Below are 285,719 nucleotides of genomic sequence, written 5' to 3'. Positions count from 1 at the left end.
ATAAAGTATTTTTTTCATTTTGGTTAGTTTCTTAATTGAATAAGTCAATGTTATCTCTCTGCATGGCCTTAATTATTCATCAAAACTACCAAGTCTGAATAGGCTGTTTAGGCAATAAGGAGCTTCTTATCTGCAACTTTTTCTTGAGTCATCCTCAAGATAATTAAATGCCATTTCTGCCTCTGAAAAGAATCAAATATCTCCCCTAATATCTGTATTATCCCAGTTCTGCTTTATCGGCCAGAACTAAATTACATAAACCCAGACTGTTTATCAATCAAGCAGGGAGATAGACTCCACAGAAGGAGACTGTTTTGGTTTATTTCCATGACAATGTCTGTAGCTGAAAACCATTTCCATATGCAGTTTTTTTAAAACCTACCTGTTCTGTAGCATAACAGCCATGACCCACTCAACCTCCATTTCACTATTAAGACAAATATTATTTCCAGTTTAATTTGCAATGAGATGAACCTGAATATTTTTTCTGGCCTCTTTTTAGATTAACTCTCCAACAGAGACCAGCAAGGTACTGCAACAAAACCACAACAAGAAACCTAACTGATCCTCTAGCCTTTATTTGGAACACCCTGTCTCCCAAGACCTCCATTGTTGTGCAGGTAAGTGATCACACTTGTCCTACAACTTCCAATAGATCCCCATTGTGACATTGTATATAAATCAGTGGAGATTATCTGCTAGTCAGCTGCTTGCAGGATTCAGCCCTGGCCTCACGTTAGTCACCTGCCCCACATCGCACTTAGCACACCAACATACCCAAAGCCCTGAATAAGGAACTATGAAATACTATGCCAGAATGCTGCTGTGAATTTGACTACTTCCAATGTAGCTGTCACGTACCGACGGACAAGGGAAGGAACCCAGATGCAGAGCTTCAGAGGAGTCCAGGAACAGGCGAGGGTCATCCAGGAGACGGTGGTCATAGAGACAAAGAAGAGATCGGTACCAGGAAGATAAAATAAGTAGTGCTTTGAAATTAAACCAAGGGAATACAAGACACAACATAGAAGGAAGTGACCAGGGGGTTTACATAGTCAAGCAGGTAACTGTGGCTGAGGTGAGGTGGCACGGAATGTAAAGGAATGTAGAGTGACTGATTAAAACTCAGGTGATGATGTGTCAAAGAAGCCCCCCTCCCAGGTTTGGCTCCTGACACGACAGACACTTGGCAGCGAGGACGTCCCCGAGGATGAAGGGCAGGAGCAGAGGGATGATCCCAGCAAAAATTGCTGATCAAGGAAGGGTCCAGGATATCCATATACTTCGCAGTCCACCAGGTACTGAATTCTGACCTGCAGGCAGCGAGACAGAAGCAGGGAGCAGACAATATATGCCAGACCATCATCGAGGTCCAAAGGAGGAGGAGGAGGAGGCACAGGAGCTGGAGCCATGGACTGAGCGTGATCGGACTACATTGTCTTCAACAGGGAGACGTGAAAGGTGGGCGAGATCCTGTATTGGGAAGGCAATTGCAAGCGGTACACAACTGGGTTGATTTGGCAGGGCATTGTGAAGGGTCCGATTAAGCGAGGGCTGAGCTTTCTGCAGGGGAGCCTGAGACGGATGTCCCTCGTGGACAACCATACCTTTTGTCCAGGAAGGTACTAAGGCGCTGGCTGTCAGCGGCAACTAGCTCGCGCCCAGTGACGTCTGATGGCTTGCTGGAGACGAACATGGGCTGCCTCCCAAACCTCATCACTGTGCCTGAACTGTCGTCCCCTGCCGGCACCTTGGAGTGCTTGTCAGAACAGGGAAACAGAGGAGGTGGAAAACCGAGGATGCACTGAAAGGGGGTTAGACCTGTGGAAGAGCTGATGAGGGAGTTTTGCATATATTCAGCCCACGGCTCCACTCAGATTGGGATGTGCTGCAGTACAACCACAATAAATGGCCAATCTCCTGATTCAGCTGCTCTGTCTGACCGTTCGACTGTGGGTGGTAACCAGAGGTAAGGCTGATGTTTATGTTGTGGGCTTTCATGGATGCTGTCCATACTCGTGACGTAAACTGCGGACCTCGAGCGGACAATATATCCTCTGGCATTCCGTAAACATGAAAGACGTAAAAATGAACTCCACAGTCTCAAGGATGGAAGGAATTCCCATCTTGGATCCTGGCCGGTATGTCAGTGTAAAACAAAAACTAGTGAAGAACAGTGCCCATCGTGCCTGATGGGGATTGAGTCTCATGGCAGCCTGGATGTATTCCAGGTTCCTGTGAACCGCAAGAATCAGAAAAGGATGCTTGGAACCCTCCAACCAGTGTCGCCACTCCTCAAATGCCAATTTAACAGCCAGCAGTTCACGATTACCAATGTCATCATTTCGTTCAGCGGAGGAGAGCTTCCTGGAAAAGAAGGCACAGGGGAAGAGCTTGGCAGGCTGACCGTGACGTTAGGATAATACAGCCCCCACTCCAGTCTTCGAGGCATCAACCTCCACTACAAACGGGAGTGTCAGTTCCGGATGCTTCAGCATGGTTGCCTTGGTAAACAGGTTTTTCAACCAGGCAAAGGTGTCAGAAGCTTGATCCGTCCAGGAGAGAGAGCGGGCAGTCCCTCTGAGCAGTGCAGTTAAAGGGGAGTCAACGGAACTGAAGTTGTGTATAAAATGCCTGTAAATATTGGCAAAGCCCAGGAAGCACTGTAAATCCTTAATAGTTGTGGGCTGTGGCCATTCAGTCACCACTTTGACCTTGTTTTGATCCATGTGGACCCCCATTGTGTTGATGATGTACCAGAGGAAGCTGATGCGTTCACAGTGAAATTCACACTTCTCAGCCTTGACGAAGAAGCCATTCATCAGCAAGTTTCAAAGGACCTTGTAAAAATGTAAATGTCATCTATTTACACGATAGCAAAGCGATTCAGATCGTTCACACAGGACAGGAATACTGAAGAGGCATTAGCCAGACCGAAGTGCATAACCAGATATTCCTAGTGACCACTGTTGGTAATGAATGCTGTCTTCCCTCCCGGATCCAGATCAAAATGTATGCCCTGCGGAGGTCGAGCTTCATGAAGAAGCAAGCTACTTGAACTTGCTCCAGTGCAGCAGACACTAACGGCAAAGGGTAGCAGTATTTGACTGTGATCTCTTTTAGCCCCCAATAGTCAATACACAGCTGAAGTCCTCCATCTTTTTGGTCACAAAAAAGAAACTGGCAGCAGCAGGGGATGTTGATGGACGAATGATCCTGAGCTCCAAAGTATGTATACCTCCATAACCTGGGACTCGGGAATGGAAAGGGGATAGACACGTCCCCTGGGAGGTGATGTACCAGAGAGCAGCTCGATGGCACAATCCCATCAGGAATCAGGCGGGAGGCCCTGCTTTTATACCCATCAGGTATTGTCAGGTGAGCCATCATATTTTTCAGGCAATGGGAGATGGACGGATCTAACGTCGGCTGCAGGAGCACCGGCAGAGGCCAATACTGGAGGGCTGTCTGTTGTCGGTGGTCAAAAAAGATTGATTTAATTAGTAGATTTTGACAAAAAATGCTATTTTTTAATACAGTTAAAAATACAAACTTAATTTCCTAGAAATGTAATAAGGATAGAGCATACTGGTAATAGCTGAGTGGATCTGACACAGAGCATCTGAGTGGATTGCCAGATGTACTGTGATATGCAATATAATGGCATGCTTAACAAACATTCTCCATATACAGTACAAACCCACAGAGCTGCACTTCAGACTTGATTCATGGATCATATCTTGTGTCACTATATGATTATTTTTGCTGCACACCAATTGTCTGCACATATTACTCTTATGTTATTGATCAAGTTGTTGGAAATTGCAATTATTTTAAAGCTAAACACGTTCCATTCAATTTCCATGTGGGGTCAAATGTTTACTGCAGCCTTTGGGATTTGGAAATCAATGTGGTCAGATGCTTTTAACTGCATACCATGGGTCGGTCAAGCTCTTAATATTTGATGTGCATTTTCTATTCACACTTAACTACATTCCCAGTGAGATGTTTAATGCATGTTCCTGACTTACAGCTCATTGCTTCATCACAAACATAGTCAGAGGCTGCCATCCTATAGCCATCTTTGTAAGAGCTGATGGCCTGTCAGCTCATATCATGAATGCCCGTACAGACAGGAAGTGTGGCAAAGCATGACGATGGGTTACACGGCCCAAAGAGACAGAATCATTTGAAAGATTTTAGTAATCCCCAGTAAAGAGAGGTCAGAAGAGAGAGAGGAGCAGGGAAATGAAAGGGCAATTAAGCCCATCACTGAAAATCCTAGCTGAAGCTGGGGCTACCATATAGATTGGAAACTGAATACACAGATTTCTCTCTCTCACACTCTCTCTCTCTCTCTCAATTTCCCACTCTCTCTGTATCAGTCAGTTTTATTTAACCAATGTCTTCCTCTCGATCACTGCAAGAAAATTACTAGCTTTCTGTATCCTAGTGTTGTCTGCACCTATTGTCTATAATGTGCCCTAGTTTCAATGTTTAACATGAAAGTGCTCTCCTGGGCATTACAGAGACACATAGAGGTAAAGATTACATAAATAAGAAAAGAAAAGAAAAATATTACTATGAATCAATTTATACATCACAAAACAATCAACTGTGTTAGGCCCCACTGATTGTAACCCCCCCACAATCAGACACACACAAACACACAAACAAGAGTATTGGCTCTTCCATTTACTAGGGAGCCTCATTGGGAATGAGTTTCTCTTGGGGCTCAGTAAAAACTCAAGACCCAGGGAGATGATGAGGCATAATAGCAATTTATAAACAGTGACTTAATTAAGACGCCTTTCATACTTGGTTAAATTAGTACAATGTTATTTATTCAGAGTGATCAATTTCATCCTGTTTAAGCTGACAAGGTGTTCAGCTTACGGGCATCTCTCTAAACCTATCAAACCTAATTACCAGATTTAATTATTAGGCATCAACACAAATACACCTAAACTGCAAAGTCAAATAATGATCTGAATTTCCTGCGTTTCAGGTAAAGTGGCTGTTGTTGCAGGCTGTGGAAAACTGATTGTTTATTGACTAGGAATGCAAAACACTAGTACGGTAATTGTCACCATCAAAATAGAATCCCAACAGTGAGAAATAAAATAACAACAGCAGGTGGGTGAAAACATGCATATAAATATCTGTTTACCAAATGACCCTTTTCCCCCTCGGATTGTGGTTATCAGTGAGGGAGCGGTTGAATAATTGCGGCTCTGGGTGAACAGTAGCCCTGTGGTATCACTTTCACAGGGAGGTGAAGCAGAGTTGAAGGCAGAGAAATTAGGTATTTCAGCTTGCTTGGTGTTCCCGCCAACACTGTGGTGCCAGTGATATAATTATTGAGTTCACCTCAAAGACAGAGTTTGGAATATAATAATATATTATAATATAAAACCTGGCAGATGGGACGCTGACATTAGATCAGCCAGTAGATGCATACATGGATTTGCACCTGTAACGTACCGCAGGCACAGGAACAGGGGAACCCAGATGCGGTGCTGGTGGGATGGTCAAGACAGGCGTGGGTCGGATATCGGCAGGACAGGGCAATCAAAGGTTAGGCAAAGACGTGGTCATGAGCACAGGCAAAGGTCAGGCGATCAGGGAAACATGCAATTAGGGGAAGATCAAAGTCGTGGTCGGGAACTCATACAAGAGTTTGAGGATTTAAGGCTATACTGAGGCATGGGGAGACTGCTTTGTGACTAGTGACAGACAGTGAGGGGCAGAGGGTGATTGAACAAGTGCATATGGTATACAGCACTGTTGATTAATTGATTTGATTGAATGAAGGAAGCTGGGAGACGTGACTGGTGAGGAAGTGTGCTGGAGATATCTAGTTGGGAAAAGTGGAAGTGCTAGGACTAGGAGAAGAGTGCTGGTCTGTGACCATGACAGCACCATTATAGAGTATTGAGATAGGATGTCTCAGTGGAAAACAACTGAACTCAAAGAATATTAAAAAATATATGTTATATACACCGATCAGCCATAACATTATGACCACCTGCCTAATATTGTGTAGGTCCCCTTTTTGCCACAAAAACAGCCCTGACCTGTCGAGGCATGGACTCCACTAGACCTCTGAAGGTGTGCTGTGGTATCTGGCACCAAGACGTTAGCAGCAGATCCTTTAAGTCCTGGAAGTTGCAAGGGGGGGCCTCCATGGATCGGACTTGTTTGTCCAGCACATCCCACAGATGCTCGATTGGTTTGAGATCTGGGGAATTTGGAGGCCAATTCAACACCTTGAACTCGTGATTCATCAGACCAGGCCACCTTATTCCATTGCTCCGTGGTCCAGTTCTGATGCTCAAGTGCCCATTGTAGGCGCTTTCGGCAGTGGACAGGGGTCAACATGGGCACCCTGACTGGTCTGCAGCTACGCAGCCCCATATGCAACAAACTGCGATGCATTGTGTGTTCTGACACCTTTCTATCAGAACCAGTATTAACTTTTTCAGCAATTTGAGTTACAGTAGCTCGTCTGTTGGATCGGACCACACGGGCCAGCCTTCGCTCCCCACGTGCATCAATGAGCCTTGGCCACCCATGACCCTGTCGCCGGTTCACCGCTTTTCCTTCCTTGGACCACTTTTGATAGGTACTGACCACTGCAGACCGGGAACACCCCACAAGAGCTGCAGTTTTGGAGATGCTCTGACCCAGTCGTCTAGCCATCACAATTTGGCCCTTGTCAAAGTCGCTCAGATCCTTACGCTTGCCCATTTTTCCTGCTTCTAACACATCATCTTTGAGGACAAAATGTTCACTTGCTGCCTAATATATCCCACTCACTGACAGGTGCCATGATGTTGAGATTATCAGTGTTATTCACTTCACCTGTCAGTGGTCATAATGTTATGGCTGATTGGTGTATGTCTGTGTAACTAGCTTCTCTGTATTTTCTGATAGCTTTCCATATGAAACACAATGACAACAAATCATAAACATTTCCTGTGGTAAATGTTGGTAAGATAACAGCCTTCTTTTTTCACTTCTGATGGCCTGTCAGTTTGTCCTGGTCTTTTGAGACTTTTGTTTGTATTGTTTTTCTAACTTGTTTGTGTTTGTAAAACCTCCTCAGGGATAATTAAATAATAATATTTATTGGATATCCAGGGAGATTTGTAAAGGAAGACTACAAATCTCAGAGGAGCAGCAAAGTAATAGCAGCAGAACCTCAGCTGAATATTCAACACATCAGCCTGATTCCCAAGGAGATCGCTCAGAATTAATTTCTGTTCTTTTCTGTGGAACTGCGGGAGACTTTCGCTACGCTTGAAATTCCTCCTCAATTTGGAGAATGAGTCCAGTAAAAAGTTAATGTGGTGTTACATTACAATTCAACATGAATTTTCACTAATTTTAGTGTTAGTTTAAGTGTTTCTGAACATGGTTATGTTAGATTGATAATCCTTTTGTCTTTAGATTACTGCACTGCGTGACTTAACCAAATGTGTCCCAGCATAAACTACAAAAGTAAAGTAAACCTATATATATATATATAGAACTAGAAGTCACACTGGGTATGGTGTCTGACAATTAATACATAATAGTTACCTAATAAAAATTGTGACAATGGCAATTAGATCATGTTTCTTTCAAACTTTATATTAGCATGTGCTTAAGAATATTAGTGCAGATTGGCGGTCAATTTGACATATTGTAATACACTTCTAATTTTGTATTAAACCATCTTCTAACAGGGATGTAGTTTAGAATATGTAGCTGTAGCTGTATATAGAATTCACTGAGTGCTGACTTTCTCCAATGCAAAGGGTGAGCTAACCTCGTTGGGGAGACAGCCTGAGGGGCGCTGTCACTACACTGAGGGGCAAGGAGCAGCAAGGACATTTATCTAAGTAGAAACAGCTTAGCTCAACCTGTTTCTGTGAGGCTGAGCTAAAGCCGCTGGTGAAATCCAGCCTCCCATATTAACAGTTGCTGTGCATGTATCTTATATGTGGTTTTCTTTTACATGAATGGTGCATTTTAAACGACTAGAAATATGTATCAGTTATAGGATACAGAGGAACTGTTGCTGTAGTGTGGAGAAGAAGGAATGCTGTGATTTTGTTATTTGTAGTTAAAACCTGGTGATAAATAAATCAAGGCTGCTGTCACACCAACACGCCACTACTCCCTAGACCTCATCCATAACTCCTTTAGCTACAGGCCCTGAAGCACAGACCTTCTACTTTAGCTAATGCACCACCTTGTCAGATCATTCACAGAGATTAGCATCTGGGACCTGTGGCTCTCTCACCAGCATGTCTCCAATGATGGATGACTCACTTAATTCTGATGCTGCACTGTCTACACAGGGAAAGCCATAATGTGCTGTATAGAATGGTAACACTTTATATTACATATTTATAAATGATTGGTAAATGGTTTATAAATCCATTACGAATCATGATTAATTCCATGTATAAAGGATCTATAAACCTTTATAAGAGATTTATCATTTATACAACAAATAGATACAAAAATAGTTTTTAGGAGCTGTCAAAACACTATTTTATTTTGTGTTATTAGTGTTACCTATAAAACTGCAGTTACACTACATTCTAAACACTATCTCTATATAAGTCACTTTTAAAATGTTTTTCTTTCAGTTGTTAGTATCTGTCTGAGAGATAACGGCTGTGTTACGGATGACCTGTAATGGCCTCCACTCTCTGGTATTCCTTTACAAATGAATAATCCAGATAAGTTATTTCCTGGGGCAATCTCAGTTAGCTGGTTAAAAGCACTGGCATCCACACAACGCTTTACTGACACATGTTGGCAACTTGCCAAGGGATCAGGTTACATCCAGTTCAATAATCATTCTTCCTTTAGCAAAACAAGACAAAATCACACACCAGGTTCCATAAATCTTGGGACGTTCAGTCCACACAGAGGTCTGTTGGCTTAAATTTAAACCACACAGTTCCAAAAACAATAGTTGCCCAAGACTCTCACCTTGATTTAATCTCTTTCGGGAAATGATTTTCCAGCCATGCCCACCCCCTGAAGAACCTGCAAGACAACTTTGACTTTACCTCTGAGCGACACCAACAACAAATGTAAACAACAAAAGGGCAGTTCAAACAACAGGAATCTGACAAAAGCACTGTAAATGCATTAATAAAAATAAAGTATATTCCTGAATAATGTAGGAATATAATTCTGTGCTGGCTGTAGTAACTCCCTTCAAGACACATGGGTGAAAGGAGCAGAGCCACATCGCACTGTAATATGCTGCAGAACTTGATGGATTTGCCACCAATTACAAACTCTGTTTTAAAAAGATACATATTGTGAGATACATTCCCAAAAGAAGGTCATGCATTCACTTTCCATTTCTTTACATAGTCCTGCATTTGAAAATTAGTTAATGAAAGTACCATTGGAGCAGAATGGCAAAAAATATACATACAAAGATGCACAGAAGCTTTTCATAACATTACAGTTTTATGAAAATGGGAAATGCAAGGTATTGTGTCCTGCGGCTATGCCTATGGAATGGTTTAAAGCTCTGAGTTAATCTGTTCATGTGATGCTCCCCTCTGGCTCTATTGTTGGACCCATGGAAGATAACTCTCACTTTAAAGAGACACCTGGCTGTTCTCTCGTCCTCTTTTTCTTATCTCTCCAACACCACCCGGCCATTTTATTCTTGTCACTCAGCACTTCACTGAGTCTAGTTATCTGACTTTGGCAAAGTGAATGACAGAGGAGCCTCCAAGGCAGATCTAGCATTTTCCCTGCTACACCATACCGCCCTCCTTCCTGGGAATTAATTATCTCCCATTGTGTGTCATTCAGAACTGTGCTCTGCCACAGAGACACCTTCACCCTGCCTTTCTCAATCTGCTTCCGTATGCAGAAGTGCCCCAATACTGGAACTCTGTTACCCAACATCTATCTGTTGAAGCTAGGATTAGGGGTTGTTTTTGAGTTAAGTATGGGATTAGGTTTGGGGTAAAGTTTAGGGTGGAGAGTGATCCGTTCTCCAAAATAATGCAAGTTGCATCCCCAATTCACACGGCTGTCACTGGCAAATCTACGACTGCCAGAGCCACACAATCGAAACAATTAAACCTTTAATACCAAAACAATATGAGGATTTGTACACCCCTGACAAACACAGAAAATCTCATCTCTGGGTGCAGAATTGCAGAAACTGTTCTCTCCTGAGAACCCAGGGAGCAACGGCATTATAACCCTCCATCATACACTATCAGCCTGTTGCATGGGTAGCACTTCACATCGAGCCTCCTGTAGAACCGTCTCGGAAATAAGTGGAGAGAGATAAAGCAAATAGAACTTTAATCAAGCCGGCTCGGAAGCCCCACGTCAGGAAAACTCCTTTAGTGTGAACTTAATGTTTACAAACATGAGTGCAGCTTTATAGGAAAATGACATAACATCTTATGGCCGTTCATCCAATCAGAAGATACAGGTCCGGGTCCGTTTACGATCTGTAGGCTATTTCGGCACTGTGTGATCTTTTATTACTGACAGGAGTTTCTAACAAATCAACCTTGTTAACCTTTTGCTTAGCCTGCTAAAGCTAATCTGCTCAGTCTGTATACAAGCTACTGCTGATGCTAGTATTAATATAAAATATTATATAATTATCACAAAACACTTTCTTCAATTTCCTATACAGAGTCTTCATTCCCTGCTGTTTGGCAATAGAGCAAAGCGGAGAGAAGTCAAAAAGTTATGTTTGTCAGTTACAAGCAAATCCCCTTATGGGTTAGGAAGATTTGACGCTGCGTTTTCAGCTCCTTCATCCCAACCCTTCCCCGTGGGGTGTATATGTGTGTACGGTGAGTGGCAGGGTGTCCCTGTTGTCGGGGAGAGCGATAAGTGTGTGCCCCTAAATGTGAATGTACAGAATGTCCTGAAGGCGTCTCATGGAGCAGAGTGACCTTTGTAATAGTATCTTTCCAATGCATCCTTTGGTTTTCCTTGAGTCATGAGGTTTATTGCCTTTGATACTAAATCCATTTGTCCTCAATCACATGGAGCCTCCAGAACCAAGGGGATAGAATAAGATTTGTGTCAATGGGTGTGTGAGTTTTGCTCCTCCTGAGTGAGGGACGGTGTCATTTAGTAGAAATTTAGAGAAAGTCTGCCAACGAGGGTGTTTTAATTGCAGCTGTAATCATAGTAGATACATTATGAGGTTTACATAGTTGTTGAGATGCTCTTTGAACAGTGCATTTAAGACATAAAAAAGAAACATACAGACATAGCAGAATAGTAACTACTGATATCAATCCTTGTAACAAAATCATACCCAGATTACCAAAGGTATCAGCAAGCCATCCCCAGAGGGTTTTTCCTCCGGAGGACTGGTGTATCTTTGTAGTTGCTTTCCTAATGTGCTCTATAAGATTATCAATGTGTTCGGAGTTATCTGGTATGTAAGTACAGCATTCCTGCCATATAATGGCACATGTCCCTCCTTGTGCTGCTAGCAGGAAATCTAGAGCTAGCCTGTTCTGGAGGGCAACAGTTCGCGTAGCCACTATTTCAGTTGTTAAATTGCTGAGAACTTCAGTTGTAGAAATACTTAATGTTTCTAATATACCAGCTACTAATCTGATTTCCTTTATTGCTCTTCCGATAGTATGGAAGCAAACCTGTCTCCTTCCCCTATCTCATGTTTAGGGTGGGTAAATTGTTCTATATCTGGAAGGTATTTATCTTCAGTGTGGCGCAAAGCTGGCACCACAAATCCTAAATAACAAGAACCAGTGAACTTACAAGGAAGTTCCCAATATGCCCGCATGCCACATATCCAATAAGTCCCATTCCATGGGGTGTAAAATCGACAAGTCTGATACCTAAAGTCAAGACCATCGATAGCCACAGTGTGATTACAAGTACTATTACCTATAAATTGGGATTGCATGGTTTGGTTATAGTATGAAACACACACAGATCCTATGTTATGGCATTTTAAAATCTCTTCTATTCTGATCCATCTTCGGTCTAAAGTACCATTCTCCTGTGATGCGTAAGGCATGATCATATGCATACCGTACATTAGAGGCAACTCTAAGTTGTGAATAATCAGAAAATAATGGAATTGGAATGGGGATCATTGGAACCCCTTTCTTAGTGTCGTGTGGAATGTGGGAACAAACCCAACATTTCGTCTTATTAAGGGCATTTGCATAGGTGCGTGTCATTTGGATAAATTTGTTATCTGTCCATGATTCAACTAAGGACAGGCAGATCAGTCCAAATACGTCTTCATGCTGGATTATCTCTAGTACCTGTAGGGGGACAAAACCTTTACCAGGTAGGGGAATGTCTCTCAAAATTCAGGAAATCTGCAACTGTTGCTTTCCTATGAATGAGAAAAGATAAGGGTTTAGTACACAGTTCTCCTGGATTATAATTTTTAACTTTTGACCAATGTTTCCATCTAGTACCCCCCTCCTGTCCGTCAATACAGACCGAAGTGTCTGTAGAAAGAAGGACATTATGTGGTCCTGTCCATTTGGGCCTAAGCCCTGGTCTGCTTGGGATTATGTTACACATTACTTGTGAACCAACCTCAGGATGCGTTGTTGGCATTTCCTCTTTGAGTTCGAAGTCCCTGAGGGAAAAACTTAAGTTTTTTTAAGTGTGTACATAGCTGTGCCACATACTGTTTAAGATTTTAATGGAGCACTGGGATCAATGGGACCCCAGATGCCAGCAGGGAGTTGCATAGCTCTCCCTGTCATTAACTCATATGGAGAAAGCTGAGTACTCCGATTAGGTGACGCTCTAAGTTTATACAGCACAGCGGGGAGTGCTACTGTCCATCCCTTGCCTGTAGTTAACAGGGCTTTTGCCAAATTTTCCTTCAGTGTCTGGTTAGTGCACTCCACTAAGCCTGAACTCAAAAGGGTGATAAGGTATATGAAATCGTTGTTTTACTCCTAGCAGTAAACATGCTTCCTTCATTACCTTAAGCGGTGAAATGAGTCCCTTGATCTGAGTCCATTTGACGGGGCACACCCCATCGGGGAATAACCTCAGTCGCTAGGACTCGTGCTGCAGTGGTGGCAGAGCAGTCCCTGCAGGTGAAAGCCTCAACCCATTTTGTGAAATGATCAATTATTACCAGGCAATAGCACTTCCCATGACATTTTGTCAGGGGTCCTGTAAAGTCAATTTGAATATTTTCCCACGGACCTCGAGGCCAGGGCTGGTGTGATTTAGTGACTTTGATCGGTTTACCTGGGTTTACTTGTGCACAGGGAATACACTGTTGACACCACTTTGCAGTGTCCCTGCCTATGCCAGGCCACCACCAGTGTTCACGCAATTGAGTTAACATGGCCTTGCGACCCGTTTGAGCTGGGCCATGGTACTGGTCCAGAAGTGTTGACCTAATACACTGGGGTGCTAATACACATTGTAAGTTAGGACTTTGCCACAAACCGTCTGAGTGCACTGCACCTCCCCTAACCCACTCTTGTACTTCATCCTCCTCACAGTCTTTCTGTAGCTGTGCGAGGTCAGTAGTTTCTGGTTCTAGAATGCTCGCAAGTTTACTAGAGCAGGGGAATCCTGCTAACGTCACATGACTGCCTGTCTCTGCTGCCTTTTTCGCAGCTAGGTCTGCAAAGTGATTCCCACGGGTGCGCGGGCATCCATCATCAGAAAGACTTGAGCTTTCACTTTAACTACTGCTACCTTTTCTGGAAGGTGTGCTGCCTGAGCTAGGGCTATAACATACTCATAATTTTTGATTACTTCTCCTGCTGTTGTTATAAACCCTCTACGTTCCCAGGTTGCCATATAGTCGTGTACTACTCCAAATGCATAGCGACTGTCAGTGAAAATGTTAACTTTCATGTGTTTCGCTATTTTTAAAGACTCTGTCAGCGCCACGAGTTCTGCCACCTGGGCTGAACAGTATCCTGGCAGGGATCCAGATTTTACGACAGTGCTATCATCCAATACCACCGCCCACCCAGTGTGGGGGATTCCATCTATTATTTTCCTAGATCCATCAACATATAGTTCCAAGTCAGGGTCTGTGAGGGGGCTTTCTAGGAACCGACTGTGGTCCTCCTGGAGCACCAGCTCAGAGCATGTATGCTCTTCTCCCTCCCCTAACATCCCATCTGCTGGGTTTACTCGTGTGTCTTTTATTATTTGTATGGATTTATCTCTGGGGAGCAAAACAGCTTCCCATCTAGCTCGTCTACTATCGGAGGCTGAACGCAATTTGCCGGTGTGTAATAATTCAAATAATGTGTGTCCTGTGTACAGAATCAACTGTGTGTTCATTACAATCGGCTCGCATGCCTGCACTGCCCAAGAGGCGCAGTCTACTGCTGCCATACAGCGATGCATACCTGCTGCTACCGTAGGTTGCTTTGTGGAGTAATAGGCAACGGGACATTCCTGTGTCAGAACTGCTGTATAATAGATCCCATCTTGGGAACAGTAGAGATTAAATGGTTTAGAATTATCAGGTAACCTGAGGGCGGGGGCATTGCTGAGAGACTGTTTTATTACACGATAGGCTATTTCCTGTTCATGTCCCCAGTCTATGGGGTCCAAGGGAGCCGGGCTCCCTTTGATTAGCGTCTGTATCGGATCTGTGGCTTGTGTGAAATTAGGGATGAAAGTGCAGCAATAATTAAGGAGCCCCATACCTTTACGCACAGCCCTAACATTATGTGGTTTTGGCATATTTAAAATGGCTTCTTGCCTATTATGCGTCATAGATTTTTGTCCTTGTGAAATGTTGTGTCCGAGATATTGAACCTTAGTTAGGCCTATTTGGGCTTTCTTAGGGCTTGCTTTAAATCCTGCATTTTGTAAGACACCGAGGACTGTAATTAATGTGCCTAAGTGTGCAGTCTCATCAGGAGACGCAATCAAAAGATCATCTACGTACTGGATGATTAAACTATTCCAGGGTGTCAGATCTATTCCTTCTAAAGTCTTGGCCATTGCCTGGTGAAAGAGTGTTGGGCTGTTATGAAATCCCTGTGGCACTCTAGTCCATGTGTACTGTTTGTCGCATACAGTAAACGCAAATTTATCTTGGGAATCAGAGTGGAGTGGCAGGCTCCAAAATCCATTGCTAATATCTAGGACCGTAAAAATAGAGTGTTCGTTTCCAAATCGTTTAATATAGTGTTGGGATTGGCTTCAATCAGGTGTAACCAAGGTGTAACTTTATTCAATTGTGTGTAATCAATTGTAAGTCGCCTTGAGCCGTCTGGTTTGGCCACTGGCCAGATTGGAGAATTAGTGGTTGAATGCGTTTCGCATATTATTCCTTCATTTTGCAATGTTTGAATAATTGTCTGAACTGCCGTAAAAGCTTCTGGTTTAATAGGATACTGTTTGTGTGCTTTGTGTACGGGACCTGGGATAACTATAGGTTAATTTTGTGCCAGACCACAATCTTGTTTATGTGTTGCCCAAACATCAGGAAATGCCTGACATACGTGTCCAAGTGGTGTGTCTGGCCATATATGAGGTGTTGACGGTGTGAGTCAGATACTAGCGCAATTTGTTGCGTATCTTTGTGTATCCTTTTTATTCCCGTGTGTATTGGTCCATATTATGCGATTATTATTAGCATCCACTGGTCTCGAAGGATATCTATGCCAAATATTGTCCCCTCTGGGTTTTTACAAACCCAAAAAGACACTGGTATTAGGAGATCACCTATTTCTAGAAGTTGAGGTGTGCAGAGTGTGGCTGTGATACATGCGCCGCCTACACCTGAGATCTGTAATCTGCGTTTAGTCAGTGGAAGGGGGAGATCGGTTATCGAGACAGAGGCGCCTGTATCCACCAACATTGAAAACTGCCGACCCCCTAACAGTGCGGTTATGTGGAGGCGGGGATCTTCCCCTGTACCGACCTCGGGGGCCGAGGCAACCTATTTCCTATTTAGTTTCTCTGTCAGATTTCGGATAATCTGCAGAAGCTCCACATTTCCTCTCGGCTGATCTGGGTTTGTTTTGGTCTGATTCCAAGGCGCTTCATGTTTGCCTGGAGTGCCTGCTTTCCAGCACTTGTCCCCCGTGTGCCCTGTCCTCCCACAGAAAGTGCACTTAGGGCGGGTTGATTTGGACCGACAGTCTTTAGCGACATGTCCTATTTTTCCGCAATTGTAACATTTACCTCCGTGACTGCTTGTTTTCTACCTCTGAAGCCCATTGCACAATCTGCTGATATGTATTTCCTACAGGCACACCCATATTGAGGATATCTTGATGTGCTTTACTAAACCCTTCTTTCAGTAATTTTAAAAAGATCACATTATCAAGTTCGGCGTCCGGCATTCCGGAGTGTTCTCTAAAAATAGTGTACTTTCGTTCCCCATAATCGTAGCAAGTCTCTCCTGGCTTCTGTACGAGGCTACAGACTATACCCCAATTTCCCTGTCCTGCTTCGAGAGCTGTCTTTACAGCCATGATGAAATTAGTGATCCTTAGATTATTATTATCATTTCCAACTGTTGTCCAGGTACCATCCCGCTGGGCTGGGGTTAACCCGTCCCAGATCGGCCTTGGACATTTAGTTTTAATTATTATGTGTATGTCTTTAGCGTGCATTTGGTGTACATCTAACATCTCATTTGGTTTTTCCCAAAAGTCTAGATTCCCATGATTGGGTTTAAGTTTTGGAAGGTCGCTTAAAATTGTGTGTTTCTCTCCGGGTGTAAAGGGGCGATGCACCGACGTTGTTAATGCATGTAAATTTCCGTCGGCATCATGGTGTTGCCTAGTGCGCGTCTCTATGGGTGCTAATTTTACATTCTCTGACTTGAATGAACTCAAATTTGGGTAAAGTTTAGACTCTGTTCTATTATCAGTGGGGTTGTCTGAATGTTTATATGGTGGAGGGGCAGAGGCACCAAATCCACATCCCCCATATTTTTCGCATTCATGTTCCCAGGCTTTTTGGTCTAAATCGTCCCAGTCGGGTTCATCGCCTTCTATATGTGCCCCCAAGGCGCTTGCGCATCTTTTCCCTACATTATTAGTTTGTACTTTATTTTTCTCTTCCTCATTTCTAATTCATTTCTCATTATCTATCTCTGTTTGCATCTCAGCGACTTTCTCTTTTAATTATTTTATTGTTGCTGTATTTTCCTCATCCATTGCGATTAGTTTCTTCTCTAATTTCATACTATATTGACAAAGAATTACAGAAGCTTTATTGGTTTTCTCTCTCTTTTCCTTATTGCACCATTCTCTATGCTGTTTGGATCCCATACTGCCTTTTCCATCTTAAGTTGAAGTTTTTAAAACTTCTCTTGTAGGTATTCACATATAGACACGTCGTGTAATTCCATTATGCCAACCCTATCTTTGCCAACGATGGGGCTATATTGTTGGACTTTACAGTACCTCCAGTTTCGTCTGGTTATTGACTGCCACTAACTCTGGCCCTAGCATACAAGGATTTCCTTGCTTAACTTGGGGCTCAGTAGGCCTCATTGTACCTTTAGGTTCCTTTGGTATCTCTCCCCGCAGATCTGTCTTACTTGGAGTTCACCCTACTGTAAACCTCCGCTGTACAGTCAACCTTTCTATTTGTTTGACCTCTACCTCTCCACAGGTTCTCTTTAAATTACAATCTGATAGCCTCACACAATCCCGAGATCAAATCTAAATATACAGGGTGGTAATTTTTTAAAGATACTCACCCTTGTTTTGGTCCCGGGAGTGGAGGCAAGCTCAGATCCTGTTCGTGACGCCAAGTTGTAGAACCGTCTCAGAAATAAGTGGAGAAGTCGTCGAGATAAAGCAAATAGAACTTTAATCAAGTCGGCTCGGAAGCTCCACGTCAGGAAAACTCCTTCAGTGTGAACTTAATGTTTACAAACATGAGTACAACTTTATAAGAAAATGACTTATGGCCGTTCATCCAATCAGAAGATACAGGTCCAGGTCCGTTTACGATCTGTCCTCCCGTGGAGAGGTGATGGATCCAAAAAGCAGATGTCTGTCTTTGATTTGCACTAGGAAGATGCGATCCCACAGTCATCATTTACCTAGTCTCAATCGCTCATTAACAGAAACAATTCCTGCCTATCTGGAGAAACGATTAAGTCATAAACAAATTTTCAGCAAACAGCTGTAGGCTATTTCGGCACTGTGTGATCTTTTATTACTGACAGGAGTTTCTAACAAATCAACCTTGTTAACCTTTTGCTTAGCCTGCTAATGCTAATCTGCTCAGTCTGTATACAAGCTACTTCTAATGCTAGTATTAATATAAAACATTATATAATTATCACAAAACACTTTCTTCAACTTCCTATACAGAGTCTTCAACTCCTAACATTAAATCTTAAAGAATAAGAGGAAGAGGACAAACATATGACACGGCCTGTGGAGTCACTGTGTAGAAAGAGTCACCACATTGCTAAACACCCGCCCAATGTTCATTAGTATTCAGCCTGGCACTTTTCCATTCCAGGGAAAGAAGTAGAAGATGGGAATTACATAGGTGCACTTGCTGCCTGGCAGGGGCATTTCTAGACTTCAAGTTTTAAGGGGGCTTTGAAACGGTGTCTAGGATTTGTTGGGGGGGTGCTGACGGTGTTTTTTCCGGTTTCAGAGCGGGTGGGGGGGCGGGGGGTCTTTGCTGACAGTGTTTTGCGGTGTTACTTCTTAATTCTTGGATTCTTTTTTTGTATTACTTTTAGTGGGGCTGAGAGAAAATACAAGGGGCGGCTGATGGTGTTTTGTTGGACTGTTTGACCACGCCGTTACTTCACAATCATATTATTTTTATGGGGGCCGAGAGATAATACAGTGTAGCGTTAAAGGGGGGGGTGTATTGTGATAAGAGTATTTTAGCTCTGAGCTGGAGCTCTGATCTAAAGAAGACTTCTCCCCCAAATTTAACAGAATTCCTGAGCTCATCGGCCCATGAACTGTTCTACGTCAAAGTGACAGTTTTGGGAGTCGGCTCACGTAGAATGGGCCAAATGGCTTGGAATCCCTGCTGTGAAAATGTCTGGGGAATATGGCTTGGAGGTCATAAATCCCTTTGAAGTGGGCAAGAGCCGAAATCCCGATACAGAGCTACGAATCCAGGCAAACCGGCATTTCCAAAAGATGGCATGGATTGACATCAGGCATAAATCGAGCCTCCTCCAATAGGAGACTGGGGGCTGGCACAAATCCAACCTCGCAAACTCAAGAACCAATCGAATCTGAAGGCATAAAAGATAACGCACAGCACCTTTTCTCTCTCTCTCACCTGAACCGGTAACTCGCTGCCACAACTCAACTTGTAGCTCTGTTGCCAGAACCGGAACCGGAAACCAACTAAGTCTTTGCTGGCAACAGAAGAGTTTAACTGGGAGAAGGAAATTGAGCCGTACGAATAATTATTTTAAAGAACTTTATTAAGTAAAGAACTTTAGAAACTGCGCCTGCCCACCTGTTCCCATCTGATCAGTGGAATTACTACAGCTGGACAATTGACTAAGTCGACTGTAATACAGAAGTGTTCAGTCATTTAAATAGCTATTGATTCTTAAGAAACTTGACCCTTGGAAACGAACAGGGCCCTGCTTTCCTCAAAGACTTTGTCTTCAAGTAACTATGGTAGAAAACCCTGCTTGTAAAGAAGACATCCTGTGCACAACCGTGGAGCCTTCAAATCAGTGGAAAATCTGTTTGGAAAAGACTCTACTTTTGCAAACCCCCAACTTCCAGGAGCATCGACTCAGGAAATTATTGGACAAAGCTGAACCGGACTGCCTTTGTTACAAACCACACGGACCTCGCTCCACCCCGTGGAACCTCGTGCCGTGTGCGTTTATCTGATCCCGAAGGCAGAGAGGCCTCTCTGTGACGAAGTTCAGATAAGTTTAACAGTTTGGAGTTTATTATTCATGACATTTGAGAAATCAATTAGAAATGTTATTCTGTGAGTCATAAACTTTAGAATGTGCAATATAATTTAGTATTTTCTTAAATATAAATGAGTGCTGCATTAAACTTTTTTGTTTGACAATTTAGAAATAAAACCTGTCAACGCCGAGAAATATCTTCTCATTCCTGTTTAACTGTTTTAGTCTGAAATTGACACATGTTAATAGACACTAGATTATAGGTGGCCCTGCCTATCCTTAATCATTGAATAATAATCAGTTAAGGGGAACTGTGGTAACAAGAAATGATAGAATCTATGGAATTGGTGTCTGCATCCAATTATTGCAGAAATTGAGTTCTACAAGATTCTAGGATTCTTGATAAGGTGATACTTAAATTCGCTTCTTTAACTGAAATTTATAAGTGTACCTTATGCTACAACAGGGTCTAGAAAATAGGGTCTAGCGACGCCCCTGCTGCCTGGTACATAAATCATTTGTTGGCATTATTTTTTTTTTTACCACTGTCTGAGATTTTGGACCTGTTTGCATAAGAGCACAGTGTGCAAAGAGCTCTTATTATAATCCTGTACCATCTGCCAAACTAGAGCAGTGTGAATACTCCTTATACCCCACTGCCAATCCCCAACAGATTGCACCGCTCTCGTTAATGAGGCTGTGTTTTCCGAGTTTTATTTGTAATATGCTGTTTATGAGTGCTTCATTCATGGCTTAAGTGCTAATCAGAGAAAATGCTAAGAAGCACTCAATCACCTGCTGAGATTACTGCCTAATGATGATTTTCTTAATTATACGAGGGACGCAGTTTTGCTGGTATAGTACCTCCCTCCTTCCAAAGACTTTTTGTGTTATTGTTTTCTGTTCCGGCATATACTAAAGCTTATTATACTGTGAATTATTTTTTATATAATGTAAAGTGGGATCCATGAGATTTATAAACTATTAACCATTAATTTGAATTAAAAATCTATAAATGAAGAAAATGGAGCTCACGAATATAATTATGAATGTGTTAGAGTGTGTTTACATGTTAGTCTTTTATAAATGGGCCCAACCTACAGTCTTTTACATCTAGAACTTATTCACGCTCCATGGAGCTTCGACACAAGATTTTTTCCTTCAATTGATTGTTGTAGATTTGGGAGAGTGCAGCTGGGCTGAACCAAAGCTGTGAGTTCAGTCTAGTGCACCTTGCATCACTTTAAAGGATATTGAGCTTTCACACAACATCAGCCAGGTGGTCTCCTTTTAAATAATTCCCCACACTTCATCAGTAAAGTTGCTGTATCTTTAAACAACAGCCAACCTTGTCATAAACTTCCTGTGGTCAATGACAACACTCAAATCACACAATCATGGAACTGGGATGGTGGACTACAGATCTGTGCACTATTTTCATTATTTTCAAATGTTCCATTTATTGAAAGAACATGAAAGAGTCTGCCAACTAAACACTGCATATTCAGGAAGCTAAAAAGTTGTAGATTTTGAAGCTTTCCATGTATCCAGTGTCATTAATGATGGTTACCATAAATTAATCCAATATTTCTTCAAGGGCAAATGTAGCATGTTCATTCTGGCAACACTGCATGTGGCTGTTTTTTCTTTTGTTGGCAAATATGGCATGAGAAAAATGTTGCAGAACCCTATTAACCTGACCACCCTGTGTTGTTGAAATGGTTCATTGAATGTGCTAATGCGATGTTTTCTGATTTTTGCACAGCAGTGTTGTATGCATATTTCATAAACCCATCTATGGAATTTCAATATACATCAAGTGCAATTCTATTATTTTGCATGCATATATACAGTATAACTAAATATTGATTTTTATTGAACTTCGATCAACTTTAAATTCTCTGTATTTGTGAACCTTTTTCGCCTGACATGTGGTTATATAAAAGTAATATTATAACATTATTTTACAACGGCTTTAGAATATCCCCTGGAGTCTACAACAGTTATTTGGTTAGCTGGGATCAATAAGAAACTGCTGCTTTGAATTGAAATGTTTGGCATCTATACAGTAAAGGATTTAGAGGTAATTGCTAATATCCACAGCGGTCTGCTTGTCAATAAAAGTTTAGTAATTTTTCCCAACATGGCTACATAAAAGTAATAATACTCTACCTGCCCCTACTCTCTTTCATCCACAGCTGAATTGTAATAAAATAATATAGAGCAACAGGTGATGGAGTGTGATTACATGTGATTAAGATAATAACTCAGATTAAGTGCACAACATATTCATGCATTCATCCTGTGGTATTCATATATTTATTCAGGAGGAATCATAATACCTTATTGTAAAGAGTGACCATCTTCTCAAGACACACTGGCCCTGTATGAGCCAAAATTAATAAAATTGGTTAAATAAGTTCAATATAGTTGCTGATCAATACTTGAAGTTCTTACAACATTGTGAAAAGTGTTAAGGGCTAACAACACAATGTTGGTACATCCCCATGGTCGTTTGATCAGAAAATGGCATTCCTGATTTGTTTATGGTGCTGTGTGCTAAACGAAAAAGTAAAATATACAACTGTAATCCACAAACACCATCTACACACATGCCTCGCTTGGCGGGTGATTAATCTTTTTGAAGAGAAAAAGACAAAAGCTGTTTATGTACAGAAACTTAAAATTCATAACAAAGCTCTTGGACCAACCCCTCTGCAATTAATCCATTATAATGCTTTGCCTGTCCATACATGTTAGCATTATTAATTCATTCCTGACTCACAGGGTCCTCCTGAAAACAAAATTGAGGTGTCATGCTGTAAGGTATGGTATGCAGAACACTGTGAGTATCATAATCAGCTTGTTTATCCTCATCTTCTTATTCACAGCAAGGAATAAACCTGAAAACAGACACACACACAAAACAGGTAAAGAAGTTTTGCAGAAATACTGTTTCCTCTTTTGGCAACATTTCAGATCAACTTACAGATCAATTAAAGTCAGAAAAAAAAAACAAGGCCGAAAACTATGTGGAGCTGGTTGAAACTCTGGTGAAGAACTACGGCACAATGAGCTGTAGGACATCCCTCAAAGTCCATATCCTTGATGCTCATCTTGATAAATTCAAGGAGAACATGGGAGTGTACTCGGAGGAGCAAGGCGAGCGCTTCCACCAGGATATACTGGACTTTGAACTCCGCTACCAATGACAGTATAACGAGAACATGATGGGAGACTACATTTGGGGGCTGATTTTTGAAAGTGATTTACAGTATAATCGTAAATCTCGAAAAACTACTCACTTCTAAATCTGTTGTAGTCATTTTTGTATTACTTTAGTATAAATACATGTTAATTTGGATTCATATGTTGTTTTTTTCTGACTTTATGTGAACGAAAAAACACAAATTCGCCCATTTTCTCATTGGAAATAGGTACATTTCAAAATATCACTGTCCTGGTCACAAAAGCAAAGTATGTGGAGAATAATAGCCATTTTCTATACTTTTAAGGCATAAGCAATTAGGAAATAACACTTACTACCCAGGAACAAAAAAAAAAGTGTTATCATCCTCACTTTTTATTTTTATTCGGTCTCTTATTAAAGAAAATAAATCAGAGCACACAGAAAGTGATTCTTTGTAACTTCAATTTGACACTTGAAGCCATGAGCCCGAGGGGAGGAGATTGCTGTGTTGACTAATTGGCCAGAGCCATTCATATGAACAGTGTATCTGAATGGGGCTCTATAATACCCCTGTATTTCATCAATCGCTTCCTCTACAGATCCTCAAATCCTGGGAACATCTCTCAAATCCAGACTGGAAATATATTGTCTGGAGAGATTCAAATACTACAGATGCTGGGCTGCATTGATTTTGTCTGGTTTTTAAATATTTTTCTCTAAATGCGCTCAAAACTAGGTGTTCTTAGCAGAAAGATATAGTTACTCTGCATAACCACCTCCAGCAGGGCTGTAATTAAGCTTGGACACAGTGATTCTGGAGTTATAAATGTAATTCACTTGCTATCTGTTTCACAGCTTCTTTGAAGTATTGTTCCAATAAGCTCTGTGCCTCAGAAATACATGGCCTGTAATGCGGACTTGCCAACACTTTAATCATTATAAATGTGACACAGCTTCATTTTAATAAATAAAATCTCAGAGAAAGTGATACATGACTTATTATGTTACGATACATCACAGGATATGCTTGTTTTAGGATTGTCCTGTACATGAACTGCATAGTCTGATGCAGGGGAAGCGTTTGGAATTGACAGTCAGGTTAAACAATGTTTCTGCCAAAGTCTGCAGAATGGCACATTAATTTGTCTCCCATCAGACTCCCTCCAAACCCCACTTCAGACACCAAAATCAGACAGCCTGTCCAAGGGGGGGGATCCTTAACCATCTGACCTCATCTGCTGCTCTGTCAAATATGAATGATCCAGCAATTGCAGTACAAGCTCTCCCAAGAGGAGCACAGCTACTGTTCTTGATGGTTTTCTATCTGAGCTATAAATGTGAGAAGAGGATCCATTAGGGCAAATCAGCCACACTGTTGTCAGACATCATCCTAGGACCCCTGTTCACACGCAGTCCTTCTGCATGATGTTGCAATACCAGAAAAATCCTCTCTCGCTGCTCCCATCACACGTGGGTTTTTCATTCAAGAGCATTTTGAATCTTCCATAGAGAAACACATTACTTACAGTGCCTTGCAAAAGTATTAACCCACCTTGGCATTTTTCCAATTTTGTTGCATTACAACCTGTAATTTAAATAGATTTTTATTTGGATTTCATGTAATGGACAAAAATGGAAAAGTGGTGCGTGCATATGTATTCACCCCCTTTGCTATGAAGCCCCTGAATAAGATCTGGAGCAACCAATTACCTTCGAAGTCACATAATTAGTTAAAGTCCACCTGTGTGCAATCTAAGTGTCACATGATCTGTCACATGATCTCAGAATATATACACCTGTTCTGAAAGGCCCCAGTGTCTGCAACACCACCGAGCAAGCGGCACCACCAAGCAAGCGGCACCATGAAGACCAAGGAGCTCTCCAAACAGGGCAGGGACAAAGTTGTGGAGAAGTACAGATCAGGGTTGGGTTATAAAAAAATATCAAAAACTTTGAACATCCCACAGAGCACCATTAAATCCATGATTAAAAAATTAAAGAATATGGCATTGCAACAAACCTGCCAAGAGAGGGCCACCCACCAAAACTCATGGACCAGGCAAGGAGGGCATTAATCAGAGAGGCAAAAAGAGACCAAAGATAACCCTGAAGGAGCTGCAAGTCAGCACCCTTTCAGGATTCCCAATCATTTTCTAATTGCAGACACAGAGACGTGACAGCTTTTCCTATGTATGTGTTATTCAGTTGTATTTGCTGCCTTCCCTGAGATCCTAGCATTTCTAAAAATATTTCCCATACCTTACAATAGACACCTGATGCTTTGTATTGCATTTAAAGTTGCTCCTGCACAAATCTGACATATGACAAATGGAGGGCACCAATTTCACTCTACTACATACAATGTTTATAAATTCCCTTAATTAATTAAGATCTAATTACACACTCTTGTACCGCAGATACCATGTATTAACATAAATGTACAATATAACTAAATATTTATGTAACTGCATTCAAGAGAATCTGTATTCTTGCACATTGAACGTACAGTTGCACATGATCACGTCTTTCTGTTGTACCGTGGGGTTGACTGACTGCAGCACGCCCCCAGGTTACAGATGTTGCCCCCTTCAAAACACGAGTCAAGCCTTTGTCACACTGGCCAGACAAACCACCGAATGCACTCCCACACCATCTGTCCCTCCGTCTTATTGAGGCATGTTAATCTCTGTATGAGCAATTGCACCGAGCCGTTGAGTAATCAATGAGCAGTCTATTATGGCAATAATGATAATAATCACAAGGCAGGAGTGGAACATTAGCAGCTATTACCTGGTTTGGGATGAGCAGACCGATGGGGAAGTGCTGGTACACTTAGTCCCGAGCTGTGCCACGCTGACAGCTCACTGACAACCAGCCGTAAGAATAGCACTGGCCTCAGGCAATACAAACACTAAGCCTCAAAGACCAGTTAGCAGGAGCAGTGCCCTACCCAGTGCCCTCCACATGTGTCCTTTCAAAAGGCTGACTGGTGACACAATTAATAACAGTAGAAATAACAGTTTTAAATATCCTTTTTAAAAAGACAGTGGGCAAGTAGAACTCACGAGCTGACATAAGATTGCTCCTGCAATCATCCTCAGAGGGGGCAGTACATCAGTAGGATGGGAGTGAGATTTGCTTCCCATTTAAAGCACTTTGAGATCCTTCCAGGTATAAACACATACCCTATGAATGTGTGGTAGTATTACTCCTCAAAGTGTCAGTGCTCAGTTCTATAAACTGTGCAACAGAGAATCAAATCCACTCGCCCCACCTGTGCAATTGTCTGCATCAGGGACTCATCATCTCAGGCCCCTGGGGAATTTCAGGTGCAGAGCCTGCTGTCTACCATTCCTCTACCTGGGATGAATTGAATAGAGTCTGGTGAGGGATGATTAGTCACCAGCACAGAGCTTGCCATCACATTGGGTCTACTCTGGGACTGTGACCACGGGGCTGCACTTTGATGACTGAAGACATGAGACGGCCTCACAGGCTCCAGGCCAGACTCAGTGCTTAGGTTCTGCTGGGGGTGCAAAGCTTTACAATACCAGGCAAGACTGGTGCCCAGGCTGGCTGGGGCAGCAGTGTTAATTAGCCCAGGACGATGTGAGAGACTGGCTCTCAACAGGCAGGGTGCAGAACAAAAAGAGCCTAACACTGTTCTTATGAAAGATAACTGTGATATAACCATGGTAAAAGTACAGTGAATTGTAGTGGACATCAAAATGTGGAAATGCATGCTACAATGCCTGGTGTAATTGCATGAAGAACATAATCTGACAACAGTAGAGAGCCACGGCTGTTTGTTTTTTACACCCAGCAGTTGTAGCAGGCAAAGCTTACCAGGGTGTAGCACAGCAAAGGTCAGTCTGAGTGCAATAGGCTGAAGAAGCTTTGCAAACATCTGCACATTCCTACAGCTCAGCTCTCGCTCCAGCTGTGCTCTACCATACATCTGCAACTCCCTTCAAAATGGCCCATAGTCCACACCCCAGGGACTCTCAGTTCTTCAATACTTTCTCTAAATGTTGATGTGGGAGGAACCATTATTGGAAACATTTCAAAATCTAGTGTAAGTTATTTCCTCATTAGAGTGTAGTTAAAGTATTTATGCATATGGTAACAAACACAGTCCCTTGACCTCAATCATTTTAAATGTAACGGTTTATTTGGGGGTTCACTTTCAGGTAAGTAATTAATCTTGTTCATGTAACCATATTTTTTAACACGGTAACACAGGTTTTGTAGTTCTAAATCTTCAGCATCGTAAAGAGACAGAAACCAGATCTTAAAAGCATGTAAATAAGACAAATTACTGTTATTATTATTATTATTATTATTATTATTATTATTATTATTATTATTATTATTATTATTATTATTATTATTCGTTTATTTGTAACTAATTACACTATTGTGATGAGTATCTTAAATGAAAACTAAGATAAAAAGTGGATACAAAACACTTTTCATCACCACTATGATCTTTAAATGCTAAGAGGACAAAGCTTTTATCATTTTTATGTATAGGTAAAACAATGTGATATGAGATATATGAGATACCCTTTGAATATACAGTATAGACTGAACATTTATGAATAAGCAGCTCATACATGTTAAAGCTGTGGCCCAGAGGCAAGCAAGCAAGACTTAATTGTGTCTGCTCCCTCTGGGTCCCCAGAGAATGCTAGTATTAGTATTGTGTGTGTGTGTTTGTGAGTAGCTGTAGTGCTGTGTGTGTCCATGTGAAATAAAATAAATTAATATAAGCCCAGCTCTACGAGGGCAGACTTGGGAGCAAGTAGGCTGGAATCAGATAAACATACAGCACTTCACATCGGCTGGGGCTGGAGAAGAGGAGGACAGAGGGGCGTATCCCTCAGCATCATTCAGAGTTACAGAAAGAGACAGAGAGACAGAGGTTTAGAGAGAAACACTGAAAGAAAGAGAGAGAGAGACCCTTAATTTAGCCTATCACAGAGCCAGTCAGGAAGAGAGGGAGGGAGAGCAGATCTGTACTTTAAGCATCACTGAGTCACAGAGAAAAATAGAGGGAGTGAGAGTGTCACTCCTTCCTTAGCTCTCAGCCAGTGAGGCAGGACTTTAACTCAGTGGGCTTCACAGGTGCATGTCCAACAGCCTAGGCAAAGTAAGTGACAGAGAAACCACGGAAGAGAGAGACAGAGAGAACCAAAGAGAGAGACAAGAGTTGGCGATGGGTGGTAGAGTCTGAGATGGAGGTGGACAAGAAGGTCTGGAAAGTTTGAGTGGGAGACAAGTTCACATCAGGACCGAGGGAGAGTGTGCTGGGCGTTGTGACAACTAATAACCCTGGAGGGTAAGTCTGCCTAGAGGGACATCACACTGAAACCAGGACGCAGGTAGGGTGCTGAGAAACTCTATTACTTTCCATAACTCAGGAGCTTCCCAGAGAATACCCTATATGAAACATATATTTTTAATATGTGGTAGAAATTTGTGTGTTTTTTTTTTTTTTTTTTTTTGCATATTTAAAATATATGTAAATATATTTTAGTCTGGAATCCAAATATTAATTGTATAGGTTGAAACTATATGGTGAGGTTCATTTCTATCGTATATTGAATATATGTCATTTTTGAGTATGGGACAACACAGTGGAAACATAATAAAAAATATATAAAATCACTGCAGTCTACCAAATTTAGCTTCTTTATGTATGTATGTATTCTTTTATTGAGCGATCTAATGCATGCTTTCTACATTGACCTGCAAAGAATACATGAAACTTCTGATATAATGAAAGATGTGAATGCTTCTTGTAGCAGTAGGTTAATGAAACAGGATGCTCTTTGCTAACCAGCTCTATGTTGCAGTGTGTGCTTTTTGACTGCAGGAGATGGTTATTTTTGTTTCATGATATGAAAGCAGAAATGGAAGAGTAATGATTTTCGTGACAGTGATTTTAGTGAGAGGGAAACTGTCCTAGACTAACCTCAACATTGAAGAATCTCTCCCTGGTTTAACACAGATTTCGCTGGTACGAATGTGTGTGGAGATAACTCCAAGTAATACAGAAGACAAATTCCATATACATTTCGATTTTTCTGCCAATTGTTTTGTCTCTCTGGTGTATTTGCAGTTTAGTCTATGAACAAAAATAGAAAGCTTTGATATAGATATTTATTCTATAATAATGATCAGGTAATGGTAATTCTTCACTCTCCTTTGCCCTCCACTGTGTATTTGAGGACTCATGGAGCACAAGTCCCACAGACACAGACTGTAGTTCTTAAAATGATTTAGCATCTCACCTACAAAAATCTGGAGTGACTCAGTTGACTTTCAGTAGGATAGAAACACTCCTGTGAACAGCAGTGCAGCCCTGCCTCTGTGAGCAGCTCCTGGTTTTGTGTAGCCAACCTGGATTTCAAGATTCAATTTACTGTCAAATGGCGCCAGTCTTGTAGAGCCCGCCAATTTAATTCAGGCAAGTGAACTCATGCAATATTGCAGGGAATCTGAGTGAGTAGACTGCATTCAGAACACTATGCAATCTGCTGTGGAAGCAAGGTATTTCCATCTAATTATGACCAATTTTAAATATAAGCCAGACTGAGGATCCACAGAGCAGAATAGGGGCGTTTGGGGGATGAATAATACCTAGTGGTGCTGGAATATACAGTCTATTTAAAAGCTGAAAGTGGTAGCAACATTATTTTTGTAAAGGAAAAACTATAAATCTTTACAGTAATGGGGACTAATTCCTCAGGAATTCGGAAACATATGAAACATAGAATTCTTGTGAACTCTGATTAAATTAATTTGAAATTCAAGCATGTGCACTCATAAAGATGTAAAGGGTTTTATTCATATATAATAAATACAGTTGATCATATGTTTAAATCATGTCTTCACACATTAATTCATATTATTCAGAACCCCCTGGCAAGCGAGTACGAGAGTATGAATTGATTATGATTCATGGATATTAAGGGTATTTTCTTGTCCAGTATGTTCCTCATGAATTCATGTGTAATTCCTTTGCAACAAATGGTGTTAATCACATGTACAAATTGTGACTGGTAATATAAATAAAAGCGCCCTTTAAATAAATTTTGAATTTAAAAAATAACATCTTGCAAATATTGGCGTTATCCCATTTTACTTTTTCTTATAAAGAATAATGTGTATTTAAAGTCATAATAAATGGCAATTTATACAAACTATATATATATAAGCATTATATATTTTTTTTCGTAGGCCTACCAACAGTGCCAGTATGCAAAATGTGAATATATTAAACGGTATATTTTACTGATATTTCTCCATGAAGATCTTACAGTCACTTGCTTTGCATAAATTCCAGTTATTATTTTTTTTCTTTAAAATAATAATAAACTTTCAAAACTAATGCTGCGTTTGGGCACTCATCAGAAAGTCTTATAGTACCGCTTGGTCAAGTGGTAAATACGAATGTCCATTCGAGTGACTACGGAAATCAGCGGCTATAGAGATCCAACAAAAGATTATTCTGTTGCTGCTAAATGTGTTTCAATGAGGCAGGAACAAGAAAATGCATCTGGTAGATGTTTTATTCTTTCACGTTCATAGGTTACATTCACATTTACCATAGCAATATTTTGCCGTGTGTGTTGTCATTGTAGCATATTCATTTGCCACTTTCCCTGTTCTTGGCATGATAAATTAGACACAATATCCTGAAAGGTGAAACGTTGTGTATTACGTCATAACCTTGTGTATCATCCAGAATCCTGAGTTTCCCAAATGTGTTATTTCCAAGTTTCTGATACCAACCGAACACAGCATAAGGTCAGGCCTCTTAAAGGCAAGTAATCAATCAGAGGTATCATATACGTTCTGCCCCCGGAGCTGTTCTGTCCTATGAACAGAGTTGGTTTCCAAAACCTTTCTTAACTGATTGGGTAATTTACTTATTAAACTTTTGACTGGTTAGAATTAATTTAAAGAAAAAATGGGTGAAAATTATATTGGAATTTATACTTTCTTACTTGCTCACTGTGGGGTTGTGAAAATTATTATTTAAATGTGTGAAGATCATTTATACATATGACGATATTAATGTATTAAAAAGGGATTACATATGAATTAAACCCTTTAAATCATTATGAATTGACAATTACAAATTCATTTAATCAGAGTTCACAATAATTTTATAATGTATTCATGTGTTTTTCCTGTGTTGCACTGTCAGAATTCACGAGGAATTAGTGCCCATTATTGTAAAGTGTTACCGGAAAGACAATATTGGTATATTTTTCCGGTAACACTTTACAATAATGGGCATTAATTCCTCATGAATTCCGATAGTACAACACAGGAAAAACACATGAATACATGATGTAATTCTGGCTAGGCCACTCCAGGACCTTAATGTGTTTCTTCTTGAGCCACTCCTTTGTTGCCTTGGCTGTGTGTTTTGGGTCATTGTCATGCTGGAATACCCATCCACGCCCCATTTTCAATGCCCTGGCTGAGGGAAGAAGGTTCTCACCCAAGATTTGACGGTACATGGCCCCGTCCATCATCCCTTTGATGCGGTGCAGTTGTCCTGTCCCCTTAGCAGAAAAACACCCCCAAAGCATAATGTTTCCACCTCTGTGTTTGACGGTGGGGATGGTGTTCTTGGGGTCATTCATCCTCCTCCAAACACGGTGAGTTGAGTTGATGCCAAAGAGCTCGATTTTGGTCTCATCTGACCACAACACTTTCACCCAGTTCTCCTCTGAATCATTCAGATGTTCATTGGCAAACTTCAGATGGGCCTGTACATGTGCTTTCTTGAGCAGGGGGACCTTGCGGGCGCTGCAGGATTTCAGTCCTTCACGGCGTAGTGTGTTACCAATTGTTTTCTTGGTGACTATGGTCCCAGCTGCCTTGAGATCATTAACAAGATCCTCCCGTGTAGTTCTGGGCTGATTCCTCACCGTTCTCATGATCATTGAAACTCCACGAGGTGAGATCTTGCATGGAGCCCCAGACCGAGGGAGACTGACAGTTATTTTGTGTTTCTTCCATTTGCGAATAATCACACCAACTGTTGTCACCTTCTCACCAAGCTGCTTGGCAATGGTCTTGTAGCCCATTCCAGCCTTGTGTAGGTCTACAATCTTGTCCCTGACATCCTTGGACAGCTCTTTGGTCTTGGCCATGGTGGAGAGTTTGGAATCTGATTGATTGATTGCTTCTGTGGACAGGTGTCTTTTATACAGGTAACGAGCTGAGATTAGGAGCACTCCCTTTAAGAGAGTGCTCCTAATCTCAGCTCGTTACCTGTATAAAAGACACCTGGGAGCCAGAAATCTTGCTGATTGATAGGGGATCAAATACTTATTTCCCTCATTAACATGCAAATCAATTTATAACTTTTTTGAAATGCGTTCTTCTGATTTTTTTTGTTGTTATTCTGTCTCTCACTGTTAAAATACACCTACCATTAAAATTATAGACTGATCATTTCTTTGTCAGTGGGCAAACGTACAAAATCAGCAGGGGATCAAATACTTTCTTTATTTCAGAGAATCTGGTTTTGTTTTTATTTTATCGATCCTGAAAGACTGGGTACCCAGCATCCTCTTACTCTGACCCTTCCAGTTTCTTGACCACTGTTGTCCAAGTCTGAGATCAACATGCAGTCAGGGAGTACTATGTTTCAGGAGAGAGTTCATTACTGTGATATGCCTCTGAGAGTACATCTAAGTGCAGTCCATTGTCAGTTAGAGTTAGTCTGGCCTTAAAGTGGAAAATCGATTCGATTGGTACAAAGATGGTGGGTGACAAATCAAGATGAAAAACTGAGATGATTCGTTTCATCTGGTGATGAACAAAGACAGTAATGCAGTCACAGTACATGATGATTGAGATACTGTGAGGGCTTGAGAGGTGGGGGTGTGGGATGGGGGGGTAAGCTTTGATCAAAGCCTGATTGATATGGGAATGAACATCCTGGATATCAGCCCTCAACCTGACTGCAGGGAGAAGCCAAAGTTCTCCAGCTGTGACAGATTAAACCACATTGTTAACTTCCAGCTAATTCGATCACCCGGACTGTCTGGAGATGAGACAAGATTATTTTTCTCTCTTTTTAATAGCTTTTGATGTTGGACAAAATATCGTTCCAACTGCCCATCGAATTGTAACTTAATTGCATGACACTGGGACACCTGTACCAATATGTGTAAGAAAACCAGGCTATCAGACCACTACTGCTAGCATTGGGTTGTCAGCTGCAGATATTTGGTGTTGGGGGGGGCAGTGGACTACACTGTAACACATAGAACACATTGCTACATTTTGCATGTAGATTGTTTTTTACGTTGAAAGAAAACTACTATATCATTATTTACATCTCTCTCAAAGGTTTAAAATCCACTATTCTAGGAAATTGTAAATGTGGTCACTAGCATGTCAGCTTTATCGTTATGGAGGACAGGGACTTCATATCAGAAACTCCAGTTATGTACAATAGACAAAGAGTGGGATGTTAGTGTCAAATACTAGTAAGCACTCTTATACACTTTATAGTTCAGATCATTCTTCTGAATTCTTCTGAACTGCAACATTAAAAAACAATCCGTTTTTCACATTGAATTCCACTTACCTACAAATGTATTATCACATGAAACCATCTGAACTAAATATGTAACTGAAAACAAAAAAGCCTGAGGCATGAATGTCATGCAATGCCCAGGCTTCTCATTAACTCCTTGCAACAGCAATAACATTTCTCCACTGATAGGTATTTGATGGAGGTTGAGATTAACAGCAAACATCCCAGTTAAGCCACAGTGTTGTCCCAACATTTAATAACAACGCTGTTGTTGTGGTCTGGTTGTTCTTAAGTTTATACAGCAAAGCTGATCTGATTCTGTTAAAGACAATTTTTGTAATAACATTACAGTATCACAAGATACTTTAGTTCTGATTTTAAATTAAAAGTATAGGACATTTTATACCCATCATTATATTATAGTATGTGTAAGTCTTGTACTATAGATATACACTCACCTAAAGGATTATTAGGAACACCTGTTCAATTTCTCATTAATGCAATTATCTAACCAACCAATCACATGGCAGTTGCTTCAATGCATTTAGGGGTGTGGTCCTGGTCAAGACAATCTCCTGAACTCCAAACTGAATGTCTGAATGAGAAAGAAAGGTGATTTAAGCAATTTTGAGCGTGGCATGGTTGTTGGTGCCAGACGGGCCGATCTGAGTATTTCACAATCTGCTCAGTTACTGGGATTTTCACGCACAACCATTTCTAGGGTTTACAAAGAATGGTGTGAAAAGGGAAAAACATCCAGTATGCGGCAGTCCTGTGGGCGAAAATGCCTTGTTGATGCTAGAGGTCAGAGGAGAATGGGCCGACTGATTCAAATAACCACTCGTTACAACCGAGGTATGCAGCAAAGCATTTGTGAAGCCACAACACGTACAACCTTGAGGCAGATGGGCTACAACAGCAGAAGACCCCACCGGGTACCACTCATCTCCACTACAAATAGGAAAAAGAGGCTACAATTTGCACAAGCTCACCAAAATTGGACAGTTGAAGACTGGAAAAATGTTGCCTGGTCTGATGAGTCTTGATTTCTGTTGAGACATTCAGATGGTAGAGTCAGAATTTGGCGTAAACAGAATGAGAACATGGATCCATCATGCCTTGTTACCACTGTGCAGGCTGGTGGTGGTGGTGTAATGGTGTGGGGGATGTTTTCTTGGCACACTTTAGGCCCCTTAGTGCCAATTGGGCATCGTTTAAATGCCACGGCCTACCTGAGCATTGTTTCTGACCATGTCCATCCCTTTATGACCACCATGTACCCATCCTCTGATGGCTACTTCCAGCAGGATAATGCACCATGTCACAAAGGTCGAATCATTTCAAATTGGTTTCTTGAACATGACAATGAGTTCACTGTACTAAACTGGCCCCCACAGTCACCAGATCTCAACCCAATAGAGCATCTTTGGGATGTGGTGGAACGGGAGCTTCGTGCCCTGGATGTACATCCCACAAATCTCCATCAACTGCAAGATGCTATCCTATCAATATGGGCCAACATTTCTAAAGAATGCTTTCAGCACCTTGTTGAATCAATGCCACGTAGAATTAAGGCAGTTCTGAAGGCGAAAGGGGGTCAAACACAGTATTAGTATGGTGTTCCTAATAATCCTTTAGGTGAGTGTACATTGTTCTAAAGTCATTTCGCAACACTGTCTCAGCTGTACAGAAATAATCATGCTTAGTTCTAGAAATATTGTGGTTATGCTGTAACACAGGGGCATTGCTCCAGCCCCCCTGTATTTTCTCTCAGCCCAATAAAAATAATACAATTATGAAGTAACAGCGCAGTTCAACAGTCCGACAAAACAATGTCAGCCGCCCCTTTGTATTTTCTCTCAGCCCCCCTTAAAAAAATATAAGAAAAGAATCCAAGAATGAAGAAGTAATTCCACAAAACACCGTGATCCCCCCCCACTCTCACACTGGAACACCGTCAGCAACCGCACCCCGCACCCCCTGATCCTGGATACCATTTCGAAGTCCCGCTTGAATTCTAGAAACGTCCCTGCTGTAACAGTATTTTGTTTTTCTTTCTCACAATGTTGAATACAAAGTTGTGTTGATGTAATTGGAAGTTTATAAATGTACATTGTCCAAATGCAATTTTAAGTTAGGAGAATTGTGTGAGAACACAGTCACAACTTAAATGTTGGAGAGGGGATCCTGTCAACTAAATCGATACTGTTACCACCATGCTCTCTCTCTTTCTTGTTTATTAGGTCTCTCATACTGTCTCCCATTATGGCCAGATACAACTGCTCTAACCAAGATTTTCTGCACCCACTGGGAGACCAGCCAGGCTGCATCCTGAGCACACTGTGCAACAGCAGCTCCCACCACCTGCTGGGAAACTGGACACTGGACCTGTGCCTCAGCCAAGATGAGTTGCTGGAGAAATACCTGGGCCCCCGCCGGTCTTCAGTCTTCCTGCCCGTCTGTATCACTTACCTGGTGATCTTCGTGGTGGGGGCCGTGGGCAATGCACTGACCTGCATCGTCATTGCCCGGAACAAGGTGATGAGGACGCCCACCAACTACTATCTCTTCAGCCTGGCTGTGTCCGACCTGCTGGTGCTCCTGCTGGGCATGCCACTGGAGTTGTATGAGATGTGGAGCAACTACCCATTCCTCTTTGGCAAGGGTGGCTGCTACTTCAAGACTTTCCTCTTCGAGACAGTGTGCTTCGCCTCCATCCTGAATGTGACGGCACTGAGTGTGGAGCGCTACATCGCCGTGGTTCACCCACTCAGGGCCAAGTACATGGTGACGCGAACCCATGCCAAGCGCGTCATCGTCACGGTGTGGGCCATCTCCTTGCTCTGCGCCATCCCCAACACCAGCCTGCACGGCATCTACTACCTGCCCACAGGCTCTGGACACCAAATCCATGAATCCGCCATCTGTACTCTGGTGAAGCCGCGCTGGATGTACAACCTAATCATCCAGATCACCACACTGCTGTTTTTCTTGCTGCCCATGATGACCATCAGCGTGCTATACCTCCTCATCGGCCTGCAGCTCAAGCACGAAAAGATGCTGCAGGTGCTGGAGGCCAAGACCAGTCTGGGCCGGGACAGCTACCACAGCATCCAGACCCAGCAGCAGAAAATCAGGAGGAGGCAGGTCACCAAGATGCTCTGTGAGTCTCCCCCCAACCCAACCCCTGCTTAGACTGCAAGCACCTGCCCCCACTCTCTCTCACTAGATCTATCTGTGTTTTTTCAATGTATAACAAAATTCAGTAAGACATCCCATTGAACCAAAAAAATGAACCCATCCAAGCCTAATCAGGCACAAATTCATAGAATCAGTGTAAAAGAAAAATGATTTTTGGGACTGTGTACTCCCCTGCATTTCTAGTCCCTCCTATCCACAGTGTGCATTTACTTTGACGTTGAATTTGGTGTCACTTGCTGAAATGAAAAATAATAAGGTGCCTCCCATCTTTTATTGCAAGCAATTTCCCCTACTGAGTACACCTTGCAGTGTTGTGAGTAACTCATCTATATCTTCAAATCATCAAGCATGAATTTCAAATCTAATTTAGCATCTAATTTAAAATTGTCAGTACAGATAAAAATCAATCTTCAAAGCACCAACTTATCACACATTCCAGAGCCTGTTCTTGATGAAGGCTTTCAATTGGGTAGCCAGGAGAAGCCTCTGGGAAACAGAAATAAAGCCACAACCAAAGGATTTTATGATTGGCAGGTGGTCTTAAGTTGTGATTTTATCTTGGCTTTATATTATGACTTTTCATTAAAGAACATAATGTATATAAAATATAGCTTTAACACAGCGCAAAACTGAGATGCCGATAAGCATCACTAAACTTCCAGTTAACTGGACACAAGAACTGAGTACAACGATAAGAAGGCAGCTGAGTGACTAAAGAGAGGCACTAAAAGCAGGACAAAATCACTTTGTTTTAGCACAAACCATCTAACAGTTCCCAGAAAAGAGACAAGTTTGTTCTCCTTACCAGTGGAGGGAGTCAGGGTAAACTGCAGGTTGTCACAGAGAAAACAGGAGACAGTGAAGTGTTCCCTGACATCTGTCAAACAGATCTGCATTGTGCACATCTTACAATAATACATCTGGGTTTTCTAATTCTCCTTTTAAAAGTATGTGTTCAGCTGTGTGATGTCCATCTGGAATTTGGATTTGTTTTACCATCTGAATGAGGAGACATAGTTAATTGTCTTCAGAGCCCCAGTAGTGAAATTCCCAGAGGCTCACTAAATGAATAACTTGCTCCAGAGGGCTTAACAGAGCCTCGGAAAACAGCCATTGCATGTATCGCAAACTCCTTCAGGAACCGTTCCGAGCTAAGCACTGATTCATGTTCGATAAATGTAATTTGCCGTGAAGCTAACCGTGCCGTGATGCAGCATTATGGAGTCACTGAAACAGAGGTTCTTGGAAAGAGGCATTCTCAGCTGAACAAGATCAGTCTGTCAGGTAAATGTTTCTGACTCATTACTTTCTTCTTCTGGTTAATGTGAGGAATTCACACTGGTTAAACCTGCGGCTCGCTCCCAGAGGGGCACCAGCTTAGACAGGCTAAAGAGACTGCCTTCACTGCTTATCACTGCTCCCAGTCTCTCCATAGTATTGCTTTTTACGATTAACAATTACAGAAAGAGGAAGAATTCAAGACAAACTAAAGATACTACAAAGGTTTTGATAATACTTTAAATTAGACATTGTTGGAATGTATTAACAGAGTATTAAGTCTCAATAACTTGGCTGACCTATCCTAATTACTAAGTAGGTGGATTAGTATTAGGATCTGGAATGCTCAAACTATAGCCTAATTAGATTTTGAAGGATTCACGTTTCAGTTAACCAGATTGACATGAAACAGTGTATTGTTCAGTGTAGAGAGAAACCACATTGAGCAGATTGAGAACTGGAGGCAGGCGTCAATTTTGCCCATACACAAAAAGCAAATTGTGCATGCTGAAGGTAGCAATTCACCATGATGATTCACCTAGAATTTTTCAGAAATAGGTTGATTTTCAAAGAAGTGCGTTCTGGCACTACAAAGAAATCATGTGGGTGCTGAGTGACAGAAACCATAGAGACAAAAGTCAGTGGGGGGAGATGTATTCGATCTGTCCAGTCCTAAAGGGGTCACAGTCACTTCAGGATTTTCAAATTACTTAAATGACTAATTGGTACAATCAGGACTTGCGTGTTTGTCTCTAAGTATGTCTGAGCACTGAGCACCCTATAGGGTGTTTTTTAGATTGTAATGTTTGCTGTTCTTAAACTTGTCTAGCCTATACCACAAAATACTTTAACTCTTTAACTTTAATATTTTAACTCATTCAATAGGAGTGATTTTGTTAAATATTAAATGTAGATTGCTAAATTGTAGATAATTATAGCTTTAAAGACAAGCATAACCGAAACAAGTAATAGCAAAATAAAAAGAGCTCTGGCCGTTTGGTACCTAGGAGCTTAAATTAATCTCGTATAGAAAGTCTTCACTTCAGATAATTATAATGTTGTAAATGGTAGCCAGAAGTGTGTATGTATTGGTATAGGTAAACCAGGTCTGGAAACTTATTTTTAGATCACAGTGGATGCATTTGAGCTGAAAATCCTTTAAGCTACAAAAATTGCTTTTTTAATTGTTCCCTCAGATGAATTGAAAATACAAAACTGAAAATAACTTTAGACCCTCTCTGTCTTTATCCCTGCCGCCATCCCACTCTCTCTCTCTCTCTCTCCTCTATTCTCTTCTCACTTTCCTTTAACCTTGCCTCGACTCTTTATTTCAAATCATTTCCATTGGCATTTTAAACCAGTTCCCCCTCCATCCTTATTTCTCATTGATAATCCATTGCTGGAGCACCTAAACCTTCAGGAAGAAATGTTGTATACTGAGCCATGCTGCTCTGATTGCTGTTATCTGTCATGATGTGGAAGTTAATGCAGCTCCCTGGGAAAGAGCTCTCCCCCCACAATCAAAAGGTCGCACTTTCCACTCTGCAGACCAGAGCAAAAATAGACTCAGTGAGCAGTGACAGTGAGCACCTTGACATTTCTAGGACTGAAAATACAATGCATGCTCTCAGGGTTAAAATGTATGAACCAATGGAGTAATGGAATGGGAGCAATCTAGAAATGCAATTAGAAGTGAATAAAACATTGCTGTTTAGATCTGGTCCTGGAGGTGTCAGTTGAGAGAACAGTAAGTCATTAAGAATGGAGTGAAGACCAGCAGAACCTATGATTCTTTGGCACAAGTTATGGTTACATATTTTTTAAATGCAGTAAATTCAAACTGCTTGTCTTTACACGGCTGTAAAGTGTAAAACATTTGATTCTATTTTTCAAGGCGCTGGCGTAAGACTCAGAAGGAATTAAGCTATGCTGTGCAGTAATAAGATCTGAGAAAGCCTTTTTGCTAATAGACAATATATCTTTATTGTATATCTTTTACTCCAATACAGAACAAATCAGATTCTTATTCAGACAAATTTGTTTTTGTTCCAAGGGCTAACGAAAAAAAAAAAAACAGAATTAATCTGAAATTGTAGGGGGACCTCCTAACACATATGCCACACTGTTAAATTTTCTTGGTCCCATTTTATATTTTTATTAATATTATTTAAGCTACTTTTCTGAGCAGTTGATCTACACTCACCTAAAGGATTATTAGGAACACCTGTTCAATTTCTCATTAATGCAATTATCTAACCAACCAATCACATGGCAGTTGCTTCAATGCATTTAGGGGTGTGGTCCTGGTCAAGACAATCTCCTGAACTCCAAACTGAATGTCTGAATGGGAAAGAAAGGTGATTTAAGCAATTTTGAGCGTGGCATGGTTGTTGGTGCCAGACGGGCCGGTCTGAGTATTTCACAATCTGCTCAGTTACTGGGATTTTCACGCACAACCATTTCTAGGGTTTACAAAGAATGGTGTGAAAAGGGAAAAACATCCAGTATGCGGCAGTCCTGTGGGCGAAAATGCCTTGTTGATGCTAGAGGTCAGAGGAGAATGGGCCGACTGATTCAAGCTGATAGAAGAGCAACTTTGACTGAAATAACCACTCGTTACAACCGAGATATGCAGCAAAGCATTTGTGAAGCCACAACACGTACAACCTTGAGGCGGATGGGCTACAACAGCAGAAGACCCCACCGGGTACCACTCATCTCCACTACAAATAGGAAAAAGAGGCTACAATTTGCACAAGCTCACCAAAATTGGACAGTTGAAGACTGGAAAAATGTTGCCTGGTCTGATGAGTCTTGATTTCTGTTGAGACATTCAGATGGTAGAGTCAGAATTTGGCGTAAACAGAATGAGAACATGGATCCATCATGCCTTGTTACCACTGTGCAGGCTGGTGGTGGTGGTGTAATGGTGTGGGGGATGTTTTCTTGGCACACTTTAGGCCCCTTAGTGCCAATTGGGCATCGTTTAAATGCCACGGCCTACCTGAGCATTGTTTCTGACCATGTCCATCCCTTTATGACCACCATGTACCCATCCTCTGATGGCTACTTCCAGCAGGATAACATAGCACCATGTCACAAAGGTCCAATCATTTCAAATTGGTTTCTTGAACATGACAATGAGTTCACTGTACTAAACTGGCCCCCACAGTCACCAGATCTCAACCCAATAGAGCATCTTTGGGATGTGGTGGAATGGGAGCTTCGTGCCCTGGATGTGCATCCCACAAATCTCCATCAACTGCAAGATGCTATCCTATCAATATGGGCCAACATTTCTAAAGAATGCTTTCAGCACCTTGTTGAATCAATGCCACGTAGGCAGTTAAGGCAGTTCTGAAGGCAAAAGGGGGTCAAACACAGTATTAGTATGGTGTTCCTAATAATCCTTTAGGTGAGTGTATATTGACATAAACAAAACAAAGAACACTTCAGATTTCCATAACACATAGTTGTTTTATACTTGGGTGCTCTTTCATTTCATCTGTAAGAATAAAGTACATCTCCCCCATTTCTGTATCTCCTATTAAGCCAGATGAAATTTTACAGCCTGGAATCAATGGCAGGCCCAGTGAATTTGTTCATGTTAAATTGCTCATGGTGGAGATATTGTACAGAAATCCTAGTTGAAGAACAAATAAGATTACTAAACACAACAGAAGAGATGATCCAATGGGACATACTGTATTGCTAAGTTTCTGTATGAAAGGACATAGAGGAACACACACTGCAGTTAACTATTTGATTTTCTTACTTAAGTAAATGGGTGAGATGGTTGCTCAGCCCTCATCTCACTGCTGTTCAGTCCAATTAAAAAGGTCATAGTCTTGTCTCTCCAGAGGTATTCTTTCACCTTTCAAGCCATCTTTCAGGATCACTTAACCCTGCCACACTGAATCAATTCAAAATACTCAACTGCCTGACGTTTCCGCGGCTGGAAAAGCATGTATACATATTGCTCCGCTGTCGTGATTTTCTACATAGGCACAGCAGTGATTTGTGACCTGTGAGGAGCGTAGTTTATGATTTATGAGGGAAAATACATGACACAATAATGGATGGGAGTATCTGAACACCACAAGCTATAATGTCAGCCTGCAAATACAAATAATAATAATAATAATAATAATAATAATAATAATAATAATTTATTCAGATGCACTCCTGGGGGCATCATTAATGGTTTATGAAAATGTGTAATGACAATAATGATGACCAGAAAGTCCTTTCAGATTTACTCCTCAATCTGCAAAGATTCTGTGAACTTTTAATGCTGTCTAGATTGAGGCTGTGGGACAAGAGACCCCACAGCTGATTTTTCCTAAGCCTTGATGTCTTTAAATAATATTTTCCATTGTCCTCAACTCTCTGAGGGCATATGAATCTGTGGATTTTCTAATGAATGCAGCTTTATAATGGGTACAGACCACAGGGAGCACAGCCATGCAGCTAGGAAAGTCTCTCCTGCTGACAGTGCTTTACCTATTATGTTCATTCTACTATTATCCTCATCTGGGGACTCAGTGCTGAAAGAAATGGCTCTAAAGCACAAAGCAGTTTAGGGTTTAATTACAGTTTTAATGTTCACTGCCGAGTTTCAGCCAGACTGCCTTCAGCACAGAGATACCGTAGCCTGTGTTCCAACATCACCGTGTTCACGCGCCACCAAATTTGTAAATCAGTGCAATTATTATGATCCAACCATGGATCAGGAATCTGCTGGAAGGTGTCATTGAGGTGGCTCAGATATATAGTCAAGGGGAAAAGGAGCTAACAGTGCTGATTTGTCTTGCAGTCGTGTTGGTGGTGGTGTTCGGGATCTGCTGGGCACCCTTCCACACAGACAGGCTGATGTGGAGCTTCATCGACCACTGGACGGTTGACCGGCACCTCATCTTCCAGTACGTGCACATCATCTCTGGCATCTTCTTCTACCTCAGCTCTGCCGTGAACCCCATCTTGTACAACCTCATGTCCACGCGATTCCGCGAGATGTTCACCGAGGTGATGTGCCGCCGCTCACGCCACCCGGGCGTCCGGAATTACTCCCTGAGCGTCACCCGCGTCACGCTGCGCAGTACGGTGTGTGAGACACCGCCTGGCAATGGCCCTGCGCTTTCCGATGGCGAGGATTATGACATCTACCTAGAGTGTCATCATGACAACAAGACTACCATGACCTAGCAGGGGGAAGGAGCAGCTGACGGCACATCCTCACAATTAATTTAACTCCCTGATGGTCATTCTCCCAATCATAGGAGCACACACAGGGCTACACCTCTTTACATAAGTTGTACACATGGCTAGTTATCCATCACTATCATCACAGGAAGGGGGGTCCAGAGCATCAATACAGTATTAACACCTTTGACTTTAAATAAAGCACGTTCAAACAATATTTCAGGTTTTTACATTTATTTACAATCTTACATTTTGGTTCAGTGCAGCTCTGATTGACCATAAACACCTCTGCAGCACAGAGGGGACTCAGAAATGCATTAATAGACATCAAAAGAAAATTACAGCTAGATGTACACTGATCAAAACAACATACATTGCTTGTGAGTATCATGGAAGACTGACTAACAGGCAGTAATAGTGCACACAGTATAAACAAAGAGGTTTTGGTAAGGGATTAAGTTTCATAGATATCAGAAAAGGTTGTCCTTCAGCAGGACTGGACAGTGTTTACTGTGTAAGAATGTGAGAAGCTCTTTGTCATCTGAAGGCGGGCCTGATGCTACCAGGTGGTCCTGGAGGAGCTGGACAGACAGGTAGTGCAAGCACAGGAGAGCAATGCTGACCTTCTCAGACTCTGTCCCACATTGAGAGGAGCCTTATGAACAGTTAGATAGCTATCCTTTTCTGAATGTAAGTCACATGACTTGACTTTCAGCAGAACCCAGACTGTTTTTCCTTTGTGTTAAACATTAATTTAGTTCTATCACCATCTGTAAATATGTTACGATTTGATGGCATCATGAAACATGATGGCATCTGACTTTTCCACCCAGCTGAATCATCTGTACAATTGGAGACCATGCTGGTCCAGTTCATGTACACTGTTGGCTGGTTCCCACTGCTCAACCTTTAAGCCTGTTGACCCATGACTGAGATTTTATATGACTGGCAACACCATTGTCTTTGACCAAGAAGCATGCAAATTAAGTGACGTATCAATATAGTGCTATGTTAAATTCCATTCCATTCCATGATGAATCAGCCAAGTGTACAGTATAAGGACAAACCCATCCACACCTCTATTCAAATCAGTTATCCGTACCTCTGTTTGAATCAGTTATTACTCTTTATTGTCATTGAAACAGCTGGATTGCCCTCCCTCTCATTGAGAAGAACTTGTATTATTTAATGAGGCCACGTTTATTTAAATATACAGAGCTAATTAACTCGGATAGTGGAAAATATCCGAGGTCAGTGGGGATATGTTGCGTATAATGTATTGAAATTTTAATTCCTCCAGGAAATCTTGAATATGCCAGCCTGGAGAGGGCGAGGAAAGGACAGGGGGCACATTTAATTAATGTTCTCAAAGCCTGTAATTATGACACCTTTTTTTTTTTTAATATTGTCAATTATTATTTTGGTTCTGTTTCTTTGTGTAGGCTTGATTTTTTTTTCTTACGATTTCCTCTGTGACATTTTATCCTTCTGTGTGTGTTATCTGTGGGTTTCTGTTAAGAAACGCAGTGCAAAAGTGCATATAAACGGAATATATGTTTTGACAAAATGCTTATTGAATGAATGTTTTATGTGGCTGAGGTGCTGTGTCAGCAACATGCTGTTTCCATTTGAAACTGAAAGGTTAAAGACATAGCAGCAGAACAGCAGGCTACCTCCAATGCAAGACTAGGAGAAAGAGAGAAAGCAGGGAGCCTAACAGAGAGAGAGAAAGGGAGAGAAGGCACAGGAAGAGCAAGGGTGGTTAGTAAGGCCAGATATCTCATATTGACCCTTTTACATTTTACAAGCAGCAGGTTCTTCTGCCAATTGCATCCATAAAGCAAAAGAGCAAACATCTACAGCATGTGACATATTTTTTGAACTTCACACGTCTATGCAGAGTTACTCAAGAAAAGGCCATATAATATGAAGCAATTGGTGTTAAAACTTAAAACCTGGAAAGGGCTCAAACTGCTATCTAGTTGCCATCCCTGTACAGTGAGTTAGGAAGGGAAATGAGAGAAAGGGGACAAGGAAGGGTAGGACAAGAAATCCACTGAAGCAGTTTCACTTTCCTTTAGTGGGATTTCACAGTGAAGTGGGTCGAGATTATAAACACAGGATTATCGCCGGAGAGTCAAGGAGCTCTCTGCAATCACCCTGAGGTGTGGGGATGGGGGACTCTAGAGAAAATATCTGCGGCATGCAAAGTTTGTTTAAATTAAAAATTAAACAAAAGCCAATGCCAAACAACCTTGCCTCCATAAGCCCTGTTTGATTGGCAATCAGGCAGAACAGGAAAATGTTTCACTTGATTGAGAAATCTGCACATCTTTATCAATATTTCATTGGATTTGTGTTGTTTGTGCGTATCTTCTGTAGCTTGCTTGATTGATTCAAACTGGGAAGAGGAGAACAGCAGGTGACTTGCAGTGAATTCACACATTACACAGGCCCTCAACACGTGTCACAGATCTTCACACCTGCGTGGGGTCACATGTTGTTGATTTGTCCATTGAGAATCCTCTCTGGGAGTATTCTTGGCTCCTGGAGTATCAACACAACTCTACTAATAACCACATCCCCAAACTCCAGCTCTACACCTCCACACCTTAATTGTAACCATAAAGCCAATTATAATTCCTAACCCCAAAACAGACACAAGGAAACATTCAGAACCTTCTGGTGCCTTTTTAAATAGACTGCTCAGAAAACTATGAAATAACTGTGTCTTGTGCTAGAAATTCAAGTAATCAAATTGATATTCACATGTAACTATTTGTGCAGATTTGTTCCATATGTATTAGAGTCTGATTTAAGAAGACTGTTCTGCTGAAGCTCCAACATGAAAGTGAATATTTGTAATCTGCGTTCTTTCATAGAGGTGAATTTGGCTGACAGCATTATAATTGGGAATGGTTTATGACTTGGCAACCCAATGATGGATGACACCTTTTCACTGCCTCCTGTGATGCCATTATACGTCTAATTGATTTTATCACCAGATTCAGCCTGTGAGCCCCTTTTCAAATAGCAGCCTCTGAAACACTCTGTTCTCCGGGGACTAGGACTGTCACCTACTCAGATTGATTATTATACATACCATGTATTGTGTGGGACTAGACTGTATATTCTCATGTGAAATATAACTCCAGATGAATTCACTTCAGAGGACTCAAGGAGCACCAAAACACTCATCATCACTGAAGCAGGAGATGATACTGGGGAAGAATGATAAAAAAAATGGAAAGGAAGCAGATGTGAATACTGGGGAAGCCTGGAGGGTCGCAATTGAACAGGTAGAAGATAAATATTTCCCCATCTTATCGGTTTGGTCTCCAGAAGCAGAGGCGAGACCGGGTTTCATTAGCACTGAAAACAGGAAACGGTGTGTCCACCAACCCACGAGAAAGCAGAGAGAAAAGCACTGTGCATGTGGAACAGGACATATTGCTTCTATATTGATACGAACCTGTTACAAAGTCACTCCACCTGTTTCTTAACAGAGTACAAACTCCTCTCTCTGAGACCCATTTTTAGGGACAGGTTTTGTCACTCATTTACAGGCCAGACACTCGGAAGCGTGCCTCTGGGAACCCTCAAACCTTTTGCCGGGCTCCCTGCCCCAAATTACTTTACCCGCAGCCAAGGAAAGTCTTAAAACTAAAGCAGTACAGTTGGTGAGGGCATTTCACCATGTGCTAATGCAAAACAATTACATCAGTGCTCTCCATTCAACTCCATATGACCTGAGACCATACTGTGCTCTTCGGTCAGCTGGAAATCTTAAATTGAGACACCTGCTGCAGACTAAATTAAGTGATTAATAAAAAGAGAGAGAGATAGAAGCATTTGCAGGGGGTATCATTTAACACACAGTTGCCCCAGTTTCTTTGTGATTCAGAACAGACACTGACAGATAAATTATATAGACAGTCAGGCTCAGCACAGATACAGGGCCAGAGAGAGAGCAGTGCAGAGATTACAAAGAAGCTGTGGCTGAAGGGGGCTACCTGGCTGGTGGCAGCAGGTGACACAGAGAGTGAGGGTTGACCGTAGGAAAGGCCAGAGAGCTGAGACATGATGGAGAACGACACAAATGGGGAGGAAAGAAAGAGTGTGTTACCCGAAGCCTGCGTTTCATTTCTCTCACTACAGGCAGATGAGACTAACAGCCAATTGAGACACTTTGCAATGAAACCTGGGGTGTCCATGCCGGTATGAAATCTCACAATGATGGCAAGTCAACTACCTAGGCAAAGTGACAGCGTAATTAACTCTCTCATCCAGAAACGATTGATATCTCTAAGAATTGAACTTGTAATTTTGTATTACTTGTAATATGTTTCCTTTGCATCACTGAACACAGTTTGCCACAATATTTTCCTGGGGTTTGGGACTCGGGATATGTAAATATTTACGTTGAGCATTCTGTGGGCATCACTTTTCGTGTTTGTCTTGTCACATTATGGATAAACAAGTTAATGAGCAGCTGCCGAGTGGAAGAGAAGTAAAGTGATGTGATTTCAGTTCATGTCACTTTAATGGAGGTATGTGTAGAAAAATATCAAGGAAAGAGCTCAATGTGTTTATCTGGCAGTCATGTTTGGCAAAGGGGAATAGTATTAAGGGAGCATTAAATATTAAAGTAATACAATCCTGAAATGAGACCACATTAATATTTAATTTTGTATTTATTTTTGTTCCAAATGGGTTGTATAATGTAGAAATGTATAGATTGTACTGCATATGGAATACATACATGTTACGCATGCTTGTCTATGAATTTATGGATATTGTATCTGTCAAGACTCTGTGGAATCTTTTTTCTATTAAGAAATATTGGAGTGAATAAATACGGTTCCAGAACTTGGACAGCGTCTGTGAGATTGGAGGAGGCAAGGCTCTCAGAGTTATTTAATGGGTGCATTTAATTAAAGCTGTCTTTCGCTTTGCATTATATTTGTTTGGAGAACATTATGGAACATACAAATGCAATCTACTGGGTGGATGCCTTGTTTGCTTTCATTTTAATCTTTTAAAAACCCCACATAGGAAGAAAATAATCCCTGCTTACACAGTGAATTCAAGAAAGATTTGCTGCTCAGTGGCCCTAATGTGGCGTCAGAATGGGACAGGGCAAGCTAAATAAACTTCATTAACATTTACACACAGATTACAGGAAAGCAATTTTGTCAGCTTTCCCAGACTCTTTCACTAAAGGAAACAATGCATCTTCAAATCCTTCTTTTCCTCTCAGAATTTTCTATGCTTTTTACAGCCGTTTTCTAACCAGGAATACGCTTCAGAAACAACAGCTACACTTGCACAGCCTGCCTGTGGCTCATCAGTACTCTGTTCTTTATTAAAGGGTAACTTGGCACACATGCAAAAATAAAAAACATTTTAATTTCTCTTATACACCATTACATTTCTGATTGTCTAGTATAGGTTACAAACTCAGTTGTCTTCACGATTTTCATATATTCTTCAATAAACTGAATCAGTCTGTCACAGCTTTAAGCAGGTCAAGGAAACTTGCTCTGCTGCTACAGCTAAGCTGTCTAGACACATGCCAGTAAAATTAATAAAGCATTTCTGATTTGCTGATAACCGTTTAATTATTACCTTGTCTGTATTCCGATGAATGAAAGATGATGCAACTTTGGCGCAAAGTAATTCAGAACACTGTGGTACGCATCAGTGCTGGAAGTTTGTGCAATTGGAGACAACTGTCACTCTCTATTACAAGTTGAGGACAGCAAATAATTATTTCCAGTTTGAGAGTGGCTGCAAACCATTAATTTCATAAATAAATACGGCAATTCAATTGTACGGCTGCACATTTATATTTCTTATTTGTTTGTGAACACTTGGAGTTAGTCGTACTTTATCACAGCTTTATCATCAGCACATGGGTGGGCAAGGGTGCAGCAAGATTTTGTTGTTTCTGTTTGTATGGTTTTGATGTCTATTTTGATTTTGGTCGTGTGGGTGTTTTTGCTATTTCTATATACTCAGCATGGTGTCTGGGATGCCACAGATGCTTTACCCCTCCTTGATAACAACTCTGCACTCTGCAAATAAAGAGCCTACAGATATAAACCACTTATTTACATAATTTTAACCTTATGAGCATTGTGTATTGTATACTGCTGACATACCAAAGATAAGTAGTAGCCATAATGATATTCCAGTTTGCGTACCACCATATACCTGCACCATAATCTGCAAAAGGAAAGTAAAACTGCTGTGAGAAATTTGAAAATGCAAAGGACAAGCAATACAGACAATGTGTGTTAAAAACTCAGGTCTCTGGAATGTGAAAAGCTCTGCTAGTAGCCTTAGAAAGTAAAGTGTTTGGGAACATTAATTCTCAAGTCCCTTTTTTTTCTTTTTTTTGAGAAATGAACACACTTGCCTCCTGAGCTGCACACCAGACAGTTTAACTGGGGGTAGCAGTATGTCAGCACTTTTAATGGCCGAAGCTGAAGCTGCCCAGCTGCCCTCTGCAATAAGTACAGCCTGTCAGTTCAGTCAAAAACCTATCCCTGCTGCTTCCTCTCAGATTGCCTGTAGTGACTTTGGAAATCACATTAGTCTCTGCCTGGATAAACAGCCAGGCTCAACGGTGACAGGAGACGAAAAATCATTACTAGCCTTCTGCTAATGGATTTGTTTCAGGCTGTTTAAAAGAAACCAGGTGAAAGAGCTCAGTGTGAGCCGTAGCTTTCATGTGAATGGAAACAGTTCTTCTTTCGTTGTAATGATAACAAATGAGAAACTTGCATAGCGCCTCTTGCAGACACAAAGTCTCGAGTGCCATTGCCTGGTTCTGCAATGACACGCTAGGAAGGGGCTGCTTAACACCAAATGTGATCTAGATTCACTCTAGCGTTAACTGAAACTGAACTACACTCACCTAAAGGATTATTAGGAACACCATACTAATACTGTGTTTGACCCCCTTTCGCCTTCAGAACTGCCTTAATTCTACGTGGCATTGATTCAACAAGGTGCTGAAAGCATTCTTTAGAAATGTTGGCCCATATTGATAGGATAGCATCTTGCAGTTGATGGAGATTTGTGGGATGCACATCCAGGGCACGAAGCTCCCGTTCCACCACATCCCAAAGATGCTCTATTGGGTTGAGATCTGGTGACTGTGGGGGCCAGTTTAGTACAGTGAACTCATTGTCATGTTCAAGAAACCAATTTGAAATGATTGGACCTTTGTGACATGGTGCATTATCCTGCTGGAAGTAGCCATCAGAGGATGGGTACATGGTGGTCATAAAGGGATGGACATGGTCAGAAACAATGCTCAGGTAGGCCGTGGCATTTAAACGATGCCCAATTGGCACTAAGGGGCCTAAAGTGTGCCAAGAAAACATCCCCCACACCATTACACCACCACCACCAGCCTGCACAGTGGTAACAAGGCATGATGGATCCATGTTCTCATTCTGTTTACGCCAAATTCTGACTCTACCATCTGAATGTCTCAACAGAAATCGAGACTCATCAGACCAGGCAACATTTTTCCAGTCTTCAACTGTCCAATTTTGGTGAGCTTGTGCAAATTGTAGCCTCTTTTTCCTATTTGTAGTGGAGATGAGTGGTACCCGGTGGGGTCTTCTGCTGTTGTAGCCCATCCGCCTCAAGGTTGTACGTGTTGTGGCTTCACAAATGCTTTGCTGCATACCTCGGTTGTAACGAGTGGTTATTTCAGTCAAAGTTGCTCTTCTATCAGCTTGAATCAGTCGGCCCATTCTCCTCTGACCTCTAGCATCAACAAGGCATTTTCGCCCACAGGACTGCCGCATACTGGATGTTTTTCCCTTTTCACACCATTCTTTGTAAACCCTAGAAATGGTTGTGCGTGAAAATCCCAGTAACTGAGCAGATTGTGAAATACTCAGACCGGCCCGTCTGGCACCAACAACCATGCCACGCTCAAAATTGCTTAAATCACCTTTCTTTCCCATTCAGACATTCAGTTTGGAGTTCAGGAGATTGTCTTGACCAGGACCACACCCCTAAATGCATTGAAGCAACTGCCATGTGATTGGTTGATTAGATAATTACATTAATGAGAAATTGAACAGGTGTTCCTAATAATCCTTTAGGTGAGTGTAGAATCTTTGTTACTTGTCTTGCTCTTGTAGAGTAGGTTCTTGAATTAAAAGATTTTGCATATAAAACCAAAACGCTTGTCAATAGCAAGGAAATTGTGCAAACAATGATGTAACTATCCATCCATCCATCCATATAGTATGTAGCATGACACATGCAGAGATAATAAGACTAAAATATTGACAGACAGAGACATCACACAGTGGTCTGGGGTACAGAGTTTGACACATACTCCTACCTAACTCAATATAAGTGATAATTAATTGGTTTATCCAGTCTTTGTAGGAGCTGCATGAGCTCAGCTTCAGCATTAACTTGATTGAGTGCTGGTCTACTGTGGATCACTAAATTAATAACACAGTCCCTCATGTCGCTAACATTCCAGGACCCATATTGATATCTTTTCAGCAATACTTCAACGTCAAGCTTGAAGATCAGTTCTGAATCAGTGCTGTTTCGTTCCCAGGAGGGTCATCTATCCGCACTGTGTTGATGTGTGTTCGGGGATGTTCATCACGGCCTTGGCATACCCCCTCGCTCCTCATCTCTCTCTCCTCGCCTCCTTCAGCTCTCACAGTCCGAGAGGCATAGCTTCCTGTACACCAGGAGGTCAGCCTGGAGGATGGGGAGAGGACCACCCAAACCTCCCCCAACTCACATTGATAAATTAATCAAATGAAATACACTTTGATCCCCTTAAGAAAATGGACAGATGCCTTGTCTGTTCAAATTTGCAGTGTCCAGACTCAGGTTAGGTACTTCTGAAGATAAATTTAGCATCCCATTTGTCAGCTTTATTATTTCCTCCTTCCTCTTGCTATGTGCCTTGTTTATTAACAGATTTATCACTCACTGTATAACTGCATTGCATCTCCACGTTATGGTGCATTCAACATTTATTGTTAATCTGCTTTACATTTGGACAATATTGTTTTTTTTTCACTGTTATACTGTCTCCTGGTTTTGGTTTTGAAAACCATATGAATCATTTTCTAGTACCAGAGGCCTGCCACCCACACAGGGCACCAAGGTCAGCTGTGACACTCTCTCTATTAGGAGACTTGGTGCCTTGGAGAGAGAGGGTGATTTCCTGATTTCCAATAATCCACTGTTTAACCACAAGAATACAGAAACCTTGACCAGATAGCCCTGTAAGGGACACTATGACAAATGCTTTTGGACTTCAGCATACCTCACATATCACATTTTTCACAGAATTCCTGAAAGGCTCGCAGAGTTTGACTCAAAACTGTACATGCATAAATTAGTTTCTTGACCTCTTCTATTAATGCTGTACAGGTTGCCTTGTCCTTCAGCTTATCATAGGCAATAAAAAGCTAAATGAACCAGGGCTATTACCATGGGTGCGTATTGAGCAGTACTCAGATGTGTTTACAACGACAGGGCCTGAACCAAGCTGCGGGGGGAGCTGGAGAACACGTTGTATCAGAAGTAAAAAATACAGGTTGATTCCAAGCAATTCTACATATCACATCATATTGTTTTAGGGTCCTCACATCACGTTGTGGATGAGCTACCAGAGAACCAAAAGCAAATGAAGAATAAAGGGTAGTGGGAACATGGTAAGATAATGCATCACAAACCATACATCCCATTCCTTACTGCCCCTGATAGCTGCTATAGCTGTGTTGCCCTTTTTGTTATTCACCCTGCTGCTGAAGCTCTGGATGTCCACGTGCACCGTGGCATTTTGTGCCCTAGCCCTGACCTGCCTGCCTGCCCCTCAGGGAAGTTGGTTCGCTTGACTCACGGTGCTGTGGGCAGGCGTGCTGTTGGCAGGCGTGCTGTTCCCATCATCCCCAGAGCCACAAACTAAATAACAGGCCACTCTGCAGGTGAGATAGCGGCGTAATCCTTACAGGAAACTTTCTGTTAACTCAGAGATGGAGATTTCCCGCAGCTTCAGCACCGTGTCTTCCCATCTCCGCTCATCTGTGTCAAGCTCTCCCTTCCCGCACTTTGAGGATCTTCTGACCTTCAGCCCATGCACAGTTGCAAGCTACACAACGCTCTCTGCTCCTTGTTCTATCACGTCTCCATTGCCTAGGGACCCCGTGTTATTTACAGAATAAATCCTTCGTCGGAGATGAGATGCCTCCCCCGTACCTAGGTTATAAATCAGACATCTGTTTAAATGCAAGCTGATATTTAGGATTACTAATAGCTTATTTATTTTATTGTATTGCCTATTCTTATTTTTATCATGGCAGGGTGCGGTACTGGTACTGTACACTTGAATGATGCCCATACCTAATCAAGTACTTTAAAATGATGCTGCCATTGGTTTTCACAAGTGTCAGATCCCCTGGGCTCACAGCTCATTTCGGAGACGAATCCACTGCAGTGCAGTAAAGAGGTAGAAGTTACCTGGAGGGTATTGCATAGTATGGGGAGCAGAAGCTGTCTGTCTGAGACTGAGGTGAAGGTGCAATGCGATACTGTAAATGCACACCTGTGGCCCTACCATGTGCTCTTTCATGTGGGTAAACAGTCACTGTATTCTAAAAAGTTGTATAAAATGAAAGCAAAGAACTATACAGCAGCCACAGTCAGAGGGAAATATACCCAAGGGGATATGGAGGCTATTTAGATTTAAATGGCTCTGTAATGTCTCTGGAGCTCACTGACTGTTAGATTCCCAGCACAACCACAGCAAATGACCCCCCCCCCCCCCATTAGACCCTTATGACACTTCAAAGTGAGAAGACTGCAGTGTCATTTGGCTGCCATTGCCTTGCTTTCCCTGCCCTCTCTCTCTCTCCAGCACAAACTAATTTTTTTGCAGAATTCCATTACAAAAACCCACAGCAAAGAATCCCACATCACATAATCCCAAAATAATAATCATATTAAAATGTAAGATATATACATATAGTTATTATGTGACCTTGTCCTGTGGGATTTTACCAGTGTAGATTAAGGAAGATGAATTGCACAGTGGAATTTTTCACTGTGGGATTTTGACCAAGCATGTAATTGATTGAAACAGTACTGCTCTATGTGGAGCACAATGAGTCTGTGTGTGCCTGAGGGTGAGGGCGCTACTAAAAACATGAATGTAGCTTAATGAATGTTATAACATTAACACTTATTACAAATACAAATTGTAAAATATAAAAAAAATCTAAATAAAATGTTATCGCTGGGTTTTCTGGGCAATAAAATTGCAGTTTTAATAATTTAATCAATTGTTCAACAAAATTATTGTAATTACATTTTAACTTAATCTTTCAGTATGAAGCTTGTTTTTATAATAAGCATTTACATTATACTAATAATAATCAACAAAACAGTACGCTGTTGTGCAAATTAGACTTTGGACAGCCAGATAAGATAAGATATAGATAAGTCAGCTCAGCAGATGTCTCTGGTTCCACCGCACAAAGTAGCCAGCTATAATTTCTTCATTCATATCTATAATACTGAAAGAACGGTGTCTTTGACCCCCATCACCTCTCTTGCACAAAGCAGATCTTGGGTAATACAGCCATAAGAGACTTTGTACACATCCCTCCTGTGCCAAAGGGCAAAACGACTCATGCTCCATGATGCTGAAACCCGATCCACAGAGTGTACTGCAAGGGTTCGTGTCAAATCAGCAGTCCGTGCATAGGTTGCACCTCAACCCCTCAAAGCCATTGTGCCCTTCCATTTCGCACATTGAGTGAACCTGGAAGGCGAACAGTTCACACGAGTGAGAAATTAGCACAAGATCTTTCCATTTTGCACAGACATGCCAACATCAGTCTTCACAGTGTGTCGAGATCATCCAGAACCTTTTCATTCTGGTTAATTCCACTACTACACAGCATATCTCTCAGTGAGGCTCTGAAGACAACCAGGTGAGGTGAGGAGGGGATTTTAATTTGAGATGGGCAGGGGGTTAAGGTATTGATTTATTGCAGGACTGTGTTAAATTAATACAGCGGATAACACAACCTGGCTGGATGGTTAGTATATAAAAACATGTCACACACCCACTATTTGCTCCAAAGCACAGTCAGACTGTGCCCGCCTCTGCTGTGCAGCAAGTGTTTCAAGGGCATAAAATAATCACGCTGAAGATTAATCTGTTACGTAACCATAATGTGACAGCGATTAAAGTCTGACTGAACCTCTGCAAGGCACTGCGCAGTGTCAACAACCCCTCCAACTCATCTCTGTCTGCTCATTGGACTCAGGTGTTGGTTTCCAGCTCTGGATGAGAATAGGAACATAATCATTATTGTATTTCTTAGCAGATGCCCTTAATAAGGGCAACTTTCTATTATTGCAATATATCACATTATTTCTACATAGAATTATCCATTTATACAGCTGGGCTTTTACTGGTGCAATCTAGCTAAAGTACCTTGTTCAAGGATACAACAGCAGTTTCCTCCACCTGGGACTGAACCCACAATCCTCTGCTTCAGAGTCCAGAGCCCTAACCACTACTCCACACTGCTGAAATAAGAAAAAAATATGAATATGTGAGTGTGACTGTCATGGATCAGGATCCTCAGGGTGTGTTGGGTGGTTGCTGCACAGTACATGAGCAGATGGTGCTTAACCATAGACACTTGTGTCCTGTTGTCTCCTGCCACAGTAGACAGGAAGAGCGCAGGTCCTCCTGAGACACTGGTTAAATGAGTCGTTAGCATCTTTCGAGATGATTCCCTTCCCGTCCACCATGTGACAGATGTTGCAAGTTTGAAATTGATGATGATTTTTGAGCCCCCATTCACTTCCAATTAGACCAGTTTCCTAATGGACAAATTACAACGCTGGTGTGGGCCTGTTATAATGGATGATTGACGTCAGCAATTAGCAAAGCAGAAGAATTATATTAACTGACTCCCTCGACTAGTCCTGGATCTCTGGGTTTGACTCCTTCTTTCAGGATGGGCTCCATGATTTTAAAGAAGCCAGTATCATTTTTTGCATCATCAGTGTTACTCTGCTGATTGTTAAGGATTGTGCCATTTCCAAAATAACAGCATTATAAAGCTTTCATTTGCATGGAGAATTAGTTTGGAGAATTGATGGAGTGAATTCATTAATGCATCAATCTGAAATGTTGGCAGTGCATTTTTTTTTGCCATTTGTGAAACACGTATTGAGTTAGAGCATATAATTATATAAATAAGCAGTTTAGTGTAATAGACACAAATTGAAAGGCAGAATTTAAATTCGAGGTTGAACATCCCAACAAAGTCTCAAACCGTTCCCTTGTTTACAAATGGGTGGCTGCTTATTAGATATGCTATTCATCTTTCTGACACTGCATTTTTTGCAAATTAAGTCCCTTGTTTCCTCATAAAGAAATTAAATACCCTTTTGCAAGGAGAAAAGCAAGAAGGGTAACAACAAAATCATCCATCAATTTATTGTTTGTGTGAAATAAAGCTTTATTACAAAAGGCAATCATCTTAATCTAATTTAGTTCAGTAACAGGCTGGGATTTCAGCTGACTACATAGGAAGCAAACCAATATTTATGATGCCCTTGATATCTTTAGCAGCACAGAGAACTTATACTGTTAGTGGAGTGCAGCTCTCCAAGTGCTTGGCGTCCTCGGTACCTCAACACTCTGGAGACCCGGACTGCCCAGGTCCTCAGTGTCCCAGAGCACCAGCACCAACACAGAATTATTTAACGTACCTTGCAATTGATACACCACCAAACCACCCACTTCTCCGATGCTGACAAATTGTTCTTGTAACTAATTCATAATGAATGCGTTCGGTGTTCATCAATACAAGCGACAAAACTGCCTTCTGCATAAGAAATTAATTTCCAGCAGCTAGTTGTTTGGTCCTAAATACTGCTGTGCTGAGTCTATATGCTTTCCTTCTGCAATAAGTTTCTAATCATAAACTCTCTGTGTATTTCATCTGTCAGACTGATCTGAATATCCGCTTTTATATTTTAAAAGCTGTGCTGAAAAATAAGGAAAACCTGTCTTATGTGCCTAGTCACAAATGTGACCAAAACCACACCAGAAGTGTCTATGCCCCTGTCCCAATGATGTATGGAGACTGAAGTCATTTAATCTCTTCAGCCTTACTAAATAACAGCTCGGAATGCCTGCAGTTTTTCAGAGTTTAAAGCAAATCAATAAAATGGACCCCAGCCATCATTTCGAACTAAGTACAAGCAAAACGTGGTCAGCACAGATGGAAACTTCAATTCAGGATTGATTCCATATTTAGAGAGTCAGAATTATTAATGAAAGCTGATTCTGCAGGATTTTTTCTAATCCAGCCTAACAGTGTGAGAGACTCCTTCAGCACACAGAACAACAGGGGTCTCTTGGCAGCTGCATGGCCTGTTCTCATGTTTTAAATGAGATTGTGCTCAGGCCGGTGGGCGATAGAGCTGGGGAACTGTAGTGGAGTGGAGTGTAAACTCCGAGTGACAGACTGTCAGCCTCATTTCTATTAGAAGACAGCTCAATAACCAGTTAGAGCTGAGGTCTTTGTTACACATCACAATGCTGCAGTTATTGTGCCACATGGGATCAATGCTCCTAATCTGCTCACAGCAGGAGCTTGATATTCAATTAACACTTTCACTAAACACCTGTAAACCACATTTTGTATTTCTTATAGTTTATTTTTCTCAAGATCACATTTTGTTTTCCAAAAGCACAGGGCGTGGTCTCGCTGTGCTGGTCTGTTGACAATATTTTCAATGATTGAGCAATCAGTCACTTTTTTGAATTTACAGATCTACCACCTAGAAAAAGCTGACACTGTACAACATAACTCCATGACTGCAAATTATAATTTTACTCAGTCAACACAAGATTTTATTTACAGCACCACACAGTATATACTGCACAATCCTTTACTTGCCTGTAAAATGATTACTCTTAATAATATGCAGCTAATACAACTTTTGTTGGTTGCATTATATCCTTCCCTAAAAAATCTATACTAAGCATTTACCAACTATCTGTTGTATTTGTAATAAGTAAAACATGTCATTTGTCATTGCTAAAGGCTCCTTGCCTGTGTCGCAAGTTAGATCAGATAGTAGACCCTGTAATCAGTTGTGAAGGGGAGCAGGGCTGGAACTGTGCAGCATGTGTTCCTGTGTGGACCCACTGTCTGCTTAGTATGAGAAGCCAGATCTTGGTCTTATATCCTGATCAAAAATTCTCGCCCTCATCTCTGTTTCTTCCAGAAATCACACCAATCCCTTATCAGATAATTGCTTACCAAAACCCTAGGGGAAGACATTGATCGGTATCATTCCTTGAGAATGGAAAATGGGCGGAAATAGTAGCACAGGTCCAATTATCTGAAAAGTACATTATAGAAGGCAGGGTGAGTGCAGTGTTTCTGTGTTGAATTTAAGAGCTACCAAAACCTCTGGCAGGTCTAAGTAAAATAAACAAAAGGATGACTGAATCAATTCAAGTCTTTAAAATTGCAAACTCTGTGACATTCCTCACTAAAATCATTGAGTCAGATGAGGGTTGATTCCAATAGTGATAAACAGCTTGATTGAATTTAAGACAAAAAATAAAATAAAAATATAATCAAACTTCCCAGCGACTTAACATTTCAATCGAGCTGAGACCTCAGTTTTACTTGTCAACCTGCATCACTTCCTTTGTTGTCATGAGTTGAGAACCTGTCACATTCAGCATATGTGTTGAGGATGATTAACACAGGTCAAGTTAACATATAGCACACAGTCAAACGTGTTTCTAGTGTTTATCTTTCAAAGTGAACCATTCTGGCATAAAGGTTTTTATGAGTGTAGTAAAAAGGAACAGATCTGGAGGAGGGAGGAAATTACAGACCGAGATTAAATCAAAGCTGACCCTCAAAGACATTCATAGACCTGCCACTGCACTGCTAATAAGCAAAAAAAGTGATTTCCCATAATCTAATTTTCTGAATCATGAAATACGTTTCAGCGTTTCAATTTTTACCTGGTAGTGGTATCTGTGTCTCTGAGCTTCAAAGGGGCCAGTCTGTCTATTCTCTTCATGTTAAACAATGTCTCTCAAACGTCTGTACAGCCACCATCAAAAACAATCAAAGAGGTGCCATAGCCTCGCAAGAACGCAATGTGAAGTGAGAGTAAAAGAGGGTTGGGGACTCTACCTTTCCCAATCCCCTTTGATACAGAATAAATCAAGTTGATCGGAAACACTTTATAATAAATACCCCTTATCAGACATTAACTAATATGTTAGTTAACATGAACAAACCAGTAACTAATGCATCAACAAAGCCATGAAAAGTAATTTGGTAATTAATTCATGTATTGGTTTGTCTTTCTTCATGTCTGAATATTCAGAGGCTGTAACTAATGTAAACAAATGACTTAGTTAACATGAATAAACATGAATAAACATTAATCCTAAGAGTTGTCAAAATAGTCATCAGATTTTCCACAATGAATGTAATGATTTTATGAAATAATCTCCAGAACTACTTCCTCCCGGGTTCTTGTCACAAGCTGTCTGAAGTCTGATTGGTTACTTGCCTTTAGGAGGCGGGACAAATACAACACGACTTATTGGGTGATGTACTTGGAAGTCCAGCTCTCTGGCTGTTACTGTGCTTAAGCCTGCCTTCAAGCAGTAAATTGTCCAATCAGACCCAATAAGGCAAACAACCAATTATTTTAAACAACAACCTACAAGGAAGTAGTTCTGGAGTTTTAGAACGTTATGCAAACAAACAATTGGCTGCAAGATCTTCATCATCAAACAGTGGAATATAAGTAAAATACACCGATCAGCCATAACATTATGACCACCTGCCTAATATTGTGTAGGTCCCCTTTTTGCCACCAAAACAGCCCTGAATTGTCGAGGCATGGACTCCACTAGACCTCTGAAGGTGTGCTGTGGTATCTGGCACCAAGACGTTAGCAGCAGATCCTTTAAGTCCTGGAAGTTGCAAGGGGGGGCCTCCATGGATCGGACTTGTTTGTCCAGCACATCCCACAGATGCTCGATTGGTTTGAGATCTGGGGAATTTGGAGGCCAATTCAACACCTTGAACTCGTGATTCATCAGACCAGGCCACCTTCTGCCATTGCTCCGTGGTCCAGTTCTGATGCTCACGTGCCCATTGTAGGCTCTTTCGGCAGTGGACAGGGGTCAACATGGGCACCCTGACTGGTCTGCGGCTACGCAGCCCCATACGCAACAAACTGCGATGCACTGTGTGTTCTGACACCTTTCTATCAGAACCAGTATTACATTTTTCAGCAATTTGAGTTACAGTAGCTCGTCTGTTGGATCGGACCACACGGGCCAGCCTTCGCTCCCCACGTGCATCAATGAGCCTTAGCCACCCATGACCCTGTCGCCGGTTCACCGCTTTTCCTTCCTTGGACCACTTTTGATAGGTACTGACCACTGCAGACCGGGAACACCCCACAAGAGCTGCAGTTTTGGAGATGCTCTGACCCAGTCGTCTAGCCATCACAATTTGGCCCTTGTCAAAGTCGCTCAGATCCTTACGCTTGCCCATTTTTCCTGCTTCTAACACATCATCTTTGAGGACAAAATGTCCACTTGCTGCCTAATATATCCCACTCACTGATAGGTGCCATGATAACAAGATTATCAGTGTTATTCACTTCACCTGTGAGTGGTCATAATGTTATGGCTGATCAGAGTATACTGTTTTATATATTTGCATTCATTCATCTTAACACTTATTACTATTACTTATAGAATATAATAGTTCCTGCTATATATTTGGGCTAAATCATTGCCCCACAAATGAATCATTATCTCATTAACCATGATGCACAAAGGTCCCAGAAAACATCTAATAAAACATTTGCTGATGAATTAGTTAACATGAATAAGCACTGATCATGTTTAGAAAAATATTTTAAAAATCAATATTTTCCTTTATGTTAACAAAGGTATTTAATGTTATTTCATAAGATCTTTAGTTTCGTTGTGGAAAATCTGGTGGCTATTTAAACAACTCTTAGGATTAACAAACATCTAAATATGTTGTCCTTGAAATGATTCATGATTATTCATGTTAACTAAGTCATTTGTCTGGCTGGGCTGCACTTTCTATTCAAGTGAGCTTGGTGCAAGAGTTGCTCTTCCCTCTATGGTGTGAACAACACCTGACAGTTCTGGTTTAATGGGACGTGGCCTCAATCTTTCAGAGGTCCACACCTGTCACTCCTTTACCGGGCGGAGGGGCAGTTGGCTGTTGCCACTGGGGCAGACTGCATCAAAAGGCCAGAGCTCAGGCCGCACTGGAGAAATGAACCGTCAACACTATTCAGAGTACGGCCCAGAGAGCAGAGAATGCACAGCGATCTGCCCATCGGCTCCTGCTCTTATCAACACCCAGGAACTGTTGGACCACTGTGGGTCATCCGTCATATTAGGTGGATGCTGGATTGGTTGATGTGACTTACTGTCAGTGGTGCTGTTTTGATGTTGAAAGAGCAGGCTTGCAATGACATCTGCTGCCCATAGTTTTGCTTTATGCAATGTTGGAGCATATGGGATGAATGTTTACTGGGCTAAGGTGATTCCAAGAAGCACTGAAACTGACCCAAATGCCATGATGCTGCTGAAGCAGAGAGACACATTCCTGAAAGAGAGACTTGATGCTGGCTGTTACGAACTCCCCCCTTGGAATAGGATCTAGGGGTAGAACGTTTACTGGCATGGATAAGGGCCCAGCATGGCATGGATTTACTTGCCCTGGATAAGGGCGTCTGCCAAGAAATAAAAATAATAATAATAATGAAAGTGTGGGGGGGAAAGCGAAACATAACGCACCTGCACACGCGACTGGAGAAAGTGTGGTGAGATGAGTGAACAGTGGGGAGATAGAATGGGGGCCAAGGAAAATGCTGTAAAATAATAAATATTTATTGTTGTGACAACAATAACTTAAGACCAGGGTATAACAAATACCACAAATAAAACACAATAAATAACAGATACACAGGACTAAAGGGAGGACGAACACATGGATGTCAAATCAAAAAAACAAAGAAAACCCTCACCTATTTAAGCCACTAAGGCAACACCCTCCTAGCCTACCCCAAAAATACACGTTGTGGCACCCCGTGAAGGACTAGCCTAGAAACAGAAACCCAACCCTACGTGATGTAAATGTAATCCCTGGGGCGTCTTACCTACCTACCTCGCCCTCCCCAGGCTTTTTACAGGGATGGGTGACAGTGGGATTGAAACAGATAAGATATACAAGACAATACAAACGAAACCCCAAGGTATAGCAACAGCAAACGCACAAAGCTCTGAACAGCACAGACAACACATTCAGAATGACGAGCCTCCTGCTGGAGAAAACGGGAGTGGTGAAGTAGTCACAGAGCCTCCTCTGATTGGATGACAAAGGACAGCTCGAGAAACAACCGGACCAATGATGAGTGACGAGGGAGGAACCCAGACCTGAGAGAGAGACAGAGCGCAAACGAGAAAACAACGACACCACACCGACTGCACATGTGTGGGGTTGTAACACTGGCCCACGCATGAGTGTATCACTTTAGCTGGCATTAGTCAGCTCTCTGTGAGTGTCAGTGGGGTTTAATTGTACCGTGTGCGTGTGTGGGCCTTGTGCTGATGCCCCCAGTCCCCCTGAGGACTTCAGTCTGCTTCCCCTGACTTGCAGGTGGAAATGCTGGGCCCGGCACTGCCAGCTCCCGCCTGTGTGTATTCCTCCGCCCACCTCCACCAAGACAGACAGCAGGGTCGAAGCCTACACTCACTCCATCAGCCTCCAGCTGCTGAGATATCCCTACCAACCACAGAGGCCAGGAGAAGATCCTCAGGTACACGCTGAGTTTTCCCATTACTGGTTAAGATGCCCCAATTGAGCCCTCCCATAAAGATTAACATGAGGCTCCAGCTGTGCCCTGGAGACCGGGCACAGCTGGGCAGGGGAAGTGATTATGAAACACTGTCAGCTAAGAACTACAGGGGCCCTACACCATAGTGTCCTGAGTCCATCCTGCTGCCCTTCTCTCACATTATCACGACTCTCAGAATCACAACTGGAATCACAATCACAGGCTGCACACATGTCCCTGAGGCAATACATATTCATAGCTATAACAAAATACAAAGAACTGTTATGATTTATCATTTTTTCCTTCATGCAGTTCACTTTTACAAAGTTCCATTTATCTTCTTTTATTTTTTCTTCTGTTAACACTGTGCAGTGCAAAGTTTCAATTTTTCCTTAAATGAATGACTTGTACCAGCAGTAATTTGTACATAATTACATGCCAATAACACTTTAAACGCTTTTCAAATTGAACATGGGTCAAGAAAGATGCATTGTTACAGGGATTGGTATATTGCTGCTTTTTGGGGTTTTCTGCAGACAATCAAATGAATCAGACCACAATGACCTACTAATCCAGGCTTGAGTCTGAATAGCCAGAGTAACTGCAGAGGCTGCCATAAAAAAACTCTGACCAGACAGAGAGAGATATTTCCCCCAAAGCAGGGAATGGTAACGCAGTCTCAAACAGATGCCACGGTCTGATGAATTCATGATCATCACGCACTGTGTTTTTGAGCTATGCTGGCGCTGGGTATCAGGTGTAGGTTTAATGCCATTTTATAACCAGCAGAGTGCAAACTTATAATACTGTTAAATTATGAATAGAGGGTGACTCATAGACCGCTTTTAATAAACCTAGACCAAATTCATAAAAACCTTTTACGTATATATAGCAAATTAATTTTGCAGGGGGGGGCATGATTTTAATATTTCATGGACCACAAATGCAGGGTGAATAATTCCATGCTTAAATTGCTATAGATCAACTAAAAGGCATGGTTTCCATTTTATTTATTAATGTCAGTAAAGGGCAACCTAGTATTTTAATGGCAGGAAGGTGAAAACAGGTCTGTAGGACCTTCTTAAGATTAATGTCTAGCATTTAAAAAATACTCTATACTTTATTACCTTACTAAACCTCAAGATTTGTGCATAATATATCATGCTTTATATATAATGCATTAAGCATCTACATAATGCATCGTGTAGGTGTTTTAGAAGTGGCAGGCTGTCATTACGATTATTGATGGGGCTACTCTCTGGCAGGATTAGGAGCAGGGTCTCTTTTTTTCCAATTCCTGGGAGCCACAGTTTTCTTGGTCCTCATTCTACCTTCCACTCTCAATCACTAGATTAATGTCACTACTTTATATATTTTATGTATTGACATTTGATAGAATTATACCTGCATTAATATAATTAGTTTTTCCAATGAAAGTCCAACTGGTTAAGCTGCTGTAACTCCAGAGATCCTATGTAGGCCTCCTCCAAAGCTCACAGGTCTTCCGCCTATCACCCACCCCCCAGTTCTCATTGCTGAGCTTCCTTAATTGTCTATTTATCTAGTTCCTCAGCACTTTGACAGTTGCCGAAGTTCCGAATGCATTAAAGTGTGCCAGGCCTCCTGACAGAGCTGTGCGAGTGTCTCTTGGAAAAACGGTGTACAGTGTAATAAAAGGCTTTCTAAACAAAGGTCAGGTGCACGGGAGCGATAAAACATGAATGCTAGTGCACATTCTAGAGAAGAGCATGCAAGTGAAGTAACTGCACTATGCTTTTGTCTCCAACTGCAGGCGTTTTAGGGAGTTTTTCTGAAGGTTGTCGCTTTGTATTGAACACTTTTTTTCCCCACTCTGTCAGCATGGCAGCCCAATTCCCTTTACGCCAGACCTGAACGACACAAGGGGTTAGAGCTGTCCCCCCAGAGACCGTGTGTGGTGACGGCCGGGGCGCCGTATGACACATGGCTCCCTTCACTGCTCATTCCGTCAGTGAGGGAGAGGCGCGCACCGGTGGACATTACGGAGTCGCTGAAGCTCTTAAAGAGAAAAACCTCAACGATGTAACGGCACAAGTTAAACAATCGTTGTGGGCAGCTTTGGGAGTCTTGTTTCTTTGCAAAAGAGAACCAGTGCTGACAGATCTAGGAAATGCAGCAAAGGCTTTAATACTTAAATGTGGTTTTCTAAGGCACAAACAAAACAAGGATGTTAAGTATGAATAAAGACAAAAAGGGAAAACCTTCCCCAGTGTTTACAAAATAAATAAAATCTTCTGAGCAAGCACATCACTCTACATTGGACTGGCTGTGCACATGTGGTCCAAGTGTGTGAGATGCTCTGCTCCCTTGTGGAATCAGCAGGGAAGGAACTGTAGCAGCTGTTGCTTCCTAGTTTATTTTCGAGCAGCAGTGTCTCTTCTCCTGTTACAGCACAACCCTCCCAGCTGGCGATGCATGAACCAAGACTGATCTCCCCGATCCCTTTACCTTTAGCTGTCTGTGTCCTTTCTGTTTAATAATCAGCCTTTTCGACCCATCTCCATTCAACCTCCCTGCCCCTTCAGCCTGTAACTGGACGACACGTAGACAGAAAGGGAAATAAAGATCACCCTAAATGGGAAAACTTGTTCGGGAGAGCAATCAGAGGTCCAGTCACGGACTTTCCAAAGCACATTAGAAGTGCACTACAGGGTAAGCTAAATACACCCTCTGAATTTCAAAGAAAAGATAAGCACACTTTTTAAATTTTATTTAGATTTTCTTTAATTCACCAGTTCCTGAAACATTATACTGTGTGTGTGATTCAACAGAATGGGCAAACAAACCAAAAAAATAAAATAAAAATGTAATCCTAGAAACGGATAAGCCAGTCCAGCCGTCCAAGCCGCTATAACACAGAGAAAGCAGCCTACGCACACCAACATACTCTGACCTATACACAGACACAGGCAACCATAGACACATGCAAACACAGATACATAGACAAACATCCCTGCTCCACAGAGCACTGCAATTATAAGGCAGTGAGGGAAACATGACTTCCACAGCACAGCACTTTGAACCACAGGTTGCAAGCTTGAATGTATACACCAACACTAGGTGCTGGCTATTTCATGCTTGTTCATACATTAGAAGTGAATTTGCATAGAAAGATTTGTGGTGTTAAGTAATATAAAATGTAAATTAATGTTGTTTTGTTTGAGCAGCTTCTAATGCTGGACACAGATAGAAATATGCTAGGCTACAGGTTTGATTTCCAACCCAGCAGTGTTAAGAAATAAAATAAAATAAAATAAACACGATTTTGAAACACATCTCAGGAGAATGTGATTAAAATAATAACACTTTTTTTTTTTAAATGACAAAACATCTGCCCAATCAGATTACTGCAGCCACTGAGCACTTCAAAGAAGTGATCATTCAAATAATTATGCCATTACCAGTTGCAGATGCAGAACATTATTAAAAACACATTTAACAATTTAATAACTCTAAAGCAAAAAAAAAAGTACATAAAAACACTATAGTAGATAACATTCTATACCTGTAAATTGCATACATAATGCATAGAACAGGGGATGGGTGACAATTCATCACAAGGCTCTGTCCCACTCAGAGAGCTGCAGCAGAGAGACCAAGAGAGAGCAGCTCAAAACCTGCCTTAATTTCTCCAGATGGGACAGTGATTCATAGTGTCAATCATCCATATTTATTGGTGTTATGGATACTATTGTGTTATTGTTATTTATTGTTGTGCACCATTGTTAAACCTAAATCTGGGGGGGAGCAAAACTGAAGTGAACAGAATTTCAAGCAAATCATGTGACCTGGACCGTGAAGCACTGAGACTATAAACACTCTCAGCTGTTATAGTTTAAAACATCACTTCCGTTTTCTTCTCCTTAGTATTTCCAGTTGTCCATTTCTGCGACACTGTAGTCAACCCAGGAGTGGTTTGTGTCAGGACAGTCATCTAATGTTACGTGTGGGTCGGACAACTACACAACAGCTTCGCGTGAGCGCTGGACTCTGTATATATAACCGCTTCCTGTAACTTTATTCTTAACAGTCATGTTTATATTGAAATTAACTAATCATAGATGGTTAATTACTAATAAACCCTTTACACACTGCAAGACTTGATCAATTGACAGCTGCAAGTGGGGAATCAGACAGAACATGGTATCAGGGAATCACACAGGATAGAGGACAGTGGGCTTTTTCCTACAGACACATCCTAGCACAGCCCCAAAACTATGACACAAAAGCTCTGACACTGACCACTCCTGGGACACTGACAAACGGGCTCCCAGTCCTTTACAGTACCTATTTAACCCATGTCTGAAGCCCCCTCTGTGGCAAAGTCAGACATTTCTTTATTATTTTTCTCCCTTTGCAAAATATATACACTTTAAAAACACATGGTTCTCCACTTTTATCTAATGAATAATCATACACCAGGCGAATTAAATTAAATCGCTCAGTTTTCGACCTTTAAATATAATGAGTTTTGCACACGCTACAGCTGGTTTGCAATATGAGTGTAGAGAACATTTACAGTGACAACCTGCTCAAGCACAGAACTGGCAAGTGCTGATTGGTACAGTTCTGTGTCCTGTACATTAAAACACACGTTGAGAGCAGATTTTATTTTTCACTCATGAATGCTTTTAAAAAATATAAATGTACGGATTTCACACCTGGTAGATAAAGAGGACCACAAAAATATTTTCTAAAGTGCATGTTTACATCCAAGGTTAAGATGAATCACCATGTTTTGTTTGTTTGTTTTTTTAGTTTGGAAGAGAGTGTGAATGAACGCAGTACAATGGCACAGGGATAAGGAAACTTAATAAATAGGAATGCAAAATCCTACACACTGTATACAGAGCCATAGGAGGAACAAAGATATATTGTATGCGCTAGCACGATGTTTGCAGTAGGAGGCCATGACCACTCTTGGTTGCTCTTGAATCTCCGCTTAAAGCACAATGAGCGGCATGGGGCTATGCTAGGCGGGTTCCAGGACAGAAGCAGCCCTGTGTCTAAGCTCTGTGGTTGTTTGCCCAATCTAGTTTAAGCACTTGCTATGGCGGAGTCAGGTCTCCCAGTGTTCAACAAAGGCAGGCCGAGGTACCAGAATATCCAAATACAAAGGACTGAATTCAGGTACACCATGTCAGGTCACTCACAACATACATGAGTGAAGACGAAAAATAAAAACGAAACAATTAAAACCCCAGTCCATTCTAGAGCAAAATGAGCAAGAGAACAGAACATAAATTATGGCTTTGTTTTTGACTGTTTTCATCTATACAGCATTAAAAGAAAGAAAAGGAGACAAAGCTAACTTTTTTTCCCCCCATAAAAACTGTGACAAACTCTGCTTTCTGTGGGCCTTCAACACCCAAGCAATCAATCAGAGGTGAGTGGGAGTTCAGTCAGGAGGAAGATAAGGTTCTTCGACAGGTGGTCTGGTTTTCAGAATTCAAAAAGAGAGAGAGAGAGAGGGGGATCTAGTTTTCTTCACATAATACATCAATAATACAATAATAATAGTGGTTTAAGGACAGTGATTTTTTTAGGTGTCCTTTCATGACAATGATGAAAAATAAATTAATAAGAACAATAATCTATTGATTGTGTGGGAGTTTAGCAGGTGTATCTTCACTCAGCAGCTTCAGAGCAGGATACTGAGGAAGTATAATAGACACTGGGCTGTCCAGACTGACCCCCCTAGTATCCCAGCTCTGTCTCTCACTCAGGATGACAAGTGTGTGGCTAAAGTTTTGCAGCTAAAGATAAACTGGCAGGCAAACACTTAAAAACACTGAAATGATGTGCATTGAAAAAAAAAACAGGTGGTTTTACATAGCACACCCAGGAAATGTCTGAGTAAGAGTGCAGTCAGCTGGGGTTTGTGTCGTCACAGTGTGGCGTGGTTAGAACGGGCAGCTGAGGGACGCAATGAGTGCAAAGACTTTAAAGAACCTCCCCTCTGGATTCTTACAGGAATGAGTACCAGGAAAGCTCTACTAGAGTTCTCTCTCCAGCTTCATATAATTCCTGCAAAACCATTCCCTTCTTGGTTAATACTGTACTGTCTGTCTACTCTAATAATATGCCTCTGCACAAAAATAAATATCAGTTGAAATACTCCACATAGTGCCGTCTGCCCCTGTGACAGTCTGATAAAGTACCTAATCTCACTCTCCATCTCCCTCTAGTGGACTGAGATGGAAATGGTCTGATTTTCAGTGTGGGGCTGACCAAGTCCTGAGTGCAGGGTATAGGGATGATGTACTGCAATTCCTATAGTTCACAACTTTAGTGTTCAACTACTTGCAAAGATAAGACCTTGTATAGGACAGGTCACAATGCAGAAGTCCAAAACAGTTTAACTAGTATCCCTATTGCCAAGACAGGAAGCCAGGCTTTACAGGTCGTTGGGGTGGGTGAACCCTCTTAGGTGGACACTCCTGATATTATGTGTATCTTTGGTTGCTGGTTTTTATGGATGTGAAAATAACCATGTTAAGTTTAACAACTAATAAATGTACACCTGCACTGTGTGTGCACGCACGCATGTGCGTTTATATCTGCAGGAACTGAAACAAATAATTATGAAAGTAGCTCCTGGCAAGCCAGCACTTCCACACTGAAGAAGAGGATGGTTTGGAGGCTGTGATTCCACTGCTGGCTGTGAGATGGACAGACCAGCCATTCTGAAAGAGCCACAGGAGGAGGCATTCTTGCACTGCGAGGAACACTCCCGACAAACTCAGAGAAAACTAAGACAGAAGCCAGGACTCCGGTCACTGGTAGCAGGGTTACCCCTAACCTGTACCACAAAGAGGGCACCATTTTTACAATATTTTCCTACCATCCGGCTCCTTTAAGATTCCTACCAGCTACATTAAAAAGGAAATAAATAGAAAAAATTGACTGTGAGACAGATGACTCCTGTTGAAGACCTCACTTTGAAAGAGGAAGGTTGATCGGTGGGATGAATGGCAAAGTCCGTTTCCCAGAAGATACCTCACGGATAGCAGGAGCACGGGAGCCGGGAATTAGTCCTCATCTTCCTCGTCCTCGCTGATTGGGTATCCACGGGCGGCGCTGGGGTGCGGAGAGGAGGGAGGCGAGGTCTTGGTGAAAAAGGGCAGGCGGAAGGTGGGGGAGGGCGAGCGCTCGCGGGTCGGGCTGCTGTTGGGACTCTGTCTGGGGCTGATGGCCTGCAGCATCCTCCCCTTGCCTTCCTTCAACATGTGTTTCTGAGGAGACAGGGAGAGACAGAGACACTCAGACCAAAAGACACAGATGGGGAGAGAGAGAGAGAGAGAGAGAGTGGAAAAGAGAATGGAATAAACAATGTACAGAAGAAACATGAGAGGCACTCAGAGAATTAGAGGAGATGAAACACTAAACGGTGCTCTCATATAAGCTGTACACCAATTAAAAGGTTTATCCTTTATTAATACCCAACCACACACAAATGCCCCCTGGCTCACCAGCGCCCCCTCAGGCCCAAACATCTGCAGGAAGTTCCCGATGAACTCCCGGGATTTCTCCTCCCACTTCTGAATGAGGTCGATGCTCTTCTCCTCCACCTTCTGCACAAACTCCTTCGAGCGCTCCTCAACATCGCGCACCTTCCTCTTCACCTTGTCCACTCGCTCCTGCAAGTGGTATTTCTTCTCCTGGGAGGGGAAACAATAGAGAGGACTGAGTGAGAAACACTGTCCACATCGACTGTCAACAAGAAAACCCGGGGATTCAAGCACGGCGCCATCTGTGGACAATTTCTAACCCTGTATGAAATTAAATCAATGTTTTTACCTAATTTTCAGTAAACCACCATTTTCAGTAGCGTTAAAATAGCATGCATCACTACAGTCCCACCCTATGCAGTGTCTGTGGCTGGACTCACATTGATGAAGCTGACGTTGAGCTCTTTGGCGGTGTAGCCCCTCTGTAGGTTGCGGCGGGCGTACAGGTCATAGTCACGGACAATACGCGTGATGATGTCTGATGTGGAGATGCCCTCAGTCCGCTGCGTCGGTGCAAACATGCCTGAAACAGCATCACGCCACACACTACTGTCACACCATACACCCCCGCACACAAACACCAGGGAGGAACAATATTAAACAGAATATATACATAAACTCATGCCGAAAAACAATACTATCAGAGCAGCAAACACCTGCCAGCTGAGTGAACACAGAGACAATTCTGCACAAGGAGCAGCAGACAACACTAAGCTACTTCATGGTGATGAGGTACTTTCCAAAACAGTCTCACACTGGAAATATTGACAAACACAAACACAACCCCAGACACTGTCTGTCTGTCTGTCTGTCACAGCACCGCTCTGGCACACCCACCTGCGTCTTTGATGTGTTTGTAGACATCATCGCTACCTGCAGAGGAGTATGGGATGTCATCATGGGCAACAAAGTCAATCTGTGAGACAGGGAGGAGAGACTGTCTGTCAGCTTCAAGAACAGAGCCATTTCTTTCTGCGGTCTAGTGTAGTGTTAAACGGTACACCGAAAATTCGATACCTTTTCAATACAAAAAAAAAAAAAAACCATACTAGAATACTACAATTTTTGTTACGTTCGATACTTCCATCAAATGTGTTTCATGATCGAAAGAATCAAGTTGGCCTAGTAATTTCTCTGAATCAGCACGTTTTTGTTTTTTTCTTCAGGCATGTAACTTTTCTTTGCTATTATTACTGCAGACATTTAGTGTACAACATATGCATTTAAGTGTAGATACGAATATCATATTAATTGTGCTTATATGTGTTTAAATGATCACTAAGAAAATAGACAAAAATCTATATTTTTTTAAGACAATAAAATGACTAGAAATAGTGCTCGGTTTATTTTCTTTCTTCAGACCCGCACAGCAATAAACACACCTGCAGAACAAGTGCAACCAAAATAGAATATAATAACTGTACTTATGTATATTTACATGATTACTGTAAGCAAAATAAAATGTATTGATTACAATTAATTACTACAAAGATAGATCAGTAGAATGAGCTTTTTCATACTCGAACAGAAATTAAGACACCGGTAAAACAACTGCAAGCAAGAGAGAAAGGTTGCATTTTTGTAGTGCAGATCTGCAGAATCCCACGATCCCATTGGCCAAGCAGCACAGATCCATGCAGAACTCTGCAAAAATCTGCATTACACGAACGTGACCAAAGATAAGCTTATGAAATTAGGTCTGCATTTAACTCCAACAAAACACAACAAACCAGTCCACTACAAGTATTTACAAAATGTAATCTGGATTGGGCGTGTGGGAAGCATGGCATTTATTTTTTGCCTGTATGTGGACATGTTGAAGGTTGTATTTCGTATTAAATTACTGTGTTATTCCTTGAAAAAACAATGCTGCTGTTGTAACAAATTACCTGCTTGAGATCAATATTATATTATAGTTCTATAGTTACATTTTGGTTTTTGTACTCAGTTTTCAGCATATTGTTCAGTGTTTGGAGAAAAATGTGTACCAATGGAGTTCCATGAGCTACATATATATTTTTTTGCTTTTGATATTATTTTTGTTTACAATTCTGTACATTTTGCTTTCAATGGTTTTATTTTTGATCTCAACATCATTTTTTTCTATACTTTCTATTTTGAATTCATTACTTATGGCGCTAATTTGAGCCCATAGAATGCTACTTTGTCTTCTTTCGCCTTCAGCTTTCAGACTAATAGAAAATCAGCAGCTTTTAATTGCTGCTGTTGTTTTTCGAATTACTTGCCATGAGAGAGAAACTTAGATTTTCCCTCACTAGAAAGAACTAGACGTTGTAATTGTCATCTACTTCGAATTACCAACAGCAAATAAGTACAAGACTATGGTTTATTTTGCTAAATGTTTTTTCTTGTTGTGTGTCATTACGTAAGGGGGAGGAGGATTTTGTCAGTGGACCAGCCTTTATGTTTGTATTTTCAGATCCCTGAAGTGTGGGATTACTGTTATACAAATGTATCAAATGATTTTGGTTTTGTTCATTGAACCGGTCCACCATTTAGGACTTTTTTGGATCAGTTTGATGTTTTTGTTTTTTGTCGGCTGTTCTCCAGCTGTGGAGATTTTGAAAGTCTCCTTTCAAAGGATCCCTACAGAGTAGCGAGGGGGAGGGGCGTCTCGTACCCGGTGCTTGCCAAGAAACTCCGGCGTGAGGGTCCAGGGCGCGTTGCGTACAACCTCGTCGACATAGCGACAGTGACTGACAGCGTCGTAGCGCTCGTCCTCGTTCATCACTGTGAAGCCCTTGAACTTGTGTGTGAGATCATCACTGCACACTGAGGGAGGGGGCAAGAAAAGAGAGACAGAAGGCAGGGATAGGAAGAGGAAGTATGCAAGCATGAAATGTGGGGAGGAGAAAGAGAGAGGGAGATTACTACTATGCACTTCAATACCACAAATCTCCTCTCTCTCTCAGAGATGAAATCCTCTAATAAGACCCAAACGTCTTAACTGTGGTCTCTACCAACATTTCACAGGCCTTGTGTGCCCTCAGACAGAAACAGCTGTGCCACACAATTTCACACAAGAGTTAAATAACACATTCAAATAAAAATGAAATAAATTCCTGCCAGGATTAAACACCTCTGCTCAAGACAAGATTAGATTTCTCAGTAGACAACAGTCAGCACTGGTCCTTCATTGTAATTATGAAAGATTCTCATAAACACACCCTTAGCACTACATAAGGTAACACACACAGGCACAGTTACATACACACAGACAGTCGAAGACAATATCCAACACACAGACACTGTACTCCGTGACAACACTAAAGACCCGAGACAGAAGTGGAGCCTGTCCTCACCGCCCACGATGAGGTGTGTGTTGGGGAACAGTCCCTTGGCCTGCATCAGAGCACGTGCATGGCCCGAGTGGAACAGGTCAAAAATCCCATCAGCATAGACGCGCACAGGCCGGTTCACTGACAGAAAGAGAGTCAACAACTTAGCCATAAAGCAGAGTACAGTCAAATGCAGAACTTTGCCAGAAATAAAACACCTGTAACACAACACCACAGCTAGAACGGAACAGACAATACAATTCAGAACTTGGGATTGGTGCAGTCTTATTCATATCCCAGGTGTTGTTTAGTTACAGCCATTGACAGGTCTGGTTTGCTCCTGCCTGTATCATTACAGTTAGTATTGGATACTCACATGGGGTCCCTTTCTTTGCCTCCTCCATAGTTACCCGCTGGTAGGGTGACTTCGGTGCTTCCAGCTCATCTGCAAAGGGTGCAGGATGTGTCAAGCCCTGCAACACACAACACAAAAACATACAAACAATTCAGAACCACACTTTATGTCCTGAACACACAGATATGTATGAACAGGTCAGGACCACAAAATCAGACCTATCGACGTACAGCAGAAATGGGTCAGAATTTCACCAGCCTGACAGAACACAGACACTGCTTTCCTCCTCATCATCATAAAGGTGCTGAAAGTACATGTAGACTATTATTTGTTATCTTATATTTGACTCTACTGTACACCTATGCTATGCTTGGCACTACGTAAACTCCTACAGCACAACATAGCTACACTGCACTGTTTATAAGAGTATAAATTCACATCATGACAATTCTGATGATTTACAACTGCTTCCTTAAACATACATCATACTGCACTTTGAGAACAGGAAGCTTTGCAAGTCGTTATGAATAAAGGAGTCACCTAAATTAATACATAAAATAATTTTCTCAGAGTCCTTGAAACTCTGCTCCCCACCTCCCCTCCTCACCACAGTGCAGCGCTGGAGCTTAACAGGCCGCTCCCCGTCCTCCGCCTCTCCATTCGATCCCTCCTTCCTCCTCTTCCTGGACACGAGCCTTTCTGAGCCATGGGCCTCCATTTCCCTGTGGATCTGTGGAGGAGAGGGACAGCTTGAGACACTCAAATGCAGCTTCACAAAAGGAGAAGTAGAATATCAGGATCAGTTAGAATCACTGGGGTGTGAAACAGGGATGGGAAGTAGGCAGGACAGGAAGGAAACTGCAACATTACCTTGAACAAAGACTACAGGACTTTTTTGCCCTGCAAAATCATTAAGAGTCACTAGATGGCGCTGCCAAACTTCATCCCAAAACTAGGAGATGAACTCCAACTCCACATACCACTATTATTTTTAGCCCTGTTATATAATCTGTGTTTGTTGACTGGCCACATGCCTGGTATTCCTGAAACTATTACTGGATACCACACCTGTCTCTAGACTTCAAAGACACCTAACCAGGCACAAAAAAATACCAAGACATAATTCAAAACCACACACGTTTACAGGAATACTGAATACTTAGACATCCTGTCACAGGATTGACAGCACCAAGCTATGCTGCTTTGCATAAATGCCTCAGCTATGTGTCCTTCAGTATCAGTCTGGCACATTCATAAATCTCTGCCCGTCTGTCTGGGGGGGAGCAGGTTACAGCTGGGGAAGGAGGGGCACAGGACACAGCTCAGATGTCAGTCTAATGAACAGGGACATCCTGGCAGGTTAAATAAATTGCTGTGACAGCCTGTTTGGTTTTTGAATTATTTGTTTTTGTGCTGAATTGTTCAGATTTGTCCACCCTTTTACAACTAGTCCACCACAGGGAGAGCAGCTCCCAATAGTAACGACTGTCTCTCAGTAGTGCCTTACACAAACGTCACTATACAACAGAGAGACAGAAATGTCGCATTTGTTTTAATTTAACTAAATAGGGTTCTGATTTTTTTCTGATGCGAATCGGGAATCCATGCAAATCCAGTCAAAACCGCTTCATTATGCAAACAGAGGAAACTCGGCTCAATCTGGGAAACACGGACAGGGAAATACAGACACACCAAACAGAAAACATCGGGGAAATACAGAATTCTGATGAAGGTTTAAACGCGTTTTTAAAGTCCTTCGGAGACGTCTAATGCAGTGCACAATAATATCCGCCCACATACCATACGTACTCATATGTAACTACACTACTACACAGGGCAAAGGTCAGTCTTCGTCAAGAACTTAATCTTAGTCCAGGGCACCCAGCTGTAAATCGGCTTATTGTTAAATTCAGCATTGACACAATGACACAGACATCCTGGTAACAAGTAGAGCCACAACACATACTATACGATTATTTGAAAAGCACCACCAGAAATTAAACTAGGTAAATAAGTAGGTTATTGGTATGATTATGCTGCTGCTGCTCCGCGTCACTATCCAGACACCGGATCCGTGTAACTTAGACGGGGAGCCGGTTTGAAATGCAAGTCAACAGTCTGCTTTTTGTGCCAATCAGCTCAATACAAAAACAGAACTCGGGGACGCTTCCAATACACTAACTTGTATTGTAGTTGTTCTTTTTTCATTCCAGCTGAAGTCGCCTGGTCTGACTGTCCGGCTCTTGTCACCCACTGATCACCGCCACTCCCCGCAGTAATCGCTCGGCCCGACGCACAGCGATAACTTCGAGGAGGCAGTTAATGAACTCAATGATCCGTTTCCTCAGCAAGTGAAGGCGGGCGAGGGACGTCTGTGTGAACTCACTCACCCGGATCCTGTGCCGAGTGTAGCAGCCTGTCTCCCCCGGGGCTGAAGTCCTGTTATCTCCCCGTGTCAGTGTTTACACGCTGTCTGTAAAGTGGCTGTCAGTCCCGGCGGCGCTGGTTGTTTTACTCGTATGCAGGTTGTAGTAAGCCGAGACTGTTGATATCACTTCTTTGGTCGGTGGAGTCCAAATTGGATTTCTATAAAGAGCACGGCCCCGCGGGCCTGACAGCCAAACAGGAACTACAACCAGGCCGACGCCCTCTCCGGAAATGACGTGTGGTCCACATAACGCTTCCTCTTCGCGCCGCCTCCATGCCTGCCTTCGGACGTGTGCTGCCCCCTGCTGAGCGGAGGAGCGATACACTCTACTGTACACCTACACCCGAACGACTCAAAAATAATAATCACAATAATATATATATATATAATTGTAATTCAAGAAAAGTTTGTAGAGCAAGTAAAATTAAATATGTAATCAGGAAGTCAAAAAATGTTTTATAACGTGCATAGAAGTGAAAAAATGTGCAATAACTAAACAGTAGTATGCGAAGGTTGTAGGGGGCAGACAGTCAGTGAGGGGAGTCTGTATATTTTCATAATTTACATAATTGACCCACTTAACTGCCTCTCCTTGCACCCACAGCACTCTGTAGCAGTTATGCATCACACTGTTATAAATCTCTGGGGAACCCCAAAACAACAGTATGAATATTTCTTATGTAAAGAAAAAACAAACCATTTTAGTATGAAAAGTGATTTACTGAACAGCCTTACAATTCTGTACAAACAAATATTATACATTCATTTTGTTAATAAAGTACAGGGAACTACCTACACTGTAAAAAATGATTCTGAGTTTTAGTCAGGTGGACAAGTAAAGTAAAGTTGGTGATTATGCAAGAAAAGATGAGGAGCCCGCGTTTGAACGATTATTGATGGACTTTATGCACTGCAAATAATTAAATCAGTAAGCATATCTTGATTGGTGCTTTCTTTAATGTTAATTTAGACTTGTCTTCGTTAGCGCTCACCGTCCGCGTTTTGAAACCAGCCAATCACATTGCAAGACAACTTGATTAATATTCATGAGACTAACGGTCTGCCATGCAAATTTATCTCGCTGGACACTGAGCTGCTGTCCAGATGTGAGCAAAAAGAGAAGTCATCTTTGACTATTGTAAGTTAATGTTGATAAATAGATAAAAACAGTGTACCTTATAAGTAACTTTTAGCGTGCTCTTAATCGGACCTCATTATCGTTAATTTTTATTACAGAAACACCGATATTTGTGTTTAATATGAGAAATGTGCATTTTCATTTATACATGGCTGTTAAAAAGAGGGGCTCAACCCCCCCTGAAATTTTGATGAGTTACTTCATCATTCAAGGAAGAAAATAAAACCAACTCCCTCCTCCCGCTCTTACCGGAGAAAACACGGCCAGCCCCTGCGCCAGTGTGGCCAGGTCCTCTCCATAAATCCCCCCCAATTTGCTCGTAAAACCCCCCCAAATCACGTTGTTTTGTTTGGTTTTTGTCTTTTTTTCCCTCTTGGTACTGTTTAATCTTTGTACTGGTTTAAAGTTTTAGAGCAGAGTTTCTCAACCCTGTTCCTGGAGGGCCCCCAACACTACACATTTTGCATGTTTCCCTTCTTTGACACACCCAGTTCACATCATTAAGAGCTCTACTAATGAGTTAATCAGTAGATTCAGGTGTGTAAGAAAAGGGAGACATGCATAATGTATAGTGTCCTCCAGGAACAGGGTTGAGAAACTGTTTTGGAGCATTGTTGTTTTAGATCTCATTGTTTTAAGTGGAATATTAGTATTCATGAAATGTGTTTGTATTCATGGTGTTTACTGTTTCTTCAAACTGACTGTCTCCTGTTACCTTGTCCTGCTTCCTCTTTCCTTGTCCTGTTTCTACAGGTTGGGAATTGAAGACGGAGAACACTAATTGTAATACAGTTTAATGTGAATTATTCATGTACACTTCTTCCTGCAGTGAAAATATCTGATAATGACAAGTTATTTGTCCTAAAATGGGTCTGTGCATAGAGAAGTTTGAGTTTATGTGAGCTGTGTATATAGGGTTTTTATTGTGTATGGTTTTTATAGCTTTGGAAGAGAAATCTTCATGTCTGTGTTTTTGGATGCAATGCATCGGCTTGGTTGACTTTTTTTAAATAAATGTTGAGGGTTTCAAGGGTTGTGTTGATTTCAAATAGGTTCCAGATAGATATCCTGAATTTCTCGTGAAAGCGGTCAAGTCCAGTAAACTCAAATGGTTAAGTAATGAAAGTTGAGGAAGAATTACTATTTTGTCAATTAAACTTGGTTCATAGTTGTGAAAACTTGAAAAATTAAGTTCAACTGATATGTCACCGCGGACCAGGCAGAACTGGAGAACCCAGGAGCAGAGCGACAGAGAAGAGTCGAGACGGGCGAGGGTCAAGAGCAGGCAAAAGAGTAGTCAGGCGATGGTACAAACAAATCCATAGGGAAAATGCAGGAGTCATTAATGCTGTAGCAGTAATACTTAGAGTTGTCAACACAAAGAAGAGCAAAACTTAGCATTGATTATAGTGATTCAGGGGTTTAAATAGAGAGCTGAGTGAAGCAGGGAACAGGGATGTGAGGTGCGGGGCCAATAGGGTTGGAGACTGAAACATGCATGTGCACATGGTGCTGTGGAATGTTAATGGATTGATTGACACTGCTGAATGGAAAGGATGGCAAACAGTGGGATGGAGGAGTGAGGATGACTGTTTTTCAGTTGACTTAACTAAAAATGTTATAACTTGCAAGTGTTTTAAGGTCTTTGATCAAAACATTGCATTCTATTGAATTATAACACTTGCTAGTAGAGACAGTGTGCGGGGGCATCTTTTTCAAATTAATCAATCACATATGCAATAACATGGCAGCTAATGGGGATCTGTATAAACACACTCAACTAACACATGAGAAGGGGTGTTATATGGTGACACATCATTGCTCTTCATACTCCTCTTCCTCTTCAGTGCTACTCCCTTCTCTGGGTCTCTGCACGTCATTAAAAGTATTTCATTGGATTGGCTAGATATTCATAGTCACGGTCTGTGTTTGGGTAAAAAATATATAATCTCTAGGAATGATGACAGACAGTAACGTCCTTTCCATTGGACAATACCATGCACGCCAGCAGAGACGCAATGTGAACAAACCGCACGTTTCTCCGCTACACAGCAGAAAATGCTTGTCTCTATCGCAAATCGTTTCAACACAAATGAATACGTTGTAATTGATGCAATTGACGAATACCTATCTAACACAACAACTTTGTTAAATAAATATCTATGTAAAAATACATGATTAGAAGCCGTATGGAAATGGCATAATAACAGCAGACCTGTCAACTCTCAGGCATCTCGTGTCAGACTCTTGTATTATTGTTTCCCGACATTATCACGACTTTTTATGGTCACAATTTCAAATTAACTATAAAGGTTGTGACTATGTGTTTTACAAAGGAATATTTTGCCATTACATCTGTAACTGACCGACCAATATGTTTTTTTTTTTTATTATTTGTATACATTTTCATTAATTTGCCAGTTTAGCAATGTGAGGTGCAATGAAAATGCCTTAACATTAGCGTCCTTGTGGTAATGTTTTCCGGTTACAACAACGAAATACAAAATGTGTAAGACCTATCTAGTTAGCTAATTTATACAATCTACTTGACTAAACGATTGGCTTTTCCTGTCCACAGCACACTCACACTGCCGCTCTGCGTTCGGAAACAGAACTGTGCGCTCGAGTTCCAGCGAATACAGAATAGAGGAGCAATAGCCGTCTGTGTGTGTGTTCATGTGTTTGTTGCTCCTCTTTCCTTTTCTCTCATATTATAATTCTGAAACATTTTTATCCAGGTAATTAAAAAGGCAGTAATTAGGACTATGAAAAGTAATTAAAAGTAATTATTTTCCCACATCCTTAACCACCTTACTTCTGCTTCATTGCGCTACATGAAATATGTCCTCCTGGACCGAAAACTGTCCAGATGCCATATATTTTCAAAAAACATGATATTGCGTTTTGCCAAACCAACTAACATACCAACACTACAACGTCAACAAATCAATCAATTTTGAAACATACTCTATACAAATACTCTATCAGAAACTAAAATCGGAGTTCCCGTACACTTGTTGGCCACCAGCCAAAGTGGCTGGTAAAATTGACAGATTTACCCGCCACTGGCTAAATCTACCCGCATTTGGCCGGTGGCGGGTGTTAATTTTATTCTCTGCCTGGGACATATTTTAAGTCTAAAGCATCAAGCTGATGAGGCAATTGATAAGGTTCCATAAATGTGCGCCTGCTAATGTTGATGTGTATTATTTGAATCATGTTGTTCATTACATTCTTTCATCTTACACATGTATTACCTGCTCTTGTAAATAAGCCATGCTTACCTGAAAACAGAAGCAAAGCAATTTACAACTGATGGCGACTCTCCTTAGCTGCCAGCATGTCTGTACTCTGCATAGGTATGTGCCAGTAGTGTTTCATTAGTGCTCTCTTTAGCGTGCAGGGGCTTCAGGGAATACTGATTCAAAGCCTTTTCAGAAGACCCTGAGGTGAACAACGCAAATAATATACACACTTCCTATTGTGATTTCTACTGTGCTCTGCTTTCTAGTGCCTTCGGGCAACACAGAAGAGGACAATCCTGCTTTGTATTGCACACTTCTTCTAAGTTACCATTATGTTCTCATTGCATTTTTTGTTAAAAACTACACAACACATTTGTAAATTCCCTCGCTCACACTTCTTGAACTTCATTATATTTTTTTCCATCATTCTTCATGACCTATGTGATAACGATGAAGCATGTCAAGGGACCAAGCAATGGCAAATATGTATGTGTGTATTTATGAATACACTGTTGTATATGACAGAATGCACAAGCTCCATTTTAAATAATGCTACACTCATATAGTTTGACAAATTGTGTGGCTGAAAATCAGTGAAGTAGCAAATGGTCTCTCACCAATTTCTTTCCTACTAACAGAGGGGTTTTGCGATTAAAATCAGTTAAATGTCTTCAATGCTGTTCTCCCTCAGACATTTAAGCTTACCATGCACCCAAGGCAATTATGAGTCCTTGATGAAGTGGTTAAGGCTCTGGACACTGGAGCAGAGGCTCGTGGGTTCAATCCCTCTGCTGCTCCACCCTTGAGCAAGGTACTTTATCTAGATTGCTGCAGTAAAAACTCTATAGCTGTATAAATGGGTAATTATGTAAAAATAATGTAATATATTGTAACAACTGTAAGCCACCTTGGATAAAGGCATCTGCTAACAAATAAAATATGCATATGTATATATTAAACATTTCCCTAAATATCCTGTTCTCTATTGCCCCCTAGTGTTAATTGAAATAACTGTATAATAAGACTAGGTGCTTGGAAAGATCAGGTTATTGTTTGAATCTTGATTTGCAGATGGTGTACAAGCTGTGATTGTATCACTTAATCAATGATAATGTTATATTTTCCAAATAGTGTTATTGTTATTTCCAAGCCACCTAATTAATTTGTAAAATCTATGAAAAACGACACATATACACAAAACTGCATTAGACCAGGTTGTGTAAACCATAACTGTGCATTTCAAAATCAATGTGAAATTGTTATAAAGATTAAATAGGGGAAGAAAATGTACAGCTGCTGGTAGAATAAACAATACAAAAATACAATAAATGTTGATGCTTTTTGTTGGAATTAGTATTTGTTTTATTTATTTTTTCCCAGTATTATGTCCGGTCTGAATCTATTCCAGTGTTGTCATTAACTTTTTTTTTTTTTTCTCATTGGACAACATTGCATAACGTCAGAGGATCTGAAATAAATAAAATGTAGACCTACAAGGAAGCAGGAAATGATGTCACTTGATAACAAACAGGATGCTGTGAATATGCTGCCTTCACGTGCTAGTCGGAAGATCCTATTTCCCACTTGTGAAGTCGAGATTACAAGTACGTCCTGTTGAAGTGCTTTTGTTGTCAGAGCGATATTAAAAATGGCGGACGCAAGATTTGTTGTCACCATCATATTGGGGAAATCTTTTTTTGATTCCATTATGCACCTGCTAGAGGAGGAAATGGACGCAACAAGTTAAGTGTACATAGATTACAGATTAAAATCATGTACACAAACAACAGCTAACAATAGTTGCACTGTTAAATATGAAGAATTACATACCTTCCATTACTGAACCTGTACTCTTCTCCGCCATGTTGAAATTTGAAAGGTCACCCAACACGGGAACTCGGATATCAAAATTATCTCTGAGTTTCCCACTGGTAATTACTACTTGAGGGGGTGTTCATGTGTAACTTCCCAGTCGGAAACTCGTATTTACCATATTTCTGATAGCACGTGAAGGCAGCATTAGAATACAATGAAAATGCTTGGCTGTGTGATTGAAACATGGAAACCGAGACAAAATGGGGAAACGCGCTCTTTGGAGGAGGAGGGTGCTGAGCAGGTTGCAACTCAAAGGTTTTAACAGATGACTGATTAGAGTGATAACAAGTGTTTTAGCCTATGTGTAACATACTGTAGGTATAGCCTGCTAGTGGAATAAAAACAATATGAGGAGTGGAATGTCACACTTTTGTTAAACAGGTGTTTATGAAGCCCCACCTAATGAAACGCATTATTGTGTAAAACGCGTCAGGCTGGTGGACAAGGCTAGAAAAATACGTTTTTTGATTTTGTTTTAGTTTTGTGTTTATTCATTCCGCAGTTGTTTCAGGGCGTAAATACTTTTCTTTGTAATCCATGCTAGTTCGGCCTTTCTGTTGATTGCTGCAGAAAAGTTTTAGGCAGTTCCCACTGTCCGCACAGAGATGGGCAGAAAAGCTTTTAGGGTTGCTGCTCCTACTGCAGGGAATGGTCTTCAATCTGACCTAAACATGCAGGTGCTCGTAGCACTGGGTGTGTTTAAAGCTAAATTGAAAATATTGGAGGAGGGCCTATCTAGCTGTCAGTGTTTTTAAAATTGGGCTTCTTTTCCTAATTGCAGATGTATTTAGTTGGTTATTTACTGGTGCTGGATGGTATGGTTGCTGTATTTTGATTTCCCTAATATTGTGTTGTGTGTTATAAATTACTTTTTGTTTGTTGATGCCTGTCTTGGTCAGGACACTCCTGTAAAAGAGATTTTTAATCTCAGGGAGTTCTTTTCCTGGTAAAAAAAAAAAAAAAAAGTTTTAATTGACTAAAGCTGCGAGGTAATTTAAAAGCCTTCACAATGAACCTTGAAAGCGCAGCAAAAGCCTCGTCAAAGCACCTTGAAAGCGCTTGAAAAGGGCTTGAAGTCGGCTTCTGAAAAGCTGGAAGCGCCCTGTGTGCTGCTGTCCTCTGCTCTGGTGGATTGACAGCAGTGTGCGATAGAAAACCCCGCAGCTGTAGCCGTCTATCCAACCCAGGTTTATATGCACCTGCAGTGAGGCTATAGTGTAGTAGTACCGCAGGCAGCCGGCACACTAGTACCGCGGCACATTGCCCACCCTCACTCTGATTGAGATGGCCTTCACAAAGGCAGGGTCCATGTAAGCACAATTATTGATAACCGGCCCTGCACTGCTGACCGACGAGCCAGCATCGCTGAGCCCGCTCTCATTGTGGCTGGCGGGCGGGAGCTCTGCAGGTCCACAGTGTGGGCTCTGCTGCTGGGAGCTGCTGGGAGCCTTGGAGCCCTGGGGACTCTGCTCCCTGTGCTGCTGGGCTCTCCTCTGGTGCATTGAGAGCAGTGTGCGGTAGAAAACCCCACAACTGTAGCCCTCTCTCCAGCCCTGCGTCAGATGGGCCTGCAGGGAGGCCAGACTCTGGTGATACTGTAGGCAGCCGGCACACTTGTACTGCAGCTCATTGCCCACACTCTCTGTGACTGAGTTAGCCTCCACAAAGGCAGCTTCCAGATGAAAAGCACTGCTATTCACCACTGTCTCCTCACTGCTGACCGAGGTTCCAGCATCGCTGAGCCCAGTATCATCCTGGCAGGCAGCCGAGAGCTCTGCAGGGTCACAGCGTGGGCTCTCCTGCTCAGCGCTGTCAGAGGAGAAGTGGGCATTGGCGCCAATTTCTGTGTCCTCACTCCCCATGGAGCACAGGGCGCTGACCTCTGAGCACTCAAATGCATCTATGGATGAACAATCCTCTTTCCCAATGGGCTCCTCTGGCCCTCCTCCACTCTGTGTCTGCTCCCCAGACACCTGTGTGTCCAAGTCAGATGTGTTGCTGGGTTGCAGGGTGCTGGACTCAGTGAGCCCAGCAAAGTCACACTTGTCAAACCAAGCCAGGATCTTTCTCTGCACGCAGACTCCTGAACCCTGATCCACTGAATCTTGAGTCACTGCAATAAAGAGAAACAGAACACTTTAGAGGCACTCTATTTTAGGGAAAAGTTCATATAGTTTTCCATTGAAACAGTTGGGCCAGGCATGTCATTGTCTAGGTACCCTTTTAAACTACATTTCAGTGGATTCCCCAATACAAATCAAAGTTTAAATACTACCAATTGATGTTTTTGGTTTGAACAAATTAGATCTTTAAATCAGTTTTATTTTTTCTTCCAAGTAACAACCATAAAATATTACATCAGCGATTGGAATTAACTTTTGGATATTCTTTGAAATTAAACCATCAAAAAGGAACTTACTTGTGGTATTTATGGGGTATTTGGCAGCTGTAGTGCAGACAGGTTTCAGTGTCGCCAGGAGCACTATTAATCCGTGTCCAACTCTGCAAGGTCTTCAATGCAAATGGCTAGGCTCAATAACACAAATGAGAATGTCAGAAAGGGATTTCCATAGACATCAGAATTGAAATCTTCACATTTTAAATCTTTGGCTGCTGACATCAAAGAGGCCCAGTGACATCATAGAATCACCACATTTTTAAAGTTTTCATGTAAGTTGGCCTGGAGAATGGCCCTTTCTCCTTTCTTCAGTTCAACAGCCATGCAGTAGTAACAGCTCATGGCCCCACACAATGTGTGGGCATAAAATAACGCCAGCTAATCCGACTTCCTTGTTTTTCAATTTTAAACAATCCTACTCCATACACATGGTGCAATTTACCTACACACTACTGTTACTGTTACTATACTATACACAACATGCAACGCACGAATAATAGCAACATCATACACCCATGATACATTACTATTGGTATTATTCAAATGCACAAATCCTGTAGAGGACAATTATGATAAAAACTACAAGCTTACTCTTAATAACACCAAAGCATTATCAGACTTTTTCTGGTGCATCATATACTATTTTATTACCCTACATAAGAGCAATGTTTACCTTGGCACAACCAGTGAATGTTTCCACGGACTGAGCAAATTCGCATGTAACTAGGCCTGTTGTCGCTGCTCTGTCGCTGCGTATTTGTCGCAAAACTCAGTCTCGTTGAAGAGCAAAATCGTGTCGCTGTGTCTCGCGGTGCGTCTGCGCTGTGTGGCGTCCGTGCGCTGCCGAGAGTTCCAAACCGACGACCCGTGACGCCGTTGCTAAGCGATTCATGTATACAGTACTTGTGACATAACGCTAGAATGCATTTCTAATAACGTCTAAATCCGGTTCATACAACTTATTATAAAGAGGGCACTTGCGAGCCATTGCGCATGCGCAAATCATTGCAAAATCGCTACTGTACAAACGAGGACAACCCAAGTAGCCCATGCAGTTATAAACGGAATAGCAATCAACAATATTAATACACAAGTGTGGGAGAATAACGAAGTGACTGACTATAGGCCTAGCATGTATTTAATCACATATTACAAAATGTGCGTTGATTTTGATACTTTTCATCACTATCCCTCATCCCAATAAAGACCCTACAATGTTAAAAATACACATTCACACCGTGGTTTATGGCACTTAAACTTGCATCTCCAGGTCATCTCCCCGCGTTAGCAGGTTTCCAGCGCGTCTCCGGGCGGATTCATGTTCAGACGCATCTGAAGCCGCGGGCTGGAGTAGCTGGTCAGCGCGGCGCAGGTGGTTCCACGGCGGACTGCACTGCTCACTTGATCGGTCACCGCCGCCGGCCCGCTTCCTGTCGCGGAGTTTGTGATCGGGCGACAGTGGAAACCAGCCTTGAGACCAGCAGAGCCGAAGATACAGACATCTGAAATGGGTAATATATGGACTCGATTCCCATTGAGCCATGCTGCTAAATCAACACGTCTGTCGTCATGTATTGTTTAATTATTAGAAAGCATCGCCTGCAAGGGTTGAGTACTTTCAAAGGCAATATATAAGCGTATATTGGTTTAATATGAATAAGTTGTGACACAAGTCCGTAGCACACACCTCTAAGCATTCCTAATGCCATGCGTTACTGGTTTGTTTCAGCAGATATGTTTAATTCCCGACATTTATGCCTCCTTTTCAGCTACATGTGTGAAGACACGCAGGCCTGCTAAACCCCAGCTGTGCACATGGGCAGAAAACAGCACTGGCATTGAGGCGGCCGACCTAGTAAGTGTGAACGGGCTGTTGTTTTGGCGAAAACAAACTATTTGGTTAAAGGAGATGTCAGATACATTCACGGGGTTGCATTTGTTCTTGTTTAAAGTGATTGATTTTTGAAAAAAGCAGAGTTGTATTATAAAGTGTGCTGTCTGAGATAAGGTGCAAGTTGCCTTGACTGTCTTGTTACTGTATTTTTCTTATACACTTATTTATGCTGAAGTGCAGTCTATTTTCAGTAAGGCCATCAATGGAGAACCAGCATCTGTAATTCGCTGCTTCCCCAGACTTTCCAAACTTGTTTTATTACTTTTGACAAACTTCAAATATTGAAATCCAAATGTGCAAATCCCCAGGAAAAGTATTGAGCTGAATCTGGAGCCTTCTTTGGTAAATCAAGCTTTGAAGCTGCACTGTCCTGCAAACAAACAAACAAACAAACAAACAAACAAACAAACAATAAACCCTCTCACGACTTGATAACTGCAAAAGTAGATGATTAAAATGTCAAAAAACATGCATCAAACTGTGCCATAGCTTTCTCTAAAGCATTTTTAAGTGGTATCAAGAAGTATATATGATGATCCACATTAGTTGTGCCCATTAATCCAGTTAAGAAATCGCCAAATGTTATGGAGAACATCTTGTCAAACATGTCAACAACAATAGGCAGCTCAGGCACTAAAAGATAAGGATTGCACACAGTAACCAACTTTTGGAACAACACATTAATTCCCAATGTGGAGAACATGGTCAAGATATTTTTTTTCCCATATGGCAACCATCACAATAAATTGCCTTTTTGTTTGATAAGTATTGACCCAATTCTTTTATACTTTCCTGTTAACAGATCAATATACAATGCATTTATATATAGTGAGGAGTAGTCATTATAGGGGGTTTCCAGACCAGTGGTGGGCACTCCTAGTACTGGAGGGCCTGTATTCCTCCTGGCTTCTGTTCCAACTGTTCCCTAAACTACTGAATTAGACCAATGAGTGGTAATAACTGGTCCAACTAAAACATTCAGGGCAAAATGTGAACAAAAGCCACGAGGGACACAGGCCCTGCTGGACTAGCAGTGCCCACCCCTCGTCTGCACTCTTGACCACAGTGTCACTAGTTCAGTCCCAGGTGTGGGGCCCACTGCTACTCTACATTGATCCAGTAAAACCCAAATGTATCAAATCAGTAACTGTACATAAAACAGTGTGGTATATTGTACAGATTGTAAGTAAGCCTGGATAAGGCTATCTGCTAACAAAAATAAAAATCTAAATACTTTTAAATATAATGAACTATTCCAATAGTTTAAAACACTTTACTAGTAGTGTCATACACACTCATAATTATGAGTTATACAGGGTCCATACAAATTAAGAACAAATCAATTCCAGGACTTTTAAACTAAACATGAATATCCATGACTAACTTACTCTACGTTTTAATAATTGATTTATATACTGTACCGATTCTGTTATAAATGACTGTTGTTTGTTTAGTTATCGTAGTTTGTTATCATTTACCACTGTACTACAGTAAGTACAATAAGTAACTGCTTTACACAGTATTCATCATTGTTTATTATTATTTTAATAAACAGTTTTAAATGATTACATAATAAAGTTCGGAACTAAAATTACAAGAAATTACAAGAAAAAGTTGTGTTGTGGGTGTCCTTGTCTTGCAGAGGAGTTTCAATTAAACACCTTGGGAGCACTTAAAAAAAAAAAAATATATATATATATATATATATACACCGATCAGCCATAACATTATGACCACCTGCCTAATATTGTGTAGGTCCCAAAACAGCCCTGACCCGTCGAGGCATGGACTCCACTAGACCTCTGAAGGTGTGCTGTGGTATCTGGCACCAAGACGTTAGCAGCAGATCCTTTAAGTCCTGTAAGTTGCGAGGTGGGGCCTCCATGGATCGGACTTGTTTGTCCAGCACATCCCACAGATGCTTGATTGGATTGAGATCTGGGGAATTTGGAGGCCAAGTCAACACCTTGAACTCGTGATTCATCAGACCAGGCCACCTTATTCCATTGCTCCGTGGTCTAGTTCTGATGCTCACGTGCCCATTGTAGGCGCTTTCGGCAGTGGACATGGGTCAACATGGGCACCCTGACTGGTCTGCGGCTACGCAGCCCCATACGCAACAAACTGCGATGCGTTGTGTGTTCTGACACCTTTCTATCAGAACCAGCATTAACTTTTTCAGCAATTTGAGCTACAATAGCTCGTCTGTTGGATCGGACCACACGGGTCAGCCTTCGCTCCCCTCGTGCATCAATGAGCCTTGGCCGCCCATGACCCTGTCGCCGGTTCACCGCTTTTCCTTCCTTGGACCACTTTTGATAGGTACTGACCACTGCAGACCGGGAACACCCCACAAGAGCTGCAGTTTTGGAGATGCTCTGACCCAGTCGTCTAGCCATCACAATTTGGCCCTTGTCAAAGTCGCTCAGATCTTTACGCTTGCCCATTTTTCCTGCTTCTAACACATCAACGTTGAGGGCAAAATGTTCACTTGCTGCCTAATGTATCCCACCCACTGACAGGTGCCATGATAACGAGATTTTCAGTGTTATTCACTGTCAGTGGTCATAATGTTATGGCTGATCGGTGTATCTATCACCATTACATGAGCTAAATCATCAATGCTCCCGCCCAACCAACGCTGCACCACTGGGTGGATAATGAAGCCACGGACTCGACAAGAAAGCAGCAAAGAAGACCCTGTGAAGCAGATCACGATGGCGGGTTGTGGGTGCTGCGCCTGGTACATTGAGGTAAGCCAGGTATACTTATTTATTTAATTCAGCAGTAGACGGAGGAAATGCATGTTGAATGAGGACCCCAGGTCATTATAAATGTTAAGCGTATTGGTAGGGTGGACTGAGATTTTTCTTTTTGGCAACATATTTGTAAGCTCTTACACAAACCTGGAGTTTATCTGAGGTATTGTGATTGTAGTGATTTTCTACAGGAAGAATAACGTCTCCACTTTTGTCTAAATTTTTACGGATTGTACTACAGTGCACTGTGCACAACTCTCTCCTCATTTTAATGAAGGCTTTTGTATGGAGTGCCATTTGTGCCAAAAAGGACTTTCATGCTTTTTTTCATTTTCCGTATATATAGTATTTTTTTCTGCTATAGTGTGATATCATTAATTTAAATGTTGTTGTCGTAATTGAAGGATGATTACCGGATGTTGGACCAGAGACTGGATCCAAGATGGTGGTAGGGAAGATTACGTGTTTTTAGACGAAAAATACATCTTTGTAAGGAGCAGATGTGATTTTGTAAAGAATGTGTTACCTATAAAATTGGTAGACATTAGTTAAATTAAATAAATTAAATACAAAAAAATGCTTAAGCAAAAATGGCGATCCACCAGGCAAGAGTGGGTTTCGATCGGGGATCTGATCGGGACATTTACGTTTTTGTTGTTTATCCACTGCAGTCAGGGGCGTGTTTTTCAATTTTGGGGCCTACACCTCTACCTATCATGAAAAGCTTTTAATCATAAACAATAAGGTCAACATGTTCTCTTTTGGAAATCATACTGGAAAAACTTAAGCTTTAAACAAATAGCGCTATAATCATAAATAACAGATAAAGTACGTATTCAATTCAGTAGCTACATAAATAAAACCTGATCACTTACTGTCTTGTTTGATTTAGATCGAATACTTCTAAATGTCCTACGATTCCAAAACAGCCTTTAATTAAATCCTACAGCCACAGCAGTTGTAGTCTTTTCAACTGTTTAATCTCACCCCTTTTTATCGATACATGGTTGTACCTAATCAGGCTTCATATAGAAACTATAGAACTACAGGCAACACTCTGTCCGCTTGTTGACATGGGGTGCATTCACGTTGCACAGACTTTTGTCATTCTGCAAGGAATCAGACCATTTAGTCAATGCTCAGACTTTCGTCTGATTCGTGTGACTTAAGAGCTATGAATACAAACACACTTCTTAGCATAACAATACTAAATACTGAAACAAAAATTGCCCACAATGATAAAAAATAAATAAAAAAATGCCGTAATGTATTTTATGGTATAATAATCTATGAAGATTCTAAATTAAACTTTATTCTCACAGCACTGCTCATTGAATAGCAGCAATGGGATTTGAACGCAGGTCTCCCACACCACAGTGCAGAGACCTCACCGCAGCACAAAACAGATAGGCTTCAGCATTCCTACATTAAAAATAAAAGGTGGTATTAAAAATACATAATTTTTATCAAAAAAAATAAGTAATTTGTTGCAAGTTACAATTCAGCTTGTGATATAACACTGGTACTAGGCATCAAGGGGCCCCCTAGCCACTTGGGGCACCACGCAATTGCGTGGTTTGCATGTTTGGAAACCATGCCACTGACTGTAGTGCAGTTTTGGCTGTGTGCTTCGGGTTGTTGTCATGCTGAAAGGTGAGCAGCAGCAGCTTTTCCTCAAGGACTTTTCTGTGCTTTGCTCCATTCATTTTGCCTTCTGTCCTCACAAGTGCCCCAGTCCCTGCCGATGAGAAACATCCAGTCGAGACCATACGCAGGTACACTCTTCGAACTAATGTTCTTGAACAAACACAGAATGTGTTACATTTAACACAACACAATTTTGTGTAAAAATTCACCAAAGCACAACACAATAATGGGTCTTTTTAACACTAGTCTGTGTGGGACTACACAATATTGGGTTTGCACCTAACATAACGCTTTGTATTTAGGCCAAAAAGTTCCATTTTACTTTTTTTTCTATTCTTCAAAAGGGATGCAAGGTGGACTTTCATGAGTACTATAGGCCATAGTGCTTGTTATAATGCTGTCACATGCACACTTTGACCAGTCTTGTAAAATATTCCATTGGCCTCTTGAAAGCCTCTCTGATCAGTCCTTCTTGCTCGGTCATCCAGGTTGGAGGGACAGCCTGATTTAGGCAGGGTCTTGGTGGTGCCGTACACCTTCCACTTCTTAATAATCATCTTGCCTGTGCTCTAAGGCATGTTTAAGGCCTTTCATATTTATTTTTACCCAATCCCTGATCTGTGCCTTTCAACACCTTGGTCCCAGAGTTGTTTTGAGAGCTTCTTGGTGCTCATGATTGAATCTTTGCTTTGAAATGCTCTACCCAGCAGAGGGGACCTACAGGAACTGATGGATTTATCCTGAAATTTAACACAGGTGGAGGCCACTTAACTTGGTGATTGCTTACACCTGAGCTAATTTAGGATTGCTATTACAAGGGGGTAGACACTTACCTAATCAAGCTGTTTCAGTTTTTATTTTCAATTAATTTTCTACACATATCTTAAGTTGTGGGGTAGGATGTTTAGATGCATAAAAAAACACTTATTTTCCTGCATTTTAATTCCAGGCTACAAGGCAACAAAAGGTGAAGAGTTTGAAAGAGAGTGTAAAACTTTGAATATAGGCACTGTATGTAAATCCTGCTCTTTTTGATATCTTTTGAGCTTCAGCTATATATTCAGGGAAAATGTGTTCAGACTAAATTAACAAAACATCTTCAAAGTCTGGATATTATTTCTAATTTAAAAAACAAAGTGCACATTAAAAAGCCAAGTCAAAAACAATCTTTCCACACAGTTATCAGTGTTGACAAAACCTGAACATACAGTACATTCTCAAACACACACATACACATTGATGTTTGTATGTGTAAATCTGGAATCACAAATCGACATTATATTTGCGTACCCAGTGAACTTTTGATGGTCATTTGCCCTTCATTAAACAATGTAACTCACCACTAATGACCCTCATACTAACATTGGGTAGATGAGGACAGATGTTTGAATATGTAGGCCTATGCTGTCAAGCCATCAGCAACATGGACAGACTATAGACTACATGCAGCGGTTGCCACTCTGTTGGAAAGGAAGAATTAGATGATCTTTAACACAATGAAAGCAGACCAGTAGCTATGATCAAGCTTTAACTTTACAGAAAACGATATTCTGAAGTGTAATTTAAAAAGTATATTAACGTAAATCTGTAAATATCAGATTGCAGAAATGAAACTACAAATGTTTAAAAATGTGGACAAACGTCACACTGAGTTCACCACTGTGATAGCAGAAAGGATGACAAGACTGGATTGTAATATTTAAAGGATGATTATACTTCCACAAATGGAAACAGGAAAGATCTGGTATTTATAGCAGCACAAATGATTCAGTAATCTAAAATAACCTGCTTAAAAAAGAGACCACTGAAAGAGAGTAGTATGAGGCTCCAGTGACTGTATGTGCGAGGAAGCATCCGTAGAGTTGTTGTACGCAAGATGATTGGTTATTATAATATCAAGCCTGGGTATAACACAAGCTTTGGCGGGAGTTTTCACCTGGAATATACTTTTACAACTGAATAGCTTTAGCTGAAGTATTTTAACAAATGAAAGATCAGCTATTTAAAATGTTATTGCATTTAAAATGTTATTTAGGTTGTTAACCCTGAAATGGAATAGGTTTCAGCTTTTCTCTATCCAGTGCCAGTGTTATTGTGTCTTAAGGATGCAGAGTCAGTCTGCGGTATGCGTTCCATTCAGGGGATAAAATTAACTTTTTTGGCCACTAGCCACTGTGTCTGGTACAAGGAAAAAACTTACCAGCCACTTGGTATTTTTACCAGCCAAAGGTAAACATCACGAGAAATGCATGAGGGTGCGTAAATGTATCGTGAACATGTTAAAACATGACATTTATTCAGGTAATGAATCAATCACAATAACAAAAGCTAATCGCACACCTGTATAGACTCTTAGACAGATATGTATGAGGGAAAAGGATCTGGATAGAAAAAACATGCTCCCACACACTGTTTCTACTTGCAAGTGTAATAAGGTCTTGGACCAAAACATCGCATTCTATTGAATTATAACACTTGCAAGTAGAGACAGTGTACGGGAGCACTGTTTTCAAATGAATCAATCACATATGCAATAACATAGCAAAAACACACTAACACATGAGAAGGGGTGTTATATGGTGACACATTATTGCTCTTCATACTCGTCTTCCTCTTCAGTGCTACTCCCTTCTCTGGGTTTCTGCACGTCATTAAAAGTCATTACATTTCGAAATATTGTCTTAAGGCCCTTAAAAGTCATTCAAATGAATGTTGTTGTCATTAAAATCATTGTTTATAAGCTACAATGTAAAAGTCTGTTTCTCTCTCTCATCTGCACTCTGACCACTGCTCTCGCAGCAGTGCATAATCAGACACCTGCCGAGAGAGGTCCTTTGGATTGGGTAAAAAATATCATCTCTAGGGATGATGACAGGCAGTAACGTCCTTTCCATTGGTCAATACCATGCCTATCTTCTGCAGCAAAGACACAATGTAAACAAACCGCACATGGTTCTCTTCAGCAAGATCTCAGATACGCAGCAAAAAATGCATGTCTCTTTCACAAATTGTTTCCCCATAAATTAATACATTGTAATTGATGAATACTTATCTGACAAATCAACTTTGTGAAATAAATATCTATGTAAAAATGCATTATTAGAAGACGTATGGAAATGGCTTAATAACAGCAGACCTGTCAACTCTCGTATTATTATTGTTTCATGACATTATCACAACTTTTTATTGTCACAATTTCAAGGTTGTGACTTTTTGTTTATAAAGGAATATTTTGCAATTACATCTGTAACTGACTGACCAATATCTTTTTCTTTTTAAATTTTTATACATTTTCATTCAATTGCCAGTTTTGCAATGTGAGCTGCAACGAAAATGCCTTAACATTAGCATCCTTGTGGCAATGTTATTCGGTCACAACAGCGAAATACAAAATGTATAAGACCTATCTAGCTAGCTAATTTATACAATCTACTTGACGAAATGATTTACTTTTCCACGTTTCCAAACCACACTCAACACACAGACTGCTGGTCTACATTCAGAAACACACCTGTGTGTTTGAGTTACAGTGAATAAAAAATAATAGCAACAGCTAGCTGTGTATGTAATATTAATGTGTTTGTTGCTCTTCTTTCTTTTCCTGTCATTGCTAGTTTCGCAGAAGGGTGTTTGGCTTTTAGGTGGGTTAATATACCAGCTGTAAGTTTGTGGTAGTTTAATAAACTGCACATATTATACACTTATGTGATTCTCTGTAAGGAAGCCATGGGTAGTAAGTTACTACCAATCAAACATGGCAGTTGACAGGAACCTGCACAGAACCTTGACAATTCCAATTCCTATGATGTATACCCTGTGAGAAGACCAACTGTAATAAATATCAACCTAAAACACGTTTCATAAGAAGACAGAAACACTTCAGAATAAAACAAAAATGTAATTGATAAAACAATCTTCAGTGCTTGCTCAATTGTAAAAGCTCAATTTATATTTCTAAAGTGGATTCAACAACTAAATCCAAGGGTTCTGTGGATTGCCAGCTTTTCCTGGGAGAAAAATGCAGTCGGTTTTCTTCTGTGTTCCGTGATCCTCTACAGCCCAGCATGTGCAGCTGTACTGGTCCCTTTAGACTCTCAGTAGTGGAAGCAGCCAAAAACTGCCGCCACACAGAACAGGCTGTCCTGGAGGAGAAATACAAAGAGACAAGAGATGCTAAAGCTCACTGACTAGGACTGAAGTCAGTTTTGACCAGGCTCCAGGAAATAGGTACCATCTCCACTCACATTCATATAGATGTCCTGGGCATAGCTGTCTGTGTCCGCATCCCAGAAACAGCGGGCAGCCATTCTGCAAAGAGAGAGAGAGAGCAGGGATATGGGTCAGACATTTCTGTACTTTGCATAGTGTCTGATGGCTCAGTTATATAGTTCAGCTATGGCATGGCATTTCAGAGTCTGTCTTATGGAACAGACAGGCTGAATTTTCTTACAGCATTTCAGTGCTGATAAAACAGTCTTCTCGGTTATGAAAGCAGATGGTGTACGTAAAATAACTTACTTGACTCCCTCTCCTCGCTGCTCTCCAATCACCACCTGCACCACCAGCTTGTAGCGGTCAAACCCCACCTCTGAGCCGAGACAAGACAAGACTCCCTGTCATTTACCAACCCTTCAGTAGCCATCGATCAATACCAATACGACAATACCTGGCATTTATATTGCATTTTTCATGTGGTGTAACAGAACTCGCTTCATTCAATAATGATGTGGTGAAATGAATTCAAATATTGTTTTTAAACCTGAGCACTAGATTCCCATGTTTAAAAAAATGTGGCTGAAAGTAGAATAGCTATGAACATTTCACAGTGCAATGTATTATAAACCTTATTTCACACCAAAAAAGAGAGGTTGATATCAGATATGTGTTTAAGATACTGTGGGATGTGTGGGAAAGGTGTACGCAGGCCTGGGAGTCTGACCTTTGACCTTGTCCTTGATGGAGTCGGACACTGAGCGGGTTAGGGAGGGCACCTCCTCAGGGTCGTACTGCTTGCTTGCCAGTTCAGCTTTCAGGACCTGCTGAATACACTCCTTCACCACCCCTGCCTTCAGCCTGCCAGGCAAACAGCAGGACCAGACACCATTGCAATGGATATCACAGCGGATCATTTCATTTGATGTATAGGGCATCATAATAGTGAACTGGCCATCATAATTAGGCATTTTGAATACTGCAATAATAGGACCGCGCTGTAGCTATGTTTACATCAGTATAGCAAATTATCAAAGTTTGACCGCCCCTATATCCCCTGCCCTACTTACTTGTGATGATAGTTGGGTCTGATTATGTACGAATTCTCCGTCCCTTCCGCTTGATCTGCAGTGTCCATGATGTTGCTTGAATATTATAAACGATCGCTGAGTCTAAACTCCGACTAGTCCATTGCAAAACTGCACAAACTGCACAAACTGCACAAACTGCGGTCTAGAGCAGAAGCAGCGAACTGCCGTTGCCATAACAACATCACTTCCTCATCCGGAGACGAGCGCTAGAGTCCCGCCCTTGTCATGTGACAGGGGACAGTGTTTAACTCACTTTAGTTGTGCAGTATTCGTTTAGTCTGCAGGTGACAGTGTCTTGTTCTGCTACAAGTTCTGGATTAGACTGCATGTGAGAACATCGATGACTAACAATCACTAATACAGTACTAACCTAGTATACTACATAATATATATTCAGTAATATATAGTGCAAAAACCGCTGTCATATGCAGACAAAGTATCTTCAGATATTTTATTTTATGATTATGTTCGCACAATCACTCCAGGTATATATATATATATATATATATATATATATACCATTGAAAATAATGTTGATGATTTTTTGTAATTTTGATTATATTAGCTTGCATATCTATATATCTTAATCAATATACACCGATCAGCCATAACATTATGACCACCTGCCTAATACTGTGGCACCAAGACGTTAGCAGCAGATCCTTAAAGTCCTGTAAGTTGTGAGGTGCGGCCTCCATGGATCGGACTTGTTTGTCCAGCACATCCCACAGATGCTCGATTGGATTGAGATCTGGGGAATTTGGAGGCCAAGTCAACACCTTGAACTCGTGATTCATCAGACCAGGCCACCTTCCTCCATTGCTCCGTGGTCCAGTTCTGATGCTCACGTGCCCATTGTAGGTGCTTTCGGCAGTGGACAGGGGTCAGCATGGGCATCCTGACTGGTATGCGGCTACGCAGCCCCATACGCAACAAACTGCGATGCACTGTGTGTTCTGACACCTTTCTATCAGAACCAGCATTCACTTTTTCAGCAATTTGAGCTACAGTAGCTCGTCTGTTGGATCGGACCACATGGGCCAGCCTTCGCTCCCCACGTGCATCAATGAGCCTTGGCCGCCCATGACCCTGTCACCGGTCCACCGCTTTTCCTTCCTTGGACCACTTTTGATAGGTACTGACCACTGCAGACAGGGAACACCCCACAAGAGCTGCAGTTTTGGAGATGCTCTGACCCAGTTGTCTAGCCATCACAATTTTGCCCTTGTCAAAGTCGCTCAGATCCTTACGCTTGCCCATTTTTCCTGCTTCTAACACATCAACGTTGAGGGCAAAATGTTCACTTGCTGCCTAATATATCCCACCCACTGACAGATGCCATGATGTTGAGATTATCAGTGTTATTCACTTCACCTGTCAGTGGTCATAATGTTATGGCTAATTGGTGTATCTTGCTAATATTACACCTAAGAGTATAACTATTTTGCGCATTACATGCTGCTATATTACACAGTAGGCTAGTATCACTTGTGTGGTATGTTTATTGCGAGTAATTCTGGTGGTTTTAAAATAGTTATTAGTTGTTGAATAAAAGCTGTGGCATTCTTTTTAACCCATTCTCTGCCTACAATGTATATGTGACCCAGTTTGGGCTATAAATACAATGTATACAAATATATTAATTTATTGCATTGGGAACAATGGTAAGCCATGCTTAGGTGAAGTCACGAAACTCCATGAAAGTAATTAAATTCACAGGCTGGGTGAGAGTGGATGGATGACATCATAGCAGGCATCCCCAAGCTGATAGAAGAACTGATCCACCCCTCAGGAGATCACAATGACTGGTCATTATTGATCTTTTCACTCTTTTTGACATACCAGACCAAAGCGAGGGAGATGTTGATCTGCTAGGCAGGCACAAGACACTCAAATTGCAATACACAATATGTTTTAATTTTAATTATTTTTGTGAAGTTGGTCATTTTTGTCACATTCTAGGCTTGGTGATGTTTGCACTCACGTTGCTGCAGTGCTAATAGCGTTAGAGCAGTGTGTAAAACAGGGCTTTACACACCACAATCAAGACCAGTGTGTAATGCCGGGTTAAGAAGCAGGTGAAAAAGATTGTGACAAAGGAGAAAAAATCAATTCAGTTTTGTTAACAATTTGCTTTACCAAAACAAAAAAAAACTAATTTCAAAAAGGATAGATGTTCACATGCATTCAATGAAATGGTAGTTGTACATGATTACATACTTACAACTGCATAAAACTACTTAAAACATGATGAACTTCTTGATGTAATTGCGCCATTACCAAATGTAACTGCCCTGTCCTCTGAGAGTGTACTGTATTTTCACATGACTGCAAATACACATTTTTATAAAAAGTTTATTCATAGTTAAATTATTTTAGGTTGACTCTAAACCAGTGTCCATGATTCAGTTCACTAAACCCAGGAAAATGGAAGGGAACATATCCCTTGAAGTAGCTCAGTTTCCATTTGCCAACTTTTGAAGGCAGGGGCTTCCCTGGAAAACTTTTCACAGATAATGAATTTAGGTTGTGACTGAAACTTTGACGTACTTAACTAGGAGAAGTGTAGTTGTTCTAGTATAATAAAGTCTAGCTAAAACATATCTGTTCACACATCCTTCCCATTTATCAGCGAAATTCCATGGTTCTCTCCTTGAAGTATCTTAAAGGAATCTGTATGCCTTCATCTTTGATTTGATACATTGTTTGTTCCAGGTTGCACTGAACACCCGACTACACAGCAACAAAAGCCAATTTTAGATTTAGATCTATCCATATCAATTGATCAAAGATAAAGATTACTGATTTCCTAAAGATACTTCAACACCTATTGCTAGAACTATTCATCTGTAAATTCAAATCTGGTCGAGTTTTATATGAAACAACTTAAAACCTGTAATTTGAATAATTTACTATTTTATTACATTGCATTGAATACAAGAATACTTGCTCCAGACGACAACAACATATAACTGGAAGCTTTCTCGGGCATAGACTTGACTTCCTGTAGCTCATGAATATTAATATTAAACAGTCTTTAGAAATTGGAATACCATAGGTCTATTTAGGCATTTTGTTTTGACCACCACTGCCTCCACTGCCCTTGGGCACCATGGATGAGGACAGGACCATCAACACTTCAGGAACCAGCACTCATCATAGAAGTGCTTTGTAGCGATTGTCATGATTGTGTAATGTTTCTTTGTAACCTTTGCGTTTTTATGTATCAGATACTGTGCGACAGTTGCAGAAACAATATGCAAACTTTCTGAACGGATACCATCGAGTGCAGCCCATACAGACTCATATTACAGTAAACTGCAATATACAATAGCTAACATCACCTAATAATATGTAAGATTTGTAAACCACAGACAAGCCTGTTGAGACCTAGCTCGAGATGTAATGGGAACGACTGGGAGATTGCCTCACCACGCTACAAGGATGTCACTCCTATTATGTAGTATTGTCTCATTCACAATTCCAGAACAATACTCCAAGACCCAACCTCATGTTCCCTCACCCCCTGAGACCATCGCATTTCACTTACTGTGGCCCAGTTTATTGTGAGCGCCCTACTGAACACAGCTCAGTCCAACTCCGTGTGTCTAGCTCTCCTGTTAAATTGCACTTTATCTAGTTTTCATCGTACAACTTGCTTTTACATTGCTAGTCCTCACGTTGTTTATATTGTTTGCCCCTATGTCCCCTTCCACTGAGCTATTAACTATGTCTTCACATCTTATTAGCTCACAAATCTAGGATGTATGACTTGTATTAACTGTCACACATCACTAAGTTTAGCGTTCAGCCCTCAGTTATCAGTCTTATTTTGCAACAAGTATCATGCTTATTTTATGTCAGTTCTTATGCATCACTCCAATTTAATATCAGGTGTCACTCGAAATTAATATCAGGTGTCACATGAAGTTAATATCAGGTATCACTCGAATTTAAGGTGTCACTCGAATTTTGTGTCAGGTATCAGGTGTCACTTCAATTTAATATCAGGTATCAGGTGTAATTCCAATTTAATATCAGTTGTCACTCCAATTAAATATCAGGTATCAGGTGTCACTCCAATTTAATATCAGATATCAGGTGTCAGTCCAGTTTTGTGTGTATCAGGAGTTACTCGGTTTTTGTATCAGGGATCAATCAGTGTCACGTATCAGAGTGTGTTTTTTCTGGGACTTAATTTAATAGACAAATGGCTAAACCGTTTTTACTCTTATTTCATTGGTTACAGGGACTGTCAATCATGTGTATTACTTTGTATTCACTCCGAACTGATTTGATGGTCGATATTTTTGTTATAATACAAAAATGTTTGGTAATACTTCATGTTTAAATTATTAGTAGATATATGTTTTATGTTGTTGTTGTTATAATCATTATTATTATTATTATTATTATTATTATTATTATTATTATTATTATTATTATTGACTGAACGAAATTGGGAGAGGTGACTGGTATGGAGAGGGCGATGGCGAATATATGGAAGTGCATGATATCGTGATTGTTACAGGGATCTCTCTTTTTTGTCATTTATAGTGCGATTCTTGAAGAAAAAAAAAGCTGTTTATCAAATAAAAACATTTTGAACTGAACTGAAGAATGATGCCTTTGAATGATGTTTGGAGTTATCCTGACGCCTGCTGTCGATTAGATGTATAGTATCGAGAGAGTATCGTGCCCTTTCTTCTAGGCAGGGAGTTTACTTGTAGTAATAGGTAAAGGTGGACACTCCTCATCCGATAACAGTCGTCAAGGGATTTGCTAGGCTCGCATAATTATGACAGTCGATCATTAGAGTGTTGTTATATGCTGTTTGTACAGCCATGTCACTCGCAGAAGTGACAATTTGTATTGTCTTTTCCTGTCTGATGTTAGCAGTTCATATTTTTTGTTAAAAACTTTAACATAATATAAAAATAACAAATCAAGTCATCCAATTATTGAAAGGTTTGTGAAAAGCGTTTTTTAATCAGATGTTTGTGACGTCATACAGAGCGCATCCGACGCGGGCTATGACCGAGATGTCAGATCCTTACAAGGGCCGTTCGGGGAGTGGAAATACTTGCAACTCCAGATTGTAAGTATTGTTCCAGTTTGTTTTTATGTGATAATATTTAACTCATTACAATTAGTGTACTTTTTTGGTTATGTAATATATTATATAGGCTATGTATATAGTATGACGCTACAATAATGTAATTACTGATGAGTTTGTACGACATACAGTAATCTACCAAACACATTTTACGGTCTACTTTTGATACAACCAAATAATATATGTGTGCCTTGACGTTGTGCAGAATGTCATCAAATAATTGTCATAATCTATGACGACATATGTATCGTGAACGCATCCAACATTTAATCATATTGGATGCAGTTATTGAATATTATAATCAGTGTTGCGCTGCGGGAGGGTTATTGTTTTGCCTATATAAAAATATAAAATAACATAATAGTGTGACATCCCCTTAATATCCATCTAGGAGTATTTTACTGCTACTGCCATACCTTTAAAAATATAGTGCTACTTTACATAATACATTAAACATTGTATTCATGAAGGCTTTTTATAGCAATTTGTTTTTTCTGGCACTTATTGTCTCACACAAAGTACAAATAAGCTGCAAAATTAATGAAAAATGACTCGCGCAGTATTTTGGATCAAATTGTTGGCTCTGATGTATACATGCTAACTTTAATTTGCATTTTATCTCCTTTTTAGAAAAAATGAAAAACCTCTGTAACACCCTTCATGAATATAGTTCAATATGCAATTGTTGTAAGATTACTAATGTTACCGTTTTAAATTAAGAAATTCATATAAATGTGCATGCTGTCTTAACTTGCTGGTATTGTACAGACAAAACTACTACACGTTATTTAGGTGAAATTTGGGATTCGCTTCCTTATTGCAAATGAACAGAGACCTTCAGTGTCACATTCAAGTTTTTCAGGTGAACCAAAGTATTATAACCAAAACTACACCTCCTGATTGGGTGGGACACGTTTCCAAGTTTGTGTACCCAGGCTTTGTGTTGTATTGACAGTAAATGTTGGTGTGTACAGTTGCTGTTGCTGTGTATTAGTAGGTACGGCAGTCCAGCCCAGACGAGTGCAGTGTCGCCAGAAGTGTACAATCATACAGGACAGCGTGGACAAACTGGCTGTGTTAAGACACATCAAGCCCGTTACCTATGAGGGCTGCTCCGACGCAGAAATGGTACTGCACCACCCAGGCCTCTGTTACTCCGTATGACTGTCTATCATTGTATGTCTGTGTGTCATGAATGCAGCTCTCAGTGTCTCTTTGTTACATTGTGTGTAGCTTTGATCAGGGTGTGTCTTCCCAATCAGTGTGCTTCCCTGTCTGTCAGACCATGCCTGAATGTGAAGCTCCTGTCACTCTCTCTTACTGATTAAGTCTTTACAGCAGTGGTAGGTTACTGTGCTCCTAGATTGCTACAGCCACTTCTGTTTTTTATTTTCCCCAGTTCCTTTAATAAATCAGTTAATCCAGTGATTGGCTTAGTTGGTCAGTATTATAATTTAATAATTTAAGTACTTAGCAACTGATGATTAAGAAAAACCCAGGAACCCCAAGAGTGTGATACTCCAGGACTAGAATTTCTTACCCGTGCTTTACACTATAACTATTGTATGTAAACACTAGCTAAATAAAGATCAGACAAGCATTGCACAGGACAGCTGAAATGTGTCATACAGGACAGCCACTAGTTGCAATTAGGTCTGTGAGTATGTCTGAGCATTAGTGTCTGTGTTTCCATCTTTCAGATCGTATCCGCTGACGTTAGACAGGCGGTGGAACACAGGCCTCCAGAGAAACCTTTGAAAGAGCAGAGAAACCGGTTAGTCACGTGCTAAGTTGGGGGAAAGAGAGATGGACGGGAGGGCAGGGAGAGGAACACAAGTCCAATAAATATTCATTATACAAATAACCTTTTTCAACTTTTCGCCTTGTCTTAGGCAGTTTGCATTGCAGATGATCTCAGAGCTGCTGGCGGAGCTTCAGGAACAGGACACCGTCCAGAGCCTGCTATTGGGTATCCAGGCAAAGATGAAGAGGAAGGCCAATCTGCATGACATCATCGTCAGGTTAGTGCCTTTGTGTGAAACCCAACCCTCATGCTTGTCCTTCTGAGAGGCTGCTGTGAAGCACTGCTGATCACTACACATTACCGCTAACTAGTCACTGTGTGTATGTTGACAGGGAGGAAGAGGGCAGGCACAGAGTCCGAGCTCTGCAGGCACAGCTGGTCGACATCCACCAAGAATATGAGCTGGAGCTACAGGTACTGGAACGGGAACACAGAGGTTGTTGTCAGAACATTAACAGAATCTATCGTACATAGAATATTGCAATATACATCCTATCACACTTATACATACAGTAATATTCAAAGTTAACACATTGCAACACCAGCACAACGCTGGCCGAAGTGCAGGCTGAAGCAGAGCCATGTGTCTTAGTGGTTTAAATACCTCCCCTTTCCCAGAGGGAGGATGAGATGATTGCCCTCGCGAAGGACCAGCTCCTGGAAATGAAGGCCAAGGCAGGGCTGGAGGGCAAGTACATGAAGAACAGTGCAGAGCTGCAGGTGTACCAGGATAACAAGATCATCACCCACACTGAGAACGAGCTGCAGGCATCAGTACAGGTATGGGGGCACTGCAGGGTGTGTGTGTTTGTGTGCGTACTTCCTTCTCTGTATCTTCCAATCTGTTAAAATTGTCTCCCTTTCTACCCAGCATGTGCAGGATAAGATTGACGAGGTGACACGTGTTCAAACTGAGATGGAGAAGTTACTGAAGGAGCAGCAACAGATTGTGAGTGTCCCTCCTACATTGTTTACATGATTACATGTTTACACAGAAAAACGTCTGCTCACTGATTGGCTGGTCAGTGATGTGGTGTGAGATGATTGTCAGATGTGGGGTAGCTTCACCAATAGGCGCTTCTGGGTAAAGTGGAGGAATCTGCTTGGAGGAGTAGTTATTGGTCTGGAAGCTGATCGGTTGGGTTATTTTGGCTGTGTGTCTCTATGCCCCACAGAGAGTGATCGAGGAGTTGGAGATGTGTGTAGAGTGCTATGAGAGAGACACGGAGGACAAACAGCAGGAGATCAACTTGACAAAGAGCAGTAAAACCCGTAATCTGACCAGCATACAAGGGCTGGCCCAGCAGGTACACACTCAACACAGTTTATATTCACTTTTACTGCATAGTCACTGAACCCACTGGATGCACATTGTACACCCTTTATACAGCACCCACAGTTCATATACAGGAATGTCAGAGGAGCTCTGTGTAGTCTTTCACAATCTATTTTCAAAATCCTCAGTATCTATCTGAGGAACTTCAGCAGAGAAACGAGGACTCAAGATGACGGTTTTGAACAGGTGTGTTTAGGTCTGAAACCAGGATCACTGGGTATATTTTTGTTCCATTTATCCTTTGTGCTGTATCAGTACAGGGAGGGTGAGCAGCTTGTGATTGAGGACCATGTGGAGAAGGAGACAGCCCGGAGACTGAGGGAACAGGAGGCAACAGAGAGCAGCGCTGCAGTCAAGGTCTGCTCATACTGAGGCACTCTCTCATTTTTATAATGTCTCTCTACTCATTGATTAGTCTATTACATCCACATCTCTCTGTATTAACATGTCCATCTTGGTTAATACCCCCCCTACACCTGTCTCTCAGATCCAGTCCTGGTGGCGAGGCACTCTGGTGCGACGCGGGCTCGGTCCCTTCAAGAAGGGCAAAAAGGGAAAGGCCAAGGGTAAAGAGAAGGGCAAGAAGAAGAAGAAGTAGTGAAGAAGTCAGGGGGAAAGGCTGGCACTATACTTCGGAGAGGACCTGTGAAGTGAGAACATATTTGTAATATCCATTGCTTAAAGAATCTGCAGTGATGTGCTTTGCTGGCCTTGGTGTGTGGCTGTGTGCTGTGGAGCAGAAAGATGTGCACTGTTCACTGTTCAGAATCAGCATGAACTCTCGCTTGGAGACCAGTTCAGTTCTTTAGGGCAAAATTTGTTTCCAACTGTTCTCATAATGTTCTAGAGTTGGAGGCAAACAGTGCAAGGTGACAATGACACCCTAGTTCATGCTACAGCTTACATGTACCTAAGTGGGCTAAAGTAAATATCAATGACACAGGAAGAGAACATAAGAGAAAGATTCAAGGTAGGCTTGGAAAACTCTTATTTAATATAGTGGGTTTTGTTCAGTAAACTCTACAGGGGGGAAAAAACAAAAACAATAAAAGGGGCATTTAAATTATTCATACATATAATAAGAAGTACATACTTTTAAACATATGGAATGTATTTATTTACTGTACAGAGTCACGCAGGGGTCCCTGCAGCCGGGGTCAATAACATGATTGCCAACAACACACCCAGGTCAGTTAAAAAAAAAAGTTAAACATATCTATACAAAGATAAAATAACATGATAATAATTATAGAAAATACCTTTAACCTCCCTTTACAAACCCCAAATCCATTAAAGAGCAAGTTAAAATGGTTAATTATTTTCTCTTTCTTTCTTTCTATTTTAATTTATTTGTAAATTGTCAAGTCTCATCCTGCCTGAAAGGAATCGGCGCTCTGGGCACTGAGGGACTCTGCCGAGAGTCTGATTTTTTTGTCAGTTTATCGGCTGGCTCTCCCAGACCACAAACAGGGCTCTCCTCTCTCGATGATTAACTGGCCAGATGGGTATGGTCAAAACTTACAGGTTTTTGAAACAGTGCAGGGGCTGCTGATTCTGGTCCTGGAGGTTATTGTTCTATCCAGATCATTAACTGTTTAATTGAACCAATTGTGGATCTTAATTACGCAATATGTCCCTGTGTTCAAGGTATCCATTGATTGTCATTTAGAGAGACCTGGAAATCCTGCAGGATTGCGGCTCTCCAGGAACAGAGGTACAAGCGTAACCATTTGTCTTCTACAGTGATTCAAACCCACCTCACAGTGCTGCCTGCTCGTTAATGCAATTGCCTTCTGCATGTGTTCCTCTGTACCAGCTGCAAAAGCTGGAGTCTGTTTGGTGTCATCAGTTGACACCCATACTTACTGTGCATCTGTCCTGCAGTAGTGTCTGTATGACTGTGGGCTAAACTGTAAGAATGGCTGTTCTCTCAAAAATAAAGGCTGAACCACACAGCCAGCGGAGAGAACAGAATATAAAACCCCTATAATAGAAAAATCAAGAACCCATATCCCCTTCCACACACACAGCACAGAATCACATTATAAAATAATAATAATAATAATAATAATAATAATAATAATAATAATAATAATAATAATATAGTACAAAAGAAAAACAGGGACAAAAATCAACCCCTGAGAGGGAGAGAGAAAAGGGGAATAGTGGCAAGAGACATGACAGTGGCAATGTAAAGACCAATAGGTTAGACCAGTAGTTCTCAATCCTGGTCCTGTGGGAACACTGATCCTGCTGGTTTTTGTTCAAACTGAGCTCTCATTTACTTAATTGAACCCTTAATTGAACTAATAATTTCCTAAATCAGAGCCTTTTATTTATGTTTAACAGTAGAGGTTTTAAGTTAAGTATGATATTATTAAGGAAATTATTATCTTTTTATGGAACAAACATTTGATCAGTTACACAATTAAAATTAAAATGTAAAGATTAAAATGTAATCAAATTACTTCAATTAAGGGTTCAATTAAGTAATTGAGAGCTCAGTTGGAACAAAAAACTGCAGGGTCAGTGTTCTGCCAGGACCAGGATTGAGAACCACTGGGTTAGACGCACACTGACTCCCTCTTTCTCTCTCCCCCTTCATATCCCTAAGCTTGGACTCGGGACAAGGGAGACCCAGAGTAGATATTTTTACAGAACTTATTCATGTTTTTCTTGTTTCTACAGAGGCAGTGTGGAGGTTATCCCAATTCAGTGGAGTTCCAGTTCTGGTACAAGGGAGGCCCAGCTCTAGAAGATCCAGTGGGGTTTGCTTTACTTTGTACTGTTTCTCTGCCTTAATCCTGCCTGTACTGGAGTCCTACACTGGAGGCTCCAAGGTAAATGGCTGACTGGCTGAGCCTCCAGGGTATGCGACTCGCAAACAAATTGCTAAGAAGAGGTGGCCGCTTCAGCCAGTCATGCTTTACAGTCTCCGCCTCCAACTGCCTTGTAGGTTTGAAAGAGCAAAGGAGGGAAATTAGTTTTGAAGGTATAATAGGGTTTTGACATAACCCTATTATACTGTACTTAATACAATTAAAAAATATAACCATGTTCATATATATTTAATAAATTAAGCTGATTAATATATTCAACATTAATCATACAATTTTGTATCGAGTGGCTACATATGTATGGTGTTAAAATAAGCAACTAAGAAGGTATGGTTTTGCAGTTAAAATAATGTCACTTAATGTCACTTAAATATATTTTGCCGGTGTATTTTGTCCTTATTAGTAGCACTACTGCTGGCTACTGTTTTTAATTGTACAATATTCAAGTACTCAGTACTGAAAAGATGTACGAGAGTATGGGGGCCAAACAGGCCATAATACATTGGATTGTGTCACTTTGGGGCTCCATTTGTGTCATACATAATTCCGTGCACGGAAGCTCTTTTGTGCACACAATACACATTTTGTCCCACGGAACGCACACTGCGTGCACATGATGTGCATTTTGTCCCACGGAATGCACACTGCGTGCACATGATGTGCATTTTGTCCCACAAACGGCGCCCCATAAGTTTCTACCATGGACACAGTGTGATCAATATTTAAAATTTTATTTTTAATGTCTTGTTCAGATAGACATGGTTAAGTCATTCAGTAATGTGTTGCTTGAGGACAAAGCTCGCCCTGCTGCTTCCGCCTTGATTTCCCGTTGTCCCCCTAGTCCTATACCCCCCAGTGGAGTCACATGAACAACCGATATTATACACACACATAAACAGATCTAGTATGCCACAATTTGATGTATTATGGCCTATTTGGTCCCCATACTCATACATCTTTTCAGTACTGAGTACTTGAGTATTGTACAATTATAAACAGTAGCCAGCAGTAGTACTACTAATAAGGACAAAATACACAGGCAAAATATACATCATGACACTTAAATATATTGAAAATTAATTTTAACTGCAAAACCGTATCTTCTTAGTTTCTTACTTTAACACTGTACATTTGTAGCCACTTGATACAACATTGTATGATTAATGTTGAATATATTAATCAGCTTAATTTATTAAATATATATGTACATGCATACATGGTTATATTTTGTAATAATTGTATTAAGTACAGTATAATAGGGTTATACAGGCACAAGCCTTTCCTTCTTGACTTCCTTCAAAACTAATTTCCCTCCTATGCTCTTTCAAACCTGCAAGGCAGATGGAGGCAGATCATTGAAGACTATAAAGCATGATTGGTTGAAAGCAGCCTCCGGTTCTCTGCGAGTTAACGCAGTCCAATTCACCAGGCGGCACAGGAGACCAGCAGATGTCAATACTGCAGTTCAGCAGGGAAATACTGCAGGAAGGTATGGGTTTTGGTCGTAAAGAATTGAACTGTCTGGTGAAGCTGCTGCAGAAAGAAAAATATGTATTTGAGATTAGATTTGTGTAGCCGATGCAGGTCGGAGCTCCCCGCCCGGGATTCCAACCACACACCACCGGCGGCCCTCCGAGCGCTCTGCACCACAGCGGCTCTAGCACAGTACAGTGTTAAGCCCTCTACACCAAAAGACCGGGTCTCCCACCGTGGGAGGCATAACACTGTACTACTTTTACTGAGGGGTTACGTCATTTTGTAACATGCTCATTATAACACGAATGAGCCCCGTTACATTTGCAACACATGATCTGTGAGGAGTGTTAGAGTTTTTATAGGAGAGAGAAAAGGGGCGTGCTGGTGTGTTTTGTTATGGGTATCTTGTCGGACATCCGGTAAAGGATAGTAACTGTGCAGTTTTTCTGCGAGACGGTCTCTGACAAGTGTAAAAGTCTGGCTGTCAAGATTTAGTGATCTCTTGAATGTGGAAGGTGCTGGAGAAGGACAAGGTATGGGGGGGCGTGGCAGTGCCATATCTTGTTAAGGAGGTGTGCCAAGAACCCAGAGAAGGTCTGCCACCTCCTCAGTACCAAAGATCCTATATTTAAACAAGATAGTTACTCCCCCTTTTCTTCCATCTTTGAGACGCAATGCATTATGGGAATAACAACGAGTTCTGGTGGCACTCATCCCTATTTAAATAATGGAAAAAGCTTTCTTTGTAATAATAAACAATTGCATTTTTAACATGATGCATCTGGATTGTATTACATACACCCCTTCTTAACATATACGAGTTATTATTTGAACCAGCAATGTGTACTATAGACAACACTTCCGCGATTATAGCATTGTTGTCAGGCCAGGTAAAAATGTTGCTGATTGAAATAATAACTTGTATATGTTAAGATGGGATGTCTGTAATACAATCAGGTGCATTACGTTAAAAATTCTATTGTTTTTTACAAAGAAGCTTTGAATATAATATGAGGCAGGTTTTCCATTGTATAGCTAGGCAGAAAAGCACCACTGGAACTCTGTTACTCCAATAATGCATTGCGTCTCAAAGACGGAAGAAAAGGGGGAGTTGACTATCTCGTTTAAATATAGGATCTTTGGTACTGAGGAGGTGGCAGACCTTCTCTAGGTTCTTGGCACTCCTCCTTAACCGGATATGGCACTGCCACGCCCCCCACAATACCTTGTCCTTATCCAACACCTTCCATATTCAAGAGATCACTAAACCTCGACAGCGACTTTTACAGCCTTGTCAGAGACTGTCTCACAGAAAAACTGTACAGTTACTATCCTTTACTGGATGTCCGACAAGCTACCCATATCAAAACCCGCCAGCAACGCCCCTTTTCTCTCTCCTATAAAAACTATTAACACTCCAATAGTAGATCATGTGTTGCAAAACTAACCTCAAAGACAAGTTTTTCTTTATGCGGCAGCTTCACCAGACAGTTAATGTCTTTACGAGCAAAGCCCATACCTTTCTGCAGTATTTCCCTGCTGAAGTGCAGTCTTGACATCCACTGGTCTCCTGCGTCTTCCCTGATGAATCCGCATGAACCACCCTGTGGCTCCCATAAGACATCAGTCATCAGGCATTCTGGATGACACAGGATCCATCTAGTCATTGCTTCCCAAAAGGTTTCCTCTGTAGAAAATTGATGTTTGCAGGTTTAAAAGGCAATGGATACAGACAGGAAAAATATCTCCTTTCCTGCATATCAAGTGTATGATAATAAAAACAAAACAAAAAATAATTTTTTGGCAAGGTGTGATGTTATGTCATCAATCCGATGGTCAAGATTGGCCGAGGCAGCGGCAGATGCTCATTTATGTCTGAACTGGTCTAAATGCAACAGATGACAAACAGGAGTCTAGGACTTGGGAGTGGTGAGGGCCAGTGGTGATTAGGAGAACAACCAGGAGAGGGTTTGTCTTATTAGTAAAGGGCAAAATGCAGGGTCAAGATACTGAAGATACACACAGAGGGTGAACTGGAGGGTTGCATGTTGTTTTTTGGTTTGGTTGTTTTTTGTTTTTTGAGACTTCAACCTACTTCAGCATGAGCCTGAGTTACTGCACAGAGAGGACTGCACACTCCACTGGGGTAGGCAGTGGCAACGCTGTCAGAGCTCTGGGGAAGACTGCTTGTAGACTGAGTGTAGTCTGTGTGTGTGTGGATTATATCAGTGTGTAGAGACTGTGTGTGTATATGCAGCGTATACATCGTGTGCGCGTCTCGGCTCAGAAGCGTGGGACCAGGTGGCAGTAGAGGGCACACAGCAGTGACATGATGGAGAGGTAGAAAAGGGCGAAGCAGGCTAACTGGCCACGTGGGGATGCCAGCGGGGACGGCCCGAGAGACAGCAGAGCCTCCAGTGTCCGATACACACACCCCTCCTCACCCCTCAACACAGCGCTCACTGAGCACAGCTGATCCTAGCCCAGAGAGGCAGAGGGGGAGAGAGTAGCGGGAATTGGGAAAAGAAGGAAGAGGGAGGGAGAGGCAAGGGGTGGGGTAGTTGAGAAAGAGCATGGAATTGATGGTTTGTGTATGTGCAAAGCAAAAAAGAGTGAAGGAGAAGGAAGAAAAATGACAGGAGGAGGAGGAGGAAGCAGGGTTAGAAGGCAGGAAAGGAGAGAGAAACAGAGAGACTGTTAGTAGCAAATAACACAGTAGGCTCTGGTTAAGTTACTACAGGTGATTCATTCCCACAGTAAAGGTATGCTGACCTAACACACATGCCATATGGGCGAGTACACTTGTATTGCACTGAGTGCCATTTTGTACCGAGCCACACCTCCAAAAGCTTTCCAGATCCTATAGAAATCGCATGCACATGCACACACATGCAGATTATACCCATGGGCCAGGCTCGTGCTGCTGTTAAAGTCCACTCCTCAGTGACTCCTGCCTGTCTTTTTCGATGTATGCCATTCCGTGGGTCAGGCGGCTTCCATCAGTCTTACCTGTGGCACTCCGATCCGGCGACACGCTTCCAGGAAGTTCTCTACGTTCCGTCGGCACTTTGCCATTGTCAGTTTGGGCTGTTGAGAGGGACAGTCAGTCCGAAAACAAACAGTGAGACAGTCAGAGAAAGAGCAGAACATAGCATAGGCAGAGGCATGGAGAGAAAGAGAAAAAACAGACGGATGCAGAGAGGCACACTGAATAACAGACAGATGGCTAACAAAATGCTAAAACAGGTCGACAGAGACACCAATGTACAAAGATAGAGAAAAGCAGACAACACAGAGAGAGACTGATATATAAAAAAAAAAAAAAACACACAAGGAGTGAGAGATGATCTGACACACGAGATAAAGACTAATGGACAGAGCAACATACAACTAGTTTAAGAGGCAGACAAAGATGGAGAGACACACAGAAACTGACAGAATGACCAGCGGGACCTACCACAGCGGGCGAGGGCACATGAATGCTGGGCACTGAGCGCGGCCGCACGTGATTGGCTAGGTGGCACAGCACCACACCGTCCGTCAGCGCTGCCCCCAGGTCACTCGGCAACGACACCTTTAGCCATTTAGCATTCTAGCAGTATAAATGTAAAACCTATTTGGTTTAATTCAAGTAAATTAAGACAACAGGATTAAAAACAATTAGCCACATTCTAAAGTACTCTGTGATACAAATCAGTGAATATCAAAGAGGAGGAACAAACCACCAGTCCAGAACTCTTACCTGAGGAGGGCAGATTGGAGCTGGGAGAGAGGGGGGACCGGTCATCACTCTGGAGAGACAGGTTAGACAGCAGTTATTCACAGGGTAAAGGCTCCACAGCACACACACACTACCCTCTCGCACACAAGCAACACGCAGAGCGAGCTTTTATTTCCTGAAATAGCACTACATTTGTGTAGTTAGTACTGGGTGGTGTGCGCACCCGTGTAGGGGGGCTGTATTACCATGTAGGTCTATGTATGCAGTACTGTGGGTTTCTGTGTGCTGCTCCACAAATGGATGCAGTACCTGCAGTGGGCATAACGGGGCAGCCTCGGACATCTCAGCAACAAAAACATCGGGCGGAGAGAGAGATGCACAGCTATCATGGGACATCCCAGAGAGAGACTAAGATGCAGAAAGCCAAAGAGAAAAACGGATAGAGAGCAGTATTGCAGAGGGGGAAGGAAAGCGAGAGAGAGATAAAAGCATATAGATTGTGGAGGGAGGTTTTAGGAAATGAGAAAGGAAAGAAGAATGGGGAAATGGTGAAAGGTGGAGATAAAGCATTGACAGACGATAAAACAAAACAAACAAACAGGATTCAAAGAGGGGATGAGAGAAAGGAAGAGAGGGAAGAAAAGGTGTTAGTGTCAGTGGTTAGGTATTGCACAGCAGCACAGTTGCAGTAACAGCAGCAGGTTGTGGTGGTAAAGGCTTCAGTGGGAGGCTGTGACACTCATCACTCAGAGACCAGGCAGGACTGTGGAAGGCATGCACAGACACGGCTACGCCGGCCCGATCTCTCTGTCCAGGCAGTGGGTGTGTGAATGGTGTGTGTGCTCTCAGTGAGAGTACAGGCAGTGCGCGTGGTCACTGCAGAGGCATTGCGAACGTGTTGTCCATGTGCAGACAGTGAGTGTGTTTATGTTGTCTGTTGAGCACCATCACTGTGTGTGCTGGGAACTGTTGAGTACAGGCAGTGAATGGGTTTGAGGTGTCTACTGAGCACCATCACTGTGTGCTGTGACTGCTGAGTACAGGCAGTGAATGTATGTGCGACCAATGGGAGCACATGCAGGGGTGGGTACAGGCAGAGTCTCAGTCACCTGTTTGTGGGTGCCCGGTCTCCTCTTAATGGTGTTGGTGTTATTGTCTATTTCAAACACCATAAGCGGCTGATAGCCGTTCTGCACAGTCCAGGACAGAAGGAAAAACAGACAGACAGACAGGCAAAATAGTGACAGAGAGAGTGACAGAGAAAAAGAGAAAGAAGCTCTCAGAAGCAGCACACACTGCAGGCAGATTAATTAACAGCAGATCGGGCAGTGGAGCTCTTACATCATCAGCCAGGCCAGCTTGGATTGATTAGTGCTGATTAGTACAGAGGCAGATCAAAAACAGAGATCTATTGCTAACACACTGAAGGAAAGTTATTGACCCCCCCACACCCCACCAAAGCCATGCAATGAGTTTGTTTAGGGGTAACCACAAAACAACATAATCAATATCAAAAACAAACAATTGCACAGTGAAAAGAACATTCCTGTCTAGGCTCATAACCTCGGGCAGGGCTGTGTGTTGAGCAGGGTGTCGAGTCATGTGTTGGAGAGCACTGTACAAACTGAAGAAATGCTGACCACGAACTCAATAATCCTTGCAAAGTGACTTGTAAACTTGCAAATATTGGTCAATATTCCCCAGTCCTCAAACGCAGATGGGTGATAAGAGGAGGTTATAAACCTTTAGAACATGATCAAACACACAGTTCTTTCAGTGCCACCGAGGACAAACTGCCTACTCCACCATTAATTAATTGAAGGGTAATGGAAAAATCAGGCCCATACAGTCTCCCTGACACAGCAACACACACAGAGTCAGGATAGTGGGGTAAAAGGTCAGCACGAGGCAGTGTCCTGCACTATACACCAGACTGATTAGGCTCTCAGTTGGGCACAGAGCATGCAAAATAATCAGATGGAGAGAATGGGACAGGGTGTGGGCAGAGACCAGGAAGGGGCAGGGGAGTTGTTCTGGTGTCTATAAAATGAAGAGGGCGGAGTCATCCGTGTGAGTAGAGTGTCTGGAGGGGAACGGGCTTTGGGGGGGAGCGGGAGATGGAGTGAAGTCAGACAGACAGACAGACAGACAGACAGAAGGAGTGACAGATGGGCAGGCAGACAAACTTTATTACTGTCTGAGCAGATATGGCCAACGATTTCACACCATGCCTGCGCCCCAGATGCAATCCTTCAATACAAGAGTCAATAAGAAACCAATAGCTTCCTTACTGACGTCACTGTCTCTCTCCCTGCTTCACTCTCAACTCGGGCACAGTCTTACATGCCTCTATGTTCAGAAATTTGAATATATGGACCTTCCCATTAATACAGATCTGAAGGATAGGGAAAGACAAAAGCAATGTTATCACAATAAAGAAACAGGGTGGACAGAAAGGGGCGAGTGTTGGTCAGTGCTGGCCTCAGCTACGCCTGCCATCCTGAACTGTCACTACCCACACTCATTTGCATGTGAGTTAATTCAGTTTTACCCTACAAGTAGTCTGTTCAAATGGATTGTTTAGACACACATACGATTGTCTTGGTGATGCTGTGAGATCACAGCAAATGAAAGGCCCAAATAGGCCATCCTTGTGCTTTTGAAACATTCAGAAAGACTACAAGAGATATCAGACAGACAGTGTTTCTACACCAGAGTACACCTGTACTAAAGGTGACAAAGATAAATTATGAAAAACGCAGCCTTGGTCCTCAGGCATCAGTTAATGTTAACATTTAAGTAGAGGAAGCTAATTTTTCCATTCTGACATATCGTGCTCTGTCTGAATTGAGAAAGTTTTGAGCTCAGGTCCATGGGGAGCTAAAGCTATATCAAAATACAGTCCATATTAAATGGTATTCAGCTGAGCATGCACAGAGATGAAGTGTGTGTGTGTGTGTGTGTGTGTGTGTGTGTGTGTGTGCAGCTCAGGCTCTCCTCAGAGTTTGCAGAGTGCAGGATGAGCATAAGAACTTCTGCATCTTATGTTTTTGTTGAGTTGCACTTTTTTCCTTCTTTAATATTTTGTCAGTTATTTGCATTTCAAAGAGTGCAAGAGAGCCATGAAGCAACAGTGGAAAAAACACCCCAGCTGCGACCGCTCCGTGAGCCGCCCCTCTGCCCTGTCACAGTGCACCCACAGTAGGGGTCTGTGGTTCACACCATTGTCTGTCACACATGCAGACAGACCACAGGGACACAGTGGCTCAGCAGAGTGCAGGGGGGATTCACTAATACACACCGTGGGCGTGTTTCACATAAGCACAGTTCTCTGTATGATGTGTTCATACACGTCCGCTGGTTTGTACTTGGAGATGAGACAAGGTTTCTCTTTAGTGGGGAAGAGCTGCTGCAAGATGGAACAGGACAACCTCTGTCAGACAAATTCTGTGCAAGAATGTGACACAAACCTACAGGACTTGTTCGATTTATACATATGGGGGAGAAAGTTTGTAAAAGACTTTAAAAGTTGGGTAATATATGAATATCTTTTGAAAGATACAGGGCTCCTCCTGACATTTTAAAATGAGCTGTTTTTATGTGATATCACAACTGTGCAAAAACATCAACCACAAACCTATATATAACCCAAAAACCCCAATTCATACAGTGCTTTATCTACATTTGTACCGAAACCTATACTGCGTTCCGGATACTTATTTCATGAACCATGATTTTTGTGACTAATATTTCCTTTAAAAGACTTTTCTCATTTCTTTACTTAGAATGAAGTTTGATTTATCGATGTTACTCTCTGTGAAAGGAACTCTGTAAATGTAAATCCAGATATATTGTGGAGGTGAGTGTAAAAAGAGCGTGGGGGTTGATGGCAGTACAGACAACAACAGCTCAAGTGGTACAGGGGTGTGACAGCAGGGAGCTGAGGTGAAGGGCTATCATTGTCAGACTAGGCTACCAGGTTACTGTAAGTGTGGGCCATGAGAGGTAGCGCAGAGGGGTTCTGGAGAATGGGTAGGTGTGTATACCAAGGGGAATAAGTATTTCTGCTTCTCACCTGCCTGTGTTTCTCTCTTGTTCTCTATGTCATCTCTCTTTCTTAATGAACCTTCTTTCAAAACATAGGGGACAGATTTGAAACTGAAACACCCATGCTTTCAACAGAAGCTCTCTGCTTCGACTGACTGCTGGAGCACCTGTTCTGTAATGAATGTGGGCAGGAGAGAGTTAAAAAGAGTGATAGTAGAACCTCAGCTCTTTTAAACTGAATTGAATTGAACTGATCTGAAAGATATGAACTGAGTGTTAGAAAGAAACAGATATGTGGGTCCCTGTGTCTGGAAAATTGGATTAGACACTCAGTATCAGTAAAAACACAACGAAGTCCACTGAGATTGTCCTGACTGATAAGGTCACCCTGTAACCTATCAATTCTTAAGGGGAACAATTCAATAAAATAGAAAATAACCTAATGGACAGGCAGCTATCATTGAGAGAGCACTATAGCGTTGACTTAGAGCTGCACGAAACCTTAATGGAAACACAGCAGGTATACGACAATGCAGTGTTTCTTTGAAGTTGTGTTTCATTATGAGACTGCAACAGTAGTAAACCTTGCCAAATCATGCTTTACCTATGACATAAAAGTACAGAGATCAAAGCTGCAGTACGAACTATAAATATAATTGCCCTACTAGCAACTACACATAGTGATAGTACAACAAAGCAGACACAAACACATTTGTATGGGGTGACCCAGCCATGTGCCTCATATAGGATCCATGATGCAAACTTCTCCAATTGTTAAAAAAAACAGTCAATTCCACTGTTTCAAGGGGGAGAGGTCATTTCAAGCTACTTTTAAGTAGACAAACAGCTGGATGGCTCTTGGAGTGTACAACATGCTTTTGCAAGAGTGGAGCACATCAGAAAGGGAAAACCCCCTGAAACCTGACACACTTAATCAACCCTGAGGATTTCCGCCCACTGACCAGCCCAGTCTGAAGCAAGAAGCTGCTCGACACTATTTGTACTTAGATGGTAAAGGCTATCTCAGATGTGGCGAATGAAAAGAAAGCAAGAAAAAGGTGGAGAGAAGTAAAACGAAAACAAGAAGCTGCAGGGCTAAGCTGATCATTGGTTCAGGTAGCATTCCCTTGTTTTGCAGGAGATTTATACGTGGAAATTCCATCGCTAGTGCACGGCCAAGATTGCACATATCGTTTGCGGTACATTGTTGTTGTTTATCGGGATCAGAGATGTGCTACTGTTCAGTCTTTGGTCTTTTTTCCATCGCTCAGCCTGAAAGTGAGAGATGACGTGACAATGTGAGAAGTAATAAAAACAATTTTTCACCCAGAGTCTGAAATGTCAACTTCAGATTTGGTGGGTGGGGGGTATCAGTAACACACTTCAAAAAGTAATTTCTTTCCTAAAAGTTTGTAACCATCCACTGAGGTGAAAACCAGGAAACCAGATCAAATAAACAGTGTTTAAATAAAGGGGCTTGAGTATTTTAAATTATTATTATGAGTAATACCTAGTAATTTTATTATTATTGATATTATAAATGCAAAATCATCTATGCCATTTATGGTGACAAAATAATAAATGACTCTCTTGTGAAATTACATAAATTACTCTCTGTGCAACTCAGGCTAGTTACATCAAGTTTAAATCGAACCTTCTCACAGATTACCTGACAGTGGTGACTGAGTGTGAGTGGTAAACAGGAAAGTGCTGCTAGTGTGTGGCTCTGTACATTTTTTTTAAATAAGCAATTGGTACAATACTCATATTACACACATATACAAACACCCCATTCTGTCCCTCCTACCCCGCCGTATCTGTCTCTCTCACACCTTCACAAGCTCTCTCATTGGGGGAGTTTACTGAAAACTAGGGGGGATTTACACACGCCCCTGTTCTGTGTGTTTGTTTGGGTCTGTGTTGCAAAACATTGTGTACCACTACCTGGGGAACATCCCCGCAAGCCCGGCTGCTGTCTTTTTCTCTCTCTTTCACTCTCTTCCTCTAACTCACACTTTCTTTTTCCAGGTTTGTGACACTGGTATGAGAGATCAGAACAACTCTGACTCACACCGTCGAGCAGTTTTCAATGGAAAATCCACATAAACATTATTGTAAAGAAGTGTGCATTTGGCAGAAGATGGAAATCGCCCTCCAGCGGCTCTGACACATCTGAAGGCGCAGCTACAGGCCTCTATATTACAGTGGGGTCTTTCTCTCGCAGCAGTGTCAAGTTCAGATAAGACTAACAAGATTTCTATTCATCTCATTCCATAGAGAGTGAGCGACCACAAATAAAGCACAGTGACTGGAATAATTAATTTATTTTCAAACTCCATGTCATTCATCTTTTAGTACTTAAAATATCCACACTCCACACATAACACAAAGGGTGGACTAACTTTATGGAGATGGCTGTTCTCTCTAGATTGACATAAGAATGCAAAATGTGAATGCAGAAAACAGGTCATAAAGTGTTTAATTAAGAAAAAAGTCCTTAACAGTGAAAAGCAGAACACAATGAGGTTTTCAAGGAACCGGGCTTAAATCCCCCAGGCTTGTACAATCAGATAATATACAATCAGAGTAGCAATCAGTTACATTACAATTGCTCTAAAAGCTAAATATGTCTATGTGGATATCTCTTTACACCAGACTACCATGGGAACACTTGAGACAAACTTTTGGAAAAAAATGTCTCTGAGCAACATTCCCTGCTTGCTTCAGTTCCTGCTGCAGTCAGCCTGTGGTGAATTTCCACCTCTGTCTTCACTCTCACCGCAGTGTGGGGGTCCCGTGTGCTGGGGGGGTGCAGTATGAAACCACTGATAAAAGAGCCCACCCGAGTCGTCACTTTCACTGTCGGCCACAGACTATGTGGTCAGGTTGTGGTTTTCGGGGGAAGGGCCTCTGGCTGTGGGGGCTGCAGGAGTAATGACACCATAGTTAGCACAGAGACTGCATTGGGCTGCTATCAGATCATGACACACACACACACACATACTGGGAGATGGTAACACTGGCACACACCAACACTGTAATACTAACACACGTTGTAATGGAGGGAACACACAAGCCTGCACACCTTTTCAAAACATGTCATTCACACTAATATACATGTGCACAGTCAGACATCACTGTAACCTTCTCTCTCAATGGCAGATGATCAGAGTATCACACTCTGACAGCACTGTAACAGCCTGTCCCTTAGACAAGGGGTCCCCAACCCCCTAGCCTTCTGGTTTCTGTTCCAACCGAGCTCTCAATTACTTAATTGAACCCTTCATTTTATTTATTTTTAATTATTTTAAACAGAAGGGATTTTAAGTATAACATTTGAATAAGGAACTTATCTTATTAAGGAAACAACTTTTTATCAGTTACAAAATGTAAAAAGTCAAATGTAAGCAAATTATTACTTTAATTAAGGGTTCAATTAAGTAATTGAGATCTCGGTTTGGAACACAAACCAGCAGAGTTAGGTGGACCTCCAGGAACAGGGTTGGGAACCTCTGCCTTAAACCATGGGCCCTGGAGAGGAGTTTTACTATAGTACAGGACTAAAAAGGCAAGAGGAATTACTATAGACATGCAGGGTTCATTGTTAGCTATAATATGAAACAGAAACCTTTTTCATTAAAACTGACTACTCTATGTGAGTCTCAATGACGGGACTCCTGAAAGGCAAATCAGACACACACCAACACACCAGCAAAGAATCCACCTGTGATATCCACAGACCGACACCTTGAATTCAACCTGGGCCTCACCCTCCTACACATCGTGCTCCTCTAGGATTGATGTGGAATGGCTTTGATGCCGATGTTTGTGACATGTTTTTCCCCATCAGACAGAGATCAGTGCCTTTGTGACGAGGAAAGCACGAGTTCCTGTTTGCGCCGCCCCCTCTCGCTAACCACCAGAAAGAGCAAGAGCAAGAAACTGAGTTGAGGTGGAGAGACAGAGAGAGCAGATCTGTAGAAGAGAGTTGAGAGAAGACAAGGAGAGAAAGGAGAGGGGGAGACTGAGCGCAGCACAGAATACCAGATTCCTGATCCACAGTCCAGAGAAGCGATGGGTCACAAAGCCAGACAGCTCTGCATGCTCTCCCTGCTACTGATGCTACACCATGGTAAGACACATAGTCCACACAGACCACAGAGACCCAGGCACTATAGAAGCTGACCAGACCAACCTGTTATGGATATATAGTTTCTGTCTTACTTTTTTCCAGGGCTGGCGGTCTCCTTGTTTTAAAGGTTATTTTTGTTAGTTTTTTTGAGGACAATGCCTCAAGCCAGAGCTAGTCAAAAACCAGTCCTTCCAGTTTATTGTACAGCTGATCTAACTGATCAACAGCTGATCAAAATCTTAATTTGGGAAATAGGAAGGTCCAGTATTTGACGACCTCTGCCCCAGACAGAGGTATTCTACCCTCACTGACTAGAAGACCTCTATAAGGACTGTCGATATGTGTAAAAACAACAGTGCAGTGGAGAATATTATCCCACATTATTATATAAGAAATTATGACAGAGTGTAATGTTGCCTAAAGGCTGCCTGTTGTTTATCCTGATCACTTCTTGAATCTGAATAATGTGGAGCTGTGAAACAATTAACTTTTGGAAATACAGGGCACGAGCCAAACCCCTGTGGATGGTATGTTAAAACATTTTCTTTCCGATCACATTTAAGATTACTTTAAAAGACAATATTCACAAACGACATCGGGGTGTTTGCCGTGAGCTTCAGTCTGTGATCGTCTGCCGTTCCTCTTGTTGTGGTTGTTTTCATGTGTGCCAGTGTTCTCATGCTGCAATCTCAGACACTGTCAATGCCAACTATAAAATCCTAGGTATTTTCACTTAGTGCTTAGAAACTATTGTTTAGAGATTTCTATAGCTTGACCAGACTGTTAAATCTGACCGTCTGGGATGCTTCAAGAGCTGATTGGGGTTTGCACCTGTATTACAAGGGTTCATCATAAGAGCTGAACAACCTGCTCTACGGTTCTCCTGTTCTTATGTTAAACAAACACAAAGGGGAAAAGAAAGTTACCATCATGACACTTATGTTAACACACATGAGCACATGGGCACATGCAGGGCAGATTTAGTTGAAGCTGACTAGCCCAAACCCACAGCTTTCTGTGCACTGCGCAGGTGGAAACTCTGACAGAGAGCGCTGCAGGGTTTTTCTCTTTCTCTTCATTTATTTTAATCATGACAAATATATGTATATATTTGTTCCTGAAACTTTTTTAATGTATAAAGGTGATGAACAATGAATTCCTTTTCTTTTCATGTGTGTGTGATTAGAAGGAAACACTTTTGTTGAATGTCTTTCATGCTCTCAGTACCAATCCTGGGAGAATGGCGAGTCTGAGTTTGTCTATTTGTCTCTCCTGTGTCAGAACAGAGTGGGATACCTGAGAGCAGCAGACAGAAAGAGAGGGAAGGAAAACCATTCTTATTTAACCAGTTAAAGCTCTTGAGTTGATAAACATCTGGTCAGTTTCAGAGCTGGTCTGCTGCTTCTATGAGCTGGGCTCAGACTTCAGATACATCAGACTGTACTTCAGAAAAAAGACATATAGCGAATCACAATAATTAATTAACATATACAGAATGCAGTGGTTGGAGGACCTGACAGCAGCCTTAAATTATGAGTGTTAATATACAGTACTTCATGAATATACTTACTATTAATGAGAATATACTTAATATGAAAGAATGCAAAACAGGCAATATAAAATGCTATGATTTATTTTAATATTATTTCTTAAATTCATAATTTAGGAAAACTACACAAACTTCAATTCTGTATTTTCTTTAGTCACGGGCACTTTTTAAAGGAAGAGTATTTGTGAAAAAATAGGGTGGTCGGCTTCAGCGTTTCATTTCACACTTGTGATTTTTTTGCTTTCAATATATTTTTCCATCATGGTGCGTGTCTAGTTATGATTTTACAAAAATAAGGATTTTATTTTTTTCACGAGTACAAATCTACTGGTAACATTCCTGTGAAAAAACTAAAATAGTTGCCTTTGTGGGATGGATCCGCTCCTTATCAAGACAAACAAGTCACTCTCTCGCTTTCAGATCCAGTGAAAGTGACTGTTTCCATTTTAGAGGCAAACTGTTGCACTGTGCTCGGAAGCTTCCGCGCTGACAGTCTGAGTGGAAATAATTTGTGAACAATACACCCCCCTGCACCTCAAATTACAGGTAAAGATGTGTAGGAGACATTCTGAGTTTGCCTAAATAAAAAAGTATTTTGGACAATATAGGTAAATGTGTGGGTACTAATGTATATCTATTACAGATGTGTATGAGCCCAATTAATATTTCCACATTGTGACTGTTCTTTGTGCGGTGAACTGCAGCAAGGATGTGGGGGATCCTGAGTGATCAGTTTCAGCCACTGATGTAAACCATTAAGGCATTTTCATTGTGAAGCAAGCCTACCACTGTTTTTCGATTTGTTCAGTAAACGACCTTGCATTCTTTATTAGTGCATACAATATTTAGTGTTTTTCATAAATCGGTTCGATTTTTGTTAGCGGTCTATGAACCCACTGTTTATATAATTTTGTGTCAATTCTTGACTCATGCTTACTAGTCTAAAATACTTTTTGAATTTGCTTCTCTTTCAAAAGGTATAGAAGGGATTAGAAAATACTCCCCACCTTCATGACTCTTTGTCACCTGGATCTGTCCGTTTCCCGTAACCGAGTCACTGATTCATTCATGGAAGGTTCCCCATTAACCAATTTATTTTTGTTTGTTGTTGAAATGGTGTTACCGTTGTCACATTTACCACAGGTGTGATGTCAGTGCCGAGACTCCAGTGTTGAGGCAGGATATAGAGCGGGCTGGGGTTTGGTACACACAGCACTTATTGCACATTCTGCGCACACACACACATGGGCCTCCTGTATCTCACACAGTTTGGTGTCTTGACCACAGAAAAGAGAAATAAAGAAGCACCACCTTCACTTGCACACAGTGGCCCATGACAGGGGTGGCAATATGGTAGGGAATGAAATGTTTATAATTCGAACCATAATTTCATAGAGTACCTATATATAGAAAAACAAAAAAAACTAATTCAGATTCAAACGTTTTGTTGTCCTTTTTCAGGGTAGAAAAAGTTAATTTTTCTTCAGCTTCATTGGCTTACAACACAACAACTTGGATCACACAAATACAACAGTAATTAAACAAATACAAAAACTATAAATGGTTAGCTGAATAATTACCCTCAGTTTCCCTGCCTACTGTTTTCAAGTCACTTTTTCACCAGATATAAAAGATTTTTACAGCAGCTCTTCCTTGCCAACAGGACTTTAAATCTGCGGGCAGCAGGTAGGAGTTCAAAAGAGCTGTGGAGTGGGTAATAAGTATAATATAAAACGAAGGAAAATAAGCATGAAAATGGTTCAAAAAAGGAACTGAGAAAATACCCTACTTTTTGTACCATACTGTACTTGTGGAATAGAACATACTTTTGAACAGTACTTAGGGTCAAAAGAACTCCTAAATGTAATTCCATACCATAATGTACTGCCCACCTTGGTCCCAGAATGAGATGGTTGCCCCTAATAAAACACCACATGAGTGCCAGCCACGATACCAAACTTGTGCTGCATTACTGCTAAAATATTAACCCTACCTAAATTGTATTCTCCTGTCTTTTTCTGTAGCCCTCCTATACAGTGGTGAGATCACATACTATGGAACAACCAACAGTGACATCAACATCACTTTCTTCTTCAACAAGGACCTTTCCCCCGTCAAATCAGTCAGTCTTCACAAGAACGAGGAGAAAATTGATGAGTGGATTAACATGAACATGATCAGCTCTAATGGCAGAAGAGGGTTACTTTTCCGTCAGCAAAACTTTACACTGCAGATCCGCCAACTGCGACTCGACGATAATGGGACCTATAAATTAGTCTTGTACCTCAAAAATCAAGACCCCATGCTGGAAAGTCACCCTGTGCATCTGAATGTCAGCGAGAGAAAGGACCTGCCAGGTAAGCTCCCACTACTTTACCAACACCACTTCTCACTGTGCCCCACACCCCTGATAACGTGATTTAGCAGCCCCATAAACGCAGATGGGAGTCGATCTACAGGGCAGGAAGGGTATTCCACCCTGGTGAGGATGAAATACTGAAAAAAGACTAAACCTGCGTTGCTACGTTGGATTATTATTGGTATGACAGAGGGTGCAGGGATACTAACGTCTGATTTCCTCTTCAGACCCAGGAGACAATAAGAGCACAGTCCAGCCTGAGCATGGCCTCCCCACCCCTGTCACCTACATCATCGTGATCTCCGCGGTGGCTATTCTGGTGCTGCTGGGCGCATTGGCTTACAGTCTCTACCTGGCCTGCTACAGGGGTCCAGGTAAGAGAGCTTCAGATATTCCACCATTATATTTTATTTTTTAAATATTTGTGGCAGTTTGCAGTTCAGTAGGACTCCCACTTCATGACTCACAAACAATGGCAGTCATCTTACAGATAATGGAGTGGGAATTACCTATCACTTAATATCACTATAAATTTGCGTGGCAGTGGGCAGAATTTACTGGGAGAAAAACCAAACAGACAGAAGTTTCAATTTGAATTTGTAAGTCCTCGTCTTGCTCCTCGTTCACATAGGGTAAAAGCAGTTTGCACCAGATCAACAACCGGTGGCCTAACGAATACCACAGCATTCAATTCACTCAGGCCTGGCATGGGTCCCGGTCTACAGTGATGACAAGGTCTATAGATGTTCAATGTATTATCTAATTTGAGTCAGTAAGTGAGAGGAAAAAGGTAGAGGGGGAGGAGATGTGGAACGAGGGCTGACAGTGCTCGAGGCTGACCCAGAAACCACCAACCCCCCACTATGCACCCTCCCATAAACGCTGACCTAACTTCTCATGAGCACAACACTGCCGCCAGTGCTGTGAATCTTATGTCTCAGCAGTGCATCCTGTTTCCATTTTTACAGTAGTCTAAAGCTTTAATGCACACCTACATTTTGTCCTCCTCTTCCAGACACCCTGGCCCAATCAGCTACCCTACCAGGACCCCCAGCTCCCAAGGTCAAAATTCAGGTAAGATCCCTCAGTCTGTCCCTGTCTCCTGACACCAGCCCCTCTCTCCATCTTTACAAGGACAAAAACATCTGTAGCATAATGACATAAGCCAGTGAGTTTTGCTGATCTCACTGGATTAGGTTTCTTGTTGCAGGACACCAGGCATTCCAGCCTACATGAAACATACTCTCTACAATACGGGGTGCTGGAGTTCCCCAGGGAGCAAGGGACAAAGAAAAAGGAGGCATGGCTGAGAGAGAGGGACAGTGTAGAGTATGCCACAATCACTTTCACCCCCAGCCACAATGCAGGGCAGAACCCCAAGGCACAGTCGGGGCTCTGCTGTGGACCAGTGTGGTGATACTGCAGACCCAGGCCCGGAAGCTCACAGTCAGTACAGCCACCGAGACACTGGACAGGACTAAAGACGGTGACATTTAGAAGAGCTGTGCACAGACAGTGGCAGAGCAGCTGCCTCCATCCCCAACACATTCAGTGGAAAACTCCAGTCACTTCGGCATAGAAGTGTCTCCCTGTGACCACACCCACACCCCGAACCCCCTCGCCCTCTTTCTGCAGGACCTGCTAAAACTCTCTCACTAAACCTCTAGGAGTTTGTACTGTATTTCCATTATTCTTCCCCTTTTATGATCCACCTTTGTAGAGTGTAATATATGTATATATATAATACGTTTTCTTAAGTATGGATATTGATTGTGAAAAAGCAAACACTACTGTCCAGAGACGAACAGTCACCAGAACTACCTTCTTTAATCTACATAAAAGAAGAATAAAAAAAATCCCCATTTCTATAAAGTAACAGGTATAAATGCGCCAAATTCGTTTCACAAACATATACGTGCCCTGCGTGTATTGTTAAAGACAGCATGTGAACAGACGGCAGTCTCTGCTGGGGGGGGATGTATATGAATGTAAAGCAACAGACAGGACCAGACAATGCCACTCACACACTTTCAGTCATACCGTGTGCTAGGGTGTAGACTATAGTTCAACTGCTGTTGGTGCAGAGTCACTCAGTTACCACAGAACCCTTTTCCAGAGCACAGAATTAGCCATTTGCCCAGATAAACGCACAGTTCTTGGACAAGGAACCCAATAGCAATAACACACTGGAACACCGATTCCTACACAATACGGGTGCTTAAGAAATAATGTTTATAAATAACCAGGCACACAGAGATTAATAATAATCACTCAGTAATGATTGTGTGTGAATTAATATAACTCATGTATTCATGCAGAGAACAAACCTCCATACATTTGCTTCTTGTACAGAATTTTGAAAATTCACATTGATCTAAAACTATCATCCACTCTTTTGGACCACATTCTGCCTTAATTTATTGAGAAGTGTTGCACAGAATAAATGTTGTGTGTTCTCTTTCACTTTTCTCCCAGTGTGATGTCTATTCAAGTCAAACAAACAAGTCTGAGCCAGCTAAAATGGCCAGGCTCTGGCTCTCAGGTTCTTCCACATTGTATTTTGACTAATTATTACACACTTGTGATACATGCAAATCTGCAAGGTCTGGGAGCTGTTTGAATTGTGTTTGCGTGTGTGTCTGCAAGTGTGTGGGCTGTAAGTGAAATGATAAAAATCACAAGGAAAGAAACAATCTGAGAAAAAAAAAACATTTAAAAAAGCTATTCTAGGCTTGGTCTGGGCTGTATAATTGAGGCTTACAGTTGATGCACAGTTTATGAGAGGCCAGCGATGCTAGTGAGCAATACACATGATAAGGCAACATTGTGCAGTGGTGGTAGGGGAGCCAGAAGGAGCTGAATTTTGCATCTCCACACTCCCGCTCACAGCAGCAGTATAGCTGGTGTCAGCACTTTGCCGAATCGGTGTTGTGCTGTATTTTGTGGTAAAAATAAACCCGCACATCACAGCTCAGCCCGTCCTCCAGCTCGCTGGCAACATCACACTTTCCACACTGTCAGAGCTGTGCCGCTCATCTCCGCATACCTTCTCTCACTGCGCCACGCAACGCCGGCCAGCTACACCGCCGCCTACGTGTTTGACATTTGCAGCTGTGACAAGAGAAATAAACTCACACACACTGATAATAATTTACCCGTAATGCCACTAAGCACAACTCGCCCCTACCCTCCGCATTGTGGGCTGCGGTGATTGCCTGCGCTGGCTGTGGGAGGTAAGCAAGAGGGAGCAGGACTGTGCAGTGCAGGGACTGATATCGACTCACAGCACAGCAAAAAGTGGAAAACTGGCTAGCTCATGGGAGGACACACCATTTTGTTAGGGTTGATGTTTTTTGTTACACCGGCAGCCTTTTTTTTAGGTCACTATAAACCAAGCTGAACTTTGAAGAACCGTTTCTCTCTTCCTTCACCAAGTTGGGCTGAACTACACTTTTAGACCAATCAAAAGATTTAAGGAATAGTTTCAACAGCATTCTTATTAAAATACAGCATGGAGACTGCAGAACTGAACACATATACACATATACCTGACCATATACACATTGTCCACTCGGTGGCAGCACTGGTCTGTTGCTGATGGCATTTCTACATCTGTTTCGGATGCATATAGAAGGAAGCGGGTTTTACACAAATTTGTAATGAAATAGAATATTGATTTGGAGAAAAAGAACAGAAGCTACCACAGATATCTGTGGCAACTAGCCAATTTGATAAGAGCTTTTTTTGCATCTTTTTACTATACAAAAATAAGGAGATTAAAAAAGAAACTAAAAAGTTATTCCTACATTTATATATAAATTCCTGTACCAAGCAAGCTCCCCTTTGTGTCAAAACACTGTGCTTCTCACTACATTCCACAAACCCCGACAGAAACAAGACTGAATACAACAGCCAAACCAAGGTCTGAATTGCAGGAACGTGAGCTTAAAAGAAACTCTGAAAAACATATTTCACTATCAGTTGCTTTGTTTGGTTTGCTTTACAAAGGGATGCAGGGTCGGTGTGTTGGTATTGCAAAGGTACATTTTAGGTTGCCAGGCTGTTGATTTGCTTGTTGGGAAAACAAAACCCATCCCCATTAACAGGGACACACAAACTTCAGTTAAAACAATCAGTACAAGGCTTCCATAAAATATATATTTAAATATGTTTTTTTTTTTTTTTAAGTTACTGAAACCCACACCATCGCCAGGTAAATGTACACACACACATTGTCTATGGAATTACACCCCACAACATGGAGCTCTGGTGCAGAAATAGAAAAAAAAAATAAGGAGAATCACTTCTACACAGAGGAACAAAGACAACCGCATCACCAACCTCTACACAAACCTTTGCACAGGTTTAGAGACGGAACAGGAACAGGTGAGCAATACCTCAAGCTCAGATCCTTTAGTTTGAGGAGTACAAATAGTCTCTAAAGCTCTACATTAGCAACTATTATTAACTGCAATGTTGAACACAAAAATGTATCAATCAAGGCTCCAGTGTACATACTCCTCTTGTGTAGTACATGGTTTGGTCTGCATGTACAATGTCAGGGGATCCAATGTGGAAAGACATCATTATCAACTGACCAACTAATCAAAACACTGCTCTTTACATGCATAACTGGATGAAAACCATGGCTGTCAGTATATCCAAGAAGAACAGGATGATCTCTACATTAGTACATTACAAACTCCACACAACAACACACATAGGTGGACTGGAAATCTGGCTATACAGAAATAAGCCTCGTCCTGATAAACACGGGTCTAACAAAAACATTTCTTTATCTGTTCTGTCAGCTGGCAGAATTGGGTGGGAAGACTACTAGCTCAGAGAATAAAGCCAGCCCAGTGATGTGTCCTGAGAGAGTTCACTGCACTGCTGGGATAAACCATTGTGGAAGAAAAACAATCTTCAATCAGGTTGGAACGTTAGTTGCAATGCCTTTAATACACGCAGCGTGGAGAGGAACAGTGAATCAAGAAGATCCCAAAGTCGCTCTGCCTTCATTTAAAAGTCAGAGGCTTTTATACACAAAAATCAAAGATCTGGTTACAATCACAGAGTCATTACTATATTATCTTAGAGAGTTAGCTAAGCAGAATATATATCATTATAAGACAGAGTTCATAGGTCAACACATGGATTAGGGAGCAGGCACTTCAATCATACTGTTTGACATTGTCTCCAAGATTCTCATCGTAAATAACAAACAGAAAACAAGCTACCTTCTGGCCTGTCCTTCTGGCTTGACCTTATCTTTCTTAAGTATACAAGAGAGTATAATAGATACGAGGAAAATAATTCTAACTTTCCTTCCACAAAATAGGAATTTAAATACATTTACAAGTTTTTTTTTTTACTGGCTCAAATATTACATTAAGAAAATAATAATTAAATGATGGATCAATGGACTGCTATTTTCAAAGAGAAGACTGAAGACTGAAAACAGAACGCTGGTACACTGAGTTTGATAACACCATTGAGGCGGACAAACAAGCAACAGGCTGGAAACAGTACATCTGCAACGGATTCGCCAGGTAAGACCTGCCTGAAGCTCAGGGCTAGGTGCTTCTCTGGAGCTGCAGTACTCTCGGTAGGTCACTAATATTAAGCCTGCTAAGTTGCAGCGTGTTCAGTAGCTCGGTGTTGCAAGTGTTGGGCAGCAGTGTCAAACCAGATACAGTAAAAAGACAAAAGTAAGCTAGAAAACAAGCAGGTGAGCCAATAAAGGGTAGAAAGCAATAAAAAGGCTAGGAGGATTTAAAACCTGTAACTAACAGAGATCCTTAAAAAGTTGTATAAAAGGTGATTTCTTTAAACTATCATGTGGTAGGGTGCTTCTCACAGCTTCTGGAAGTGCATTGCGTAGCCATGGTGCAGTGCTGCAGAAGGCTCAGATTATATGATGAAATTAGTACCATGAATATTGAATTCAAAATATAAATATACACTCACCTAAAGGATTATTAGGAACACCATACTAATACTGTGTTTGACCCCCTTTCGCCTTCAGAACTGCCTTAATTCTACGTGGCATTGATTCAACAAGGTGCTGAAAGCATTCTTTACAAATGTTGGCCCATATTGATAGGATAGCATCTTGCAGTTGATGGAGATTTGTGGGATGCACATCCAGGGCACGAAGCTCCCGTTCCACCACATCCCAAAGATGCTCTATTGGGTTGAGATCTGGTGACTGTGGGGGCCAGTTTAGTACAGTGAACTCATTGTCATGTTCAAGAAACCAATTTGAAATGATTCGACCTTTGTGACATGGTGCATTATCCTGCTGGAAGTAGCCATCAGAGGATGGGTACATGGTGGTCATAAAGGGATGGACATGGTCAGAAACAATGCTCAGGTAGGCCGTGGCATTTAAACGATGCCCAATTGGCACTAAGGGGCCTAAAGTGTGCCAAGAAAACATCCCCCACACCATTACACCACCACCACCAGCCTGCACAGTGGTAACAAGGCATGATGGATCCATGTTCTCATTCTGTTTACGCCAAATTCTGACTCTACCATCTGAATGTCTCAACAGAAATCGAGACTCATCAGACCAGGCAACATTTTTCCAGTCTTCAACTGTCCAATTTTGGTGAGCTGGTGCAAATTGTAGCCTCTTTTTCCTATTTGTAGTGGAGATGAGTGGTACCCGGTGGGGTCTTCTGCTGTTGTAGCCCATCCGCCTCAAGGTTGTACGTGTTGTGGCTTCACAAATGCTTTGCTGCATACCTCGGTTGTAATGAGTGGTTATTTCAGTCAAAGTTGCTCTTCTATCAGCTTGAATCAGTCGGCCCATTCTCCTCTGACCTCTAGCATCAACAAGGCATTTTCGCCCACAGGACTGCCGCATACTGGATGTTTTTCCCTTTTCACACCATTCTTTGTAAACCCTAGAAATGGTTGTGCGTGAAAATCCCAGTAACTGAGCAGATTGTGAAATACTCAGACCGGCCCGTCTGGCACCAACAACCATGCCACGCTCAAAATTGCTTAAATCACCTTTCTTTCCCATTCAGACATTCAGTTTGGAGTTCAGGAGATTGTCTTGACCAGGACCACACCCCTAAATGCATTGAAGCAACTGCCATGTGATTGGTTGGTTAGATAATTGCATTAATGAGAAATTGAACAGGTGTTCCTAATAATCCTTTAGGTGAGTGTAGATCATAAACAGAATAAAGTTTTGTTTTGAGTTTGCAATGGCCCTGCTGTGTGCACACATATTTACATGTCTTGTACATTGTTGCATTTGAGCATTAAATATGAACCATTTATGATCTGCCACTAATTTATTTGTGTTCTCCTAAATTGAAAAATGTTATTCACATCCTGTTTTGAAGGCATTACGATCACTTCTCTCTCCCTCCCTTAGGTTCACTTTCTCACTCTGCAACAAAAGGTGGGCCTCAGCGCAGGTGAAGTTGGTGTTCCGCATGCAACTGAACAAAAGCCAGGGCCGGGGCAAGGCCATAGTGCACTGGTACAAGCGGAAATGCAGAGTATGCGAAGGCTCCACCTTTGAGGAGCCAAATTTCAGCGATGACAATGTGAAGAAGATGCTGGACAAGCTGATGGAGAAAATCCGCTTCAAATTCTACAATGAAAGACACAGTCAGACCAGAAACTACTTCTACTTTGAAAGGGATATGAATGGGCCACATGAGGAAAAACACTGTGAGGCTTGCATTAAGGGGATCTGCAGGCATGGGTGGAGGTGAAGCAGCCATGGGACTCCAGACAGGCACTGAAATCCCAGGGCAGCATAATGAAATGGGTTTGAGAGGGTGGGTTTCTGTATCAAGAATATTAGCTTTTATTATAAGAATCATTGTTTTGCTTTTTTCCAATGTAAATTGTAAATTAAAACTCCACTGAGACGGCTCTCCTGGCAGTCACTGACTCCCTCCGCTGTGCTCGAGTGGCCTCCCTCTCCTCAGTCCTCCTCCTCCTCCTCGATCTCTCCGCAGCCTTTGACAGTCGATCACTCCATCCTCCTCTCCTGCCTCACTGACCTTGGAATCTCTGGGACTGCTCTCACCTGGTTCTCCTCCTACCTCAATGACCAGACCTACCAAGTGACATGGCGAGGTTCCTCATCCACCCCCCAACCTCTCCTCACAAGCGTACCCCAAGGCTCCATCCTGGGCCTCCTGCTGTTCTCTGTCTACACTCGCTCCCTGGGCCCCCTCATTGCATCCCATGGTTTCTCCTACCACTTCTACGCTGATGATGCCCAGATCTTCCTTTCTTTTCCCTCTTCTGACCCTCTCATCCCCTCTCGCATCTCTTTATCACCTCAAGCTCAACCTCTCCAAATTGGATCTCGTTTTCCGCCCTCTTCCTCACCTTCTGCTGATCTCTCCATCTCAATCCCCTTGGAATCCACCACTCTCTCCTTCTTCCGCTAAAAATCTAGGAGTCACCCTCGATCTTGCGCTCTGCTACACCCAGCACATCACCATGCTGACACGTACCTGTAGATTCTTCCTGAGCAACATACGCCGAATCCGTCGCTTCTCACTTCCTCACCGACTACTCGACTCCACCCTCCACTCTCCTTCCTCCAGAGCCCGCTCCTTCTCCTCCCTGGCCCCAAAATGGTGGAACGACCTTCCCACCGAAGTCAAAACAGCAGAGTCCTTGACCTCCTTCCAGCACTTACTCAAGACACATCTTTTCAGACAGTACTTGTAATATTAGTCCTTTTAATCCCCATTCGATAGCACTTCACAGCATGTTATCATGCTTCTTGCGTTATTAATACTTGTATTATTGATTGATTTTCCCCCTTGCTCCCTTTCCCATAGCCCTTGATTGTGACCTTACATCTTGACAGAACTTAGCTTTTACTTTCCAGGATGTATGACCTCATTTACTGTACTTACCTGTGTAAATTGGAAGTTGTAAAATGTATTATATTTTGAATTGCTCTATTTAATGTAAATTTGAATTTGTAATGTTTGATCCCTTGTACTTAAACTGTATTCTTGCACTTTGTATTGCACTTATGTTGCAAGACGCCTGGATAAGGGCATCTGCCAATAAATAAAAATAATATAAAATAATAATAATAATAATGCCAATAAATAAAAATAATATAAAATAATAATAATAATAATAATAATAATAATAATAATAATAATAATAATACTACAACTAATTTCCATTGCCATATCTCAAACATTGTAAACATTAAGGCAGGGTTCGGCAACTAGGTTTGGCCTTGGGCCAATTTGTTTCTGAGCTAATAGTCTGCGGGGCAGAACATAATTAGCATATAATATTATGGTGTTTTTTCCGGTGGGGGGGGTGGGAAGAGTGCGGACGGTGTTTTCTCCTGTAAATGGTGGGGAAAACCATAGAAAACAAACAATGCCATCAGTGAATAAACTCTTATGTCAACCAAACAGGCAAGTTGAACAGGTCTGTAAACCACTGTAAATCGAAGTAAATTTTACATCCTTGTGACAGAAATTATGCTTACGCAACTATGGAGAAACCAGGAGAAGAACAACCAACCAGGTGAAATATTTAATCAACAAGACAAGAGACACCAAAAGCTAGTAACTATAACACTGAACTGCACACCAAGTTATACATAAAGTATTTATACTTTTTAAGGCAAAATGTTCTGTGCATCTGGACAAAGGCTAGGGATCAGTGGCCATTAAGAAATTGTTTAGTACTCTCATTTAGGACAAGCAGTGTTTGAAAGGAAAGTGAACTAAGTACACCCTATCTCTTGCCATTTACAGTTAAACACCAGCTTGTTCGGTCACCCTCACATAAACAGGAAGTGACAACAAAGAACCTTGCATTGGCGCTTTCCGAACATCCCCCCGTGGTCCAAGTCAAAAACAGGGCCCTGAGCAGAGTGCACATCACTGAGCTGGAAGACTGGCAGTGAGGACTCTGTCACTGGAGAGGAGGGGGCACAGACTCCACTGCTACACCTTACCTCCAGACAATGCTTTAAGAGTCACATGTTCTGGGTTTGTACTTGGTTTCAAACTGTTGCACTTTGAACTTGCGGGTGCAGCCGGCGTAGTTCATGTAGCGCACCTTCCCAAAGATCGGCCTCTCCTTCCAGCCCATGTCATGGATGCCACAGATAGACCACATGCAGCCTGCACAGACACCCAGAGAGAGAGAGAGAGAGAGAGAGAGAGAGAGAGAGAGACTGACTGACTGTTTAAGTCCTTTATTCTAACAAGCAGAAAACAACATACTCCATACCAGTTCTAAAAACCTGCGTTTAACAAGTGTATCTTTACATATACATGTATATTTTCATTTTTTTGTTTTTTGTAAAATAAATAAGTCCTACATTAAAATCAGCAAACACCTGTAACTTAGTTACATAAATTGTTTTTAAAAAGTAATCAACTTAAAATAAACAAACTATGTTGAACCTGCTGACCACCAGCACATTCAGGATACCCAGCACATTGCTGCCACCCTCCCCAGCATTACCCGCTGTATGAGGCTCTGAACTCCTCCAGAACCCTTTGAATCACACAGGCAGAGCGAATGCCTAGCTGCACCGCTACCTCCTCCCCCGACCTCCACTGAAACTGGGTGAGATCAAGAGTAGGTGATCAAGCTTGGCGAGCCCTGCCTCTGCCCCCCCTCATTCTTTCATAAATATAAAATTGCTGGCTTCAGCCAGTGAAACCCATCCCAGAAAAAGTTAACAATACATTTCTGTATAGCCTGCAGAAGTCCCTAAGGTGGATCCAACACCACCAACCTGTGCCAGAGCATAGGGGCAATCAGGTTATTAGCGACCAGCAGCCACTGCCGGTTACGTAACTTGGCCTGCACCTTTTCCAGAACCCCCTCCCAGTTCTTCTGCAAGAACCCCGCTCTCATAAAAAACACTCCCAGAGCCCTAAACCCACTGCGTTCCCACTGTAACCAGTATCCTTCCAACTACCTGTTAAAAGAGTGTTACATTTGCCCAAAATTTACTGCAGCAGAGACACTCCCAAACGTTTTTAAACAATTATAGAGGGCTATAAAGTATTGATTATTTGTTATAAAAACAGTGATATGCTGTGATTTTGAGAGCAGGAGAGTCCAACACCCCTGGCACTGTAAATTCAGCCAAGTGCCTCCTCAGCACATGCAGGAGAGGCTCTATTGAAAAGAATACAGAAGCCCAGAGAGAGCACAGCCTTGGCGGATGCCCCTCAACACTGGAAAAGGTAACTACGACAGCTCAGTGGCAGTTCATTGCCCTGAACGCTCTCCAACAGCACATCGAAGAAATCTCCCCCAAGCACTGCTCAGAAAGCTTTATCAAATTCAATGGGCAAGCCATCAAATCCAGGAGACTTCCCATTACTCTGTTGTTGGACAGAGACGGTAAGTTCCTGTAGAGACAGGGGGGTATCCAAAGTGCACCTCCTGCTGTCAGACAGCCTAGGCAGATCTTGGAGAAGCTCCTCTGTAGCCCTCTCCTTACACTCCTCAGCATGGGACAGCTGGCTATAAAAATCCACTGCAGCTCCACGAATCCCTTCTGGGTCTGTAATTTCAGAACCGCAAGGCTACCTCAAACAATGAAGCTGCTTGTGCTCTATGGTATTTATTTCCAGCCCAAAGATGAAGCTAGTGGGAGCGTCCATGTCCTTGAGCCGAGTAAACCTGGCTCTGACCAAAGCCCACTGCACACGCTGCTCCAACAAGCTGCCCAATCGCTGCTTCTTCTCCCTCAAAGTCAGCACCAGCTGGGTCCCACTCCCCTCATCCAGGCTCTCTTGCAAATCCAGAATCTGCTGCTCTAAAGCCTCCATCACCTGCTTCATCTCTCTAGTACTGTTAAATGTATATTGCTGGCAAAACATTTTAATCTGGATCTTTCCAATATCCCACCACTGTCTCAGGGACTCAAATAAAAAACTGTCCTCTCCCCAACTCTCCCAAAAAGAAGTATAATTCTCTTTAAAACAAGTATCTTGAAGCAATTTACAGTTGAAATGCCAACAGGAGTTCTGACACGTGGGTAGAGGCAGGGAAAAACAACTGAAATATAGTGGTGGTCAGACAGACCGTTAGGGGAAATACTGCTCTTAACAAATCTGTTTAGACTGTGCAGTGAGGCGTAGAAAGTCTAATCTTGCACTAGAAATCCGATTAGAGTTCATTTTCAACCAAGAGTATTGTTTACACGTCAACCAGTTGAAAGGAAGTGACTACAGAGGCTAGCCCTCTCCCTGACGGAGGATGAGGCTCCTCATGATTCCTTGTCTGCAATGTGATCCAAAGTGCAGTTAAACACCCCCCAAAAAGCAGCACACTTTCAGGGACACAGTTAGAAATGGCCCAAGACAATATTTAAAAGAACCCAAGACGCTCATTCCCCAAAATAGCAGGATATAATTTTTTTAACATAACCTCCTAATTAATCTTTGCCTCTACTCTTAAGAGGTATCCCTGCACGATTTCTTCTATAAGGCCTGGCTTAGCCCCAAGTCCTGGAGAAAATAAAATCCCTACCCCAGCACTAACAGTAGAACCGTGACTCAGAAACAGCTCCCCCTTCCAATCTCTAACCCAGTGGCTCTGATTCTCTGAATCTGTGTGTAGAAAAAACACACTCGCCATTTTCTGTTCAATAAACTCAAATAAGAGTATTTTCTTTAGAGCTCTACAACCATTAATATTGAGAGATCATATTTAAAAAAAGCCATGAAGATGAAAAATAGAAACCCAAACAAAAATACAACAGATTTTGTAAAAAAATTCTGAAGACCCTTAGCCATTTCAACATTTAGAGTTACTGGCACGTCCCTGCAACAGCTGCTGTGCACTACTGCACTACTGACAATGACAGTTGCACTACTGCACTACTGAAACGTTTTTTGATCAAACTCCGCAAATGTGGATTTCATCAGCACTATGTTGTTGTAGCACAGAAATATTTTCAAATCAGGGAAATCCGACTGGATATTCACCTGCCTTTTCCGTTTAGTATGAACCAAAATATCACTAATTTGCTTCAGGGTGTACAGATTGGTTTAGACCTGTGGACCCTCGGAGATTTCAGAGAACAGTGAGGCGTCAGCCCATCCTCCTCATCTACCTCACCGCCAGAGACCTCGACCTCCCCCAGCAGTACAGACGCTTCAGCTGCACCTGCTCCCTGGACAGGGAAGAAGCAGCAGCAGTAGTGGGTTGAGAATCAGCACCACTGCCTGCTCCACTCCCTAAAGCAGAGGCTATGCCCAAGCCAGACTGAGATCCCACTCTGGCCTGACCCCCGGTCCCCACGCTGCACTCCACGGTGCAGCTACCCCGATCTCGGTCTCCACCACTCACGTTTTCTGAACAATTTCGGCAGGCACCACTCCCGCCACATTAGCAGCTCTTTGTTTTTAAGGGCAGGCCGGTTTCAAATGCCCTAGTTCCCCACAGTAAAAACACTGCATAGTGTCTGAACTAATGTATATAGTGTAGTTGTTACTATCCACACTAACCTTTAGCGAAATATGCAGGACATTGTCCTGGTTATTCAGGAACATAAATGTTTGCCTGCTAAAAGACATAACATGTTTCATTTCAAGACTTTTACACCCCAATGGTATCATCTTTATGAGTACAATAATCTTGCCATAGCGGGACAATTCTCTCTCCAAAACCTCATTCTTTTTAAAAGGAGGCACATTGGATAACCTTATTTTTTTAGAAGGGGTAGATAATGGTAAGACAGAAACAAATGATTCTTTAATCCACACCCTACTCTGAACAACACTGTTAACCAAAAGCTCCTGAGAAAAAGCTCCTGACTGAGAAAAAACACAATCACGTTGTTCATCCTAGAAACTGATTTAATGTGGACAGCCCCAATCTCTACACCCACCGCAAGCAAACAATCCTCAACAGACACTGTTTACACACAACAGTTCACATTAATTTAAGCTGGGCATTTTGTTTATCCCTAACCAGTTAAAGTTGATTGAGAAAGGCCTTGAGCAAAGTTGTGTAATGTTTTCCTGCCGTACAGAATCCATCCACGTTCAAGTAGCCATTTTTACACTCTTTGATTTATAAATCTCTTTTTGACAAACCAGCAAACAGCTTAGGTTCGGGCCCTCGTGACAGAGCTGAGCTGACCTGACTTGTGCTCAACACTACTATAAGCAACTTCTACATTCCCCATCAAAGACCCATGGATTCTAAGCTAATTAAAGATGTTAAAATATATATATATTGGTAAAAGAAAATGAAATGATCCACAGTGGCCTTCCGGCACTTACTCAAAACACACCTTTTCAGACAGTACTTGTAATATTAGTCCTTTACTCTCCTGTAGGATAGCACTTTGTTTTAACATGCTTCTTGCATCTCTTGTACTCATTATTTTGTTTTCCTCATTGCTCCCTTTCCCATAGCCCTTCACTGTGACCTTTATCTTGTCTGCAGCTTTTACTACCCAGGCTGTAAGACCAAATTTATTGTATTCACTTGTGTAATGTATTATGCTTTGAATTGCACTGTATTATGAAAATCTGAATTTGTAATGTTTGATGCCTTGTACTGAACTGTATTGTTGCAATTTGTATTGCACTTATGTTTTGTAAGTCGCCCTGGATAAGGGGGTCTGCAAAGAAATAGAGAATTATACTAATAATAACAATAACCATTATAATTTGGCAGCCCTGCGCCTGCAGTCTCCACACTGACCAACGTATCCACTGGGGTCACGGCCGTCCAGTTCATAGCGGTCATTGAGGTAGATGGCAATAGCCAGGGCCTCGTGCGGTGAACTCGTCCACTCCAGGATCTTCTTGGCCCAGTACATCCGCAGGAACCCATGCATCTTGCCCTCTGACACCATCTGGAACTGTGGGGCACAAATGGGCAGAGAGCGAGAGAGAGGGAGAGAGGTGGGGGGGGGACAGGGAGAAGAGGAAAGTCAGTTGGCAAACTAATTTCGATTTGAACAATGGGGGGGGGGTTCCATAGCCCAGGAGTGTTCTAGTGTGAGGGGCTGTTTTATAGTCCAGTGGAGTTCTAGAGCAAGGGGGTGTTCAGTACCTGAGCTGCATTCCAGAGTTTGTCATGAGTCTTGGCTGCCTCCAGCTCATCACGGGTGTACAGGTAAGGCCGGGGGTCTTCAGCATGGTCTCTAAGAGTCTTCTGAGCCCACTCATAGGCACCTGCAAGGGATAGGGAGACGCTCAGCAAGGAACCCACTGGCGTTGGCTCACGCACAGAGCACCCTGTCTGACCTCTTTGGGTGTAAAAGAAGTCAGACCCTGACTCAGTCTCATCTTATTCTAAAAACATCAATTTTCAACCCATATCTCTCATCCTCAGATCTGAGTGCCATGAATGGACTGCAGCTCTGTGTATGCATCCTCGGTAGTTCGTAAAGTGGCACTCAGTTTCAGAATTCACCCAGGTGATCAAAGCCTCACGTTCTAGTCCATTCCTCTCTCCTCCCTCACCCTCAACGCAGTCGTAGTTCTTGTTGTAGAAGCAGAAGTTGTCAGCCAGCTCTCGTCGCACCACGGTCTCCTCCACAAACGCCTTCACGGATGATGGCCAACGCTGCCCACTGCGCTCCACCTCCAGGACCACACGCTGGGCCGACACATGGCCTGGGGCAGTCACAGAGACCAGGGTCAGAAGAGGAGGAGGAGAAAGAGAGTTTGGGAATTAAAAAAAAAAATTAAGGAAAAAAGAGAGTGAAAGTAAGTTTGGGGAGATTAGAGAAAGAGAGGCAGAGAGAGAGAAAGAGACTTTTAAATGAACTTTATTGCAAAAGTGCATCAATCAACATACAAAACTACAAAACGCATTTAAAAAATAAAAACAATGCACCCTAAAAAAAATGCAGCTGTAAACAAATCCAATTACCATAAACACAGAATAGACATCACTCTTTATATATTTAAAACAGAGAAACAGAGAAAGAGAGGAAGAGAAAAAGAGAGAGACGGAGGCACAGAACTGCATCCAGAGGAAGCTGAGGGTGAAAGATAAGGAAAAGTGAAGAGGCATGACACTGTAATACCCTGGCTTTTCAGATAAAGACTACATCAGAAAGAAGGGTTCCAAAACAATGTGCGAGAATAAGTGTCAAACAGGCTGCTTAGCGTTCGCAAAGGGTGACCCAACCGCCCCCATGGAGCACGAACTGAAGGCCAGACTCACCGAAGTGCAGCCATGGCGACAGGTTGCTCAGGGCGTCGGAGTTGGGGTTGTTGCGGAGGGAGTCGAAGTACTGCAGCCGCTGGTCGATAAAAGACTCCAGAACCGCGAGGCCAGCCACTGACCCGGGACGAGCCCAGGACACCGCCTTCACACTCTGGTCCACTTCTAGACTGGACCGAGCCCGCTCCCAGTCCACAGGCTGCTCAGGGACAGACATGGATACTGGGTCAACAAATACTTTTAAAATAGATATCATCCAAGCTAACAGATATGGAGGCACCGGTCTCTTCTACATTTTGTGGTGGGTGTTTTTTTGCTTTTTTTTATAATGTGTTTACATCTCAATATTGCAGGACTCAGCTCATAAATACATTACACAACACACGCTTATCTTGCACAAGCACAGTTTCAGAGCTAAAATGCAATGTCATTGAGCCTGGCCAGATTGAGATTTCACAGACCGGACTCACTTCGGCAGGCTTGGAGGCGCAGTGCGGGTGCTTGGCCATCAGAGGGAACTCCTTCAGGAACTCTGGAAGCTTGCTGTTGATTTTGTTGCGAATGGTCTTAGCGGAATACTCCTGCTTATTTGATGCCACCCAGCAGGGCACTACATTGTGGGCATCCACCTACAGGAGCACAGGGTACAGCACACAGTGACATACAAGGTGGCAATCATAGTAACAGCACAGATGCACAGTGAGAGAGAGAGACAGAGAGGAAAGTGTGCCACAAGAGAGGGTGGGAGAGAGATACAGCCAAGATGACACAAGAGCTACAGCACAGCGATGAAGGCAGAGACAGCACAGTAACGAGAGAGTCAGAGACGGTTACAGAACCGTGAGCAGCAGAGTCTGACCTGTATGAGGGGGATGTCCCGTGGCAGCGCTTTCTTGACCTCCTCCACCCACTGTAGGGGCACTCGGAGCGGGGAGAAGTCAGTCACCACGGCACCCACCCCCAATTCCTGAACAAAGCGGGGAAGACGCTCTCCTGCACAGCCCTGCAACAGGTGGAACTCCAGCCCTAGGGCACTGCACTCCTGATACACACACAGAAAGTCTGAGAGACAAGGCCACAGAGCCAGGGTGACTGCGCCATCACACTCCCGGCTTTATATCAGTGTTCTCACCAGAATAAACAGTGCTCAGAGAAAACAAAAGCAAATAAAATGAGATGGATAAAAAAAAAATCATAACGGAATCAAAGATCATGCGAGTGCCCCCACCTTGGCAACCTCCTCCAGGCCTCTCAGCAGGAAGTCAAACTGCCGGATGGTGGCATCCAGGAAGCGTGGCACCAGGCAGAAACACACGTGCAGGGGCAGCCGCTCTGCCAAGGCCAGCTGCTGGGCATACAGAAGAGCCCAGTTATCTATGGCCAAGAGAGGGAGAGGGCAGTCAACTCACACAGAGAGACCATGAGAGGGAGAGAGAAAAAAAGATTCTGTGCTCTGTGAGGACCTCAGATCAGTTTTTACACACAGCCCACCTTGTACCCTCTGGTCTCGAGACATCCAGTATATCACGCCCTCCGAGCCCGCCTTCACAGCACTAGTCCCGGACAGCACACGCACCCTCTTCTCGTTAAACTGGAATCCCTCCACAGAGCGCTCAGCCTGGCTCCGAGACCGCACCACGGCCTCAGCCAACCAGCCGGCCGCCCGCTCCGTCCTGCTCCTCGCAGCCTGCGCCCCCGTCTCCGTCTTCAGTCTCTTCGCACCTGCCGTTGCCTTGGCCTGCTTCTCCAGTTTTCGTTTGACGGCCGCCTTGCCCTCAACCCTGCTGTTGCTACTGGATTTTGGCTTCATTTCGGCGCTCTCTGAAGGCTTGATTGATAACGTGTGCTCACCCTGCAGCAGCTGGAGAGAAGAGGAGGTTTGGGGGCTGTCTGTCCAATTAGCCAAGAGCCACGTGCTGCGACCCAGAACTCTTCCACTAGACTGGTACAAGGGCAGCCTGGAAACAAACAGAACCAGAGACTTGAATTCCTTCCCATGATAACATTTACCAAGTTTATTATTATTAGCAATAATTAAGCTCTTCTAAACTATCCATACTTCAAAAAGCTGAAGTCACTAGTAATATAGACATGTAGTGTGTGCAGAGCTATACAATTACTTTAAAAAGTAAAGTTACAGAAACTGCGGACGACACAAAGAAGCATGGAACGATGTATGCTTGGACTAACAAGAAGAGATAGAAAAATGAATGAATAGATCCGAGAACAACACAAATGTGACGTCAATGAAAGTGTGAAAATGTTCCATTGGCAACGTATTGCAAGAACAGATGTCAGAATACTGTATATATGTGTGTGTAGCGTAGTATAATATTTAAATACATTATTTCGGCATTTCCGTGCTTTGTTTTATCGTCAGTGCATAAAAACATCTATACAGTATGCAGACCCTGATTTATGCATAAAGACTTAAGAGATAAAATCTTAAGAGATTAAGTGAACGCATCGGTTGTGGTCTATTACCTGCTTAAGCGCAGCATCCACTGTCCTCCCTTCGCTCGCTGTCTTTATGCTCGATATCTTACGGTTTTATTGCTTTGTTGTCTTTGTTTTAATCTTTCCCTCAGACGCTCCACGCGTTTTCATAGCGTTTATTTTTCTTAAGTTTTATAACAGTCCGTGCCCCCCTCCGCGCACAGCATTGTCGTAGTCGAACTTATGCAACGCGCTTCATTCTGCAGTATAGAGCATTTTCACGTGACGTCATCAAAAGCGCCTCCTCGCCCGACTATCAAAAAGACTTGAACATGCTTCACGTTTTGCATGGTTGCTCTCCGTGCATCTGTTTTTCCGCTGCATGCGCTTCTGTAAAGAACAACTGCACAAATGTTACACTGGTAGGCGATCGTGAGCAAACGGAAAACATGTTTGAAGTTACTGATGGTCTACCGACAGCCACACACATTGAATTAATTTGGATGACAAAAATATATTCAATTTTCCATAACGTCAGTAAAATTGAAAAACTGTTTTACAGCTGACCAGCGTTACTGAGTATATTGTATAACCACATTTAAAACTAATTTCCCTTCGCCTATGATTATGACATTAAAAAAAATAGAGCAGTACAGGTTTGTATCCTGTATTTGTATAAGTGAACAAATTGCATGGCTCGGGTCAACACTAAGTACAACTGATATTTTACACAGTATACCTTATTATTATTTAGTATATCCTAGTGAAATGAGCTAAAAAGTGCAGACATACAGTTAAGCCTTAGGTACAAAAAACATTGAAAGAACCCTGTACAGTTCTGGAACAACATCCTATGGACAGATGAGACAAAGATGAAAATACCAGAATGATGGGAAGAAAAGAGTATAGAGAAGGGAAGGAACTGCTCATAATCTGATGCATACCACCTCATCTGTGAAGCATGTTATGGCATGGGCATGTATGGCTGCCAAGGGAACTGGTTCCCTTGTATTTACTGATGATGTGACTGCTGACAAAAACAGCAGGATGAATTCTGTAGTGTTTAGGGCTATATTATCTGCTCAGATTCAGCCAAATGCTTCAAAACTCATTGCTTCACAGTGCAGATGGACAATGACCCGAAGCATACTGCGAAAGCATCCCAAGACTTTTTTAAGGTGAAGAAGTGGAATGTTCTGCAATGGCCAAGTCAACCACCTGACCTGAATCCAATTGAGCAGCATTTCACTTGATGAAGGCAAAACTGAAGGTAAAACACCCCATGAACAAGCAGGAACTAAAGACAGCTGCAGTACAGGCCTGGCAGAGCATCACCAGGGAAGAAACCCAGCATCTGGTGATGTCTATGGGTTCCAGACTTCAGGCAGTCATTGACTACAAAGGATTTGCAACCAAATATTGAAACTCACAGTTTAATTCATGATTATGTTAGTTTGTCCAATTTCTTTTGAGCCCCTAAAATTGGGGGGACCACATATAAAAATGTGTAATTCCTACACTGTTCACCCAATTTGGATGGAACTACCTTCAAATTAAAGATGAAAGTCTACACTTAAAGCACATCTTGATTGTTACCTTTCACATCCATTGTGGTGGTGTACAGAGCCAAACTGATGACAATTGTGTCACTGTCCAAATATTTATGGACCTAACTGTATATGCTAAAGGTAGGGGTAGGCATAGGAGAGGTTGCAGTAACACAATGAAAGTGCTAACAATACATAAGTAAGCAGGAGCATAAGGAAGCATAGTTTAATAAGAGAGTGTTCAAGAGTGGTGAGCCGCCTAGGAGAATAGGCTGCTGAATTACAGGTACATTCTGAACAGAAGTGTCATCTTTAAAAAGGAAAATTAAACAATACCACAATAATAATTAGACCAAAGCTATGTTCAAACAAGTGACTTAGAAGTAGCCTATACACACACATGGTATATCTGGTAATATCAGGTATATAGTGATTTCCTGCAATGCCCTCTGTTTGCTCATGGAAGCTGGATACAAATAACAAATAAAGGTGACATGCTTGAGCACGGTGCAAGTAAAACCAGTTAATCGGGAGATACGCTGCTAGAATTCTTAATAATGTAAAAGCTTGGTTGAAATACCTGTCAAAGTAGAGCTCTGTTTTGTATTGGAAAACTAACAACCCTCAACTGACTGCAGTCAAATATTACAGCCAAGGAGTACTTGTCCTGGTGTAAGTCATACCCCAAGTGATGGTTTCAGCGCAGGTTCTCTGTAGCTGTAATCCAAAATCTCATAATATAATGTTATTTAAAGGGTTAATGAAAACCAATACATAACTCACTCTACCTGTCCATAGATAAACTGCCTATAATACATATGCAGGGAGGGGTGTTTTGCATTTAGGTATACACATCCTATGTAGAAGACATTGTTTTGCATCTTTGAATGTGATGTGTGTGCGGTTATGCCACAGCTACGCATTTATTAACTTCAGGACTGATTGGTTGTGTTCCACAGAAAGACGTTTTTTTTAATCTAACTTCATCAGCAACAGCAACATATGGGACAGAAACTGCTGTCGGAACACAGAGCTGTGCGTAGAAACTTGGTTACCCTGGCTGTGCGGCAGGGTCCCTTCTCCCAGATGTGCTGTTCCAGAGGGGTTTCCATGGCAAACAGGCTCTCCCAAAGTTCACACGTCCCGCGGAGTCCTGGAGCAAAGAGGGATTCTCTTTCCCCCCAGCCGTCCAGCCTCAGCCTGACTGCCCTGTACAAAAGGGTGATGATCCTCGCCTGCTGTCTGCTTATACAAGGTAAATACTCAGTCTTCTCTTGCCTGCAGTTAATTATCTAATTTTCCTTTCTTACAGTGCTGCATAAAATGCAAAATAAATATTTGCTTCATTACGCATAATCATTTTCTTTAGTTGGCAGCAATACATCATATGGCAATGGAAAATAAATCCTTCAGAAATAGCCCAAAGTCTTGGTTGGTCCACTATCCAGCTATGTTGTCCAGTGAATCTCAAACTCTATACAATGTTATGGGCAGTTTGTCTTTTCCTTTATTTTTGTATTTAAGTCGTATTCTGCTTAAAATAAAATGTTACAGATATTTAAAGACACTTCAAATTCAGAATATATTTGAGTATGATGGTAAGGTGACCCTTATAAAATAATCGCACAGGGTACACCCTAGCTAGATGTCACTCCATCACACCATAAAACAAAGATAAGCCTAACAAATTGCAATGCAAATTTACTGTGGTAAAGTTTCCATAAGTTACAAACTAGGGTACATTCTGTGGGTGCTTTAGGGCAGTGCTGTGCCGCGGGTGTGACGCTGAACTGCTCCCGACCCGATGCAGAGTCTCTCCTAGAGGCCGTGGAAACTGTCCTCAACAAAAGCACCATCAGACCCGTCCTCAACCTGAAAACACCCACCAATGTCAACATCTCCTTCACAGTGTACGGGATTATTGGGGTGGTGAGTCCTGCCTGTGTCTGAACTCTTGTACTTGGGCTGTAGTACGTTTTTGAAGCAAACTATGAGAAAAGTCTTATACACAATTAAAAGTCAAAGGGTAACATCTATTTTGCACTCAGGAATGTATAATATTTTTGTGTCCAGAAAATGTTTGGCAGATTAGTTTCTTCAGTTTATTAAATATGATAAAAGGTTACAATTAAAGACTTACTTTTTACAGAATGAAAAGGAACAACTATTGATGACTTTCATATGGCAAGTCCTGGTAAGTTTATGTTGTATTTGTGTTGTTTTTTGGAACCATTAAACCTATTCATACCCCTCCCCCCTTAATTGTAATATTGCTTCTGTGGAAAGTTGCCCTTTCACTATTTTATTGATAGGTTTGAAAGGGCAAAATAAAAAGAATACACTTACACATACTGGTTATCATATTTGTCTGTAGCAAGAACAAAATTATGTATTCAAGTTATCCAAAAACCATGGTTTTAACTTTATCATGATCAATAGGGATCTGTCACACCAGTTTTTATATGTTGGGAAATGTCCATTTTTGTTATTCCACTTGCACTGTGCATTTTGTGTTTTTAGGAATGGGACATTGAGTATCTGAGTTGGGATCCCATCCAGTGTGGGGCTGAAAGAGTCTCCCTGGCTAGGACTTTACTCTGGGTCCCAGATATCCTGATCAATGAGTTGTAAGTGCAGGGTTACCCTTCACTCTGGGGGATATTTAGTACAATAGGCTGTGTTTCAGAGTCAATCCAGCCATGTACCCTCAAATAAAATGTCCCCTGTGTTTGTCTGTCCCCTGTGAAATACAAAATGATATCAGATATGTATCATGTAACAGTATAACATTTTCATTTGTATGCCCCTTTTTAAAGATTTTTTAAATTCTGGTGTTGTACATTTTTACAACTAAGAATTTAACTATTTCAGCAACAATGCTTTGGTGCAGGAAAGACACACCTGCCTGACATCTGACTGTGACAGACAACAGTCCAGTGTCTGCTATGGAGGGTGATCAGTGCCAAAATTAAGATGAAGATGATTATGAAGATGATTATGAACATGAAGATGAACATGAAGAGGATTATTAACATGATTATGAAGACGAACATGAAGAGGATTATGAACGTGAACATGAAGATGATTATGAGCACTGGATAGGACAATAAGCGCACTGGTCCCGCCCACCAGCACCGGCAACCATGCCACGCTCAAAATTGCTTAAATCACCTTTCTTTCCCATTCAGACATTCAGTTTGGAGTTCAGGAGATTGTCTTGACCAGGACCACACCCCTAAATGCATTGAAGCAACTGCCATGTGATTGGTTGGTTAGATAATTGCATTAATGAGAAATTGAACAGGTGTTCCTAATAATCCTTTAGGTGAGTGTGTGTGTATATATATATATATATATATATATATATATATATATATATGTATGTATGTTGAAACTAATGAATGTATAAATACATGTTTAAATAAACAAATAAATAGATGAATACATAAATAGATAGCCCTAATTGTCCTTGTATTTGTATAATCATGTATTTATTTTCTCTGTATATGTATTTAAAATGTAAGCTTGGATAGTCCTCCATACTCTGAAAAAATACCAGTCTCACAGTCGTGCTCTGCAGCCTCGCTAAAGGCGCTGCGGTGAACGTGCATTGTGACGCGGGAGACCGGGGTTCGAGTCCCCGCCGAGGCGTTACGTTATGAATATCGCCTTCCTATATCTTTATGTATGTGTACTATAGCTCCACAATACATTGTATAAATCCTACAATTATTGCAATAGAGTCAAATCTAGGACTTAATCTAAAACCTCCCTTTATATATAGATACCGTGTGAGCGAGTAGATGTGTCTCTGTAAATTTTGCCGAAAAAAAACAAACCAAACACAATATGGAAACTATTCAGTTTTAACTTCCATTGAAACACGTCTGTCCGCCATTGCTCTGCCTCTGACTTCTGACCACTTTCTATTGCAACGTTGTAAAAGCGGACAGTATGCATCTGCATCTACATCAGTGGTATTTTTTGGGTCCAAATTATGATGTATGGATGATGTTTTTTAGGTCTACTTATTTGTTTATTTATTTCAATATGTATTTATACATTCATTAGTTTCAACATGTATATATTTATTTCCCGTTTGTCTCTTTGCTATTCACATTTCTCAATGTGCTTCTACATTTCGTAGCGTCTCTTTCTTTTTTTTTTCGATGTGACAAAACATTGAACTCTGTCAATTAGAGCTGGTGGGCGGGACCAGTGCGCTTATTGTCCTATCCAGTGCTCATAATCATCTTCATGTTCACGTTCATAATCCTCTTCATGTTCGTCTTCATAATCATGTTCATAATCATCTTCATGTTCATCTTCATAATCATGTTAATAATCATCTTCATGTTCATCTTCATGTTCATAATCATCTTCATGTTCATAATCACGTTCATCTTAATTTTGGCACTGATCACCCTCCATAGTCTGCAGGAGATATACCTTGAATACCATTGAATATTAATGCTAAGGTAATGCTATTAATATTACCTTAAGCTGTGCTTCCTAGTTTAGTGACTCAACCCAGTATGTTCTCCTTGCAGCATGGATGAGAACAAATCTCCCGAGGCCCCATATGTGTATGTGGACCATACAGGCCATGTGTATGATGACAAGCCAGTGAGAGCGATCACCTCCTGCAATCTGAACATCTACTACTTCCCCTTCGATGTACAGAACTGCAGCTTTACCTTTGGGTCCTACCTACATTTTGGTAAGGCTCGCCAAAGACATCTCTGATCAGATGAAGCATGGCCTGACAGCCCAAAGACATGCTCAGTCCTTGTCATCTCTAGTCACTAATCATAGATAGGCCTATGGAGTACACTCTAAGGAAAATGTATTGCATATTCTGAGTTCGACAGCCCTGCAGACAACCAGTCAAGTCTGTTGTAAAAAATAATACAATCTTAAATATTTGAAAGAGGAAAGAGCAGGTAATTTTATAAACCTTGAAGGCAAAACAAATGCATAGCATGCATTGCGGAGATGAAAGTGTGTCTGGAGGGGAAAGGTCTTAAAATAACAAAACTAAACAACAATATTGAATAAAAAGATACCAGAACCCTCGAAACCCACAATGACAACAGAAAGACCTCAGTAGCTGCAGTAAAAGTTCCCTCCACCTGCTGTACTGTACATGCATTTCTTATGTCTCATCTTTGACACATTTCCCATCTCCGCTGCAGCCACAGATGTGACAGTGAGTCAGGGGACGTCAGCTAAAGACATTTTGCAGGAATCCAGGGATGTCATTCAAACTACAGGAGAGTGGGAGCTGGTGAACATCCAAGCCAATCACTTCTTACTGCAAATACAGAACAAAGACTACGAAGAGATTGTCTATTATGTACGTGAGCCCTACAGCAAGGTGGTAAATGTTTGCTCTGTAGAGGAGAATATTGTAAATGTTTTAAATCAGCGGCCCTTTGAGGTCAGGCTGGGGAAGTCAGGCAAATGAGCCTGATATTTCCCCTTTTCGGTCATTTTGTGTCTCAGTAGGTGCTATTATTTATTTTTAAATGTCTCTCAAAAGTATATCACAGCTGTGGTATTCATTCATAGTACTAGTAGCACAGAATATTCCAAAATACACACAGAAAAGCTATTTTGTGATCTTGGCTCTGTCATCGGTCTCTGTACAGAGCTGTATCGTTTTTTTCTGTTCCTGTTTTGTTGCTTCGTCAGAGTTTCCCCTACTGCAGCTATCAGTGTCTCCCTCTCTCTCTGCAGCTGGTACTCAGACGCAGGCCCACCGTGTACATTGTCAACCTCCTGATCCCCAGCTGCTTCCTCATCACAGTGGATCTGTTCAGCTTCCTCCTCCCCCCACAGAGTGTAGACCGCTCCACCTTCAAGATGACTCTGATCCTGGGCTACACTGTCTTCCTGCTCATCATGAACGACCTGCTGCCCGTCACTGGCAACAAAACACCCCTTATTAGTTAGTATGAATGATGGAAAAGGGGAGAGTGGGAGATGGGGAAAGTCAGGATCTGGTGCATCTCTGAACCAAGCTAAGATTTGATAGTCAGAGAGTAGAATCCTTACAGCGTAGTCTTCTGTTCCTTCTACGTCTCCAACACAGTACCGTATTCACCTAGTCCTTATAGACTGTAATCTTTCCAAGTTTTGTCCAAACATGTCTGGTTATATACAGACTGTGACGACCTCCTGAAAGCAGTTTAACATCAGTCTTAGTGAGTGTCAAGATGTCCTACAGCCAATTCTCTCTCTCTCTCTCTTGGTTCCTCTCTCCATTCTTTACAGACGTCTTCTTCTCCATCTGCTTGGCACTGATGGTGACCAGTCTGCTGGAGACAGTACTCATCACCAACATCCTGTACAGCTCCAGCCAGTACTCCGAAGTTCCCCACTGGATCCGCGTCCTGGTCCTGCACTACCTCGCCCGCCTGGTCTGCCTGCCTGGGACGCCAACCAAAACCAAACGGGTCACAGTCTCCCTTAACCCATCCACACAGGGTAACACTGCTCCCCCTAAGCCTAGGACACCCTAAGAGGTGTAGCCCAGCCTGCTGTACCATCAGGACACACTGCTAACCCAATAATAAGATTGTTTAAATAATTTACAGTGAAATGCAGATGTTGCTGCAACAGCTGTAACCCGCATAGCTCTACTACTGTCCTGAGCACTCGCCTCTGTTTCAGCTGTGCCAGCAGTGATAAGCCTTGATGGGGAGACCGACAGCTGTGCCAAACCTGCTCCCCTGCAGGATCAGGCCATCCTGGAGATGCTGCAGCGGCTGAGCAGGGACCTGAAGGCCATCCGCTGCCACGTGGACAAGCATTTCAGAAGCAACCGCACCGCCGAGGAGTGGACACAGATCAGCCACATAATAGACAGGCTGCTCTTCAGCATTTACATCACATTTATCTGCATCTCCATCATTGTGATCACCATTATCTGGGCAAACTGGAGCAATCCGTAGAGGCAGCTTCCACACATTTCCAGGCACCAAACCCACTCCCCTATCCAGCCTTTAATTCACCACTTAATCCCTAATTTTAACACCTCCTTAGTGTGATTTAATGGTACAGTGTGTGACATTAAAACCACTCCCAGGGCTGGGAGTGAATACATCAATCAGCAATAATTCCCCTTTGAGTTTTCTAGAGGTTACCATCAATCCAGTGTGTAACTGTGGTCTGTTGCTGCTCATCTTTGGACAAAAGGGGCTTAACTGTTTGGAAGGGATTTGTACTACTGAATAAGGCCAGTTTCTATGTGTATTAAATTTGCTGTGATGTATTCTCATAGCTTCAGACATAATAGTTGCAGAAGGCCCCCAATAAATAATTTTAATTAAAAGGAAAAAGCTGTAAGAAATTATCAAAACTGCTTGTCTTACTCACAAATACAGCTGTTGCCAACTTTGGGAAACCAGGCTCAGGGTATGTCATTTGTGACATTAATTATGATATTACAACACTGTGAAAGTTTTTTTCAGTGGTGGTGTTTAGGGATAGTGGGCAGTGTGGATTTAAAAATGTACAAACAGCCAAAGACACAAACATTGGTGACAATTTGATGAGTTTAACTATAGAGTGTTAAGCTCCACTTACACAAGAAAAGGGTCCCATAACTGTTTCTGCGTCAAAGTGAGTTATAAATACACAAGTTTGGCTTTCTCTGTTACAGCCAATTAGAGGAACACCATTTCAAGGAAGTCATGTGAGATAATACACTTGTTAGTGGAAAAAACAGGAACAGCTGGATGGCAGATTGTTCTGTTGGAAGTGTTTTTTTTTATCATTGTTGTTTTTCGTTTTTTTTAATCAGTAAACAGAATAAGGGCGTCTCCCCTGGGGTATGTAGCATCAGACATAAAAACAAGTTCACCAAATGGTTACTGTAGGTGTTAAATGCAACACTTTGGTCACATGCTCCCAGCAGGCTTATATTGCACTGGGTCCTGTGAGTCAAGATCACGTCCCCCATTCCTAGTCTGTCCTGTTAATGAGGGAGACCCTCGGCTCTTAGGCAGAGACTTGGGGAGGCCGGAGCTGTGAGGGACCAGACCCCCAGTCAGCGGTATGGGGAGTCACTGGGGCCATTTACTGTCAGCCTGTTGCTGCCTTCTCACAGGTAAGGGTTTTATATCCCCTTCAGACACATTGTTAGCATTAGTCTGATCGACATGGTGTACACAATTGTACACACACTGACTGAAGGGGGTATAGGAGTGTAAGTCCCCATTCAGGGAATTTTATTCAACCTTGCATTATTACATGTATAGAACTTATCCAAAGCAGGGTTGTTGTTTTGTTTTTTTCTCAATTGTTGGTACAGGACTAACAAGATTCAAAAATTCTCTTTGTGTGTTGTCGTTGTCGTTCTAAGGAATCAAAATGTGTGTCTATTTCTGTTGGATGTATCAAACTAGCAGCAATATGTATTTTCAATACTGTTGTCACTCTGTCGCCTTTTTATTTTTGTATTTTTTAATTGGGTGGGAAAGGGGGTTAACGGGGGTTGCTTTTCTTTGTACTAGTAAGAAACAATAAAGTGTGTCTTTTTTGAAGTGTGCTGCCTTACTATAATGCTGTCACTAAATTAATTCAGACTTTTTCAAAAGGTCAACGAAGGCTTTAAGGGAAGGCTTTATTTCGGTCTTTTTCTTTTCTTTATCATTGTCAATAATAACTCTCAATATATAACCTCCTGTCTCCTTACTGCTCCTCAACTTCCTCTGCCTTTCTGCCTATCCTGTTCCATTATGGCCCCTCTCTCTCTCCCTTTCTCTCCTTTGACCTTATTATCTTATTGATCTTTAAGCCCTACCTCTCCTCCCCTCTCCTTCTCACCAAATCCACCCCTTCCTCCACCTTCCTTCTCTCCCCCAAGTCCCCCTCTGTGTCAGTCAACTGTCATGCACAGAGGGCACCAGTGGGCCAACCTATGAATCCCTACAGACAGTGTTCAACAGGAAGCCATTCCGCCCAGCTCACAACCTCAGTAACCCCACCCTGACCAACATCTCCTTCACTCTGTATGCCGTGCTGGGAGTGGTGAGTGGGTTTGGTGGCAGCACTGGGAGAATGAGAATGACAGTCTATCAGTCTGCACTGGAGTGTGGGTTGGGGTGAGAGCAGGTATAGATTGCAGATCTATATCGGTGTGTGAGGCATTGTTGGTGTGCGTGCATGAGGGTGAGGGAATGAGTCAGTCTGCTTTGATGTGTACACTTCAGTGAGAATGGGTGTATATTGTGTGTAAATATATATATATACAGTTCATTGACTGCAAAGGATTTGCAACCAAGTACTGAAACTCACAATTTAATTCATGATTATGTTAGTTTGTCCAAATACTTTTGAACCCCTAAAATTGGGGGGACCACCTATAAAAATATGGATGTAACTACCCTCAAATTAAAGATGAAAGTCTACTTTTCAAGCACATCTTGATTGTTGCCTTTCAAATCCATTGTGGTGGCATACAGAGCCAAAATGATGACAATCGTGTCACTGTCCAAATATTTATGGACCTAACTGTATATAAACATCAGCGTTTGCTAGAGTGAGGGAGTGACTATCTGTCTCTGTGTGTTGCTTCTTTGTCTCAATGTCATTGTTTCTGTCTGTCTGTCTGTCAGTGTGTGACTGTACATCTTGTTTTGGTTTCAGAATGAGAAGACCCAGATTCTCTCGACCTTCCTCTGGCTGCGGTTGGTAAGAATCCCAGCAACCAGAGGGCACAGCTTTTACACAGCCACTGTGTTTGTACTGTAGGCGTGTGCGGGTGTTTGTGAGAGTGGTGGGTGTGTGTGTGTGTGTGTAGGTAGGTGTGTGGGTGTGTGTGGTGGTGCCGGTGATTCCAGTAACATTTGTTATTGTGTTATTTGTTGACTGTGTTACAAAATAGCTTGTGTGATTCTAGTAAAAGCACATTTTAAATATTGAAATACATCTGTACCAAAACACTACATATCACTGTAGTGCAATTCAGTATAATATACAGCATAAGACCCACTTCAGATAAACTAAAGCTACAGTGCAATAATAACAACAATATTATGTGCAGTGGAATCAAAGGAGGCAAAATTACAGATAAGACAGAAGCAGGTACACAACTGTGGAAAAAATAAAGGAATAAGTATCCAGATAATGGCCAGCCCAAGAAACAAGCATATTAATGCAAAATAGGGGTACATTAAAGTAACAGTGCTGTATTTTTGAGGGGGTCAGAGGTATTACAAGTGCAGTCTGAAAACGTATGCTGCAGGTAGTGTGTTGCAGTACATAGGTGACGCGTGTGTGCGATACAGAATGCAGGGTGTGGTAAATGTCTGTATGTATGTGTGTGTTCATGTGTGTGTGTGTGTGTCTTCCAGTACTGGTTGCATGAGTTCCTGCGGTGGGACCCAGAGGAGTGTGGAGGCATCACCAAAATCTCTTTGCCTGTGGATATGCTGTGGACCCCGGACATCATCGTCTATGAGTTGTGAGCCACCTCTCTCTCTCTCAATCTCCTCAATCTTCCTCTCCCAGCCCAGCTAAGACGTATGTCACGCAGCGAGAACGGTCTCTCTCTCTCTCTCCCTCTCAGTATAGACGAGGACAAGTCTCAAAGCTGTCCCTACGTCTACGTCAATCACACCGGCCACATCCGCTATGACAGGATGCTACGGGTCATCAGCTCCTGTAACCTGGAGATCTTCAACTTCCCCTTTGACGTGCAAAACTGCTCTCTCACCTTCGGATCCTACATGCATACCAGTAATTAGCCTTTGCTCTCACCTCAGGTTTCCCGTGCAATTATCTGATCCCATTCCTGCTCAACAGAGCGTCTCTCTCTGTAAACCTTTCACACAGCCTGGTGTAATATCCCTGGAGCTTGTATTTAGATATGTATTTTACACATAGAAAAGGAGTACATTTTTATTCATGAAACACAAAAGGATCATATATTATCTGCTATATATAAAAAATATGTTTGTTCCATAAGGGATACAGCAATTACAATACAGATGTTGGATGGTTTATTATGATTGTTCTAGAATTGGAGTTCTTTCACTACTGCTTCCCACACTCGGTTAAAATTGTGGTTTATTTCTCTCTTCCGAGTCTTGCTGGTCATTTTCACAGTACATTATAACTTGCTCCCTGGCCATCTCTCTCTCAGTCCGTGATGTGCGCGTCAGCCCTGCCCTGCCCTTTGACGAGATATCCTCAAACTCAAAGCAGTACCTGGAGGCCAGCGGGGAGTGGGAGCTTGTGATCATCCAGGGCCAGTCCGACATCCTGAGGTTTGGCATCGACGAGTGGGATATCATCACCTTCTGGGTGAGGGACAGGGAGAGAGAGGGGAGAAGGGGAGGGGGATGAGACAGGAAAATGTATGAAATGGGTAAGAAGATTGAGGGACTCCGACAGGTAGGGGGGGAGTGGGGAGAGGGAGATAAGCTGGGACAGGAGGGACTGAGCCATATTGTTCGTCATTTCCGTTGGGTCTACTTTTCCGCTGAGGGGAAATGTGATGTAATGAATGCAATGCGCTCTCTCTCTCTTGGTCTCACTCTTGTGTGCCCTCGCCTCCCCCTGCAGGTGGTGATAAAGCGGCGGCCAGCGCTCTACGTCGTGAATCTGCTGATCCCCAGCTCCTTCCTCATGATCATCGACATCCTGAGTTTCTACCTTCCCCCCCACAGCGTGGACCGTGCCTCCTTCAAGATGACTCTCATCCTGGGCTACACAGTCTTTCTGCTCATCATGAACGACCTGCTGCCCAGCACCGCCAATGGAACTCCGCTCATCGGTACCAGTCCGACACGCTGCCTTCAAACATGCTGCCCACAAACACACACACAGCCAGAACTGGGGAGACAATATCCACAGACAAAAGAGAAATATTAAACACAGATGAACAGAGAGAAATACCAGGACACAGAGAGAAACACCACACACACAATGCAGCCACACACGTTTGTCAGCTCTCTGTCCCTCAGTCACTCCGTGCCAGTTTCAGTGTCTGTTCCGGTGTGTTTCCAGGTATCTATTTCTCGGTGTGCCTGGCCCTCATGGTGATCAGCCTGCTGGAGACGGTCGTCATCACCAACGTGCTCCACCACAGTGCCATGAGATATCGCAATGTGCCGCGCTGGGTCCGTGTGCTGGTACTGAAGCACATCGCACGACTCATCTGCTACCACCATCCTGACATGGTCCCCCCAACAGCCCACCCAGATCCCGAGGACAACCAGGTCATGCAGCCCTCTGCCCCGACCCCCATTCCCACATCTAGGACCAGCCAAGCCTGCACACACAGCCATGGTAATAGCACACACTGTGCTGCATCTTTGTCCTACCTTGTCTCTTATTTTCTCAGTGTTTGCTATTCTTAACCTGCTGCGTTGTGTGTTGTTGCCATGCAGTTGCAGTCCTGTCAGACTTTGGTGAGGGCCAGCGGGCAGAGGGCTATCTCCCAGAGGTGCCAGCATTGCCCATGCTGCCTGAGCTACAGATGATTTCTCAGGACCTGCACACCATGCGCTGCCACCTGACCTCCCTGCAGAAGGAGAACGCCCTGCTGGAGCAGTGGGGCCACGTGGGCTACATCCTGGACTTCCTGCTGTTTCGCATTTACCTGCTGCTCATCTCACTGTACGCCCTCGTCATCATCTGCATGTGGTGCGTCTGGTTCAACCTCTGACCCCTTTTGGCATGTCAGTATGTTGTGTGTTATGGTGTGTGTATCATATTTAAAATGGAACATTGTGCAGAAGTGGAACATTTTGCTCTGTTAGTGCTTTATCAAGGATAAATATGTATTATAGTGCCTCCACCTAGTTACCACTCACAGTAACCGGTGACCACAAACCGTACGCAGCCGCCTGGCTTTGCTTTGAACAGCTTTCAGTCTAATAGCATATTTATTCTCTACATGTTTAAAGTTCTCTAACCAGTTATTCCAAGTCAATATAGAAGAGTGTGGGTGATGGCAGGTGTGTGCAACAAATAAATAATGTAATTGTTTCAGAGTGTGTGTGTGCGTGTGTACGTGCATTTAATTAGCACCTTCACAGCCTCACCACTGGCTAACAAGGTTTTTCCAAAACACCCGCCTCCCCACAGCCGCCACACACTTACTGCAGGGAGTGATCAAGCGAGTGAAAAACCTCAAACAAAAAACAAACCCGAACAAAACAGTATTCAGACTGGTCTCTTGGGTTGCCAATATACATATAAACCAAAGCATGTTTTGCTGGGCTTTGTTCAGGCAGACAGGGAGCAATAGATTTAGAGGCCACAGATATCTCCCTCTAGTCTCAAGTCAAGTCGAGTCAATTCCATTTGACAAATCAAAAATAAGTAAATATGTAGAATAATGTTTAGGTGTGGGGGAAAACAAACAAACAAACAAACAAACATACAAAACACTGAAGTGGAGAACAGCTGCCTACAGTTCCTTGCATTCCCCTCACACCAATTCTGGACACTGACAGAGAAATGGGATTCCATTCCATGACACCATGGGGTAACAGTCAGTCTGCGTCATTGATGCCCTGATTGACACCATCAGCAGTGCCCCAGCCCCTGCCACTTCCGCACTGTAAACAGCTGAGACACAGGACAACTTTCTAAGCTTTTTATTCCAGTGTAAAATGAAGAGTTTCTCCATCTCCAAGTAAACGTCAGCCCACACAAGTCAGCTTCACCGCTTATCACTCCACAGCTAAACTGACTATTGAATTTCAAAGACGATTACAACAACAGCAGCAGCAGCAAACAAAATTAAATCTTAAAGTGCAAAATTAGGAAGAGAAAACAAATGTGCAAAAACAAACAGATAAAACCAAGCTTTGTTCTTTTCTTTAAAGTTAAACTGATGTAAAAAATGGTCTGGAAGTGATCTGGAGTCAGAAACTAGGAAACTTTGCACTGGATCAAAAAGCTGCATTTTCAAAGTGGTTTGCATTAAAAACAATGTAATTACATGGAATTTGTTTTGTCCATAAAGCAGGTGCTACCTGCTACTGTAAACCTTTACAATTATTTACAGGAAATGTGAGGCCTATTGTGTTTTGGAGCAGCTTTGCAAACCAAAGAGAGTAAAACAATCTGAACAGCACCTCAGCAGCCTGCAGGGTTTATTGGCTTTATTACAATTTCACAATGCTAAAGGCTGAGATACAAATTTAAGTCAGACCATGAAGGAGGTTCAAAAGTTATTTAATAACTTGAGGTGCTGCAAGATAATCTCAAAGCAAAGCACTGAGAAGAACTGATTGACTCTCTGAGCTCAGCAGACTGTTCCTCAGTGTGTGCACATCTGCTGCAACACTTTCTATAGGACTGGGCAACTGTACGCCAGTAGACATAATCACACAGCAGGATATATACAGGATACAGGATAAGTGTGAACAAAAAACAAATTAAATTAAAAGAGGTAATCGTTAACAAAGTGAGGAACAAAAAAAAAAAAAAATCAATGCCATTCCCACCAGATTGCCAGAAATCATAGCTTTAGACATGCAACAACATGACAGAGATGCAGAATGGAGTGTTGCAGCTGGAGAAAACACCTGCTCTGTTAGGGGGCTGGCTACTGCGCCCCCCCTACCCCCTGCCACAAAATCTTCCCTCTGTTCTCCCCAGCACCCGTGATACTCCACTCAATACTATTTACATCCTTTCCACCGTCCAGCCGTACACAGCACAGCACGGACACTCTACAGCAGTGCAACAAGATCACTAATCAGAGCTGCTCGGAAAAAATAAATGTGCGTTCTTTTACAAAACTGAAGGCAGCACCTGCACACGCAGTGATACGGACACATTGATGCGTACAACAGGACAAACTCGCACACCAACACATAGCACAGCAATCGCCCGCTGATCTGTGCAGTGTTTCTCACACCCAGCTCTACTCTTGTTCACTCACAGACACAGAGGCACAGAACAGACTCTACCGCCTGGATCGAAGACAGAAATACATTCATGGTATTGTCTTAGGTAATACAAAGGTCTGAAACAGAGAGACCCATAGCCGCCCGGCAAAAGGAACCCACCAATTAAATAGTCTCTGCATCAGCTGCCCCCCTCCCCCCACAATCCACAAGCACCCGGCAGACAGGGGGTGCTAATCCACTTGATGAATGTACTGCAGCTGTGCATTTCAGTGTTCGCAGACTGAAGGGAGTGTGGGGCAACAGGGGAGAAGGACGTGGGGTAGTTGAGAGAGAAATAAAAATGGAGGCGTTTGCACCTGTGTGCAAGTTCTACAGGACAGTCTTTTGTACTTTAATTTCAGGTTCTCTCACTTGGTCTCTCTCCCCCTCTTCCTCCTCCTCCTCCACTCCCCTGGGGCAAAGCTAGGCTCCCCCTGGTGTGCCCCCTCCTTCGTCCTCCCCCTGGTCCTGCTGCTCCTCCATATTCCGCCTCGCCAGCCGCTCCCTCCTCTTGGCCAGTCGCAGGCACTTCGGACACTCCTGCTGCCCCCGAAAACACACCCGATGGTAACACGCCTTGCAGTCTGAGAGAAGGGGAGATATGGAAGAGAGTGAAGTGTTAGTGCAATGCACCCAGGGATCAATCACATAATCCTCCACACTACCAAACTGACCTCCTCAAAGAACCAAAAACTTGAAGGGAGAACTTCTTCAAGTAAGAACCCAGGCAAAATAAAAAGACAAAATACAAGAACAAGGAATGAGCAACGACTGTTTAGCCTCTTGAGATCTGAGGCTCAGTAAAACAACTGAAATTGCTGTTTTTTTTATCACGTAACACAAAACAAGCTATGACAATCCAACCCTCAGCTGTAGGGCTAGATTTGAATGGACAACCTTCAGTTCCACAAGCAGGTCCTTTAACCACTAGCCCACACCACTTGCTCGTCTCACTGGTTTCACCACTTTTTAGCTCAGTGAGAAACAACAGAGCCATGGGGCAATGGGACGGTGATCTCGCTGTCAGGGGAGGGGCCAAGTATAAAAGCAGGGTGGCTCCAGAAGTAGTGCAGATCAAAGTCACTGCCCTGTGGGTGGCCTTTCTGCCTAACCCAGGTCTAGAGACAGATCAGACAGTGTGCAGGCATGCCCACACTGAGACAAATTATATATATCACATACATACACACAAACAAACTAGGTGTATATTTCTCAGCCTACAGTGTGTTCAGCTACAAGCATGTTGGTATTAAACTAAGTAAAGATCAGCACTATCCCTGCTGTTGCTGCCACACCAACTTACTATTCACAACTGTGCACTAGAAAAAATACATATGCATCAGAAATAATATATAGATGCAGAAAATATGCTTTTAAAAAATATATGTATATATAAAATAAACCTTAAGGCCAGTAACAGAGATGCTCTAAGTGCAAGTGACCTCTCTCAGCTCAAGCTATAGTTGCCATTTATAATGGATCTGACCTTGAGTGACCTGCGTCTGTGCAGATTTTATTTTAATACCAGTTTCCGCTGAGTTGTTCGTGTGCAGATAATATTCAAACGTAACAGTACTGTGGAAAATTTATAAAACACCACCACCACCAACAGGATCATAAGTTAAAGCAACTATTCACTGAGAAAGCCTACTTACCATGTCTCCAAAATCACTTCTAGCTGACCTATCGCCACCACCTCACACATGAGACTCCCCTCCACCCTAACCACCAAGCAGCTTAGACAGCCCCTTCACTAATACAGGGACCACTCACAGAGCGCAGCATTATCTGCTCCCACTACCAGACGGATTCTACACAGAGGGCTGTATGCTCACACATTCCACATCCCATTTAATAGAACTGCATTATCATCACATGACATGCACAAGCTCAAAGACAGCAACACACACAGAGCTACATACTGTCGCTTGGTCATAGGGCAATTCACTGGGCTGCCTTCTGACTGCTCTCACTGTCTTCCCTCCTCTCGTTACTTTCCTACTCTGCCTGTCAATTATCCTCTCTACTGCTCTCTGCTTGCCCATCCTGGTCCTCCCAAGGTATTTGAGGAAGCGGCACAGACAGTGAAGTTTCCCTCCTCTGCTTTTTTCTCTTCCACCTCTGTCTGCCTCTCTCCACTACCTCCGCCACACTCTCCCCACTGCACTTTCCTCTCCTTCCATCTTCCCCTCTCCACTGCCTTCTCCCTCTCACCCACTGCTTTGGCAACACTAAACAACCCTCCAGCCAGCAGGGGGAGTGGTGCCCTTGAGCCTCACCTTCACAGCGTTGGCACTTGTTCAGCTCAAAGGGGAAGATGATGTCCTTGTCATTCCCACAGAACTCACAGACAAACCCCTTTGCCTGGCACAGCTGCAGAGAGTGAGCGGCAGGAAGAGAGAGAAATCAGTCATCAGTCAATCAGTGTGTGTGTGTGTGTTTGTACATATTTATATAAAAGTGTGAGTGGTTGTGTGCCAGGTGATGCTCACCACACAGCCAGCAACATGTATAGAACCCAGTCGCAATAGCTCTCGCAGACGGGTGGGCAGCTCTCCGCGGCGCACCTCACTGAGGTCATTGAGTGAGAATAGGTGCAGGTCCTCCGTCAGGTGACCTGGGACACAGTCAAACTGATCCAAAACACTGAGATCGAAGAGGAGGAGCGGGAGAAGAGAGAGAGTGTAAGAGACCCCACTATACTGTAACTCAATGCATTGTACTCAGCTGCACTATACTGACCTTTACAAGTACTAAACACTGTATTGTACTGCTCTGTACACCACTGTACCCTCTAACGCACTATTCCTACATTTGCTTCAATGAAAGGGGGGCCCTTACTCTTTGGCCAGGCGGCAGGTCTTGAACATATTCTTCATGTGGAACAGCTGAACCCTCAGGAGCTGAGAGAGACACACAGACATAGAAATGAAGACATCACTCAACAACCGTAGTGTGCATCAATGAATATATCACAGTGTCAGTTAGTGTGTAAGTATGTGGCCTGCCTACCCGCACTTGCTCCAGCGCCTTCACCTTCCTGTAGAGGGCGCTGTTGATGTCGTCCAGGTTGAAGAGGGGGTCCCCAGCGATCTTGCCAAGCAGGTCGCGAGCAAAGTTGCTGACGGGCTGCTTACTGAAGTCCCACCTACGCAGCACTCGCCCGGGGACCACGGCCTGCGCATTCTCATGGCAACACTGACAGAAATACCGGCCCAGGTATTCACAGTACCGCAGACGCTTTATATAGTCTGAGACAGAGAGAGAGGATGAACAGTCTCCTCAATAACGAGTGCTCCTTCTCACACTCACACACACACACACACTATCTCTCTCAGAACAACACCCATCTTTTTATGCACCACTCCATCTGTCTGTCTCTCACCTGGATCAATACGGGTCCCACAGCCAGCACATCTGTAGTTCTGTTTGGCCACCACCACCTTTCTCCTGACATAGAAGGAGAGAGTTGTTAAATCTGGCACTGGCTGGGAAAACACTCACTACTGGTTTTAAACATTTTAAAGTATAAATCCAAAATTAATAGGGCTTCCTCACAGGGGGGCCTGTGGTTACACTGAACCCCCACCACCCCTTCCTCCTGCTGTCCTCTGGCCCCCTGCTGTACTCACTTGGGCGCTGGGTGGATGTTGAAGATGATCTGTGGCCGAGGGGGCGCCCACTCCAGATTTCCTCGCACCCGGATACGGAGCTTGTAGATGTCAGCGTGCTCACCGTCATCGGGGGAGATGGGCAGCGAGTCAGGGATGGGCAGCAACTGACGGGACAGGCGAGAGTCAGGGGAGCTGGACCGTACTACATCGCTGTAATGTGCTGAGCCTCAGGGTATAGTGTTATGCTGTATTATACTGTATTATGCTAGACTGTACTGCACTACAAAGTTGCAACTACACTGGATTATATTTCCTTGCGCCATTTTGTGCTGTAATGCAGTGTGCCTGGGACAGGGCCCCTACCTTTTGAGGTGCATCTTGCTCAGGGACCAGCCAGTCAAGCTCGGAGGCGGCAGGGAGCTGCATGCCCTCGAACTGCCGCAGTAACCCCATGGCAACCGACTCAGCAGAGTTTGACTGCAGGAACGAGTGAGTGCTGGGCAGGGAGGGGGAGAGGACAGGGTGATTAGAGTGAGAAAGCAGAAAGAGATTGAGAGACTGCTGTGAGAGTGAGCAGGACAGGAAGAGAGGAGAGGAGAGGAATACAGAGAGGAGGAAACAAGAAGAGCACAGAGGAGTGCCGGAGAAAACACTCACAGCGAATCCGAGCTCAGAAACGACCTGCTGCTGGTGCTGCCCGTCACGGTACGCTTGATATCGGCATCTAGAGGGAGAAAATCAGGAGAAGGAGAGGCAGAGAGAAAAAGAGAGAGAGAGGGAGGGAGGGAGAGGGAGAGAGTAAAATCAAGTTTGGTTTAAATGTAACCCTGGTAATAAATAAAAAACAAAAAAACAAAGCAGCCCACACACATACACAAATCAGATATCTAGACACAGGAAACAGGGACAGCACATTATGATGAGAAGTGAGAGGTCAAAACCTTCCTGCACAGTGGGGGTGGGGGGATGCTGGTGGGGGTTGTGTGGTGACAGACAGACAGACAGACAGACGCACGCACGCATGCACGCTGCAGGAGCATTATGAGCAGCATAGAGGGATGAGAGCCAGGCCCTGGGAGAGCTGAGCCAGAGCCTGACTGCCCAGCCAGAGGAACAGAGTGAATGATGAGCAAGCAGCTGTCTCCTCAATCGAACCCTGCACCCTTGTGCCCTGTTCTCCTCCCTTTGAGACTAGGAAACTAGGAGCGTAACACTCACTCTGCTAATGGCCTAATCGATATATGCAGAGTGTCAACATCTGCTGTACCAAGCCCAACGACAGTGATCGCCATTTGGCAGAGGAGCAGATCCTCCTTAAGGACTGAAGGACTGCCCTAAAGCAGAGACTCTAGAGTAGGGAGCCAAGGGAAAGGTAGGGTACATGATTGAAGATGCAGCCAGCAAATGAGTAACTGAGAAATGAATGGGCGAGTTAGTGAGTGAGTGAGTGAGTGAGTGAACTCCACCCTTAAGACATCAACACAACCCAGAGCTACTAACGTCTACTGCACCCAAAGCACAGGCCTCTGCCTCCAATGCACACAAACCCGCACACACCAACACTGGAGCTCTAACCCTCACACCCAGGCAGGCAGACACGCACACGCACACGCACACACTGCACAAGCAGGCAAACCCCTCCCTCTGTGTGCAGCGCAGGGGGCAAAGTCTCTGGTACCTGAGAAGAGGGAGGCGAGGGACAGTGAAAGCCCACTCCTCGACACCACCAGCAGGGAACCCCCCTCGCTGCCATCTGAGGGACAACGAGACTTTAATGGGCACTGTTTCCATGCTGACAAAACCCAGGCAAAACCTGCAGGCCAATGCGTGCCATGCCTCTACCTCCTCCAGGACAGCCAGTTCTCACCAAACACTTTTGCCATGACAACAAACCCCCATGACAGAATCCTGCTCTCCACAACATACACTACACACCCAAGCTCTGAGCCCTACAAACCCTGCATCTCTGCTGAAACACACTAACAGTGAATTAGTCTGTAGTACATTTTTACAGATAGACAGTCAGGATTGCAGCAGCTCTACGGTAGCATCTCCGGCCATCTCACAGTACTGTCTAGGAAGAGAAACTGCAAATGTAAATCTGCAGAAACCGGCAACAAGTTGACATGGAGAGAAATTAGGCAGGCTTCCAGTTTAGGTACCGACAGTGATAGGGTTTGGGCTTTCTGTAAGCATTTCATCCCGTAATAGCGTCCTCACACACTATAAAGAACACCCACACAAACACAAAACCCAGCCTGTAATGGGAATGAATGAGTTAATGGATAACAGAGGACACAGATCATTCAAGTCTGAGAAATTCAGTGAGTGTGTTGCTAGTATATACAACCAACTGAAGATACACAGGTCTTTAGCCAAGCAAAAGTCCCCCAAAACCTAGCTTCACTGTCTCGCTCAACTCCTATCTCTCCCCTTGGTCTCTGCCTCTTGGATTCTTCCTCGACACCTGATCTCTCCGTTGAATCCTTTTCCTCTCCTTCTCCCTCCCTCCCTCCCTCTCTCCATACCTCTCAGTTCACACTCCTCCACTTCTTCTGCAGAGCCGGAGTCAGAGAGATGAACAGACTCCTCCGAGCTGGGCTGCGAGCCACCGCTGTCTGTGGTGATGAATGCTGAGAGAGAGAGAGAGAGAAAGAGAGGGATTTAAAGAGGAAGAGTAGGGAAAGAGGAAGAGGAAGGGAACAAGGGGAGGTCTAAGTAGATGAGGGATGAGAGAGAAAAAAAAATTGATATACACGGAACTCACTGTGCTGAGACTGCGGAGCCGGATGCACCCGACTGCTGCGGATCTGCTGCCGGCGGATGCGGATCTTCTGTTTGAGCTGCTGGATCTCGGTGTCGTTCTCCTCCTCCTCCTCCGCCTCGCCCGCCAGCTCGCCACGCACACGCAGGTTACACTTCATGAGTTCGATCGCCGCGATCAGAGACTCCGAGATGCTGAAGTGGGCGTTCTCCTGTGGGCAGACACAGGGCACCGTTATCACCACTCCCTACTCTCCTCCACCACTTCCTCACTCCTGGTCTCCCCCCCCCACTCCACTTTGCCAGTGTGCCTATGTACATCACTCCCTCTCTCTGTCCTTGTTTCCTTCTCACACTCTCCCTCTTCCTCCACTGTAGCCTCCCTGCCTCACCTTCTCCAGGTCAGCACAGCTGCCAAAATCCTGTTCAGAGAGGTAGCTGATAAGGCTCTGTCCCTCCAAAGGCCGGCGGAACATGCTTTCTGAGACGCTGCCATACTGAGACCCATCTGCAACATGCCACACAACAACAGACAACAGACATGACACACGGACACGAGGAAAGCAACACCCAACAGACAAGGATGTGCAACACACACACACACACACACACACACACACACAAGAAAGAAATCACACATTTAAATAAAAAAATACCTCACAATCAATATAAACACAAAGTTATAAAAGTTTCCATTAATTACTCAGTACCGTACTCACCGGACTCCATGTACAGAGAACTAGGTGTGCTGTTCTCACTGCTCTGTGGGGAAAAGGCACCGCACTCCTTCAATGCGCACACCTCTGCCTGCGACTCTGTCACACACACAAAAACACACAGGTCAGCCATATTGAACGTCTCCACAGATTCTCCACTTGTGCTCAAACTGTAGTGCACTACTAATCTACAATTGTTTTGCATTTTGGCTAGAATATTCGCAACATTTGTGATAGGGGGTGTGACATATAAACAGATATAGACATACCAAATATACGCAGAGGGTTATAGTAAATATGTCCTTTCGTAACATATACAGTGTGCAGTATATATCACAGTTCAAAATATATATACACAGAGAGTACATCTTGTCTGTCTCCAACCAACAGATCACTGGTATCACTGAATGAATGAACAAATGTGAACAATCTTGCAAAAGAAAAATAACATTCACAAATAAACAAATGATTAAATGAATACATACATAAGTATAAATAAAATAAAAACTCCTGTGAATATGACAAATTAGCTTAGACTGTGGCCTGGGCTGAGACAGACCCCCTCAAAACCTTCTCCTTTTTCTCCTCCTCTTTCATGCTCTATATTTTCTCATTCTCTTAGCCGCTGTCCACTCTCTCTCCTTGGGCCTGCACTCACGCTTCAGCCTCACCCAGCCCAGACCACACAGTGTTATAGCATAGCAAACACAAAAAGAATCACAATCACACTGATAGGATCACGTAAGTACAGAGCCCTGTTATATTCAAATGATACCACCCCCCCTCCACCCACAGAGCTGTTGTCCCATTTTCCCACAGCACTATATTAGCCTGGGTCAGACCCTGCACAGTAAGCCCTGGACAAGCTGGAACAGATAGTAGTGTGTTCATGCCCAGTAGTTGTTTTCATCTCAACGTGTATAGATTATCTCTGTCAAAGTTGTTCATTTTAATAAAACAGAGGTCTGTACAGTAATAACCATATGAAATGCAGGTTGATTGGGGTACATGCCCAGGTACATAAGGGGGTTGATGGAGGGGTTGATGGATAAAGGAAGGGGAAGAGAAAGAAAAAGTGCAGCGCCAGCACTGCCAACCTGCCACCGGGTCCTCTATTATAATGGTGATGTTCCTGTGTCCCCCTCCTTCACATAGCACAAAGAGAGAGAGGGAGAGGAGTTAAGAGGGGTTACACAGGGAGAGAGAGAGAGAAAGAGAGAGTGGTTGGAGTAGGAGAGAGTAGGGGGTCAAAAGAGAAAAAAAGAAAGAACGAGAGAAAGATAAGGCGCTTTTACACTGCCATTCATGATCCGGATCAAATGCATTGGTACATTTGATCCAGATCAGTGGTGTCACGTCTACACTGCCATTTGATTAACTGTCAGCAGCCCGAGGGGTCTTCACATGGGCACTAGCACGTAAGTCCAAACTTTATTATATGTATATATTAAATTAGTCATTTAGAGCACAGAGCTATATAAAGAACTTTTATTTTATTACTAATTATTCGTATATTCGTAATTATAAGTAAAACAACCCATCTGCATATTTTTTCACAACCAAAACATTTTACATCAAAATATAATTAAATATTTCTTGCTAACATAAAATAACAAGCCATTTATTGTTTAATTATATTTTATTGATAATACAGGCAGTAGGGAAGTGTTCCATTATCTGCTCCACTGATGTGAAGGCTGCCTTTAAAACACACGGCGCCGCAGTGCAAGCCAGAACTTGAGCTGGTCACGCATTTACACTGCCGGGATCAAATGCTACCGATGCATTTGTTCCGGATCTGTACCATCTCCCCGAGAGGTACATTTGATCCGATCGCCGAGTGTTTACACTGCCATTTCAAATGCTACTGAACAACAACAACAACCGGGATAAACAAGATAATAGCTCCGATAGACCACACCATATCTCCTTATTCCTCACAATCAGAAACCCACACAACAACCCAAGCACACACAGACGTCCTTGTGTCCCCCGGAGCCCCTCCCCAGCCCCGCCTCACCTTGGCTGTGCTTCTGCGTGACTCCAGTGTCAGAGAACGAGCGCGCGTGTCCCCGCCGCGCCACCCCCGTGCGATCCGCCCCCTGGCCCTCTGAGAATGAGGACCGGCGTGGGGGAGGGCCCAGCAGCCCACACCCAGCGACAGAGCCCTCCTCCTGGTCACTAGGGGTGGAGCTCTGGCTGGAGCCTCTGCGCCGCCGTTGGCCCAGGTTACCAATGGCCAGGTATTCAGGTCCATCATCAAAGTCGCAATCTACCCCCTCGCCCCCCTCCCCCACCTCCACTCCCTGCACCGGAGAGGTGGGCACCGTCAGGGAGATTTGAGGGACTGCAGGAGGGGGTGGATCTGAGGACTGGGGGGGGCTCTCCTGCTGATCTCCACACACCCAAGGAGCTCCAGCTGCACTGACACAGAGAGAGACACCTGCAGAGAGAGAAAGAAAAGGAGCGAGAGAAAGAGGAGTTGGCGGGTTTGTATGAAAACACAGCACAGTCGCGGGCTCACAATGTGTTCTGTACCTGTCTCTCTCTGCCTGGGTGTGGAGTGTGAGGCCGTGTAACACTGGGGCACAGTGGTGAATGAATGCCTGCTCACCCCCCTGTCCGCTCTGACCTCGGACCCTGGCAGCACACACAGACTCTGACTCTTGAGCAAACCAATGGGAGACTGCTGAAGGTGGGATAGCTGGAGGGGAGAGAGAGGAAAGCGGATTCAGATTGAGTAGTGTGCTAACTGGCATGACAAGTGTGTGAAAATGAGTGAGACAGTAAGACAGATAGACTGTGAGGGAGTCCGTGAAGAGTGAAGCAGACAACTCGAGAGTCATTGCCACTCACCCTGCCCGTGTCGATGAGGGCCAGCAATCGTGGGTCATTCTGCTCCACCGCCTCCAGACACTGGAACATGGCAGAGACGTGGGGCTGCGAAAGCACGAATGCACCCTCTGGAAGGAGAGGGGAAAGAAAGACAAAGATGATACAATGAAAACGTATTGCAATTACAGCACACTGACACTAACACACCAACCAACACTTCCACATACATGCTAACTACAAGTGCACACTTTGCCTCACCATTGTAGAACTTGCGCGTGTGGTCGGGGTAGCGCAGCAGGGGGCGTAGCTGAGCAGACAGGCAGTGGATTTGCAGACTGTACAGCAGCCAGCGCTCCGCTTTGTGCCCCTCCCCCGTGGACAGCCCCTGTCCGGACACTGGCTCCAGCTGGTTGAACTACAGATGAGAAGAGGGGGAGAGCTACAGTGATCATGTCCCACACACAGTTTGACAACTAACATAGTGGGAGTGAGAGGGTGCAGTAGAGACAATGAGAGAGGGGTGTGTTCAGTACCTTCTGCACATGTACAGCCAGTTGTGGACTGATTAGGCGCACACACCACACGAAAGGCCAATAATCCTTCTGCTTGCAGTACACCTGGAACACAGCACAGCCACACACAAACTCAATGAATTATTCTCGATTTGCCAGATGCCTTTGTAACAGGAGACTTTCAGAACTGAAGACAAGATTGCTACCCCTGCCCGACCCTGTACCTGGTCGTGTTTGAGGCCATTACTGAGGATATAGTTCATGTCCTTGTGCAGTCGCTGCAGCCCCCCATAGCGAGACCACACGTTGGGGTTATTGGTGGATAGCAGCCCCTCCACGGTCGTCTTCAGGCTGAACAGCAGCTTCCAATGCTCTCGTCTGGGGAGGGGGTGCAGAGTCATGAGATACAGAACAGATAAACAGACACAGCACTGCTCAACAGAGCATTAGAGACAGAAGGTACAGCTCAGTTAGAGACAGGCTGCACAGCAAAAAGAATATGGTAGAGAGAGAGAGAGAGAGAGAGAGAGAATGACCTATCACAGAGAAAGCAATACAGCACAGTGATAAAAGGACTGGGGGGGTGAGCGTGCATACAGGAATAATGTTGCCCAAACAGGAGATAGATAAAAGATAAATTGCAATCAAATAATACAAGAAAGACAAGGAAGGGGTTGAGCTTAAGTATGAGGGTGACAGTATCTGTGCCCTTTACAATGATATCTACAGTGCAAACACCACAGGAACAGAAAATAACCACTAAAGGAGAAGAGGAAGAAAAGCGCAGAGTCCGCAGTGATTTTGTGCAGACTCACTTCCAGGATTTCCCAGTGTTCCCCCAAGTCAGCAAACTGTCGCTGTGCACACACACACACACAGCTCCTAAAAGGAATTTGTAGTGCCTTATGCAAGCCTGAGACAGATGCCACACATAACAGCAAGTAAGACCAATCTCAGTAGTGTGTACCTGATTTAGCCATGACATTTATAACAGGTCCTTTTCAGACAAGAGTAAATAATAATATTTTAAAAAGCATGCTGATATCAGACAGCACTTGCACACACAGACACACTTCAATTCAATTTAAGCTGCATCATTGTCACAGCTATTATACAAGTATTGCCATAGCAGATACAACGGATACACACAGTACACTAATCAATAAGAACAGACAACATTAACTGCACATTTAAAGGTAAAAATCTAGTTAAAGATACTGCAGATATGAAAGAGATATGCATTGTTCTACTTTCCTGCATTTTAGTGAACATTGTTTTGTTTTGTTGTTATTAAGCATAAAGGAGTCCTGGGGGGCAGTGGAGAATTACAAAAAAGATTACATTAAAATAAGATTAAATTATTACAAGATTACATTTCAAATAAAATGAAATTAGTTTCTACCCTCCCAGCAATCAGCTCTTCCAAAAGCAGCACCTGATAGAGGCTTATCAGATCAGAAGGTTAGAAATCAGAAGACAATTTCACTGTCTCCCAGACATAGAGAAGGCACCTTAAAGGTTAATTAAGAGGGAATATAAAGTAACAGATTAACTGAATTACTGGTTTAGCTCTTCCAGGGCCCTGACACATTCTGCAGCAGGACCAGGAATGTTGGGTCCTTCCAACACAGGCACACATATTGTACATCACATACACATAGAGATGGGAGGCTTGGTTAGTTTATGATCACTGTAAATAATACCAGGGTTCAGGTTTTGCACTCACCAAGCTATCTAGCCAGTGTGCCAAGTCATGGCTCCGTCCCCTAGTGAAGAGGGGGCCGTTCACCCACCAGTGGACTATTTAATCAGTAGAGATGATATATAATGATATAGGTATGTAATATACATACAGCTACAAGGAAACCCATTGGAAACAGATTTCAGGTACTTGGCCTACATACAAAAGCCTGTAGCTCACACAGACTGGAATGGATCAAACCTCTGTGCAAATGGAAGTCTGATTGGCTATCCTTATATACACACACAGACATGTTTATAAATACAGCCATACAAACTTGTCTGTGACGTGAAACTGTACAGCTGTTAAGGACGTTATAAAGTAGCGTATTGTATAAATTATACTGACTGATAATGCATCTCCTGTTGTTATAAACTAACTTAAGCATGCACATCCACACAAACCCAAACACACACTGCAGTCTGGAATACATGCCAGCCAGCTTCCTCATTCCCCCTCCATTTTACTAAGGCACATAAAGCCCAGTGCTTGCTGCCCTTTGCCCTGTCGAGGGTGGGAGCAATGAGGAAGTACCAGAGAGAAAGTGTATGACGTGAATGTTTAAGATAAAAGATCTCCAGGCGTTCTGACTTCACCTGACCCCGTTACAGAGACAGACTATCCAACAGGTCAGACTGCAGGCCTCTGTAAGCCTGATACAGAGAACCTACAAGGTCTTCTGGCTTCCTTTCGACTGGAGATCAAACTGTGTTACAGTGATTAAACAGTGTGTGGTTTAATTAGTCTGGGTTAATCTAATCTTTCCCCACTTAACGCCACTTTAAAACCCAATAACCTTGAAGCAATGCTTAATTTGTTGAGTTGATCAAATACATTAAGTAATTCAGGGCTGACGTGAAACAAATAACAGAAGACACGGTAGTCCTGCAGGACCAGTGTTCACCCACCACTACTCTAGGGCTCTTCAATTTGCTTCCACCCTGATGTGATTATTAACAACATAATGCAGTGTGGTGGGAGTGTTTGAAGAGGGTTGTTTAGGGTCGGTATAGAGAGTGTCAGGGCTGAAATGTCCCCATCCAAAATGTAAATAAAGTGGCTTTCTGCTCTATTGCAGCAGTTAGAAAAATAATGTTATCTGCTCTTCAAAAACCAAAAGATCTCAAATCAGTCCTGTTATGACTAATCATAGTGCACTTTGTTACTGGTTGGTTGTGATTTGATATGATATGCAAATGCACTTGGGGCTCCCCCCTCCCAAACGACACATTTGTTTGTGACAAATTGGTAGTCACTTGAAATCTATACTTAAGTGTTCACCGATTACATTAAATACTGTCATAAAACATACAGATGCTCTAACAAATATACAGATTCATACACACACATACGTGTTACAGTCTTCCAGCAGCGACAAAACCACAGGGATATGTGTGTGCTTATATCTCCTGTACCACCACACCACAGGACACCACTGTCGCCCTCCACCCTCGACACAACTACCTCTTAAGAGCTAAAATACATATAAATACACATACACGACATTGATTTGCACTCAGTTGTTTATGGCAAAACAAACTTATATGCTACCAATATTGATGGAAAAACGACATTTGTTTTTAAGGAGCATTTACAGACGGCACAGCCACAGTAGCCGCTTTCTTTTTCCAGAAACGAATGACATGCCATTGCCCTCAACACACACAGCGAGAAGCTCTCGCATACATACATAAACACATATATTCACACATACACAGATATATACACATTCACACACACACCTTGCTATTCTGGAAAACGCAGAAACTGGATCGTCACTCACCTGCGCTCCCCGGCCTCCGCCTCCAGAATCTCCATATTTGCCGGGACGGCGACGTGAAGGAGAACCGAACCTGCCCCGCCGGCTGCCTGCGGGGTAACGACCGAGGATTAATGATCCAATCTGCCACTGTCACCGTGTCTATCCTCGTCCTCCAGTCTTCCGAGCCATCCAGATCTGGAATGCACCACCAACACAGAGCCCAGCCCTCCTTTCGATCTGCTCTCTCTCTCTCTCTCTCTCTCTCTCTCTCTCTTTCGCTTTCTCACCGCCTACTTCCTCCTTCCGGGGTCGAGAACAGAACTACATCACCCAGAGTGCTCAGCGAATAAGGGGTTTTCAGCGTTTCATTTATTAGACAGGAAATAAAAATATAATCCATGTTTCCAAAACGCATTATTATTATTATTATTATTATTATTATTATTATTATTATTATTATTATAACGTATATATGTTTAATAATAAAGTACTGAATTTGTTTACACTTTTGAAGAAATTAATGAAGAGATTGCTATCAAACACTGAATATTTTGATGTTAGTATCGCCCAATTGTATGTTCTCTAAAGAAATATCAAATTCACTGAAATAAATAATGATGTACACGGATATGTAAGAATATGTCAATGTTTACATATTGTCAGATATGTACATAAGTTTTTATTTCAGTGAATTTGATATGTCAATAGAAAACACACATATTGTTATTATAGTTCCTCTATATTAAGATTTGAGAAAAGGTAAAATGTTCCTAAAACTACGATCCCCACAATACTACTGTCTTTATTATTGTTTATGTGCGTGACAGTGACGCAGCCAGCACGCTTGCGCAGAGTTACGCTAGGATCAGTGAATGGAGACAGAAAGAGGAGGGGGATAGGGGGTAGTTGCAGCGGAGAGTGTTATCGGCTCTTAAAAACAAGAACACATATAACTATCGGATTAACGCTATGAGCGCAATCGGGTTCAAGTCTGGGGGCGGCCCGGGCTTGAGGAAAGGGCCGGGGTCCAGCGGCAGTGCGGACGGTTTAGATAAGATTGACATGTCACTGGGTAAGGCCGCTTGGAGCCGGGGAGCTAAATTAAAGGGCAGCCCGAGGTAGAGTACCCTGGAGGGGCACTGAGACAGTAGAGCAGTGGGCTAACTCACATTTTTTGGGGAAATTATTATTATCATTATTATTTATAATTACATCAGTAAAGAAATTACATTGTAGTTGTAGTATTAATATTAATGGTAGAGAACACTTGCTAGAAATTCTGTTGGATGTGTGTGTGTATAGGGAGCACTTGCTAGGGATCCTGTTGGGTGTGTGGTGAATCAGTCCATCTGTACAGCAGTTGTTATAAGTCCCCAAATAAAAAGCAGGACAACCATAATTATGATTATTACATAACTAAACTGAAAGACTTTACCCTTGAACCCATAGAGCTGAATGGATAAACAGCAGTTATTTGATGATGTGCTTTTTTTTAAATCTTTTTTCTTCTCAGATGATATAATCCGATTGAACAGGAAGGAGCAGCGATCCCAATGGCCTGGATCAAGTCCTCGTGGACCCCAAATTAATGGCCAGCTCCCCCAAGCCTGGAGAGGGGCTCCCTGGACTGGGGGCCCAAATCAGAGAGGTAAGTGCTGTAACTAATAATATAATATATAATAATTGGTAGGGGACTTGCTTCATCTAATACTGAAATGATGCACATGAACTATTTTATACACACTAATACATTTGGATTCAATGTAATACACTGACACACTGAGTTAGTAGATAATTTATTCAGTATCACTGGAAAAAATGGAGGTTGAAAATTAAGGAAAAAGTATTAATTATTCCACAAATTTTAACTATTTTCAACTCCTTCTCCTCGTTTCCCCCCCAGGAGGCAGTGTGGGCTGGCTGGGGGTGCGAGGCCGAAGAGGGGTACCTCCAGTGCTTCGTCGGCGAGGTCAGGGGGTTGTCACGGGGCTGGCTGCCCGCCGGAGCACTGCGCTGCGCAAGGGCATCAGCCCAATGAACCGACCCCCACTCACCCAGGTACTGAGGGAGAGAGAACAAGTAAGTCGGTCAGTGAGTCAAATTTGTGTTTGCATGTCAGATAGATTAGCAGTGAGTTCAGTGTGATGTCTTCCCCCCGGACAGTGCAGTTCATAAACGTCTCTCTTCACTTCACCTCCCTCTTTCCATCTCTTACTTTTCTCTCTTGATTGCTCTCCTTCTTTCACCAGAAACCACGGCCCCTCCTCCAGCGCAGGCCAGTTCCATACAGACAGACAGATGTCCAGAGACAGCCATACAGACAGACAGACTTACAGGGGATCCCAAACCCATCTCTGCACAGACCCATACAGCTCCGCAGACGGTGAGAAGCGAGACACATGTGTCCAGTTCTGTTCTTTCTCACTCACTCTCCCACTGTCTGCACAGCATTTAGGTTTCTTCTAACTACAGACTTTGCTATATAGGCCAACATCAATGTGTACAAGAGCCTGAAATGCCTAAAACATCAACCTGTGTAATTTGAGTCTGATTTCTATCCCTGCTCTTCCCTTCAGCATCTCTCTCTCTGTTTCTCACTGTCTGATGTCTCTCTCTGTAGGAATTTGCTCCCTGCCTGGAAGCCCCCCCCCCAGCAGTCCCAGAGAGAGGCTCGCCAAGCCACTTTCCTCTTCCGCCGGGGCCTAAAGGTACTCGGCACCTCTTCCTCTTCCCCCCACCATCCAAACCCTCCTCTACCCCTACAAATCCTCTATCCCTCTGTATCCATCCTCCTCTGCTCATCCACTCTTCTTTTTAACCCCCAGTCCTCTTCTCCTACATTGTTTTACCTTCTTCAGTACCCCATTTTCTCTCTCCACCTTATTCTCCTTTTTCCTTACATTCTGAGGTAGTGGCTGCATAAAGGCCAATAAAACCCAATGAGATGAGGACTGCAAGGGTAGCTTTGAATGCTATTGTCTTAACCGGTGAGGATGTGCACAGATACGGAAACCACCTTGTGGGACTTTTCATGACAATCTCTTCCTTCTCTCAGGTTCAGACACAGGTGCAGAGCCCTGTCCCGCCCCCAGTGACACACCGGACTCGACCGTAAGTCTACTTCACTCTGCTCAGACTCGTGCAAAGGCACAGTCACACAAATGCATCCGAATAGTGTGGGCAGTAATGGTTGTGGTTAAGGATTTTTTGTGTGTGTGTAGAGTGCTATCATCATTGTGTTTATGGTCCTGTAGTGTGTGTACTTTCTGCTTCAGGGTATATAGCATTGTAGTATGTATGGTGTTGGGATACATACTGTGCAAAGGATACTGTATACTGTGATAGAGTCTGCCGTGTCACACCTTTCTCTAGGTGGCGCACATCGACGACCAGCGGAGGAATACTGACCATCTCCATTGACAACCCCACTGCCAGAACGCAGCCAGAGTGAGTGTCATTGGGTTAAAAACTGAAACTGCGAAAAAGCACATCTTTCTCCACCTCCCTGCTGAATGAATAAATAATTAAAATATAACCCCCCACTTATCTTCCTCTGTTACTCCCCCCTACCTTTCCCTTCCCGTCACTCTCTACATCGCATATCCTTCTGTCTCCCACTTATGCTCTACCTGCCTCTTGCCACCTAATTGTGCCCTCCACCTGTCTCCCTGTTCCACATAACCTAGGCCGCCTCGAGCCCGAGTGTTGCGCCCGCCTCTGCCCCCTACTCCAGTGAAGCGGGAGGAGCCAGAGCAAAGGAAGCCCCCCAAGGGTGTGCCGCTTCAGTTTGACATCAACAGTGTGGGCAAGCAGGTAACGACTCCCAACAGAATATGTCCATTACTACCTCACATTAACTTTTTACTCTATACTCCTAAATCTATCCTGTTGTCCAGAATATACATTTATTGTTGATTATTATATGTATCCTATATCTTAGAAGATCCTGCTGTATCCATTATAGCTTTCACACATAAAAAAAAAAAAAACTTTCTCCACCACAAGAGGTCAGTCTTTTCTAAATGTATTTTAACTGAAAATTGAATGTTTGCTGATATGAACTGTCTGGAGTTCTATTTATCTGTTGCAGTATGATATGTGTTTATGTGTGTGTTGATGCAGGAGTTTGTGTGTGCATGTATGCTAGTGTTATTGTCAGTGTTTGGGTGGTTGTTAAAGAGACAAGACAAAGGAGTGCACCATGCCACATTTCCTCAGCTGATAAAGTTACATGCCAGTGATCTCTCCCCTCTGCAGACGGCGATGACACTGAATGAGCGGTTCAGGATCCTGAAGGACCAGCGTATGGCAGCCACACAGAGCAGTAAGGGCAGCCGATTTGTCACCGTGGGATAACAATGCCTGGAGATAGCCAATCGAAGAGAGAGAGATCCCACTCACTGGCCCCTCCCATCTCCCCAAGACACACAAAACATACACAAACTCTCTTGCACACACACACCTGCCCAAGGGGGAGAGGAGAGTTCAGACATTCAGACAGAACTGGGATTGAACACAGTGATTCTGAGTACGTGGGCATCACCTCAGAGCAACCCGAGGATGGGCTGACAGAAACCCTGTCTGGCAGGACAGACAGACCCACCCACCCATGGCTGGGTGCTATGTGATTTTTCTATTTGGAGCAGGAGGAGAAAAATGTGGGGCAGGGGAAAAACTTTTAAAAGAAGAAAAGACCCCCCTCTTCCTGGATCTGAAAACAATTGGGTGTTGGAATTGGAAATGGATAATATTATTGTCATTATTATTATGATTATTAATTATACTCAGACATTTTTGTGTGTTATACAGGAATGTTCCCAGTGATGTTTTTTAAGATTGATTTGCATCAAGAAGTGAAAATAGAAAAGGTGCCATGAAGGACATTATGACAGCTTCTTTGCATTCTTTGGGAAGAGAGGATAGCAGAGGGTCAGGAATTGTGTTGTAAAGTAGATGTAATGTTTTTAAGTTAAGTTTAGTTTAAAAAACAAAATACATTTCAGAAAAGGGCTTCCTTTTTTATTTTAAATTTCTTTTCCCAGCATGTCTCTGTCCACAGTAAGTGCTGCAGACTAGTGTAAAAGCAGTGTGAGCCAGTCCAAGCTTGGTTCCTTGACTGAGTTTTATTAGGTATAAACCATGCTGGAAAGAAAGAATTTGCAACATGCCGAGTCTACAAATTAAACACTAAACACTCATCTCTTGTTTTATAAACATGTTTTAGTTTGGGTTTATTTTCATTACCTACCCTTCCGTTTTCAGCTGCCGATGTTGGGATTTAATGTTGGTTTTATTATTTTTTTGTATTAGTTTGTGAAGGATGTGAATTATAGGAGGACATAAAGTGTTTTCAACACTGGCACTGTTTTTTCTTTTTTTCCTTCATTTTTGTTGGTGTTTATTGAAAGTGCAAAAAAAAAGTTTTTTTAAGACCAAAAAAATTAAATGTTTTGTTGTTTCACATCTCCAGTCATTCTATTGTCTTCCTTTGTTTTTGCTACAATTATGTCTTCGTTATATCAGATGGAGTACAGTGAATACAATTTGCCAATACTTCAGCCTTTACATACCTTCTTATATAAGCACTGCGCATGTTCTGTAGCCTGAACCCAAGCTTTCCACATTGCGCCTGCTCAGTGCCAACACTTGCCTCTCCCCTGTCTTTGGCATTAATTTGCCCTCAGTTGTTGCGCAGCCGCAGAGTGAGTCCAGTCTCAGCGAGAGAGAGAGAGAAACAGTGGGAGTAAGCTGTGTAATGGCGGCCGCGGTCTTACTGTCGGTGGAGAGCCCCGGCCCCGGAACGACAGGAGGTGCCTGTACCGGGCCAGGAGCAGCGGGTCCTGCCTCCTGGAATCGCTCGCTGGACCGGGCCCTGGACGAGGCGGCGGCCACGGGCTCGCTGAACCTGAGTGGCAGGAAACTGAAGGAATTTCCAAGGAGCGCCGCAAACCACGACCTCACAGACACGACTCAGGCCGGTAGGCAGCGCCCGAGGGTCGGGGAAAGGGCCGGGGAGACTGGGGCTAAGAGAGCAGGCTGAGGGGGCCAGAAAGACAACGCGAACCCTCCCTAATACCATACGCAGACGTGGGCTGTGGAGAGAAGGAGAATGGTTTGCGTGTTTAGCAGAGGGAGAGATGGAGGCAGGGAGGTAAACACGGGCGTGTGAGCGGGTTGACATGTTTACTCGCCGCTGTATTAGACAGCTGGGATCTTGTTTTGAAAGGAGACCATCTGCAAACAGTGCACCGCCGTCTAACTAGATTACAACAAATAAGCGCAAGAAATGTAGAAATCCTTGTTTATTATTAGCTTCTCACTAGTTACCTGTGAGTGGCAATTGATAGAGCAGTACTGGTAGCTAGTATAGTATGTTAAATGTAAAGACCAGTTTCGCTGTAAACTTTTGAGTTGTTTATGCTTGCTGTTGTGTTTTGACGCACTGGATTACAATGGACTGTATTTGTGTCGGTTCCAAGTCTCTCTCTTCAAAGCCGCATTCGTGTCGCTTTGGGTGCAGTTACAGACAGACAGTAGAGACAAATGCATTGCTTTGAGATGCAGTGTATTTATTGCAGTCTGGAACCCGAGACCTCCGCCCTGCTCCTCATTCTCTCCCCTGGTCGTTACGACTGTCCAGATAGCTCTGCCTGTATAAACACTACCTACAAACCCCAGGATCACAACACAGCCCCTATTGGAACGACATACCATAATTGTTGTTGTATCTTTAATAATTAATATCTTACTGGTTTAAGTGAAAACATGTTTTATAATTTCAATAACTTATTCAACATATTATGCTGACATTTGAGACGGGTTATCAAATTGTGGACAGTTTTAGATCAGACTTATTCCCTTTGATTTTCTTTTTCTTCTTAATTTTTTTTAATGGTCATGAGCTTTCCACTGAATTTAGGTCAGTGGTGTGTGTTTAGTTCAGACAGACATAGACAATTGATCAACTTTATGCTGTCCTAATCCTGTCTTCCACTTTATAAATAGACCCACAGTCTGTGAGAGAAAGGGACAGTGATGTTTAAAAGAAGTATGTACATGCACATATAATAGATTTTTAAATATATGGGCTATGTCTTGGAATCCATCAGATTGACAGCTGTTTCCCACTATTCTGTTTTTAAAAGCTGTTGCTGCTAGAAATCAGACGAACATTACCAATTGCCCTCACTTCTTTTGTGACCTTTTTAAAAATCAAGATCAATGAAGTATAACTTGCACAGTGCTTACAATATGATATATTGTAACAATTGTTAGTAGCCCTGGATAATGGCATCTGCTAAGAAGTATAACTTTTTTTTTGTAATATATAAATGAAATCCTTAACCAAGTACTGTATCGGTGTTGTGCAGCTGTCTGCAATTGGTGGGTTAAAGGGCTTTGGGCCACGTACTAAACTCTTTCTAGACCTCTCTTCTAATCTGGTACTTAAAAAAGAAAAGTGACACTGCTCAAAATGAAATTCTTCAGACACATGCATTTGCATTATGTATTTAAATAATTACAAAAGTGCACTCCGCACCACAGTATCTTGCAAGAAAGCACATAGGACATGACAGCAAATGGGTAAACTGAGAGAGATGTCATGGTATGTAATACTTTATCAGCCAGTCATGAGACTCCAGTGCCTGGCTGGTGTGCCAGTGTAGTGTGGCTGCAGCGCGCTCCGGGCGCTGTGCTGCTCTCTGTCAGTCCGCTGTGCTCAAGGAGTAACTGGAGCGCGTTGTCATCGCTGGGTCTCTGTCTGCAAACCGTGGGTGCCACACTACAGCACAGGCCCCCTGTCTTGCTGTAAGAGAAGGGGGTGGGGGGGTTGTGCAGAGATATTGGGATGTATTATTATTGTCCTTTGAATGACAGCCTTTAAACAAAATGTTTTATCCAAGGCTGTTTATTAGACCATTTATTTATGTATGTATTTTTTTTTTAAAACCTTTATTACAAAGTAAACAGGAACACACACCAAAAAAAGAGAACTATGTAGTTCTATAACAATACATAGAGAAACAGACATCAGTATTAAAACAACTAGCTATTATATAAAACCCAGGAAATTAAATGCATTGAATACGTTCTGCATATTGGTCTTCTATACTGTAAATAACCATAGCAGTTAATCAATTTGACAACTACACTGCTCTTATTACACTCAATTTTCAAACCTATATAAATAATTATTCCACAAAATTGGTGTTTATAATTGAGCTCGTGTGCAGTAGTTTATAATACAATGTAATGCCCTTGCTCTTAGTCTTTCTGTGGATGGACCACTTCACTATATGGTCCTCACTCTGTGAGCACTCACCTAGGGAGAAATGTGACGTAGGTTACACATGATGACTGTGTGGACAGTGTGATACAGACTGTTCATATTGATGAGAAGCGAGAGAGAAATTAAAGGAATTGAGACAGGACTGTGACCGAGTGAGACTGTATGGTTACAACTGATCGTATGATAAGGACAGAGAGAGAAGAATGCAAGATACAAAGAAATTGAGGGAGTGTCTATAGGAGAGGGAAAAGTGTATGGAACTGCTCAGTCTCAGTGCTGTCTTTACCCAGTCTGTCCATCTCATTTTTCCAGTGACTTTTCCAGTGTCACATTGTCACTTATCTTTCTCAGTTCCCTGAAGGCTGATTGACACACAAATGTAGGTACTGAACTTTCGTGAAGTATCTGATACATTCTTTAAGGGGAAAAAACCTTCACATAGCACAAATCTCATCATTTTCAATGGTATAATGCCACCATTCATAACTCCTTCACACAGCTGAAGAAAGCCTACAGTCTGTCATTAATATGGCAACTGAAGCTACACCAGTAACAATGAATAGAACATCTTGTCTTTGTCTGAATTAGATTTTTAATCATTTGTGAGCACATTTCCCTGCTTTGTACATGTTTTGAGTTTGCAAAGAACCCCTAGGAACTCCAGTTCAGTATATAGCCTACGTTATACACATGTTTTCAGTGAAATCTTACATGAACATATTTGCAGATCGAATAGGTAGAAAAGACTGGGCATAAGATCCTCTTTATACACCTAAACAGCCATACCTCCTGTAGTCAGTGAGGATGCAGTGTCACACCAGTAATGAATTAAATCTATTTGAGTGTGTATATCGCAGTAATATTTAATGTGTGCAGTGTAAAGTGTGCATTGACAGGTATTTCAGTTATTTACTGTAAAATGAGTCGTATTATGAGAACCTTTCTTATAAGAACCTTTTATTCTACAGTAGAGGCATTTATTCCATTATGAATTCCTTCTTGCATGTTACCTTTTTTTACTGCCAAAGTGTTTTAGCAGCAGCATTTCTGCAAGCAGTGTTAGTACGAGTATGTGCTTTATTGGACTTTCTTCCAAAGTTTGTCAAGATACAGTATCATTGTATTGCCCCAGTCTCTCATACTCTCTGTTTCAGGCTTTCTCAGCATCCCATTCTCCCTGTATTTCTTAGCCCACTAACAGCGCCTGTCCCGGAGGAAGCAGCCTGTGTTGAGCGCAGCACTTCCTGCCTCTTTCTCACAGCTGCACTGTTAAATATAGACACAGGCTGGGAAACCCATCACTGTACACAGCTTCACTGGACTTTATGGACACCACTGTAGGGTACAGCACTGCACACAACCACAGTCTAGTGCAAAAACACCACTGTTCTCTGCCACACCATACTGTCAGTTAGACGCACTTCAAGGAGACACGTACTCTTCTAGACAGACTGCAGTGAGCACAGTGATGATGCACACAATGCTGATGTGCAGTTCTTCAGACACACGGGGCAGTAAAGCCCTAATTAACATCCTGGTGTTCATGACACCTGGCCAGCGTTGTGGTCAGAAGTTGTTGTCTTGCTTGCTCACTCGCTTTTTCTCTCTCACTCTCATTGGCCGTCTTTCTTTATCTTTCTCTTCCTCTGGCTGACACTTGACACACAAATTACAACTGCTGTGGTGTTTTTACAGCTAGTTCACGACTCAAAATAAGTTTCCTTTTGTGTAGCAGTTTGATGAGTTTCCGGCCTTAGTCTGCTCAAGAATTTAATTATGGAGACAATAAATACATGTAAATCTGTGAAGATTTCCTTAAAATTAGTTTACATGTACAGTATATTCTGTGGCTGGCATTCGCTTTATAACAGTTTACAGATTATAAAACCTGTAATGTCTCAAACTGTTATGCAATTGGGAGTTAATTGTTAACTGTCAGTGTACAGGTGGGAGAGACTAGATAAATAATGCATAAATATAAGTCTGTCTCCCTGATTGCCCAGTGCTGGAGTTAACCTCGTAAATTACTGCCTCAATTACAAAGATGATCCAGCATCTGTCTAGGATTTTTTGACAAACAAAACTGAGCATTCTCCTTTCTCTTTATGTCTCCTCACCAGTGTGTGGTATTTATAGTTTTGTGTGCAGGTTTTAAGTGCGGAAGTCACATGCAAGCAGGGCTTGTTCTTAGCCTGTGTGTCTATAACGTCTTATTTAAATGTTTTAAACTTAATATTCTTGGCTTATATCTCATATTACAGGACAGTGAAACAAATGCAGACATAATGCCTGAATTGTAGTAGTATAGCATCATGTGTCTGTGGTTGAATTGCATAGCGTGTACACTACCGGTCAAAAGTTTTAGAACACTCTCATTTTTCCCGTTAACTTGAATAACTTGAAATGTTACAGAGGTAAGCAGAAAACTGCCAGAGGTTAAGAAAAGAAAAGAAAAATAATGTACATTTCAGAATTATATACTGTTACTACACCCTCTTAAGCATTATTTGGCAGTGTTACACGCAGATCCTGTATAGAAGTTACACTGTATTCCTACAATGTGCATATCATTTGAAAGCTTATTCTCTTGGCTAAGAGTGCATTTCATTCTCAAACACATCCGATTTACAGTTTCCGTGTTGCCCGCCGTCATTCAGAGCCCGGGGGGTAAACAAGCAGTCTGCTCCCGGGGGGGGTCTCATTCAGACAGTCACAGATCACTCAGTTTCGATCATATTTCTTTGCAAATAGGCTTGTTTTGTTCAGAACAACCCAACAATTAATTCAGTATATTTTATTTGACACATCAAACGCAGAGAAGTTCAGATCCAATTATGTAAAATTGTTGTGTATTATGCCCCGTTTCCACTGGTGGACACGTCTGGACGCTTAAACTGGTGTTTACACTGGCTAAGCGTCTGGAAGCATCCGTGTTTTGTGGACGGTTAACAATCTGGTGCTAGACGTGTCCATAAGCGTCCGTCCCGCCCACTGAGGACTTGATTCGCTTTCAGAAGAGAGGTGTGCACTGGACTTGAGACAGACAGGGAAGAGATCAGGTGCATTGTGTTGGAAGATATAATCTCAAGTGCCGTGTGTGATCACGAAGAAATTACAAGTTTATTAGCAGCATGGAGTGAAATCCACATACAGAAACAATGACTGCTTACGGTTAATATCCGAGTGCATTAAAAACTTGGATTTCACAGGACCGGTGCAATGCTGTGACTAGTTAAAAATAAACTGAAGGATAATAATCAGATCGGTAGCAGCCGATATTCTTAATATTTTATGAATAACTGGATGTTGTTTCAGGCTGTGTTTTGTGAATGGCGTGCAGCACAATCCGCAGAGACAGTCAGTGTGAAGGCGGTCACAATTTAGTTAACGTGTGACCATTTACAAGTTAAATTAATGAATAAATAAATACAGCAGATCTGGGTTTCCTCTAAAACATAAGGACTGGTTTAATAAATGCGTCCATACACGCCATGACTGAGACGCGCACACTTTAATTAAATTATAACCTGCTATACTGTAGCTGGATGATTAATTGTGTAACGTGTGTATTTTGTTTCAACTGTAACTTGCCCTGGTTGAGGACATCTGTTAAGTAAATTATAAATAATACGGCAAAAAGTATTGTTTGCAGTTATAATTCTGTAGTAAGAGTAATAAATTAAGGGAGTCACGCTGTGCCGTTTAAAATACATATATACTAGCACAAATGATGATGATAATAATAACAATACATATTTGCTATTTAGTGTTATTGTTGAGCATGGAAACGTATTCTTATGGGGACGTGCTTGTCTGAATATAATGTTGTCTATACACGTTTAGCTCTTCCTAATATCTCTTAACAGAAACGTGTATTTATTACGCTGTTTACAATCATGTAAAGCACAAAGAATAAAATAGACACAAAGTCCTTTCCACGTCAGGCTGTATCGCTTATAGTGTTCTCTGTTTTTAAACACTTGGCAAACACAACATTGAAGAGTACACATCGGATTAAAGAGAAGCACATGCATTTGGTGCCCTTTTAAGGGTACCATAGGGGTTTGTCAGCTGAAGGGGTTACTTGTTTTTAAACAAAATGATTTATTTTTGATCTCCAATTGTTTATTTGTTCTGTGCTTTAATTTCAGAGTACATTGAGACATTAAACTGCGCAAATTTCAATAAAACATTTTGACCGGTAATGTATATAGTGTGTACGGTTAGAAAGTATCAGGCAGGTTCATTGTCTCACCATTTCCCCTATGTTTCTGACAGATTTATCACGAAACCGACTGTCAGAGCTGCCCATTGAGGTGTGTCTGTTTGTGTCGCTGGAGAGCTTGAACCTGTACCAGAACTGCATCCGCACTCTGCCTGAGACCATGCTCAACTTGCAGGCCCTTACGTACCTCAACATCAGGTAGGACTGCTCCTCCATCACATCCTGAGCTTTGGCTTAGACTGCTGCCTAATGGCACCAGAGACCCAAGGCAGTACACCAGTTATGTACCCGAGCATCAGTTAAACCAGAGCCACCGAGATCATCGACTTCTGAGTGTCAGAGGGACAGGTGTGCTTATGTATACCATTACTACAGATGTGTTTTATCCTTGCTGTTTGAATGCCCAGTGCTGGAGTTAACCTGGTGGTGCACTGCCACATAGTGGCTCCAGACTCTGTCTAGGATTTTTGCTCAGTTGGGTCTGTTGTTCTCCCTTCCTCTCTCTATATCTGGCCCCCAATGTCTTTCAACCTCCCACCATTAATTGTTCTCTGTCTTTCCTCTCTCCCAGTCGTAACCAGCTTTCCACACTGCCGGCTCCAGTTTGTAGTCTGCCCCTGAAGGTGCTGATTGCCTGCAACAACAAGCTGGTGTCTCTGCCAGAGGAGATTGGCCAGCTCCGGCAACTCACAGAGCTGGTGAGTCTTTGTGTTACATTGTATGTTCATTACTATGCTACGTACCATATGCTATACTACACAACATGCATCACGATACTACTTCAAGCTGTTTATATACCATACCATAATATAATTTGTAGACTGAACTAATATGTACTATATTGAATGAATAATTTATTGTACTGTACGTCACATACATGTACAATACTGTACATGTACTGTGCTTCTCGGTGTCTGATGTCTACCCTCTGTGTCTCTCTGCCCATGTCTCAGGATGTCAGCTGCAATGAGATCCAGACTCTGCCTCCTCAAATGGGCCAGCTGGAGGTGCTCCGGGACCTCAACATCCGCAGGAACCACCTGGCCCGGCTTCCCCCAGGTCAGAGCTCTGAACTCTCTGCTGTGTGGTACTGAAATGTACCGTACTATGGGCACATGACTATACTACACTCTCTTCTGTATTGTCCTTCACTTGAAAGCCTAAGTTTACTGGGGACTCTAACCCTAGCCTGGACCAAAATGTATCCCAATTTTGATTCACTTAAAATAGTTAGCAATCATTGCACTGTACTGTACCACAGTGCTGTGTATTGTAGTGCCCTCTATGATGTGCTGCATGTTTACCCTCGCTGTGCTGTGTATGCAGAGCTGGCAGAGCTGCCCCTGGTGCGGCTCGACTTCTCCTGCAACAAGGTGACGACCATCCCGGTGTGTTACCGCAACCTGAGGCACCTACAGAGCATTGTCCTGGACAACAACCCACTACAGTGCCCCCCTGCGCAGGTAAGGCCAGCACTGACCAACACTCGCCCCTTTCTGTCCACCCTGATTCTTTATTGTGATAACATTGCTTTTGTCTTTCCCTCTCCTTCAGATCTGTATTAAGGGGAAGATCCATATATTCAAATTTCTGAACATAGAGGCGTGTAAGACTGTGCCCGAGTTGCCTGACTTCGACCGCCGGCCCCTGGGCTTCGGCTCCTGGTGAGACGCCTCATCATGCACTGTACACACTCAGGCAGCCCCCGCCCCTGCACAGTACTAGAGGAGTAGAATCAATTACATACGAGCCCTTGCTTGAGAGTCTGTTTACACTGTGGGAGCAACAGCAATCTTAGACAGTGGGGCCAGGTCTCCCAGCACCAAGGCAACCTGTCCTGCACGATTATCTCCGTCCCTCATAGGCTGAGCACCCAGGGAGGAGGCAGCAGGTCTCTTGTCTGACTTTTCAGAACTTGGACCTTCCAACCTTGAAACTACACACATTTGCACATGCCAGTCCGTGCGCGCACACTGTACAGTGTCCAAGGCAACGACACCGTGTGCACATGTGTAAATGTGTGCTGTATACACACACTGCACAAATGGAAAAAGACACTCTCCCCACACCCACCCCTCTGTCTCTGCCACAGTCTCCTAATGAAAGAGAGGGCATGCTGGAAACAGCTGTGCCACACTGAGACAGCTGGAGAGGGGGAGGGGGGGTAATAACAGGGTCTCTCTCACTGTACCGGAGTTTCTGAGGATGTGAGAGACGGAGGGGGTGAGGGAGGAACAGGCACAGACAGACAGACAGAGTTGGAAATCTACAGGTATAGACGGAAGGAAAATAAACTACGACAAAAAAGGAAGGGCCAGAAGTGTGAGCCCAGACAACTAGAGGGAGGGAGGGAGGGAGGGAGGATTGACAGGCCGGCACAGCCTGTGAGGTGTGGTCCAGCAGCCGTGCGAAGGCTGTATTCCCTCCTAGAGTGTCAGGTTACAGACTAGGATGCCTGCAACTACACTCCCTCACTCCCTCGCCCACGCACAAGCGTGCAAACAAGGTATTCTATTTTTTGGAGACCTCCCACTGATTCTCTTCCTTCCTGTCCCTCTCCCCATCTCACTCATTCACCTCTTTCTTGTTCCTTCCTCACCTCTTCCTTCACATTGCTTCTCCCTCAGTGTGGAGGAGCTGTATCCTGGCCGGTCATATGGGGCGCTGGATTCGGGATTCAACAGTGTGGACAGCGGGGACAAGAGGTGGTCGGGCAATGAGGTGAGGGGGTAGTGCTGCAACACTAAATATTTCTCTTTATAAACACTGTCTGTAGTTGTATCACGTCATGTATAAAACCGGACACACTGAGATTTTCACTCCCAGTTTTACAAATCAAGATAATAAACTCACCCTTCTCTCCACTCTCTCCCCTCTTTCTCTGTCCTATTCCTTATATATCCTGTTTTTCCCCTTCACTCTCCCTACTCCTCTCCTTTTCCCTCTATCCCCCCCTCATTCTTGTTGCATCCTCCTATTCACCCTTTCCTCTCCACATCCTGTCTTTCCCTCTCCCTACTTTTCCTTCTCTCCCTTTCTTTCTGTATCCTCTCACTCATCTCCCTTCTTTCTTCCAACCATCATGTCCTCCTCTACCCCCTCTCCCATGTCCTCTCTCTCCCCCCAGCCCACAGATGAATTGTCAGATCTTCCTTTACGAGTGGCAGAGATCACAAAGGAGCAGAGACAGCGGAGAGAGAGAGAGAGGGAAAGGGAGGAGAGTAGGACTGGGGCACTGGTTTCCAATGGCACAGGTGAGAGAGATAAAGAGAGAGGGAGATGGAGAGATTTGTGTTTCTGTGGCTTTCTGATTGGTGTGTCTGCCTGTTTCGCTGACACTTCTCTGTGTCTATCTGCCCCTCAGTGGAAGCAGAGCTGGAACAGATTGACTTTATTGACAGCTGCACAGGCGAGGAGGAAGAGGAGGAGTCTCGGCACCGGGCGGCAGAGCCAGCCAGCCTCAGCACACAGTTCATGGCTTACATAGAAAAGAGGATCACCAAAGAGGTAAGATGGGCAGGTTGAGAGCTGGGTGAGGGGGAGGGAGGGAAGAAGAGAGGTTGTGACAAAGGGAGAGTTAGGGAAAAGGCCATTGGAAGGCATGTGGGACAGAAGGCTGACTAGGGGAATGAGGCGAGAAGTTTGAGAGTGAAGCAGGGAGAGAGACACTGACGGGTGCCTGTCTGGTTCCAGGGTTCTCCAGTGAAGTCTAGCCCCTCCAGGGACTCGGCACGGACAGATGACCCTCGGAGACACCTCGCACTACACAGCAGGTACAGCACACTGTATACACACAGCACACTATATACTCCATATGGAAAACCCTTACGTCTTCAGGCCCCAGCCTAACCTCCCCTCCCCTGCTCTCTGTCCTACAGGAACCTCCTGGACAGTGGCAGTACGTCGCTCTCTTCTGCTCAAAGCCAGGTACTTCTATGCTGATTGTATGTGTGTGTGTGTGCATGTTTATTTTTATATGACGCTGTTGAATATAAACACCTACCCCTCTGTCTATTGATCTTCTCTATTCCCAGCGGGTGTCTGGGGGTGTGGAGCGCATGCGGCGGGAGGCCCAGCTGGCAGCCCAGCAGTACGAGGAGGAGAGGCAGAGAGCCCGACACTTGCAGAGAGAGGCTGTGCTCAGCTACGTCAAGGTCAGACAACACTCTGCTGCTGTGGACATAGCGCACAAACACTGATGCGATAGATGCTTGTTGGGGTCAGGGGGTAGAATGGAGGAGAGCCAGGGCTGAGCAGGAGGAGAGGAGCCAGCAGTTGGAAATAGTCAAGATTAGAACAGTGGATCTTAATCCTGGTCCTGGCAGAACACTGACCTTGCTGTTTTTTGTTCAAACTGAGCTCTCAATTACTTAACACTAGAAGCACCGACACTACTTCGAACTACCTACAAGCGCCAAAGCCGGTCATTGTAACCGATAGCTCTTTTAACAACTGCAATATGACAGTCAAAGGCAAACCATCATATAAAACTCAGAAGTTTTATTCATGAACTTCAAATCCAACATTTACATAGCACAAATGTAGTATTTAACTTGAAATATGACCATTAAACATTATTATTATTATTGCTATAAAAAACAACACACTTTTTTCTAAACGTACACACTGCAGTCAAAACATGAATAACTATATGGCCTACAATAAGCAAAAAGCTCGAAAATCGGCATACAATAAGAGAATGAAACAAGTGTAAATGTAAATATTGGAATAATGCTCAAAAGCAATATTTTATAGTTCAAAAATAACTATTGCATTTATCAAAACATAATTGTACACTAAAGTAAACTTTTTCAACATCGTGTAAACTTTTTCAACATACACTGCTTTTATTCACTGTACTTTTTTATTTCAATAAACTTTACTATTTATATTTAGCCTGCATACCTGACAGCTCAGGACAGTCCACACAGGACACGTTTCTCCACTTTCTCTGCATGAGCTCATACCTCACACTGCATTTTGACAGCTCTCTCCAGGTGAACACTTTTACTTCACGAAAATATAGCATTGCAATAAATGCTCCTCCGCTGATAATGTCCATGAATCATTATTTTTCATGAAATGTGCCTGCGCTATTGCACTCTGTACTATGTGCAGTAGCAATCACGTATTGATCAGTAGAGTAAATGCACTCGGTGCCACTCGCAAAGTTTTCACACCACTGGCACAAACCCATGAATGATCTGTCATTCCCGGTATCACTGATAGCCCTGAATCAGTCATGTTCACATAGACGGCATTTCCAAAACAAGCTTTCTTCAGTCTTCGTTTCAAATTCATGTTTATTTGTGGGGTAATCACTGTATCCACTCAATCTGAGTACAGCTGTAAGAAAACACCTGTAATGCTGTACAATGCCTGTGTTTTTCAAGCACATGACGGACTGTAGACAGGTAGAAATCACCACTTGAGCACCAGACTGACTGTATTGTAAAGGGAAGGCAGGATTATACATTTGATTTGATTTATTATTTATATGTACCCGATTTTGGCTATTCTAGGTAAATGTATTTATAACTTATTTATTTTAGCATTTATGCGGCTAAAACGCCGTAGGCATGTTTAATACATATATTTAGGAAAAGTCAGGAATGGGTATGCGCAGTGTATTTAGGAACACAGAGTAATTCAAATTTTAATAACCAAATTGGTCAAATTGAACGGCTTGGCACTAATTGAACCCTAAATTGAAGTAATAATTTACTAAATGAGAGCCTTTTAATTGTTTAACTGTAGGGGTTCTAAGTTAAGTATATACAGTGGGGGAAGAAAATATTTGATCCCCTGCTGATTTTGTACGTTTGCCCACTGACAAAGAAATGATCAGTCTATCATTTTAATGGTAGGTGTATTTTAACAGTGAGAGACAGAATAACAGCAAAAAAATCCAGAAAAACGCATTTCAAAAAAGTTATAAATTGATTTGCATGTTAATAAGGGAAATAAGTATTTGATCCCCTATCAATCAGCAAGATTTCTGGCTCCCAGGTGTCTTTTATACAGGTAACGAGCTGAGATTAGGAGCACTCTCTTAAAGGGAGTGCTCCTAATCTCAGCTCGTTACCTGTATAAAAGACACCTGTCCACAGAAGCTATCAATCAATCAGATTCCAAACTCTCCACCATGACCAAGACCAAAGAGCTGTCCAAGGATGTCAGGGACAAGATTGTAGACCTACACAAGGCTGGAATGGGCTACAAGACCATCGCCAAGCAGCTTGGTGAGAAGGTGACAACAGTTGGTGCGATTATGGAAGAAACACAAAATAACTGTCAGTCTCCCTCGGTCTGGGGCTCCATGCAAGATCTCACCTCGTGGAGTTTCAATGATCATGAGAACAGTGAGGAATCAGCCCAGAACTACACGGGAGGATCTTGTTAATGATCTCAAGGCAGCTGGGACCATAGTCACCAAGAAAACAATTGGTAACACACTATGCCGTGAAGGACTGAAATTCTGCAGCGCCCTGCAGGTCCCCCTGCTCAAGAAAGCACATGTTCATTGGCAAACTTCAGACGGGCCTGTACATCTGAATGATTCAGAGGAGAACTGGGTGAAAGTGTTGTGGTCAGATGAGACCAAAATCAAGCTCTTTGACATCAACTCAACTCAACTCGCCGTGTTTGGAGGAGGAGGAATGACCCCAAGAACACCATCCCCACCGTCAAACATGGAGGTGGAAACATTATGCTTTGGGGGTGTTTTTCTGCTAAGGGGACAGGACAACTGCACCGCATCAAAGGGTCGATGGATGGGGCCATGTACCATCAAATCTTGGGTGAGAACCTCCTTCCCTCAGCCAGGGCATTGAAAATGGGTCGTGGGTGGGTATTCCAGCATGACAATGACCCAAAACACACAGCCAAGGCAACAAAGGAGTGGCTCAAGAAGAAGCACATTAAGGTCCTAGAGTGGCCTAGCCAGTCTCCAGACTTTAATCCCATAGAAAATCTGTGGAGGGAGCTGAAGGTTCGAGTTGCCAAATGTCAGCCTCGAAACCTTAATGACTTGGAGAGGATCTGCAAAGAGGAGTGGGACAAAATCCCTCCTGAGATGTGTGCAAACCTGGTGGCCAACTACAAGAAACGTCTGACCTCTGTGATTGCCAACAAGGGTTTTGCCACCAAGTACTAAGTCGAAGGGGTCAAATACTTTTTCCCTCATTAACATGCAAATCAATTTATAACTTTTTTGAAATGCGTTTTTCTGGATTTTTTTGCTGTTATTCTGTCTCTCACTATTAAAATACACCTACCATTAAAATGATAGACTGATCATTTCTTTGTCAGTGGGCAAACGTACAAAATCAGCAGGGGATCAAATATTTTCTTCCCCCACTGTATATACTTAACTTAGAACCCCTACAGTTAAACAATTAAAAGGCTCTCATTTAGTAAATTATTACTTCAATTTAGGGTTCAATTAGTGCCAAGCCGTTCAATTTGACCAATTTGGTTATTAAAATTTGAATTACTCTGTGTTCCTAAATACACTGCGCATACCCATTCCTGACTTTTCCTAAATATATGTATTAAACATGCCTACGGTGTTTTAGCTGCATAAATGCTAAAATAAATAAGTTATAAATACATTTACCTAGAATAGCCAAAATCGGGTACATATAAATAATAAATCAAATCAAATGTATAATCCTGCCTTCCCTTTACAATACAGTCAGTCTGGCGCTCAAGTGGTGATTTCTACCTGTCTACAGTCCGTCATGTGCTTGAAAAACACAGGCGTTGTACAGCATTACAGGTGTTTTCTTACAGCTGTACTCAGATTGAGTGGATACAGTGATTACCCCACAAATAAACATGAATTTGAAACGAAGACTGAAGAAAGCTTGTTTTGGAAATGCCGTCTATGTGAACATGACTGATTCAGGGCTATCAGTGATACCGGGAATGACAGATCATTCATGGGTTTGTGCCAGTGGTGTGAAAACTTTGCGAGTGGCACCGAGTGCATTTACTCTACTGATCAATACGTGATTGCTACTGCACATAGTACAGAGTGCAATAGCGCAGGCACATTGCATGAAAAATAATGATTCATGGACATTATCAGCGGAGGAGCATTTATTGCAATGCTATATTTTCGTGAAGTAAAAGTGTTCACCTGGAGAGAGCTGTCAAAATGCAGTGTGAGGTATGAGCTCATGCAGAGAAAGTGGAGAAACGTGGACTGTCCTGAGCTGTCAGGTATGCAGGCTAAATATAAATAGTAAAGTTTATTGAAATAAAAAAGTACAGTGAATAAAAGCAGTGTATGTTGAAAAAGTTTACTTTGTCAGTGGGCAAACGTACAAAATCAGCAGGGCATCAAATACTTTTTTCCCTCACTGTAATTGTATAAGGAAATTCTTATTAAAGAACCAACTTTTTATCAGTTAGACAATTTAAAGATTCAAATGTAATTAAATTACTTCAATTAAGGGTTCAATTAAGCAATTGATAGCTCAGTTGGAACAAAAACCAGCAGGGTCAGTATTACTCCAGGATTGAGAACCACTCGATAAGAAAATGTCCAGATAGTTGAAACTTAAGGAAGAGGATACCAGCATACCTAAAAACACACACTGGGGCACAAATTAATTTGTTATGGTACTGTGCATAATACATGTATGAGTTTAACTGTCATTCTTTTCTTTATTCAGCACAAAGCAACAAGCCCCACGAAGCACAGCCCCACCGACAGTGAGGTGAGTTATTCTGTGCTCTGTGTACTCTAATTGTATGTATGTTTCTCTCTTTTTTTCTCTTTTTAATCATATTTTTTTCAATGTACATAGGAGAACACTTGTTGAAAAATATGTGCAAGAAGAAGAGAGGAATGGGAGTACAGTAGACACTTGAGCTTGATCCTGGATGCAATGAATGTTCAGTGGTTGTTTTGAGTCTTTCTTGAGGTCAAAGTGACTTGCACAGTCAACTAGAAAACCCTGGTTTCTTTTGACCTCCCAACAGATTAGTGATGGCTGAAGCAGTTGCCCAGTAGTTTGTTTATCCCCAAAATCTCACTGAATTATTTCCTGAAGGATCCCCAAGGACAGTTCTTCTGCTCAATCCTGTCTCAATCTCCCCCCTTCTCTCTCTCCCTGGTGTCTGTTTTGGGTATGAAGTTAGTAGCTCGATGTTATAAACCTTAATAACCATTCTCAAAGCATGCAGAGCATTTATTTGCTCAGGCTGACACCTGGTCATACAGTAATAGTTTTTTTTTTTCTGAAGCATCAGATACCTCATTCCCTGTTTCAGCATTACAGAGTGTAGTGTACTGTTTAGACCGGTCCTCGCTGCCTGGCCAGTGAGGAGGTTATTGTTTTTTTTATTGACTCCTGTTTGAAGGATTACATCTGGGGTACAGGTGTTTTGTTGATCTGTTGGCCATATTCATACAGCACGCTGTCTTTGACAAGTTTTTCGTGAAATAGAAACCAAACATCAAATGAAACAACATTTAAGACAGATTAGGTCAAAATGGACGCAGGGACTTTGAAATGAACATTTTGGAAGACTGATGTGATACTTTGTAACTCTTTTGTGTTGTTTTCTGATGAGGAACTAATCTGAATTACCAGTATCACATTCAAAGCCTTGTGCTCCAGTACAGTTTGTTCTGCCGTGTATAGCTCCACAATCCTTAGAACATTCCCATGTTACAGAACTGATAGATGCTTTATGAATATGGCACTATATGAGGCACTCCAGCCTCTCCTGCCTGCAAACCTGCCTGCCTACCTGTTCCACCTCCCCTGTTTGTCCACCTGTCCATCTCTCACTCCTTCTCTGTCTGTCTGACTTCACTCCGTCTCCCGCTCCCCCCCAGAGCCCGTTCCCTTCCAGACGCTCCACTCACACGGATGACTCCGCCCTCTTCATGGTAAGAGCCAGTCTGCACGGAGTGACACCCCCCACCCCACCCCACCCCAGCCAATCAATAACCAATCAATTTCAGTCAGCATCCCTCACAGCCTATAGTCTGTCTGTCTGTAGTAACACACTCATAGTAAGTGTGCAAGAAAACGATTGATTTGATTAATCTGCCTGGTAGAATCTGGTGTCAGTAGATACAGGGAATATGACAAAACAATTAATAGTATTATTAGTGTACATCTATACTTTTTTTTCAGTCCTGTGTGTAGCACCATACCATAGGTCAGAGCTCTCCTGTAAGAGGTGAAATAAAATGGAGAAGTGAAACATATATACAAAAGGTGTTATTCTGAAAGATACTGAAGGGAGTGTCAGTGACAGACAGAAACATGTGGAGTGTGATGTTTGGGGGCTACTTCAGATGACCCAATAGAGTGCAGTACAATAGAGTACATGTCAGTAGATATCAGCTCAATGCCATATTGTAAAATGTATTCTAGTGCTGTGTGTATTACGTTTCAGTGTAGTACAAGTGCAAGGAATCCATTGCTGTTTTGTCCATCTGCCTGGCTGTCACTAATGGAGGCAGGAGTGTTGGATTGTAGTGGCAGTTCTGTAGTTGCTCAGTCTGTCTCTCTGCCTGTCTGGAGTGTTGGACTATCTGGCTGCATGCACTGTGCATGCCCCCCTCCCTTCCTGGTCTCTGCCCTCACCCTGTCCCATTCTTTACATGTGATTTATTTTTTTTACCTCGGTCTCTCTCCCCTTACCTCCCTTTCCCTCTCTTCTTATTATTTTGCATAATCAGTCTGATGTATAGTGCAGGACACTGCCTCGTGCTGACGTTTTACCCCACTATCCTGACTCTGTGTGTGTTGCTGTGTCAGGGAGACTGTATGGGCCTGATTTTTACATTACTCTTCAATGAATTAATGGTGGAGTAGGCAGTTTGTCCTCGGTGGCACTGAAAGAACTGTGTGTTTGATCATGTTCTAAAGGTTTGTAACCTCCTCTTATCACCCATCTGCGTTTGAGGACTGGGGAATATTGACCAATATTTGCAAGTTTACAAGTCACTTTGCAAGGATTATTGAGTTCGTGGTCAGCATTTCTTCAGTTTGTACAGTGCTCTCCAACACATGACTCGACACCCTGCTCAACACACAGCCCTGCCCGAGGTTATGAGCCTAGACAGGAATGTTCTTTTCACTGTGCAATTGTTTGTTTTTGATATTGATTATGTTGTTTTGTGGTTACCCCTGAACAAACTCATTGCATGGCTTTGGTGGGGTGTGGGGGGTCAATAACTTTCCTTCAGTGTGTTAGCAATAGATCTCTGTTTTTGATCTGCCTCTGTACTAATCAGCACTAATCAATCCAAGCTGGCCTGGCTGATGATGTAAGAGCTCCACTGCCCGATCTGCTGTTAATTAATCTGCCTGCAGTGTGTGCTGCTTCTGAGAGCTTCTTTCTCTTTTTCTCTGTCACTCTCTCTGTCACTATTTTGCCTGTCTGTCTGTCTGTTTTTCCTTCTGTCCTGGACTGTGCAGAACGGCTATCAGCCGCTTATGGTGTTTGAAATAGACAATAACACCAACACCATTAAGAGGAGACCGGGCACCCACAAACAGGTGACTGAGACTCTGCCTGTACCCACCCCTGCATGTGCTCCCATTGGTCGCACATACATTCACTGCCTGTACTCAGCAGTCACAGCACACAGTGATGGTGCTCAGTAGACACCTCAAACCCATTCACTGCCTGTACTCAACAGTTCCCAGCACACACAGTGATGGTGCTCAACAGACAACATAAACACACTCACTGTCTGCACACGGACAACACGTTCGCAATGCCTCTGCAGTCACCACGCGCACTGCCTGTACTCTCACTGAGAGCACACACACCATTCACACACCCACTGCCTGGACAGAGAGATCGGGCCGGCGTAGCCGTGTCTGTGCATGCCTTCCACAGTCCTGCCTGGTCTCTGAGTGATGAGTGTCACAGCCTCCCACTGAAGCCTTTACCACCACAACCTGCTGCTGTTACTGCAACTGTGCTGCTGTGCAATACCTAACCACTGACACTAACACCTTTTCTTCCCTCTCTTCCTTTCTCTCATCCCCTCTTTGAATCCTGTTTGTTTGTTTTGTTTTATCGTCTGTCAATGCTTTATCTCCACCTTTCACCATTTCCCCATTCTTCTTTCCTTTCTCATTTCCTAAAACCTCCCTCCACAATCTATATGCTTTTATCTCTCTCTCGCTTTCCTTCCCCCTCTGCAATACTGCTCTCTATCCGTTTTTCTCTTTGGCTTTCTGCATCTTAGTCTCTCTCTGGGATGTCCCATGATAGCTGTGCATCTCTCTCTCCGCCCGATGTTTTTGTTGCTGAGATGTCCGAGGCTGCCCCGTTATGCCCACTGCAGGTACTGCATCCATTTGTGGAGCAGCACACAGAAACCCACAGTACTGCATACATAGACCTACATGGTAATACAGCCCCCCTACACGGGTGCGCACACCACCCAGTACTAACTACACAAATGTAGTGCTATTTCAGGAAATAAAAGCTCGCTCTGCGTGTTGCTTGTGTGCAAGAGGGTAGTGTGTGTGTGCTGTGGAGCCTTTACCCTGTGAATAACTGCTGTCTAACCTGTCTCTCCAGAGTGATGACCGGTCCCCCCTCTCTCCCAGCTCCAATCTGCCCTCCTCAGGTAAGAGTTCTGGACTGGTGGTTTGTTCCTCCTCTTTGATATTCACTGATTTGTATCACAGAGTACTTTAGAATGTGGCTAATTGTTTTAATTGACTCAGCCTTTTTTCTTTTTAATTAAACCAAATAGATTTACATTTATACTGCTTGAATGAAGGGTTCATTGTATCTAGCCATTTGCTAAAATAGTAAGTCTCCAGTGGCCACAATGTCTGCATTGTGCCCCTAAGCCAGCAGGGGGAGTGTGTGGTTGTGTGAGACTGTTCCCCAGTGGTGCTGCCCCACCCTGCATTAGCTATTTCACCCAAGTCTGTGTGAATCTCACCCTGCTCCTTCCCTTGCCTTTCCACTGCAACCACTTCTGGTCTCCCTGCAGTCCTCCAATCACTTCCCTGCCCCAGCCCCGGTGCTCAACCCCCTTGCAGAGTCTCCGCCCTCCGACCCGAAAGCCTCCTGTTACGCCTCAGCCAGAAAGAGGAAACCAAGAGAGGTAGGTCAGGAGGTCACAACCTCTGAGCCCCAGCATGCACTTTTTTGTGTGTAGTGAATGTGTTTTATTGGTGGTTTTAATTTGTGGATGGGTGTGTAATTCCAGTTCCTGTGGGTGTAGTAGTGTTGGTCTCTGCACATGCTTTGCTTAGCCACTGTGTACCAACACTTACAATATAAATTGATTGGGACACCAATTAGGGCTGCAGTGACATTTTCTCTTATCTTCACACTTTAAGTGTCAATCTTTCACTCTCTGTGAGTGTTCATCTCCATTTCTGCATCCATCTCTTTCATTCTAAGTGTGTTAGTGTGTAACTCACTATCCTAATGTTTGCTCCTGCCTGCAGAGTCAGCGTCCTCGCGCCCAGAGCCAGTCGAGGTAGGAATCCCTCAGAGCAGTGCCGCCCAGGGGGAAGAGGCTGAGCTGGTGGAGCAACTGCGTAAGGTGAGGATGGCACTTCTCACCGTTCCCTCGCTGCACTAGAGCACTTCACACAAACTCCATACACAGTATAACTATATTCACACACCCTGAATGCGCAGGCTCTCGGGGTACTGTACACACACTGCATGTACTATAGTGTAGTGGGATAATTTACTTTTATTTACTTTGTTCTTTATCTTATTAATTGTTTCAGTTTTGCCTATGAATCAATCATTTGTTTGTATTTGCTCCTTTTTTGGGGGCTACTTTAATTAAGTTTGTTAAAGCATTTTCATCTGTAGTTTCATACCAAACGCCAAATGCTACAGAAATCTACAAAAACCATGTTACCCTTTCTCTGTCTTAAGGTTAATTGTTTCTTGAAATGTATTATGCCATTATCTTCTGAATACTTGGCCAACTGCTGCCTGAGAGGGCACTTTTAACCAACCAACCAACCAACCAGTCTTTTTTTATTTTCAATCTCTTGGAGACTTAATCAACGACTGTATTATTATGCATGTAGCAAACTGAAAACCTGTACAACTGGATTTTAATGAGATCACTTCTAATAGAAACAATTGTAACCTATTGTTCATCACAAGATACAAAAAGGCTTCTTCCAACTCCCATCGCAAGTTCTTTTCCTCACTTCATGTGGAGAGCTCTGGGTTAACCTGTATTTATGTTTTGTATAATAAACTTGTTACTTCTTCATCGGTGGATTCTGAGATTTACTGAAACCACTACAATAGAGCGGTGTTGAGGTGAGGAACATACATCTTAAATGTTCCACTGTGTTCCACAGAGTATCGAGTCACGGCTAAAGGTGTCCTTGCCGAGTGACCTGGGGGCAGCGCTGACGGACGGTGTGGTGCTGTGCCACCTAGCCAATCACGTGCGGCCGCGCTCAGTGCCCAGCATTCATGTGCCCTCGCCCGCTGTGGTAGGTCCCGCTGGTCATTCTGTCAGTTTCTGTGTGTCTCTCCATCTTTGTCTGCCTCTTACACTATTTCTATGCTCTGTCTGTTATGCCCCGTTTCCACTGGCTTAAGCGTCTGGACGCGTCTGTGTTTTGTGGCCGGTTAACTATCTGCTGCCAGACGTGGCCGTAAGCGTCCATCACGCCCACCAAGGAAATACTTATCTTTCAGAAGCGGAGATGTGTGCTTGACTTGCAGACAGACCGGGAAGAGATCAGCTACATTATGCCGTGTGTGATCACGAAGAAATTACAGCATGGAGAAATTATTAGCAACATGGAGTGAAAACCACGTACAGAAACAATAACTGCTTACAGTTAATATCCGGGTGTATTAAAAACTTGACGAACACGGTTTTCACAGGACCCCCGTGCAGTGCCGTGACTAGTTAAAAATAAACTGAAGGATAATAATCGGATCGGTAGCAGCCGCATTTATTAATACTTTATCAACAGTTGGATGGTGTTTCAGGCTGTTGTCCTGTGGATGTTTTGCAGGTCTGTTGTATAACAGCCCCACAGAGATTTAAAGCAGAAATAATAAAATTAACACAAAAGTCCTTTCCTCATCAGGCTCTATCGCTCTACCAAACCCACAATCCGAGCACGGACATGTCCGGCATGGCATGGAAGCTTAAGCCAGTGGAACCGAGGCATAAGACTTCGTCTCGTGTGTCAGATCATCTCTCACTCCTTGTGTGTTTTTTTTTCTCTGTGTTGTCTGCTTTTCTCTATCTTTGTACATTGGTGTCTCTGTCGGCCTGTTTTAGCATTTTGTTAGCCGTCTGTCTGTTATTCAGTGTGCAGTCTGCATCCGTCTGTTTTTTCTCTTTCTCTTCATGCCTCTGCCTATGCTATGTTCTGCTCTTTCTCTGACTGTCTCACTGTTTGTTTTCGGACTGACTGTCCCTCTCAACAGCCCAAACTGACAATGGCAAAGTGCCGACGGAACGTAGAGAACTTCCTGGAAGCGTGTCGCCGGATCGGAGTGCCACAGGTAAGACTGATGGACGCCGCCTGACCCACGGAATGGCATACATAGAAAAAGACAGGCAGGAGTCACTGAGGAGTGGACTTTAACAGCAGCACGAGCCTGGCCCATGGGTATAATCTGCATGTGTGTGCATGTGCATGCGATTTCTATAGGATCTGGAAAGCTTTTGGAGGTGTGGCTCGGTACAAAATGGCACTGAGTGCAATACAAGTGTACTCGCCCATATGGCATGTGTGTTAGGTCAGCATACCTTTACTGTGGGAATGAATCACCTGTAGTAACTTAACCAGAGCCTACTGTGTTATTTGCTACTAACAGTCTCTCTGTTTCTCTCTCCTTTCCTGCCTTCTAACCCTGCTTCCTCCTCCTCCTCCTGTCATTTTTCTTCCTTCTCCTTCACTCTTTTTTGCTTTACACATACACAAACCATCAATTCCATGCTCTTTCTCAACACCCTCACCCCTTGCCTCTCCCTCCCTCTTCCTTCTTTTCCCAATTCCCGCTACTCTCTCCCCCTCTGCCTCTCTGGGCTAGGATCAGCTGTGCTCAGTGAGCGCTGTGTTGAGGGGTGAGGAGGGGTGTGTGTATCGGACACTGGAGGCTCTGCTGTCTCTCGGGCCGTCCCCAATGGCATCCCCCCGTGGCCAGATAGCCTGCTTCGCCCTTTTCTACCTCTCCATCATGTCACTGCTGTGTGCCCTCTACTGCCACCTGGTCCCACGCTTCTGAGCCGAGACGCGCACACGATGTATACACTGCATATACACACACAGTCTCTACACACTGATATAATCCACACACACACAGACTACACTCAGTCTACAAGCAGTCTTCCCCAGAGCTCTGACAGCGTTGCCACTGCCTACCCCAGTGGAGTGTGCAGTCCTCTCTGTGCAGTAAGTAAAAGTAGGCTGAAGTCTTTTGCAAAGAAGTCTTCAAAAAAAAAAAAAAAAGCTGTGTAGGCAAATGTTTTCTGCCAGGCTTTCCAGCAATAGTGTGAGGTAAAGTGATTGCCACAACCTATTTATTTGTTCTAGAAGGAGACTTGTAGTAAGTTAAGCTCACTGGAAATAACCCCCCCAACACACACACACACACACACACACACACACACACACACACACAAAGTGGGTTCATCATTCGTGTGGTGTGGTTTGAGGTCCGTGCAGGTCATGGACACTTTAAGTTAGGACAGCATGGCCTAACTGCATTTAGAGTGACTTACTGCATTCACTCACTGCTGGGCTGATGTAAAATATAGACTGTCTTGACCTTCTCTTGCTCACGACATGGAGTGAAGGAAATCAAATTTAAAAGCACAAAGACTGAGATTCTCAGCCTTAATGAGTAGCAGCCTCCTGCCTTTCTCTCTGAACCGCAGTCATCCTGCTCACATAAACATGGCTTAGCAGAAGCACAAAGGATTTTGACTAGTGGACAGAGACCAATTTTCCTGTGGACATTTTCATACATACAAAAACACTTACATGGACTACACACATACCACACTGCACAAACTTAACCAAGGCCCACCTCACGCACAACCATACCAAATCACAACGTGCAACCCTCCAGTCCACCCTCTGTGTGTATCTTCAATCCTCTGGGGCCGCCAGCTCCTGTTGGGCCTAGCCCACCCTCTTGCATCTTGCCTTTTACTAGTAAAACAAACCCTGCCCCACTGAAACGTGCTCTGCCAGAAGCACTGCCCTGCCACGGCTGACCAGTGCTGTGCAATCTGTCTTCTGGTTCCTCTCAGCACTCCCAAGGCCTAGACTCCTTTGTGTCATCTGTTGCATTTAGACAGACCTAAATAGAGCATCTGCCGCTGCCTCGGCCAATCTGGACCATCGGATTGATGACATACCATTACACCCCGCCAAAAAGTTATATAATGTTTTTGTTTTCATAAAATTGATATGCAGGAAAGGAGATATTTGTCCTGCCTGTGTCTATTGACTTTTAAACCAGCAAAGATCCATTGGTTCTCCATGGAGGAAACCTTTTGGGAAGCAATGACTAGATGGATACTCTGTCATCCAGGATGCCTGATGACTGATGTCTTATGCGAGCCACAGGGTGGTTCGTGTGGACTATGGTATTAGAGGTCTGCCATTATAAAATGAGCAGCCTTGAAGGAAACTATGTATGCAACAAAGCAGTATCTAATCGTGTGGGCTCATGCAGACATTGAATATTTATGCCATGAATGCAAACAGTATAGAAAACTAGACAATTGCACTATATTTGGGTGGGTAGATCCTTTTAATCATGAAGGATGTTTATTAATATTAATGTTATCAGCTTCCTTAAGGGTCTGGAAGTACAAGAAAAACATTCCCTAGGTCTAAATGACTGCAAGCCAATTGTACACAGTGTTATCCCTATGACCCCACTGTCTCCCTGCTGCCCCCTGTGCCTTAATGTGTGGAACTGCTTGCAGGGGCCTGCCACACCTGCTCTGCACAGACCAGTGTTTGTGCATGTGTGCTGCTTGTTTATTCAATATTTTGGGGAGCATACACCACTCTGGATTATTAATTGTTTCACTCCACAAAGACTTTTGGGATTTTTCTCTTTACATTTGAAGAATCTTCCTCTGGTATGTCTAAGCTATGATTTCCATACATGCATGTCACTGGGAGTTCATACAGGCAGCCCAGGAAAGGTAGAAGTCCGTGTGCCATTTTGAAAGCCTCACCCCCCGGCTCCTCTGAATATGTTCGCTCTCCTCTCCATCCGTGCCGCTGATGTGTCATTGTGCCACGTGCAAAGCCAGAGAAGAGACCACGCCAACCTCGTCAGTCACTGCCCCCCACAGAAAAGTGCCCCGGGTATAGCATAACTGTACAGTAAATTGATAGTTGCACTGTGCTTTGTATGTAAGGAACAAAGAAATCAGGGAATGAGTTTGACAGGAGTGGGACTGTTTCTGTCTGTGTGTGTCCGTCAGTGTGACTGACACTGCCCCTTTGGCAGCGAGAAGAGTGCTCTGTGGCTGGCACTGTAGTGTGATGTTCTGTGTTATAGGTGTGTGTGTGTGGCTCAGCTGTTGAGTGCTGAGAGTTTTGTATTAGTGTGTCTGTTGTGCTGTACAGTGTCAGAGGAGTTTGTGGTTTGCCGACAGCACGAGTGTTGTCCGTGCTTGTGCAGTGTGCCATAAGAGAGTGCAGGAATTGTTGCAGTGTGTGTCAGAGAAAGGAGCTGAGGCTCGCATGCTCTGGTTAACAGCAGCTAGCCATCCGAGTGTCTCTGAAGGCCTTTGATCTGGATCTGCCTTCCTGTCTATGCCTGCTTGTGTGTCTGTCTGTGTGTGTGCCGGTCTGTCTGTCTGGGCCTCTGTTTCTTTACTATGTGCCTCTTATCCTGTGTAAGGTTTACCTAACAGACTCTCTTCCTTGAGCTCTGCTCTTTCGCAAGAAAAACAATAAACAAAATAATAAAAAAAAAAACATACAAAGAGATAAAAATGTTTGGTGTGTCTCACTCCTATGGATGGCAGAAGCGTCTGTCAAACAGTGTCCTTCTAAAATAGCAGCCTCTACCACAAAGCGCACCACAGAAACACTGATGCGGTTTGTGAATGTGCAGCACATTCATCCATGCTGTGCACCTCCCTGACACTCCTGCTACTCAGCATTCAAGCCCCAATCTTATGTCACTTTCTGCATTGCTTTGATTTTTCATTTTTCATTTGTAAATTTCATTGTTGCTGTTATTTTGTATTGTTTTAAGTTTTATCATTATTTATTCATTGACCTAGCCTTTTTTTTTTTTTTTTTTTTCTTTTGTTCCCCCCCTTTTTCCTCTCCCCACATCTCATCACCTTGTTGGTCTGTCCCTGTATCATTGCTGTGTTTGTGTGCGTCTCCCTGTGTTGTGCATCTGTCTTCAGGCCCAGCTATGTCTGCCACTGCACATCCTGGAGGAGCGAGGCTTGCCCCAGGTGGCTGGGACGGTCGGCGCGCTGCTGGAGCTTGCCCCCCCAAAACACCCCCCGCCCTCGCCCTCACAAGTCTAGGACAGACACACTGACAAGACAAGACGCCCTGCCTGTCCCCCATCCCCCCAGACTTGGAGAGACTGACAGCACCCTAACTCCCGCTTGCTGGACACTCTCTGACACCCAGCCTTCCCCAAGACCTAGCAAAGACTGAGACCCCGCCTCCCCCACCCAACCATGTCTGGAACCTACCTGTGTCTGCACAGCTACCTGATGCAACAGAAAATAGAGAGTGGGGAGGACTGGGATGCCCGAGCACCACACATTACAGCTTCCCCTGTGCCTGGAGAGAGAGAGCACCACTTCAGAACACACGGACAGATAGCCACAGAGACGGACACAAACGGAGAGGAAGGGGGAGAGAGAAAGAGGGAGTCACTGTGTCACTAACCTATTGGCCACTGTGATGTCTCGTTCCACTATTCCCATTTTCTCTCTCTCTCGGGTTGATTTTTGTCCCTTTTGTACTATTATTATTATTATTATTATTATTATTATTATTTTAATGTCACAGGAGTTTTTATAGTGATTCTGTGCTGTGTGTGTGGAAGGGGATATGGGTTCTTGATTTTTCTATTATAGGGGTTTTATATTCTGTTCTCTCCGCTGGCTGTGTGGTTCAGCCTTTATTTTTGAGAGAACAGCCATTCTTACAGTTTAGCCCACAGACAGTCATACAGACACTACTGCAGGACAGATGCACAGTAAGTATGGGTGTCAACTGATGACACCAAACAGACTCCAGCTTTTGCAGCTGGTACAGAGGAACACATGCAGAAGGCAATTGCATGAACGAGCAGGCAGCACTGCGAGGTGGGTTTGAATCACTAGCAGACAAATTGTTAAGCTTGTACCTCTAAGAGAAAAACTATTTTGTTATGTGTTCCTGCACTGTTTAAAAAAGCTGTAAGTTTTGACCCTACCCGTCTGGCCAGGTAATCATCGAGAGAGGAGAGCCCTGTCTCTAAGGTCTGTTGTTTGTGGGCTGGGAGAGCCAGCTGATAAACTGACAAAAAAGAAATCTGTGACAATTTATTTTGTTTTGTTAATATTAGTTTTTCTTTTCCTCTCCCATTATTTAATGTTACCTTGCTCCACCCCCTCGGCTCTAAAGGTAGGTGTGTGTCACCCTCAGTGTGTATCAAGGCCATTTTAAAACTAACATCTATGACCAGTTACACCCTGGGGACAAAGGTAACATTGTAAAGCCTGTAGAAAACGGTTTTTAGCATTAAGAAAATAACGATCCTCCAGTTATTATTCCCCCTAAAACCCCACAGCTTAAGACCTCAGACTCGTGACACTATGACTGTAGCTGTGGGATCCTCTTTCTGTCAGGCCGTCCCTGATTGGCCGGCTCACTGACATCAGTGGTGCCTCTGCTGGGGGTGTGGGGAGCCCTGTGGACGCTCCGAGCTGCCCAGGGAGAGGACATCTTCGGGAAGCCTGGATGTTCAACAACACTTGAACATGCATTGCCTTTGGGAATGAAAATGCCTTGAGTGCATCAGCTGCCTTTCATAAGGACTGATTGTCAAGATCAGGAGTTTTTTTCTTTTAATCATATATAAGCTTCCCTTGTGTAATGAAACAAATGCGAATTCAGCGTTTACAATACTGTTACAGATATACGGCAAGTCTGCACAGCTTGCCAAGATGAATATGTTACTGACCTGTACTTGTCTAAAAGTGCCTCTTCTTACGTCAGCACTAAACTTACAGGATTGTTTTATAAATGTTTTTTATCGGACAGGTAGAGGCCAGGTGTTGTCACACCGGAAAAAAAAAAAAAATACAACCAAAGTTTACAGTAAAACTTCTTAATGTTTTTTCTATTTAAATTCCAGACTTCAAAAGTGTAGAGGCACCAGCCAGTGTTTGTTTGCTGAGCCTGTGTGTGAAAGCAGCAGGGCTCGAGGGAGTGAAGGGGGTTGGGGGTTTAATGCCATGGTTGGGGTTTTTATTAGTTTGCCTGCAGCTCTAATCCTACATCATTTGTGTGCGTTAGATCACATGTGACAGACTCTCGGCAGAGTCCCTCGGTGCCCAGAGCGCCGATTCCTTTCGGGCAGGATGAGACAATTTAAAAATTAATGAAAATAGAAAGAAAGAGAAAACATAATTAAGCATTTTAACTTGCTCTTTTATGGACTTCGGGCTTTGAAAAGGGAAGTTAAAGGTGTTTTCTATCATTTTTATAATGTTATTTTTTCTCTGTATAGATATTTTAAACTGACCTGGGTGTGTTGTTGGCAATCATGTTATTGACCCCGGCTGCAGGGACCCCTGCGTGACTCTGTACAGTAAATAAATACATTCCATACGTTTAAAAGTATGTACTTCTTATTATATGTATGACTATTTTAAATGCCCCTTTTATTGTTTTTGGTTTTTTTCCCTCCTGTAGAGTTTACTGAACAAAACCCACCAATAGGATATATCTGGTAAACAAACAAAACCATTTTTTTTTATGACCACATTAAATTAATATTTGGTGTAATTTAAGACAATTATTAAATAAAAGAGTTTTCCAAGCCTAACTTGAATCTTTTTCATATTCTTTCCCTGACAACAGTTGGAAACTAATTTTGCCCTAAAGAACTGAACTGGTCTTGTTCATGCTGATTCTGAGTGAGTGCACAGTGAACAGTGCACATCTTTCTGCTCCACAGCATACAGCCACACACCAAGGCCAGCAAAGCACATCACTGCAGATTTAATGGGCTTCTTAAAGCAATGGAAAACATTTTACACACATGGTCTCATTTCACCGCTCCTCTCTGCAGTATATTATTATTTATCTCTTAGCAGACACCCTTGTCCAGGGCAACTTACAAAATAATATAGTGCCAGCCTTTCCCCCTAACTTCTTCACTTCTTCTTCTTCTTTTTGCCCTTCTCTTTACCCTTGGCCTTTCCCTTTTTGCCCTTCTTGAAGGGACCGAGCCCGCGTCGCACCAGAGTGCCTCGCCACCAGGACTGGATCTGAGAGACAGGTGTGGGGGGGGTGGTATTAACCAAGATGGGCATGTTAATACAGAGAGTGTAATCAATGAGTAGAGAGACATTATAAAAATGAGAGAGTGCCTCAGTATGAGCAGACCTTGACTGCAGCGCTGCTCTCTGTTGCCTCCTGTTCCCTCAGTCTCCGGGCTGTCTCCTTCTCCACGCGGTCCTCAATCACAAGCTGCTCACACTCCCTGTACTGATACAGCACAAAGGATAAACACAACAAAAATATACTCAGTGATCCTGGTTTCAGACCTAAACACTAAAAACCTCTGTGAAGTTTGCACTCCATGTGTTCAGCACCCCATCAACATCCAAATTGTACCAAAATAGTCTCTTTCGTTTGTGCTACGTTTGTACCAGTTTGTGCCGTATTTGTATTCATCAGTGCAGTTATAGTTTTTTAGATATTCATTTTTAATTATCAACAATGACGTCACCTAGCACCCCATCAAACTCCAAATCGATCCAAAGTGGTATCATTCGTATGTGCTACATTTGTGCTGGTTTGTGCAGCAAAAATAATTGTTTGTATCAACATGGTTCTTGAGATATTACACATTATATTTGAATCACTTAACAGTGGTCTCTGTCCTTTATGCTACGATTGTGCTGATTTGTGCTGTAAAATGCATGAGCTATTTTGGCCGTATCCGGCTTCAAATGCGTATTCTGCATCAATATAATTGTGCTTGTACGTGGCAGTGCAATTGCACAACAGGGTCTTTATTCGGCTGCCTACTGCAAAGCAGGAGAGTCGGGTTTGGACTGCTGACAACACCAATCAAGCCATGTTTTGGTTTAATAATAATTAAACATGTCATCAGTGCATACATTTCTCCATGTCTCGTTTTCCTAGTTTAGGACTACATCATTGTGTATAGGTTTAAGCCTAAACCCCTACTACGAAACCGCAAACAAACACTGGAAACCATGACAAAATGAATAAACTTTAATTTCAGAAATTGTTGCATGTTATCAACAGGTTCACCACTCCATTCTGGGTACAAGGAAGTAGCCTATAACTCCGAACCCTATACAGTTGAAAAGGTTTTTTTTTTACACCAGATATCAGTTATACAGGGCGACTTCTTACTAGATGGTTCGATGCTATTCATGTTTGCATTGCACTGCATTGCATTGCATTGCATTAACATTAAAGTCTCCTTATTTTATAAAAAGTTGAGCCATGTACCCTAATACAGCAGTGGTCAGCAGCACAGAATTAGACGTGATAATGAAAGAAGCTGATTTAGACATTCCAGAATTAGGAATGATTTGATTGAAATCAATGTTTTTTTTACTAAAATAAATATACTCAACAAAAAAATAAATGTCCTCTCACTTTCAACTGCTTCTATTTTCAGAAAACGTAACGTGTAAATATTTGTATGAACATCAAAAGATTCAACAACTAAGACAAACTGAACAAGTTTCACAGACATGTGACTAACAGAAATGTAATAATGTGTCCCTGAACAAAGGGGGGGTCAAAATCAAAAGTAACAGTCAGTATCTGGTGTGGCCACCAGCTGCATTAAGTACTGCAGTGCATCTCCTCCTCATGGACTGCACCAGATTTGCCAGTTCTTGCTTTGAGATGTTACCCCACTCTTCTACCAAGGCACTTGCAAGTTCCCAGACATTTCTGGGGGGAATGGCATACCTTCTTGGCCAGCTCCTGTAGGTGGGTCAGATTATTGGCTTTAGTGCTCTTCAGCAAGTTGAGCTCCTGCTGTTTGGCCTCTGTGTCTCTCTCGTAGCGCTCCATCCACATCTCCAGCTTCTCCTCCAGTCTCTGTGGGGCACACAGACACACAGCCAAAATAACCTAACCAATCAGCTTCCAGACCAAAAATTACTCCTCCAAGCAGATTCCTCCACTTTACCCAGAAGTGCCTATTGGTGACGCTACCCCACATCTGACAATCATCTCGCACTGCATCACTGACCAGCCAATCAATTAGCAGACTTTGCTGTACGGCACCATGTAAACAATGTAGAAGGACACTCACATTCTGGTTCTCTTTCAGAAAACTCTCCACCTCAATGTGAACACGTGTCTCCTTGTCAATCTTATCCTGCACATGCTGGGCAGAGAGGGAAATGATTTCAACAGATTAGGAGATACGCAGAAGGAAGTATGCACTCACACGCCGTGGTGCCCACAGACCTGTATTGATGCCTGCAGCTCGTTCTCAGAGTGGGTGTTGATCTTGTTTCCCTGGTACAGCTGCAGCTCTGCACTGTTCTTCACATACTTGCCCTCCAGCCCTGTCTTGGCCTTCATTTCCTGTAGCTGGTCCTTCAGGTGGGCAATCATCTCCTCCCGCCGCTGGGAAAGGGGAGGTATTTAAACCAGTGAGACACTTGGCTCTGCTTCAGCCTGCGCTTAGTAATATGACATTGTGTGTTGGTGTGTTAACTTTGAATATTACTGTATGTATAGATGTGATAGGGTGTCTATTGCAATATCCTATGTACAATAGATACTGCTAGTGTTCTGACGACAACCTCTGTGTTCCCATTCCTGTACCTGTAGCTCCAGTTCTTTTTCTTGGCGGATGTCAACCAGCTGTCTCTGCAGAGCTCGGACTCTGTGCCTGCCCTCCTCCTCCCTGCCAACATACACACAGTGACTACTTAGCTGTAATGTGTAGTGATCAGCAGTGCTTCACAGCAGGCTCTCAGAAGGACAAGCGTGAGGGTTGAGTTGAAGGCACTAACCTGACGATGATGTCATGCAGATTGGCCTTCCTCTCCTTCTGTGCCTGGACAGCCAATAGCAGGCTCTGGATGGTGCCCGCTTCCTGTAGCTCCGCCAGCACCTCTGAAATCACCTGCGATGCAAACTGCCTAAGACAGGGCGAAAGAGGGAAGGAGGATGCATCAGTAGACGTTCACAAAATCCAATTCAAAAAGGTTTTTATTTGTATGATGAATATTTATTGGACCGTGATCCTATCCCTGCCCTCCCAACCATCTCTGTTTTCCCCCAACTTAGCGTGTGACTAACCGGTCTCTCTGCACCTTCGAAAGGTTCTCTGGTGTAAGAGGGCTGTTTTTCAGCACTTGACTCAGCTGCAGCTGGGATTTCTGCAGCTCCCCTGTAACCTGCGCAAGCCCCGCCCCATCTCGCCACCGCGATGACATCACCTCCTTGAAGCGCATCTCCACCGCCTGCTGCTCTTGCAGCACCTGGCCAACATCAGCGGACACAATCTGACAGACGGAAACACAAACACTGTAATGCTCAGACATACTCGCAGACCTAATGGAAATTGTGGCTGTCCTGTATGACACATTTTGGTAGTCCTGCGCTTGTCTTGTCCTTATTTAACTAGTGTTTACATACAATAGTTATAGTGCAAAGCAGGGGTAAGAAACTCTAGTCCTGGAGTATCACATTCCTGGGATTTGTGGGTATTTCTTAATCATCAATTGCTAATTCTGACCAACTAAGCCAATCACTGGATTAACTGATTTATTAAAGGAACTGGGGAAAATAAAAATCAGAAGTGGCTGTAGCAATCTAGGAGCACAGTAACCTACCACTGCTGTAAAGACTTAATCAGTAAGAGAGAGTGACAGGAGCTTCACATTCAGGCATGGTCTGACAGACAGGGAAGCACACTGATTGGGAAGACACACCCTGATCAAAGCTACACACAATGTAACAAAGAGACACTGAGAGCTGCATTCATGACACACAGGCATACAATGATAGACAGTCATACGGAGTAATAGGGGCCTGGGTGGTGCAGTACCATGTCTGCATCGGGGCGGCCCTCATAGGTAACGGGCATGATATGTCCGAGCACAGCCAGTTGGTCCAAGCAGTCCTGCAGGACTGTACACACCCGGAGACCCTCCACTCCTCCGGGCTGGGCTGCCATACCTACTAACACACAGCAACAGCACTGTACACACCAACATGCACTGTCCATACAACACTTCAGAGTACACGGCTCTCTACTGCAGTGCAGTGTAGTGTATATTCTAGTGTTTCTATGATGTGATGCAGTACAAGCTTGTGCCTGACGGTCCTCACTTGCCTATATAGCGAGTGCATGAAATTTAAATCATGTCCAACGACTGATCCTAATCTTTTTGTATTTCAAATTGATCTCAAGTAGACTAACTTATCAGTAATTACATGATTGTAGCGTCATACTATATATTTTTTTATTTACTTACCAAAAATGTATACTTACTGTAATGAGTGAAATACTGTCACATAAAACCAAACTGGAACAACGCTTACACATTTGGGTTTCCGTACACTCCAATGTTGCCGGGGCAACGACAAAGGGTCCTATTCTAGAATGTAGTCTGTCGAATACTGTTGTCTATATTTTACAACTACTACTACATTATTAATATATAGTTTCAATTTTAAATAGTATATATATATATATACACAATATTATAACAGCAAGAAATTAATGTATTATCCCTTTTTTGTTTTCTAATCAGGCACTCTTTTAGTCACCAGCAGGACGTTGATGGTGTTAATTTCCCAGCATGCTATGAAGGCCCCCCTTTTCCTCCATCTTGGATTTCTGTGCAGGTGAGAGTGATAGACAGTGTGAAGAATCATATTTGATTTTCATGGTTTTCTAAAGAAATGGCAGTTATAATTACCATCGATACAAATAAGAGGGAGCTCGGTGTAGCTTTGTGTGCAACAGTTGTGTTTTTTAGAGCTGGGATGGCGAGGATATTTAACGGATTTTGCGGAGACGTCCTCCCGGCGGAGTGGAAACTCCTGCTCGATAGGAGTGTAGACCGAGTGCTGGCTGTTAGCGCTAAAGTTGTTTCTAAGAAAAATAAAGATGTTCAAACAGGGTTGACACCGGCGTTACCTCGGTTCCGAAAAATGTATACATCTATAAAAAGGTCTTCTTCCTTCTCATCAAAACAAACTTGTATTCTGTCGTAGCTTCGTAGGTCTTGTCAGTGAGACCTTACCCGGCCTGTTATCTCCATACTTTAAATGTCCCCCAACAACCACGTTTCCATGCGATGGTCTGAATACTATTGTAGTAGTTCTGTGAGATTTTACTAAATACCCCCCAGAGCACATTGTATATAATGTATAAATGAGTAGAAGCCCGCTTTAAGCCCCTCTATTCCTATCCTCTGTCTTCGACTTCATATGTGATTGTACCATTTACTAGTTACTTACATAGGCATCGATTTAGGCTTGATTTTTTTTTTTCATTTTAACGAAGATCACCCCTATAGAATCCCCATGTATATAAACAATTGAGTCTATATCAAATTGGGCAATTAATCCCTTTGTTTTTCATTGTTTTATGTGAGCATTATCTTATGAGATTGTACATTGAGCTTCATGCTATCCTGGTGTTGTGTGTCTAAATGGAAATGTATCTTTTATTGCTCTGGACTCCCCTCACTACTGACCTGTCCTCTCCCACCTGCAGGTTTGGCTGTGCCTGGACACTCTTTTCACAATGCCAGGAAGGTGAGTCCTCCCTTCAGCACTGCTTTCATTTCAGCCATACGTTTAGAAGAGTTTCCTGTAGGTTTAGACATGTTGGGAGTCTTGCAGCCCTGTACTGTAAACCCTGATCACACCATGCAGCAGTACGAAGAGCAGAGTACACACAAGTACATTTGCAGGCTCATGTTGATCTTAATTTGGTGCCTTGAAGGTGTGTGGCAGGATGTTATGCTCTTGACTAACAGTACTTTGAGTTGAAAAGTATACATACAGGCAGATTTACTTGTAATTGGATCTCGGCTCTGGAATAGGCTTATTAGAGACAACAGGCATGGGAGCAAAACTGCTAATGGAATTGGCTCAGTGCTAAGGAAATGTTCTCTGTGAAAGCCTTTCTGGTTAGCTTTAGTAACATGCACAGCTAGTGTATAGATAAGGAACTGGTGCGAGCAAGCTTTTGCATCATATTAGGCCCCTGTTTGTTGTGGATCCTCTTACTCCAGGGTTCCAAAAGTGCGACCCCCCAAACCCAGCCTTCAACCACCCCTTTTCTGAGCCTTTACTATATTTTTACACTTTCTGAAAATGTTCCGTTACAAATTGCACATGTAATTTGAGGGAAAATAGTAAAACTATCAAAGGTCATAAATGTTCCCTAACAAAAATATGTAGGAAATAAAAAGGTATGATTTGGGACATACTACGTGTTCTGCAGCCCCTCATCCCATGCAACCTCCGGATATTGGCCCTCCATCACCAGACATTGGGAACCCCTGCTCTAACTGGAGCAATCTCTCTCTCCTGCAGACTGTGGTGCAAGGCGATCTTCTCCGGGTACAAGCGTGGGCTGCGTAACCAGCGTGAGCACACGGCGCTGCTGAAGGTCGAGGGTGTGTACACTCGCGAGGAGACCGAGTTCTACCTGGGCAAGCGATGTGCCTACGTCTACAAGGCCAAGAAGTGAGTTTTCCTCTGCGGGCAGCTGTGGCCCTGGGCTTGGGGGGGGGGTTTCCAACGTCTGATGTTTGGGTAGATGGCACCATGCATACCCTACCACTTTCTTATTAACTAAGAAAGTACCTGTTAGTTAGAACATAAGAAAGTTTACAAACGAGAGGAGGCCATTCCACCTATCTTGCGTGTTTGGTGTCCATTAATATCTTAGTGATCCAAGGATCCTATCCAGTCTATTTTTAAATGTTCCCAAACTTTCAGCTTCTACCACATCGCTGGGTAGTTTATTCCAGATTGTGACAACTCTGTGTGTAAAGAAGTGTCTCCTGTTTTCCGTTTTGAATGCCTTGAAGCCCAATTTCCATTTGTGTCCCCGGGTGCGTGTGTCCCTGCTGATCTGGCCTCTGGTTTGATGTGGTCGATGCCTTTCATGATTTTTGCAGAAGTTAACTACAGTGTTTCTATGAATTGTGAAATGTCCTGCTTTTATTTACTTACTCCAATACTGAATTCAGTTAGCCTCTGTGTTGCTAAAGGTGTTTGAATGCTTCTTTGTTCTTTATCACCAAGTGCATTGTGTTCTGTGGTTTTTTATGGCAAAATCCTGTTTTTGTTACTTTATTACTTCTGATTTTGTTCAACTTGTCTATAAAGGTAGCCAGTCCAGCCAGCCTGTCTCTCACACTGAACAGTTGTCTTTTTAAGGATGGTACAGCAATCAAGTATCTGTGTCAGTGGGAGTGTGTCATGTCTTATACAGGGCCCTACGCTTGCTGTTTTCCTTTAGGAGCCCCCAAGATGATCAATTATGGGGCACAGCCGAAAATGTAGTGGATAGTGTAACATCATAAATGGTTAATATGTAATGTTGAAATAATCAAATGCTCAGAAATGTACAAGATGTGTAAATGTACATGCACACAGCAGCATAAGATGCAAACAATATTCAGAACTTCAGTACATCTTTGTGCTGTCAAACACTGTCTGACGATAATCTGACATATCATTTCGGACATTTTTGTCAATGGAATTTCATCTTTAGCATAGAAGCAAGCGATGTTGAACTTGATTGTGTTGCGATTTTAGGATGAAAACATCTCGGCATTTCACTTTTTGTGACCTGTTGGGCTTTATGCAGGCGTCCCTCTTGAGTGGATTTCCACTGATAAAGAGGGTAGACCCTGCCACCTCTTTGCCTGTGGTTTTGCAATAATTGCAAAACCTGACCCATCCCCCATATCATCTTCCTCCGAGTCTATCTCGGTCTCAAACAATCTTCATTGCTGTCGCTGAGTGCCAACTATAAGTGATTGGAAATGGTGCCACATTTACCCTTGCAATGCTGAGTCATAAATGGAGGCATATGATTGAGTTTTCTTTGTCTAGGCAGTTCATTGGGAGAATCCACAACCACACTAAATTTCCAATATTTGTTATAGTAATTATGATTTGTATAAAATATAATTATCATAACAATTTCAATGTACTATTTCCTTATAGAGTTTAAATTGTATTTGCATGGGTGTGCCCAGAATCACCTTCTTTTTACTTGCAAATGCCACATTTCTTTCCCATAAGATTGAAAGTATTTCCTCTTCAGTAAATGGGATTGGTTGTATTTTGCTGTATGTTAACATCTTTGACTTGGTTTTATCAATTTATCTTGTTTTATCAATTTCTGGTGTGTTATGTTAAAACTCATTACAGCTTGGGAATGGTCTTTGCCATGTGACTTGTGATATTATTTTGGATAAATTTAATCAAAGATTTAGTCATCAATTTTGAACTGGAGTTGACTGACTGACTCTTTTTTTCCTGTAGGAACACCGTGACGCCTGGTGGCAAGCCCAATAAGACACGTGTGATCTGGGGCAAGGTGATGCGAGCCCACGGAAGCAGTGGAATGGTCCGCGCCAAGTTCACCAGCAACCTGCCTGCCAAGGCCATTGGGCACAGGATCAGAGTGGTGAGTGTCTTTCACCCTTCTCTCTCCATCCACACCTGTCTCTCACCATCTGTCAGGTCACCGTACACAGTTCCAGCCTGACAGGGAAGTTCCCTCACAGTCTCAGTCTCATTGTTACATTGGTTGTATGCAAGAGAGAAGACAGTCCTTTCCTTCTTTATCAGATTTATCAGATTGTGACTGATTAACGAGACATTTAAATGACCAACTACATAGATTTATGAATGAATAACCTCTTGATAAAAGATGCAACACAGCAAGGTTTGTTAAACAACAAGAAGCAGGGCAACAACAGAATGCAGAGCCTGAGAGCTACATGTTGCAGTGATGGAAATAATCTATACTGTTGAGAGGCTGTCAGCCCTTGCCAGGCTCAGCTTTAAAATTGTAGTAACGTGAAGTGTAGTTCTTTACAGTGCTCATGTGTCATTTGTGTAAGTTCCCCACTCATTTTGACCGACTGCAGCAGCATGCTGAACTTACACAGGTTTCTGACTTATTTATTTTTCTTCTTTCAGATGCTGTATCCATCGCGGGTGTAATGTGGTGCTGTTGTGTACATACAATAAAAGACTGGTCCACACTGAATGTGTCCATTGTTTTTCTACGTTTGTAACCTTATTCTTTCATTATGGGGATAAAGACCTGGAAACAGATCAAGAGATGTAATGGTAGTTATTAATAACTATTTTGCTTTAACAAGTCTCCTTAAATGATTTATTTAACTAGTTCAATTTATTAAATGACCTTAGTCCTAAGGCATGGAAGTATCATAGCCCATAGGTCATTTAAAGGTCTCCTCCAATAAACCAAGAGGCAGAAGAGGATTGCAGTTAAACGCACGTGTACCCGTGGGAACAGTGTTGATCAGTGGCAGTTGAGTTGATGTGCTCTATGGATGGACTGTACCCTTCTGTAAGACTACGCGTTTGTTACATTTTTATATGGCCAAGGCCAAATATGACTTATCTGTGGAAAATTCTTGCACAAAACCAACATCTTTAAAACACATTTTCTGAAGACATCGCCTCTGTTCAGATGTGTGCTAGTTTATAGATTTGTGGATTTTTCAGTTGGATGGCAATATTTTTGTTAAATGACGGTTATAATGAACAGGCTGGTTAGTCTGTTAGGATCTAGCTGCAATGATGCCTGTGTCCAGTAGATGACTGTTCAGCCATAGTCAACAGCCATTCACTTTTATCCTAGCATTTAAATTGTGAAAAATATGCAATATTCATATTTTCAGTCTGGTCTAGTTATCCTACATGATCCCACATGCGTTAGGGACGTTGTTTTGCATACTGTATTTACATTTATTAAAATGTCTGAATGTTTGTCATTCAATCAGGCTTGAATAGATGGCTGGAAGACCGCATATCTACCTACACAAACGCATCTATAGTGCGAGTGGACGTATAGAGCCATAAAAAAACAACACCGGCAGTCATAGTGTCCTTTACAAAACCTTTATACATTTTCTATCAAAGCTAGCTAAAGCCTGTGCTGTGGATCTCATCGCTCCACACGATGCAGGTGATCTATTAAGTAGATTACACGTTTGATATGTGAAATAAAACCTTATAGGGTGCAGTTATCGGAGAGGAAACTTTAAAAATGATAAGTTAACTTAACCTGATCATGGAGCATCTTCATGTGAACTACCGCATAATTAAATCCGATATATGAACGGCATTCTAACGGTAGCGCAAATGTTTTACTGTTAAGTACAAATCCATGAATGTCATCATATAACTTTTAGGGAAAATCAAACGAGTAATAAGCTTTGCAATATTGATTTTTGGATTTAATTCACGGGTTTTTTCTCCTTTGAGAGCCTCTGGCGACGCATTCAGTGGAAAAGTACCACTTCGCTTTCTGCGTGATTGCAGAGCTGCTGGTCACAGCTGCAGTATGTAAAATCTGCAGTTAGTACGACACACTCCAGCCTAAAATACATAGACGAATAATACCCCTTTCTTTACACATCTGCAAAAAAATAATAATAAGGAACACGTCACGCAGTACCACTAAACAGTGTTTTATTAAATGCATCCTCAATCATATTGTGTAATTAACTCCATGATCTCTGCCACGCTCATTTTTCACTTAAAATGAAATGGTGTCCCAATTCATTGTGTAATCCACTACTTGACCTCTGTAAGAATGTCTAGTATTGATCAGCAACTATTGGACTTATCCCAATTCATATATCTTTGCTCCTACAGGGCCTGTGTGTGTCTGCCTTTCTTTCTGTGTGTCTGTAACAGACAGACACTCCTGATTTCCCTGCCTTGACACTTTCACTGGGGATGCGGTAGACATGGCCATATTGATTACGATCCTTCCTGTTGTTTCTGAGAGCTGTCCAAAAGGATACAGAAGTGGTGCAGTGGAAAAGTACCAGAGGGTTTGGACATATCCACTAATGTATTGTTGATTATTCAGTAGCCAATATAATCTGTTGGTTTTGCATGCTTATCGGTATTTAATGCATGTTCCTTGTTTCTTCCTCATCATTCCCATATATAGACTTTTGTTGGTTCGCTTTCGAGGTCTCGACCTATGAATAACCGCACCTATTTACTCGGGACTCAGAGCCCATGTTGAGTCCGGGGATGCGGCGTATCTCGGTCACCTGTTTCTCTATATGATTTTATTACCATTATAGAATAAACATGTCATTGATTCACTGTGGTCCTGTGGATTCCTTACCTGTGAGATTTGGTACACGTTTTCACTTCACCAGTGCAGAAAATAAACCCAATATTTACATGGGCTGTTCTATAACTAAGCCATGGTAATTAGGCAAGACATAATCACAGATCCCCATTATTAACAGCATGCTTTCAAATGTAGTGACTTATAATATGGCCTGCTAATACCAAAAAACAGAAACCTTCCCTGCACTTACCCAGAAAGAGACTTAAAATGAATTGTTACTGTACATTCAATAACATCTTGGTCAAGGGTATTTAAATATGCATTAAAAAGGGTGTCCATAACTGTTGTATGGGCGTTGTGTTATTAAAAGTGCTCTTATTAAAGCGAAGTTATTAATTTCAGATCAGTCGGGTGGCACGTATAGAGCGCGCTCCCGTGCTTGGCATCGGCGTGCACGCGGCCTTTATTCTACAGCGCTGTCTGTCGGGGGCGCGCACGACCAGAGCCTTGCATCCGCATGACGTGAAGATGATGTGAAACGTCACGAAAAGCCTTTTCAGACGCGACAGGGTTTCTGGGAACTGTAGTTTTATTTAAATGCATGTAAAGGCAAAAGCCGTTGTGAGCTTTTAGTAACAAACTACATTTCCCTGTGAGAGTCCCTGTTCGCGAGCTCACAGCGGCTTCTTTATATAGAGGTTGTTTTCTGCGAGCAGTTGATTGGGATCTGCGGCAAGAGAAAGCTGGGCGGCAGGTATGTGTTGCTAAGGAAATAAAATGGGCATTAAGTCATATCAAATAGTGAAGTTCTAACATTATCGTGGCTTGTCATTTTAAAGGCTATTGTTTTTTATAGCATAGTCCCGTTACAAGAAACAATTATGTTATAATAAAAGGATGCCTGTATGAGGGGAAAAAAAAAAAAAAAAAAAAAAAAACGACCGTGGGGTAATACACTATACACCATAAAGCTTTAAGATGCTTAACTGATATTTTTACTGGAATAACTATTTATTTTAAATTTAATTTTAAATTAGATTATATCGAGCTAAAACAAAAATCTATTTGTAAACAAAATGTGCTCTGTTTATCCATCATCTACATATGTATTAACGTAAGCGTGTTTTTAGTCACAAGACGGATTAAGAAAAAATCTGAACAAATACACCATGACTGTTGCACTACACCAATGTATGTATGTGTAGCGCTAACGTACACACACTCTGTACTGCAGATGTACTGCAATATATACCCATTTGCTAATGCACAACTTAAACGGATATTTAGAAGGGTGCATTTACCGTCAAAGTGTCCATAACATCCTGTACCTGTTTGTGTAATATTTGAATCCGGACAGCTCCGCAGAGACATGCACAGCAGAACATACAGATTTAATAACACAAGAGCATTGTCTCTGCAAGCTTTTGTTTCCACAAAAGCTAAAGGTTTTCTCGGAAAGGGGTGTAAAGCTTGCAGGGGCGAGTAGTCATGCGTGAACTCATAGGGATCTATACATGTCTAGGAACCAGCTACAGTACAGGCGAATTAAATTTACATGATCATTTAACTCGATGATGCGTCCTTTTACATCACTAGCTGTTCACGTGTAGTTCGATGTGTGAGGAAATTGCTCTTCGGTGTCTCCTTCATTTATTTCAGATCTGCTTGTTTATATATATTAACCCACGATTTCAGTACTTTGTGTGTTTGTGTGTGTTGGTTGGGAATATGGAGTCGGGTTACGTATTGGAAACCACTAATGCTCCGGTTAAGTTGCGCATCATTGCTGGGATGTGAAGGCGGACACTGCAGTGCAGACCTCTCCTGAATTATTTCAAATACAACCCCGTCTCTCACCTTACCTGGCCTGGTTTGATGAAATACTGCAGCACTTTGCAATTCATACAGAAAACAGAGGCAGGGTCACCTTTACAAAGATAACCAGAATGGTCTTTTCGCAAGAAATGGGCAGATTTTCGGTCTTCTATAGACGGAGACCATCAACAATGTCATTAAAAGAAGTCCTTTCAGTCTTTGACAATGCTTTACATTCTGTTTTCATAAATTAAGATGTATTCAAGTCCTCCGTATGGCACATTTGTAGTTGATTTGGCTTCTGTTTATCATAATTTAGTGTTATGGAATTGTGAAATATCAGAATTTAAGAATGAGTTAATTGAAACCAAAAATTAATAGTTACTGTCCAGCAGGCAGTTAAAAAAATGTTGCATTATGGAAACTTTTTGTGTGTGTGGTTGATTCTGATTTTTTTTTTTTTCCATTCAGTGTCATATTGTGAGTACGTGTACAGATATAGAGTATCTGTGGTCCTATGTTGGTCAGCGAAAATGAAAGACCTTGAGTTGGAAAAGGACTACGTGCTCCCCAGCCCTGAATACAGGGGAGTGCCCAGCAGAGAGACTCCACAGCCCAAGGATAATGGCCAGTTCAAACTCTCAAAGGTCAGTCTAACTTGAAAGTAAAGCAAAAATCTTTAAATTTTGGGGGTGTACTTTATAGAGTGTTGTCAGGCAGTGTGTATATGGATTTGCATCCTTTAGGCCCAACTATATGTAGCTTCTGCAGTCTCAATGAAAACCTGTATTGTAAATGTGGTTTAATTTATAGTGCTTTTGTGATTGAAGTATGACTACATTTATTGCAGTATGTTGTATGTTATTGTATTCTAATCAACCACAATAAATTAATTTTACTTAAACTTAATGCTACAGCAATGTGCTCAGTTCTGCTGTGTGGTCTTCATGTGGTACACTTTGATCAATGCTTTTTGATACATCCTGTAATAATTACTATTTTCCTTGACCTTTATGTAACACATTATCTAATTCAATTGCAGTTATTAGTGTTTTGAAAAACGGAATGCTTTGTTTAGTTGCATGATAAAGAGAGACTGAGAAAGCACAGGTCTTGTACTGGATGGAAAAGGTATTGAATTTCATCAGCTTTCCATAACATATCTGGGCATAGCCCAAAACTAGCCACCCCTGAAATCTTGGCCTTTTTCAGCTGTTTTACTGGAGTCGGTTCTGGAGTAGTGTGGTTTATTGTTGTTATGTGGGTACTGCTATCTATCCTGTCACAGTCAGCAGGATGTGACTGAGACTGCACTGGTCTCCCTGCCTACAGAGCCTCTCTGCTGCCTCTTCCCCGGAGACCCTCTCTAAACACTGCCATGTGACCATTGGCTACCAGACTGGCAACCTCTCCACCAATAGCGGCCTGCTCTGCCTGGGTTTAATTATTTACATAACTGCAGCTTTCCAATTGGCTCTCGGCCTGCTTGAACAACCAGTGGCAGTCTAGGCAGCAATGATTTTACTCTCTCACTGGAAGCACAATTGGCTGTTTGACACTGAAGTGTTCTCTCTTGCTGTGTGTTTGTGCAACGTGAGAGCATTAGCAAAACGTGACTGTGGGCTGGCAGCCCAGCACATACAGAGAGAAGCTAGAGAGCAGACTACTGCTATGAATCAGGCATGATGAAAGCCTTTAAATAAGGAGCTTTTTTTTGGTTGTTTTTTAATTCACTTGAATGCATGCAGGAAGTAGAATTCCACCAGCCCTTTGCAGAATGAATGACTCGTGATGTCTAGTTCCTCCTTGGTTTCCCTATCTCTGTTAGAAATAAACAAAGAAACCAGTATTCCATCTTCTATTTAGAGAGTGGAAGGAAGAGAACAGCATTTTCAGTGTCAACATTAAAAATATATTACCTTGACGTCAGCCCAATGACTGTTTCACAGCCATTTTGGTATCTAATTTTCTTGATGTTGTTTTGCTGGTTTCACAGCCTATTATGAAAATACACAGAATGAAGGCAAGTGTTTTCATGACAAAACTATTTAGATTGAAATTGTATGTATACTTTGAATATTTGTTTTCAGTAAACTAAAATCCAGTATACTACATAGTTCTGCCTTTCACGTTCAGTTTAGAGCTGCGTTATTATGACAATAATATTTATTTATTTATTAAACGGAACCCATACCCAGGTTGACTTTCAGTTCTCGTACGAAACCTTTTCAAAACATTACAAAGTGCAGTAAATAAAAATCTGTACAAGTTGTTCCTGTTTTACCAACATTAAGGTGAGGCAGGTGAAGAACTGAATGTCTTTTTTGTACGTTTGTCTCAACAATGTCACTGTCTTACTGTGCTATATTTCATCCCTGATATCCAGATGAACGGGGTCTGATAAGAACCAGTTTTCAACAGCAATTTGGGCATGATAAATCATCCAAGCCCCCCTAATATTCAACATTACATATGCCTTACATTTGCCCCTGTTCAACCATATATGGTTGTTCCTCACAAGTTGTCAGGCAGAAACTAAACTGCCACTCATCACGGGACAGACGTTTGCCCTGTTATCTTCCTCTCCTGTCTGGTCTGCATAAAAGTGCCTGTATTTCTTAACTTTTTTAAGACTTCTTGAGATCACCTCTTGAACTTCTTCTGTGCAGCTGCTTGTAATACATTCCTTTTGATTGAACATAAATCTCTCTCTGGAGGCAAAAGTTTGGTTTTCCCATTTGTCGTGTTTCACATGAGTTGACAATGCAAACATGAAAGCCTGGAGCTTGATCTGAACCAAATGAGCTCCAGGGCACTGCATTAGCTGCAGAGGACTCTCGCTCAAAGCCACAACTGCATGATATGTTCTCAAGCATGGAATCTTGTATTTATTTTCATTGTATTCCAAATACAGCATAACTGTCATGAGAACAAAATATGTTAATGTATACTCTTTATAAGAAGGTCTTTTTTGGGGAACAGTATTGTTTCTACTGCATCTGAAGTGCTTGCTTATTTGTGAGGGAAATGTTGATTTGTGCACACAGTTGTCACTTTTTAACCTTGTGCTGGTGAGATGCTGCTTGTAATAACATGTATGCTCATGCTGAGAGAGGGTTAATTTAAAATGCCAGCTTCATCTGCTTTTTGGGGTTTTTCTACCAACAACTAATTAAAATGAGCTGACTTCACTATAATTAGATTGAGGTCAATGCTACTAATGTGCCTGTTTTATGAGCCTGGATCTCACCATCTCATTTTGTAACACACTGCCCTGGGGTGCTTAAAGAGGTTCTTGAGTTAATATAAAACACAGAAAAGAACAGCCACACAACCTTTTCTTGATTCAAACCACTGTCAGTTCTTATGAAGAGAGAGGGAAAGCCGGCTACTGTTTTCTGTGGACTGGGAGTAAACTGTCCCTGCCATTTTTCATTCCCTAATGTGAGTTCTACTTTGAAGCAAAAACATCCAAAAAGTAAAACCCTCTATTGCATGCTTCCAGAGCCAAAGTGTCCCATAAAATCCAAACTGAATGCTTGTGTAGTTCAGCAGATTTGTTTTATCACTAATAATAATCCCTGGAGACTAAGGTCACAGCTGGCTGCCCTGTAATTTCCTGAACAGGTTTTAAATTGCAGCATGTACAGTGGATGCTGATAACAGACAGCTTCTTGCCATCTATGTGCAAAACATGCAGTAAAACCATGTAGCCTATACCCCAGTGTATACGAGGGTTGGATAGGGCAGAAATATCTTGTTTGCGTTTCACATGGAATTCCTGCAGATAATGTATTCTGTGTAATGAAATGAAGGCTTGAAAAAATGTGCTTGTTATTGGGTGAAGACAACCAGAACTCGTTATATGCTTTGCTTTGCTGAAATTACGTTTTCAATCCAAGGTACTAGACGACACGCCCAGATAAGTGTGTTCATCTTGATGTATTTTCGGCCAGTGTATCGGATGCAATGTGCAAAAACATGGTACAGAGAGCTTTAAAAAAAAAAAAATCTGAAAGGCTAGTGTAGAATTACTGAGCAATTTCTTCCTGAGCTTCTGTGCCAGTCTGTATTCTGTGTGGTAACTGTTGGCAGAATGCCTGAAATTACATTAAATTAATTATTTTTAAATGTATATCTATTTAATCAATGCCACATTACACTCCAAAGAAAGGTATCTGTATTGATTCCTTTTTTTGTCTTGCCTGTAGTGCATATGTTTTACATCAACTGTGAAAGACAAACCTTGAGCTTACAGTGAAGCGTCTGTCTCTTCTGCAGCGTTCCGTGTGTCAGGATGCCTTGGAGACCGCAGCACGGGCCGAGGGCCTGCCCCTGGACAGCACGGTACCCTCCTACCTCAAAGAGCTGGAGGAGGACAGGCATCGGGGCAAATATCATCACAGCCTTGGCCTCCTCAAGCCCTTTCGCACCACTAAAAAGTAAGCAAGCAGAACAATCTGAAAACACCTGAACTTAAACATGTACTCATGGAGACTTTCGGTTACATTTTTCAATAATGGGCAACAATTCATAATTAATTGATGTATGCATAACACATGAATACTTCATCTGAGTTCTGCTCTTAATGGCATGTATTACAGGGTTAGGGTTAGGGTTACAGACTAGGTTTGAGTATAGGGATTTTACATACATGACGCACCACCACAAATACAGTATTCTCGATATAGGGAAATGTAGTCAAAAAGGGTCTATATAATCAATTCTGAGTTTTCAGTGTTCATATACTAGAACATCTTAACTTTCAATTTCAGTTAAAAAAGTTATCAAATATAATATGTATGTGCTATAAACTGGACATTTCTTGAAGAATACCAAAAAAATGGTAAGTTCAGTCACTTAAGCTTAATAGTTGTGTGTCATACCAGTGCGAAAGCTGTGATGTTTGGTATCAGAACAAAGCTCAGATTTTCCTCTTGCCATGTACGGTGTCATTTCAATCTGCTTGCTCAAGCAGAGCAACCAGAAGGTATTTAATATAGGTATACAGCCACAGAGAAGGACAGGGTCAATCCCAGATACTCTAGTAAGTGGCGTAAAATTGACGAAAACACAAGAAAAACACCCATTTCCACATGTAAGCCCACAGTTTACGTGCAGAAGCTACTGTCTGTGATAAGTGTATATACCATTACATTTAAAATTGCAAGATAACTGGTCCATTTATTATTATTCAGGTTAATGGCAATGCGGAATGCCTTTTTTTCCTATTCTTATTATGCTCACTATAGTTTTGGCTCTGTTGTGCACTGTTCAGTACTGTATATCGTGTTGTAATCCTAATTTTATAAAATGTTTATTTTCACGGCTTGCTAGCAGTGACGTGAAGAACCATTCTGGTAAGATCAGGAAAACAAATTATTAAACAATGATGCAAGGCACAAGACACTCCTTTGCCCTTACTTTTCATGATGTCGGGTAAACAGCAGCTCGTCCTGAGTACAATAAACTAAAACCATGTAAACCCCGAGAGGGAGAGGGTCGTTTCATTTGTGACTCAAGCATATTGTCTTGAGTAAGGTCAAAACACATATGTTAACTCTGCCTTTGTTATTTTCCCTTATTACATATTCATTTCACATGATTTTGTTTTCTAGATACATTTCTGTACATTTACAATCCCACATTAAGCAGGTGCATGTCACTTGAAGGTACAGATTTTGTTTTTGAAACCAAAGTTTTGTATTGCATGCAAAATGTATGATTATCATAACAAAATATACTTAAAAGTTTAGTGCTCCAGCTGGTGAAGGCAGCGATTAGATAACAATTCATGTTTTATAAACTAGTATTTACTTAATACAGAAAAACTACTTATACCATTGTAAGCACACTAAAAAAAAAACAGTATTTATTTCAATCTTAAAGACTGAAAAGTGTTAAGTTACTCTTGCACCAGTGTTAAATTTCCAGTGTTTTCACTCTATTGCGTGTATAAATGTAACACTGCACTACTCTCAACAGTGTTGATTACATTTAGCACTATGGGGTAATTAACACTTAACACTTACAAATTTTACTCTCATTAGTGTTAAAACATTCTCATTGTGTTACTCCAGTAAAGTGATAAAACCCTGTTTACTCTGCTTTTATCAATTGAACGATAAGTAGCAATACCACTGGATTTGTTTCTCTGGATCTGTTACACTCTGGATCAGAGTAATATACCCTGTTGCTTATATTTAGTTCATTAATTTGACAAAGTACACAAAGAAAACATTTAAATAGATGCAAGTTAAGTATTAATTAGATTAAAGTCTTTACCACTTCCCTTTATCACTGTCCACTGTTCAAAATTAATGTTGCAAAATGAGGGCAAAGAGGATTGAGAAATTCAGTGCGGGGGGTTCGGGAGTCCTCCCCCAAAAGATGGAAAGAGGAGAATCTCCATGAAATCAGACAGATTTGGACTTAACCACATATCACCAGTGAAAAATCACAAATCAACCGACATTATACATGCAAACTAGACGCGGATGCTGGTGCTTGTCAATCTTAGATCTATGTCGGTGGGTCTCTGTAATTGAAACGGGTGAGGATGCACAACTCTCGATTTGTGCTCCTGCTAGAAATACGCGTCTGCATTGGAAATCAGCTGTTTGCACCACTGATGTAGGAGTTTCTAGGTGAACACAAGCTATGGCACCATGAGCCCCCTCCCTGGTCGTGTGTATGCACTTTTATACTTTGGAGGCGAGGTTGAAATATGTCCACACATCAAACGATCTGCTATTTATTAATAGAAATCAGGAAAACAAACTGAATACCTGTGTTTTTGACGAGTACAAAGTCCCGCTCTTGCCCCAGTCCAGACCGCGTATAGAGACGCCCGAACCAGGAATCTGCGAGCAATCAACTCACTAACTAATTGGATCACGGGGTCTATATAGGACGTCCTATATGAATATGTTACATCCTTTCTGCTAATAACCAGGAAGGGCTGCTACTAGGTACAACACAATAAAAAGCACTGAGTGCAACAAACCTCCGTAACAGTACATTTAAAAAAAATCTATTACAATTATTCTCGTGGTCTGTCTATTGACTACCCCTGCTCTGGATGATCAGAAATGTGTGCATGTGTAGCACTGATAATGTGTAGTAAAATCTAGCAGTCCTTTGTTTAATATATGTATATAACCTTAAACAAAGTAATTTCATTGGTTTTACAATTAATTTTTCAGTAAGTAAATGCCCAGACCCATTCAGACATGCAGACTGGTCATGCCTAGTTTTTACAAGCACCACCACAAGCAGAGAAATAGACAAAGATTATGATAGGTGTTGACTCAAAGAGATAAGTTTGCACTCATTAGGGTAGAAAAACACGAATATACATATATTGGCGGGTAAAGACACATTTGACCATCAAACAATAATTCCTTTACAATAATTAACATTTATACAAGTATTAAGAAAAAAAAAAATGATTCAGGAAACTACCACAATGCATTATGGGAATGGTAAGTTATTTGGTTTTACACCAGTACAGTGTAAAATCAACACTCTTTATTTGGACACCCAGTATTAGTGACTCTCAAGAGTGTCAGTTTAACCCAAGTGTTGAAACAACAGTTTTTATAAACTATATTTTAACAGTAAATTTAACACCATAGATTTTGCTGTGTCATTTTAAACAAAAATATAACACTATCACGTGCTTAAGTTCAGTAAAAGCATTTAATAGTATGAATACTTCAAATTTTGATTTTTCAAAATCCCATTGAGGCACACTGTTAACTTTAAAACTACATTTACATTATATTGTGAGGAATATGTATGCCAAATGTCATGTGAATTGGATGGTTAGAAGTGTATGTTGCTAAGGAGGTTATGAGGAGAATGTGAACGTATCTTTAACTAAAAGTAGTGGGACTTTAAAATGTTATAACTTTATGAGGAATTAACATATCTTAAGTTATAGATCATTATAAGGCAATAATGTAACTCAATCGCATAAAGTAATCTAATTTTTGAAAATTGGTTTTGTGGTGGAAAGTCACATATGATCAACATCAGAACTCGTGGAAGTGTGTGAAGCAATCATATGACATAATTCGGTAAGAATTGGGGCCCATTATTGTAAAGTGTCAGCAGATATTCATGTTAGCATGTTGTCATGTTCAGTGCAAGCCAATAAGTGTTTTGTTTTTTCAGACACGTGCACCCTGTGGACAATGTTGGTCTGTTCTCCTTCATGACCTTCAACTGGCTCACTCCTTTAGCCATCAAAGCTTATAAGAAAGGACAGCTCTTCATGGAGGACATCTGGGCAGTGTCCAAGTGGGAGAGCTCAGAGCACAACAGCAGGAGGTCAGTTTCCTGGGCTTGGGCTGGGCCGTATGTGCCTTGATCATGTTATTGCAGCTATTACCTTTGACACACTTTCAAACCCCTACCCAACCACATTCCAGAAACAATATCTCTTAACAAACTACCTCCACAACTGTTTGCATTTCTTGTAGATTTTGTTCTACCTTTCATCTGAGCCAATAGCATTAGTCAAGAGCCTTGCATTTCTGTAGCCTCCAATTAATCTTTTTTGGGGAACTGCAGAGTTCTTTAACCAAGCTTACCTTTTAAGAGAAAGGAACTCATCCGGTCATGACCTGAGAATGTCTGGTACAGCATTCAATGAATAAGAACCAGACAATAAAATGTGCTGCAGCACATGAAACTTAAGATTTACTGGGAAGTTAAATAATAGTATTAAAAATGCGAGTGTGAGGAAGAGATGGGAAGTATGGCTTATTCAGTGCCCAGTTTGACAGTGCGTTGCTGTGTGTGCAGGCTTTCGGGGCTGTGGCAGGCAGAGCTGAAGAACCGTGGGGAAGAGGCCTCCTTACACAGCGTGGTCTGGAGGTTCTGCCGCACCAGGCTGCTCCTATCTATATTCTGCCTCATGATCACACAGCTCGCAGGCTTCTGTGGACCAGTAAGTAACACCATTCCATTTTTACACTAACTCTAAACCGAGATTGTAGGGGTCAAAGGTGAGTGGGGAACCGGAGCCTCGCTGTGCTTACCTTTACCAAAACGCATGTCTGCAGTGCATGGGCTGCATGCGTCGGGGACCCTGGAGAGCAATGGTCCACTGCTGACGCCACCTCCAGAACGGCGTTAAAACCTCGCTGACGAGGTCTGGGAGACCAATGTGTGTTTGCACTACTAAATTCAGATATGGACTTTTTTGGTAAGGGTAATAGTAGATCATTAAATGCTCCAGTCCAACGTGTTTGTATTTTAACTTCTTTCATGCATTAAAGGCAAAGGCAAAAGTTTAACTAGATCAAGAAAACCATTCCGATGTTTTTGGTTTATTTTTTTTCCTTTTTGTTTATTCTTTTATTTTTAAAGTAATCTGTATGTATTATTTTGCTCAGTTGAAGTAGTACCTTAGTCAGTCAAGTTATACGAAATGACTCCTTACACTAGTGCCTCACGTTTACTTATAGAAATCATGCAAATATGTTTGTAAATGGCAGCGGGGGGCAGGTTTGTGAAAGGTAAAGTGTAACTGTTTAAATCCCTTGGCTACTCATTCCTTAGGTGTTTTAAGGATCATGCTGATAGTATGTTAGGCTTTCCCTTTGATATTCAGAGTAATTATGAACAGCTGAATAGTTAAAATGTCTTTGATTGTTATTATGTAACTTTACATTCTACCAGGAAACTCCTGGTTAATGAGATGGTTTATCTCAAGGGTTCTTATCTTAGGTAAGTAAATTGTACTTGTCGATGAAGGCTCTCGACAGGTAACATCACAGTTTAAATAACATTTTATAATTCATTCATGATCCATTCTTATAATTTAGAGTCATAGAGGAGCAGTTTGTCTAATTATTTAGAACTCCTCTCTTCTATAGAGTGAGAGAGCCCTGAACCCATTTTGTAATTTTGCTTTTTGGTGGTAACTGTAGGATTGTGACAACCGCAAAAATATCAGAATACCACAGCTGCTTCTTTTTTTTCTTTGTTGCAATGCTTATTTCCTTCTTTAAAAGTCTTCCATTGGTGGAAACTTGCTCCTGTTTTTTCCCCTTGTGAATTTAACCTTTGTATTCAATTATGCAAGAACACCAAGCTTCCTATTTTGTCAGTAAGTTTTTTTTGTTGTTGTTGTTAATATTAACATTCTCCTGAAAAATGCAAAAGTGAAAGATTTTTTCAGGCAAAGCGTTTTCTGCGGGTGTCAGGTTTAACACACCACCTTTGCCAAGAAGAGCTTCTGTCACTGTTCCGCTGCAGGGTACGTAGTGAATTTATCTCCTTTGTCTTTATTAACTCCTTGCTGCAGGGTCTCCTTGGAACCAAATCCAGAGCCCTGTCTTCACATTAACCAGAGTCATCCTCAGTACACGGCTTAAAAGTACCAGACCACACAGCCTTACACCAGTGTTATCTTCCTGCGACAGAAGGTTGGCAGAGGGTGTAGGAATCAGAATTTGGTCTCTTAAGTGGAATTAACTGTAATGTGCCGTCTAGCCTGATTTTTCTTCCCGTGTATAAGAAGCAATCCTGCTAATGCCCCCTCTCACCCTGACCCAATCCATAGTGCAGGAAAAATCCAGTTTGAGACTGGATTCTACACAGACTCCTTGAGCCATTGCCTCTTTAACAATAGCGTCTTCAGCCCCCCACAGGCGTATTAACGATTTTAGATTTTTAGAGGCCATCAGGGTCGCCGACGTTTCCCTCTAGCGTAAACCTCCGGAGTCCCACGTGTGATCTCCAATCTGCAGTTTGCTGTATAAATCCCGTGATTGCGGCTGTAACAAAACAAAGCTGGAAAAATGAAGGTATGCCAGACTGCTTGCTTCTGTTTCTTAGGTGCTCTGAGGTGCTCCAAGTTCAGGTTGCAGACTTCAGGGAATATGTATCCTTATAGTACAGGGGAGGATCTTAATTTCAGTTCTATTGAATGAATGTAATGTTTGGAGAATCAGGCTGTGAGGGGACAACTAACAGGTCTGATGTTTGACGTAGTGATGGGGGGGGGGGGGGTCACTGAAGGCCAGCAGTGAATACAGTTCAAAGCAGCTGGATGTTATGCTTTGGTGAACCCTCATTTGCCATTTTTACCCAGGATATGTTCTGGGAGAGAGCTGTCACTTTATTGTCTGCATTGCCCCTCGGCAGGGTCATTTACTGTCACTTCATCAGGTCTATCGGGTATGCCCCATGAGCTGCTGTTTTTAAATTTAATGTGTAATTCCACTGCAGCATAGACTTTAAAAACATACCCACTACCTAGGACCATTTGTGTTTGAATGTAAAGCTGAGAGGAGGGTAAGACATATTGCAAGTCCCGCATATGGAAGTTACTCTTTTAATGCTTTGAATACTAAGTAGATCAGTCTTAAGTCTTTGTAATAGTTTGATTTTAAGAGGGATTTTCCCCCGATTTGATGACGGACAGAAGTGAATATGCGGTTCAGTGATCAGGTTCGTTATTTCAGGTTTGTGCAAGGCCTGTGCAGGGTGCTGGGGGGAGCCTGGTCTCAGTGGACTGGGAATGGGGAGAGGGTGGAGGTGGGAGGTGGGGTTGGATGTGGAAAGACACAGGAGGAGAAATTCACTCTCCCCCCACAGTGGAGCAAGTGACAGAAGCTGTTCTTTAGCATTCACAGGCTGTCCGTATACTGCGGAGAGAAATAGAGGGAGAACTGCGCAGAAACCACTGCCAAAAGTCTGAGAGGTAAGGGCACATTTACTACACAGGAATGCCTACAGCTGACAGGACCATTATTTATGTTTTTTTTTCCTGCATATATATATATGTGTATTGTATTTTTGTATTGTCTGAATAATAGGTTTTATATCTACTTTGCTAATCCTTTATTTAATGTTTATTTTTTTATTGTTTAAAGGACTGCTAAGCAATTGAAGTCTTAAAAATGTTTGTAATGTTATGAAAATGTCAGTTTTTATGTGTATAAACGCAATTGTTTTTGTTTGTTTGTTTTCTTAAACCTTGGGTACTAAAATTGATGTATAATGTCCTGTTTATATGTATTGGACGTTAATTCCCATGGGACACCTACAAAAGACTGATTTGTAGTCTTCAGCTACCACTTGCCTACAGACTCCCTCCAAGTTTCTCTATAAAGATGAAAAGTGGCACTTGTGAAGCTTCCTTCATTTTGATTCTCCTCAATGAGGAATCCTTTAAAGTCTTATGGGACCAGTAAAGTGTTTTGCGGTCATGAACCACACGATAGCACTGGCTGTGTGGCATAGCCTTTGTTTAAAGGAAAAGAAATGGACCTGGGAGTCGAGAGGAGTCAGTCCTCCAGGCCTGAGCCAGAGCCGAGGCAATGGATTTTTACCCCTCCTGCTCCTCTTTGCACAAATACGGAAGCGACTTCTCTGCATCATTTGCGTGGCATGTTTTTTTATTTTCATGTCATTTCTGAAAGTTCAACAATACATTGAGGCCCGAAAAACAATCCATAAATATCCGCACCTTGGCTTTACATTCCTTGTGCCCCCCCTCTGGGATGAGAAGCAGCCCTGCACCAAGTTGCCCTGGACTTCCAACTACCAACTCAGTGCTGGCAATGTCCAAAAAGAGAGTGGAAAAGAAAACTGAAATGTTTCTCTGCACCCCTTTTTTCGTCTTCTTTGTATCACTCTGTCGACACCCTTAGAACAGGTTTGGAATGGCGGTGTCTGTAAACTGTAAGCAGCGTCTTTTTTTTTTTTTTTTTTTGTCCCGGCCCAAACTGGGTTAAATCGTCTTTTATTTTTTTTATTTTATATAAACCTGTATGAAGTGGACTTTAAAATTTAAACTGAATTTATTTTTTATCGATTTGAAAGCAATAAAAGTATGCTGTTGTCCTTAATTTGTGTATGGTTTGCTGGCGCTCCCTCTTTGTGGACAATGCCTCTTGAGTGTGTGTGCGGGTGTGTGGCAGTGTGCGTCTGTGTGTCCCTCGATATGCTTGTGCACTGTGCTTCACAGGTTGCGAGAGGGGAAGCCGTTTCCCCCAGACTCTTCAGGTGCTCTGTACATGTGTAGAGGTGAGAAGAGTACTGAAAAGGAGCCCAATGGTTTGTGATGTGATTGACTGACTGTTGCTGAGCTGTCCCTTTCTCTTTCTTTCTGCTCTTTTTTTTTTTTTAGTTTTTTTTAGTTTTTTTTGTCTCTGTATAATTAAACTGCTGATGTTTATTTTCAGGCATTAAAAAAAACGCGTCCTCTCCCTCTTCCCCAGTCTGACTGTAGGTACAATGTCTTTATATCCGCACGATGCAAGCAAAACAGAAAACCTAAAAGAACAACTAAACTAAAAAGTCATGTAGTGGAATGTACCATATTTTGCCTTTGTTTAAAATAGCTATGTCAGTATTTTCATTGTTTCTTTTGTTCTTTTTAAAGGATCTTAATAGAAAAGCAAACAAAAAAGGTAAATGTTCACAGTACATCACCTATGAGGCTGTTTTTTGTTTTTGTTTCTTTGTTTGTTTAGTTTTTGTTTTTTTATTTAATTTATTTTCTTCAAATAGGTACCGTGTAGACATTTAACCAATACTCTAGTGGCAGTCGTTTGATAGGTCTTCCTTAAGTAAGAAAGATGCCATTTGTCTTTGTTTACCTCTCTATACAGTTTAGACTTTTGTACAGGGTTTGTTTATATGTATGTGTGAGTGATTTTTGTGTGAGGTGGGGGGATTAGTCACGCGTTCTGTGTTGTCTCCCCCCTTCCCATAGGCCTTTGTGGTGAAGCGCCTCCTAGAGTACACCCAGCAGAGCCAGCCTGACCTGCCCTATGGCCTGCTGCTGGTGCTGGGCTTGCTGACTACTGAGGTGGTGCGCTCCTGGTCCCTGGCGCTCACCTGGGCTCTCAACTATCGCACCGGCACCCGACTGCGTGGCGCTATCCTCACCATGGTGTTCAACAAGATCTTGCGCCTCAAGAATATCAAGGACAAGTCCATGGGGGAGGTGAGGGGCCGATTAGATGATTTAGTCTGTCCCAGAGGGAAGTGCTTTGTGCTTTGCAGGCAGCCACACTGGGGTCTATCAACTGTAGGGTCTCAAAAGTAAAATCACAAGGGTTTACATTTCTAATCACAAAGATTATAAAAAATAATCAAATGAGGCACCTTGAAATGGTGATAGTGTGGATGAGATATGTGCCAAGCTCAAAATGGAGCAGACTCAAATGTGAGCAGTATCTGGTGTCTTGGTCGTAATCCAGGGCCTGATGTCATGTCAGTTTGGTACTGTTTAAGTATCCAAACTGTTTTTAAATGGTGTCCATATTTATTCCCGTGGCAGCTGATCAACATGTGCTCTAACGATGGACAGCGGATGTTCGAGGCGGCCGCAATGGGCAGTCTGCTGGCTGGTGGCCCTGTGGTTGCCATCTTGGGCATGGTATACAACCTCATTATTCTGGGACCAACCTCGCTGCTGGGCTCTGCAGTCTTTATATTGTTCTATCCTGCCATGGTGAGGGCTTCAGAGTACATGCATATATTTTTGTTTTGTTCTGCATACTTTGAGATTTGTATTTTATTGTTTTTAATTGCCATTGGTTGTCATTCTTGTTAAAGTATTATTGCATGGTACAGAAGAACAAGTCTAAAGTCATATTTTTTGCAGTGTAGGGTATGTATGTTGTTTTCCAGCTGAGACCCAAATGTGTTTATTCAAGTATATTATTTCATTTTTTTTTTTTTTTTTTTTCCCCTAAATCAGACTTAATTTTTAAGGAAAGAAGGGGGGATAATATATATTTTATTACAGTGCTCACTGTTTCTGTTGGGAAGATGGGAAGTTGGGTCTAACATTAATGTATTTCCTGCCTCGTAGATGTTTGTCTCCAGGCTCACAGCCTACTTCAGAAGAAAGGGTGTGGCTGTGACTGACAAACGGGTCCAGAAGATGAACGAAATTCTCAATTACATCAAGTTTATAAAGATGTATGCCTGGGTAAAGGCCTTCTCTCAGGATGTACGAAGTAAGTTATGGCCAAACTCATCCTCACCTGCTTTGTGACTGCAGAAGTAACTGCTGTCGGTTCTAATTAGAACTCTTTCCGTGTCTCTAGTCATTATATATAATGAGGATTGCATTCAGTAATGCGCTGAAATTGGATCAGATGAAAGCCATCACTGTTAGGATTGTGACTCAGTCTATAAAGGCTACAATTTGTTAACCATGAGACTCCCATTTTTTTTTAAATGTTCTTTGTTTTTTAAAACACCAGAATTGCATGCAGACACTTTAAGTATTCCATTTGGGGAAGAAAGGAAAATTGCAAAAAGTCAAAAAATTTCCCATAACAGTACTCACAAGTCTATGTTCTGGTAGTTGTGCTGAATATTTGGTGTGTGTGTGTGTGTGTGTTTAATGCTGCATCTGACTGTGCTGTGTGCTGCAGGAATCCGTGAGGAGGAGCGTGGTCTCTTGGAGCGCGCCGGGTATTTCCAGAGCATCTCAGTAGGCATTGCTCCCATTGTGGTCGTCATCGCCAGTGTGACCACCTTCTCCATACACATGCTGCTGGGCTACGACCTCAATGCTGTTCAGGTACTGCAAACCTGCACGGCGACTACCTTGTATGCATGCTTGCAAACGAGGATATCGACCGACCTGGGAAGAACAACCTTTTGAATTTTTCTCCTGAATGAAGGGAGATGAAGTAAATCTGACTTCTCAATGATCTTGCTGTGAAACTGCTGAGAGCATGTGATGGTGCACGTGCAGTAAACTCATCTCTGACTGATTTAATTTGGTTTAATCTGGTAGTCTGAAGCATGCAGTGGCCAAGTGCAGTAATGCCAGCATAGTTAATAGAAGTATTGAGTAATTAAACAAGCTTTGTATTATTAGGGCAGAATGTGTAGTTCTACGTAAATCAATATTCCAAGTGCATTTTGTATATATGAATTGCAGATCTTTAAAACTATGTTCCTCTGTGATCCTTTCTAAGGCTTTCACAGTGGTCACAGTCTTCAACGCCATGACGTTTGCGCTCAAAATCACGCCCTTATCTGTGAAGTCCCTCTCTGAAGCTTCTGTGGCCATGGAGAGGTTTAAGGTGAGAGATCATGGCAGCGACCAATCAAAAACCCTGTCTCCTCCCCTAAAGTTCTATGATGCAAGACTGTTAAATGCATACTGATTCAGGCAGCAGAATCATAGTGCTAATGGTATTTAGTATAGTTTAAGTGGTCTGCATATCTGACTGAACTTTAATCATTAACCTTCAGTAGCTTATCACTGCCTACTGATGCGTGCTGTGACTTACAAGTGCCTCGTTGTTCTGAGTTCTTTGTTATACGAAGAGCAGTGACCAGCTTATCTGTCCTATTCAGTGGCAGCTAATGGCTGGTTTGCTGCAGGGAATGCAGTATGAAAATACACAGAATTCCTGTGGAGTGCAGACTATCCTGCTTCCATAAAAGACAATGTTGCCTCGATAGAAAATGATGCCAGGAACTTTCACAGTGAATGCTTTTGGGTTTCATTTTTTTTTTAACATAAGTTAAAGTTTTGCCTTTTGCTTAATGTGTTCCCTTGAAAAATATGTAAAAGTTTAAGAAGCGGGAAAAGAAACGAGCAGCTGTAGATGGAAAAGCCAGAGGAAACAATCTTATTTCAATAATCACTCCACAATGACCACCAATTCACATTGAAATGAAAGATATATATATATATATATATCTGCACACTAATTAAGGGAAAATTTGTTCAATTCTCGGTTGAGAATTGCCCGTAAGAAAACTGACAAATTGGAAGGTAAGCAGACAGAGAAAAAAATGGCAGTTAAAGTAGGACCAGGAGGGTTGAGGTTGAGTGCTTCCAGGTGATTGGTAATTATACAACATTTTCCACGATTTAACTAAGCATCTGATTCAAATACATTTAAATGGGACATCACATGATCAAAAAACAATGCTAAAAAAAGAAAGCCATTATTGTGTAGCTTTGCTCTGAAAAGCAGTCTAGCAAAAGATCTGTAGTGGTGAAGTTTAATATTTAGAAAATGTTACCTAGTACAGGAGGAAGAAGGACGAGTACCATTGTCCTAATCTGCTGCTGAATAGAGATTTTAGGGAAAGATCTGTGAGGCGGGAATGATTGTGCAGTGCTGCTGGCAGGGCCTGTACCCCCCTCCTTTCTGCTGCATTGTGACTCGGCACAGCTGTGGAGGCAGGGATGCATCACTGACCTGCATGGAGCAGCACAGGACTCTGAAGGACTCTGCAGGCAGAAAATGCTGCGTGCTTGTGCTGCTGTATAATAGTTTTTCCTCTGTATTTTAAAATGTGTTGGTTAGCTGACATATATACTTTAGATGTACATTCATCAATGTCTGGCCTTTTTCAAATAAATGTAAATGCAAATGACCTAATTAGGCATGCTAAAACATGATAAAACGATAAGCACTGCAAATGTCAAATGCAGTACTTAAAATAATCCTGATAAATAACCACACAAAAAAAAACTTTCATGCAGCAGATATGACAACGTTGTTTTTAGTCCAAATGGTCTCAACAAACCAAGCACTTGCATCAAGATCAGAGATCTGATGGATGTTTCCGGCATTTTCTATAATAAACTAGAATAAGGCACTTGACAGGGCTTTTTTTAATTGGCATATTACTGATAATGGAAATTATTCATGTGGACAGTGCGGTTGGAAGCACTTCTCTTCACTCCACATGAGCGTTTGCCTCGTCCATGGCATTCTCCTTAATGTTACTGAAGTGTTCCTGTGGTGTGACATCGGTCACCTTAGGGACTAGTTTCTTAAAGTGCTGAGTGGATATTATGAGCTCTTGTAAGTGGTGCGATTTGGGGTTTGCATCTCTAAAATATATATGATCAAGTAGCTCTTCCTACTAAAGATTATGCCAACAGCTCCCCCTATGGACAATTCTGTAATTTCTCTTGTGTGTAATGATAAACCCAATTATTCATTAAACTGAAGAAAGGCAATGCATTTTATCATATTTTCTCATTATATATTTGTGTAGTTAATTATGAAATTTGTTTGTCACTTTTTTAATTTAAATTTTGTCATGTCCTGCTCATTTTATTTATTTCGGCATCTTAAACCATTTTACTGCTTTTTCTTAATACGTTTTAGTTCTGTGGTTGGCTGTACTGGTTCTGGAAGGCAGCATAGTGTTTGCGTTTGTAAGTGTGCCTGCTAAACATCAGTATAAAATACTTCATCAAATGAATTGAAGATGTATTTTGAAGCATAGTTTTTGTTTACTGTAAATAAGGTTTGGCCTAACTTTTTTTTTTTTAAATTATCAACATTAAACATTTCCATCTGCAACCTACCTCAGTATATTTAATTGTTGGCTTTATAAGGAAATGGAATGTTTTTGTGTATTTAGATGAGACTCCTATCACCAGCAGCGATACCATTTACAATATATGGATTTTGCTTTTGTAAAATAAAACATAGTCTTGCATAGTCAGGCAGGTGTTAATAGCACTAATGAGCTACCTTTCCCCCACAGCAGTAGCAGCTCCTGCCTAAAGCCCTGAAGCTGTTTTGCTGCCTGTACCCAAGGCTTTTCCCCACTCTTGACTAGCTGTCATATCTTTGCACCTTTCTCACAACCCTGTTCAGAGTTTATTTCTAATGGAGGAGGTTCAAATGATCAGGGCTAAACCGACAAGCCCCCACAATGCCATAGAGCTGACGGGCACCAGCCTGGCATGGGACTCGGCCAGCTCCAGTGCCCTGCCCTCGCCCAGGGGCACCCCCAAGGTGAGCGTGAAGGAGAGCCAACGGCGGGAGCGCAAGAAACTGCGCAGAGACCAGAGGGAGCAGGAGAAAGTGGAGCAGGGGGCACTGGTGGAGAAGAGTGGGCAGCTGCTGTCAGACGGTGAAGAGCCATCCTGCCCTGAGGAGGAGAGCCGAGTCATCCAGACCATCAGCCTGCGTCTACAGAGGACACTGCACTGTATCGATCTCGCTGTGCAGAAGGTGAGGAGCCCATGGGAGTGTGTGATTTAATGTTATATGGTTTCTATGTATATTTCCTTATTTCAGAAAGATTGTAATTATTATTTGGACTTTCTTTGCCTTCTGTTTGTGTAGTGACTATAACTGCTCCTTTTCTCTGTATTCAGGGAAAACTTGTTGGGATCTGTGGAAGTGTGGGCAGTGGAAAAACCTCTCTGATCTCCGCTATTCTGGGTCAGGTAAGCATAAAGACCAAATTGTGAACCCAAATGTGCCTTATGCTGCATCATGAGTGAAAACGTAGAGGTTTTGTGGACAACACTGTTGTATAGTACAGAGCCAGTTTTCTCTTTTCTTTCTCTACTCAAGTTGGACTTCTCCCATTTGCACTGCAGGGTTGCTGGTAGATCACACTGAACCTTAAACTGCCAGGGCCAATCCAGTCCAGTGTATTTGTGATTGATTTTCAATCATTTTTTGAAGAAAGAGATGGCTAGTTAATGGGAAATTTATAATAACATTTGTAAAATTAATTTATATTCAATGAATTGTGGTTTGTTTTTTGGCAGTGGGGGGAATAAAATGCAAATCTGCTTTTTTTTAAGGTAAATTCAATGATTTAATTGTCAGCTTAGTTCACTTTTGTCTTTTTTCTTTTGTTTTCCCCCCCAGATGACTGTCTTGGAAGGCATCATAGCTGTGAATGGGGACTTTGCATACGTGGCTCAGCAGGCCTGGATCCTGAACGCCACCTTGAGGCACAACATCCTGTTTGGAAAGGAGTACGAGGAGGAGAGGTAACCCACACCGAGTCCGTACTTCTGAAGCTGCACAACCCTACCTCTTAACCCTGTAGCATGCACCCTAACATTTAAAACCCATTGACTTCTTCTCAGGTACAACGCGGTGCTGAGCGCCTGTTGTCTGAGGCCTGACCTGGCTATCCTCCCCAATGGTGACATGACCGAGGTAAGTCTCCTTGACCAGTAGAGGTCCAGCATCATAATGCTTTTGGATTTGACCCCTGTGAGACCTGTTTCTGGTACTACAATTATAAAAAGGGTGGTGTGGGAAGCGAGTGAGTTTATTACTGTTCAGGAGCTTTATGCTTTCCGATTCCCTGTGCAGATTGGGGAGCGCGGGGCAAACCTCAGTGGAGGCCAGCGCCAGAGGATCAGCCTGGCCCGGGCTCTGTACAGCGACAGGGCCATCTACATCCTGGACGACCCCCTCAGTGCCCTGGACGCACACGTTGGCAACCACATCTTCAACAATGCCATCAAGAAACAGCTCAAGCAAAAAACCATTCTGTTCGTCACTCACCAGCTACAGGTAGTCCTATATCCCTCCCCCTGTCTCTTTTTGCTCTTCCCTGGAACTGGAATGGACCCAAGCTGGTTGGTACCACACCTTGGTGCAATCTCACTGCTCTGGCTCACCCGTTCCCTTGTTCTGTCTGACTGTCTGTGCACAGTACCTGGTGGACTGTGATGAAGTGATCTTCATGAAGGACGGCAGCATCACAGAGAATGGCAGCCATGAGGACCTGATGCAGCTGAACGGAGATTATGCAGCCATGTTCAACAACCTGCAGCTGGGGGAGGCCCCGTACATTGAGGTCAGTCACTGCACTAGTGTCAGAGAGCATTGCTGGGACTGGCTGTGTGGGTGTAGTGCCTTGGTGCATGTTCTTCTGTCATAACAGAATTACTGCAGGGATAGGATAATGTTTAGGTATGTGACAGTATTTTTAAATGTCACCAATGACCCCTGACATTCAGCTTTTTTTTTAAACCACGCCTGTACCTTCATTATTAAGGAAGTTATCGCCAATTAACACTCAGATAATTCCACTATTTTCGTCTATTGATTTACCACTGAACTTGGACAAAAATTGATTAAGTGAAGGGGAATTTGCACAGCGCAAACTATGAACAAGTTGACAGAATCGAAAAATAAAAAAATGAGACCGTAGAAGGTGATCTCCCCTATGTTATAGCAAGGAATTACTGTGTGATACTTGACAAAAAGCAACAGAAAGCCTTCTTTCTGGGATACTCCTCCTGCTCGATACGCAAGTAGCAAACAGTTACTGCTGGAGAAAACAGCAGTTGTTGATTACATAGATTTCATCATACCTATAATGTTATGTCTTTAACAGGTGACCAACAAGAACACTGGTAACTCCTTGAAGAAGCCCCCAGAGAAAGCTGCCAAGGCTGGCTCTGTGAAGAAGGATAAACCTGTCAACAAGGACAATGGTAGGAGCTTCTTTTTGCTTAGTTGTTCCAGCTGAATGACTAATGTCCATTTACATTTGTTTGTTTAACATGTTTGGTATCATCATTCTAGGTATTATAATATTGCAATTATAGACCATATGCATGGATTGCAAACCTGAATGTGATTTGTTAAAAAGCATATTTTGAAAGGGGTTAATAAGGTTAGTAAGGTAAAGAGAACCAACAAAAACTTACCTTGAGTGTGGTTGAAGAGCAGCCATATTGGTGAAGGAAAGGCAATTACAGGCCATTTTACGGAGGGGTTTTATAGACCTGGCAGTTACATTAATCCTTCTATGAGGAAGGGCTTACTTTGTTTAGGGTGGTTTACTTATTTTGTTATTTATAGTTTGGATATTTACCATGTACAGGTGATGTAGGATTATAGATTTGTAATTTTCATATAAAGACTATATTTTGGGAGTAGATATGGTTTGGGATATTGGTGTATGATTTGAATGTTTTATTTTTGTTGCCACTATGGGCCAATGGTTGGGTCTAGAGGGTGAAGCTAGACCAACAAAAAGGTACGGAGGGGGGTGAATCAAGGCACTCAGCCATGAGAGCTGGGTTGAAGCTTAGCATTCTCACTTTTTGAAGTTGAACTATTGGACTGAGTGCTGCCAATGAAATGATCATCTTGTTTCCGAGTTAAGCCGTTTTGTCCCAAAATGCAATAAATGTCATTTTATTTTGTACAATTGCTCCTCTTGTTCTTAAATGTCTGACGCATGGTCTTCCACACTTTTAATTTTCAGTTTACTCCATTACCTGGCCTTTTTAACCTGCTAGTTTTTAAGTTTATATCTGTGTGTATTGACTGTTAAATACATAAACAAGTTCTCAATTAATGCCCAGTTAGTTCTGTTTTGGTGACTGTTTGTGTGTGTTAGCTGGGCTGACTTTCTCCTGTGCTCTCTCCCCAGGTCAGCTTATGCAGGTGGAGGAGAAGGGGAAGGGGTCTGTGCCTTGGTCAGTGTACAGGGCTTATATCCAGGCCAGTGGAGGCCCCCTGGCCTTCCTGCTCATAATAGTGCTCTTTGTTTTAAATGTGGGCAGCACCACCTTCAACAACTGGTGGCTCAGCTACTGGATCAAGCAGGGCAGCGGGGTGAGTGCATACAGGAGATTGTTGCACTCCCAGTCTTCCTATCAGATTTTGACGACTTAACGCCGACACACACTAACGTCTCTCTCTTCCTACAGAACACGTCGGTGACTATGGGAAATGACACGGTGGTGAGCAACAGCATGAAGGACAACCCCTTCATGCATTACTACGCTGGCATCTACACGCTCTCCATGCTGGTCATACTGGTCCTCAAGTTTGTGCGTGGCATCGTTTTTGTGAAGGTACAGCCTTGCGGCACCAACTTCATTCCTGCCACTGCTGCTAGGTTCTGATCACTTACAAGCAATGTGCAATTATATCCTAGTCCCAAGTGTCCCTAGTCATCTAAATGTTTATTTTAATAAATATGGGAATTATTTCCTCCCCCCCATCCCAATTAAATCAATAGGATCTGCTCCCCTGCCCCTGGGTGTGACTGATGTGATTTCTGTGTGTGTGTGTCCAGGGGACCCTGCGGGCTTCCTCCAGGCTCCACGATGAGCTCTTCCGCAAGATCCTGCGCAGTCCAATGAAGTTCTTTGACACCACCCCCACTGGCCGCATCCTCAACTGCTTCTCCAAAGACATGGATGAAGGTGCACAAATCTGCTCCTGACTTTTGTATAACGGAGTGTATATAACCTCTGTTCAATTAAGTGAGGTAATCTATAATAGGTTTCTTATACTAGGTGGGCCTGACATCTTACAAGTTCAGGTATACTCCAAATGTATGTTCTGCTAAGAACTGGTTCTCCCATAGCTTCTGCAGTCCTCGATTGATGCGTTTTGTGTGTGTTTGCATGTTATTACTTGTGTGTAACACTAAACCCCCTGCATTCTCTCTCTCGCGTCCGCGCTTTCTCTCTTAAACTTTCTGCTCCTCAGTGGATACCCGGCTTCCCTTCCAGGCAGAGATGTTCATTCAGAATGTGATCCTGGTTTTCTTCTGCCTGGGTGTGATTGGTTTTGTGTTCCCCTGGTTCCTGGTGGCAGTGGGGCCCCTGTTCATCCTCTTCACGATCCTCCACATGGTCTCCAGGTATGCTGGGTGTCATTCACAAATTCATCACCAATATGAGACAAACCTCTTCAAGAAATAAATACAAAGTTTAGGGCACTATAAAAACTAAATTACAAGGGCTGATTGAAATTAAATCTGATAGTTCTCCCTGTCCTCATGCAAATGGAGGTGGATGTTTTTCCATAGTTTCTTGGACTGATTGCCACACTGTGCCTGGTCAATGCAAGCACAGGGCTGTGTATGTGTATTGACAATGTCTGGTTGCTTTACAGGGTATTTATCAGAGAGCTGAAGCGTCTGGACAATATCACCCAGTCTCCCTTCCTGTCCCACATCACCTCCAGTATCCAGGGCCTGACCACAGTGCACGCATACGACAAGGGAGAGGAGTTTCTCTGCAGGTCTGTCAGACTCAATAACTAAGGACCCTACTCAGAAATCAGTGCAATTCCTGTTCCACATTAATGGTTTTGCATTCATACGTGTGTGTATGTGTTGTGTTTTTTTTTTGGTGTGTTCCAAGTCTAAGTACGTTAATTCACAATCTACGCAATAAACAAGATCATGTAATGAGATGCACGATGCTCAGGTTGTGCCATGTCCTCTCAGGTACCAAGCCCTGCTGGATGAAAACCAGGCCCCATTCTACCTGTTCAGCTGTGCGATGCGCTGGCTGGCCGTGCGTCTGGACGTCATCAGTGTGGCCCTCATCAGCGTCACTGGCCTCATGATCGTGATGATGCATGGCCAGATCCCCACGGCCTATGCTGGCCTGGCCATCTCGTACGCTGTGCAGGTCAGTCTGGGGCACAACTGGAATGATCCTGCGCCACCCTGGGATTTTAAGCCTACCAAGGCAATGAAAGCAGTGCAGGCCTTAAACTAACTACCTAGCACATCAAACTTTAAAGGCTACTCCGCATCGAGGTGTGGAGATTGGAAATTCTGGATTTTGAAGGCTGCTTTTGATTTTTTACACTGGTTTTCAGTATTTGACTGCAAACCTGAGAAAAGGTTAAATGCAAATATTTTTTGTAACAACACTTTCCTGCTGTTCACAATGATTCTCAGTGAGGGGACTGTATAGGAATTAATAGTTGTACAAAATTCTGTCCCTGTGTATGTGCTTTGTGTTAATTATATATATATATGAGGCTTTCACCTCCTCTTCCTCCCATGCTAATCTGCCCATTTGTGTTTTACAGCTCACTGGGCTCTTCCAGTTCACTGTACGCTTGGCCTCTGAGACGGAGGCTCGGTTCACTTCAGTGGCGAGAATTAACCATTACATCCAGGTACAGGTTGCCCGTCTTTAAAATGAATCGGCCCTTAACAAGACCCAGCCTGTTCTGCTCTTGGCGTTTCCCACATCCATCTCATCCCGAGCCTGGCTCTTTCCTGCTGCCATTCCAAGGACAACTAATTTGGACTTTTTAAGGGTTCTACTTCCAAGATACCTGACCGGTCCCTTTCCAGTACACTCCAGTGATGTCATTTTCTCTTACACTGCCTCTTGCTCTCAGTCTCTCTCTCTCTCTCTCTCTATCTCTCCACCATGTAACCCTCTGTCTCTCTGTCCACAGTCTCTGGCCCTTGAAGCCCCGGCTCGCATCAAGAACAAGGCCCCGCCCCCGGAATGGCCACACGAGGGGGAGATTGCGTTCGACAGCACGGAGATGAGGTACCGCGAGAACCTGCCCCTGGTGTTGAAGAAGATCACGTGCACCATCCGGCCCAAAGAGAAGATTGGCATCGTGGGCAGGACCGGCTCAGGTCTGTACTGCAGAACCACAGCCTGTATTCCCTGCGATTCCTATAGTGACCTTAACCAATACAATGTACCGAACCGAGACTTGTGTAGTCAATGGTGAAGCTGTGTGTTTCAGGGAAGTCCTCTCTGGGTGTGGTGCTGTACCGGCTGGTGGAGCCCTGTGGAGGATCCATCAAGATTGATGGCTTGAACATCTGTGACATTGGCCTGGCAGACCTGCGCAGCAAGCTGTCAATCATCCCGCAGGAGCCCGTGCTGTTCAGCGGCACAGTCAGGTGGGCACAGCACCGCAGTGCATATGGATCTTTTTGTCGTTTAAATATTTTTTGATCTCAGAACTTACAGATGAGGTTATTAAACCAAGTCTTGTGTGTTCCTCCCTCCCTGTAGATCAAACCTGGATCCTTTCAATAAGTATGAGGAGGAGCTGATCTGGGATGTCCTGGAGAGAACGCACATGAAGGAGTGTGTAAGTGTCAGGCAGGGAGGGAGAATGTGCTTGGGATGGTTTGCTGGCAAAGACCCTAAAATAAATTTACTTTCAATCCTCTTGCTGACCCTTCTGTTCCCATTTCAGGTCTCTCAACTGCCTCTGAAGCTCGAGTCTGAGGTGGTGGAGAACGGAGAGAACTTCTCTGTTGGAGAGAGACAGCTGCTGTGCGTGGCCCGCGCTCTGCTGCGGCGCTGCAAGGTAAGCAAGAGAGCTCGGCACAGCTTGGCATGACTTGAGTTACAGCCCACAAGCTGACCAAAACACAAACCCTATTTGATCCTTCACATGTGCAATAGCGCCGGTCTGTCAGTACGCCAATGTGTACTGTAGAGTATTTTGAGGTTAGGCTTAGGAAATGTATACCGATCAGTCCTGGCCTGCAGGGTGACACAGCCCCGGGTGTTCTCTGCAGATTCTGATCCTGGATGAAGCCACAGCCGCGATGGACTCGGAGACGGACTCTCTGATACAGGAGACTATACGAGAGGCTTTCGAGGACTGCACTACGCTGACCATTGCCCACAGGATGCAGACCGTGCTGAACTGTGACCGCATCATGGTGCTCAACCAGGGACAGGTACTACAAACCCTGCTCCTGTTACTGCTGCTACACTGCGCACATACAAGCTACACCCCTCCCATACACACACACACACACACACAAGCTCTTACTGCAGCTATACTCGAGTACCACTCACTTCAACTCAAATGGAATAAAGCGGTGTGACGGCCTGACGTGGATGGGTGTCTTGCATCACCCACAGAGCTCTGAAAATCAAAAGTTGTGCCAGCTTTTGTGGGCATCTTTTTCACCTTTTGTCTTGACTGCTTTTATCCTCAGGTGGTGGAATTCGACGAACCATCCAACCTCTTGGCCAATGAGAACTCTCTCTTCTATGCCATGCTGGCAGCAGTGGAGAACAAGGTCAGCGTGAGGGGCTGAGGTGGGGGAGGGGTGAGAATGATGCCACTACCCAAAATGGCAAGGAGCCTCTGTGCCCGCCCTGCCCCCCGCCCCTCCCTCGGTCAGCTGTCAACTCCACACTGTGGGCATCACGCTCTGCCAGAACGAGGCCTGAGTAGCGCACACCAAGGGCTGCCCTGGGACACAGGACTGACTGAACTGACTGACTCCTCTGCTGTTAATATGAAACTCACTCTTAACGTAAAATGGTCAGGGATCCACAGATACTGTAATGGTGTTTGAGTTTATATACAGAAAAAAGCTTTACACGTGTAGCTATACATTTACACAGTTCTGTTTTTATAGAATATATATATATATATATATATATATATATATATATATATATATATATATATATATATATATATATATATATATATATATATATATATATATATATATACACAGTGGAAAAAAATATGTATGCTGTTTATTTTGTACTGGGTTTATATGTACAGGTTCAATGTATGTAATGTGTTTTTTTACTTTTATGTCCCATCCTTGTCGTAGCCTGACCTTTTGTGTTCAGTAACTTTACATATATATAATTGTATCCTTGTAGTGTGGCTTGTACTCCGGACCCACTGAACCAATTAATGTCCACCCAGAACTATTGTTGGGTAGCCAATGGCCTGAGGCGGCCTTGTCGGAGAGAGTGGCGTCTCTGACTGAGACCTTGTTTAAAACCCGGATCTACTCCCGATTTCTGGGGTGGCTTCCTTCTTGAAGACTTTTTGACTTGTTTTTGCACAGTGTTAGACTAGGAGCAGCCGATGGAGACTGCCCCTAGCTTTCAACACCGCGGGACTGCATTTCAGGGGCAGTGTCTCAGTCCTGCCAAAGTGACACCTCAAGTGAGAGGCCTTTATAGCGGACAATTTATTTTCTTTAACTTTTTCTTTAACTGTATTCAAGGAGTAGTCCTTTCTTATGGAGACTGGTGGCTGTTAACCAGTTGTTTTCAGTGTTGTAATTGTCTCAGTCCTGTAATAATGGTAATGGAACCCCAGCTGTTCACTGCTCTGTTGGTGTTCAAACTGTGACTGCAAAATCCAATCAAGGTGCACTAGCTATGGAAACCAAGGGCAGTGGAATGTAAGAGAGCCCTTCTGAACTGTATCACTATCCTATTCCTCTTTCCAGGGGGGGGCTCTATGTGTGTCTGTGAGCTGCAGCTGAGCTGTAAAGTTAGAGAGGCCACCCTGAGGTCCTTGCGCGCTGACTGCGGTCCGCGCGGGGCCGAACGGGGGGCACTGTGCCTGGTTCTGGGCTTACACTGTATATCAGCCATGGCTTCGCAGGAGGAGGCCTGGCTGAGTCTCTGTCTGTCTTGTTTTTATGACTTTTATATTCTAGCCTTAGCATGACTACATTATTGCCTTGTGAGGGGGGAGGAGGAGGAGCGAGAAGAAAAGGAGAAAATCTACAATGTTAATAAAAAAATATTTTGGGAGTTTATCCAGGGGTTTGCGTGTCTCGGTGATCTGTGAACCATGTGTGTGCTGCTGCTTGACCCCTTTTGAAAATCGGTGGCCATGTGTCATAAGAGTAATTGCTTCATTAGCTCAATGCTTTCATGATGCACAGATAACACTCTGAAAACCTACCTACCCTACAAGACTGAGGCAACCATTAAATAGGAGCAATTCCATGAAAATATTTCCTTCTATTCAATAAATATGAGGTGCCCGTTTCTTGTGGTGAATTTTAGCTCTACAAACCTCCTAGCATTAGCAGTGTGCCATCTGAGACAACCTTCCATACACGTTGCATGACTTTTAATGAGCAGTGAAGAGGATTAAAAGTTTTGTGCATCACTTGGGCTTTCATGGTTTTCCACACCATGTTCTTCAAGTCTTTACAGTGGCCCTTTAAATACCTGTACATCTGATTTCAGTAACTGCAATGACAAGATTTGAAATATCACATAATATATTTTTCAGTAATTTAGTTGTTATCCGCCTGTCAATTAGGAAGGCAGCATGCCCCTTGGTGTTTCCTGCCGCTTGCTTCAGTAAGTCTTTGAACACTCCTGCTTCCTCCTAAAGTGTTAAATAGGTCATTTTAAAAGCACTTCACCGGAGGCAGTGCTTTGAACCATTCCCAGAAGGACTGTCTCTTAACTAGCTCCTCCATTATTAAATTGAGCTTGAGAAACATGATTAAAGAGCGCGTTGCATGAAGAGCTCTTGCAGAGGAGAAGAGATGAAGACGTGCTGGCGGAGGGCGCTGTTGTACAAGTTGCCCACAACAGTGTTAAGGTGTTCAGCAACTCAGATCAACAGCATTTTTATACCATTGGCAGCAAAACACCTTGTAAAGTAAACCCCAGTAAAAATGCAATAATTAAGACAATCCAGAAACGCTGCTTAAGACGCATTAAAACAACCCCCTTGCAGATTTCTGAACACGATCGCAGTGTTACAATACATCTTCTGTACGTGCATCCTCTTCCTCTATATCTGGATATATAAATGAGTGAATCTCACACATAATGCACCACATTTTATAGTTGAATCGATCCCACTTGACATTAATTGTACTTAATGAATTACACATGAATGCACTTAATCCGAGTTCTGCTCTTCAGCAAATGTATAACGAGGTTAGGGATAGGGTCACAGGCTACGTTTGCGGTTAGGGTTTATGAACATGATCCTCATCTGCACTCAGTGGAAGTGCAGGAGTTATAATATAGTATTATTCCGGTATGCATTTAATCTCCTATCGTGTGATAACCCAGTTTAATCTGTGCATGAGTCATTATCAGCATAGACAGAGTTTTTGATCGCCTCAAACTGGCTGTTGTGTTGCATGTCATAGCAGCTGCTTAGGAAATCCTGCCAGTGGTAAAGACCCCATTGAAGAAGAGCATGCGACCCCGGCCGGCCGGTCCCCCGCTCTCTAGCGCCCCCGTGCGGCCAGCAAACTTTCCTCCGCAAGTGATTTCCTCCCCTGGTTTACTTCCTGTTTTCAAAGGGAGTCACAGCTCAGCTTCTTTCATTTTAACTTTCCACTCCTCTCCTCCGTGATGTTTTCCTCTTTCTTTTCTCACTTGACTTGAACTCGTACTTCAATCGAAATCCTCCAGTCTTTCGCTCCGTTTCTGCCCGGCGAGTGGAAAATGCTCGATTCGGTTTCACTCCGGCCCTCATGGATTTCACGTAGCCCGTGTCACTCTTTATTCTACATTCTTGACATTTTTTCTTGCTCTTTTTGAGTTCATGTCAGTGTTGTTTTTTAACCTAGCTTTTTTCAGAAACCTTGTGACCTCCTTCTCCCCTGAACTTACTACCTCTCTGTCTGCCTTCACGGGCTCGCTCTCTTGTTATTCTTTTTAAATCTTTATGTCTTGTTTTCCCCCCGAGTGTGAAACAAGTTTTATTGGGGTTTTAATTTATTGGACGAGTTGAATCCCGGTAGCCATGGCCGACTTCCAGCGGCCGACGCTGTGCTGCTGCCGGAAGGTCCTGACGGTGCCCAGTAAGTCCTGCGAGGGCGGCCCGGCGGCAGGTCACTGTCCCCGGGTCGATGTCGCCTCAGCGTCCAACTTCCAGAGCTTCCGACTCCGCCACTTCCACTTGGACTTGCGGCTCAACTTCGCCGACAAGGAGATGACGGGCTGGCAGGTTTTGGAGCTGGTGTCGGTGCAGCCGGGGGTCCAGACCCTGGTCTTGGACACACACCCGTCCCTGCTCATCCATTCCATAGACTGCAAGGTGTTCGGGACCGGCGGCGCCTCGGACACCAGCGCCTCCCTCACCTACCGGGTCGACCCCTTCACAGACTACGGCTCCTCGCTGAACATCTGCCTGCCGGCCGCCGCTCTCCGGCCGCACCGAGCCTTCCAGATCACGGTCCGCTACACCACGACTGACGGCCCGGCGGTAAGATGGTGTCACTAGCATTTCAAACACACTGCGTGATGGGCACAATTTACACAATATGTGGACAGTAGCATATTGCCGATGCAGTAGTATTTAGGACGCACCAGTTTAGCAGTCTTATCGGAGCAGCACAATATAACTGGCCTCGTTTATTATTAATAGCACTTCCTCTGGGCCTATAAGTTTGTCGGTATATATATATATATATATATATATATATATATATATATATATATATATATATATATATATATATATCTTTGCCCATATCCATCCACTTCTGGATGAGGCCTCTCCAAGATGTTTCCACTTGCTTCTCTCTACAGCTGCTCTTTTCCATGGCATATTTCCATGATTAAATTTTCCCATCTTTCCCATTCAAAAACTTTCTTTGATCTGTTCTTCTTACAATGTGTACACTCCCATTGCCATTGTAACACACACACGCATAGGTGTATCGTGTTATTTTATACTGTTTAAAATGTTTGCATACTTATACAATTTATTGCAATTATAATTATATTGAAAATGCTGTGTGCTGTACAGCCCAGTGTGGAGTGACCATAGGTCAGTGAAGGTTGTGGTCCTGTCACATCATAGAAACCACATGTTTTTCTGTGACAGGAGTCAGGCCACAAACTAAGTTTTAATACAGCTAATGACTGGAGGTTTTTATTTTTTGATTATCAGTGACCCCCACCCTAGACACGGTCACTGTCAGCAGGGAGGGGTATTCTGGTATCACTCTGATTTAGCATTATCGACCTCTGTCCTCCAGCAGCTGGCTAATTAACCAATTAGTATTGTCATCTTGTTGGGAGAGTGAAAGTACTCATTGTAGAGTGGAGTTTGACTTGATTAGCTGTTGAACCGGGAGTGAAAAGTTGGGGAGTGACTGCCACCCTATATCTTTGATAAACTGTACTCCGATCAGTCAAGCCACTGTTTTATTGAGTGTTTAATATAATGTAGAGATCATTGATGTTGGAGGATTTGCAAAGCATCCTGTACTCCTCCAAGACCAGATCTGGCCACTACGGACATCAGCGGACAAATGCATTTGCCAAGTAACAAAAGTTTTCGAAATTGTCCGACTCTGCTCACACACATACAAACTACATGTGGAAGTGTGGATGAGTTCTCAAAAAGTGTAGGCACACCCATTATATCTCTCTCTCCTGCTTTAGCTTGCCTTCTCCTTCTCTCTCTCTCTCTCTCTCATTTACATACATTTGTCTCTCAAAGTAGAGCTGTGGCAGTGAGACCGTCATTGAGGCACAGCAAGAAAGTAGTGTAGACCTAGTGATATTGAGGATCTGTTTGGGATTTAGGGAACAACAGCAGTAGGCCATAGAGAGTCTACAGGAGTATAGTATCTGTCCGGCAGTCCAGCACATCTTTGTTTTATTTTTTTACTTAACACAAATGGGTCAAAAATAGGGAAATTACCATAACTACTAATCAAATGGCATGTTTAAAAATGTTTATACTTTTATTTTGTTCAAAAATATGCTGAGCATCCCATCTAAAGTACCACTCGTGCCACAGTGCATTGGTTCACATTCCTGTAAATCAGTTGCCACCACTAAATCGCAACTATCACTGCTGCACCAACAACCAACTATGAAAGTGAAGAAGAGAAGTATATATTTGGAGTACAAGGAAGGAAGCTACTTTGAAGCAGAAAGTAGAGTTTTAGCTGTTTCAGAATAATGTTTATCCAGGACTGTCTAAATTGCAGAAGAGCTGTGTAGCACCTGCTTCTCAGGCAAATATAGACTTCACCTTTTCTGTTTGTGGTGAGTTGACAGCACTTAAAGCAAGAAAGGGCCTTTGAGAGCAGGGTTTTTGAAACTGAACCATAATGGTTTTGAAGTCTCTGTGAACTGTTATCTTACCATAACGTCTTCATTTGTCTGCAAAAATGCATTTTCACTGCTGCTGACATTGTGTTAAGACTATAATTTGAAGTGAACTGAAACCGAAGCTCCCCCCCACAGATCTGGTGGCTGGACGCAGAGCTGACCTGTGGCCAGTCTCGGCCGCTGGTGTTCACTCAGGGCCACTCGGTTTGCAACCGCTCCTTCTTCCCCTGTTTCGACACGCCAGCCGTCAAGAGCACGTACTCTGCCACCATCCGCGTGAGTCTCTCTCCCTCTCCCTCTTTCTCTCATACACACACACACACACTCATTCTCTCTCTCACCCACACACATACTCACACACACACACACACACACACACACACACACACACACACACACACTCACACACACACTCTCTCAATTCAATTCCAGGTGCTTTCTTGGCACACACACATTCACTCTCTGCTCTCAGTCAGGGTTTCCCCCATAAATTAGCATAGGCATGGCGGCTTGTTACTGATTTGTTGATGGGGGGGGGGCATTTGTTTAGCCAGCTGGCACAGATTTTTGGCTGCCTGCCTTGAATATAGCTGTGGGAGACCCTGTCATTATATCGTTCTCAATAACAATCTTTCTATCAGTATATCGCTCTGTATAACACACTCTCTCCCTCTCTCGCTCCCCATGTCACTTTCTCTCTTTGAAGCCAGCAATCACTTTTCCATTCAAATCCCTCTCTCCGTCTGCTTTTCTTTCTTGTGATTCTCTGTCCCACTCTTTCTCTTTACCTCTCTCTATTTCCCCCCCATTCTCCACTCTTTCTGCCCTTCCCTTCCCTTCCTCTCTCTCTCTGTCGCTGTCTGTGTTTTATGAGTAACTGTCCGGGCCAGTAAGAGCTGGCTGGCCAGAGACCGTGGGGTACCGTGAGCCTGTCACAAACGCACACACGTACACAAATGTTGTCAGTACATGGACATACATTGCACATACACCACATTAGCATCCCTAGACTGACGCTGTATGTGTGTATGTCCGTCCTCGTCCACAGGTGCCGGAGGGTGTGACGGTGCTGATGAGCGCCACCCGCAGCGTGTTCAGCCAGCAGGACCAGGCCTACCAGTTCTCCATGGAGTACCCTGTCCCGGCCTACCTGGTGGCACTGGTGGCAGGAGATCTGCAGCCTGCCGACATTGGCCCCCGGTGAGAGCACAGGAAGGGAGGACAGAGAGGGGATTGAGAGGGGTGTGTGTGTGTCTGTCTGTTTGCTAACCCTTTCCCCTTCCTCCCTTCTAGGAGCAGGGTGTGGGCAGAGCCCTGTGTACTGAGCTCTGCGGTCAGTAAACTCGGGGGTAGTGTGGAGCGCTGGCTGGGGGTTGCAGAGGGCCTGTTTGGGCCATACGTCTGGGGCCGGTGAGCTTCTCCTCTATTATCCCTCTCTGCTCGCTTGCATTTCTTCTCTCCATCTTCTTTCTTCTGAATCTTTGTGGGTGGGGTTTGGGTCTCCATGTGCCATGCAATCAGTAGTATAATTGAACAAAACGCTCATACAAATTACTGTCGTTTTGAAGAATGGTTACAGTATGTTTTCATATTAGCCATATCAGAGTAACATTAGTCAGTGGACAATTATATTTATAAAAATAAATGCTGAACTGGGGTAGTGCCTTGTGGTGTAAAATGGAAAATTCTGGCACTTACAGAACCTTAACTCTAGCCTACAGCACAATTTGAAATTATGCACAATCCACATCAACACCCCTCCTAGCCAAAGCAGCATTACCGTAAAGTTCAATCAAACCAAAATGTCCCCAAGTTCATTGACCCTTAACTGCAGTATGCTGTCCTGTACAGCACTGTGCTCTACTGCACTGCACTCCAGTTCACTTCCTCACCGTCTACTGCGATCCCCCTGCAGATACGACATCGTCTTCCTGCCGCCCTCCTTCCCCATCGTTGCCATGGAGAACCCGTGCCTGACGTTCATCATCTCCTCCATCCTGGAGAGCCGCGAGTTCCTGGTGATCGACGTGATCCACGAGATCGCGCACGGCTGGTTCGGGAATGCCGTCACCAACGCCACCTGGGAGGAGATGTGGCTGAGCGAGGGGCTGGCCACCTATGCGCAGAGACGCATCACCACCGAGGCCTACGGTGAGCCCGCTTGCTCCAACAGGGAGGTGGACACACTAGTCCTGTATCATCTCTCTCTTTAACGCATTCTCTCTCTCTCAGGTGCCGCATTTACCTGCCTGGAGACGGTGTTCCGACTGGATGCTCTGCACAGACAGATGAGGCTGCTGGGAGACAACAATCCAGTCAGCAAGCTGCAGGTCAAATTTGAGCCAGGTACGCGAGACACGCCTGCCACACAGGCCGTCCCTCCGGCAGTGCGTGAGCTCAGTGTGTTTCCGGCTGATGGAATTGTGTGTGGTCAGTGCTTGTCTTTACTCTGTGTGCGTCTCGTCTGTGCAGGAGTGAACCCCAGCAGCCTGATGAATCTGTTCACCTATGAGAAAGGCTACTGCTTCGTGTCCTACCTGTCCCAGCTGTGCGGGGACACCCAGCGTTTCGATGCCTTCCTGCGGGTGAGAGACGTTCATCAAGCAATTCGCTCAGGCTTGTTTGGAAAACTAGGGGTGAAGCTCATGACTCCATAAAATGTTATGCTGGTTATCTAGTTAGCTGTGGCCTGATTTTCTGAGTCACGAGTGTGGAAGTGGTAGGGTAATCTATTCTAGTAGCGTGAGAAGAAAAGTATAATTCAGTATAATTTGGCTTGTATAGGATTCTTCTTTATTCAAGAGGTTACATCCTTTCGGGACTTGATGTTAACAGTAAATCGGAGACTACCTCACTTAATGAAAAACATCCAGTCCTGTATTTTGATATGCTTCTCCTTTCAATCTCTCTCTTTCTCTTGTCTCCACCTCTCCAGGCCTATATTGAGAAGTTTAAGTTCACAAGTGTGGTAGCTCAAGACCTGCTGGAGTTCTTCCTGGGCTTCTTCCCGGAGCTGAGGGAGAACTGTGTGGCTCAGAGAGAGGGTGAGTGTCGAAGAAGGGATCGGAGAGGAATGGAGGGAGTGTATCAGATGGAGAGAGGAGAGTCTTGGGGATAGAGGGAAAGACTAAGGAGGAGGAACAGTGAGAGACGGGTGAGGGGTTACAGCAGGTGATTGGGGCAGTGTTACTCACTCTTTGCTCTGTTTACATCCCACTCCCTCCTGTCACCACCCCTGCCCCCCAGGTCTGGAGTTCGAGCGGTGGCTGAATGGCTGTGGCCCCCCCCTGTCCGAACCCGACCTGTCCCCGGGGGGGGTTCTGACGGGCCCGGTCCAGCAGCTGTGTGAGCTGTGGGGCACGGATACCATGGATGCCCAGGCCATCGCGACCTTCGACCTCACCTCCTGGAGTACCTTCCAGACTGTGCTGTTCCTGGACCGCCTGCTGGACCGCTCGCCACTGCCCCACGGTACCCTCGGGGGGATCTAGAGTGGGGGGGCAGCGGCAATGAAATCGGGGAAATGGGGACAGTGATGTATACTGGCAAGGCCACAGGTTGTTAGCCTGGTAATTAGGGGTTAAGTGGCGAGATCAGGGGTGATTAATATGCTTGACCACTTATATGGGAGTCGGATTTCTTGGTCACTCCCATTGCTCCCGGTTGGTGATTTGCTGACGCTTGGTGGGTGTGTACCCTTTGACTGATTGGATGATGTGTCTGTCCCTCAGAGGTGATGTCCCGCCTGTCACGCTCGTACTCGACGCTGTTGGACGGGATGAACGCGGAGGTGCGGATTCGCTGGCTGCAGATTGTGGTGCGGAATGGCTTCTACCCAGACCTGCCCCGGGTCCGCAGCTTCCTGCACTCGCACGTGAGAGAGGGATGAGATGGAGGGGACAGAGATGGGGGTGGAGGAGGTGGTGGGTGTTGACGGGAAAAGGTGGAGGGCTAGCGAAGAGATGGATCTGCAAAGGAGAGGTGGAGGAGAATGGGAGTAAGATCTGGGATGGGGCAGGGAGGTTGAGTGGGAGAGTGGACACTGGTACAGGGTGCTAATCCTCTTCTCTTCTTCTTTCCCTCTCTCAGAGCTCACGGATGTACACTGTGCCACTGTACGAGGAGCTGTGCTCGGGGGTCATGAAGTCCTTCGCGGTGGAGGTGTTCTATCAGACTCAGGGCCGGCTGCACCCCAACCTGCGCCGCACGCTGCAGCAGATCCTGTCTCAAAGCAGTGCCCCCCCGCTGCTGCCCCCGCCCACCCCCGCCCCCGACCGGCCCACCGATGCCCCCCCCAGCAGCACCATTGCACTGCGAGACGTCAATGTTTCTGCCTGAGACAGGCAGACGGACTGAAGATGGAGAGAAGGACTGAGACAACCAGTGGATTAGACCTACAGATAAACGGAGAGACACCTCATCACACAGACGAGCACAGGGCTGGGCTAGACTGGAGTGGACTGGGCTGGACTGGACTTCAATTGGCTGCACTGGACAGCTGAAGATCATTGTACAGGTTTCTAAGGAAGGAGGCTGCAGACGAGACCAGCGCAAGAAGCTTTATTTATTAATCATGTTGTATTTGAGTATTTTTAAGACGACAGTTCAGGGCTCTGCACGCTGTCCGTCTGATACGCTGTTTATACCGTCTTTCTGCCAGTCTTGCCCATGCCTTGGCAGCGCAGAGCAGTGTGTGACTGTGTGTGTGTGTGGGAGCTAGCAGTGTGGCCACAGTGTGAAGTGCCTTGCATACTCACCCTGTCATGCCTTATTTTAGGGCTTTTAAACTCCAAACCTCAAGGGGATACAGGTCTTCTGATTTTCCTTAATCGGATACAGAGATACTCGACTTCAGGTACAGAGACTACCCTGAAGGCAGATGTGTTTCTGAGATTACTGTGTTTGGCAGTCCTGCCTTTTATACCTGGTGCTACAGTAACCCCTCCCACCTCGCTATCTCAGGCCTGTTAAGCAAGGAGAGGGGGTGGAGCCACATCGCTGTCATTATGATGTCCGGATCACTGTTGAAACCTGCGTTCTACTCAGAGCGCGATTGGCCAAATGCTGCTAAAGCTACACCCACTTGGAGAAAAACTACAAAAACACACCCACTAGCTTGATTGACTCCTCCCATTCTCTCCTAGCTCCTCCCATTTGTCTCAGTTCATTTTCTTATTGGCTAAAGAAAATAGTTTTTTTTAGAAAAATCAAGGGGTGAAGTTTAGAATATAGTTATTAATTGACAGTTCATGCGTTATTTTAATTTTATTATTATTATTATTATTATTATTATTGAGATCCCTGTCAGTAATGGACCACACCGCCTGCATTAAGAAGATTGTTGAAATACAATATATTTGTGTTTTAATAGGCCGTTCTCTCTAAGTAGTGGAGGCAGAGGGAAGGGAGGGGAGGTAAATACCAATATGAGGCCTTGACTGAAGCCTTACTGATTTTGCACAAAATGAGACACTAGTGTATTTTAATTCTTTGTATATGAAATAAAGAAAAGCAGGGAGTGTCCTGCTGTGGAAAAGAGCAGTTTGTGATGTTTGTGTTTTTCTTGCATTATAACATACTGTGTGTGTGTGTAAATGTATTTAGTGGGGTCCAGACCCATCTTTGCTGCAGATCTCTAATTTAGTGTAGAGTCATTTTACCCCTAATATCCTATCAGTGCTGGCAAGACACTTGTTCTAAATATCACAATATGTACAAAGTCATAAAAAATTACCTTTATATAGTACGCTGCCTCTGGGGCTATCCATTACTGGCAGCAGGAGGTTTGCCACATCTTATAATCTAGTATAAAATGGGTAGCTATAAACTCACTTCATGCATTCCGTTCTTTGCAACACGTATTTCTGCCGAAGGACGTGCACACATGTGTAGTCATGGCAGCTGCCCTCCAGAGTTGGCACACAAGCTATAGCACATGCAGGCACAGATCTGAACCTTATCAGTGCCATACAGTTGGGATACAATCCACCTCTCTATGTGTTTATACCATCATGCTAGCTTAATCACTCAAGTTCTAACAGAAGACTGTTTTGTAATGTTTAAGAGAGCTATCGGATGTTGTCTGAAACCCTGCAAAATGATACAATGTGTCAGCACCACTTAACATGCACATACAGTATACGGTTCTGTGTCTGAATGGTTAATATGTATAGCTATAGCCAAACAGTGGCGTTATCTACAAAACTAGGGCATGTATCTGTAGGGCCACATGCAGACAGACGCGTGTGTACAAACACTGCAGTGCTGGCTGCTTCTCTGCAGTGTCTGAGAAAGCTGAGTCACTCTGGGCTGGAGCTGCAGTGACCCAGTATGTCCCCCAGATGGAGGTATTGTTCCCTGGATCTGTGTGTCTAAATTCAAATTGAGAAGCAGCTGAAGGGCTATTGGCACCCAAAGATGTTTTCCAGGTTTTGTCAAATCCAACTCCCGAAGAAGAACTTCTGTATCAGCATGCTTATACCGACAGTTAGTGACACACACTGTTTGCACCTATCTATCTATCTATCTATCTATCGCAATAAATATCTCTTTCTATATGATTTTTCATTACTTGGGATACATGGGATTTTGATCCTCTTCCAAATCTGTGAGCAAAATGTGAATTGCCTAAGCTGGTGCTCATTTCGATGTGGCAGCGTTCTGTGATAATGCAAACCTCCGTGCGTGCTTCCCCCCTACGCCGCCAGGGGTCGCTGCCCCAGCATATGTCTCCATTCCTTTTTTCTTTTCTTTTTTTTCCCCTCCTTCATTTTCCATTTCCCCCTCCTCCTGCAGAGGGAGTATCCTGGAATAACGAGAAAGAGAGAGTCGTTTACACACACACAGACAGCTGCTACTGAGCGAGAGAGAGAAAGAGAGGGATCGGTGAAAGCACGAATCGGGAGATCCCATATAAACAGGAGTGTGGAGAAGAGGAAAACTTTTATCCGTGTTTTTGTCATCTGGGTGAACGGAGAGCAGATCGACAACACGGGAAGTGGTATTTTCCCCCCCCTGAATCCACAGCTTGTGCGTCGGTGTGGGGAGGACGCCAGCCGCGGTCTCTCCGGCGCACCGAGCCACAGGATTAACGCTCGCCGGTCGGTGTCGGGGGGGAAGCCGGGGAAGCGCAGCGGAGAACCGGCGGCCCCCGGGCTGGATGCGCCCGGCCTGTCCGTCCCCAGCGGTTCGCCATGGGGGAGACCAAGATCATCTACCACATCGACGACCAGGAGACCCCGTACCTGGTCAAACTGCCCATCCCCGCCGAGCGAGTCACTTTGGCAGACTTCAAAAATGTCCTCAATAAACCCAACTACAAGTTTTTCTTCAAATCTATGGACGACGACTTCGGGTAAGACGCAGCGGACAGACCCCCGGCATGCATGTTTTACTTTATTGTTCATGTTGTTGTGGGGATTTCTCTCCCCCTCCCTTCTCTCCCTTTTTCTTTCACCGATCCAACTACTTCTTTTCTTGTCCATTCCCCCCCTCCACCACCACACACACACACACACACACTCTCTCTCTCCCTCTCTCCTCCTCCCCTTCAACTCCGTGCATCATCCGCTGCTCCCTCCCCAGCCGGCGTTAAACCGGACCCCCTCTTCGGGAAGGGGGGAGGCAGAGAGAAGGGAGTGCTTAAAAACGGGCCGATCTGCTGAAAGGCTTTCCCAAAATTCATGGATGCCAGTTTTCTCTCTCCCATACCACCAGCGTCCATTTTGGAAATGGAGGAGTCCTATATAAGGCTGTTGGCAGCGCTGACAGCAGAGGGGCCTGTTTTAAAGTCTTCTATGGGGAAAGGCCTGACGGGGAGCTTTATCCGGAGAGGGAAATCTGACCAGGGTCTGCTCCAGTTTTGAATAAGATTGGGGGGGGGGGGGTATCAGTTAATTACCACCGCCCCCCAATAAAATAAAATAATAATAATAATCCTCTCCTTCTACTTCGACCTGCCTCCATCCATGACTGTCTTTCCTAACACCCTGGACGTGACCTCCCCCTCTCTCTTTCGCCGCTACAGTTCACACAACAGTCGGACTGAAAATGGCGGATATGGAGAGCGGGTGGGGGTGGTGTTGGTTTGACGGACGGGACTCTTTTGTTGTGAAAAGAAAAGAAGGGGGAAACAAAACAAAAAAAACCCTCCTTTTGTCGGCATTAGTGTCGCACACACCGGGCTGCTCCGCGGACGGGTTACTTTGTAGCGCCGGGAAGGCAGGCCGGTTTGGGAACGGTGCGTCTCCGTACACCGACTCGCTGTCTTCATCGGGTCCCTCCCTGGATGTCGGTCTTCATCCACACTGAAACCCGAGCATGGCTTTATTAGTTGGGGAAGAGGTGTTTTCCAGCTCTGCTCAAGCCCAGGCAACATCAGGAACTTGGGAACGATCAGAGGACTTTAAATAACGAGCACATCTGTCCGTTTCCTTGCATGGCTTGTGCATCTGTATGTGCTGGGAGATGTGGAGCTGTGCCACCCCAAACACCACAGTGGCCCCCCAGGACATGTCTGTTCTGAGCTCAGCCACACTGACACCGGCTGGGCTCTGACTGTCTGGCCGTGTCTGCAAGAGGCTTTGTGAAGTGACATTGTAACGCATTCAGTTACAATCTGTGCCACCTTCCTTTTGTATAATACACTTTGCATTCATTCTGTCTTGTGTGTGGCGTGTCGGCGCAGACACGGACTGCATTCTGTATGTATTCTTCGTGAGACAACTGTTACCAGTGTAAACGTTTTCCATTTACACATGTGAAATTACAGTCTCTTCCCTTCACCCGCTTGTTAGACTGTAGATTGGGCCGTTTTAATCCGTCTCGGTCAGGAAAGTGACTTTGGCTTGACTAAGGTTTGGTTTACAGAAATTATACCAATGTTAAAAAAAAAGAAAATGAGCCTACAGACATTTTCGCAGATTTGTTCTCCAGGATTTGGGAGGATTCCTAAAAATAAGCCAAGGAGCAAATGCATGTATCCAAGCAATCAAAAAATACTCTTTACTTCCTCTTGTGAGCAGAGGCCGGGCCACTACGAGCTGCAGGAGGTGGCACCACTGCACAGACTCGCACGCACAGCCCCAACCTTGGCTGTCCAGTCTGAGAAGTTGCTGCCACCTCCCCTTCCGAAGAGGAACAGGTTTTTCTGGTTGGCATGCCCCCTGAGATCGCTTCCTATTAATTATTTGGACTGTTGATTTCCCCCCCCCCACCCCCCCACCACACACACACACACACACACACACACACACACACACACACACACACACCCACCCTCAATGAACTCCAGTGTCTGTCTACGGGCAGGGTGTTAAGACCCTTTTCAGGACCTGAGTTTCGGGTTCCTTGAGTTTAAGGGCGGGACACGCAGCTGGTCCACACATCCAGGTCAATAAGGCTAATGGGTGAAAGGGAGGTTAGTGAGTGTTAGTGTGATTGCCTTCTCCAACCCTGTCTGTCTACTCGGCTGATGGCGCAGGGTGGCTGCCACCCTAGAGGGCCCTGCACTTCAGTTGGGAGGAGAAGGACTTCTCTGGGATCCTGCAGGACAAAGAGCGCTGTGGAAATGCGAGTGGGTGTTTTCCCTCAGAGGGTCTTGCACAGCTTGTCATTGCAGAAGAGTCTGGTCTGGGTTGGTTCTGTCACTTAGCTAGTCCTGGACACTTATTTTAACTTGTTTTAAACCAGGAGTAATGCTTAACTTTAAAAACCACTAACTGTCAGAGGGGAGCTCAAGAATATTTGTCCGTTGGCTCCTTTCTCAGAGGCTAGGTGACACATTATCGGTAATCCAGCACGAGAGGCTGTTTAGTCGTGAGCTCTGATGACAGGCCCTGTTACTGCCTGAAATAAGACCATCTAGTGCAATTGATCGGTACGAGACGGAGATCTCAGCCTTTGAAAAGCGGCCCAGTTTCTCGGGTAGAAGTGTCATTAAGTTTCCCGTGATTCTCCAGGAAGCAGAGTGCTGAGGTTTAGGGATCAAGAAGCTTCTGAGCCACAAAATGAGGGGAATGAGTAGATATGGTGCCGTGTAAAGCGTCTGTGGTTTCTGGTCTTTTGTGATTGTTTGCTGTGCTTATGATCAGAAGAGGTATCTCTCTCTCACTGTATTCCTTTTCATAGGTTTTCAGGATGTTTTCTGAATTTCTCATGAAACTGCCAATGGGCCGACCTGGAAGCAGTGCAGCATACAAAAGACACGCACACGCAGGAAAGTGAACACTGGATCACTCAAATTCTTGTCAAGTCTGTACAGTAGTGATGGACATTCAGTGCCTCTCAACTAGAGCACATTGTCACTTAGTTCAGCAGGAAACGGACACGCTCCTGGTCTAGCTGGTGGATACTCGGTCTTTCAAATGATCTTGTGCAAAAAAGAGATAAATCAACTTGAGAGGATCCCTTATAAAACACTTCAGTTGAATGAAGCACTAGCCATAAGATTGTTTTATCTTCATTATTTACTCCAACAACCACTCTGTTTATAACTGAAAAAGTGCTGCTGATAACCGACTACAGTGCAGCCGTGAATTCCCCCTGTAATCTCGCTGAGCCTCTGGCTGGAGAGAGCATTTATGTTTTCCTAATCTGCAGTGATTACTGACGGATATCTCGTTAGCATGTAATCTGACACTGTCTCTTAATCATTCCACACAGGGCTGGGGGGTGGCGCTGAGAGAGCAAGGGAGGAAAGCAGAGGGTCCAGACTTAAATTAGGGCTGACCTTCCAGTGCCTAGGAAAAAACAATTTTTGCGCTGTTCTTTCCTCTCCATTCTTTGTGTCTAGGAGTGGCTGGAATAGTTCAGGGGCTACTGCTGTCAAAATAAACTGAGAACCAGAGTGCAAGGTAGAGGGAGAGATGTTTGTGGGTGGGCCAGACTCCCAGGGCCGTGTGGTGGTGTTCTGGTGGTAGTGTTTGTTGTGCTGGGTGCTGTCCCCCCAGGATCCTTCGGGGAAACAGCTGGGAGAGGTTCACAACACCGGGAAACGAGTGCCAAACGCGAACAGCCAGCTCTCTGCAGCTCCCAACTGTAACTGTTGGTTTTGCTGCCTGAAGACAGGGGGTCGGCAGTTGGCCATTGTGGGGTCTGCAAGGAGGGGAGGGGAGCAGACGCACACAGACACACGGATACACACGCATGAAGAGCAGTAAAGTGGGCTGGGGCAGGAAGTAGACTTAAGTGAATTAAAGTAGGAGGTCACCAGGAAGACCAGGTTTCAGAGTCTGGATTTGGCTCTGATACCAGGGCAGATCAGACCCCTCACTCGCTGTCTGTTTGTCTGTGTAAGGGATGCTGCTTATTGCTTTAATGCTTCTTCAGTACAAAGTGTAGAAGGGCTTGCAGTTAAGGGTGACTATGTATAGGTGGCCCTGGCAGAGATCTGTCGTCATTTGGATCTGTCCATCACCATGTGAGGGGAGGCAGAGTTCAAAGATCAGAGGTCATGCTTCCCCCCCTCCCCGAATGTCCCACTGGCTGAGCTCGTGCGCTGAGAAACTATTTGTCTCGCTCCGACCGTGAAACACCCTGGAATTGTCCAGAGATTAGTCTGTTTACTCATTGAGAATGGCAAACACGAGAGGGAGTGCTGCCCTCCAGTCTTATGTCTGCTGGCTCTAAATCGCGGAGGGCGAAGATTGGTGCCTATTAACCCTTTCTCCCTTCTCAAGCATGTAATCCCTTAAGTGGATCAAACTGCTGTGCAACACGAGTTGGGTTCCACGCAGTGCGTACAGCAGCTGTGTGCCAAATGTGCGTATGTGCGAGGTGTTGAACATTTGTGTACCGTGTGTGTCCAGTTGTGTGCGGTGGTGCTGTGCGTCGGTAGTTCAGTGTTAAACCCCCAATCACTGAGGTGTGCGTTTCCATGTCTGTCCTGGTCTGCAGACTCTGACTCACACTGTCCATGCAAAGACTGTAACAGGCCCTTTTTTGAGAGTGTGGTCATTAATTAACCTTTCGTCTGTTGTCTTCCTTTTAATTCATTTATAATTGGTAAGTTAGTAAGAATGCGGGTAGAGATGCATGAATCAGATTTATTTGGAAAGGTGACTTTTTTTTTTTTTCTTCTTGGAACAGGCTTAAAGAATGACTGACTGCAGAGATTAAAACTGAGAAGTCATCAGATTCTGTATCAACTTGTCATCGTTGGGGGATCCAGGCAAGAGAACAGAAGAGGGTTACTTAGTTGTCCTAATCTAACCTGCTGACTTTTAAAATGGCAAACCAGTAGCTGAACCCACAAACGAACATTCGGTGCAATCAGTGAATACCCACCGCTTGGTGCACAGCTGCACCGTATTGTAATTTGCTGGTCTGAGGGGGTGACCGGTGGGGGGGGGTCGGTGGTCAGTGACTCAGAGAACTGCTTCATTGAGAGGAAAGCTGTATCCTGGGCCTTAAAATAAACGCATGATTTGCTTTATGTAAAACACCCCACCCCTCTCCGTGGTCCTGGGACTGAAGCCCATCCAGCTGTTTTTGTCGGTGCAGTGGTTAGAGCAGGAGTTGAAATAATGTGCAGTGTGTGCAGCCCCCTGTCACCCCGTCCCTGTTTTAATAGTGAGTGACTGTGCTTTAGATAAAAGCGTCTACACTTTCAGTCTCTCTCACTTTCTCTCTCCCTCTCTTTTTCCCTCTCTCCTTGAATCGATGGTTCTTTTAAGGAGGTTGACCTACTTTCTTCCCATTCCTCTGTTTTCTGCCTTGTCTACTCCTCTTTCATGTGCTTTGTGTGTGTCTGTGTGATGTAGAGAGGGTGTGTGTGTGTGTGTGTGTGTGTGTGTGTGTGTGTGTGTGTATAGCTGGCTGTTATTACTGAGATTGTCTGTGGGTCCAGGGACATTATAGCCTTTGGATCCGGTCTGCTTTTACCCCTCTTTCTCCCTCTATTTCAATACTTGAAATCCACATCCTAATTTCTCCTCTCCTTCTTTTTGTTTTTCTTCCCTGTCTTTAGAGAATTGTGCTGACTCTGTCCCTGATGTGTGCAAACTCAAAGAAGCAATCCTCTTTGAGCCTGTTTATTTCTGAATCCATTTCTCTCCTTTACAAACACTCTCTCTCCCTTGTGTGTACTCACTGCTTTCCTATCTCTCTCTCTCTTTCTCCTGTATTACATTTTTGATCTCATTTTTCTGCATTGAATTAAGTTTTGCAATTTAATCAGGAGCGCCTGTGAACATACCGTTCTCCTTTATTAGGAGTCAATTCTATTTAAAAATCAATAGGGCACTGTTTGAACTTAATTTAACTGGACAAACAGCATCAAGAGGGGGAGGGAGGAGCAGAGACCGCAAGAGAGCGAATGAAGGAGAGAGGGACAGGGACAGGGGGGAGAAGGGCACAATCTCTTTCCGTAGCCTCCATCTCCCTTTCTCCCTTCTCAGTGAGATGGAGATGGGGGTGTGAGAAGGACTGGGAATGATGGGTGGGGGAGAGAGAGGGACAACAAGGAGGTGGAGAAGAATGTTAAAAGGTTGAGCGAGAGAGAGAGAGAGAGAGAGAGAGAGACAGACAGACAGACAGACATACATACATACATACAAAGGGCTTTCTCTCCACACTGTGATGATGAAGCTTATCTTCTTCCTCACTCTCTTCCACCTCTATCACAGCTCTCCCTCTAGGGCTGGCTCCCCATCTGTGTGTGTGTGATCTATGACTGTAAAGATTAGGAATAGGATGATTTGTATTCTTATTATTTAAAGATCTTTGGCATCTGGGTGATGGCAGTGTGGTGTGAGTCCTGTGTGTGTGTGTGAGATACTGCCACTGGTCTCTCTCTCTCTCTCTTTTGCCCTTCCCCGGGAGTGTTAATAGGCTGTGTGGACATGGGGCGGGTTAATTGGATTGCACAGGGAGATGATTACCAAGACCGAGAAGATGCACTGAGCCTCTGATTAATATAGACACACACATGCTCACTGCTGTTGATAATTCTAATCTGGGCTTTCCCCTATACTTAACTATTTTGCTCTCTGTGGCTCTCTCCTTCCTTATCCCTCTCTCTCCCTCTCTCCCCCTCTCCCTCATAGGAATAATAGAAGTATCTCTTCCTGAATGCATTCGAGTGGTTCTGCAGACTTGGGGAATCGGGCCCAGTGCTGACAGCAACCCCCACATACACACTCCAGCAACAAACGGCAAATGCATTAACAAGCCCTCCAAACTGTACTCTGGGGTGTTCGTGTGTGCGCGTCGGTTTCTGTGTCTTCATGTGAATGCTCTAGTGAGATTGTGCAGCCCCTGGCTCTTCCACTGCAGACCATTGCTGGACTCCCTCCCAACCAGTTGGGTTAGCCTACAGTATGTCCGTTTAACGTGAGTGAGTCGAACACCATGACCCCAGCACTGCTTCCAGAGAGCCCTAATCAGCCCAGTTAGTGGCTAAATTTCACATACATCAGGGCAAACTCGGACAACAGTTTAGTGGGCATTCAACTTGAATTAAAACTGGAATGTTCTTCAGAGCCAAACCTTCCCCCGAAATGCCGAAATCAGTTACTGTATATACGAATACAATTTTAAATAGCTGTATTTAAAAAACAAACAAAAAAAAAAACGTAATTCTCATCTCGAGATTATCTTCACCTCCGCTTCTCTCCTAATGGTGTTTGTGTTTGCGATTGTTGAAACGGAAGATCCTGAGCACTGCCAACATACCCTGGGCGATCTGCACAGCGAGCGCTCTGGATCCCCCCCCGCCCCCGGCTACAGTGACAGCTGCTAACAGCTTGACTCCCCGCAGAAGGTGCTTTATTAATGCATTATTAATTACGTTATTAAAAGTGTGTGCTAATCTCCGGTATTAGTCTGTTGGAACGTTAATTAAAACCCACACCAGCAGACCCAGGAGCTGTTCCGTGACCTGCCTGCACTCGGAGTGGCAAGGCTATGGAGAAGACGTTGGCCCACGGGCCCCCTGTAGAGAGGGCCCTCACAGCTATTGTGCTGTGGACAGGCGCAGGCTGTACTGGAACCTCTCTGAAACTATTGACTCAAAATGTTATTATATCATTTACATTTTTTGGTCAGAAACTCCTTCTCCCTTCTCTCCCTCTCTCTCTGGCATAGTGCCGTGGCAGTGTGAGCGTGATGCAGGGAGGCACTGGGTATTTGGTAAATTGCCTGGAAAGGCAGCCAATTACAGTGTTTGGTTTGGCTGATAATGTAGCTGCTAAGTGATTTTATATATTTTCAGTTTATTTATATATTTAATGCATTATGGGGAGGGGAGGAAAAAGTCGTGCCCAGAGCATGGCGGGGTAGGGGTGGGTGTTGTGCTGGTTAGGGGGGCTGGCGGGCCAGTTCAAATAGGGTGGTTGGGATGGGTAGGGCTTGTTCTTTGAAAAACAAAACAAAAAGTAACCCCAGGAAGTGTAGGCTGACTTTGGGTCATGATTGGGCTGTGCTTTCTCTTCTCTGTGTGTGTGAGCGCATGTGTGTGCTCTTGTGTGAGTGTGAGTGAGGCCTGGCCTGTGTTTATACAGAGCAGCAAGGCAGAGTTCGAGCAGGTGATCTGACTGCGACCAGAGGTAGGGGTGTGTCGGAGGGGCAACCACATGCTACGAATATATATTTTTTTTATGCAACACATGAACTTCTCTTTTTAAAAACTGCCAATTGCTGCCACACTTCTCTGGGTCCCTATCTTGGCTAGTCTTATCTATGGGGGGGGGAACATCTTTCTCATAATAGCTGTGCTTCTGTTTTTATGTACCTGCAGTGTGAAGTGTTGTTCTGTCAGTCTGTTTACCTTGACTATTACCTGCGTTGTGCTCTGTCCGGTGGGGTGCGCTGTGCCAAGATTGCAGTGTCTGGGCACCCTGAGATTGATTGCTCAGTGCTTGTGTGCGTGGGTGTGTCACTGTTTACCAGAGAACAGGGTGCTTTCGCCATGACGCCATCGCTGTGCCAGCCTGCTCTCTGTTTGGTGACCTTGCTGAGGAATCTGCAGTCTCTTGTGCTGTTTTTATTCGCTCTTTGTAATCGGTGGAAATTCATGGGTTGTTAGGCTACTGCATGTTTCTTGGTTTGTTTGATGCATGTTTTCACTCTCTCTCTCTCTCTCTCTCTCATACGGTTTACATTTCAATATTTCTCGCCTAATACTATTATCCACACATTTACCCTCCTCCTGCCTCCTGCCAATGGGATTCTTACAGAGGTAATCATTTACATTTACCTTACACTATCACACGCAAAATCTTTGAACACGAAAATCTTAAATACTTTCAAGTGAGATCAGTGAAGCAATTGACGGCCAACAGCCAAATGTATCTCCTCCTTAGTTCTACAAATGGGAAGCAGTGCTGTGGGAATTTGGGAATTGGGAGCTGACATTATTAAAAGCCATGGCACGAATGTTTATATGACCCCTGAAACCCCATTTCACAGACAGTCTATGGCTCTGCTGTTTGCACTCTGACCGAGCTCCATACACACAGCAGCCCAACTTTGATATTGGTTTTATTATCATCATTATTGTTATTATTATTTGTCCCATGAGCACCACTCCCCCCCACCCCAGGCTGCACTGCACAGCTGTCCCTCTTGGCCCAGTTGACAGCCTGAGGACGGTTTCTGTGGAAACCGGGGTCGTGTGAGGTCACCACCTTTTCACTGAGCAGCTGTGAGAGTCGTTAAAACGGGGGAGGTGGGGGGCTGTGTGCGTGTGTGCGTTTCCTTGTGGGCGTGTGATTTCTATAAACTCTTCAAAGCAAAGAACCAGGTGCACTCCAGCAGTTCCCCTCCTGCGACATACTGTATCGTACTATAGTGCGTTGATATGTTTTACTGAGCCGTGCAGTTCTGTGCTCTGTGCGCCGCAGGTCCGGGTGTCTGTGTAGCGCTGGTGTTGACATGTTCTCTCTGTTCCAGGGTGGTGAAGGAGGAAATCTCGGATGACAATGCCAAGCTGCCCTGTTTCAATGGCCGGGTGGTGTCCTGGGTGAGTGTCGCCCATCGCAAACGCCCTCCTGTGCATCCCCTCCCCCATCTGACCTGCCACCACATATATACACACACATGGGTGCTGATATGGGTTGGTTGGGGGGTGCAGCAGCCACATAAATACAATTTATTTGCAAGAAAAAACATTGTTCAGATTGTTCAAATGCCAGCTGTCTACTAATGCAAACCCCCTCCCTCCTGTTCTGTGTTCTGTCTCAACACCTTCCCCCACCTCTCTCTCTCTCACACACACACACACACACACACACACACACACTGTCTGCTAGGCCTGCACTGTGGTTGACCTGGACCTTCAAAATGCCTCCAGTAGTTCATAAGCCAAAGACCAGGAACTATGATCTAACCTCCCAATTTACTGCTAGCCAACCAGCAAATGCAAACGGCTAACTAATCGCCATAATACTATCCAACAAATGGACACAACACTACAGGAGGCTACAGGACTCTGTTTCTCTGAGGGTTAGATTCATAAGGCCTTCCCCATCATAGCCGTTTTATTTTCTTGGTTAGTTCTACAGCACAATGGATTGGTAAAGCGTTATATGGATCAGTCAGAAGGCTCATTTAAGAGTGTGTGTGCACATCTGGGTTTGGAACATTTTCAGAGACCAGTCCCTGCTTTGTGTGTGTCTGTGTCTCTTCCCCTTCCCTCTTCCCCTGTTCCTCTGCAGTGTTTCTGGGTAAATTGTCTGCGAGTGTTTGTCAATTACAGTGCAGCTGGTCTGCAGCCCCCTCCACACAGAAGGAGGGGCTATCGCCACACAGACAGCTGTGTGTGTGTTGGTGTGTGTTTGCTGTGTTGATTTGGTCAAGGCATTGTGACATCTGTCCCAGATGGAAGCCATGCCTTATTTATCTTTCTCGTTCTTGAAATCAGTCTATTTGGCAGTTATTCCTAGAGAGCGTCTGAGTCTGGTGCAGGGAGATGTGCCTTGAGGAGAAATGAGCTGGGTTTCTCACTGTGCCTCACACTTCACTGACCTAAAACTTTAGAACAGTCTTAAAATGACGGCACTGAGCCCAGACCCTAAACACCCACGCGGATACAAGCACAAATGCACACTTTTCTATACAGAAGACAAAAGCGGAAATATTTTGCCTTCTAGTTCCACACAGTGTTCCCAGAATTCCCCCCTGCTGTGATGCACCATTCCAACAGCAGGAGAGAGACCACTGCTGGCCAAAATGTGCAATTTGCATCAGGATTGTAAACCAGAGCAACAAATACAGTCGACGAGCCCCAGAGTTGGAAAACAGATACCCACTCAGACCTGGCTGATTGGATTAGCTAACTGGAGTCACAGGGTGGTGACGCCGCTCCTAGAATATGAATGAATTGATTGAATCTGGGGTAGGATGCAAACAGACACAAAAAGCACATTCCTTGGAGGGTCTTTAAATAGCAGCAGCCAGTATCTCTGCAGTGCTCATATGTCAACGTGCTCATTCTCCCTGCTTTCCAGTGGCGGTCCAGTGACCATCATTACCACATTCCTGCATGCTGGGACCAGATACAGCACCTCTGCAATGCTACACTACACTGGGACTAGCATTGCACAGTGGAGGGCTGTGGCCTCCACATCTCAACTCATATAAACATGCCTTGTGTACCAACACATGTAAATCTTTCTATGTCTGTACCTGTGACAGCACTTGTCCGTCTGTCACAAGTATGTGATGGTGTCTCTGTCTGTGTGCCTCCCCAGCTGGTGTCAGCAGACGGTTCGCACTCTGATGGGGGCTCGGTCTGTGCCGACAGCCAATCGGATCTCCCGCCGCCCATCGAGAGGACCGGGGGCATCGGGGACTCCAGACCACCGTCCTTCCAGTTAGTAGTCTGTCTGTCTGTCTGTCACTACTGTGTCTTGGTCTGTTACTGTCGAGATATGTTACGTGTTATTGGAAGCTGGACATATCTGTCAGTCACTGCTGTGGAACAGATTAATATCTGCTTCTGTACACTCAGGCTGAGCTCACTGTCCAGGCTTTCTGTGAAATCTGTAACCTGTATGCAATCCTGGGGTGGGGGGGGGTGCTGTGCTGTGCTATGCTGTGTGAAGAGAATATATACATGTATGTATGGTGGCTGTCTCCCTCTAGTGGCAAAAGGCAAGTACTGTAACTGAGGAGTTGCTGTGGGGCCCTGCCACTCCAGTGTGGTCGTAGCACTGACATTAACACAGAATGACACTCAGATTAAATCGGTTGACACTTAAACGTTAGGAATCTTGGGGAACCCCCTCCAGTGCGCTTGCGTTTCTGGTGTCACTTTGCAGCAGGGAGAGCGAGCACTCACGAAATCACTGCAGACACGTATGAATATGTTCCGCTTTCTGGAAATGCATCAGGGAATATTAGAGCTCACCCAGTTGCATCATGCAGCGTGTAATATCTAGTAGTGTATGAGACCAGATCTATCTAGGCCTCTCTTCCTGGTCATAATTCAACAATTTTCTCTTGCTTTATCTTTCTTTTACTCTCTTCTTCCCCCCCATTTCATATCGCACTGTTTCTCTGTCCACCCCCCCTCCCACCACCTTTTTAACATTTCCTCCTGCTCCCTCACTCTCTCCTTCCCCCTCCTTCCTCTATCCCTTTCTCCTCTGCCATCCCTGCCTGTCCCTCCCTCACTTAACCCTCTCAGTGCAAATGCTGCCGGCAGTCAGGACAATCTGGACAATGAGACTGAGACGGAGTCTGTGGTGTCCCTGCGGCGAGAGCGGCCACGGAGGAAAGACACGCATGACCATGGTGAGCCTCCCACACCTCCCCCAACCCCTCACTGACTCCTCTGCACCCATCAAAGTCAAAAACCCCACAGAGCATTGAGTGTATTTGCAAAGATGTGGTGCATCAATGGCATTCCACACAGATGTGTGCCCTGTTTATTTATTTCATTATAGCAGTGCCCTGTAGTTTGCTTGCTACTGGTAGTTATGTAGGGGGGTGAGTATGATCAGTGTATGTGTTCCCCCTCTGTAGGACCGCGGGTGAACGGGCACGCACGGCCAGAGCGACGGCAGGAAATGGGCGGCTACGAGAGCTCGTCCACGCTGATGAGTAGTGAGCTGGACACAACCAGCTTCTTTGACTCAGAGGAGGATGACTCTGCCAGCCGGTACGGCACCACACTGCATGTGTCGAGCACAGTGGTTCTCAATCCTCTCCTGGAGGACCCCCTACCCTGCTGGTTTTTGTTCCAAATGAGCTTTCAGTTACTCAGTTGAACCCTTAATTTAAGTAATTTTATTACATTTGACTCTTGTAATTGTATAACTGATAAAAAGTTGTTTCATTAATAAGATAATTTCCTCATACAATTTTATTCTTAAAACCCCTATGGTTAAGAGGCTCTGATTTAGGAAATTATTATTAGTTCAAGTAAGGGTTCAATTAAGTAACTGAGAGCTTGGCTGGAACAAAAACCAGCAGGGTAGGTGGTGCTCAAGGACATGGTTGAGAACCACTGGTCTAACCCACACATTATACTGCTGAGAGTAGTGGGAAAATTAGTTCACATGCTAAAAGACATAATTTCCCAGTGTTTTTTGGGTGTAGCAACACTGTTGATCCTAATGTATGTAGTCCCTTTGATAGGTGGGTGTTTCCCTCACCATTCAGTGCTCTTAAAGACCTGACCTGACCGGTCTAGGGAGGCGTTTCCTGGTGTCAGTCAGTCAGTTTGGTATCCGTGTGATCTCATCTCTGTGCGTCTCCCCAGGTTCAGCAGCTCCACCGAACAGAGCACCTCCTCCAGGCTCATGAGACGACACCGCCGCCGCCGACGGAAACCCAAAGCCCCACGCATGGAGAGGGTAGGATACGCAGACGCCTAGACACATTGACAGACTTTTAGATACACCGACATGGATACGCTGCAATGAATGGTCAAGCGGACAAATCCTGAGCTACTCAGACAGGCAGACGCATCCCGACACTAATCCAAAAGCTAGAAATCCTTCTGATTAATGACTCTCATATCTCTTTCTACACAGTCCTCGTCATTCAGCAGTATCACAGACTCCACCATGTCTCTCAACATCATCACTGTCACTTTAAACATGGGTGAGTACAGTGTGTATGTCTGGACTGACCTTGTGCATTTTCTAAGATGGAGAGAGACTCTTTTTACCCTACGTTTGGGGGGAAAACTGTTTTTAAATGGTGCTTTTCAACTGGGGTGTTTGAATTGATACCCTGAGCTCTGTCTGAGCTGTGTGTCTCTTCTTTTTCCTTATTCCTGCCTCACTCGCTTTATCTCTGTCCATCTGTAGAGAAATATAACTTCCTGGGCATCAGCATCGTGGGCCAAAGTAACGAGCGTGGCGACGGGGGCATCTATATCGGCTCCATCATGAAGGGGGGCGCTGTGGCAGCTGACGGGAGGATAGAGCCCGGGGACATGCTGCTGCAGGTGAGGAGGCCTGGGCCAATGGGTAGTGGGATGGGGGATGGTGAAGAGAGGACGGGTAATAGGGGATACACCTTAGGGTGGAGCAAGGGTGGGCAGGTGTCTTGCTTAAAAAAAAAAAAAAAGGTTCAAGATCTCTCTCGTGTATATATAGAGATTAAACATAAATGAATCCTCTCTCTCTCTCTAGGTGAACGATATCAACTTTGAGAACATGAGCAACGACGATGCAGTGCGAGTTCTGCGGGAGATTGTACACAAGCCTGGGTGAGACTCGATGCAATGCCCCCTCTCACTGTACAGTGCATCCAGTGGTTTAGCACACAGTGTGACCAGTTTGTACTGCCTCTCCCAGCTGTAGCTAAGCTGTACCTGGAGGGACACACCTAGGACAGGACAGCATCCTGCCTCATGTCTGGCTAAACAGGGACAGGCCTGTGTGGGGAAGGCTGAAGTGAGAATAGAGAGAACAGAGACTTTTTACTAGGCCTTACCTATGTTTAGGTGGTGGGTGCATTTCTGATTGTGTGTGTGTGTGTGTTAGAGTCTTGGGAGGGTTTAGTGCCCCATGTGACCGACCCCTCTCTCTTCATAGTCCCATCACTCTAACGGTGGCCAAATGCTGGGACCCCAACCCTCGAGGCTGCTTCACCCTGCCAAGGAGTAAGTACACTGCACTGGTACACACTCACAGTACTCGGACACGACACCCTGTAAACTTTACACACTCGCACTGCACACTATTCTCTGTACCAACTGTAAATTAGACACTCACTGTAAACTATACACTGGCTGTATCCAATCATACTGTACATTGTTCTGTACAGTCACATTGCACAGAATCCGTTTTCTGTACTTTCACTGTGTATCTACTGCTGTCCCCCTGGTGGTGCTGACTGCTCTCTCCCTCCTGTAGTGGTGAGCTATGTGGCATACTGCCCCCATCCCACAGGTACCTGCCTGGCCTCTGCGCTTACTGCACACACCCTGGCTATGCTGCAGGGATCCTGTCTGGGGGTCTAGGGGGACCTAGCAAGCTACTGAGCTCTAGCCATGTGGGGTTCTCTGTCTATTTCTCAGGCTGGCTGTGCTGATGCTGAGTGTATGCTCTCTTCCTCTTTCTATGCAATACTTTTACTTTCTCTGTTCCTGCCATTCTCTCTCTCTCTCTCTCTCTGACTGTAGTTGTGGTAGCTCTGAATCTTGAATCCTCTTTATAGCATTGCATTGTGAGGAACTATTGAAGTGCTGCTCTAGACTGCAAGAGAACTGCAGCTCGCCTGTCAGCCATTGTGGAATGTGTGTTTTTGTGTGTGTATCTGTGCATGTGAAGTGTGTGTGTGTATATATCTGAAAGGATATGGACTCGTTTTAAGGTGTCATCCCAGAAAAAATAAAACATATATACACTTTATGTATATACAAATATATATACAGTACAGTACCTGCAGTGAAAGTGGTGCTGTGCCCAGAAGAGGTCGGTGTAGAAATATTGCAGGCACAGCAGCCAGAGAGAAGGACTGTAATGAGAACTAGACCTGATGTAGGATAGCTAGTGCTGAAGTAGGGACTCTCGGCCCCCAGCCCAATCTCTGGGAAATTGCCAAATCTCTTCCTGTCTCTGGTTGTTGCATTTCTCTGACTTTTTTTGTCTTGTCTCCTCTGTTCTTCTTTTATTGCTCTATTACCATTTGTAACCCTTACCCTTTCTGTTTCTCTCCTCACCCACACTCACCCCCCCATTTTTCACCATCTCCATCTTTCTCCCACTCCCCCACACCTACCTTCTTTTTCTCCATCACGCTCCTGTCCCCTTGTCTCCTTCCCCCGCCTCCCTCCTCCCTCCTCAGGTGAGCCGATTCGGCCCATAGACCCTGCAGCCTGGGTGTCCCACACGGCGGCGATGACTGGGGGGTACCCGGTGTACGGTATGAGCCCTTCCATGAGCACCATCACCTCCACCAGCTCCTCCATCACCAGCTCCATCCCCGAGACCGAACGTAAGTGTCGTGACGTACTACCCCCTCCCCCCCTCTGCCTGGCATCTCGCCCGCTGCCGCCCAGAGACGTGCCGCCCCAGGCCGGAGTCATGCATACTGGCATGCGGGAATGCCTCCCCTACCCCCCTCACCTGGCTTCTTACCACTGCTGCCCTCCACCCTGCCACCCTGGGCCGGACACTCCGGGTCCCAGGGAGGCCTGTGCATTTGCATATACACTCATGCAATCTATGGCACAAAATCATGCTTTGTTCAAAGTGCAGCACTCTGGGAAATCCAGTCCACTCACACAGACACCCCAATTGCACACACACACATACACATGCATGGGCAAACAAGACGCACAAAATACACACATGCATACACACACAGGAATCGAACACACGCATACGCATGCACTTTCTCGCTCTACTGCCCTGCACTGGAAGAGCTTTGTGCAGAGGCAGACATACAGACACGGTGACCCCTACACACATTTTTTATTTTACTCACACGCCACACCGCTCTGATGGAGGTGTTCAGCTTTGTCTCAATCACCGACTCCTGCAACTTGGCTTGCTGTGTGTGTGTGTGTGTCTGTCTGTCTGTGGGCCGGTGTTTATCTGTCTGTCCTATCTGACCTCTGTACTGCCTTCTTCAGGCTTCGACGATTTCCACCTGTCAATCCACAGCGACATGGCCACCATAGCCAAGGCCATGGCCTCTCCAGAGTCTGGCCTGGAGGTGCGAGACAGGATGTGGCTGAAAATCACCATCCCCAATGCTTTCATAGGTACGTCTGTCTTTCAAACAAAATAAAGCAACAGTGTTCAGTGTTCAAAAACCCTGAATACTGTAAAATAGATGAAAAATATTGATTTAAATTTAAACGTGTCGTTGAATGATGTTTTCAGTTGAGGAGTCTGTATAGTTTTGACCACAGCTGAAGGTTCACAGCGTTCCCCCCCCTGTGTGCGCCCGTCTCCCTAACCCCCTCTGCCTCGCTGTGCCCAGGCTCGGACGTGGTCGACTGGCTGTACCACCATGTGGAGGGCTTCACTGATCGGCGGGAGGCACGCAAGTATGCCAGCAACCTGTTAAAGGCTGGCTACATCCGGCACACCGTCAACAAGATCACCTTCTCCGAGCAGTGCTACTACATCTTCGGGGACCTGTGTGGCAGTGAGTGTCCACCCCCTTCCTCTGTCCTCACCCTCTTTCACTGACTATCTGTGTCTTGTTGATAGTTTCTTGATTTGAGTTTATTTTAATGTTCACCTTTTGGCACTTGATTTAGTTTTAAGTATTTATTGATTTACCCTTGATTCACTTGGTTTTGTTTAGTCATAAATTAAATCATAAGCATTAATTTTGAATTGTTTTTATTTTTGATCATGTAAAATACTCCACTTCTAAAATACTAAACTTCCCCACATCACCCCCACCCCACACCACATGGACTTGCCACATGGGGGCATCATACACCCTTTGCTCTCTAGCAGCACCCCTGTATGAGTAAAAGTGTAGACTTCGTAGTTCTCTATCAATTTTCTTTTGCGTTCTCTCTTTCTCTAGGATGTGTTTAATACCTTTGTGTCTTGGAGTGATAAATGGGAGTAAATTATCTGCCCAAGCCCCCGCGGTCTTCCTCTCCCTCCCCCTCCCTCCTTCTTACCGCTCTCTCCTCTCCTCTCTTCTCTTTCCCAGACATGGCCAACCTTTCTCTCCATGACCATGACGGTTCCAGTGGAGCCTCAGACCAGGACACCCTGGCCCCTCTGCCCCACCCTGGGGCTGCCCCATGGCCCTTGGCCTTCCCCTACCAATACCCTGTCCCCCATCCCTACAACCCACATCCTGTGCATGAGCCACCCTACAGCTACGGGGGAGGAGGGGGCAGTGCAGGCTCCCAGCACAGCGAAGGTGAGAACAGAAGTGGGTTGCACACACACGGAGGGGAGTGAACAGATTAATAGGCTCCTAAACACGCAGCAGGACATAAAGGTCCAGATGTGCTGAGACACACTACACCAGGGGTGTCCAACCCTGGTCCTGGGGAGCCCCAGTCCACTTAATCTTATAGGTCAACGTAAATCACCAATTTCTAAATACTGGGAACACATGTGAGTTATTAATCAAAGAAGCAAGTCAATCAAGGGAATTCTTCCCTCAGGAGGCTGCAGGTATTCAGATAATTGCTCCAGTGGTTTTTAAAGGACTGATTTTACCACACCACCTGCTTCATTGATCAGAATAAAATACTTCCAGGTGTTCCAGTGACTTCTGAAACTTGCTAAATTGGGGCTCTCTAGGACCATAACACACTTGAGCAGACCCTGAATACCAGTTGAAGTCTGCTGCCTCATGTCTAACTGTGACCCCATTCTCTCTCTCTGTCAGGGAGTCGCAGCAGTGGTTCTAACCGCAGTGGCAGCGAACAGCGGCGCAAAGAAAAGGAGGCGGCGGGGTCAGGGAAGCCACCCGGGGCCGGGGACTCCAAGTCGGGTGGCAGCGGAAGCGAATCGGATCACACCACACGCAGCGGGGTGGGGCGGCGGGAGAGGGCCCCCAGCGAGCGCTCAGCAGCACCCCCTAGCGAGCATAGCGTGCATAGCGTTCACAGCGTGCGCAGTGGACACAGCCTGCGCAGCTCACACAGCCACGCCTACGGCCCCCCCGGCCTGCCCCCACCCCCCTTCCCGCAGCCCCTGATGGGCGCCTCCACCAGTGCTCCCCCCGGTGCCCCCCCGAGCCGCGACCTCGCCTCTGTGCCACCCGAGCTCACCGCCAGCCGTCAGTCCTTCCGCATGGCCATGGGCAACCCCAGCGAGTTCTTTGTGGATGTCATGTGACCGCATGCTCCGCACCCCCTTGTCCATAGACACCTGCTGCCTGGGGGGTGAGGGACAGGGAGGGAGGGGGATAGAGGTCAGAGGAGTATTGGGCTGGTGGTTAGTGAGATGTTTCAGTCGTGTTGTTCTCCCCCTTCCTCCTCCTCCTCCTCCGTTGCCTGCTCGTTTCTTCAGTGAAGAAGACAGGAATTGAAGCGGTTTCCATTTTCATTTTGTATCGTTATTCTAATGCCTGCACATTTTTGTCCAAAAGAAACAAACAAAAAGCAAAGTCAGTCAAAAGGTTGTTCCTGTTCTCATTCATGGTGCTTTACAGTAAAGGCCGAACTCGAAAGATTGTCGCTGTCACTTTTTATTTTTTTTATCGCAGAGTGGACATGACAGCCAGCTTGGCTTCGACATTGATGAGGAATGAGGAACAGGACTGAAACGAGGAGTTACATTTTCCTTTCGCCCCCCCAGCCCCACATACACCGTGCACGATTTCCGAGTGGAGGGTCTGGTCAACAGTGTACACATCCGTTTTCATTGTTTTTCTTTTTTTACAATTGTTTTTAATAAAAAAAAAAAAAAAAAAAAAGACCGAATCGGTAGCAACAGGAAGATCATTATGAAGAAGACATGAGCTACTGATTTCACACAAATGGAAACACTAACACAAAAACTGAGATTTCTTGTTATATTTTGCTTATCCAAGAGAGAGGGAGAGTGGGGGGCAGGGGGGAGAAACTTACAACCTGGTTTATGCTGGATACTGTGAAAATATTTGTAGCCAGGACTGACACTACAGTACTCGTGTCTCAGAGTGAGGGAAGGAGGGAGTGAACTGGGTCTGTATCCTAAAATGGGTGTGTCTGTGTGTGCATTGGTTCATATCCATAGCTCTGACACTTGATTGTGTTTTTATCTAGCTTAACAGACCTGCGACCTGCTCAAGATGAGACCTTTTTGGTTTTAATTTTCTCCTGCAAGCCATCTCTCTCGGCACAGTAATCTGAGTTGGGGGGAGGGGGTCTGTGTTTCTGCAGGGGTGGAAAGAGGAATGTATGTTTTTCTATACAGACACGAATAGATAGATATATTTTTACTGCAAGTAGTTGGTCAGAGAAAAGAGGTGAATGGGAGATTAGAAATATCCTGGCATTTAAAACCCCAGCATGGTTTCAGTTTCGATACGAGAGCTGGAGCTGTGGAGGGGAGGGGGGGTGTTAGAGGCCTGTTTCTCCCTCATTTTTCTTCAGTGCGGGCCTTGTGTGTACTCTACCTCTGTACTCTGAAGATGAGGGAGACTGTGCTTTTCTTCTGTGTCCTCAGAGTGCTGTATCAGCAATATTTTCTCATTGTCTTACTGTCGACTCCATCATATCACCGTTCCCTGTGTCTGCGGGAACGGTTGCCATGGGAGCGGCTGGACAGATGTGATTTCGGAATGTCAGCTGGCACGTGCGGAATGTTCTGGAAGTCATCTTGACTCTGCCAGGCTGCTGTTGAAGGAGCTACGGTTGCTCCAGTACAAACCTCCATAAACACACACCCAATACAATCCTAGACACATGATCTCTGGTGCACAATCTCTCTCCCTTCCTCTCTCTCTCTCTCAGTGCATTTCAGCGTTTTATTTTGTATCATCTTCCCTCTTTTTCTAACTCTAACATCCTGTATACTTTACACAGCTTCCTGTTTCATTGTAACATTGTAACCCCTCTGCTTTTCACCCCCCCTTCTCCAGTACCCTTATATTTACATTTTATTTTTATTTTTTTTAATTATTAGTGACTGATAATGTATAGTGGTAAACGGTTCAGTTTCATACACACTGTACTGTATGCTGTTTTATGAAAAATTGTTTTTATTTATAAACATAGTTTTATTGCCTAAATGAGACTTTTCACCTCATTTATTAGAAACAAAAAACTTGCAACTGGTTAAACTACAAAAACTAAATGAAGAGGGTGAGTGGGTGGTGACTGGGGTTAGGTAACTGGAAGAACACGAGCAAGCCTACTGTAGAGACCTTATCAGTTTGCCCCATCTTGGCTTCTTGAGTTCCAATAGAGGGCATGCGAGAGGGTTGGATTTTCTGTTCTTAAAGGAGTGTACCATGCACAATTCAAAACCCCCCACTTTCTGCAGTAACCTGATTTCCCAAACCTTGTCTCCCATCCAGCAGGCCTCAGCATGGCACTGTCTACTATATCCACACCAAATCCAAACTCTGAATCCATGTCATCTTACTCTTCTCAAGCATATTAGAACATCAGTTTGATTAAGATCACGGACTCTGTGCTGATCTCAGAGTAGTACTACACTCACCTAAAGGATTATTAGGAACACCTGTTCAATTTCTCATTAATGCAATTATCTAACCAACCAATCACATGGCAGTTGCTTCAATGCATTTAGGGGTGTGGTCCTGGTCAAGACAATCTCCTGAACTCCAAACTGAATGTCTGAATGGGAAAGAAAGGTGATTTAAGCAATTTTGAGCGTGGCATGGTTGTTGGTGCCAGACGGGCCGGTCTGAGTATTTCACAATCTGCTCAGTTACTGGGATTTTCACGCACAACCATTTCGAGGGTTTACAAAGAATGGTGTGAAAAGGGAAAAACATCCAGTATGCGGCAGTCCTGTGGGCGAAAATGCCTTGTTGATGCTAGAGGTCAGAGGAGAATGGGCCGACTGATTCAAGCTGATAGAAGAGCAACTTTGACTGAAATAACCACTCGTTACAACCGAGGTATGCAGCAAAGCATTTGTGAAGCCACAACACGTACAACCTTGAGGCGGATGGGCTACAACAGCAGAAGACCCCACCGGGTACCACTCATCTCCACTACAAATTGGAAAAAGAGGCTACAATTTGCACAAGCTCACCAAAATTGGACAGTTGAAGACTGGAAAAATGTTGCCTGGTCTGATGAGTCTCGATTTCTGTTGAGACATTCAGATGGTAGAGTCAGAATTTGGCGTAAACAGAATGAGAACATGGATCCATCATGCCTTGTTACCACTGTGCAGGCTGGTGGTGGTGGTGTAATGGTGTGGGGTATGTTTTCTTGGCACACTTTAGGCCCCTTAGTGCCAATTGGGCATCGTTTAAATGCCACGGCCTACCTGAGCATTGTTTCTGACCATGTCCATCCCTTTATGACCACCATGTACCCATCCTCTGATGGCTACTTCCAGCAGGATAACATAGCACCATGTCACAAAGGTGGAATCATTTCAAATTGGTTTCTTGAACATGACAATGAGTTCACTGTACTAAACTGGCCCCCACAGTCACCAGATCTCAACCCAATAGAGCATCTTTGGGATGTGGTGGAACGGGAGCTTCGTGCCCTGGATGTGCATCCCACAAATCTCCATCAACTGCAAGATGCTATCCTATCAATATGGGCCAACATTTCTAAAGAATGCTTTCAGCACCTTGTTGAATCAATGCCATGTAGAATTAAGGCAGTTCTGAAGGCGAAAGGGGGTCAAACACAGTATTAGTATGGTGTTCCTAATAATCCTTTAGGTTAGTGTATATCAAGGCACAAAAAGCTGCAAACAAAAGTTATCTCCAGTCTGTTGTATATATTTCCTCAGAAACTTAACTCATCGGAAAAAAGATGAGTCTCCTGTGGAGCTCAGTGCTCGATGTGCAAACCCTTGACTTTTGTGAACAGCAAAACAAGACCTCTACCACATCTCCACCGCACAGTGCACTGTAGGGATTGAGAGGCTGCAGGAATTCATATAATAAGTGACACGTGGCCTGACATAGTTTCTACTCTGGAATGGTGGTGTGATCTTGACTGGGAGAGGTGGGGGGTCATCAGTGGGTTGGCAGGAAGCACATTGTTAGGAGGGAGGGGTGGGGACATGTCAGGATTTTCAGTTTGAGCACAGGAACGATGGGGGAGGGTTGATAGTGCAGAGGTACATTTGGTCAGCCCTTCAGAAAAAATAAAAATTGAAAACAGGAAACCCAGAAACAATTTATTCTTACCTCTGCAAAAAAGAAAGCACCCTGCTGTAAATCCATGAACTTTTTTTTTTCTCTAAAGGGCTTATGAAAATCTATGCATGGAAACTCATCATTAAATCCTGATATTTAAAAAACATCTATAACTAAATTAAAAACCCAAGCTTATGAGAAAGCTCTGCAGGTCCAAATGTTCAGTGTGTAGATATTACATTACTAATTATTATTTTCAATTTAGTTTACCCAAAGAGAGTTTATAATACAATTTCCTTACACATTAAAGGAACATTATCAACTACCAGAGTAACGTAAATAAATTAGGAAGTGGAACCAAGCGGGGTTGCTGTGACTGAAACTGGAGTGTATGTAGTGACCAGTGGAGAGGTCATTTTGTGTCAGCAGATGCACGCTGAGTCAGGAAGAGAACGGGAAGGCTATGGGGTAATCTGGGAACAGTGCTGCTGTCTAACATCTACACACATCTACACATACAGAAGGACAAACATGCTTACACATACAGATATGAAAACTTCTGCACAGGCACAAGATGCACATCAGCTGGGCTTATGTTATACAGTGCTCCTGGTGAGCTGTGGGGCAGGGGAGGATGCTTGTGAAGTCACTGGTGAGTCTTGTAAGGAGCCACTGAGATGGTGCATCCTTAA

General features: G+C 43.2%; 15 protein-coding genes across 29 annotated transcripts; 10 read left to right on the top strand and 5 right to left on the bottom strand.

The window, feature by feature from the left end:
* Window positions 1-35,901: 35,901 nt before the first annotated feature.
* Window positions 35,902-45,615, top strand: nmur1a (neuromedin U receptor 1a). Its single transcript, XM_066710239.1, has 2 exons — window positions 35,902-36,799; window positions 42,932-45,615. The coding sequence occupies exons 1-2, from the start codon at window positions 35,902-35,904 to the stop codon at window positions 43,318-43,320; spliced, it is 1,287 nt and encodes a 428-aa protein (XP_066566336.1). The 3' UTR covers window positions 43,321-45,615.
* A 20,410-nt stretch (window positions 45,616-66,025) lies between these two features.
* Window positions 66,026-77,148, bottom strand: pcyt1aa (phosphate cytidylyltransferase 1A, choline a). Of its 2 annotated transcripts, none has more exons than XM_066709089.1 (9): window positions 76,883-77,148; window positions 75,100-75,222; window positions 74,514-74,610; window positions 74,162-74,278; window positions 73,480-73,631; window positions 71,676-71,754; window positions 71,219-71,361; window positions 70,800-70,988; window positions 66,026-70,562 (listed from the first exon to the last, which is right to left on the bottom strand). In XM_066709089.1, the coding sequence occupies exons 2-9, from the start codon at window positions 75,208-75,210 to the stop codon at window positions 70,359-70,361; spliced, it is 1,092 nt and encodes a 363-aa protein (XP_066565186.1). In that variant the 5' UTR covers window positions 75,211-75,222; window positions 76,883-77,148; the 3' UTR covers window positions 66,026-70,358. The 2 variants fall into 2 exon arrangements, with proteins under 2 accessions (XP_066565186.1, XP_066565187.1); XM_066709090.1 differs by lacking the exon at window positions 76,883-77,148 and adding an exon at window positions 76,675-76,869.
* A 16,994-nt stretch (window positions 77,149-94,142) lies between these two features.
* On the bottom strand, window positions 94,143-97,369 carry dynlt2b (dynein light chain Tctex-type 2B). Its single transcript, XM_066709087.1, has 5 exons — window positions 97,159-97,369; window positions 96,816-96,949; window positions 96,395-96,464; window positions 96,121-96,184; window positions 94,143-96,018 (listed from the first exon to the last, which is right to left on the bottom strand). Exons 1-5 carry the CDS (start codon window positions 97,224-97,226, stop codon window positions 95,971-95,973), a joined length of 384 nt encoding a protein of 127 aa, XP_066565184.1. The 5' UTR covers window positions 97,227-97,369; the 3' UTR covers window positions 94,143-95,970.
* Window positions 97,370-102,173: 4,804 nt separating this feature from the next.
* LOC136754072 (dynein regulatory complex protein 9-like) lies at window positions 102,174-108,372 on the top strand. 7 transcript variants are annotated; one of them, XM_066710412.1, is made up of 13 exons: window positions 102,174-102,277; window positions 103,293-103,423; window positions 103,996-104,069; window positions 104,188-104,316; window positions 104,432-104,513; window positions 104,718-104,879; window positions 104,971-105,048; window positions 105,275-105,406; window positions 105,691-105,792; window positions 105,923-106,085; window positions 106,565-106,623; window positions 107,105-107,149; window positions 108,124-108,372. In XM_066710412.1, exons 2-10 carry the CDS (start codon window positions 103,421-103,423, stop codon window positions 106,031-106,033), a joined length of 873 nt encoding a protein of 290 aa, XP_066566509.1. In that variant the 5' UTR covers window positions 102,174-102,277; window positions 103,293-103,420; the 3' UTR covers window positions 106,034-106,085; window positions 106,565-106,623; window positions 107,105-107,149; window positions 108,124-108,372. The 7 variants fall into 7 exon arrangements, with proteins under 7 accessions (XP_066566509.1, XP_066566506.1, XP_066566511.1 ...); XM_066710409.1 differs by having other exon boundaries at window positions 107,083-107,149; XM_066710410.1 differs by having other exon boundaries at window positions 102,206-102,277; window positions 103,290-103,423; window positions 107,083-107,149.
* A 26,726-nt stretch (window positions 108,373-135,098) lies between these two features.
* cpdp (CPD photolyase) lies at window positions 135,099-144,438 on the bottom strand. Of its 2 annotated transcripts, none has more exons than XM_066709085.1 (10): window positions 144,229-144,438; window positions 143,236-143,702; window positions 142,973-143,118; window positions 142,604-142,786; window positions 142,215-142,373; window positions 141,745-141,943; window positions 141,036-141,188; window positions 140,623-140,744; window positions 140,269-140,428; window positions 135,099-135,707 (listed from the first exon to the last, which is right to left on the bottom strand). In XM_066709085.1, exons 1-10 carry the CDS (start codon window positions 144,243-144,245, stop codon window positions 135,553-135,555), a joined length of 1,761 nt encoding a protein of 586 aa, XP_066565182.1. In that variant the 5' UTR covers window positions 144,246-144,438; the 3' UTR covers window positions 135,099-135,552. The 2 variants fall into 2 exon arrangements, with proteins under 2 accessions (XP_066565182.1, XP_066565183.1); XM_066709086.1 differs by having other exon boundaries at window positions 135,577-135,707; window positions 140,226-140,428.
* A 2,151-nt stretch (window positions 144,439-146,589) lies between these two features.
* LOC136753188 (5-hydroxytryptamine receptor 3C) lies at window positions 146,590-154,276 on the top strand. The gene is made up of 9 exons (XM_066709083.1): window positions 146,590-146,982; window positions 147,487-147,656; window positions 147,877-147,921; window positions 148,248-148,354; window positions 150,278-150,447; window positions 150,923-151,083; window positions 151,467-151,677; window positions 152,004-152,216; window positions 152,403-154,276. The coding sequence occupies exons 1-9, from the start codon at window positions 146,730-146,732 to the stop codon at window positions 152,681-152,683; spliced, it is 1,611 nt and encodes a 536-aa protein (XP_066565180.1). The 5' UTR covers window positions 146,590-146,729; the 3' UTR covers window positions 152,684-154,276.
* Window positions 153,751-159,090, top strand: LOC136753189 (5-hydroxytryptamine receptor 3A). Its single transcript, XM_066709084.1, has 9 exons — window positions 153,751-153,840; window positions 154,600-154,763; window positions 155,382-155,426; window positions 156,089-156,198; window positions 156,304-156,473; window positions 156,880-157,040; window positions 157,302-157,512; window positions 157,746-158,027; window positions 158,129-159,090. Exons 1-9 carry the CDS (start codon window positions 153,789-153,791, stop codon window positions 158,404-158,406), a joined length of 1,473 nt encoding a protein of 490 aa, XP_066565181.1. The 5' UTR covers window positions 153,751-153,788; the 3' UTR covers window positions 158,407-159,090.
* A 237-nt stretch (window positions 159,091-159,327) lies between these two features.
* On the bottom strand, window positions 159,328-174,860 carry rubcn (rubicon autophagy regulator). Of its 2 annotated transcripts, XM_066709081.1 has the most exons (21): window positions 174,610-174,860; window positions 171,310-171,463; window positions 171,107-171,190; window positions 170,832-170,988; window positions 170,595-170,701; window positions 170,277-170,442; window positions 169,759-170,181; window positions 167,742-167,837; window positions 167,415-167,530; window positions 167,027-167,234; window positions 166,788-166,892; window positions 165,938-166,012; window positions 164,917-164,983; window positions 164,623-164,755; window positions 164,278-164,423; window positions 164,031-164,095; window positions 163,658-163,896; window positions 163,487-163,548; window positions 163,138-163,291; window positions 162,925-163,018; window positions 159,328-161,229 (listed from the first exon to the last, which is right to left on the bottom strand). In XM_066709081.1, the coding sequence occupies exons 1-21, from the start codon at window positions 174,642-174,644 to the stop codon at window positions 161,069-161,071; spliced, it is 2,847 nt and encodes a 948-aa protein (XP_066565178.1). In that variant the 5' UTR covers window positions 174,645-174,860; the 3' UTR covers window positions 159,328-161,068. The 2 variants fall into 2 exon arrangements, with proteins under 2 accessions (XP_066565178.1, XP_066565179.1); XM_066709082.1 differs by lacking the exon at window positions 165,938-166,012.
* Window positions 174,861-175,443: 583 nt separating this feature from the next.
* Window positions 175,444-180,057, top strand: LOC136753186 (UAP56-interacting factor). 2 transcript variants are annotated; one of them, XM_066709079.1, is made up of 9 exons: window positions 175,444-175,660; window positions 176,102-176,236; window positions 176,492-176,646; window positions 176,838-176,971; window positions 177,209-177,296; window positions 177,644-177,699; window positions 177,961-178,035; window positions 178,275-178,401; window positions 178,846-180,057. In XM_066709079.1, the coding sequence occupies exons 1-9, from the start codon at window positions 175,558-175,560 to the stop codon at window positions 178,942-178,944; spliced, it is 972 nt and encodes a 323-aa protein (XP_066565176.1). In that variant the 5' UTR covers window positions 175,444-175,557; the 3' UTR covers window positions 178,945-180,057. The 2 variants fall into 2 exon arrangements, with proteins under 2 accessions (XP_066565176.1, XP_066565175.1); XM_066709078.1 differs by having other exon boundaries at window positions 175,445-175,660; window positions 176,492-176,667.
* Window positions 180,058-180,297: 240 nt separating this feature from the next.
* Window positions 180,298-209,156, top strand: lrch3 (leucine-rich repeats and calponin homology (CH) domain containing 3). 3 transcript variants are annotated; one of them, XM_066709074.1, is made up of 20 exons: window positions 180,299-180,566; window positions 187,157-187,301; window positions 187,675-187,801; window positions 188,057-188,162; window positions 188,430-188,566; window positions 188,658-188,767; window positions 189,731-189,824; window positions 190,231-190,357; window positions 190,468-190,610; window positions 190,797-190,876; window positions 190,982-191,030; window positions 191,138-191,257; window positions 195,785-195,829; window positions 196,957-197,010; window positions 199,674-199,722; window positions 200,098-200,211; window positions 200,561-200,658; window positions 201,446-201,583; window positions 202,539-202,616; window positions 206,509-209,156. In XM_066709074.1, the coding sequence occupies exons 1-20, from the start codon at window positions 180,344-180,346 to the stop codon at window positions 206,632-206,634; spliced, it is 2,163 nt and encodes a 720-aa protein (XP_066565171.1). In that variant the 5' UTR covers window positions 180,299-180,343; the 3' UTR covers window positions 206,635-209,156. The 3 variants fall into 3 exon arrangements, 2 of the variants coding, with proteins under 2 accessions (XP_066565171.1, XP_066565172.1); XM_066709075.1 differs by lacking the exon at window positions 196,957-197,010; XR_010817403.1 differs by lacking the exons at window positions 200,098-200,211; window positions 200,561-200,658; window positions 201,446-201,583; window positions 202,539-202,616; window positions 206,509-209,156 and adding an exon at window positions 198,554-199,434 and having other exon boundaries at window positions 180,298-180,566.
* Window positions 209,157-209,307: 151 nt separating this feature from the next.
* Window positions 209,308-213,940, bottom strand: LOC136753185 (dynein regulatory complex protein 9). Of its 2 annotated transcripts, none has more exons than XM_066709076.1 (10): window positions 213,840-213,940; window positions 213,393-213,523; window positions 212,642-212,847; window positions 212,353-212,481; window positions 212,162-212,243; window positions 211,799-211,960; window positions 211,641-211,715; window positions 211,292-211,423; window positions 209,720-209,821; window positions 209,308-209,601 (listed from the first exon to the last, which is right to left on the bottom strand). In XM_066709076.1, the coding sequence occupies exons 2-10, from the start codon at window positions 213,519-213,521 to the stop codon at window positions 209,488-209,490; spliced, it is 1,131 nt and encodes a 376-aa protein (XP_066565173.1). In that variant the 5' UTR covers window positions 213,522-213,523; window positions 213,840-213,940; the 3' UTR covers window positions 209,308-209,487. The 2 variants fall into 2 exon arrangements, with proteins under 2 accessions (XP_066565173.1, XP_066565174.1); XM_066709077.1 differs by having other exon boundaries at window positions 213,393-213,526; window positions 213,840-213,930.
* A 164-nt stretch (window positions 213,941-214,104) lies between these two features.
* On the top strand, window positions 214,105-218,600 carry rpl35a (ribosomal protein L35a). The gene is made up of 5 exons (XM_066709073.1): window positions 214,105-214,195; window positions 215,073-215,113; window positions 215,900-216,052; window positions 217,868-218,012; window positions 218,531-218,600. The coding sequence occupies exons 2-5, from the start codon at window positions 215,103-215,105 to the stop codon at window positions 218,552-218,554; spliced, it is 333 nt and encodes a 110-aa protein (XP_066565170.1). The 5' UTR covers window positions 214,105-214,195; window positions 215,073-215,102; the 3' UTR covers window positions 218,555-218,600.
* A 2,761-nt stretch (window positions 218,601-221,361) lies between these two features.
* abcc5 (ATP-binding cassette, sub-family C (CFTR/MRP), member 5) lies at window positions 221,362-249,439 on the top strand. Its single transcript, XM_066709071.1, has 30 exons — window positions 221,362-221,430; window positions 222,963-223,138; window positions 226,773-226,933; window positions 230,670-230,825; window positions 231,303-231,447; window positions 236,230-236,463; window positions 236,800-236,973; window positions 237,337-237,484; window positions 237,908-238,056; window positions 238,460-238,567; window positions 241,121-241,480; window positions 241,627-241,698; window positions 242,132-242,256; window positions 242,356-242,428; window positions 242,588-242,791; window positions 242,934-243,077; window positions 243,621-243,720; window positions 244,668-244,852; window positions 244,948-245,094; window positions 245,319-245,448; window positions 245,738-245,891; window positions 246,146-246,274; window positions 246,483-246,669; window positions 247,079-247,168; window positions 247,457-247,646; window positions 247,760-247,919; window positions 248,035-248,113; window positions 248,222-248,335; window positions 248,550-248,714; window positions 248,979-249,439. Exons 2-30 carry the CDS (start codon window positions 223,025-223,027, stop codon window positions 249,078-249,080), a joined length of 4,299 nt encoding a protein of 1,432 aa, XP_066565168.1. The 5' UTR covers window positions 221,362-221,430; window positions 222,963-223,024; the 3' UTR covers window positions 249,081-249,439.
* Window positions 249,440-252,062: 2,623 nt separating this feature from the next.
* Window positions 252,063-260,394, top strand: rnpepl1 (arginyl aminopeptidase like 1). Its single transcript, XM_066709072.1, has 11 exons — window positions 252,063-252,991; window positions 254,992-255,132; window positions 255,905-256,056; window positions 256,150-256,266; window positions 256,772-257,007; window positions 257,089-257,202; window positions 257,329-257,441; window positions 257,792-257,900; window positions 258,103-258,327; window positions 258,588-258,730; window positions 258,946-260,394. Exons 1-11 carry the CDS (start codon window positions 252,530-252,532, stop codon window positions 259,192-259,194), a joined length of 2,061 nt encoding a protein of 686 aa, XP_066565169.1. The 5' UTR covers window positions 252,063-252,529; the 3' UTR covers window positions 259,195-260,394.
* Window positions 260,395-261,650: 1,256 nt separating this feature from the next.
* On the top strand, window positions 261,651-282,960 carry dvl3b (dishevelled segment polarity protein 3b). Of its 2 annotated transcripts, XM_066709069.1 has the most exons (16): window positions 261,651-262,210; window positions 271,747-271,816; window positions 273,546-273,667; window positions 274,484-274,590; window positions 274,822-274,957; window positions 275,561-275,654; window positions 275,835-275,904; window positions 276,114-276,253; window positions 276,441-276,517; window positions 276,846-276,913; window positions 277,167-277,202; window positions 278,101-278,250; window positions 278,891-279,022; window positions 279,244-279,411; window positions 279,937-280,152; window positions 280,630-282,960. In XM_066709069.1, exons 1-16 carry the CDS (start codon window positions 262,050-262,052, stop codon window positions 281,079-281,081), a joined length of 2,199 nt encoding a protein of 732 aa, XP_066565166.1. In that variant the 5' UTR covers window positions 261,651-262,049; the 3' UTR covers window positions 281,082-282,960. The 2 variants fall into 2 exon arrangements, with proteins under 2 accessions (XP_066565166.1, XP_066565167.1); XM_066709070.1 differs by lacking the exon at window positions 277,167-277,202 and having other exon boundaries at window positions 261,652-262,210.
* Window positions 282,961-285,719: the final 2,759 nt, after the last annotated feature.

The sequence above is a fragment of the Amia ocellicauda genome, chromosome 7, assembly GCF_036373705.1.
Source record: "Amia ocellicauda isolate fAmiCal2 chromosome 7, fAmiCal2.hap1, whole genome shotgun sequence".
NCBI classification, from domain to species: domain Eukaryota; kingdom Metazoa; phylum Chordata; class Actinopteri; order Amiiformes; family Amiidae; genus Amia; species Amia ocellicauda.
The sequence above is the reverse complement of the archived record's forward strand: the minus strand, read 5'-3'. Positions and strand labels throughout refer to the sequence as shown.

Excerpts from the sequence above, each read along its gene's own strand:
- nmur1a (XM_066710239.1), top strand. The coding sequence starts at position 35,902 with ATGGCCAGATACAACTGCTCTAACCAAGATTTTCTGCACCCACTGGGA. Across the intron at positions 36,800-42,931 it reads GCAGGTCACCAAGATGCTCT|TCGTGTTGGTGGTGGTGTTC; the intron begins GTGAGTCTCCCC and ends TTTGTCTTGCAG.
- pcyt1aa (XM_066709089.1), bottom strand. The coding sequence starts at position 75,210 with ATGGAGGCCCATGGCTCAGAAAGGCTCGTGTCCAGGAAGAGGAGGAAG. Across the intron at positions 74,279-74,513 it reads GGCAAAGAAAGGGACCCCAT|TGAACCGGCCTGTGCGCGTC; the intron begins GTGAGTATCCAA and ends TCTTTCTGTCAG. Across the intron at positions 70,989-71,218 it reads TCAACGTCAGCTTCATCAAT|GAGAAGAAATACCACTTGCA; the intron begins GTGAGTCCAGCC and ends TTCCCCTCCCAG.
- dynlt2b (XM_066709087.1), bottom strand. The coding sequence starts at position 97,226 with ATGGACACTGCAGATCAAGCGGAAGGGACGGAGAATTCGTACATAATC. Across the intron at positions 96,950-97,158 it reads AGACCCAACTATCATCACAA|GCTGAAGGCAGGGGTGGTGA; the intron begins GTAAGTAGGGCA and ends TTTGCCTGGCAG. Across the intron at positions 96,019-96,120 it reads CCCAGGACATCTATATGAAT|GACAGCCTGTTCTGTGTGGC; the intron begins GTGAGTGGAGAT and ends TTTCTCCTCCAG.
- LOC136754072 (XM_066710413.1), top strand. Across the intron at positions 104,070-104,187 it reads TTGAAAGAGCAGAGAAACCG|GCAGTTTGCATTGCAGATGA; the intron begins GTTAGTCACGTG and ends GCCTTGTCTTAG. Across the intron at positions 105,793-105,922 it reads AGAGCAGCGCTGCAGTCAAG|ATCCAGTCCTGGTGGCGAGG; the intron begins GTCTGCTCATAC and ends CCTGTCTCTCAG.
- cpdp (XM_066709085.1), bottom strand. Across the intron at positions 142,374-142,603 it reads GGGACATCCCCCTCATACAG|GTGGATGCCCACAATGTAGT; the intron begins GTCAGACTCTGC and ends GTGCTCCTGTAG. Across the intron at positions 141,189-141,744 it reads GTCGCCATGGCTGCACTTCG|GCCATGTGTCGGCCCAGCGT; the intron begins GTGAGTCTGGCC and ends TGACTGCCCCAG.
- LOC136753188 (XM_066709083.1), top strand. The coding sequence starts at position 146,730 with ATGGGACAGAAACTGCTGTCGGAACACAGAGCTGTGCGTAGAAACTTG. Across the intron at positions 146,983-147,486 it reads CTGCTGTCTGCTTATACAAG|GGCAGTGCTGTGCCGCGGGT; the intron begins GTAAATACTCAG and ends TGGGTGCTTTAG. Across the intron at positions 148,355-150,277 it reads GATATCCTGATCAATGAGTT|CATGGATGAGAACAAATCTC; the intron begins GTAAGTGCAGGG and ends TTCTCCTTGCAG.
- LOC136753189 (XM_066709084.1), top strand. The coding sequence starts at position 153,789 with ATGGGGAGTCACTGGGGCCATTTACTGTCAGCCTGTTGCTGCCTTCTC. Across the intron at positions 153,841-154,599 it reads CTGTTGCTGCCTTCTCACAG|TCCCCCTCTGTGTCAGTCAA; the intron begins GTAAGGGTTTTA and ends CTCTCCCCCAAG. Across the intron at positions 156,474-156,879 it reads CGGATCCTACATGCATACCA|TCCGTGATGTGCGCGTCAGC; the intron begins GTAATTAGCCTT and ends TCTCTCTCTCAG.
- rubcn (XM_066709081.1), bottom strand. The coding sequence starts at position 174,644 with ATGGAGATTCTGGAGGCGGAGGCCGGGGAGCGCAG. Across the intron at positions 170,702-170,831 it reads CACGCGCAAGTTCTACAATG|AGGGTGCATTCGTGCTTTCG; the intron begins GTGAGGCAAAGT and ends CTCTCCTTCCAG. Across the intron at positions 164,424-164,622 it reads AGCAAGATGCACCTCAAAAG|TTGCTGCCCATCCCTGACTC; the intron begins GTAGGGGCCCTG and ends CTGTCCCGTCAG.
- LOC136753186 (XM_066709078.1), top strand. The coding sequence starts at position 175,558 with ATGAGCGCAATCGGGTTCAAGTCTGGGGGCGGCCCGGGCTTGAGGAAA. Across the intron at positions 175,661-176,101 it reads TAAGATTGACATGTCACTGG|ATGATATAATCCGATTGAAC; the intron begins GTAAGGCCGCTT and ends TTTTCTTCTCAG. Across the intron at positions 178,036-178,274 it reads ACTGCCAGAACGCAGCCAGA|GCCGCCTCGAGCCCGAGTGT; the intron begins GTGAGTGTCATT and ends CACATAACCTAG.
- lrch3 (XM_066709074.1), top strand. The coding sequence starts at position 180,344 with ATGGCGGCCGCGGTCTTACTGTCGGTGGAGAGCCCCGGCCCCGGAACG. Across the intron at positions 188,567-188,657 it reads TACAGTGCCCCCCTGCGCAG|ATCTGTATTAAGGGGAAGAT; the intron begins GTAAGGCCAGCA and ends CCTCTCCTTCAG. Across the intron at positions 202,617-206,508 it reads GCCGGATCGGAGTGCCACAG|GCCCAGCTATGTCTGCCACT; the intron begins GTAAGACTGATG and ends ATCTGTCTTCAG.
- LOC136753185 (XM_066709076.1), bottom strand. The coding sequence starts at position 213,521 with ATGGCAGCCCAGCCCGGAGGAGTGGAGGGTCTCCGGGTGTGTACAGTC. Across the intron at positions 212,482-212,641 it reads TCGAAGGTGCAGAGAGACCG|GCAGTTTGCATCGCAGGTGA; the intron begins GTTAGTCACACG and ends GCCCTGTCTTAG. Across the intron at positions 209,822-211,291 it reads TACAGGAGCTGGCCAAGAAG|TACAGGGAGTGTGAGCAGCT; the intron begins GTATGCCATTCC and ends GTGCTGTATCAG.
- rpl35a (XM_066709073.1), top strand. Across the intron at positions 216,053-217,867 it reads TACGTCTACAAGGCCAAGAA|GAACACCGTGACGCCTGGTG; the intron begins GTGAGTTTTCCT and ends TTTTTCCTGTAG. Across the intron at positions 218,013-218,530 it reads TTGGGCACAGGATCAGAGTG|ATGCTGTATCCATCGCGGGT; the intron begins GTGAGTGTCTTT and ends TTCTTCTTTCAG.
- abcc5 (XM_066709071.1), top strand. The coding sequence starts at position 223,025 with ATGAAAGACCTTGAGTTGGAAAAGGACTACGTGCTCCCCAGCCCTGAA. Across the intron at positions 242,257-242,355 it reads AAGGAGTACGAGGAGGAGAG|GTACAACGCGGTGCTGAGCG; the intron begins GTAACCCACACC and ends ACTTCTTCTCAG. Across the intron at positions 242,429-242,587 it reads CCAATGGTGACATGACCGAG|ATTGGGGAGCGCGGGGCAAA; the intron begins GTAAGTCTCCTT and ends TTCCCTGTGCAG.
- rnpepl1 (XM_066709072.1), top strand. The coding sequence starts at position 252,530 with ATGGCCGACTTCCAGCGGCCGACGCTGTGCTGCTGCCGGAAGGTCCTG. Across the intron at positions 255,133-255,904 it reads CGTACTCTGCCACCATCCGC|GTGCCGGAGGGTGTGACGGT; the intron begins GTGAGTCTCTCT and ends CCTCGTCCACAG. Across the intron at positions 257,203-257,328 it reads GCAGGTCAAATTTGAGCCAG|GAGTGAACCCCAGCAGCCTG; the intron begins GTACGCGAGACA and ends TCGTCTGTGCAG.
- dvl3b (XM_066709069.1), top strand. The coding sequence starts at position 262,050 with ATGGGGGAGACCAAGATCATCTACCACATCGACGACCAGGAGACCCCG. Across the intron at positions 262,211-271,746 it reads TCTATGGACGACGACTTCGG|GGTGGTGAAGGAGGAAATCT; the intron begins GTAAGACGCAGC and ends TCTCTGTTCCAG. Across the intron at positions 276,518-276,845 it reads GAGATTGTACACAAGCCTGG|TCCCATCACTCTAACGGTGG; the intron begins GTGAGACTCGAT and ends CTCTCTTCATAG.